General features: G+C 39.9%; 11 protein-coding genes across 19 annotated transcripts; 6 read left to right on the top strand and 5 right to left on the bottom strand.

Moving 5' to 3' along the window:
- The first annotated feature begins 16,581 nt into the window (after positions 1–16,581).
- On the top strand, positions 16,582–22,158 carry mgp (matrix Gla protein). Of its 5 annotated transcripts, none has more exons than XM_088355931.1 (5): positions 16,582–16,699; positions 19,023–19,133; positions 19,211–19,240; positions 20,637–20,739; positions 20,824–22,158. In XM_088355931.1, the coding sequence occupies exons 2-5, from the start codon at positions 19,043–19,045 to the stop codon at positions 20,981–20,983; spliced, it is 384 nt and encodes a 127-aa protein (XP_088212057.1). In that variant the 5' UTR covers positions 16,582–16,699; positions 19,023–19,042; the 3' UTR covers positions 20,984–22,158. The 5 variants fall into 5 exon arrangements, with proteins under 5 accessions (XP_088212057.1, XP_088212023.1, XP_088212040.1 ...); XM_088355897.1 differs by lacking the exon at positions 16,582–16,699 and adding an exon at positions 16,972–17,082; XM_088355914.1 differs by lacking the exon at positions 16,582–16,699 and adding an exon at positions 18,241–18,356.
- A 3,624-nt stretch (positions 22,159–25,782) lies between these two features.
- On the top strand, positions 25,783–28,753 carry bglap (bone gamma-carboxyglutamate protein). Its single transcript, XM_088355943.1, has 4 exons — positions 25,783–25,945; positions 26,783–26,980; positions 28,200–28,287; positions 28,370–28,753. The coding sequence occupies exons 1-4, from the start codon at positions 25,888–25,890 to the stop codon at positions 28,470–28,472; spliced, it is 447 nt and encodes a 148-aa protein (XP_088212069.1). The 5' UTR covers positions 25,783–25,887; the 3' UTR covers positions 28,473–28,753.
- A 3,340-nt stretch (positions 28,754–32,093) lies between these two features.
- Positions 32,094–37,422, top strand: wbp11 (WW domain binding protein 11). Its single transcript, XM_088343138.1, has 12 exons — positions 32,094–32,284; positions 32,718–32,806; positions 33,369–33,400; positions 33,481–33,574; positions 33,696–33,892; positions 34,030–34,163; positions 34,422–34,582; positions 34,679–34,882; positions 35,290–35,412; positions 35,477–35,740; positions 35,835–36,017; positions 36,392–37,422. Exons 2-12 carry the CDS (start codon positions 32,743–32,745, stop codon positions 37,036–37,038), a joined length of 2,103 nt encoding a protein of 700 aa, XP_088199264.1. The 5' UTR covers positions 32,094–32,284; positions 32,718–32,742; the 3' UTR covers positions 37,039–37,422.
- Positions 37,423–39,788: 2,366 nt separating this feature from the next.
- Positions 39,789–53,409, top strand: ddx47 (DEAD (Asp-Glu-Ala-Asp) box polypeptide 47). Its single transcript, XM_088343149.1, has 12 exons — positions 39,789–39,969; positions 40,146–40,239; positions 43,432–43,620; positions 43,695–43,766; positions 47,973–48,091; positions 48,176–48,247; positions 48,309–48,425; positions 48,541–48,687; positions 50,514–50,651; positions 50,728–50,798; positions 50,913–51,042; positions 53,053–53,409. Exons 1-12 carry the CDS (start codon positions 39,835–39,837, stop codon positions 53,227–53,229), a joined length of 1,461 nt encoding a protein of 486 aa, XP_088199275.1. The 5' UTR covers positions 39,789–39,834; the 3' UTR covers positions 53,230–53,409.
- On the bottom strand, positions 44,703–46,855 carry LOC148374974 (general transcription factor II-I repeat domain-containing protein 2A-like). Its single transcript, XM_088352704.1, has 2 exons — positions 46,316–46,855; positions 44,703–46,153 (listed from the first exon to the last, which is right to left on the bottom strand). The coding sequence occupies exons 1-2, from the start codon at positions 46,548–46,550 to the stop codon at positions 44,703–44,705; spliced, it is 1,686 nt and encodes a 561-aa protein (XP_088208830.1). The 5' UTR covers positions 46,551–46,855.
- Positions 53,410–58,341: 4,932 nt separating the features above from the next.
- Positions 58,342–112,909, top strand: LOC148374975 (myosin-10). 2 transcript variants are annotated; one of them, XM_088343160.1, is made up of 42 exons: positions 58,342–58,496; positions 59,803–60,160; positions 69,956–70,112; positions 86,444–86,471; positions 87,769–87,871; positions 88,148–88,177; positions 91,559–91,651; positions 92,385–92,448; positions 92,681–92,779; positions 94,886–95,029; positions 95,170–95,265; positions 95,728–95,846; positions 95,963–96,115; positions 96,196–96,369; positions 96,450–96,623; positions 97,670–97,784; positions 99,133–99,326; positions 99,615–99,736; positions 99,857–99,926; positions 100,009–100,169; positions 100,267–100,375; positions 100,501–100,632; positions 100,720–100,926; positions 101,701–101,838; positions 101,955–102,078; positions 102,157–102,328; positions 103,227–103,439; positions 103,509–103,653; positions 103,744–103,950; positions 104,139–104,243; positions 105,905–106,057; positions 106,134–106,382; positions 106,518–106,730; positions 106,815–107,027; positions 107,104–107,265; positions 107,341–107,469; positions 107,543–107,631; positions 110,320–110,443; positions 110,508–110,716; positions 110,788–110,896; positions 110,986–111,158; positions 112,333–112,909. In XM_088343160.1, exons 2-42 carry the CDS (start codon positions 59,816–59,818, stop codon positions 112,484–112,486), a joined length of 5,970 nt encoding a protein of 1,989 aa, XP_088199286.1. In that variant the 5' UTR covers positions 58,342–58,496; positions 59,803–59,815; the 3' UTR covers positions 112,487–112,909. The 2 variants fall into 2 exon arrangements, with proteins under 2 accessions (XP_088199286.1, XP_088199294.1); XM_088343168.1 differs by lacking the exon at positions 88,148–88,177.
- A 5,144-nt stretch (positions 112,910–118,053) lies between these two features.
- On the top strand, positions 118,054–124,513 carry LOC148374976 (serotonin N-acetyltransferase-like). Of its 2 annotated transcripts, none has more exons than XM_088343179.1 (4): positions 118,054–118,120; positions 119,963–120,161; positions 120,247–120,401; positions 122,071–124,513. In XM_088343179.1, the coding sequence occupies exons 2-4, from the start codon at positions 119,993–119,995 to the stop codon at positions 122,437–122,439; spliced, it is 693 nt and encodes a 230-aa protein (XP_088199305.1). In that variant the 5' UTR covers positions 118,054–118,120; positions 119,963–119,992; the 3' UTR covers positions 122,440–124,513. The 2 variants fall into 2 exon arrangements, with proteins under 2 accessions (XP_088199305.1, XP_088199314.1); XM_088343188.1 differs by having other exon boundaries at positions 118,089–118,120; positions 119,958–120,161.
- A 2,477-nt stretch (positions 124,514–126,990) lies between these two features.
- Positions 126,991–155,791, bottom strand: LOC148374977 (envoplakin-like). The gene is made up of 22 exons (XM_088343196.1): positions 155,639–155,791; positions 145,623–145,722; positions 145,401–145,555; positions 142,980–143,103; positions 142,773–142,904; positions 142,657–142,698; positions 141,455–141,616; positions 138,564–138,671; positions 138,404–138,499; positions 138,233–138,343; positions 134,666–134,812; positions 134,436–134,590; positions 134,258–134,355; positions 134,011–134,183; positions 132,550–132,728; positions 132,341–132,479; positions 131,990–132,183; positions 131,486–131,636; positions 131,336–131,419; positions 131,130–131,264; positions 130,942–131,034; positions 126,991–130,810 (listed from the first exon to the last, which is right to left on the bottom strand). The coding sequence occupies exons 1-22, from the start codon at positions 155,677–155,679 to the stop codon at positions 127,310–127,312; spliced, it is 6,120 nt and encodes a 2,039-aa protein (XP_088199322.1). The 5' UTR covers positions 155,680–155,791; the 3' UTR covers positions 126,991–127,309.
- Positions 155,792–160,897: 5,106 nt separating this feature from the next.
- On the bottom strand, positions 160,898–165,859 carry ddx5 (DEAD (Asp-Glu-Ala-Asp) box helicase 5). Of its 2 annotated transcripts, none has more exons than XM_088343209.1 (13): positions 165,671–165,858; positions 164,935–165,103; positions 164,724–164,820; positions 164,511–164,644; positions 164,386–164,451; positions 164,168–164,309; positions 163,779–163,939; positions 163,522–163,694; positions 163,336–163,446; positions 163,204–163,265; positions 163,073–163,132; positions 161,666–161,887; positions 160,898–161,542 (listed from the first exon to the last, which is right to left on the bottom strand). In XM_088343209.1, exons 1-13 carry the CDS (start codon positions 165,721–165,723, stop codon positions 161,202–161,204), a joined length of 1,791 nt encoding a protein of 596 aa, XP_088199335.1. In that variant the 5' UTR covers positions 165,724–165,858; the 3' UTR covers positions 160,898–161,201. The 2 variants fall into 2 exon arrangements, with proteins under 2 accessions (XP_088199335.1, XP_088199337.1); XM_088343211.1 differs by having other exon boundaries at positions 161,358–161,542; positions 161,653–161,887; positions 165,671–165,859.
- A 1,410-nt stretch (positions 165,860–167,269) lies between these two features.
- smurf2 (SMAD specific E3 ubiquitin protein ligase 2) lies at positions 167,270–226,814 on the bottom strand. Its single transcript, XM_088343204.1, has 19 exons — positions 226,357–226,814; positions 189,698–189,736; positions 188,815–188,923; positions 187,159–187,292; positions 182,774–182,839; positions 182,429–182,513; positions 182,208–182,291; positions 181,866–182,080; positions 179,227–179,311; positions 178,741–178,899; positions 178,592–178,639; positions 174,854–175,055; positions 172,618–172,721; positions 171,568–171,682; positions 170,944–171,122; positions 170,406–170,664; positions 170,107–170,308; positions 169,422–169,497; positions 167,270–169,248 (listed from the first exon to the last, which is right to left on the bottom strand). Exons 1-19 carry the CDS (start codon positions 226,436–226,438, stop codon positions 169,149–169,151), a joined length of 2,343 nt encoding a protein of 780 aa, XP_088199330.1. The 5' UTR covers positions 226,439–226,814; the 3' UTR covers positions 167,270–169,148.
- A 6,540-nt stretch (positions 226,815–233,354) lies between these two features.
- Positions 233,355–240,197, bottom strand: kpna2 (karyopherin alpha 2 (RAG cohort 1, importin alpha 1)). 2 transcript variants are annotated; one of them, XM_088343212.1, is made up of 11 exons: positions 240,144–240,197; positions 239,809–239,916; positions 239,585–239,725; positions 237,661–237,749; positions 237,248–237,516; positions 237,077–237,171; positions 235,188–235,451; positions 234,109–234,342; positions 233,849–234,031; positions 233,623–233,772; positions 233,355–233,558 (listed from the first exon to the last, which is right to left on the bottom strand). In XM_088343212.1, exons 2-11 carry the CDS (start codon positions 239,863–239,865, stop codon positions 233,469–233,471), a joined length of 1,572 nt encoding a protein of 523 aa, XP_088199338.1. In that variant the 5' UTR covers positions 239,866–239,916; positions 240,144–240,197; the 3' UTR covers positions 233,355–233,468. The 2 variants fall into 2 exon arrangements, with proteins under 2 accessions (XP_088199338.1, XP_088199339.1); XM_088343213.1 differs by having other exon boundaries at positions 239,809–239,913; positions 240,144–240,196.
- Between the last annotated feature and the right edge of the window lie 4,006 nt (positions 240,198–244,203).

Genomic DNA, 244,203 nt, shown 5'->3' on the forward strand with positions numbered 1-244,203 from the left:
TTCAGACCGGGCCTCTAGCCTTGTGGATTCCTCGCTGCAGACTAGAACACAACTGGCATCCACCATCATCGAACTGAGACCAAAATCCATCTTATGATATCAGGTATAGATTGGTGTGATTTTAGGGCAATTACAATAACGCCGGGCAGCACAGCAGCGCAGTGGTTAGCGCGTGTGCAGCACACTTCTGAGGTCATGAGATCGAACCTTTCTGTGTGGAGTTTGCATGTTCTCCCCGTGCTTGCTTGGGTTTCCTTCGGGCACTCCGGTTTCCTCCCACATTCCAAAAACATGCATGTCAGGCTAATTGGCCGGTACAAATTGTCCCTAAGTGTGAATAAGCGAATGAGTTGTCTGTCTCTGTGTGCCCTGTGACTGGCTGGCAACCAGTTCAGGGTGTCCCCTGCCCACTGCCCGAAGATGGCTGGGATGGGCTCCAGCACCCCCGCAACCCTACTGAGGATAAGCGGTGATAATGATAATGGATGGATGGATACAATAACACCCAGATGTTTTAAATTCTATCGGCAGTAAAAATTAAGCCAACGTTGTTTTTCTTTTGGAGTTGTGCGAGCCAAGAACCCAATTTTTACCTTTCTTTGTTTTATTTTCTTCCCCTTGTTTTATTTTATGTTCTATTCAAGTTTCTTCTGTAGACGATTAGTAAAAGAAAACTTTGATCTCAGGAGTGTGTGTCTTGATAAAAGTATGTTTAACTATCAAAAAGGGCGAAAATAATTCACTCTAAGTTGTGTGGAGCCAATCCTTCAGATTAACTCGAAGGTTTCTCATTTGTTTTTCTAATATATATTATAATTTTCTAAAACATTTGTGGTGCTCCCAGAAGCAAGATGAGTTTGAAAAGAACTTTGCTCTTCAATTTAATTGTTCAATCGATTATTTGTTTAAATCATTTAGTGACCAACCCACAGTTCGCTGCACAAATAATTAGTATTTTGGCAAGTACTGGACCTTTAGCCCTTTGAACAATGCACGTTTTACATTAAAAAAAAATCTGTTTATAGGTTCTGTTCCATTTTTTTTTAATCCAATACGTTGTTTTTATAGAATTTTAATTAGCATCAGCAAAAATGATGCTAATTTGGAAAGGACCAACTGCATGGTACCATCAAAAAACATGTATAATGTTTTCACTTAAACTTAAGAAGGCAGGAAATAATCACTGAGTCATCTACTTCTACTGTATTATGTTTAATAATCAGTTTATATAGTTTATATAGGTTCTGAAATTGGGCTACATTTACTCCAAGGTAACATGACGATTCTCCAGTGGTCACACTGTCAGGACCAGAACGGAAACAGGACCCAATTGCGTAACGTTTACCACAAGTTTTATTGAAAGAAAGAGGAAGAGCTGCGCCCACAATCCGGTGTTCTCTGGAGGCGGAAAAATAGTCGCTCTCGCACTCGGACTGGGATCCGAACACGCAAGTGGATCTTTCGTAGCGAGAGATGGCGTGTCAGGAACGGAAAAACCGGACAGTAGCCGGGACTGGGAGAGCAAAGCGTGTTCGGTGTTGGAAACGAGTCGTAAGCCAGGACGGGAGAGAAGACGTTGTCGGGATTGAAAATGGGTTGTAAGCCGGGACAGGAGAGCAGACGGGGTCGGGATCACAACAGGTCGTAGACAGAGACAAACGTGAGCAAAAACGGGACGGGCGGGAGTCAGGGTCGAAAAAGGCTTGCCTTGTATAAACAGAAGTTCGCAGACGGACTGACAACAGGAGCCAAACAGGACTAGATTTAAGTAGGGACAGGGAGCCAATCAGAGCCCGCAGCAGTTGGCGCCAAATGAGCAGGCACAGGTGATTCACATCGGTAATCATGACGCACACATGTCAAGATTTCAATATAAAATCTCTAAAGTAGTTTCAATGAAATAATACTGTACTTGCGTACCTTTAACATAAACATACAAAAGAGTCTTGCACAAATAGCAGATCACTTGGCTCATTCATCATCTCATTTTACTTTATTTTTAACCTCTTTTGTATTACATAAAATAATATTTGAAATATCCAGGATGTCAACAAATTGTTTTTATATGTAATGCAATGTAAAATTGGCTGAATTATCTGATATAAATTATATATAACTAATCATATATAGTTGGAAAAGCCTTACAAAAGAAACGCCATCTTAGATGTTTATATTTTTTAAGTTAGAATAAATAAAAAAAAATTAAAAAGGAATTACCAAAATTATCCTTCAATGACACAATATTTTTAATAGTATTCAATGTCAAAGATCATCAGTAAAGCACTGGTAACTTGCAAAAAATGAATGTGGCACATGAACTCCTAAGTGGGCACACCCTGGCAATTTGAGCTTATATATACACTGCCGTTGAAAAGTTTGGGGTCATCCAGACAATTGCGTTTTCCATGAAAAATCATACTTTTTTTTGATCAATCAGGTTGCAAGAAAAATAGTTTGTTTTCGTCAAAGAATGAACATTTCTAAGAGACTGCAAACTTTTTAAAATGTGTCTTTTTGTTTGTGTCTACCCAACAAAATGGGGAAGAAGTTTAGATATGAACACTAACTTTCACAAGTAGGTTACCCTAGATGTTAAAAATGCCAAAAAAGACAACTAAGCGCTTTTGGTTTCGTTGACTCAGCATTTTCTCCCAGAAAACTCTCTCAGCCCAGAACGACATTGAATATCAAAACTATTTCAGGATTGTAGTCTCCATCTGGACTCAGTATTGCTCTTTGGGTTTTCCATTCTTATGTGATAATTCTGGGTGGTTAACCACTAGGGTTTAGGGGCACCATTTCCTGTGGTGTGTCTTAGGCAAGTACAGCCTGGTAGCGCTCACCCCTCTCCAAGCCAACATATGTTTCCACCCAGTCTCGAACCAGGGACCTCTCAACCCTGCCAGAAAAGGGAAATGCCACCCAAAAATGATTTCAGGTCTCAAGTTCCCAATATCATTTGTGTGCTAATTGTGTAACAGGCACCCAAGTCGTGTGACCCCTCTTCCATACTGGCCCCTTTACCGCAGTCTGCGGCAGTTTGCTCTGCTTGTGAGTGCTATCTGATGTTTTGCTTTGCGAATGTTTGCAAGTGTGTGTCACATTCCCGGCCAGGTTGGTGGGCGCAGCTCGCGTACTCTGCAGCTCGTTTTGTTGGAGTTGGCCGTGCAGAAGAGAAGTCAGGCACCAAAGTCCAAGAAAAAGATATGGGAAAACTTGGACGGTGCTGTTATGAGAATTCAAAGTCGAGCTATGTAGCAACAGGACTGCAAACACTTTCACATACGCACGCATGACCCGCCATCCATATTGTTCTCTTCGGATAACAACTGATGTGGAGACGATCCAAGATCAAGCCTGACGGGAGGTGACATACACCTAGGACTGGTTTTAGGTGCGTTATTGAACAAAAGTAACTAGTTACGGATACTAGTTCACGGTTCACGGATTTCTTAACTACAGGGGTTGTCAGGGCATCAACTGGGAGGCAACACTGGACAGCTTTTTCCACTGTTGATGGTTCCTAGCCTGTTTTTGGTTCATGGCAAAGTTGGCTCCAGTCCATTCCTTAATGTTGTCAGGCCAGTTCTTTTTCGGTCTTCCTCTCATCCTGCCCCCTAGACTGTAGAGAATTAGTAGAAGTTTCAGATTCAGATTCAGATTCAGATTCAGATTCAGATATACTTTATTGTCATTCTAGTACACGTGTATACAGAACGAAAATGTCGATACATCTGACCCGCACAGTTTCCTTGAATGTACAGATATAAATAAAATGTTGTATTGAGTTGGAGTATTGAAGTACTAATAATATACTAAATAGTTATGGCTATGTATAGTATTATACAGTAGTGCAAAGAGTGCAAGAGTAGCACCTAACCAGATGTGCAAAATTGGCAGTCAGGTAAACAAGTCACTGTACAGTAACAATAACACTGTAGAACGATAGTGCAGAGGAGAACAGATGTGCAAAGGAGTGGCTAGGTATAAATAACTCCTCGTAGTGCAAAAAAGCAAAACAAACAAACAGATGTACAGATAAGCAGCAATGTAGACTTACTGTGTGTGTGATTGACCATTTAACAGTCTAATGGCCAGGGGGAAAAAACTATTGCAGAACCGTATGGTCCTGCACCGCACACTGCAGTACCTCTTCCCATTGGCTAGTAGAGTGAACAGTCCATGATGGGGGTGAGAGAGGTTAATAATGATGTTCTTGGCTCGGGATAGGCAGCGCTTCTGGCCAATGTCCAGAAGCACTGGATCAGTCCTGATCATCTTGTGATGCGACCATACCACTGACATTTCCGTCTGCGCACACTTGGCAACAGTTCTTTGTAGAGTCCAATATGACATATGGGCTACACAGCTGATGCCTAGACGTTTCCTTTAGCATCGCATCCCCATGGCCTGGATTTTTTCTTCAGCTTTGCTGTGAGAGTCCATGTCTCGCAAGTGTAGAGAATGATGGAAGTAACCAGCGCTTGCATGAGTCTGATCGTTGATTTCTCTGCTATGTCCTTGTGCCTCCGGATAGGATAAAGTCTGGCAAATCCGGTTGTGGTTTGAGCTATCTTGGCCGTGATTTATGGTCCCGAACCCCATCTTATATGATAGAAAGTAAGAAATTTATATTTGGTGACAGAATCAAATTCTCTGTGGTTACTTTATTTAAAAGTAATTATGTTACCCCCTAGACACCCAAAAGTAGCAGTTTACTCTGAAAGTAACACTCTCGTCACAAATTACCATATATACTCATATTAAAGACATTCTAAAACTCCTAAAACCGCATAAAATAGCCACATAATAAAATAAATAGAAGAAAAAATGTAAAGCAGGGGTCTCAAACTCAACTGACTTGGGGGCCACCGGAGCCAGGGTCTGGGTGAGATTGGGTCACAAAAAGGTTCTGATAAAAACATTGCACTGTTTTCAAGTATTTTGTTTTAAAATTCCATACACAAAACAAGATTACAAAAAATGGAAATCAATCAATTCAAAATAAATAAATCATTATCCACCAGGGTTGCGCTTAAAGTGACAGTGTGTATTATTCAGTGCCTCCTAGTGGTAAAAAATGTAATTACTCCTCCTGAAGTCCACATTGTTGTACTTTTTTAATACAGTTTACATGCAAATGTAAATAAAAATAAGGTTTCAGTTTTTCTACTTTTTGGAACAAGCTTAGAAAAGTCATAGAATGTAAAGATAAAAAAATATCACATAGGAATTTTTTAAACAGTATAGTTGTGGGTAATTTTGACCCAAGGGCAAGACGAGGGTTATTACTTAGCAAAAATAAACGAAATATCTTATTTATGTGGATTTCTTAAAATACTCTAGACATTTCTATTTATTTGACTTAACATGAGCCTCACATAGAGACAGCTGTCTTAATTTTGTGCCATCTTACTTCTACGGGTGGCCAGAAAAACGGGAACTTTGGGAAATGTTGAGCAAAAAATGATAAGAACCATTGTTCTTTTTGGTCACTTTGAGTCCTTGCGTTTGTATTCTTCCTCATTTTTGACTGCCTGACATAACACAGCAACATCTGGCAGTCAAATAATACATACTCTTCTTTTAACTACATATAGGTTGGGTGCCTCTAACGATTACCCTGATGGCCGCAACTGGCCCCCAAGCCGCAAGTTTGAGTTGTGGAGCTTACTTTACAGGCCCACCGGATGGAAAGCCACCCGTGGAAGCACTGAAACCTTTATATTTCTTGGCTTGTGCAATCGTGCAACCTTGCAGACTAATAATTTTCCTAAAACAGCCGAGACACTCCATATCCAATTTATCTTTTGTCTTCAAATGGTTCCTCCATTTTAATTTTTTTTCCAGGCCTGCTGTATTGCAAAAGCCATTTCACATTTCACAAAATTCTGCAATATTTTACTGTAAAGTCTGTGCTCAAGTTTGCCCCATTGATTTTGTTGTTTTGGTATAAGCCACGCCCGCTCCCGCGTGTTCGTTTCTGGTGACACAAAACCAAATATGCACATATCAACTGACCACCTGATTTCAGTATTTTATTGTATATTTGTAAATCTGGCTTGGCTGCAAGCAAGTAGGGTAGGGAGAACATCAGAATCTCAGTAGGTAGAAATTACGCATATTTGTATTCTTTGCTAAAAACGGCGCCACCGTAACTTTATTTAGTTGTATTGTGTAGGTACATTCTAACCTGCCTCCTACTTAGCAACTACACTCAGTTTTGTGTTGCTGGTAGGTTGAGGGTTGTCAAATTAAGTCCCGTTTATTTGTGACGCCCTTCTTCAAAAATGTCTCACAGGACTGAAAAGACCACAATTATACATATGTTGTTATGTATGTTGTGACGTAAACAAAAGCGAAGTAACGAACCATGTTGTAAATATGACCTCACCCCAGCCAACACATTCAATCTAGACAACACTAAGAGAAGCAAAAGAGAAAAATAGAGCTACAGTTCTAAATATATCCACTTGATGTCACTAAAGCCAGGCACCACTCCCAAAGACTCTGTATCTTTGTTTCTTTGTTTCTTCGTTTTTTTGTTTGTTTGTTTGTTTGTTTGTTTGTTTCTTTCTTTCTTTCTTTCTTTCTTTCTTTCTTTCTGCTAACCACTCGTGTATAAATATATATATATATATATATATATATATATATATATTTATATTGTAGGTATTTATCTATTTATTTGATTGTTTTGTTTTTTTTTTGAATGGAGCTCCACCAGAAAATGTTTACGTTTCCAATCATGGACATGGCTGCATAAACGATGCATGTCCTGAAATAACCTTACACTTGAGTTATACATCCTGCTAAGAGCTTCAAATCTCAAGGATGTCTTAGAAAAGTGTTGAAAGATCTAGTGGTTGTGGCATTGTGGATGCCTGCGCAAGCAGGTCTATATACAACAACAACTTCCAAGTCACACAATGAAAACAATTTGGGGGTTATTTATGTTGTACATTCATCTGGAACCCACACACTCAATCTTGTGACACTCCAAAATCTTCGGATTGCTATTCTTTGGTCTGGAGTGGGAGCTATTTCCTAACTGTTCTGTGTTGTTTGTTGCGGTGTATTTCTGCAACAGGTTGCCTGTCTAGATTTTGTTTACAAGACTGGATGGGACAACAAAGCACCCAGGCAGCAGCCACTACTTGCTCTATCAGCACTCAAGATGGTCTTGTGTGAGATTAGACTATGAGGTGTTGGACAACTGCGGTAAGAATTTTTGGCAAAGTCGAGTGGAAGACTGAGAACTGGGATGCTGTTTATTGACTTGATGAGCACCCTCTGAGATTCGATTTGCAATCTCGGTGGAACCGTTGGAAACTAGGCTTTAAACACATTTATATTTAATAGCTGTGCTGTGGAATGCTCTTCCCCCTGAGATTCGATCTGCAACCTCAGTGGAAATGTTTAAATCTAAACTTAAAACTCACTTCTACTCCATTGCATACGAATAACCTACTCCTCTTGTCGGTTGAAAATAGTTTGTGTAATATAGTGTAACAATCTGTGAAGCCCTTTGAGACTCTTCGTGATTTAGGGCTATACAAATAAAAATGACTTGACTTGACTTGACTTATGAATGACCTATATTTCATGTTGACAATATCCGTTGCAGCCTGGTCATCCTGGAAGGGAGATTACCTCATGCGCGGCCCCTTCTCAAGGTTTCTTCATGTTCTTCAGGTAGAGGTTTTTGAGGTTTCCCTTGCCCTCATGTTGGTTTTAGATCAGGGGATGGTGTAATAATAGTCTGTAGTTTGCAATAATGTGCAGCCCTTTGAGACTCATTGGGAGTAAGGGCTATACAAATAAACATAACTTGACTTGACTTCAAGGTTTTACATTTGTGACATTATATGGTCATTTTTTCACCCAAATGAAAAGAACGTCTGTAAAATGGCTGAATCGCATATCATAATATTAGTTTGGACATACAAATGGACCCACTTTTCAAGATTTATCTTGAGAACTATTCAAATAGTGAAAACCTACGCCCTAATTTTGATGCATATAAATTCCCCCAACGAGTAATCCCTTGGCAGCATCTCGGATGGAAAACTGTCCTTCACAAGCAGAAGCAAACCAAGACATTAATTTTTGTTGATTGTATTAAATGTTAAGAAGAGTCAACCACATTTATGGGACATTTATTTCTACTCCAAATTGTGGCTAAATGATTGTAAATTGTGAGTGTTGGTAGAATTGTAAAAATATTAATGTAGTGTTCTGGTAGCACAACACACTAGCACGTGACAAAAATCCAGTTGTGCGTTAAATTTAGACAACCTCAGTAACCAGATTCTCTGCCAGTACAGCAAGTACTTTTTGGTGTTTATACTTTGGTGTCACAGCAAACAAAGGTCTTTGCTTTGAGCCTAAAATCTTCCCTGGTCTTTTTTGATGACAATTACTGGGGACAGAGACATAAACACTGGATAGCTTCATATCAACCTTCTATTTTAAAATCATATAAAGTCTTGTGTAACATTTAACCAGGATGTAGCAAAGAACCGTTTTATGATGACAGTTATTGAAGTTTATCGCACCACTGCATTTAATGTTTGGTATGGATTTAGAAATTTCTCACTTGACAGAACAGGGGTGAATATTATGTGCATCAATTGGCACAAAGCACAAAAATGTCAGCAAGATAGGCAGCTCAATATTTTGCGTTACATTAGCGTATTTTCACAGGCATAGGGCGCACTATATTAAAAGGCGCAATCTTCGTAGCTGGTTCTGTTTTTGCATTTAACATTACAAAGGGTGCACCCCACGATAACACAGACAAGCATACAAGTGTGCATATTTAAAAATACAGTGCAGGAGCAAATCTGAGTTTGGTTCTTTTTTGTTTAAGTATTGACTACAAAGTAAAAAATACGGATGAAAACATGTCGGTGTTTTTCAGCTTCCTCCACTCACGAACCATCGTTTTATTAGTCTTCTGCTTGGTTTCCTTGTTCTTTTGCGAACTGAAGACATCAACACGCCATGGCAGACAAAAACACAGAAAGGATTCAACGGAAGGAAGGTTTTGGATTTTAATAATATTTGGGGGGAAAACTGTTCAGCCTCTGGTAGCACGATACACTACGACGTTAGCATCCATGAGTACGTTTGCAATCTATGGATGCATTGCATCACGGGTCCTCGTCGCGTTTACACAGGAGACCCATAGAAGTCACAGGAGAACAAATTCAACTTGCATCTAGTCGAAAATGTGAACTTACAAAACATCGGATTGCTATCCAAAAATTTTGAATTGAGCATGAAGCTCTGCAGTGTGAACGGCAGCCTCATGGTGTCCTCAGCTACGTCTGCCACTTTACATAACACACAAGACTCACTGCACAATAGAGCGTGCTGCACAATTTGAGGAACATCTGAGACTTTTCTGTGCGCTTTATGGTCGTGAAAATACGGTACTCTGAAATAGTTATTTTACTTGCCATTCAACACAAATACGCAACATACATGTTGACATTCAAATTGCAATATTTACTGTCGGGAGACAACACAACCGAAAGACAGACAGGTCTGCGTAACGTCTGTCCTTCATCCAGTCTGGCCCATCATGCCCTGAACTGGCACGCTCAGGGAACATGACAGCACAGGGCATTTTCATTGACTGTGAGTCATTAACTTCTTTAACTGTTTATGAAAACATTTTTCTAATATAAGTGACTACTTGTGGAGAACATTTCAAACAATTTTGGAAAAATAGAATGTCATATGTCTCAGTGTGCTAGTTAAGATCTGTATATAGCGAGTGTTGTGTACCTTGTGTCTGAACCACATAGCATTCCAAAGTATACTTACAGAAACAAGTTAGGATTAGTTCTGTTTTTGCAGACATGAACAAACTATTCGCTATTTTAGGTCAAGTGACATTTATTTGCATAGCCCTTAATCACAAAAAGTCTCAAAGGGCTGCACATACCACCATTGCAACTAAAACCTGTATGAGGGCAAGAAAAAACTCAAAAAAACCTCAGTATGGGGAAAATTAGGAAACCTTGAGAAGGGGTCGCACATGAGGTAATCAACAGACAATACACAGTCAAAATCAACAAGGAATCTTGCAAAAATTCCAGTTGACAGTCACAAAGAGCTTCTTAAAGTGTTGACTGATGTAGTAAGTTCTGAAGATCGCATGCATCAGGTCCAGGTGCTAATCTTAAGGCTCAGAATGCATGCACCATGCAAACTTCAGGCTCGTTCTCCTCCTTCAAGGACAAGAAAGAAAAGTATGAGGTCAACATCACTCATAAGATATAGAATATAGGTTAGGTCTAGATGTAAACACTTTACTCAGGTTGAATATTTTATCTCAGAGGGAAGAGCATTCCACTGCAGTGGGGCCAAAATGGAGAACGCTATGAAGCAATGTTCCCTGTAAGCTTCCAAGGGTCTGAGCAATCACAGAAAATCTGTGAGTGTCACTTGGAATATGGGTGAGCAGAATCAATCCCAAGTGTGCCCACCAAACCATTATCAAACATGTCCAAAACCTGAGATAGAATCAAGTTATATTCTGCTGGCTTTCCGACAAAACTGGTTAATTTGACACATTTGAATGAATTGGCTAATGTAATATTGGAAAGGTTGCACGGCCCACATGTCAGTTGTTTTTACATGCTTGCTTTATTTTTCTCAATAACATGCTAACATTGACTTCAAGAGCGCTTAAAATGCGACGAATGCAACCTGCATCGTGCCTGCATTTACTGTAATTGTGCCAGAATTTCCTAGTGAAAAAATTTCATAATTTTCAGCCCTGATTTTTATTGCGCAGGATGGCTTTTCTTGTGCGCTGAGACGGTATGAGCCGTGCGCAATTGCACACGCGTGCAGTTTAGAAGGCTGACCCGCACAGGCTCCCTGTCAGTTTAAGATGTGATTTTAAGGTTTTACAATATACACATACAGTATAGTCATGATTTTATTGTGCTCTATGTTACTGCTTTGATCCTCCGCTCGTAAAACGCTGGCTTTCTAGCTTAAATTGGGGTGATATGAACAAACCTTTTTACCCTTGTCAAAAGTCTCACTGCAGTATTTTGCAAAAACTACAAACATTTGATGCTATATATATATATATATATATATATATATATATATATATATATATATATATATATATATATATGCTGGTATATATATATATATATAGGGGGAACAGAAAGAAGCGTGTTACAGGAATCAAGATGAGATGTAAACAGCGCAAGAATTACATTTCTCAGCATCAGAATGGGACAGGATCGATTGAATCTTTACAAAGTCGCACGGATTAAAAAAGTTATTCTAAATACCAGAAGGGATTTATATATTCCTAGGTACAGTATTTCAAATGTCACATGAAAAAACCACAAGAATTAGTCATTTCCAGAGCCTAAACACATACTCGTTACACGCACACACAATGAGATGTCATTTTTAACGTATAACAAGTATAATAGCAATCATCCTTTTTGCTTAGCCTAAATCTTGATTTTGCTCTTCTTGCATCATTTGGATTTGAAACTTGTTTATCGTTAGAAGAGTGTTAAGTTTCCCCTGTTATAAATAGTAATCAGAAACAACATTAGAATGATTACTTACTGCACTCTGCAAAAACACAAATTGCCAATATTACACCTGACCATGTAAATAGGTCAGAAATAAGAGTCCAGAAGGGCAACCTAAAACCAGACAGGCGAGTTGGTAGGAAATGAGAGGCAACACCTGATTCGGAAGCCAGTTACCAGAGCAGATAAGAGCCTTTTGGAGGACTTGACAGTGATAAAGGCTTGGTAACAGCCTGTGATTCGACAGCGCAGTTCTGTGGGATGAATGTGAGCTGCCATTGAAGCCACAAATCACGGGAAGACTGAGGCAGCTTTGAAGGTCAGACGAGGCAGTGGGCGCACAGGCATGACCAGACTGTTTGCCGGGTAAGGGGAGCAACGGAAATGTCTGAGGAACACACTTGAATCTGGAGAGTTGTCTGTGTGGGTGTAGGTTGTGGCTTGATGCTGGGGGCCAAACGTGAGGCCTAGCGCAGGTACGACCACAAGAGTCTGCAGGCCTTCTGGCTTGCTGCCTTAGAATCAAATGATCTGTTTAAGGCTCAGACTTGCAGCAAAACAGAGCGGAAAATGGGGAAATATGGAGGAAATGTGTCACACAGCTCTGTTGGTGTTCTTTACTGCCCACCTTGTCCAGGTTGCAACGTCTGGAAGCAAGCGAACCTGGCAACTGGTCTCCAATCAATCACGATGGCTGCGAGCTGACATTCATCACATGCCATCAATGCATTATTCACTGAAAAACAAAGCATGACACTGTTTCACCATTCAACTAAAGATGTATTAAAAACACTCAACAGAAAAACAAACAACATATTAAACGGATGGGAAAATTGCAGTCAGTAGAGTCAATGAAAAATCCCATAATTTTTAATAACAATAAACACTAACATTTTATATGTTGTGTTAGTCACACTTGGGTGTGGTAGTCACCACACACTACTTCCCGCCTTGTAATTTTCCATTCATGTGAATGTCAGTTGGCTGGAACAAACTAACGAAGACACTCCTGTCTTCTTAAATCACTACTTAAAAGCACAACAATTGCTTTACTCTAAGGTGCCGTCTGGAATTTGAAAATGTTGTACTTATTGATGCCATCTTCAGGCTTAAATCATCATTGTGGTGTCTGAACTTAGTTTTTCAGTTTTGAGTTGGTGTTTTGACTGTATTCGAAACCGTGCTTTTCTTACTTTCATCATTTTCATGCTACACAAACAGAAAACCACGATCATGCGCATGAAATCACTCTCCAAAGCATTTCCGCTTTTCCTGCTTCCTGATTAAACAAATATAAAAGCGGATAGACGCAAAATAAAATGAATGAAGGCTCATTAAACTTATTTGAGCATTGTCAGCTCATACTTAATAGAGAAAATAATCTACTTTAAATTTTTAGGGACACCTCTAATGACGGAACCCACCTTACACTTACTCAACAGAAGTTAAATTAAATGTCTTTGGCCCTTACTTATGGAAACTAAAGCTTTGAAAATCTTGTTTAAAGGATGCGAGAGTACTGATATCATGTACAGTATAATTTTGGTGTCAATACAACACTTATTTGAAAGTCAACTCAAAGGATTTCTCTCCTACTATAATCAAGGCATTTGATTGCTATTGTGTTTGTAGGATTTGAGTTGAGCAGTAAAATACACCTGTTTTCAACTTTTCTGCAGGCAGCCATTTTGATAGTTGGCATCAATGGAGGGTGACGGAGCCATGATTGGTCAATAGATAACCATTATCCCTCGACACTAGCTATTGAAATGACTGCCCCAGAAATGGATAAAAGCAGGTGGAGATGGATTTCTTCTCAACTCAAATTCCACTAACACTTGTGTTTAGATGAGTTGGTCGGTTGTAGCCCTTAACCACTGGGGTCAATGGGGCACCATTTCCTGTGGTGTGACTTGGGCAAAAGTATAGCCTGGTGGCAAATATCCTTCTCCAGGACAACATATGATGCCACCTGGTCTTGAACCAGGGACATTTTGTGTGATAGGCGAATGTGCTAACTACTGTACTACAAAAACATTTACCCCAGTGAAATTACATCTTCTGAACGTTCGTTTCACGTTGGTCTATAAACTTTCGTTGTTGATTATCATTACAGTTTATTTAAGCCTAATAAGCTTTATGGTCGAGCACATAAATACATGTGATATTCGGAAGATTACTTTTTAGATGAGTAGGGCCCAAAAATATATATAATAATTTAAGATAATCCTTTGAATTGACTTCCGCTTTATGGCCTCTTACAGTGTTGTTCACCCTTTTAACATAACAATCAGTTTTTGTTTGTTTGTTTTCGGCACTTGCGTGGTTTGTCAGCATTTAAGTAATTCAAAAAGTCACATTTGCACACACAAGCTCAGTTATGCATTTTGGTGTTCTTCGATGAAACTCCCAAAAATGTGATATTATGACAAGGTAGAATTGTCATTATTTATATTTGAAATCAAAGTCAATACAAATAATATGTTTGAACATAAGTAAATAAAGCGAAAAGGCATTAATGGATTTTTAACTCCCAAGGAGGACCAGGAGAAGGTCTCCTTGATAAGAAAAATATCTATTCCTTCCTAAAGCCCTCCTCCAGTACCTTCTTTTAATTAAATCTTCAACATTGAAAAAAAAAAAAACGATTAGCCCTAAAGGTGTGGTTATCAAAGAACAGCAACATTATTGGCCAATAGCGACCATGATGTAATAGTCAAAACAACAGTGAGTCCAAATAAGAACCTGGCATCCAATGAAATATCCTTTGCATTTGTCCAACAGTAACAAACTTAACGACACCAGATTTCTTAACAATAAAACATTGATCGCAATCTGCTAAGGTCGACACATCACTTTGATTAAAATTGTGTTCTTATCACTTCAGAAGAAATGCCCACAGGTGACCTGGCCTTATGGAACAACGAATTACATTTTAGCTTCAGAACACAGCTGAACAGTGATTGGTCCTTAGGGCCCTGTCACACAGCCAATTGCGTCTGTATCACGGCTGAATCACGACCAGAAATTTCTGCCCGTGAAGCAGACGCTGTTGGACGCTTTGAGATCGCGATACAGACGAGATACAGCCGTGCTTTACACGCAGCAAGAAATTCACACGCGGTTGACCGCGCGAAAAAGTTTTGCGCTGCTCAAAACTTTAGACCACGGGTAACCGCGGGCGGCACACGTGGATAGGACGCGGTACAGACGCGGAACGACGTTCTACGGCCACGGCCAGCGCGCGGTTACACGCGGGTAGGACGCGGAATTTTAGAGGGTAATCGCGGGTGGAGCACGGTCATAGCACGTTGGTTCTGCGTCTGTACCGCGGCTGAATCACGTGAATTAGCGTGTGTGTGACGGTCAAACGCCTTTCTCCGCGTATATTCAGCGCGATTTGCCGAGCACACGTCAGTTGTGCTCGACACGTCAAGGGGTGAACATGGATCCCCGTCACCGTAGTGACCTCGTCTTAATCCATTTGTATTTCTTGACATTTCTTTTCATTTCATAACAAGATAATAAAATAAAAATGAAAAACTATTACAATAATAACATATTGGCTTCTTCTTCGGTGCCAAAGCTTGAAATCTTGATCTTCACGGAACTGTGTCTTGAGCGGTTATGATTTCTACAGTCCGGCTCGGCAGCTTTTATACCCGTGGTCCACACGCGGAAAGGACGTGGAACTGACACGATGAGGAAGCGGAACAGCCGCCGGCGTCTGTTTCGCGGGCATACCACGGATGAACAGCGGGTTGGCCAATTTTGCGCATTTTCCACCGCGGGCAACAGCTTTTGCTTCACGGGCGGAAATTTCTGGCCGTGATTCAGCCGCGATACAGACGCAAACGGCTGTGTGACCGGGCCCTTAGCTCAACATATGTGTAATCTTCGTCAGGAGACTACATAGGGCAAAATGAGAGATGGATAGAACAGGTGGATATTAACTCTATCACTTTTGAAAACAATAATAATCGAACTGTTGTGTTTTGACCATTGAGGCCCATACAACATATTTTTGTTGGAAAATTATTTGGCTTGATTTCCCTTTAACGTATTTTATGTAGCTTTTAAATTGACTGATTTATACTTTCCCTAAAAATGTCTTGAATATTCATATTTCCATTAGACATTGATCCGTACTGTGGTTTTAGAGTCGACAGCCTCAGGTAAAACATGGTTGAACGGGAGTGTGTAATGTCATCATTTATTCAACCTTATCCTATGTCAGCGGCTGGGGCTTATCTGTCCGACCAGAGACAGTGAACCCTCGTTTTGCACAGGTTTATTGATCCACAAATAAAAACACAGGACACAGAATTGCAGTTTAATGAATGGTTTTCATTGTCGTTATACAATCGTACAACTAAATTAGAGGGGTTCCCCTCTTAGTGTAAGTAAGCGATGTAGAGAGCGGCCGACTAGCTGCACGTTTGCATCGGGGGATTGAGCCAAGTCACCATGATGATTAAAATACAAGGGTCACGAATGAAGCGGGTTTTAACAAGTTGTAGCTCCAGGTCATCCATTTCAAGGGTATTGGATCTGGCGTTGGTGAGAGGCTTGAGACGGGTGGCTTGTCACGTAGCCATACCAGTAGGTCTGTCCCGTAGCCTCGCTCGTTTTCTCTCCTGAAGCACCTCAGTCTCTTCCCGAATCCGATAAAAATCCACCGAGCACGGATCATCATTTCTTTGCCTTCTTCTGACTTTCATCAGAGTCCGATTTAATTGCTGAATTTCTATTCAATGTAATGAGCCACTGAAATATTAGCTGTTGCCGTGCTTCACAGTTTGTTGCACCATTTAAAGGTCAGCGGCCACAGCATATGCATTTTTTACACCTCCAAACATGTTTGCAAACAGCTATAAATCAGTGGTGACTTTGTTTTTGTTTTTTTTCAAAACAGATTTATGTTTGTGTCAACTTTTTTTGACAATCATTCGCTGACCATATGTGAACACATCCCCCTTTCATGAACCGAACATCTCGGGCTTCTTGCTCTCTGAATCAATCCACCGTCAAGAAGCGTTGCCCATTCCTCACCACATCTGAATTATGGGGCCTACATGTGGATCGCATCCAGTCACTGGCCGCAGAGACGGATGGTGGTGAGTGCGTTTTATATAATTTGCTGTCGTGCTGGCAAATGGCAGCGAATATTATCACGTACCTGCTATGAGCCAGACTCTCTGTCCTTGGGCCAGACTTCATTCAGCCTTGCTTCTGTTTACCCCACGCTGTTTTTCTTGCCTTCCAAACGGAATCATGGGAGTTGGGGAGAAAGTGAGCTAATACTCTGGGTCAGAATAAATGATGGGGGGGAAGCTTGCTACATGCGCAAAGGGAGGAGTAGGGGAGTTGGTGGGGGATATGAATGGGTGGAGGGAGGAGAGGTTAAGTATAAAAAGACGTGCTTGGAGGAATTAGGAAATATTCTTCAGGAAAAATAGACTGATATTACCAACACTTCTCACTCCTGACTTAACCAAAGGTGAGTACATTGTGAAATGTTGATTTTTGGTCCATTTTTTGTTGATTAACACTCTTTTTCTCTTTTCTGTTGTTGTTCTGAACTTTTATTTTAGTATTTGTAATAAAACAAAATATATGTTGTATATTTCATGATGGAAATTTGGTTTAACCTTTTACATTATTGCCAAATTACCTTTCATATTTTTGAGTATTTGCAGTATCTAAGTAATTTTAATCAGCTTTCCGATGACTCATTCAGTGCCAGGTGTTTTTCTCAAATGGGAAGTGCTGGAGCAAGTCAATTTTTGTGATTTCGACTCATTTTTAAAGGCCTACAAAAGTTTTGTTCTGTAGCTATACAGGCATAGGACATATTAAAAGAAAGTTTCAACCCTCATATTTCATTAGAAAAAAAGTATGTTTCTAGCTTTTACAATTGTTTGGTAAACGATAGTTAAATATTGCTAAGTTTATTGGAAATAATCGTTTACAGGAAAACTTCTGTGAAAAAAGACATTTTGTGAAAGCGTGCGTTACACGCCGAACTTTCGGTGCTATTTATTGATTGATTTTTGCGTTTGTGATACCTCCAATATCCAAACAATATTTACCATGAACACAAGAGCACTTTGCTAAGATGACTGAACCTATGCATGAACAATGCAAGAACTTTGCAAGAGGTTAATGGTTCCGATGACGTGATCACACGATTTCAGTCATTTCCACCCACACACTCTCAACCGCTGGATAGAGGAAGCAAAGCAACCGAAGAAGTGGCTTCTTGATGTGTGGAAAAAGATCTGATCGGCGCCCTTTACTGCCATCTAGTGGTGATTTATCATACTGAAATCATTTCTAGAGGCTTAATACTTACTGATCCGCAGCGCCAATGCCTTTGAATTTTTTTAGGTTTTTTTTAAGTTAAACCAAAATAACGTATTTTAACATTATGGACATCAGGGACAATGCTTATGAAAACGTACTTTTTTCGTTATTGCACTGAATGAGTTAATTATGTAATCAACTTTTTTTTCTAACAATTTATACAGCAGGGATCTTGTGGGGCAAAAATTCACTGATGACGAATTAAACGACTATTAAACTCTTCAGACACTGCTGTCAGCAATTCCTAATTACAAACATTCGCACATAAAAAAACACATTTACATGCATTTGGCTTCTTTTTGAACTTTGGCCTGCTGGTTAGGAGGTTGTTGTTTTTTTCTTGCTGCTGTGGGGCTTTTAAAGTGGGGCCAAGATATGCCTGAGGGCTAGATGTTATAAACATCGTGTGTAAGCATTTATCATAGCGCCCCATGTATGTGTATGCGAGATGTGTGTGCTCACTTTAAAATGAAAGCATCTATTGAGAGTGAAAAAGAGGAGGCAGCTGCAGGGGAATCTTATCCAAAACCCACAAGCAAATGTGAGAGATGAAAGCTCCTCTGCAGCAGGGACGTGCAAACATCATGCTCGTACAGGAGTAGTGTTAACCAAAAAAAAAACAAGTAATTCTGTTTGTGCAGGTGCTAAGTGCTGACCATTTGACAGCTAAGCTTCTATGACTGCCTTTGTGACAATTCTTCACCTGCGTGTGTGCTTGCGTCTTAACAGCCATAATTGGTTTCTCCAGCAGTTGCGCTGCATTAAACACCAAGTGCTCTTTTATGGTTCTTCCTCACAAATAGAATTTTGAACTGCAGGGCCCTTTTTGCGGATTGGCCCTGGCTTTGAGGGTTTCAAGCTGGTTTTATAAATACAACTTTAGTTATATTCGTCTCTTTTCGATTGTGTGGGAAAGAAAATCACGTTTGACGCATACTATAGATTTCAGGCTTACCATTTGAGAGGAAATCCCTGAGGTCATCTCACTGTCTTCAAAGTGAACTAACAACAACAAGGATGCTGATTAAAATCGCCCACATTCTATTTTATGTATACTTTTGTCACTTGTTCTAGGCAAATAAAGAAGCCTAAAGATGAGGAGCCTTCTTCAACTTCTTGCACTCTGTGTTGTGCTCTCAATGTGCATTACCCTTGGCAGAGGTAGAAATACCCGCTCAAATTCAGGTATGTAATCGCATCATGGTGAATGTCTTTCCTTTTCAGCATTTATGACTAACCCCAATCCATGTGCTTCCCTATAGACTCGAATGAAAGCAACGAATCCAATGAAGGTAAACCGCGTACAATATCGAGGTTGTTTTTAAAGATCCGTGCCCCGCTTTTTAAATAAACTAAAAAATAAATGTTTTTTTATGCCAAGTGTACTGTAACTTTTCTTGCTTGCTACATTTTAAGGATGGGCGAGTACCAATTTTAGGGTGCAGAAGCAAACCCTTTTAGAGTACCTGTACTCCTGATGATACCAGTTACCAGTATTATTATTTTGCAATGTTTTATTAAAACAAGAACGTTTTATTTACTACAAGAACTAGTCAAAAAAATAGTAAAATAAGAAAAATACCACACCTAAAGTTAGATTTTTATGAATAATACTAAAGCTTAATTTGACTAGAAAATATGTTAAAACAGAGAAACATACAACTCTACACAACACTATGTGTATTACTTTCACAGTTTGTAATGAATACAGTTTAAATGTAAAGAATAGAAAAAACTCAACATTTAAAATCAGCTAAATTTAGATAATTTTAATGTTTATTCAACTTGTTTTTCTAGTCTAATTGGGTTAAAATATGGTCAAATTTTCTATCTATATAAAATTAGGTAAATCATTTTGTCAATGGGACAAAAATGTTCGAAAATGTTCGCTTTTATAAGAAGAGCAACAAGGGCTGTGGCTTTGAATTAGTTTGAAACTACTTCTTAACATATTTGTGCCTTCAAGTAGTGGTCCGCAACCTTTTCTACACCACGGACCTGTTTAATGTTTGACATTATTCTCATGCCCCAGCCCAATAATATTAACAATAGTATTTATAATAATAGTAATAAGCCTAAATCAACTGTTTAATCACTACGCTACTCGGGATCTAGATAACATAGGAAAATGAATTAGATTTTCTCAACACACTATTTACAATCACTGTACAACGATCTACAGTATTGTTTTGGCTGAAATATTTCCCATAGTTCTCAATGTTGTACAATGTGGCACAATGTGGAACTATGAGATCAAATACCTTTTCTAACGTCATCTACTTTCCTATTGGTCCAGTGGTTAGGATTTGGCACGCTCTCACTGCTCCAATCCGGGTTTGATTCCCATCACAACCGATGCTTTACTAAATGTCGTCAGCGGTAATTGTCAACTGACTAATCATTGCTCAAATTAGGTTATACACGACCGTAAAACCTTGTGTGTAATGCACACACAACTGAGTTTTTTGGGAGTGGTTTCGGGCTAAAGCGGGGGTATCAAATGCGTGTGTCCCCAAATAAATATGGTGTAGACAAAAAAATAAGGCAATTTGTTTTTAGTTTCTGTGTGGCCTAATACAGAACGACGCATAGCCCAGTAGTTGCTGACCACTGATTTTATGTATCCCAGGGTATTACTTTCTTTTGCGAATCACTGCTTTTATCAAATGAAAAACATTATGGTTTCAGATGTGTTTGTAGCCCCAAGGCGAGCCAATTCCTTCATCATGCCACAGAGACGCACCGTATACAACCTGCCCAGAGGAAACGGCTACCAAAGTTATTTCATGAGGTAAAATGCACTCACACGAAACAGAATAGAATCAAATAAAGGGGGAATCCCAAAGTGACACAACTTCTTCTTTTCTAAACCCAGTCGCCGGTTCAAGTCTCCAGCAGAAAGACGGGCTGAGACATGCGAGGATTATGCTCCCTGCCGCTACTTTGCCTATCGCAATGGCTACCAAGTTGCGTACCGCCGATACTTCGGGACCAGCATCCCGCAAAGGAGACCGACTGCAGCTCGCCGATATTAAAATAACGTTTACTCCCGTTCAACCAAATGCATGAGTGTCTGAAATGTTTGGAGACATCAGACACATTTCACCAACAAGAACTTACTGTATTTTCCGGACTAAAAGTCGCAGTTTTTATTCATAGTTTGGTCGTGTGAGACTTACATGTGAAATTATTAATGCAAAATTAACACATTATTACATGTTATATTCACAATAAACCGCAATCGGCCGCTCTAGGTCTATGATGATGATTTCATGATGGCCGGTGTTGTACACACCGCTACCCATCCCTACGCATGAATTGCCCTCCCCTGGCATACGTCGCACGGGCAAACATCAATAAAATGACTTTGTGTCTCTTTTTGGGGGAATTTAATGGAAAACTAAGGACAGAAAAATCACACCTTGTATAGAAATCAGCTTTGAGCAAACTGAAATCATGTATATATATATATATATATATATATATATATATATATATATATATATGTGTGTGTGTGTGTGTGTGTGTGTGTGTGTGTGTGTGTGTGTGTGTGTGTGTGTGTGTGTGTGTGTGTGTGTGTGTGTGTGTGTGTGAGTGTATATATGCTTGCGACACTCTTCCATAATCATGACCTCACTTTTGACGAATGTTCAGAAGATAAGGCTTCATTTTACCAAGTGAAATATTTCAAAAGTAATTTTCATACAAGGTGCAAATGCGCTGTGTTGTTCTGTTCTAATATAAGGGTTTGCTAGGGGGAGACATTTCCCTCTCTTTTTTTTTTTAATTGCCTCTAAGATGACATGTTTTGGTGTTGAATTTCCCCTAAAAATGAGACTTAAACCCTAGGTGCGCCTTATCTAGGTTGTTTTTATTCTAAATATGCATTTTCTTGGCTGATGCAACGTATACTCCAGATTGACTTATAGTGCGGAAAATGCGGTAATGCATATGACCTAAGTTATGTTATTTTCTGGATGTGATCTCTTTTTTTACGATGGAATGACATCTTTATCAACATGTACATTCACGCTGCGGCATTTGGATGAGCAAAGCTGGACTTCTCTCTGTAGTGATCACATTTTCCAATCATTTATAAGTTACACGTTTTTTGTTTTCTTTCTGTATATCCCTATTTGCTAACCGCAGATCATGATTTACAGCGATTCACCCGCAGCTCTGCTGTCAGTAATAAAAATATTTTACTTTACGTTTGTATTCTTTTTTTGCGTTACCTTTGCAAAACACAGCGCTTGTTTAAATCCTTTCCACAGAGGTTGTAAGCTATCATCTTGTGAGTTTTATTGCTGCAGTCCATTGCTATGACAAAAATACTGCCACACAGAAACCTTTTTTAGGATGTCGGACTCAGTGCTCCTGGATAACCGCAAATGACACAATCGAAATGACCCAAAATAAAAATGCTAGTCCAGTGAAACCATTCACCAGAATAAAGCCGAGTTCTTAAAATGGACCCAATTAGTTCAACAGCATTGTGTGTTTATTCCAGTAGGAACAAATTAGAATTGAATCCGAAAAGGACAAAAATTGTTTGAAAAAGAGAAAAAAGCAAGAGTGTTTTCCTTAAAAACGCTTATTGCAGTTTGTCTTCTAATAACATAAACAGGCGTGGTTTTTCGTCCATCCACCCATTTTCTGCACCACTTATCCTCAGTAGGGTCGCAGGGGTGCTGGAGCCCATCCCAGCTTTCTTCGGGTAGTGGGCAGGGGACACCCTGAACTGGTTGCCAGCCAGTCCCAGGCCACACAGGGACTGACAATTCACTCACTCATCCACACCTAGGGACAATTTGTACCAGCTAATTAACCTCACATACATGTTTTTGGGCTGTGGGAGGAAATCGGAGTGCCCAGAGGAAAGCCACACAGGCACGGGGAGTACATGCAAACTACACGCGGGAAGGCTGCAGTAACTGAGCCTCCGCACTAACCAGCTACACCAGGAATCGATAGTATTCATTTTCATTGTACGTTATATCTTATTGCACTTTTATTGTAGTTTAATAGATGATGGACAATTAATAAACTTTAAAAAGAAATGCAGACTTTTTCTAATATATAATACATAGGCTACTGACAGTGGCTGGATAAAGTTTAATGTTCATTAAATGAGGATTTTTATATTTCTGTGCCTGTTGAAAATTGAAGATCACTGACAGCGGCATTAGACAATTTTGTTTTATTTATCTTTCATATTGGAATATATTTATTAGAGTTTTAGTAGCTTCAATTAGGTTTAGGAGACTATATGCTTCATTTCAACATTTTTCAACAATAGATCAGTCGGCTGCTCTGCTTATGACTTAATTTTTTGTGCGGTCCTTTCATCAATTTGACTTTGACACCCCTGTCTGAAACAGAAGATAGTTTCAGCTCGGTAGCCTAGATAGTAGGGCGCCCGCTCCGAGACTGGGAGGTAGCTGGTTCAAGCCTCGGCCGAGTCATACCTAAGGGGCCGGTCACATAGACATTTACGGCTGAATCACGGCCAGAAATTTCTGCCTTTGAGGCGGACGCTATTGGACGCATTGAGTTCGCCATTCAGACGAGATACAGCGGTGCTTAACACGAGGTTGGAAATTCGCGCGCGGGTGGCAGCGCGAATAAGTTTTGCGCTGCTCAATTCTTCAGAGCGCGGGTACACAGCCTTTCACGAGAGTATTGAGACTGAAACACGGCCAGAAATTTCTGGCCGTGAAGCAGATGCTGTTGGGCGCTGTTGGACGTTTTGAGACCGCCATATAGACGAGATAGAGCAGTGCTTTACTCGCGGTTGGAAATTTTCACATGGTTGGCCGCGTTCAAAACTTTTGAGCTGCTCAAAAGTTTGAGCACGTGTTAAACCGCGTGCCGCACACGTGGTCAACACGAAGTAATGACGCGGTAATGACGCGGAACGACGTGCTCTGGCCGCGGCCAGGGTGTGGTTACACATGGGTAGGACGGGAAATTTCAGCAGGTAATCGTGGGTGGAGCATGGTAATAGCATGTTCTGCGCCTGTATCGCGGTGTTATTACGTGAAATTAGCGTGTTACGCGTGTGACAGTCAAACGCCTTTCTCCGCGTATATACAGCGCGATTTGCCGAGCACACGTCATTTGTCCTCGTGACGTCAAGGGGGTGAACATGGATCCCCGTCAGCGTAGTGACCTCGTCTTAATCCATTTTTATTTCTTGACATTTCTTTTCAAGATAATAAAGTAAAAATGATGCCATAGCTTGAAATCTTGATCTTCACTGGACTGTGTCTTGAGCGGTTAGGATTTCTACAGCCCGGTGTTGTGCCCAAATCCGACTCCTGTGCAGATTCCTCCCCCCCTCGCGTGAACGCGCATTCTGCTATTCTGCTGCGCTTCCAACAAAAGCTATCGTATTCTATATAAAACGCTTATTAAAACAATAAAGCGAGCTAATTATAACAATTGGGAGATCCTAGTCTATATAACGCGTTTATTTAAACAATAAAGCGCGATCGTATTCTACAAATTGCGTTTGTTAACGCTGATGCAAAAGTCACCAATGTCAATGTACGCTTCCGACAAAAGCGATCGCAGCAGAATACGCGTTCACGCGAGGGGGTGGGGGGGGATGTGTTGCGTAGGAGTCGGATTTGGGCACAACACTGGCTCGGGAGCTTTTATACCCGTGGTCCACACGAGAAAATGACACAGAAATGACGCGATGAGGAAGCGGAACAGTCGCCGGCGTGTTTTGCGGGCATACCACCGATGAACAGCGGGTTGGCCAATTTTGCGCATTTTCCATCGCGGGCAACCACGGGCAAAAAAAAAACGCAAAATTTTAGCCGTGATTCAGCCGCAAATGTCTGTGTGACCGGCCCCTAAGACTTACAACATTGGTACTCATTGCCTCCCTGCTTGGCGCTCGGCATTAAGGGTTGGAATTGGGAGGTTTGGTCACCTAATGACTCCCAACACAGCAGTTGGGTCTAAAATGGCGGCGCCCTGTTTGGCTGCGGCTGCATTGGCTCGTTACAGTTTAACTGTACGGGTCAGGTGTATCGAAATTTCGTTCCGTGTGCATGGTTACAAAGAATGACAATAAAAAGTAAATTCTATTCTATTCTTTGTATTCTTCTAGTGGTACTTCTACGAATAGTTATCTAATACTTTGACATGACTTCAAGATGCTAAAATAAATTGTCAAATAAATGACACATATTCAAATGTTCCTTTTCTGTTGGTAGATACTTTTGCTCAATCAAGTATTATTTTTTGTTATTACGATATTGTTCACACTATTTTCATTTTATTTCTAAAAATATGTTTCTTTGATTCTTAAAGCTCCAACTAGTGAAAAGGCAGGCATAAAACGTTCTCATATATGAAATTTAATTTACAATATTAACTAAATAAAGAAAAAGAAAATTTAGTTTGGAAAAACATATTTTAACATAACATAGTAGTGATTTATTCATTGATAAATGAAATCTGTATAAAAATAAAGTATCAATACTGTTCTATTGGGCAAGGAAGATGTTTTTTAGAGTCTGCTCCTTCGCAGCAAATATAGCAAGTGGAGATCGAGGGATGAATAGGAAAGTCAATCTGAATTCTCCATGTGTCTTAAAAACATATCATATTTCTTCAGCAAACTCATTGACATCCCTTTTTCTCCCCCAAAAAACTAAAAAGAATCATCAACTATTTTAGAATATGCTCGTGTGTGTGTGTGTGTGTGTGTGTGTGTGTGTGTGTGTGTGTGTGTGTGTGTGTGTGTGTGTGTGTGTGTGTGTGTGTGTGTGTGTGTACGTGCTTGAATGTTTGATACATGATTCCCTAACCAATCATATCGAGAGAGCCGCAAGTATAAATTTGAGATGGTCGATAGATTTGCAGAGAGAAGAATTAGAGAGCTGCTCCTATTTTCAAGCCTCATCTTTGCCTGACACTCAAGATGAAGACTTTGGCCGTCCTGGTTTTTTGCTCCCTAGCTGTTGCCTGTCTGACTTCAGGTAAGTGTTACAAATACAAAATCAAAGTTGACATATTGCAGGAGAAAGGTTTATAATTGCATCTAAATATTTCCACAAATAATCTGCTTTGATAAAGAAATTTAAAGGTACAGTTTGTAATATTTGACCACTAGATGTTTCTTTATCGTGCTGTGCTACCAAAAACCCGTGCTAAATACTCAAGGAAGAGTACAAACTACGGAGTCTCAAAGAGACCAAAACACACCAAAAAAAATTCCTCACTTTTTTTCACAAGCCTTTCATTAGGAACACGAAAAAGAAAGAAAAGAAAGATGAAAAACAAAGAAAAGGGTGAGAAAACATGGAAAAGTGAAAAGGAAAAGCATAAAGATAAAAATATAAAAGAAAAAGGAAATAAAAGAAAGAAGAAAAAAAGGAAAATGGGAAAAAAGAAAAAGAAAAGAAAGAAAAAGAAAGAAAAGGAAAAGAGAAAAAAGACAAAGAAGAAAACAGGAAAAAGCTGAGAAAATAGGAAAAATAACTACGTTATATATATTTTTTTTTTCTTCTTTTTTTGAAAAAAAATAAACAATTTAAATTATATGCTAACAAAAGAAAACAAGAAAAAAAATATGAGGATAGCCTCGGCAGCGAGATAGCAGCTCCCTCAAGGAAAGGATCATCTTATGTCAGATAAATGCAAGTTTATATGATAGTTCATATATTTTTTATTACCACCAGCAATCACTAAATAATACACACTGTCGCCTTAACACTAGACATCCAATTTCAATTAGAGCATTTTTTTAGGCGATCTTGACTTCATAAACTACATTATTGGGTACTTGACGTTTTGTTTCATCCCCCATTTCACAGACTCCATGGATTCCAACGGTGATGACCGGGATGAATATCGCCATGACGACTACCGCCGTAATTACAATGTGCGCTCCAACGATGGAGACCGTGACCGCTACAATGGAGACGGCTACAACAATGGCGACCGTGACCATTACAACAACGGAGATGTCCACGCCAACAACGATGATGCCCGTTACAACTATCGCCATCACGGTAAGGTCTCGAGCTCACTTTTAGCAAACATTTAACTGCAATATACAAATCAAAACTATTAAAAGGTGAAGTGCGTAGTTTGAGGTATCCTTCAAAAGTTGTATACGTTAACAATGACAACAAGAAACAATACGTTTTCTGTTTTTCATTCTGAAGTATGAAAATATGTTTAAAAAATAAAACAATCAGTATTGCGTTTTTATTTTTAAAAAACAACTCAAGCTAATGTTCTGTTGGAAAATCTATCGACAGTAATCCTTTTCTTCAAGCTTGACTCTCCATGATTTGGAAGACAAGGGGTTCATCTTTTGATACTTCTGTAACTGGCTTTCCTATGATTTTGATTTTCAGGCATAAGATTGCCAAACTTAAACTGCAAAATGTCAGTATTTACGCCCCACAAAGATAATTAACAATATATTCCCTAAACGTGCAGCACGGCGGCGCAGTAGTAGGTGCGTGTGCGTCACAGTTCTGAGGTCATGGGATCAAATCCAGCTACCAGGCTACCTGTGCGGGGTTTGCATGTTCTCCCTTTCCTTGCGTGGATTTCCTCCGGGCACTCCGGTTTCCTCCCATATTCGGCGTAATCTGCGTTTGTCCCCCACATTAATCAGATAATACTGGTTTCCATGGTTACCAGCACCAGGAAAAGCCTCTTACTCAGATACAACTCCTTCATCATCTGGCCGCCGGTGTTTTTTAGTGAACATCACACTCTGCAGAGATGATCCAGGCGGCAGCTTTTGAGTGACCATACTGATAACAGACCCTAAAACACTGAGGGAAAACTTGTTTGTTCCGAAATTTTGAGTATCACATGGTACAATCATTTGTGGTTTTCACATTTTTGTTGAAAAATAAACTTTGTGGCGATGACATTAAAACTTTTGCTTTTGTAACATATGAAATCGATAGGTACATGACTTTAATTCCTGCACTTTATTTAAGGTAAGTTATTGTAAATTATTTAATTGTATCCAAACTTTCAAGTTGCAGCAAAGGAAAATGAACAATGACCATAAGTAAAATTAAAACTGACAAACCTAAAACTTATATCTTCGCAAAATTATTTGTTCATAGTCCTTACTTGTACTATACTTAATATAGAGAGTATTCAACTTTCAACTTTTTAAGGACAACTCAAAATGCTTGTCTTGAATTAAATGTTGTTTTTTTTTACATAAGCAAAGTTATGATAAACGCGTCCGGTGTGCAGGCACCGTGTTTGTGGACAGGTCTCAGGCCGCTGCAGTGGTGCCAGCCAGAACAGCACAAGTGGAGCTTTCCCTGACCCAAATGGAAAGGTAATTTACTTACTACTTTTTGACATGCTTTTATAAGTCAATTTAAGTAATAGTGTATTGAAAAAGTACTCTCTTTAAACAGCCTTAGAGAAGTTTGCGAGACCAATGTGGCCTGCGACGACATGATGGATACCCAAGGCGTGGTAGCTGCCTACAATGCCTACTACGGACCTGTTCCTTATTAGATGACATCACAATGATTGACTTCCCATCATGACATAAATAGCTTCATACTGCTTTATACTATCACACTTCTCTAAAAAGTTAGAACCTCTTTTGAATGCAAATAAAGAAGAGAAAAAAAATCTGGTTTTGACCCAAATTGTGCAACCCGGACTAAAGGGATAGTATTAGCATGCATTTTTTATATTACGGATATGTAGAGAAGACAGTTGAAATGATGATTCCATCACTTCTTTCAACCTGTCAAGTTGCGGGAGTGCTCAATAAAAGTAATGAAAATCAAGGAGTGCGTGTAATGTGTTACTTTTCATCATGCAAGTTGAAGATGGATTCAAAGATATCAATTTGTCACCATCAATGCACACTATTCTTCACTTTTGTAGGAGAAATTTTAGGTTCGATAATCTTTTAAGTCTTCTTTCGTGATTGAATTAAGTACATCGGGAACCAGCCATGAGGGGGAGCCTTTTATTTCGTCATCCCAAAAGAACTCAGAGAACTTCAAAAATAACAATGCTTTTATAGCTTCAGCCCAAAAGGCGGCCCTAGTCCTCAGTAATCAACCCGGACATGTTGTTCGTACCCTTATTAGGACATGTTGTTGCCTCAGTTTGCTCAGAGAGTCCTTGAAGAAAGGCCTTGTATGTCTCATGCCCATTTTGGTAAACTCGACTATCTTGTCAAGGATCTTCTCGAATGATGTCAACATTCCCTCACTACTGTAAGCAACGTAAGCAGGTTTTTCTACATTTCTAAATGTATGCAACTCTATTCAACAAATGCGAGTCTATTTTCCACAACAATGTCAATTTCTATCACCGCATACATGGTATTACCATTGCACTTACAGCATCAAGCTAGATAAAACTCACTGGGCGGTAAACTTGAAATGCATGTACAGTGGAACCTTGGTTCTCGACCATAATCCGTTCCAGAACCCTGTTCGAAAACCGAATTGTTCGATCACCGAAATCATTTTTCCCATTAAAAATAATGTAAATCGTTTTAATCAGTTCCAACACCCTGAATGTTTACCTTGAATATTTAAAGTAAACTTAAAGCTAACCCAGGCTAATCGTACGTTCGAGTTATCGTAATCTTCCGTGAAAGGTTACGCTAACATGAACGTGTAAAAATAAAAAAATCAGGTCGTTTACAAGTCATTTAGCACCCGGGTCTCCACAACAAGTGGTGAGCGGTTCATTGGAAAAGGGCTCCGTTCCAACACCTTCAATGTTGGGCTCTGTTCCAACACCCTGAATGTTTAACTTGAATGTTTAACGTTCGCGTTATCGTTATCTTCCGTACGAAAGATTACGCTAACATGAACGTAAATAAAAAAAAAGGATAAAGAAAAGAAGTATGAATAGGATTTCTTACCTTTGTGGTGGTCAGCAGAAGGCGCTCGCACACCTCCTTCATATTTTGCTATTATTTCTTTCTTAAATGCAATAGTTGTACGCACTACTTTTCTTTTTTCACCTGTAGCAACTTTGCTGCTTGCACTGACTTTCTTCGGAGGCATAATTAGGGGCTAAAACACTTCGTACACTTATATTAAAAGCGAAAGCAAAACGAAGCGCGTCCGCACGCGCTAACAGTTGGTCACGCGAAGAGCAATCTACACCCGTACGCCGTTCAGCATAGCACCCTAGCGTACGCATTCACGCATTACCGGCGTTCGAACTCCGATTTTTTGACCGAACAGCGAAGCAAGAATTTCTGGATATTTTTGGTCGGACTCCGATTTGTTCGAACTGAGGGGCGTTCGAAAACCGAGGTTCCACTGTATTGGCAATGTAGGATCCAGCCAGAGTACAGTGCAATGCAAACCAAACACATGAAGGCCTAACCACAAGTGTGGATCAATCTTATACCACGGACTATTATCGTGGTGGGATAATGTCGAATACTTTTGATAATTAAATACTTTGAATAAACATGTTGTCATCTTTGAAAATTTTAATCTAACATATTATGGGTTAGTATTGTTAGTTTATCATAGAGTTTACAACCCAAAGTGTCAAAAGAGCTAGATTGGACCAAAAGAAATAACCCCTGGATTCAATTCCACCTACTGGCCTCCCTGTGCAGAGTTTGCATGTTCTTCCCATGCCCATGTTGGTTTCCTCTGGGCACTTCGGTTTCCTCCCGCATTCCAAAAACTTGCGTGGTAGGTTAATTGATAGGTCGACATTGTCCTTAAGTGTAAATGAGCGTGCGAGTTGCATACCTGTCAACCTGTACATTTTTGCCGTACAAAGTACATTTATTATGTACTTTAAGATGGGTACGACGTACGAGAAAATATGTACAGAAAAACTCAAATTTTTCAATTTTTGGTATACACCGACTATCACAAAACGGCAAACGAGTTTGCCGCGGTAGCCTCTATATCGGATTTGGGTTTTTTTTCGTTGCAAACGAAGCGAGCGGTTTGATGCTACTCTGCCTATGCGTCCGCCGCTGTTGTGCCTAATTTCGCCTCCCCTGCAAAATCCTACCCATTTTGCATGAACTCGCATTCTGCTCCGCTTCCGACAATGGCAATCGTATTCTATATAATAAACTTATTAAAAAAATAAAGCGATCGTATTCTATATAATAAGCTTATCAAAACAATAAAGCTATTGTCGGAAGCGCAGCAGAATGCGCGTTCACGCGAGGGGGGGTTTGCAGGGGAGTCGAAATCAGGCACTACACCGGAAGACTCCTCAACAGCTGCAGAAGTGATGTTTTGCCATTTCATGGCAGAGCACAACATACCTCCAAGGCTTATGAAAAACATGTCTCCCAGTCACAAGGCTGCAAAGGTTTGTATTTTCTGTTCCTGTTAAATAGCCTATTTGAAATTTAAAATACAAGCGTCAATGGTTGATATTGTGGTTTGGTTTACAAAATAGAAATGCCAAATAATTATTTCCTCCAAAATATATATTTATTTACAAATTTAAATTTAAAGTGTTATTAATGGATATTTTAGTTACGCTGATAACAAATGTTCCTGATTTTTTTGTTTTTGTTGTTTATTAAGAATATGTACAGAATGATATAACGTAACACATGTACAATATAACATGTTAAACTACATAAATAAACACGTCTGAAAAAAAATGGTGTAAGATTTTTTTGTATTTTGTAAGGGAAATTACGACAGTTTGTAAGGGCATGGAGGTTGACAGGTATGGAGTTGTCCCTAGTGAAGATAAAAAATGCAGAAAATGAATGGATGGATGGACGGAATACAAGCCTTATAATGAAGCCAACACGTACTGCATGCATCTACAGGTATATTCATGGAAAAACATTTAGATGAGTGCGTCATGTTTTTCCTACCAAAAAAAAATGAAAAGGAGTCAATGAGCCACTAGAAGGCGTCAAAGAGCCGCATGCGGCTCCAGGCTCTGTTGCCATTGCAGTCTGTTTAACAAAATATGTCTCAGACTATTATTACCAAATGTAAAGATGAAACTCTTTTTATCGGGCTCATTTTTTAAACTATCACACAAACAGATGAATTTGATCTACATTTATAAAAACTCGGACGCTTCGTTGCAACATTGCTGTTTTATTTTTGTAACGTCAGATGAGCTACTGTACTTCCAAAACCCCAAGGAGAAGAGATCTGCTTCCGGTTTAGCGTGTAGCTCTTGTGTGGTTCTAACATGGCGACCGGCTAACTACATGTCGTCGGGATCTATTCAGTCAACTGGGCTGTCGTTTATGTTTCATGGCTTAAAGGAAATATTTTTTTAACCTTGAAACCCGAATTCGAATTCGGGTGTATTAACGTAATATCTGTTTTCTCTACAAGGTAATGGTGATTTGTGTGTGTTTGTGTTCTCGTGCCTTTGGAAGCTAATGTGGCCCCAGACATGAATGCAGGCTAATGTTAGCTTGTCTGCTAATTCCAATATCGTTGATGTGATCGACTTTCTATAAATTAAACCAGTCTTTTGGCTACATGCTCTGCTTTTTAATTTTCCTGCACACTCCATAAATGATGTTGTATTCTGCCATTTGTAAAACATAAACCACACGTTCATGTTTTTACTGTATTCACTATTAACTACAATACAAGAGAGGAATGTCGTTAATTTTAATTTTGGATTACTGAGCAACTAGTATTTAAAGTGGACATGGTTGTACAATGTAAACCCCTCTTCTGCATATTGAACATTAGAATGCATATTCTTTAAAACTGTTCGTTTCACATGCCACCCTTAACAGAAGTCTGTGTTTTATAGCGAAGGGTAGGCAGCATCAATCACAATGGGGCGACGTTCAACTTCCTCCACCAAGAGTGGGAAATTCATGAACCCCACAGATCAAGCCAGTAAGTAGAATTTTTATTTTTGCATTGTCTTTGCAGGGGTGTCAAACTCATTTTAACTCGGGGGGCACATGATGGAACAAACATTTTCTTGGGAGCCGGACTAGTAGATTAGAAAGATAAAAAGAGAGAAAGAAATGGGAGAAAGAGGGGGGGGGAGTAGAGCGATAGAGCATTAGAAAAAGGAGATACAGAGTGAGAGAGGCAGAAAGAGAGAAAGAATGAAAGAGAAGATGAAGAGGAGAAAGAAAAGAGAACAGGGGGAAAGAGCAAAAGAAAGCAAAAAGACACAGAAAGAGGAACAAAGAAAGAAAAAGAGGGATAGAGTGAAATAGAGAACGGGAGGAGAGAGAATAAGAGCTATAATACAAGTACAGCCTTTGTGAGAGGCACCTGGCTTTGACAATATCAATTGGGCATATTTCAACCAGCAGCTCATTTTTCTCTTGCGCTTTTCAAAACATCTCGTGGGCCAGATTAAACCCCCTAGTGGGCCGCCTGTTTGACACCCCTGGTCTTTTGTAATCAGAAAGTTATGATGCATTACATTTTACGTTTTTAACAGGAAAAGAGGCAAGGAAAAGGGAACTTAAAAAGGTATTTTATTGCTTTAATGTGTTTTGATTTTTTTTTATGCATTATTTATTTTTCATTACTGTTATCAATTTATCCAATAGAATAAAAAGCAGAGAATGATGGTGAGAGCAGCGGTGCTCAAGATGAAGGACCCAAGACAGATAATCAGAGACATGGAGAAATTGGATGAAATGGGTAAAAGACTGAATTAGTACCTGTTACTTCTATTTGTAAGACTAGTTTGGTTCTAAACTAATCTATGTTCATTGTATTCATTCAAATTCAAAGTAATTGGGATCTTTATTCTTTCCAATAGAGTTCAACCCAGTCCAGCAGCCCTTGCTGAACGAGAAGGTGCTTAGAGATAAGCGGAAGAAGCTGCGAGAGACATTTGAACGTATAGTTCGTCTGTATGAGCGGGAGAACCCTGAAACCTACAAGGATCTGCGAAAACTAGAATTGGATTACGAGAGTAAACGGGGCCAGCTTGCGCTCTATTTCGATTCTGTAAAGGTTTGTACTTTTAGCCTTAGGACGAGAAGATTATTTACCCTTACTTGGGCCAAAATGCAGCAAGTGGCCCATTATGGTTTCCTCAAGATGTCTTATATCTTCATTTACATAAACACTTATTATTTTCGTTCTTGCAGAATGCAGAATCAGTTGAAGTTGACAGCATTCCTTTACCAGATATGCCCCATGCGCCGTCCAATATCCACATTCAGGACATCCCTCTACCAGGGGCTCAGCCTCCTTCTATACTAAAGAAGGGCTCCTTCTTTGGGTAAGCACTAAGCTTTAGAAAAATATCTGGATTTGACATTATTTTATTTGTTCAGACTGCAGAATTGAACAGTGAAGGTAGAAGCCTCATAATATGCTTGTATATTTTGACTCGTGTCACACTTAATTGTCAAAGTGGTTGTACACTGCTAATGTTACATGAGCTTCCAGCATTCCACAAAACACTCGCTGATTATGTCCATACCCTAAAGAGAAAAACAAATCAAGTTTGTTAAACTTCTATTTATGTGCCCCACAGTAAACCGCCTTTCTTACCTGCACCGGTCATGCCAATATTGCCACCTGTTCCACGTTTACCTCCTGGGAAGAAACCCCCTGGACCTCCACCTGGGCCTCCACCACCTCAAGTTTTGGCGATGTATGGTATTCCTTCTCGGCGGCCTTATGCTACTGATGCCGGTAACGCTTACATTATTTTGTTTTATTAAGTGTTTTTGATTTTATCCTTTACACAGCGAAATTTAATTGATTTTCCTTTTTTTTTTGTCTGAATAGAGCCCTCAATTCCTGGCTTAGACAGGGCTTCGACAGACTTGGGAAGAGATCAAGACAGTGGAAGTGAGAGTGATAGGGAAGATCAGGATGAAGATGACAGTGACTCCGAGGACGACAGTGGTGATGAGCGGGATGAAGACGGTGACTCGAGAAAGGGAGACAGGCGGGATAAGAGAGCTGAGGAGGGAAGTGAAAGACAGGCTGGTGAGAATTTAAGATTTGAGCCTGCTGTAATTACTTTTACTATGTATATACAGTAACATTAAATGTCTGATATGAGTAAACTAAAAGAATACCCAGATGGAAATGGAAATGTTGTTACTGTTTTGCTTGAGTTATCGAAAACAAACTTAACTCTCGGGATAGTAAGTCATGTATAATTATAATTCATAATTTACACTCTTCTAATTTTCCTCTTGCTGAGGTTTTGAGTTTTTCCTTGCCGGCATGATGGTTTAAGATCAGGAGATGGTGAACTTTTAACCTGTAAGACATGATTATTAAGGACTGTACAAATAAATGTGACTTGACTTCTGGGATATCTCAAATTGTTGCAACTGCTTTTGTGTCCTGACTCTAATGTCAACTTTATATTTACCTCTGTCCGCTAGGTCGCAGTGTTCGTTTTGCAGATTTGCCATCAGATGCATCCAGTGAGGAAATTATGAAAAAGAAGTCTGGAAAGAAGTCTAAGGCCATCACACCTCTGCAGGCGATGATGTTAAGGATGGCAGGTTTGTGTAATGAACCTTTGGGGATGTCATTCCCTCAGTCACTTTACCTATTTTCTGTGTATAGGTCAGTCTATTCCTGAAGAGGATGAAGAAGTTGAGGAAGGTTACTCGGATGAATCAGATAGTTCTGAGGGAGAGGACAAGGGTGAATCGGTGGAACCATCCCAATCGGCTCCTGTTCAGCGCCCCCCTCCAAGTGGGCCAGTGGGACAGCCCCCACCCTTGCAGGCTCCACCTATGACTGGGCCTCCCCTTATGGGTCCACCACCAGCTCCACCAATAAGGCCACCTGGTCCACCATCAGGGCCACCTCCTGGCCCTCCACCAGGTCGGATAAGAAACTTATTTATCATCATGGCAGTCAGCAGAGAAAGCACGTTTACAAACACATCCAACACTTATTCATTGCATTTTGTGATTAGGAGCTCCGCCGTTCTTAAGGCCATTGGGTATACCTGGCATGAGGGCTCCGATTCCTCGTCTTTTACCCCCTGGACCTCCACCCAGTCGCCCGCCCGGTCCACCTCCTGGTCCCCCTCCTGGTCTTCCTCCAGGCCCTCCACCGCGAGGACCTCCTCCCCGTCTTCCACCCCCTGCACCACCTGGTAAGAATATGGCTGCAGAGACAGTAAATTCAGGCAAACTTACCTTTACCTTGTAGAGAAAACAGATATTACGTTAATACACCCGAATTCGAATTCGGGTTTCAAGGTTAAAAAAATATTTCCTTTAAGCCATGAAACATAAACGACAGCCCAGTTGACTGAATAGATCCCGACGACATGTAGTTAGCCGGTCGCCATGTTAGAACCACACAAGAGCTACACGCTAAACCGGAAGCAGATTTGTTGTTAGAGGAACTTGAACCCCTGTAGTGATTCAAACTAATTCTCTCAGGAAACCTTGATTGACGCATTTTTAAAGGAGTAAGGATCATTTGTAGAAAGTATTCAATTCTTGTTTTGTTTTTTTGTCGCAGGTATCCCACCCCCTCCCCCAAGAGCAGGAGGTCCCCCTCGCCCCTTGGCGCCACCTCTTGGCCTCTTTCCACCACCTCTCGGCGGAAACGTGCTTAGTGCTCCTCCCAGTCTTGTTCAGCGGCAAAAAGGTCCAGGATCCAACCAGGACGGCTCTCAAAGCAGCATGCCTCCACCACCAATGTCAATGCGTGCCAATGTCATGCAATTACCCCCACCCCCAGGGACTGCTGCAGCCTCCGCTGTCAGCCACCTCCACGCGGCCACTATTGAAAAACGGGCCAACCTCACCTCTGTGGCCGGAGCAGGAGCTCTGGGAGCCGGTGCTGGTGCCACCATCTCTGCTAAACCACAAATCATCAATCCGAAAGCAGAGGTCACACGGTTTGTGCCCACTGCTCTCAGAGTGCGAAGGGACAAGAGTGGACCAGCGCCAGGGCCGGCCATCGGTCCGCTGGACAAAAGTAGTGTTGGGGGTAGGAGGGGTGATGATGGGATGGCAAGTGGCCATGGTCACAAGCTTCACTCTGTTACTTCTTCCATGGGTATGTCTCACCCAGCTCCGATTGGGGCTGTGGTTCAGCCCAGCATGAAAACCAAGGACCAGGCGTATGAAGCCTTTATGAGAGAAATGGAGGGTCTCCTTTGATCCACACCATGTTTAAACTGAAGCATTTTTTGTTTAAGTGCAACATAGTAACGTAGTGTTCTTCAAAGCTATACTGAATTGATGGCTCTTATTGAGAAAACAAGACTACTATGGTTTAAGTAATGGTCTTATGGTTTTTCATTTAATCTGGAATTTACATGTAAAACAACTTGTTCACAAATGGTGTAGTTTGCAGCATCAGAAAACTGTTTGATCATTTGAAATTTTTCACTTTGCTGTTATTTACTTCTGTAATCTGCTCCCTGGATTAAAGTTCTTTTTTTACTTTTTATCATGCTCCAATGCAGGAATTTGTTTTTCATTCCACTGACAACGAAAACTCAACTGTTTAACATGTATCTAAATAAACACTTGAAGATTGTACTTGTCTGTGTGATATGAGCAAATGCATTATTTGTAGGTGTTGGGCTTTTACATTTATTTTCTAGATTGAAATTGCATAGATCATATACTGCAGGCATCATCTCAGATGGCTTTGGAAACCAGATAATGAAACACCCAAATATGCTGTTACGTCCATTATTGTTTCTACATAAGGTCACTTTTCCATAAAACATCTTAGCAAAAGAAACATGTTTATTTTAGTAAAAAGTAAAGCCTTTCTTAGCCAGAAAAAAACTAATGTTATTGTGTTTATCTAGTTTGAGAAAACAAAAGTTCTCTACCGTTTTTGCCAACTAATAGACTTAAAAGTGGTCCATAATGCTGAAATACTGGTTGTACATACAAGTGTATTCTGTTATTAATTTCCTATATGTTTGTTATTTATATTGTATAAGCGACCTGTGTAATATTTGACCACTAGTTGGCACTGTAATTTTTCTTGCAACCTAAAACAAATGATACAAAGCACAAGAAAGATTACAAACTACAGAGACTCAACATGACCGAAATGCAACATTTGTCTTTTCAATTTTTTTTGCCCAGCCGTTCACAAGTTTTTTTTTTTATGGCTGGGGTACCTTAAGCAGCAACATAAGGGAGAGTGGGGTAAAATGTGGCAATTTTTATTTAAAGTGCTTTTAAGACAAGGGAATTACAGGAATGCCTGCAACTAAAATATGTACATATAGTTTAAACTGTGCATCCCCGGGAGCAAACACTTTGGATCTTAAATTAACGGTTTGAGAAATAAAGCTTTAGAACAAAAAGTGGTTTTGTGGCACAACTTGCCCCCAGTGAGGGGTAAGCTCTGCCATTAGTAAGAATACAGTGGGATAAATTGTGCCTTTGATAACAAGGAAAAAGATCATTATAATCTCACGAAAATAATGCTATATAAAAGCAAGCCAAATTCAATGCAAAAGTACATGTTTAATGTTAATTTAAAGTTTTAACATCATCAAAAGTCAATGTGCCCAAACAAGGCCTAGTGCGACATGAACACATGCTCAGAACAAAATGAAAATAAAAGATTCAGCCAGCTAATGGACATTCCACTTGTCAATGCTGCAGGGGAATGTAAACATGTGCTCTCTTCTGGCTGTACCACCAACTTTTTGTGACGGTGGCAGCCATTCTCTTCTGAGCTACTGGAGAGCACTTTTTGGGGGTGTTAGGTTGGTTTCAGAATCCCCTTATTTTCACTTGTTTCTTCTCTCTGCTCTGTGTCTTCTCCGGGCCATCTTCTGCCTCATCAATTGTAGTGGATCTTTTGAGCTATTGTACACGGCCATTTTCTTCTTGGTTTGAATTGCAGGTTTCAGAGCCCTTTTCTTCTCTCTTTAATGATTTTATTTTTCCTGTCAAGCCTTTTTATCTTTTTTTTCTTCGTGAGCATTCTTCAACTCCTATTTATCGGGAGAGTCAGTCACAATTCTTGTATTCACTTTCTTTCTAACAATTCTGTTCCTTCTTTCTGTGTATTTTGGCAAGGGAAGAGTGGCTTCTGTAGACACATAACACAAGTGAGCAGAACAACCAGATTCGTCACTTGATATGGCACAACTTAACCCCGGTTCTTTGGCACAAATTACCCCAAGCCTACCATTTTGATAAAAATGCATCCCCTAGCTTTTTTGAGCTGCTAGCATCATGCAAACTCCTCATCCATCTTCTCCATGTGTCCAAACCAATCAAGTCTTCTCTCATCCACATACTTGCTCAGTTCCGCTTCTACTCCAGTTCTGTCTCTCACAACTTTATTTCTAAATCTATCGAATCTTGTCGCTCCTAACATACTCCTCGAACACTTAATTTCAAAAACATTTAATTTCCTTCTCAAATCTGCATTCTGGCTCCAAGCCTCTGCACCAAACAGTCGGCACAATTACACTCTCATGCATTCCTCTCTTAATATCCATACTCATACTCTTGTTAGTCATCACTCTCCTCACAGCACCCAAAACCTTGCTTTCTTGATTCACTCCGTGCAATATCTCACACTCCATTCCACCAACTGCAGCCACAACCCAAGTACCTAAAGCTTTCAACTTCTTCCAGCACCTGTCCATTCAATCTTATTTACAACGCCATGCCCAATCACATGAACACTTCATCACCTTAATCTTCCCAACATTCACACATAACTTAAGCCTATCACACACTTTTCCAAACTCTATTACCAACCTTCTCATTTTTTCCCTCAGAATCAACCACAAGCGCCGTGTCATCTGAAAACAACAACTGATTTACCCGCCACACCAATCCAATAATCTTGAACGGTTTCCCAGATTGCAAATTTAAAAAAAAACTCAAATTCCCATGATTCATCAGTCTTCCGCATCTGCGCACTTTAGCCTTCGAATGCACGTTTGTTAAACAGGGGCAAAAAGCATGGCGGACGTCGGTGGGGAGAGCTCTGAGCAAAAAACTATTACAGCCAAGCTCGAAGACACGAGCAGCGACGCCGATCATCCAAACGACCACAGCGGTGAAAGTCAGAATGTGGTTCAAACATTCCGCGACTTGGTAAGTTTGAGCTGGTCTCCTGCGTGACAGATAACAACCGCGTCTGAGAGACTAAATACGATCTTAATACTGCTTTCGGTCATTCTACTCTGTAGTGGATTTCTAAATATCTTTGCAGCTAAACAAATGTACAAGTTACTTTAAAGTGTTCACTTTAATCGATATTATTTTAATAGGGCGTCACTGACGTACTGTGTGAGGCGTGCGACCTGCTGGGATGGAAGAGTCCAACAAAGATTCAGATTGAAGCTATACCAATGGCCCTGCAAGGTAAAACTTCCCCAAACTGGGAAATTATGTTTCCTGATGTAGTCCTGCATAGTTGTTAATGTTTTATATTTGACGAATTGTGAATGAAATGAATATGTTACCATACTAGTCAACCTTAGTCAATTAGTCCACTTACTAATGATTGCAATCCCCTTTATTGGGCAAAAAACTCTCACAGACTTTGTAGCAGAAAATAATGAATATTTAGTGTACCGTAACTCATTCAATCCCAGACTCTTTTAATGCCACTGGGAGTCGGTGCCAGCCAACTTTTGCCATTTTGAATCATTTTTGAAGGGCTACAAGAAAAACGTAGTTTTGTAGCTACATAGGCCCAGGACATATCAAATCACTTATCTAGTACGCGGTAGTTGAACATTGCTAAGTTTTTAAAAAATATTCGTTCCCAAGAAATCTTCTGAGAAAAAAACTTATTTTTTTGTGTAAGGATGCATTTCAAGCAGAACTTTTACTTAGTTGTTTATTTCTGGTGACGAGGAGGCGCTGAGATCAGCGAGGGCTAACCTGAACCGTGCTATCAGGCTAGCAAAGCGATCGCACAGTCAAAAAATCCAGGACCGTTTCACAACCAACACCAGGGATATGTGTAATGGCATTCAGGCCATCACCAGATACAAGCCAACCACCGCCCCAGTGCAGGACACTAGCATGGACTTTCTGAATGACCTCAACAACTTCTTTGGGAGGTTCGAGGCACAAAATGGCGCCCCTGCAGCGAAAGCGGTTCCACATCAGGACGAAAGAGCACTCCTGGACTCAACTGACGTGAGGAAGACCCTGAGAAGGGTCAACACACGGAAGGCTCCAGGCCCGGACAAATTCCAGGGCGGGTCCTTAGGGAGTGCGCCGATCAGCTGGCTTGTGTACTAACAGACATTTTCAACACCTCGCTAGACCAAGCCACGGTACCATCATGCTTCAAGATTGCCACCATCATCCCAGTGCCAAATAACCCCCAGATCTTATCATTCAACGATTACCGGCCCGTTGCACTGACTCCCATCATAATGAAGTGCTTTGAGAGACTGGTTAAAGAGCACATCACCTCCAGTCTCCCCTCCTCACTCGACCCCTTTCAGTTTGCCTACCGGACAAACCGCTCCACCGGGGATGCCATCTCCTCTGCGCATCACCTGAGCCTGACACACCTAGAGGAGAAGAATACCCATGTGCGGATGCTGTTCCTGGACTTCAGTTCAGCATTCAACACTATCATCACACAACACCTGGTAGACAAAATGAGACTCCTGGGTTTCAACACCCCCCTGTGGAACTGGCTGCTGGACTTCCTCACTGACAGACCCCAGTCAGTGCGGATTGGTCAGAACATCTCCGATGTAATCACCCTCAGCACGGGCTCCCCCCCAAGGCTGTGTCCTGAGCCCCTTGCTGTTCACCCTGATGACACACGACTGCGTCCCTAGGTCAGCCACAAACCACATCGTGAAGTTTCCGGACGACACAACAGTGGTGGGCCTCATCAGGGACGACAACGACCTGGCCTACAGAGAGGAGGTGGAGCAGTTGGTGGGCTGGTGCAGGGACAACAGCCTGGTCCTGAATGTTGACAAAACTAAAGAGATCATTATCGACTTCAGAAAAAAACAGCCCAACCATGCCCCACTTCTCATTAACAACAAGGCTGTGGAGGTTGTCATTAGCATCAAGTTCCTAGGGGTGCACATCACAAACAAACTCACCTGGTCCGTGAACACTGCATCACTGGTGAAGAGGGCACAGCAGCGCCTGTACTTCCTGCGGAGGATGAGGAGAGCCCACCTGCCCCCACCCTCCCTCATCACATTCTACAGGGGCACCATAGAGAGTATCCTGACCAGCTGTATCTCTGTGTGGTGTGGTGTGGAGGCTGCAGCGCTTCCGACTGGGGTAGTGTGAGGAGGGTGACGAGGACAGCAGAGAAAATCATCGGGACGTCTCTTCCCCCCCATTCAGAACATTGGCCAGAAGCGCTGCCTATCCCAAGCTAAGAACATTATCATGGACTGTTCACTCTGCTAGCCTCTGGGAAGAGGTACTGCAGTGTGCGGTGCAGGACCACCAGGTTCCACAATAGTCCTGTCCCCCTGGCCATTAGACTGTTAAATGGTCAATCAAACACATAGTAAATCTAAACTGCTGCTAATCTGTACATCTGTTGGTTTTGTTTGACTTTTTTGCACTACTGGAAGTTCTTTATAGCTAGCCACTCCTTGCACATCTGTTTCTCTGCACTATTATACTTGCAGTGTTATTGTTACTGTTTACCTGACTTGTTTACCTGACTGCCCATTTTGCACATCTGGTTAGCTGCTCCTCTTGCACTATTTGCACTACTGTAAAATACTATACATAGCCATAATTATTTAGTATATTATTAGTACTCAATACAACATTTTATTTATATCTGTACATTCAAGGAAACTGTGCGTGTTAGATGTATCGACATTTCGTTCTGTATACACGTGTACTAGAATGACAAAGTAGATCTGAATCTGAATTTTTGCATTTGCGATACCTCCAATGTCGAAACAATGCTTTCCATAAACGCAAAAGTAGTTTGCTTGAAAAATAATTTTGTAGTAAGAACACTTACCTTATGCATGGACGAGGAAGTTTTCAGTGCCTGATGTTTCCCTTGACGTGATCACACAATGTCGGTCACCCTTTCATCCAACAGTGTCACCCCCCTCTACCCCAAAAATGATGCAAGGAGTTTGTCATCATTTTAGAAATTAAAAATCTTGTAGTGTTAACTGTCTTTACTCATCCATATATCTCAGCACTTGGGGACAACGCCTCAGAAAATTTGTGTTTACGTTATTGCACTGAATGAGTACAATCCTCCACCCTATTGAGCAATAACAACCTTTACAAACAAACGCGACACCTATTTGCTCACAGCAAGACCGACTATGTAGAATAATATCAAAGATCGCATTCAGTGTACAGCGACAATATTGTAATACTACGATGATGTTGTCTGCCACCAGTGATCTAAATTATCTGGATTAGAGATAAAATCATCTGCAGAGATCAGTCTAACAAAAAAAACTCGTTTTTCCCCTGTACAAAATTTGTTATACAGCGTACACAACATTAAATGTTCACAAAAGTATCCAATACAGGGAAAACGTATAACTTATCAGAAATGTGTTATCTTTCATCTTGAAGGAAAGGATGTCATTGGCTTGGCTGAGACCGGTTCAGGAAAAACTGCTGCTTTTGCTTTGCCCATCCTTCAATCACTGCTGGCCTCACCCCAGAGACTTCATACCCTCGTCCTCACTCCCACCAGGGAGTTAGCCTTTCAGATCTCAGAGCAGTTTGAGGCCCTTGGTTCAAGCATTGGAGTTATGTGTGGTAGGTGTCCTAGCTGTTAAACACAGGTAGTCATAAATGCACAAACAGTCTCAAACCAATGTCTTTTGTTGCAGTTGTTGTAGTTGGAGGAGTTGATATGATGTCCCAGTCTATGTTGTTGGCCAAGAAACCTCACATTGTTATTGGTAAGACAATCCTTTCTTTTGGAATAGGGCTGTAACTCCAACTCCCAAGCTCTCCTGTTCTGTGTCTCTGTCTCTCTCGCTGTCTCTCCCTGTTCTCTTTCCTTTCAGGACTATAAGGTGCACCCTTAAATCCCTTATTAGGGACATCAACGATTGTTCACAATTGCATAACATTGTGTGCAACGGAAATCCATCCCATATTTCCGCAAGAACGCCAGATCCTATTCCCCAGAATCACAATAGAGTCGACACATAAAAATACATTGGGTCTTATCTGGTTATGACGCTATTTTTAGTCACGGTACCTAATATTCTAGAGCAGGGGTCACCAACCTTTTTGAAACTGAGAGCTACTTCACGGTTACTGAATCATACGAAGGGCTACCAGTTTGATACGCTCTTCTGAAATAACAAATTTGCTCAGTTTGCCTTTAGTTATACATTATTTATAATGATTAGTAATACTCACCTATGTAAAGACACTGATCATGTTAATGATTTCTAACAATGATTATCAAAAATGACAACAAGGTGGGAAACAGATATCAATATTCAACACTTTATCTCTATTAATCACAGTATTTGTTACATTTTCAGATGATCACTTACATCACTACATTTTAGCAAAAAATATCCCATTTGCACAAGCCACTGACATGCCCTGTTAACAAATCATGAACTATGTTGCAACATGTTTCAAAAAGTTAACAATTATGTAATGTTAAACAAAATCAACTTACATATTTTTAAATATGTAATACATTTTTTATTTCACATTTTGAACTAATGGCCAAGTCTGTGTTATGTTTAACAAAATTATAACTTTTAAATGTCATGAACACACTTTTAAATTGAACACAATTCTTCAATATTTTAATTCAACTTTGCCATGGCACTACCATGTTGTCACTGACTACATCTGGTATCCGTCCTTGGTTAGTGGGAAGACTGGCATTGCATGCTGTTCACCAGTGTGTTGTAATCTGGTGTGTAACTTGACACTGCAACTGTGAGTGAGTCTCTCAGATGTGCATCAGTGAGGCGTGTTCTGTGTTTGTTTTTGATGAAGTTCATGTCAGAAAATGCTGATTCACAGAGATGGGTTGAGCCAAACAGGCTGGCAACCTTCATGGCTGCTGTGCATACTCCACTGTACTTCTCTGTGTCAACAAGGCGCCAAAAGTTTGGTGCAGCCTGGTAGGCTTTGAGATGGAGATCATTTTGCAATGTTATAATTTCAATCTCCACCTGTCCAGCATCCAAGTTGAACGTTGCACTTAACTGCTCAGCAAAGCATGTTGTGTCCCCATTCATGAAAGGGTTGGAAATGAAGAACACACATGGTTCAAGCTGATGAAGGTCACAAAACCTATTCTCAAACTCTTGCCCAAGTCTGTTTATTACTTCAATGTACTTTTCTGCCACTTTTTCAAATGTCTCAGATGCAGAAGCATTGTCTTTCAGCACTGACTGCACAGAGGGAAAGTGCAGAACTTTTTTTCTCTGTAAATCTGCAGAGAATGCATTCATTTTGGCTTTAAATGCATTTAAAGCACTTATCATATCGACAACAGTCTTACCTTTGCCTTGCAGCTGGCAGTTCAGGAGGTTTAATTTCCCAGTAATGTCCACCAAAAATGCAAGGTCAAGTGTCCACTCTGTGTCCTCTAGCAGTGAGACATCTTCGCCTTTGGACTGCATGAACTCTTTGATTTCACGCAAAAGAGACAAAAAACGATGCAAAACTCGTCCTCTGCTGAGCCATCTGATTTCTGTGTGTAGCAGTAGGTCCCCATATTCTGCTGACATCTCCTCTAATAGTACCTTGAAAATCCTGTGCTGCTTTGCTTTGGAGCGGATGTTGTTTATGATTTTCACAACGGGAGTCATCACGTGCCCAAAGCCGATCACTTTCGCACACAACGCCTGCTGGTGAATGATGCAATGGTAATGCAGAAATTTGGGGAAGTCTGGGTCACGTTTACAGTGAGCGATGAAACCTGTCTGTCGGCCGACCATAGCAGGAGCCCCGTCTGTTGTCACCGCTACCAGCTTTTCCAATGGCACCTTTTTCTGCACGAAAAACTCCTTCACCGTGTTATAAATGTCAACTCCTCTCGTAGTTGTCTTTAAGGGCAGTAGTGTCAGGAGTTCTTCTTTTGTGGAGAAATCATTAAACACCATCCGGATAAAAACCAATAACTGCGCTGTACTGCTGCTGTCCACGGACTCATCGCACTGGAGGCTAAACCACTTGCACTTCGCCAGATCCTGCTCCAACTGATCGACCAAGTTACTGGACATAGCTGATACTCGTCTTGCCATCGTAGATGCCCCCAGTTGGACGTCGGAAAGAGTGGAGATTAGGTCGCTTCCATTTTTCTCGTCTTTAAATACAGTGTTAGCAATTAATAACATCGCTTCTTTGACAACTTCTCCATCTGTAAATGCCTTTTTTTTCTTGATCAGAAAATGTGTAGCTCTAAACGAGGCTTCGGTTGCTTTTTGTGAGTTTTTGGCCGGCCTCGTAAAAAAAGACTGTTGCTTACCCAGAGCGGTCTTTAGCTCACGGGCTTTTTCTGCCCGTAGGGCGCTTGCAGGTGGATATTTATCATGGTAGCTTTTGTGACACGTATTGAAATGTCTCTCCACATTGTGCCGTTTTGCTGTCGCCACGGTCGTCCCGCAAATCAGACACACGCAGGTTTCTTTTACAGTCGTAAAAAAGAACTCCTCTTCCCATTCACTGTGAAAGAGATACGTTTTCTTTCTTTTTTCTGCCATGTTTTTGGGGTACGAAAGTGCATACAGCGCCCGCTAGCTTACTCTCCACATCCCACAAGCTCTACTTTACTGCCCATAGGTAAATATTGTGCGCGTTAACCTTAAAGTATTTTTAAGATAGTATTTTTTAAATCTATATACATACAAGTGTGATTAAAAAAATAATAGCAACAGAACAAAATTAATTTTTAGACGCAGCTCTCTATGAGATGTGCTATTTTTGGAACAGGCCCGCGGGCGACTCATGTGGTCCTTGCGGGCGACCGGGTGCCCGCGGGCACCGTGTTGGTGACACCTGTTCTAGAGAAATGTGAAAGCAGAAAGTGATTAATAATCCAATTTTCTTGCTTAAACTAAGCATGGTTGCGACAAACGTTTTAAATACGTACGGCCATGCGGTAACGTCTTTCTAGACGACCAAATTACTTACAAGAGTGTCTTTTTCTTAATCTTGTTCAAAATCTTGTGCACTTCATGAAGACTTTGCAAGTCGGCAATACAATGTTGTATTTCAGTAGTACCGCAGACTTGTTTCATGTCCTGACTATATTCTCGCGGCCCAATAATTACATCAACAATTTGGTACCATGACTAAAAATAGTGTGATAATGAGATAAAAGCCAATGTCTCTTGATTAGGATATGGCTTGCACCCCACTACGATTTGGGTTTGATTCCCGTTGCATCCAATGCTATGCCATTGTGATCAGTGACATAATCCGACTGATAAATCTATGCACAAATATGGTACTTTTTAAACTTTTGTGCAACCCTATTCCGGATTGTAGTTTTTGTTCCATGAGGCTTTATATATGAAAAATATATCACAAACACCATTTTTTTGGCAGTTACAGTTAAATCATACATCAAAATCATATTACATTTTCTCATTCAGTGGGAACCATGTATGGGAAACTTGTCATCGAAAAAAATGTAGAACTTTTTGTCATTTGCAATAGTGGGGTATAACTGAAATGAAAAAGACAATCAGAATAATAAGAAATATAAAAACATTCTAACCCGATCTTAATTCTCACCCTTGCCATTATCACTGTTAAGATTGTATTATATTACTAAAATATTAATTTAAAACTTAATGCACACATAAAGCACATCTAACTCTGTCAATTAAAACAGGGCTTTAGTGAACATCACAGTTGCAAAAATGGGGAAAAATGTTGAATTTGTACTAAATAAGATCAATAATACATTCAGAGATGCACCTTGTTTATTTAGCTTTACGCCAAATATGCTGTTTCTTTTAATGCTTTTGTCCTTATTTTTATTCAAAAGGACATGAATCATTCTTAAACGGGATATATTTGAGTCTCAATTTGCTTTTGTGGGCTTTAAAAAAAAAGTGAGTCTAACTTTACTCTAGAACTATTCTTATCTGCATCACGTTTAGTATATCTTTTTCCAGCAACACCAGGTCGACTTATGGATCACTTGGAGAACACAAAAGGCTTCAACCTGCGAGCGCTAAAGTTTCTTGTCATGGATGAGGCGGACCGAATCCTCAACATGGATTTTGAGACTGAGGTGGGTCCTCTCAGCTGAATTGCTTGTTCTTTTCAGCAATGCAAATTCAGCTGCATGCTGGTTTCACTTGTAATCTTTTCCCAGGTTAATAAAATCCTCAAACTGATTCCCAGGGAGAGACGCACCTTCCTTTTCTCTGCAACCATGACTAAAAAGGTATTTGTAAACATTGATTGTCGCACAATACCTTATTGATGAGCCTTTGGAATGTCTTTAGGTCCACAAACTAGAAAGGGCTGCACTAAAAGACCCAGTCAAGTGTGCTGTTTCTACCAAATACACCACAGTGGAGAAACTGCAGCAGTATTATATATTCATACCATCCAAGTACAAGGTTAGCACACTTTCTAATCTAGAAATTCCAGTTTTCTGGAAATTTTCACTAGACTTGTTTAGGTGACATTATTGATGACTAACATGCATTATGGTTGTGCTTTTGCATGTTGCAGGATTGTTATCTTGTGTCTATCCTGAATGAACTGGCAGGCAACTCTTTCATTATTTTCTGTAGCACTTGCAACAATGCACAGCGGGTGGCGCTCTTGTTGAGAAACCTTGGCATAACTGCCATCCCTCTTCATGGTCAGATGAGTCAGGTATTCAGAGCATCACATTGTGCTACATTGATTGCTTACATTCTTCTAAAGTGGTTTTCAACTGGTCCTATTTCAGGTTACCACTATTTCACCCTGATTTTAAGCCACAACCCTAAAGAAAATATTCACTTCTCAGGTTTATTGAACAAAAGGATTGTGCAGTTTAAACCATAGAGAGTAGTAGAATTCACATGTCTTTATTGTAATTGATATCAACATTGTATAGAATAGAATAGAATATACCTTTATTGTCATTGTTACAAATGGGCTAACATATTGTGACAACGAAATTGGGCATGACACTCCAGTTTTACACATAGTGAGGGTATGAGCAAGAAGATAAAGGAACAGAGAAGATAATGTTATAAAACAAGGGGAATATGGCTATAGTTATAATTTACATGGTATTTACACAACAATGTCAGCATGTGGGATGTTACATACAGGGTTGTCGTGATAACGTTGTATCGTAACGGTTGTGCAATATTGCATTTGGTGCAAAGTCATCATGGTGCAAAAATAGTCCGCATATACATTGGTGCAAGCATAGACATCATAGTGCAAAAAAAGGAAATGGTCAGACATTGTGCAATTTGAGCATTAAACGTAGTGCAGTCGACATGTGCAAGAACAAGACTTGAGTAACATTATATTCGTATGAGGTAGTGTTGGCACGAGTTTTCAGTTTTTGTGCGGTGTCTGTTGAGCAGTGAACAAACATAGTGCAGACAGCATGTACGTGAGTACCATTTTACATACGTGTGAGGTATTTTTTTTTTTTTTTTTTTTTTTTTTTTTTTTTTTTGCAACAGTTTTCAGTTGTTTGTGCGGTGTCTGTTTAGGGTGGTAATGGCTGTGGGGAAGAAACTGTATGCAGCGAGATTAGAAATTGCACTCCAGGGTAAAGACTTAAAAGAGAAGAAAGGATAAAAGATTATTTGGATGAATGGGCAAGAAATAATAATAGCCACAATGTTGTGCTTAGAAAAACTGTCCCAAGTTATAATGCGATCAAAAAGAAAAGTGCATTGTAACAATAGTGCAATAAAAAATTAGTGTAGTAAGAATCTCATCTCATCAGCCGTACCGCTTATCCTCATTAGGGTCGCGGGGGAGGCTGGAGCCCATCCCAGCCATCTCCGGGCAGGGGACACCCTGAACTGGTTGCCAGCCAATCGCAGAATGTTTATATTAAATTATTATATTCCCTGTAATGCTCAATTATCTGGATTTTTAAAGAAATCCAAAATGCATCACTTCTGTGGCTGTGTTTTCATATTAAAATTCACATCTCAAATACTGTTTCTGCGTTTGGCCTACAGGTTTAAAATACTTAATCGTTCTTTTTCTGTAGTGTGAAATGCCGGCTGTCAACTTGCATTTGTAGGGAATTATTGCCATCTACTGTTAAGGAGTCTAAAGGACATTCTTTTAATTAGCATTATTTGGCCAACCGGTCCACCAGTTGAAAAAAAACACAGTGTTGGATTAGGGGTCTCCAACCATTTTGAAGCTGAGCGTTACTTTTTTTTCTAATGAGCGCAACCAAAAATAACCACTTATCATGCTATTATGTTATGTTATTAGCAGGTTAATTAATGAAAGTAGAGTCAAACAGACCCATTCAACTACTGCAAAAATAATTTACAAGAAAATCACACTGACTCGGCACTGGTGAGCTATTTTCAGAATCCATCCTCGGGCTATTGAGCGTTCCATGGGCACCACGTTGGCCACCCCTGTTCTTCACTGATTATATTTATTTTCTGTGATAATTTATTTTGTTTTGTATTCTTTTTAATACCTCTGTTTCCTACTCTGTTCAGAATAAACGTCTCGGGGCGCTCAATAAATTCAAAGCCAAGTCGCGGTCAGTGCTGCTTGCAACCGATGTAGCATCCAGAGGGCTCGACATTCCACACGTTGATTGTGTTATCAATTACGACATCCCCACACACTCCAAGGTAATGAGCAGGCAATCTTGCTCCGTGTTTTTTTTTACCCTGATTCTATTTATTTATTATTTGTTTACCCACACAGGACTACATCCACAGAGTTGGGCGCACAGCCAGAGCGGGGCGCTCGGGGAAGTCGATCACGTTTGTCACTCAGTAAGCACTTTCTGTTTCAGTCAAAATCTTTCCTCATTTAAACTAGGTCACTCACCTGCCATGTACTCGTTAAAGGTTATTGTACTCCAGTTATTTGAGCTTTTCCCCCTTCAGGTATGATGTGGAGCTTTTCCAGAGAATTGAAAGCCTCATAGGAAAGAAACTTCCTGCCTTCCCCACCAACGAGGAGGAGGTGATGATGTTGGTGGAGAGGGTCAGCGAGGCGCAGCGCTTTGCCAGGCTGGTGAGTCAGCGCTGTTGCATAAATGTAAAATGTGTTTATGAGCGTGCATTTAGTTTTTATGTGCAATATTATAAAGGCTTGATTTTAAATTTGGTGTGAGTCGTATGTAGCTTTGATTATGCAACTAGCCTTCTCCCTGTGTGGACTTTGAATGAAATGAAATGAAGAATTGAATGGCATATTCACAGTATTCACGGTTTAAGCTTATGCTTCATTCTGCTTTTCGGACATGCTACATAAATATTGTTTTGTTTTTTTCTCTTGACTTATGTTCTGAATAAAAATTTCATTTGATTAAAAAAAAAAAAGAAACAGTAGCAGTTGTACAGGACATTATGCTCATGAATGCTGTAGATGGAAGTACAGAGTCGGTAATGGCTTCTGGGAAGAAACTGTTCCAAAGGGCAGCAGGTCAAAGAGCTGGGCACCTTGATGTAAGCTGTCCTTAATGATGTTTTCGGCCCTGCTAGGGCACCGTGTAGAGTAAATGTCAGGGAAAGGAGGGGGCTTTGCATGTTCTCATGGTCCCTGAGCGGGTTTTCACAGGGCACTTCCAGTGTTTCCTATAGAATTTTGTGAGACCCCGGTGGGTGGACATTTTAGCAGGATCCGGGGGCATGTCTGGGGCGTGGCCCCCATAGATTAAAAAAAAAAAAAGATATATAATTTATTTTTCACATACAAAAATGGTTGTACACCCTCACAATTTGAAATGATCCAAAAACATAATGCATGGGAAAAAGGTATAAGTTCACTGGTATCTTAATGTAAATTAGTGTTGGGAATTCCGGCTCTTAAAAGACCCAGTCAGCTTAGTTCCCAAACGGCTCTGAGGATTTTTTGTTGCTTTACATGCAAATGGTCTGCATTTATATAGTGCTTTTCAAGTCAATGAAGCGCTTTACTATGCGCTTTACACCTTCCCTTTTACACAGCCACACTATCTGATAGCTGTGTCAGCCTTACAAGGCAACTACTTGCTCATTGGGGATTTTAGTGTCTTGCCCAAGCACACTTAGACTATAACGGAGGTGCCGGGAACCGAACCTGCGGCCTCTTGTGCATTAAATTAATGAATACAAAAAAATATTATACTAATATATTACACTAGCCTTTATGTTTTTCACTTTACTGTGAACTTTTTACTCAACTTTTTTATACTAAGGAACTTTTAAGTCAAGCAACACAGAATCCCTGAAATCCAAACCACGCAACAATATTAAAATTAGAAATATTCACTTTTTAATGCTATAAAACATGTTTAATACAAGAACTTAACTATTTACAATTCAACTAAAAACTAATGTTGACTAAATTCACCGAAGCTCTGAAAAAACACCCAAAAATATATATTAAAATGTTCATGACGAAAATATCATTAGTCTAATAATTAGAATGAGCATTTAGGAACACGCAGTTCACTAAAAACTTTGGTGTATATATATATAATTTTTTTTTAATTTTTTTTTTGGTGATAGGAATGAGGGGAGAGGTGTAAAAGAATAGTGGGATTTTTGGACGCGTTCTAAGGAATGGGCAAGGGGACCTGTATGATGCGGCAGGGGTAAACCAGTGAAAGATGACAGGCCCTGCTTTTGAACAGAAGAGTGTGTTGTGTCACCCTGACCCGAGTGACATGGCCGCTTTCTAGTGTCATCTGGAGGGACTAAGGCACAACCAACTCCGGTGCCGAGGTGCCTAACCTGTTTGGGTGTTTGGACATTTGGGTTGGCCATGGTCCAAAAAATGTTTGTGTGTGTTTTTTGCTATTTTTTTTCCCTTTTTTTATTTTCTTATTGTATGTGTTTGTCTTGCTGTCGGTCACCCCTCTTGAAGGATATGACCAAGGTAGATATATAGATGAACACAAAGTGCTAAACTACAAGGATCATTTTCCTGCGTTGACTCCTTTTTTTAAATTTGATTTTGTCCTCCGTATTGTAATTTCTCCTGAACCATTCCTCTGCTCACTGTGCTGCTGCTACAGTCACCTCCTTTTTCTGCTTTCAGGAAATGAAGGAACAGGGCGAGAAAAGGAAGAGACCCAAAGATCGAGCTGAGGATGATGATGACACAGAGCAGGCTAGCGGAGTGAGAAAGAAGGTGAAAGGAGGCCCGGGTGCCGAGCGAGGAGGCGGCAAGAAGAGAGGCGGCGCTGCCTGGAGAGGCAGACGCAGGGGCCGCTGACTTCAATCATGACTGTACAGAACCAAAACATTAAATGTATTTTTATGCCTAAGTAGATCATGATTGTACTCATTTTATATGTTTTTTTCCCCTTGAGTATACATTACTATTTAATTACGTTGTAGGATGGCTTTTTTGTTGTTCAACTTTTCAATTCGTTGTTAAATTCTTTCACTCAAAGCTTTGTGTAAAAAGTTGTCTTTTCGTACTCACAAGCAAGCTTTTGCTCTGACATACACTGCTAACTTTTGCTGTTATTGTGCTTGTCTTGTAATTATACATTTTAAAGATGGTAGGGCAAAATCATAATCCTTTTGTAGGTTAATCGGTAGAGCTTAAATGATGAGCGGGGATTTTTTTTTTTTTTTATGCGTGCATGCCATCCTTTGTTTTAAGCGTTAATATGACGAGGCAGATAAGTACTGATATGCAACGCAAACACTCTTAATAATGTTCCATTGTTTACATTTTGCTCTGTGATTGACTGGCAACTAGTTTAAAGTGTCCCCTGTTTACTGACCCAAGATAGCCGGGAGAAGCATCAGCACATACGATCCTAGTTGAGGATAAGCGGTGCAGAAAATGGATGGATGTTTAGATTCTCAAAGTTCTCAAGAGATATCAATGATACATCAGCGCTGAGTTGTCCTTGCTGCTGCTTCGTAGGTGTCACATCAAGATTTGGTGACTCCGATTTTAAAAATAAATCTTACACCTCTCCTGCAACAGTTGGTCAGGTTTTCTGTGGTAAATTGTCCAATACTTCTCTAATGTTCGCAAAACAAAGTGGCTGGATATGAGTGCTTGTCTACTCGCTTTACGGTATCGTCAAAACGCATGTTCTTCCACAAGATGGCAGAGGACACCAACTGTTGCATTTCACAAGAAAAAACGCACCCCAACAGTATTAAAACGCTTGCTGGAAATGCAAAGAAAACCACAGCACCAACAATATACTTTTTAAATATCAATTACAGTTAGGGTGACCTACTTGTAAAAGTTAGTGGTCATATCTAAACCTCTTCCCTATTTTGTTGGGTAGACACAAAAAGACACGCGCATCCGGAAAGTATTCACAGCGCTTCACTTTTTCCACATTTTGTTATGTTACAGCCTCATTCCAAATTTTATTAATTTAATCTCTTATCTCAAAATTCTACACGAAATATTCCATTATGACGATGTGAAAGTTTCCTTTTTTTAAATTTATTAAAAATAGAAAACTAAGAAATCACATTTACATAAGTATTCACAGCCTTTGCGTAATACTTTGTTGATCCACCTTTGACAGCAAATACAGCCTCAAGTCTTTTTGAATATGATCCCACAAGTTTAGCACACCTATCTTCTTTGCAATAAGTCTCAAGCTCAATCAGGTTGGATGGGAGACGTTTGTGCACAGCCATTTTAAGATATCTCCAGAGATTTTCGATCGGATTCAAGTCTGGACTCTGGCTGGGCCACTCCAGGACATTTACGGAGTGGTTCTGAAGCCAATCTTTTGAGATCTTGGCTGTGTGCTTTGGGTCGTTGTCCTGCTGAAAAATGAACCTTCGCCCTAGCCTGAGGTCAAGAGCGCTCTGGAGCAGGTTTTCATCCAGGATATCTCTATATAGATAGATAGATACTTTATTCATCCCCGAATGGAAATTCACATTTCCAGCAGCATCCCTGAGCTGAGAACAATACAATAATAAAGCAAAAAGAATACAATATACAAATACCCAATGTGACGTGCAAATGCCCACTGTAGCGTGTTATATAGAATAACTAAATAGTGCTACGGAGAATACATATTGCAATATATTGCTGCATTCATTTTTCCTTCTATCCTGACTAGTCTGCCAGTTCCTGCTGCTGAAAAACATCCCCACAGTATGATGCTGCCACCACCAGGCTTCACTGTAGAGATGATATTGGCCTGGTGATGAGCGTTGCTTGGTTTTCTCCAAACATGGCGCCTGGCATTCACACCAAAGAGTTCAATCTTTGTCTCATCAGACCAGAGAAATTGGTTTCTCGTGGTCTGAGAGTCATTCAGGTGCTTTTTGGCAGATCCAAGACGGGCTTCCATGTTCCTTTTACTAAGGAGTGGCTTTCGTCTGGCCACTCTACCATACAGGCCTGATTGGTGGATTGCTGCAGAGATGGTTGTCCTTCTGGAAGGCTCTCCTCTTTCCACAGAGGAACGCTGGAGCTCTGACAGAGTGACCATCGGGTTCTTGGTCACCTCCCTGACTAAGGCCCTTCTTCCCCGATCGCTCAGTTTAGAAGGCCAGCCAGCTCTAGGAAGAGTCCTGGTGGTTCCAAATGTCTTCCATTTACGAATAATGGAGGCCACTGTGCTCATTGGGACCTTCAAAGCAGCAGAAATGTTTCTGTATCCTTCCCCAGATTTGTGCCTCAAGACAATCCTGTCTCGCAGGTCTACAGACAGTTCTTTTGACTTAATGCCTGGTGTTTGTGCTCTGACATGCACACTCAACTGTGGTACCTTATATAGACAGGTGTGTGCCTTTCCAAATCATGTCCAATCAACTGAATTTACTGCAGGTGGACTCCAATTAAGCTGTAGAAAGATCTCAAGGATGATCAGTGGAAAAAAGATGCCCCTGAGCTCAATTTTGAGCTTCATGGCAAAGGCTGTGAATACTTATGTAAATGTGATTTCTTAGTTTTCTATTTTTAATAAATTTAAAAAAAAGTAAAAAAAAAAAAAAACGTTTTCACATTGTCATAATGGAGTATTTTGTGTAGAATTTTGAGATAAAAAATTAAATTAATACAATTTGGAATGAGGCTGTAACATAACAAAATGTGGAAAAAGTGAAGCGCTGTGATTACTTTCCGGATGCACTGTATATATATATATATATATATATATATATATATATATATACTACACAAGTTTGCAGTCTCTTAGACATGTTCATTCTTTGACAAAAACAAACTATTTTTGGGGGGAATCTGATTGATCCAAAAAAAGGATGATTTTTCATGGAAAACTATTGTCTGGATGACCCCAAACTTTTCAACGGCAGTGTATATATAAACTCAAATTTCAAAAAAAAACACTATCGCAGAGTTTGTTTGTTCTCCCCGTGCACATTCCAAAAACATGCATTTCAGGTGGATTGGCCAGTCCAAATTGTTCCTAGGTGTGAATGAGCGAGCGAGTTGTCTGTCCCTGTGTGCCCTGCGATTGGCTGGCAACCAGTTCAGGGTGTCCCCTGCCCACTGCCCGATGATTGCTGGGATGGGCTCCAGCCCCCCCCCCCATCTTTCTTGGGGTATGGGTTGGTGTTTCGACTGTACTTAAAACAGGTCTCTTATTTTACCATTTTAATGCTACACGGACAAATGTAAAACAAAAACACCTGCGAGAATGAGAATTACGTCACTTTGCGGTACTCGTCTCACCCCCTTTCCTCATACCAAATGTGTTTCGCCCCGAACAGCTTTACTTTTAGTAAGATAAAAGCAGATATGTGCCATGGAAATTAAAACATAGGAGCTCTTCACTTATTTTTCTTGGCCAAATTCAAACACTTTTTAAAAAGTTTCAAAGCCAATTTTGCAGTTCTTTCTATCACAATGTATCACTGGGAAATCCTACCTTTATTTTTTGCATGGCCCATAATAAATGTCCATAACTAATACGTAATCTTTGCACTAATACACGTTTCATAGTGTGCTGTTTGGGCGTAGCTTACACCTGTCTTCTTGGGTGCAGAGGAAAATGACACTTCATAGGACAATGCCACACAAACAAAAAGCAGTAGCCGTTAATCACGAGGGAAGAAGAAATACAATGGCAAAGCGAAGTCACCAGAGAGCAGTGTCCGTGTCATTTTTTTGCAGATTTATTGAAAAACATTGAAATCATTTCAAGGATTTACAAGAATTCCACCCAGACAGAATGCAAGCACTTTCCAATCCTTGAAAAGACAATATTAAAATTCAAACATGTTTAAGGATTTCAAGCTCCCATACAAACCCCGGTCCTTTAAACTTAGTTGGGATTGTTAAGACATACAGAAACGCCCTCGCTACTTCACGCTTCAGTTATCGTTGGTTCACTCCTTTGTGAAAAAAAAAGTAATTAAAAATAAGATTGGATAACAAAACAATGGATGCTTTCCACACCCGCCAAGATTCCTGCCGATCAGCCAGCACCCCTTGACTTGAGATCTCCGGTGCCAACTCATATCATATCATCTTTTCTACTGTATTGTGAATGGACACCTGCTCTGTGTCCTCTACATCTTGCTGAGAATAATTTGTCTCCTGGGCCTTCGTTGTGCTGCCAAAGCGATGCATCTCTATCTCTCTCTGGTTTGCTCTCAGTCGGCAGGTCTTTGATCAAATCTAATCCCCTTGCCACCCCAAAAAAATACATCAACTAATTTCTCCCTTTCCCTCTCCCCCTCCCTCTATCCCTCTCTCTCTCTCTCTCTTCCTGTCTCTCTCTTACTCTGTGTGTGTCTCTCTCTAGCTCTCTTTCTCCTGCTCTCTCTCTCTCTTGCTCTCTTTCTCCTGCTCTCTCTTGCTCACTCTCTTTCTCTCATTCTCTTTCTCTCTTTTTCCCTCGCTCTCTTTCCCTCGCTCTTTTTCTCTTGCTCTCTCTCTCTCTCTCTCTCTCTCTCTCTCTCTCTCTCCCTCTCTCTCTCTCTCTCTCTCTTTCTCTCACGGTTGATTATAACGCGCACCCCCCCAAAAAAATAATTTGAAGTAATAATGGGTTTCAATGTGTTCTCTCAAGTCGACAAGTCCACTTTAATGAAGGCTGACGAAAAAGGTGCAACACTGCTTCTGAGATGTTCACTTTTCGCGGGTGGTTCTGGTCCCCACTAACCGCGAAAACCGAGGCATCTCTGTACTTAATAGAGCAAATATTTAAGATTCACATTTTTAAGGACACCTCTATCGACGCACCACCCCTGCAAATTCATGAGAGTTCATTAGGTACTTGACTATTGAGCTGACGTCGCGCTCCTGGGATGAGGGAGGGGGGCTTGCATTCTGGGTTTGGGTTGTAGGCGGGGCCGCTTCAGACGGTCAACTGCGGGGTCCAGGAGGGCCCCCTGAATTTACTCACGCCCCCTCTCACGCACACTCCCCGCGCCTCTTTGGCGCATACCAGAGCCCGAACACATGCTTGCATCTCCATTGTGTGCGCCGAGCAGAACGTTAACACAGAGGCAGCGTGACAGTGGCACAGTGGACTGCGTGGGCAAGCGGACTTGAGCTTCACAGAACAACACCAGGTGGGTTTAGGTCATCACTGGCTCAGACATAACATAACGCGCTGATGGTTCTATCTTGGGTTCTTTTGCGGGGTTTTCGAAGTCTGTTCCCAAACTTAATTTGAACGAGCTACGGCTTAGAATAGTCAGAAGACTGGTTTAAGTTGAGTTTCCCTCTTTTAATGAGATGAACTCGAATTAGAAAACGCAGCCTGCGCTATAATTAGCGGTTTAAGCTAGTAGCGGGAATGTACTTTGGGCTAAACAAACAAACAGGTAGCACCGTTATCAACATTGCCCCACTTTTGAAGAAAAACGGATTTATTTACTATACTTTGCAGTTCTCTTGGTTAGGAATTAATTTACTTATAAAGATTTGAGTTAAATGGCCAGTTTGATTGAGCACCAAATCACAGTCATCGCTGCATGAGTAAAGTACTCCCAACTTATGTGTGTTAACGTCGGTTTATGTGTACAGTACTCAAATAGGTAACATTCGGTGTGTCGAAAGGTTTATATTCCGTTAATAATGTCCCTGCGCTTGGTTTGTGTGCTCCGAGCGACGCAGTTACGCACAAAGCGCAACATAGTGACATGCATCACCCGAGCCGCACATTGTGGCTCATGCCCGCTCTCCACTAAACTCTGTTGTGGATAACTTTTAAGTCATGTTTCATAAGCAACTTATTCATCTTCAATCCCAAAACTCATAAAGATACACCCTTCATAAATCACAATACAATCATCCAAAAGTTTTCTTTGAGAGTTATTAGAATCTTTATAATTAGTATTTGTATAATGATATAACCAATTTTTTCTCCTACGTTTACTGTAAACATTCATTGCGGTTTTATTTGTAGTAATTTTTGTAATTTTGTCTTTATAAGTTTTTGTTCATGTAAGAAAGACTTCACTGTTATACGGTTTTGTTTTGAATCTTGACCAATCCCTCCTGTTTGTCTTCAGCATGTTATTTCCTTTCTTGGGTGGGTTTGTCCAGGTGAAGTAGTCTTAAGGCATTTAGATTCCAAAGATGTAAATATGTACTTAAAAAGTCTGTTTTCACCTTTTTTATATGCAGTTTATAGTTTGCAAATAAATGAAAGCTGAACATTTCTCCTTTAAATTAATATTTTCATCAGTATGACAATGTCATTTCTCAAAATGGAATGTACGGTATGAGCATATGAAGTGCTACAAATAAACATAGTGTAAATACATGTTGCTTCTACTGTAGATTGTGAATAGCTTAATAAATGATTGTTAATGTAAATGGTTTACGTGTGTACTACCTCAACTATTTCAAAGGTCCTCTCATCTCTTCTAGGTGCCAAAACAAGATGTTACATCGAAGTGGCCAGGAGGACCCAGAGCGGTACCTGTTTGTAGACCGTGCTGTGGTTTATAACCCAGCCACACAGGCTGACTGGACAGCCAAGAAGCTGGTTTGGGTTCCCTCAGAGCGCCATGGTTTTGAGGGTGCCAGTATCCGTGAGGAGCGTGGTGAGGAAGTTGTGGTGGAGCTGGCCGAGAACAGCAAAAAGGTGGTGGTTAACAAGGATGACATCCAGAAAATGAACCCTCCCAAGTTTAGTAAGGTGGAGGACATGGCTGAGCTCACCTGCCTGAATGAGGCATCTGTGTTGCACAACTTGAAGGACCGCTACTACTCTGGACTCATTTATGTAAGTAACGCTTGTTCTGTATATTTTTCACAGGGTGAGGATTAAGCTTAAAACTCCTCAAATGTACGATTTGTGGCATACCACATTTAACCTTTAGCCAATTATTATGCATTACGTTCCTCCTGTGTTTGCGCTCAGTACAGGATGGAACATTGATCTTCCTGAGCATTGTCTGTGTTGGTGTTGAACCATTGGTTTCTTCAGGGTTCATGGGTGCTAGAAATCATTAAAAATGCCTGAATTTTAATGTTGTGTGTTAGAGGTTTAAAAAGTGCTTGAATTTTAAGTGATTTGCTTGAAAATGCTTAAATTTGTTGCCATTTTTCTCAACAAGTCTTCTTAAAAATGACGCCGACACTGCTCTCTTGTGGCTTTGCCATTGTATTTCTTCTTCCTTTGTGAAGAACTGCAGCTGTCATTAGTTTGTACGGTATTGTCCGAGTTTCATCGCGCCCAAATGTACAGGTACATGCAATACCTAAACAGGACACCATGAAATGTGTGTTAGTGTAAATATTACATATTAATTATGGATATTTAGTATGGGCCATGGATAAAACTAAGGTAGCGTTTCCCAATGTTAAATTGTAATGGGAAGAACTTCCCCCAACTGAAAATGTAAGTTTCATATTACTGTTATTCTTCCCCAACACCTGTATAGGGAGAGATTTGTCTCAAAACGAGTATATTCACGATTTACTCTAACTCCCAAAATCATGTCTTGATAGATCCACCCGAAAGATTAAAAACTGCATGTGTAAATTGCAGATATGTCTGTGGCTCTGCAAAATACAAAATTTTCACACTATATTTTATCTTTTAATGCTACTAGAGAAATTTAAAAATTGGCTTGGAAAGTCCTTAAAAGGTGCTAGAATTTGGCCATGAAAAGGTGTACGAACCCTGTTTTCTTTAACTAGTTTACATGGGGGGAATGCACCTGAAGTAATCTGTACTTTCCAATTTGTTCTTGTATATTATGAACTCATGGTGCTTTAAGTTCCTCTGATTCTGATCCATTTTATGGCTTTTAGTAGTAGAATATGGGTTGATTATCACCTGAGAAAATACCATTCAAGCTGTGTTGAAAAACCTCCGACAATACACCAGGGGTCTCCAATGTGGTGCCCATGGGCACCAGGGTGCCCCACAAAGACAGCTGACGTGCCCCTCTTCTGATAATAGCTCACCAGTGCCGGGTCATTGTGACATTCTAGTAAAATGTTTTTTGGGGCGTTGACTTAGTCCATATAACCTTGCTTCTAATAATTAACCTGGTAATAACATAGTAACATCATAGTAATACCATATTAAGTTGTTATTTTAGAAGTGCATATGGGTGCCCTTTCGGCAAAAAGTGGCTCTCAGTCCAGTTTGGAGACCCCTGCGATACACACAAAAAGGGACAATTTGTAATATTTAATGCATCCAAGTGCTACGAAAAAAATCCTTCAGTAAAAAAAAATATTTTTTTGAATATTAGCAAAAAATACACAAACTATCATACCAATGTTATTTTTTATAAAAAAAATCATAGGTCGAGAAATTTGTGTTTGTTTTACATAAGTGGAGATCCTACTTAAGTCGCCGCCATGTTTGTCTGCCGTGTTGTTGCTTGCTGTGTTACTGTTTTTTGTACGTAATAGACAGCAGGGCCATCTATTGGTCAAATATTTGTCACTAGAGCCTTTAGCAAAATGGAAAACGTATTTCAGATGTATGAAAACAGTAATTATTTTAAAACGTTTGGTGCCATGCATGCTGCATTCAAATATACTGTACTTGTGTACTTGTACTACGACCGCAAGATTTTGGGAAAAAAAAAACCTAATTGCGTTTTTTTATACCTGTATTGCAATTTGAATGCGATTTTAATCGTAAAAGTGCATTTCTGTGCTAGTTTTGTTTTCTGTGAGAACTTAATCATAGTGACATGCAAACATACATTGAGATGATGTGATTACTCTGAGAGTATCCAACTGTAACAAAATAACAGCTCGAAATCAACAAATAAAAAACTGAATTGCAGTTGAATAAATTATCTTTATTATCATCATAAAAGAGCATAATAACTGGAGGGCTTCTCATTTTAAAGTAAGAGAGTGATTTAGAGAGATAGCTACACACTAGCATTGGGTAACCGCGACTTCAGCCTGGTCTCTTTGATGATTAAAATACAAGAGTCACAAATGTAGCGGTTTCCCAAAAGTTGTAGCTCCCGGTCATCTGTTTCATAGGTTATGGATCTGCAGGGGTGAAATACGGCCTCCGCAGGGGTGTCTTATTAGAGTGGCCATAGCACTGGGCCAGACCTTTTTCTCCTGACGCCGCCACTGTCGATTCCCTGGATGTGATAACAATCCACGAAGCATCCGCTGGTAATCACACTCTTTTCCGCTCTTCTGACTTTGCTCAGAGTCCTATTTAATTAATGCATTTATTTTCAATGTAACGAGCCGTAAGGCTACTGGCTGTCACATCGCTGCTCGTTTTTGTGGCCAATTTTGGAAAAGCGCCCGTTGTTAGATTCACAGAAAACTCCAGTCTATCACAGTCGCGCACACACTGCTTGCAAACTTTGCCTCGCTTTTATTAGCTAGGGTTGTTAAAATTGCCACTCAAATCTGGTTGACCAAGCCCTCTATAACTCCAAACATGGAACTATGAATCTTTGAAAACAATGCAGTGTCCTGCGTTTACACAAACACAACAGTCACAACGCGATATCAATTAGAATATGGTTAATCATGCAGAACTAACTTGTACTGCACACAACACACACTACAGACACAAACTTGCAGACCACGTCATGTCTGATTCGATGTTTTATATTAGCAGCACTGATGCACAATTTTAGGGAACCTCATTTTGCACTTTCAAAGGTAGTACCAGAGTCCTAACAGAATGTTGTAATGATGCTGAGGTTCTGCTTTGTTTATGGCTGTAAGACCATTGTCCAAAATGTTTCATTATCGTGTCCTAATTCAATAACAAGGCTGAACGATTTTGGGAAGAAGTGTGTCAATGTTGCTTCAAAAAGGTCCTTTTTAAATTTGGTTTTCAGCAAACGTACAGTAAGAATTTGATCATTATTACAATATTATTCTCACAAAGGATGCTAAAACAGTAGTTATACCACAATTAGAAGTGTATTTCAATACAAACTTACTAAACGAGGTATTCCCAATTTGTATGCGAAGCATGGGTGATCAATATTCACCACATCATTATGCCAATCAAATGAATAATTATATGTAGCATATTTCATGTATTTTCCATAGATAGTGCAAAGTGCATCCACCACACACTACAGAGGTCAAAGATTTTGGGTTAAAATTTAATTGAAATGCCTGAGCAGGGCAAAATTCCATGATGACACTGGGTCATATCACCAATGTATTTCAAATGTCGATATTCGCCATAAAAAATTACCACATTTAATTATTAGTGAGGCATTTGAAGTGGTCTTTTTATGTACAGTATATGTCAGCATACCACCCAAAAATTGTTTCCAGTGGCCAATCACATTTGTAATCCCAAAAAATTGGTGTTGTTTTAAATCTGTTAAATGTTTTGTCTGTAGAGCATATCAGTATTGTTCTAAAAGTTAAAGATACCATTTTTTTTCTTTGAATAGATCTTATCTATAGATCAATTTTAGGTGGGTATCTTTGTGAACCTGGCGCTAGGATACATAACTTGTTACAGATGGCAAAATATGATTGTATTTTGATATGGCCTGATTTAATTTTACACAATTCAATACAGAACAGCAATATGTCTATATTCAAGAACCTAACTGCTGATTAGTTTATGTTAGCATATCTAGTAATCAAGGTACATGTATCTTTAATTTAGTAAACAAAAAACAGTCTAACAAGGTTTACTAAAAAATCATCAAACATAAATTGTTTAATGTCTTAACACTAACTGAAGAAGGTTGACAAAAATCAGCAGTAATTCTACGCTTGATTTTATTAAAACTGAGTGCCAATTACCTATCCGATTTCAAATGCTTATTGGTATTATTTTATATTTCACAACAAACTATTCACCACCATTTCATAATAGCAGTTCATTACCAGAATAAGAAAAACAAGCTTCTGTGCAAAAGGCAAGCTCTGTAAAATTATAACAGCCAATCACACTCACATGCTGTGATATTAAAATAGTTTATTGGAAACAGTGAATTGGCAGATTTGACAGCATTAAAAAGCGTCCCCCTTCCATCCCACTCCATGTCTCCCATTAAAAACACATGTGTGACCCTTCCAACAAAATTGCAACAAGTAAAATCCCGCACCCGCATAAAAGATGAAGACCAACTTAGGTTATACATTCAAGGGGATGCATGCTCTTCTGCCGGCTTGCTTAGCGATCTTGCCTTGCGTGTCGCCTGTCAAAACGACCTGCGCAGTGTTTGGTCCGTCCTGGTCCATTGTTACCAATAATGCTGCATGGTTGGCTTATGCACCTTCCTCCAGCACTGTGCTGCAAAATTTAGCATATTCAGTCATTTAACATCTACTGTTTTGTACTTTGAATCTGAGTTTCGATACCTCATTCTTTCTTTCTCTTTCAGTCTGTTGGTAATGGCTCATTTCCAGCTTTGGATCTTGCTAATTTGTATTTTGGCTAAACTAACTTACAAACATATGTTCTCACTAAGTGTACTTTTTTTGGACAGGAAGACCATTTCCTATTTCAGTTGTTTGACTTACCTCCTCAGAGTTCCACTATACCCAGTGCAGAAATGCTATAAGGCCCTCTAACCGCCCCCCAAGCCGAGGACTTACAATTTAGGTTATGGCTTCCATATTTGTATCCTAGCAAAGAGATTTGACACACACCATTGTTTATGCGGTCTTATTTGTCGTAGCTTCTAGACAGAGAGACTGCACACTTGATTAGAAGGATTTATTTCGATGTGACAGTGAGTCACAGGCTAATCAGAGCGTTAGTTGGGCTTGACCACAGTAGCTTGGAAACAAGAAGGCCTTTGTATCTTAAGATAAGCCTCAGCTGTCAAAAAGCATCAGCATTCTTCCAGGGCAAAAGGATTTTCCTAGTGTCCATCTCTATGCCAAAGGGCTTGTTCTCTGCTGTTTCCCGTACTGTCTTCTTTTGCCATTTTTCTTTTCTTTCTTCTTTTCTTTCCCAGAAGGTGCTGTAAACATATTCAACAGAGTTTGCATTAGGATTTATCTTAGTCTGTCCTTAAGCCCAAGCTTACAATCAAAAAGCAGAAAACACCCGCCTGTCAGTGTAACTCTGTGCATAAAAATTACTCAGCATTTTATCAAAAGCTGCTCTGTTGTGTCTATATTATTGCTTCATTAGGGTGAGTTTTAGATAGGTGTTCAAACCTTTTGGAATGGCACAAAAAACTGTGGCACTAAGACAAGGCACCAGCCTGCTGCAACCATAGGTTCCAATTTACAATGGACAGAAGCGTATCCATGTCCTGTCCAGGGATGGCAGATGGGATCGCCTGTCATGTCTGCTGTTTCCTGTGTGTTGCTCAGCTGTTACCAGGCTACAGGATCCTCTGACGTGGATCTGATTTCACAGTGAAAATATCACCTTCCCTTTCCTGGATGAGGCTGGGCATTATGTTGAGTTATTTGTAGGGTCTGCTGCCGTTAGTGATAATGATTTTTTTTCAATTGGCATTAGTGCCCTGGTCCTGTGAGATTTATAATATTTTTATCACTTATGCTGGGACACAGAAGGCTTTACAAATAAGGATGTGCTTATCAAATGTAACGGAAGAACCTCAACGGGAAATCTGTAACATGGAATTTCAGGGGATCTGACGACTCCTTTACATACATTAGATATTCACCTTGAGCCATCAGTATCAGCAGCAAAATTGACCCTTTAAAATTTTGGAAAAGCTGTAGACAGACTGATAATGAGAAAGGGCTGCAGAATAGATCTGTCATCATAGTGCGTGGCTTGAGTCACTTGGGGTAACATGCTTTGCTGCCATGCTAGAATGACAATTATTACAATTAAATCCATTGAATGGTCCGACTGTGATCAGAATTCTGTTTTTGAGGCAATTCTGAAACACGAAAAAATCCTGGATAGAGAAACCCGCATGCGCAATAATGGGCTAACTGAGCATTTTTAATCCGGGTGTCCGTAGTCGACCGATGACCATAGTCGGTTATCTGCGTGCATTTACATGGCCTTACGTAACCCGAATATCAGCAATATTCTTATATTAATTGGGCTTTGCCAGCATGTACAGGAACCTGATTTTGTGAATTGGCTTTTCCCGGTGGTCCTTTTAGCACCAGTTCAATGACCACCTACCTTCCACAGCTGGGTCTTGCTTAAGCGACGCAGAGTTCCGCGTTTCAGGAAGCCATCCCTTATCAAATCAAATTTGTTTGTGAAACACTCAGGCAATAAATTGCCACTCAATGTGCTTTATAAAAACATTCAGTGTACAATAAGACGATAAAATTCCCTCCTTTACCCCCACCCAACAACCGGGAACTTCTAATACACAAACACACACAATGGTTAAACTAAAAATAAAAACAAAATAATTGTCAGAAATAAAATATGACTATGGCAAAGCACAGACTAACCATGTGAGGAAAGGGATTTGAGCAAAGCTTATCCACACTGATAGGGATGGCAGCTGATGGCCTCAGGATTTTCGTTCATTGAACCACACCCTACCAGTGTGCAGTGTAGCATTAGCTAAATTATTATAACAAGTGTCTTTGACGTACCTTCATTAATATTAAATTGCTCGGAAATACATCAAATGTACCTTGTAAAAAGTGTCTGCTGTAAAGCATGGAATACTTGAGAGTTGCCAGTCTACCAGTGTTGATCCTCGGCACATCAGTCCCTCCGTTTGACTGCGGGTAAACATTGCCGTCTTGATCAAAATGGAAAAAAATTCCAAATAGGAGCTTGCAAGATAATAAACCACCATGGTAAAAAGTATTGGTTATATTCTTCTGTTGTGGTTATTAGTATTTGTTTCAACTCAACTGTCTATTCAACTACCATGCGCTAAAGTGGTTCTTGCCGTTTGTCATGGCTCTCATTCTGCCAGAGAAGGCAACGTGACGTCACGCACAAAGGGTCAATATTGCGATTCACTCTCTATGGTTTCACTAAATTTGCATCGTGAATTGTGTTCTGCATTCTGATTGGGTGAAAAGTCTTCTCACTTCTTCAAAATTATTACTTGTAAGTACAGTAGTTATTTGTAAAAAAAAAACACTGTTTTACAGCCCTTTTGTTTGGTAAACAAATGTGTGAGTCTGTAAAAAAGGTTTGATTTTTTTTTTTTGTTTCAATGTTATAATAGAGAAACGTGGGTTCCCGGGTGATGGTGTACCTGCCTTATGATGTTTTCACTCTATGTTGTGGAATACTTTTTTTTGCCCCTCATCAGGGTATTTACCCCACTATATGAGACCAAGTAAAATTTTTTTTTCTCATGACAAAAATGTATGAAATTCGAACTTTGTGGTGTTAGTGCGAATAACGAGTTATGTCTCTTAAATTTCTGTCTTCTACTTGTCAGCGTTGCATAAAATGCTGGTCTGCTATTGGTTTGGGTCAAGGTATCATGAAAACATTGATATGCTATTGCTGACAACATCCCACAATGCCTTTCTGTATTTATTTTGCTATGGGTCCTAAGTCTTCTTGTAATGATACACGGAGAAGCAAAAACATGATAACCATGGAAAAATAAAGTTATTTTATCAAGAAAAGAATTCACCCTCACTAAGATGCAAGGCCCTAACCAATCAAGGATAGGAGCTATTATTACAAAAAAAAAGAAGCAGTAGAAGATTGCAAATCTTTTAACAGCGTGACAATCCTTGCATGTTGAAGTTTCAATATCAGTTTATTTTAAATCAGCCGTAGTATCCCCACTCTTGCTTGGCCTTATATTGTCCCTCAAAGGAATCCATGTCGGCTTTCATGTCCTATTTTGCACCATAATGTAAGTATGTTTGCAAATAACTTTATAACTAAGCAAGACTGAGAGTAAAATGATCTCAGCTGGTAGAGCACCCACATAATAGACCAAACAAAACTCTCATCGATAAAAGTGCAGCGCCGTGTCATCAGAATGCCCATCTTTGCAATGCTAACTTCATATTTGGAAAAGCATAACTTACTCTACACCCTGTTTTGATTTCAAGTTTTTTAAAATTCTATTGTTTCCCAAGGAAGGGGCCTTTGCACTCAGAGAGGGGTGTTTGGCTGTCTGAACGTCCGTCCTTCGTGTATATCACTGTCTGAGGTATTGAGAGAGTGGAAAGCAGTCTTAGCGTTTGTTTTATCAAATGCTTTTAAACAGGACTTTGATTTGCATTTGATCGTGTGAAATTGCTTTATGATTAAATGTGGTTTGATATAGAGAAAATCCTAAAGTTGTTTTTAACAGCATATGCCATCTTTTGAAACGATTTGAAATGTATGAAAAAAACAGCAAACATTGAGAAAAGCAATCAGCTTCATATTGTCATTTCTACCAGCCTTTCCATGCATTTTTAATCTTTTTTTTTTGGACCACTTTGCTCATTTTTGTCCGCATCCCCGCTAAAGACTATTCAGTTAGGTGCCACACTGAGCTATAATTAAATGACTTCAGTATGCTGTCTGGTTTCTGGGTGCCTATTCTTCAAGTCCTGTCACAATTGACTAATTACGATACACATGTCAGGGTCTGTGACAGGTTCACAGTTTGTTGGGCAATTAACGCCTGGCACCACTCTTGCCAAAATGTAGGAGGAGAAGGAGAAAATGAACCCCTTTGAAATAGGCTGACAATCACCATAGAACAGGGGTCGGGAACCTATGGCTCTTTTCATGTGTACATCTGGCTCAGAGATAAAATTAGGACAAGACTCATTTTCTCTGTCGTTGCAATTTTAATATGAAAGCAGGAACTGGAGCTGGGGATGCTCAATAAGAGGGATTGCATTTAATAACAAAAGGAGATACAAGTGACAAACCAACATGGGTTCAAATGAATGTCCAAACAAAACCAAACCTGACAAAGTCCAAACTGGAGAAAAAGACCGAAACTGAAAATTGAAAATAAAGTAAAGAGACCAGAAACAAATACAAACAAATATGGGGTGGTGGTAAAAAATGAAATGAAAATGACCCGAGGACGTGTACTGTTCAAAATGTCCTTATAAAGGGTTTAAGATAGTTGGAGACGGGTGTGCAGTGATTGGACACTCCTGTGCCCAGTTCCAACCCCAGTTGTGACCCTCTAGTAGTAGGAGGTATACCACACCCCACTAAACAGAGGCTCTAGCAAAATTATTTTTTCATACATATAGTCAAATGATCAAACGTCACACTGTGAAATAAAATGCACTAAAGAATTACATGTCAACATTTTGTCTTTTGAATATACAGTATGGTTTAGCCTCCTCAAAACAAAAATCAAAATATTTTGCTCTCATGGTATTTAGGCCAAAAAGGTTCCTAATAGCTGCCATAGAAGATATTTCCATTAAAGTTTACGTTAAAACTTAAGACACTGTCATTTTCCTCCTTTATTTTATGGTTCTAGATGATGATAACAATAATTACTTCCTAAGAACGACAATTTACTAAATCAGGGGGAAAAGGTAGTGATTTTAGACACTCCATCTAAATTTTTCTGGCACAGACCCCTATTTCAAATTGTAGATCTCAATGTGACCCACAACTCAAAAAGATACCATAAATTAAGGAATTAATACAAAATATGTTTTTTGGTATTTATATGAACCTTTGTTTCCTCTACAGACATATTCTGGACTGTTCTGCGTGGTCATCAACCCCTACAAGAACTTACCCATCTATTCAGAGAACATCATTGAGATGTACCGAGGCAAGAAGAGGCATGAGATGCCACCCCACATCTACGCCATCTCAGAGTCGGCATACCGCTGCATGCTTCAAGGTACAACCAAATCACAGTCAGTCATTAACAAATCTGCAATGATACTTTTACGCTGTTAGTGTTACTTTAAGAAACGGGAGATTTTCGAATCGCGTTACAGTGAAGTTTTTATTTGTTGCTTTGCTGATAACCTGTGAACATTTTTTGTGGAAGCATATAAAAGAAGAATTTTCAGCTAAGAGTGTTTTCAGAAATGTGATCAGTTCTGTGTATGAGTTTAGCTCACTTGCAGAGCATTGGGGGTAATGCATACTTGAAGAGATTAGTGTGAGGAGAAAGTGTTAAAGTGTGTGAAAAATCACAAGGTTAAGGCAGTATGTGACATTAGTTTTTGAGGAGCGCAGTGCATAAATGAGATGAGATCTCTTTTGTGCCAATTGATAGACATTATTTGATGTCGTTTTAAAATAAATTGAAAAAAAATGGCCCGCGTTGTAGTCCTTTCGCTTTCACTCTGCGTGAGCCGCTCTATTGCTATTCTTTCAAAATGTTTGGCTGGTCTTTGTCACATTCTTAGTCTTCTGAGTGTTGGTCCAAATCTTGCGTTTTCACTGCATTAACGCCCCCATTCTGTATTTGGGGTGGCGTAATAACAATTTAAATGACCAATTTTTATTGACTTTTTTATTATTTATGTTGGCAAAATTATTTGACGATAATTATTGTTATCATTTTTATCACTGAGGGCTAAATCAAGGATCATTTACGTTGGAAAAACCTGGAGGTGCAAGAGGAACATTGTGGAACTATGTAAGGACTGTATGTCATAAACTGGAAAATAAGATTAAAATAAGATTTTTGTTTTCCTATATCAGTGCCTTTGCAGAGGCAGAACCATCCATCCATTTTCTCACTAGGGTCGCGGGGTGCGTAAGCCCATCCCAGCTGTCTTCGGGCAGGGGGACACCTTGGACACGGACACAGAAAACCATTCACATTCCCACTTATACCTAGGCACAATTTAAGTCTGCCAATCAACCTGCTATGCTTTTTTTTTAATGTGGGAGATAACAGGACCGCCTGGAGGAAACACAGACACAGGGAGAACATGCAAAAAATAAAATATTTTCTTTACAGTTGCATGAAATTAATGACAGTCTAATATTCCTCCTATCGTTCGTATTTCTTATTTATTCGATCAGTGATGGGCCAATGCCTTCTAAAACACGTTTTTTTCCCATGGGTCTTTTCTCCCTTCCCATGTACATTTTCTTTGTGAGAACTATTTCATGTGCCCAAAAACAACCATTTCATTACTCTGAATCTCTCATCTCATCTCATTAGCTGCACCGCTTGTCCTCAGTAGGGTCGCGGGGGTGCTGGAGCCCATCCCAGCAATCATCGGGCAGTGGGCAGGGGACACCCTGAACTGGTTGCCAGCCAATCGCAGGGCACACGGGGACAGACAACTCACTCGCTCATTCACACCTAGGGACAATTTGGACCGGCCATTTCACCTGAATCTATTGTTGGATATTTTATAATAAACAAGACTGGAACTTTGAAGGTGGAATTTGCAAATGTTGTAAGAAGATGGGATCAACCTCAAAATTGCCAGTGGTGCACACCTAGTTTTAAAGGCTTTAGCTGCTTCACTATGTGTCCTAATTTTCTGTTTGAATAAAGAAAGGGTTCAAATCTCTCACTTTAGTTTGAAAAACACCATCAATGTTTGAGCTTAGTCATGTTATTGGTGAAAAAATACATTTTAGCCGTCATTTTGTTTTTTGCATCCACACTCCACAGCTGCTTCCCGTGTGCACGGCAGTTGTGCTGTCAGGTCCCTATCATTACGGCTCACACAATCTGGTGCCTGGAGGACATTTGGTTGAATGTCCAAACAGCTGAGACCATGACTTGGCAGTCCTGTGTTAGCCATGGCCCACTTGTACACCACAATGCAGCAATTTTGTAGTGTGCTGCACAATTCTGGGAATGTATCTTTGTTTATTGACTTTGTGTTTGTGCAGTATATTGATGGAACACATGTTTAAAATAATATTTGAACTAGTTAAAAAGGTAACACCACACTGTGGTGACCACAGCCATTGACTCGAACATGTCAGAGCAGTGTCTTGCATTTCGTGCATTATTTCTATCGACCAAATATAACCTCTCCCAATCTATGAACTTGATGCAAAAAGTTTACCTTGGTATGAGACAATTAGTACCGTTCTTCTTTGACCCAATTTTTTCCCTTCATGAGGTTTCATTCTTTTGAGCCTCTGGTCCACAAAGAGGTAAAGGTCACTGTAGCCAGTGGAATGAAATCATCACAGTCCCCTCGCTAAATACCCTCCTGTGCTAAATTTGACACACTGAGTCACGATCAAGTTGTCTCTAGAACAATCCCTTGCCCACCGTAAAACTCCTTCAGAGAAGAGTGCATCACCGTGGATACTCTGTGCATGTGTGTTAGTGTGTGGTTGTGTGTGCTTGTTATGCAAATGCAACCAACATAGCAATCTACAATACACTCAGACGATAGGTGTCTCTGGTGTGCCAGTGTTCTATGGTGTAGCCCCTTATTACACTTGTTAAGTACGTTGACAATTCCTATCTTTGTTATGGTCCAAAAATGTCCTCCAACCTTTATTCAAGTCTCATTTTTAAACTGTGATGTTAATGAGAATTTCCCACATCCTTGAAGTACAAACGTGTTTAATGCTGACCTTTTGGCTGGCAGTTAAAATATTGTCTAACATTAGACCAGTTCATGGTACATGTGACCACCGTTTAATAAGATGGCCAGTTTTGCTGTGTTAAGGCTTTTTAGTTCATTAAAAAATATTCTGTTATAGTATTGCATCTCTTTATTTTCACAAGAACCACAAGAACAAGTTGAATATGGAAAATGAAGATGTTGATAATGCAGTTCTGCCTGAAATCTCGTGTTTGACAACCAGTATAGTAAATTATAAGTTGTGCTATATTGAAAAAAAGAGCAAAAATAGCTTATTGATTTTACCTTAGACCCTATTTGTATGTTACAGAAAATACCATGTAAACGTTCTCTATATTATTGCTTCTTTCCAAAATATTTATAAAACTTGAGACTTGACTAATGTGGGATTGAATGAAAAGAGTTAATTGAACATATATGTTGAAGAATATTGATGCAAATTCAACAAGACCTGGTGTTCTGTGGTTTTGCCAGCAAGTCTAGGTTGAAAAGAAGCGAAGTGTAGAAGTAGTGTCTGCAGTTGACCGAAGAACCGAAAACGGCCGAGAGTTATGCAAAAGTAGAGAGGGCAGAATTATGGGGGAAAGTGAGCATTGGGTAGATGGGAAATCCAGAGGGGGCAGCCAGCATTGTGCCTCACAATGGAGGCTTTGTGCAGTCTGAAGGGGGCTGCGGCTTGCATACTCTGTGGGTGCGATTGCAGACGGGGACTCCTGAAATCTCTCCTTGGAAACTGAAAGTCAGGGCAAGCACAACCAATGCATGGTACACATATCGTTTGAGTGACAAAACAGGTGTGCTGTGTGTCAGGCTGAGTTATACCGTGTGCATGTGTTTGTTGAAGGAATGGATTGTGTATCCTATTCTTCAAAAGCTCCGCCTGTACATTGAGTAAGTTCTGAAGATGACTTTCAGAAAAATGTAAGGGGTTCCTCATACATGCTGACAGACGAATAGATAATGGCAGATGCAGCTTTAAAGAGCAAACAGCTGCAGAAGTTTTAGAGCAGGGGTGAGGAACCTACGGCTCGCGAGCCAGATATGGATCTTTTCATGAGTACATATGGCTCGGAGATAAAGTTAGACCCCTGCAAATCTCATCTGGAGGATTCCAAATCTGTTTAGCTTAGAGTCCGGTCTAATGCAGGCAGAGCCAACGAAGCACTAATAAAGGATCTGTTCGGTCCAATATTTAAAGAGCATACTCCCTACTACAGTTTACAGTCAGGTTCATTTTGCAAACACTTAATGTTGAAAACCCACAACAAAAAGTCGAAACACCAGAAACGCCAGCCAAGCACACAGAGAAATTTAATTGGGTGAGCGGTAGGGTAAGGCGTAGTTATGCGCACAGCGCCTTTCTATCTGCCCAGCACCGTCTGCATCAGCCTGAAATACGTCATTATCTTTTTTTTTTGCAGTATTTTGTGACATTTTCACAAACGAACTCTGCTTGCACCTTGTTTTGAAACCATTATTTATGAAAAAAATTAAGGTTAAAATGAGTTTAAACCTTGAGTTATTGCGGGAGGAGAAAAGTTTAAATTGGTATATTGATAGGGGAGAAGGTTCCATTCCATCCATTTTCTGCACGGCTTATCCTCACTAGGGTCGCAGGGGGTACTGGAGCCCATTCCAGCCATCTTCAGGCAGCGGGCGGTGGAAACTCTGAACTGGTTGCCAGCCAGTCGCTGGGCACAGAGAAACTCACTCGCTCTGTCGCACCTTGGGACAATACAGACCAGCCAATCAACCTGTAATGCATGTTTTTTGGAATGTGGGAGGAAACGGGAGTCCCTGGAAGAAACACACGCAGGCACGGCGAGGACTTGCAAACTCTGCAGGAGGCCGCAGCAGCTGGAATAGAACCCTGGACCTCCGCACCAAGGGGTTGGGCGCTGACCACCCAGCCGCTGTGCCGCCACTAGACAAGTGAGGACCGTGACGATGGGGTGGCCAAAACCAAACCAAGAAGTTTCGAATAAATAGTATTCGAAATAAAATGTGATTATGGCAGGCCACAGATTAACCATGCGAGGAAAGGACCTGAGGAAGGCTTATCCACACTCACAGAGATGGCCTCAGAAAAGGCTTTTCAGCCATCAAACCAAAACCTACCAGCAGGCATGAAAATCTCTCACCTTTTGGGGAAATTCACCATTTTAAAGTAAAAAGAGGTGATCTATGTAAATTGTATAATTCTAAAGAGAAAATGTTTTGAGGTGTGAAGGGGAGTATTGTGAGATTTCCCTGAGTGAGTCGGGTGTTTAAGGTGGTGCTTCTGATTTAAAATCAGTGTAATTTGCACGGGCACAAGTTCAGTATTTTTTCATGTGTGACGCGTACAGGATTTTATGTTCAACATCACAGTATTTTTATTCACGGTACCAGAGATGACTGTTAGAGAATGGAGAAAAGAAAGTCGCCTGGAAGGATATAAATGAACACAAAAAAGCAGGAAAAGGGAAACTCATTAGTGTATATGACGTTGAATCGGACTTTGAAGGACATGAAATAGATCTATAGTAATTTTTATGTTAGTATTGAAAATACACACACAATACTATTGAGTTCATAGTCATTAATAGGTTATTAAAACCATGGCCAAAAGTCAAACAAAATATTATACTGCTTTTTAATAATAAATGAGGGGTGCGCGTTATACACAAATAAATACAGTATTTTATCCATACCCTTCTCACCTTTTAAAGCCCTGATCCACGTTCATGCAGGTACTACTGTGTTTTTTTAGCATAGGCTTACACATCAGTGTTTCCAACTACATGATTTATTGAAAGAGGCTAACTTTTAGTTGGATGTAATTTTTTTGCTTCAATTGAGATCAAAATGTATCGGCCTCCCCGTATGGTGGTTGATTGAATAAGACATTCTTGACTACAACACAAAAATTCGTTGCAAGTAAAACACAAAGAAAAAAGATGAATCAATGTCTTGATTCAATAAAAATATAGAAGAAAAAATTGAATTCACAAATAAGTTGCACACATGTATGATTGGGAATTAAAACTGCATTACAAACACCTTTGCTGGTTGGTCGATAATGAATTTGTATGAAATTTTTGATTTTGTTCAGAATGTTTCTGTGATAAAATGAAATATGAATCTCAGTACAAATGTGACAGAAAATTGACCTAATTTGAATTGCATTTAAAACCCTGACCAGATGCAACATTTGCTATGTTCAGCAACCTTTACAGCTCAATGAAAAAGGGGGTTGGCTGTAAAAATGATCATGCATGCATGCACTTTTTATTTGAAAAGCATTTTAAAAGTGTTTATTCTACCTTTTTAATTTTAAAATTATCACAGCACATTATTGGTCAAATAATTTGATTTTGTGATAGACTCCCATAGACTGATTATTTTTCTGCTAAACTGTTTGTGTATAAAGTTTTTTGTAGTGCTGCAGAGTTTAAACAGACATAAACATAAATGTATACACAATCAGACATACACAGGAAAAACAGACTGTTTTGTTGCGATTAAGGAAGGCCAAGCCATCACAAAAGAGCCTCTGTGGAACGACAAGCCACGCATTACTTGCCATCTGCTATTGATTACTTTGCAAAACGTGTTCTGCCATATCTCCTGCAACAGCTCTTGGACTGAAGTTGAACTAAAAAAAACACCTGCAAAAGCGTAGCCCATGCATGTGTTGTCTCTGCGTTGTGGTCAACAATGACCTGATTAAAAGGTCACAAAGTTTGTCTTTGGATAGGCAGATGTACTATATTTAACTGATCGTTGGCTTGTTTATTAACATAAAACATAGTAGCTTGATTTTCTTTGCTTGAACCAGTGCAATTACCAGTGAAATTATGTATATGTCAAAATACTTCAGCTTTAGTGGATGTCTGCTGTTGTTATCTCACTTCATCCGCCAGTAAGTGCCTATATATGTATGCAAAGTTAAAACCGGCGAATGCACAAGCATAGGCAGGAGCAACACATTCATCCGTCCAGACTTCAGTATGACATCATTACGTCTGTTTCAACTCTAGGCCCCCCACTCAACAGATGTTATCCACTCCAATGTGTAGACTTCTGGCAAGAAAGTGCTGCAAGAAATTTTTCACATCTAATTCTAAAACTAAATACTTGATATTTCCGATGTTGTGCTGTGGCTTTATGAGTCGAATCAAAATTAATGTATTACAGTTAAAGAATTGATTTCTCAGCCCAATGATATTTTTCAACACCAGTGAGATGCTCTCCATAAAAACATGTCCTTTCACATACTTTATTTGACCTCCATATGAAGATCATTAAAGTAAAATGCTGGGGAAGAAAAATATGGCTTAACTGTACTGAACTTTGAATAAAAGGCCAACTATCTGCCCGCAAGACATGAAACCGAATATCCATCCATCCATCCATTATCTGCACCGCTTATCCTCAGTAGGGTCTCGGGGGTGCTGGAGCCCATCCCAGCCATCTTCAGGCAGTGGGCAGCGGACACCCTGAACTGGTTGCCAGCCAGTCGCAGGGCACACAGGGACAGACAATTCGCTCGCTCATTCACACTTAGGGACAATTTGAACCGGCCAATTAACCTGACATGCATGTCTTTGGAATGTGGGAGGAAACCGGAGTGCCCGGAAGAAACCCACACAAGGACGGGGAGAACATGCAAACTCCGCACAGGAAGGTTGGTAGCTGGATTTGAAACCGAATATCTTGATTTTAAAATGAAGCGACACAAACAACATGCTTGTTCAACATTTTACGTTATTTTTTCTATGAATTCACATTGCAAATCATTATCATTGGATATTGAAAATATTTGTTGGTCTTTGCAGTTAACCTGATGCAGTGTGCCAAGTAGGAAAAAATGAAGCTAGACAAACATCAATTCCAAAATTCCTCCATCTGTTTTTAATGTGCTTGTACGGCCACTGTTACAAATTAACCTGTTCAATATGGTTGATAATTTTGATTCATTGACTTGAAAGTTGAGAACTTTTTCTTGTGGATAAGTCATTTTGTTATGCCCTGACGCGACTATTGTTAGAATGCATTTTTTCAGTGCTTGAAATGATATGTCTGCTCACTAAATAATCACAGCTTTTGCTGGCTCCTTGCTTTTTTTAGACTGCTTGAAAAAAGAAAAGAAAGGAACACATAATCGTAATAGTGCATTTCAAGGCCATTTACAATTCAGACTTGCGCGTGAATTTAGAAATCAAAAATCTGAGATACGTTTTTTTCTTCTGTTACTCCAATAGAACAAACACCGTGCAACCCCCAGCTAAAGGAATTGTTTTGCAGTTTTAATGTCACCAATCATTAAGATCACAAAGGAAGAAAATCCTTATATTTTCACTTGCATGCCCAGATACTAGAGTAAATATTTAAAGGCATGTGGAGGGCAGTTGATGCACCTTATAATGATTTGGATCAGACTGTAATCTTATTTTTACACCATCATGTAACTTTGAACTAGACCACGGGTGTCAAACTCAATTGCACGAAGGGCCAAAACCCAAACCAGATCTTTGGCCGTGGGCCGAACAGGATAAATACTTATGTAATTAACAAAATCTTGACAATTAAAAAATAAATAAATATGAATTAAAAACTGACAGGAATATTTTTCCCAAATAAACATTTGCTTTCCATAAAAGGTATTTTCTGTCAAACTTAAACAAATTCAAATTGTAAAAAACACAATGGAAATATGAATAAAATTGTGCTTTACACATAAAATATGTGCTATTAACATAAATATGAGTTCTGACAAGAGTTGTTTCACACATTGTAAGCAATATAGGCATCCAATTGGAGTATCTCACAATTCTTTGTAGTTTTCCATTTAATTAGGCTTGTTGTTTTTTTCAACAACCTAGAACCGAGACTATCTTTTGTTTTTGTTTTTTTTGCATCAAATGATCAACAATAAGAAGAGAGAAGAAAGATTCCAAATTAGGTACATGAACAATTCAATATATTACTGCATTTACCTGGACTATAAGGCACACACAAAAAACACAAATTGGTCAGACATGTGAATGTGCTCATTAAAATCCGGTGCGCCTGATTTCCAATTGGAAATGTCTTACCATATTTGTGCAATATTGATTAGCTGATTATAAGTCTATTTTTAGTCATGTTACAAAATATGTTAGAACAGGGGCCCCCTAAGAACAACTTAGGTGCCCTCAGAAATGAAATGAAATGAAATGATCTGCATTTATATAGCGCTTTTCAAGTCAATGAGTTCCCAAAGCGCTTTACAGTGTGCTTCACATTTCCCAATAGCGGCCTTGTATTGCAGCCATGTAAGACGCTAACCTGCTTATTGGGGATATTAGGGGTTCAGTGTCTTACCCAAGGACACTTCGACATGTAACACGGACAAGCCGGGATTCGAACTGGGATCCCTTAATCGCAAGACGAGCGCTCTACCTCCTGAGCTATTGCCGCCCCAGACCTGCTCTGAAATATTTCACCAGTGCTGGGTCACTGTGACTTTCTTGTAAAATATTTTTTTAGCAGTTGACTGAGTCATTTAACCCTACTTCCAATAATTACCCTGGTAATAACATACTAATAACATGATACGTTTTAGAAATGCATATTAAACGGTGTGCCCTTCGCGCTAATTAGTAACAAAAAATAGCTCATAGCTTGAAAAATGTTGGAGAACCTTGTGTTAAAAAATGGGTATTTTTTTTTTTTCTCAGCCCAAACTAATGATTGTAACTGAACAACATTTTAAATATGGACAGCCATGCGTTTTTTCATATCTTTCAAATGACCTAATTATTTCCCACAATGCTTTACTCTTAATTCAGTTCAGAATGACAGAATCTTTTCCCACCTTTCTCTTTCATCAGTTCAAAGTCTCTTGTGCTTTCCAAAGTCAGATATACAATACTGTATTCCAGTGCTACTACGGTCCGGTTCAATTTCTTTATGGCCCAATTAAAACATCAAGAATTTAGTATGTGAATAAAAATAGTTTGATAATGAGATAAAACATAATGCCTTTTCGTGTGTCGTTTGTATCCATATTGTGATAGTGTATAGGATCTGTCGTAATCCCCGCTTGATTCCCATTGCATCAGATTGTGGTCATCGACATAGTCCAATTGATCAATCAATGCACAATGTGGTATTTTTTTAATTCATTGTGCAACCATAGCCCTTACTGTGGTTTTAATTCCATAAGCCCAAAAAGTTCGGTTCGGTATTACAAAAGACTATTTTCGGGGGGGTGTCTTATGAACCGGTGTTCCTTATAGTGTGGAAAATACAGTAATGGTCTATGAATGACAACAGCTTCCTCTTGCCTTACTTGTGTGTGCGTGTGTGTTTGTTGTGTGTGTGTTGAAGTCTCCACCCACTACACAGAGGGGGTCCCTTTTTTCAGTGTGCTCATTTCAGCGAGGGCATTGACGCTCACTAACCCCCGATGACAAACTATTTTGGTCTGTGATCTCAGCTGCCAACTGCCATCTCTCGCCCAAACCTGAATCAACACTGAAACACCCAAGAGTTCTTCCGCAAGTATGTCACTGAGGGACAATGCTTATTATACACTATAGCACATTTCTAATATTGCGTTTCTTCTTTGTGTCGTGCCTCAGATGTGGCACTTTCACACTGCTGATATGTCTTTCCCGCTTTTTACATTTTTATCTGTTCATTAATCAGCACACAAGGAGCTGTTTTGTATACGGTCTGTCAACTCTTCTAGTTGTTGGAATTTTCACGCATGTTTAAATTTTGTTCATTAGCTCAACTCAACATTTGTGTATTACTGATTCGTGCTGAAAAATCACCTTAAAAGGAAGGTTGTGTTATTGATTTAAAAACTAACATTCCAAGTCATAAAAATCACTAAACCTTCAACACTGTCTGCTAAACACCTGCTTCTCATTTCCCCTGTACATGACAACCTGATGAAAATGGCGGCAACGGTGCAGAGGCCCCATTTCTGATGAGGCCGTCGAATTCCTGCACAGATGCAAAGATCGGCCAGTCGGCTCTGTGGAGATGACTGGCTTGCTTTTCATGGACTTGTGCATGCCTTTGAATGCCAAACTGGCAGCTGGTCCAACATCATGGAAATGACTAATGCTTAGTCATTCAGTGGTTTCAAAAAGTCACTGGGAATGCACTAAACATGCAGATTTACCTAAAAGTGTTTTATCTTGAAGCCAAAGTACTGCAAATAGGCTAACTTGTCACTTTCCATCATTAAAGACAACATTTTATGATGTCATTTGTAGCGCTTCTACTTTTTGTAGCAATAAGAAAATGAACTGCCCTGAGTAACTGTGGTTGCATGCTGGATATATGAAGAGCTGTTGTAGCTTGAGGACTTAACTATTTGTTGATTTTAATTAATTTAAGGGCCCGGTCACACAGCCGTTTGCGTCTGAATCACGGCCAGAAATTTCTGCCTGTGAAGCAGACGCTGTTGGACGCTTTGAGATCGCCATACAGACGAGATACAGCAGTGCTTTACACGCGGTCGGAAATGCACACGCGGTTGGCAGCGCGAAAAAGTTTTGCGCTCCTCAAAACTTTAGGGCCCGGTCACCTAGCCTTTCACGGGCGTATCGAGGCTGAATCACGGCCAGAAATTTCTGACCGTGAAGCAGACGATGTTGGACGCTTTGAGATCGCCATATAGACGAGATACAGCAGTGCTTTACACGCGGTCGGAAATTCACACGCGGTTGGCCGCGCAAAAAAGTTTTGCGCTGCTCAAAACTTTAGACCACGTGTTAACCGCGGGCGGCACACGAGGTAATGACGCGGAAATGACGCGGAAATGACGCGGAAATGACGCGGAACGACGTGCTCTGGCCGCGGCCAGGGCGTGGTTACACATGGGTAGGACGGGAAATTTCAGCGGGTAATCGTGGGTGGAGCACGGTCATAGCATGTTCTGCGCCTGTATCGCGGTGTTATTACGTGAAATTAGCGTGTTACGCATGTGACGGTCAAACGCCTTTCTCCGCGTATATACAGCGCGATTTGCCGAGCACAAGTCAGTTGTGCTCGAGACGTCAAGGGGTGGACATGGATCCCCGTCACCGTAGTGACCTCGTCTTAATCAATTTTTATTTCTTGACATTTCTTTTCATTTGATAACAAGATAATAAAATTAAAATGAAAAACTATTACAATAATAACATATTGGCTTCTTCGGTGCTATAGCTTGAAATCTTGATCTTCACGGGACTGTGCCTTGAGCGGTTATGATTTCTACAGCCCGGTGTTATGCCGAGAAATGCATCCCTGCCGTGAGATAAAACGAGGTAAAAAGTGGTTGTAGTAGCGAGGGGATGCAAATCTCGGCAAGGATGCATTTCTCGGCATAACGCCGGCTCGGCAGCTTTTATACCCGTGGTCCACACGAGAAAATGACGCGGAAATGACGCGATGAGGAAGCGGAACAGTCGCCGGCGTCTGTTTTGCGGGCATACCACCGATGAACAGCGGGTTGGCCAATTTTGCGCATTTTCCATCGCGTGCCACCACGGGCAAAAAAAAAACGCAAAATTTTACCCGCAATACAGACGCAAACGGCTGTGTGACCGGGCCCTTAAATAGGAGAAATTATGTTTAATGAGATTGAGATTCAGAGATAGAAATCTCAAGTTACGTCAATATAAAAATAAATTTGTACGGTATGGCAATACCTTGTTTTCTGTGTGGATTGTGTTCCAAAAAAGTCCCACGGTAGTCAAAACCTGTGAAGCAGAAACATCCATCCATCCATTATCCGTACTGCCTATCCTCAGTAACGTTGCGGGGCGGCACATTTCTGAGGTGATGGGTTCAAATCCAGCAACTAGCCTTCCTGTGCAGAGTTTGCATGTTCTCCCTGGGCTTGTGTGAGTTGTAGCTTCAGATCATCCGTTTTATGAGTGATGGATCTGGCATTGGGGAGATACAGGCTTTTGGGGTGACTTGTTGTTACATAGGCCCCACTACTGCTTTCTCTCGATGCTGCCTCAATCTTTGACCAGACCCTAAGAAAATTCCTCAGAGAACCTGCTGGTTATCAGTATTTCTTTGACCTCTTATGACTTTCCTCACAGTCCGATTTAGTTGATGAAATTATTTTCAATGTAACGAGCCACTTCAATTTTAGCTGTTGCTGTGCTTCAAGGTTTGTTGTGGGAGGACCCATTGACTTGAATTTGATGTGCGTTGTCTGCTGCAGAACACAATGCACAAAAACATCTGCAGTTTGGAAACCGGGAAAAGTTATTTGTGATACAGCGGGCGATTACTGTATTTCAAAATGTTTCATTTACTGTGTAATTTTTTAAAAAAAATGTATATTTGGCTGACTTGTTTTTTAGTTCCTTAATGTTTAAAGTTTAAATCATCTATTGAGTGTTTCATCTCAGTGAGGTTAGTCCCTTTACTTTTTAGGGGATAAAAATGGCAAAAGAAAAAACACAAAAGAGATCACAAATGACTGTCTTTGACTGGTCAAGCCTTCCTCTAAAAAAATTAATTTTCTATGCTAAAGAGAAAGGTGAACGAAATTATCCCACAAAAATGGTGTGAAAGATATAGTCATTAAAATCAAATTTATGTGGTTGTGTGAAGGTTGAAAACTTTTTTAAAGTTTGCATCACATCCAGAGATATTGTAATATTTGGACAAAGGGATTCACCTCTGTGGGAATATCCTTGTAGGGGAGCATGCGCATTACTCTTCTTTTGTTTTAATGAGTCAGATGAGAGAGTTGCCGATAATGCAGTGGTGGGTAAATGTCACAACTGTAATAGAAATGAGAAGTGCAAGTTCTTGGGATTTTTGATACGTGTGAAGTGGTTACCACGGCACTGAACCTTTCACTGCCTACAACCTTATTTTACAACTTCCATTATCAAGCAAATTTTGAGCTTAAGCAACAACGTGGAAGAAATGTGTTTACACCAAGTCAGTTTCAAGGACAACAAATGTTTGTAACAATTATTTTCCCCTCATTTACTTTCTGAATAACTTTGACCAAAGTTCCATTGTTAAATTTCTCAACGTCCATCCATTTTGCATACCGCTTACCCTCATCAGGCTCGCAGGATTGCTGGAGCCCATCCCAGCTGTCTTTGGGCTAGGGACACCCTAAGCAGGTTGCCAGTAGCAGGGCACAAAGAGACGGACAAATCACTCACTCATTCACAAGTAGGGACAATTTGGACCGACGAATTAACCTGAAATGCATATGTTGGGAATGTGGGAGGAAACCGCAGTGCCAGGAGGAAACCCATGCAATCACGGGGAGAACACAGGGAGGTTGGTAACTGTATTTGTACCAAGCACCTCAAAGCTTTGGGGCTGATGAGCTAACCACTTATCCACCGTGCCGCTGTACACAGTCTCAAAGTGAAATTATGTCAAGTTTAGGAAGTAAGGGTGAGTGCCGAAATAAAATGTAATTTTCTCTCTCATTTATTTCTTGAATGTTTGGTTGATGTAACAGTGCGTCAGAGATGCACCTTGTTATGTAACTTTAAACGGGACTAAACTAAGTTATTTAGACTTTGATTGATGCGGTGGGAGAACATGAAAACCACAGGAATGTGAAGAATTAAGGATTGGATGGGGCAGAGTGAGGGAGGGGGTGTTTCCCGGTCGGGTCCTGTGCAATAGCTCTGCACCTTTTTCATATTGGTTTCTTCTAAAATGGGCTCTTCCATCACACCATCACCTACCATAATTCGGAAGTGTAAACTTTGCTGTGACGTTTTACAGTGGCACTTACAATTCTCATGAGGTGTTGACCTCATAGAGATCTGACTTTTGAGAAAAATGACACTCCAGTAAAAATAAGATAGTAACCTTAGTAGTTGTAGATTCAACATTGTCCTCAGTCTTGCTGTAGAGGGGAAGTAGATGAAGAAAGATACGAGGTGCAAGAGAGACATTTGATGGGGAAGCCATGAACTTCCCAATGCATCACATTCATACATTCACACAAATACTAGTGCGTGCTTATGATATTGGTTGCTGCAACCCATTAGGGTTCAATGTCTGAGCTCTTCATTTCCTACTGGATCTATACAGAATAAATCAGAAATGCAAACACAACTTTAGTTTTCCAAAGACCTATTGAGCATAGACGACCTAATTGGGAATATTGATAAGTTCATAAATACAACAACTAGTGTCTTGGATGGTGTAAAATGATACTGTAAATGTGAAGGCTTTGCCGGTATATAGTTGAAAGCAAGTAGATGTGTTTCTGAATGTATCTCTCTAAAAATAAATATGAGTGTCGGTTTCTGCCAAAAAAAAATCCTCCAGATATGGTAGAGCTCAGGAAGAGAAAGCTAGTTTTAAACTAAGTACACTTAGGTCTCCTAGAAAGAAAATGCAAGCTTCTTAATTGACCTTAACTGGCTCTTCGGTGATAGTTGATAGAAGCTGGGTGTGTATCTCATTTATTCATATTTCTAAGAAAAATAATTGCCTTACATGTATTCGTTGCCCTTCAAAAATAGAGATATTCTTGGCTGGTGAAACAAAGTCATTAGGTCACACACCATCTTATAAAGGTTTTAGTTTAGATGTAGTTCAAACCCTTTGGTTTGTAGTTGTGCATACAGGGATTTTATAACAGGGTTCCCGCAGATCCTTGAAAAGTCTTAAAAGACATTGAATTCATTATTTTAAAAGACAAGGCCTTAATTTGCATTAAAATGTCTTAAATCCAATTTTAGAAAGTCTTAAAAATGTGAACACATCAATACTATTTAAATTTCCTCGAATCAAAAAAACATTAATAACATTTATCAATTGTCTTTTTTAATGATTTGCCAATGTACTTCCGTGGTAACTATCAAAACGGTGAGTGTAATCTTTTAGGTCAACCCATAAAATACATAGCTACTTCAGACAGACACGTTTTACTTTGGACCATGGCAAGGTGTACATTTAATAAGAAGTGGCTGTCCGGCAAACGTTTTTCACCATGGCTAAAAGCTGTGCCAGGTAATGTGTACAAGGCACAATGTATTGTGTGCAAGAATTTTTTTTTTTTTTTTCATTTGTTTTGTTTGTTTCAATTGTGGGTTTTTTGTTGACTTAGTCTTAATTTTGATTTCAAAAGGCAGTAAAAAGTCTTTATTAGTCTTGAATTTTTTGAACTTAACTTACCTTACGCTGTAGGTACCCTTTATAAGATATGCCTGAATTGTGGATTTCTCTTTTTTCCAAGGCTTATTCCAATGCACACGTCTCATAAGATAAATCATGCTGCAGTGTCCCAAACTACACAAGGACTAGATTGTTTTCTGCTGTAGTTATGATTCATTTAATCTGACAATTCAATGAATTCACACCTCAGAGAGCAGTCAATCCTGATTACTTGTTTTGTGCTGAAATGAAAGGTGAAAGACTGACGTATTGCTCAGTTTGTGAGACTTTCACTTGTGTTAATGAATAATTCTTCTGCAGAAAAACTTTGCTGGAGACTGACCCTTGCTATCTAATGTTTAACACCTCTTTTACTTTGATGCAACTATGGAGTTGTCTTAACAAGGACTGTGTGTATTTTGCCTTGAACAACTTCCAAATGTCCTCGTTTCCCACAGATTGTTTTAAGGATGCTGAAAATAAAAAATATGACATTGTTCTTTTCTCATCTTAACAGATCGCGAGGACCAATCAATCCTTTGCACGTGAGTATTGTGACTTTTGCATCTGCCTTTAATAAGATATCTTTATCCATAACTTGATTATAAATTCCCCTTTTAATTGCTATTTGCTGCCTGACTACCTTTATTAAACTTGTTTTACACTGTTGAAGAAATTACTGTCGAGAAGATAAATTCAAACAGTACAAAAGAAAAAACGTTGGTTTGCCAAGCCTTTGCACTGTTTGAACAGTAGGATACTTTCATTTTGTCATTTAACACAATAAGAATCCACATATTCATTGGTTATATGGAAATACTTTTCAAAACAAAGAACAGACTCCTATTTTTATTTTCTGGTGACCAGTTCAAGGCGTACCCTGCTTGAAAATGTCAGGTGTGATACAGCCCTAAGTTAAGCGTAGTGTGTATTAGCAATAATCTGGTTTTATATTGGTTATATCTATATGGTAAAAAATATTTTAGCAGTCTGATAACTTAAATTGTGTTTTTCCTTATAGTAAATGAAGAAAAAAAGAATGTTGATAATCATAGTGGCAACAATTACATCAGTGATGCCACTTAATCCAAGTTTCAGATGTTTAGCTATTGAGATGCTTGATTTACAGCCCCATACTTTTGTCTGAATAGGATGAATCAATTTGCTGCGTATTCCAAACATCGTAATATGGGGTGTCACTCTCAAAATAAGGGACTAACAGTTATAGATGCTTTCGATCAGTGATATTGGGTCAGCCAAAATTTACGAAGTCATTTGTCACTCACATAAATAGTTTTTGAGAGTAAAAGCTTTGCTATTTCAAGAAAAGTTTCCCAACGTGATATTTTGTCACTCTTGCATAACTATGATAACATGAAGCAAAATAGGATGCAATGACCCGCATTGCTGTGTCTGTATCCTGCCTATGCGGCCTCAGCTCTTGCATATTTAGTAAAAGCAGAGGGGCTAACAAGCAGCTTGGCTAAAGCCACTGGTATGTTGATGCATGTAGAACAGAGGGACTGCCTTCTCTCTTGGCCACGATTCTCCAAGTTCAGGGACCTGGTTGTGGGAAGTGTGGATTATGGCCCTTACTCAGCCCAGCTATGATTAGAAGCATGCCTGGAAACTGGTTACTAACCCACAAAACCGTATGGCGGGCCGATAAAGCATTTCAGCAGATGGTTGATTATCCATAACAACCTACGCTTCTGAACATTTACTCTTTCTTTAACTTTGAAGTTGTTATTTATTTTAGGTTTTTTTTACTAGTGTCATGTTTTAATCTGTATCTTTTCCTAAATTTACTTGCATTAACGATTAATCCTCAATTGCTTCCAGAGGTGAATCAGGCGCTGGTAAGACGGAGAATACAAAGAAAGTGATCCAGTATCTGGCTCATGTCGCATCTTCACACAAAGGACGCAAAGACCACAACATTCCAGTAAGAGCCCAACTCTGAGTCGAGATTTAGCCAATCTGTCTCTGTTATATATCCCTTTAACCTCAAAACTCAATGGTCACATTGACTATACAGTCACACTGTAAGAGAAGTTTGAATAGTTAGCTAAATAGAAGTCCAATGCTAATCAAAAGCTAACGTCATAGATTTGTGCCTAGCTTTTTCCTGCTTCATGTCATGCAAGGGCAGTGTTCATAGGAGCTTGGCGTGTACAGTATCTGACGTAATGCTTGCATTTTTTTTATCCGTAATATACAGCCAGAATCTCCCAAAGCATTCAAGCTTCAGGCAAGTGCATCTCTCGCTATTAATACAGTAATGATATTGCATGTTATCATATAAATATGTGTTTGCATGCAATTACAGTATCTTCCAACATTCTTTCATCCCATTAGTGCTCTGCATGATTAATTAAAAATTCTTTCCTCATGAGGTATTGCTTTATTCTGGTCCAGCTTCCCCTTGGGAGTGTTTGAGAGCCGCCAAATTTGCCATTAAATCACCAAGCGCATGACATCAAAGGCCATTATATCGTTTTTTTGTAACACATGTCAAATATACTCAAATCTGAAATCTTCCTCTGTATTGGGTACTGTTAGTCATCTACGTGTTTATGACATCTGTATTGTTTCAAATGAACCCACATGATTATCGACTAGTGTCACAATTCCTCAGATTTTCTAACACCAGTACACTCGAGTTGTAAAATACAAAAAACTGCACAGTACAGTACATAAATCAATACTTTTTGGGTAGTACACTGTACCATGGTCTATCTCTCTTTTGTCAACAGCTACCCTGCCGATGACATTTTGTATGTAATATAATAGTGCAAGACAAAGTAAACACATATGTTTTAATATTTAAGGGTGGACTCACACTAGGGCCATTTATTCTGTGTAATTCTGAAGCCTGACATTGCTGCTTCTCTTGTCCCACTTTGGCCTACACTTACATTTCTCTACAAAACCCTGGCTGGGCTCAGTTGCCTCCAAGATATGACATCACGTTGATTCACAAAAAAATAAGAAGACGCTGTTATAGGCAAGTGGCTGTTTAGTTGACTAAGCAGCACTATGGAGAGCGAACTGGTCAACACGGTTGCAAAAACTTTTTTCTTCTTTTTTTCCAGTTCTAATCGCTAGCTATACAGTATACGATACATTGCAAGTACATATGCGGCATCATTGTTAAATTTATCGTGCTCCCTTGACTGCGTTTAGCTCCTGCAAGCAAAACAATTTTTATTTAAAATGTTGTGATCCAGTGGCTATGGGCAAGGAACAGTAAACTTTGGGCCTCTAACTCCCGCTGCCATCCGTTGGACTTCCATTACACTGCTCCCCTTCTGCACCGCATCATTGATGAATCTCAGCAAAAGCCAGGGGGATGTGGACAGAGTGATTGAGAGAAAGCATGGTCGGAGGGGAAAATATGAGGTAATAGAACAGCAAACCACTTTGGAATGTCTGTCTATTCTGAGGTTGTACATCATTTCAGAGTTGTCAACTTCAAAAGGCGCTGAGTAATTGCTGCAGCAAAGGGAATGTTTGTTATGTTGCTCAAGAATACGTCCACTTCACTAGGATTATTTTAACCATCTTTTGAAGTTAAGTTCAAAATATGCTACACAAGTATGCGATACACAGACTTTTTCTCAGGCACTTGTCACTGTTATGAACCCATACACCTTGCTATGCAACTATGTGAAACAGTTACCGTAAAATCGACAAGCATACAGCAGCTAGCCAGTTATGGCATTGGGGTATTGGTGACACGAGGCAGCAGTTGGTATTCTTGCCATTTAGGGTTTTACCAACACCTAATGTTTATGTGATCTACATTTTATAAATGCAGTTATGTCTCACTTTGGTTTTAAGAAGTTCATGATTCTTAAAATATATGTGTACTTGTGAGGATTACTGGTACGGCCAGGAGATTTGTTGCTTGCTGGCAGCTCCAGAGTAAGTTTGTTGGGCCCTTTACTTAGTTATTCTGGCAGAGATCATCTGTCAAGACAACTTAGGTTGTCAGAAATGGTCATCTATAGTCAGCAATGAGGAGGAGAAGGGTTTGGCTGTGTTTGCTAGTGCTTTAATAGACAGGGCTTTCGCTAAATTCCATGGAACAGAATGCTGAAATCAGGTTTTTCGAGGAATACAGCACATGTTTCCTGGATGAAGGGGCACACATTTCAGCCAGTAGTCTTGGAAATCGATGGCTTCAGAAAGCGTATCTTTACAAACAGAGATCTAGCGTCCACTGGCAAACCACTTGGAATAGGCTTTACTCGCTATATGAAGCAGATGTGGTACAAAAATGTAATCGTTAACGACCATTTTTGTGTCTGGGCATTGAACTCACTCAGACTTATCAATTGACCTTGGGAATTCATACAGATTTTTGTTACACTTTTATATATTCATCCATACGCTAATATAGACTACGAATGAAAGATCAAGCTTAAACCTGGGATGCCCTGAACTTAAATACAGGAGATTTTAACAGTTGTAAACAGGGTAATTTGCTGGGAGTTCACACCAAATCTTGTCATGCTGATTGAAAGTAAAACGCGGAGCCACCTATCCTTTTTTATGTGGTAGCAAACAGAAAAATGCTTTTCTCATGCGTTATAATGTGTGGTCAAATTGCTCGTCTTTAGAGTGCTCACTTCATATTTGGTAGAGCAATTTAGATTTGACTCTGTTAAATCAGACTTCTTCTCCAAAGTGATATAGTTTCATTTTCAACAGCAACAGGCTTTAACTGTGTTTATATGTGCTTTGGGTAGCTCATTACAGCACTATTGTTCACAAACATAAACCGGGTCTATATGTTCTCACTTTTTTTACATGTTCTTAATTCAAATTGATTTTATATATGTTCATTTAGAAAGTACCTTAATTAATAAATCGAAGACATGTCTAATTAAACAAAAATAAAAAATGATGCGAAACTGAGTTATCTGATCCGTTTTACCCGTAATCAGGATTCAAGTCTAGACACATTTATTTGTATAGACCTTAACAAAAAAGAGTCTCAAAGGGCTGCAGTGGCCACAATTACAACATCCCCTAAACTGAAACCAGCATGCAGGAAAAGAAAAACTCCAAAGGAAAATTCGAAACCTCGAGAAAGGGCCACGCACGAGGTAATTTCCTTTCAGTACGACCAATCTGCAAGGGATGTCGCTTGGGCACCAGTACACAAAACAGTCATCATCATCAAGAAACCTAATTAATAACAGTATTTAAAGCCTTGTTGACCTCCGAATCACTTGTTGACACTATTTTTAGTCACAACACTGAAGTGAAACAATTGTGGTAAATTAAAACATACTAGGTTGAGGGTGTCGTGTATCAAAAATGGATGCAATTAAAAATATTTTAGAATTCATCACTTGAAAGTTCAAAACACTGCTTTGAAAATGTTTAATCACACCTGAGGGTTATTTCAAGATGTTAATAGTTATTATTTTTCATGTATTTTGTTTAAATCTGCACGTTTTAACCTCTACCGTACTTTTCACCTGATGATACTTCAACCTTGGTGTTTACATTTATATTTTTTTATTTTGACTTAAATGTGGTTTGGATGTCCTATATTGTACAGCTATTTCAGTTGTTCTCTTGCTCGATGAACTCCAACCTCGTTTTTTTCTCTCTGCAGGGTGAGTTGGAGCGCCAACTCCTTCAAGCTAACCCTATCCTGGAATCATTTGGTAATGCCAAGACAGTGAAAAATGACAACTCTTCTCGCTTTGTGAGTACACCGTTATGCACAAGTCATCTTCTATTTAGACATAAGTTCATGTGTGTTTAAGACTCAATGCAAACATTTCACTCAGCACAGCATTATCCATTAGTGTAGTTTATAGTTGCCCAAACAGTTTACCATGTAAAATATCCATTAGAATTAAAATACTCTATTTGCAACTTTCCTGGGACATGTTGTAAATACAGGAGTGGAATTTCAATATGTGAGCAAGTAGAGTACTTAAATGTTAAAAATCCCCAAATAATTTCAGAAAAGATGGCATTGTAATTACCATTAAAACAAAACACAGTATGGTTTCTATTTGCCTAAAATATGTCTATGTTACCCTGAATGTATGAATGTGCACAAAAAAATCAATCATGCAATGATGAAAGCTAACAATGGTTTAATCAAATGAAATTATGCTCAGAAAATTACAGGGATGCAGCTAATGATACTTATAACTAATATAAGTATACTGCATTAAAAGTTGGCCAAGGTATTGGTGGGGTATTCAGAAATCTCTCAGGTTTTGTATCAGTGTGTGCTTATTATTGAAGAACATATGTGAAGAAGAGTCTGGGAGCAGGACCCTTGAAGTTGTGTTGGATTTTGTTTTGCACCACATTTGTATTTGCTTTTACAGATACGAAATATCAGCAGTGAGTGAATGTTAAAGTGATTCAGCACATGTTGAGGATCCAACTGGGATTTTAATACGATATTTTCTTTCCTACAGGGCAAGTTCATCCGAATCAATTTTGATGTTGCGGGCTACATTGTTGGGGCCAACATTGAAACCTGTATCCTTGGCGCGATTAAAGATGAATTATGGCGCTCTTTCCTTTAGATAGTTTCTGTTGTCAGAATTATATAACAAAACGATTCACTTTAAGTTTTTTGGTGAATGTGCTTGAAGGAAATCCCTATCTTCAATCGTCAGCCATATTCCGTGTCTGGCCATCTATCAATTTCTGCAGCAATAAGAAAGGGACTGGCTTGAGTTTTGTTCTATTTCCTAACTTTTGCTGTCAGACCTTCTGGAGAAGTCTCGGGCAATCAGACAGGCCAAAGATGAACGAACTTTCCACATTTTCTACCGCTTGCTGGCAGGAGCAGGAGAGCATCTCAAAAGTGAGTTACTAATAACATTTAATTTAATATGTACTTTGTTTTTAAAGTGTTTAATCCTGATTTCCAAAGACATGTAGGTCCTAATTAACTCTGGAAACAAGAAATTCAATGCTTTCCTGTTCTATGCACTCAGTTTTACAGTGTAGGATGTGCCTTTAAAGAATCCATGACACTTTGAGCAACAACAAAATGGACACATTGTGTTCTTTTTATTTTGATTAGGGATGCACGATTATTATCGAATAGATAGTGACCATACAAATATCAGCCAAATTTGACATCACAGTTATCAGCCCCATACTAAAAAACTATACCCAATAATTCGTCAATTGGAGCCTAGCTGATATATAAATCTGCACACATACTCGGCCGAAAGATTCTAAGCATTTATGTTCACAATAATAATATGTCGTGATTTTTTATGTAAAAGGAAGTCTGATCTCTACCTATTTGTAATGTGCGTGGGGCATCGGGCTTTGTTCGTCAGGGTGCTTGAAATCTTTAAAAATGCTTACACTTTATTGTTGTCATTTCAAAGTTCGAAAAGTGCTTGTGAATGCTTGAAATTGTTGCCATGTCCCCAGGCAGTCAGACTCGTTAAACCACACATCAAATGGGTTAGAGTTGGGGTTAGGGAAATGAAATGCTTAGAAATGACGCCGACACGGCTGCTCTGGTGGGTTCACTAGGCCATTGCATTTGTTCTTGACTCGTGACTAACGGTAGCTTCCTTAAGTTTGTATGCCGTTGTCATGTGAAGTGTCATTGCCCCCCAATCGTGCTCAAGGGAACAGGTGAGGATACCAGGACGCTAGGTCCTGGTAAAATTGGAAAATTGGCTTTAAAAGTGCTTAACAAGTGATTGAATTTGGCCATGACAATGTGTACAAACTCTAATTGGAGTTTGGCAAAGATCAGTTCCAAGCTTTTGTGATTGAAATGGCTTCTAAACAAACCAATGTCTAAATGCTGACACAATGTCACTTTTCTTTAGACATACACACAATGTAATGTACATATTTAATGTTTTGTAAGTCTGTAGTGAGTACTGCTATAACTTTGCTTAATGTGTGCCGCCATGAAACTTCCATGGCTGTAATTGGCTAAACGTTTTCTTTACTCGATGTATTTTCCACGCTATCCATCAGCATTTGTATTTTTTTTTAAAATCATTATTCCTACTAATGTGTACAGCTAAGAGCCTAGATAATGCCACTTGATGGTATTCAGGTTTGGGAAACTTGTGTAATGTTTAGAATTGACTTATTTTCTGTAATAAACTTCCCAATAATCATATTACTTTTTACTTTCTACAATTTCTATATGTCAGTATTTTTGTGTTCATAACATAGTTTTATTACTGACAAATTGGGAGTCAGGTATTCGGTTAGTTGGTCATTCAGTCGGTGGGTTGGATTGTTTGGTTTCTTTGTTAGTAAAACCAAACTCTAGTCACTCCAATATTTAAAAGGTGTGTTTACCGGGGCTGTATAATGTTACATTGCACCCTCGTTTATCGAAGAGGTTACATTCTGAAAAGAACTCGTGATACGCAAAATCTGAAAGTAGAAACTTTTATTTGTATTTTTTTATGATTATTAAACAATTACCCTGTGACCCTAGAAAGGATAAGCGGTGCCGAAAACGGAAGGATTTTGTACAATTTGATACTCCATTGTTTATTGAAAACATAGAAAGAACCCTTTTACAGAACCAAGCATTCATTTCCTGAATACAAGTACTGTATAGTTTACTTATATATATTGTATCACTTTTTTTTTAACCAATACCAATTTTGCCAATTGTAATAAAATTCATGATGAAAATATGGGAAGGACGAGAACAGGAAAGGTGGTCCGCGTTATAGTACAATATATAGTATAGTAGTACAATTACTTGTAAAGAAAAACAAGAGACTAGAATAACAATGTATATTGTGTGTGTTTTTTGATATCGAGAAGCAGGATTTTATTTGAGTTGGTAGGAAAAAAATACGGTTATTGTGCATTCCTATTTTTTTTACTTCCTTATTTAAATAGCAAAATATAATCAACCTCTATGTATTGCATCCATTTAATAGTTTGAGGTCTTTATCTTCTATTGCAGCGGACCTGCTCCTTGAAAGCTTTAACAACTACAGATTCCTGTCAAATGGTAACATTCCTATCCCTGGCCAGCAAGACAAAGACAATTTCCAGGAGACTCTGGAGGCCATGCACATCATGAGCTTCTCCCATGATGAGATTGTGTGTAAGTATATGTTGTAGATCTATTGTTGAAAATCACTTGTTATGCTTCACAAGCCTTCACAGTGTTCCATCCCTCTAAGATTTTTGTGTGTCTGTGCGTGGGTGTGGGTGTCGTTTTTGTATTTTTTTATTCTATCCCAGGCATGTTGAAAGTAGTCTCCGCAGTGCTGCAATTCGGCAACATTGTCTTCAAGAAAGAACGGAATACAGATCAGGCCTCTATGCCTGAAAACACATGTAAGCTTTCAAAACACACACACACACACACACACACACGACACATGCACATAACAACAAACTTCATCCTTACAAATTATATCTTAATGCACCCTCGGTTTTCAACACAGCAGATGGTTAAAAACCATGTTGCACATATTTGCAAACTCAAATAAGTTAGATTGTCTTCCTGGTAGTTGAAAGTGGGATGATCTGATCAATCCAACAATGTGACAACAGGCCACTTATTTGTGTGTCAGTTTGATCAAAAATGCATTCCAAAAGTCATTTGTGTCATTGATTACATGGAGAATAATAGAGCAATTCTGCGATTTGGTCACATTTTTATGTTATTACTTTTCATAAAGATTAAAAATTTGTTATGTAGACATTTCATTTCCACTTTAAGTTTAAAGCGTGAAAAATAAAATCATAATTTAAACTATGGTAAAGCTTCAGTTTTTTTCTTTTTCTTTCTTTTAGCGGCACAGAAGCTTTGTCATCTTCTTGGGATGAACGTTATGGAGTTCACAAGAGCAATCCTGACTCCGAGGATAAAAGTAGGACGAGACTATGTACAGAAAGCACAGACCAAGGAACAGGCATGTAGTTATTTGACCCTATTGATTAGGAATATATTGCTAAAATTATTGTAATATTCAGTAATTTGTGGAATGAGTCATTTTTTTCTATTTATTTCACTTCACTCATTGCTCAGGCTGACTTTGCTGTTGAAGCTTTGGCCAAAGCTACATATGAGCGCCTGTTTCGCTGGCTCGTCCACCGCATCAACAAGGCCCTTGACAGGACCAAACGTCAGGGCGCATCTTTCATCGGCATTCTAGATATCGCTGGCTTTGAAATTTTTGAGGTAGAATTAAATTTAATTGTGCACCGCAAACTTGCGCATGTGATGTGTTAACGAACTTGACTTCCACTTCCCATTTCAAGCTGAACTCCTTCGAGCAGCTGTGCATTAACTACACCAACGAGAAGCTGCAGCAGCTCTTCAACCACACTATGTTCATCCTGGAACAGGAGGAATACCAGAGAGAGGGCATTGAGTGGAGCTTCATCGACTTTGGCCTTGACCTTCAACCTTGCATCGAACTCATAGAGAGGCCTGTTGGTGCTCCTTGTCCCTATGCATGAAATGTTCAGACCGCGTCGTATTTATTTGCATTAAGTCAACTTTGTCCCCTCAGAATAACCCTCCCGGTATTCTGGCTCTGCTGGATGAAGAGTGCTGGTTTCCTAAAGCCACAGACAAAACTTTTGTGGACAAAGTGCTACAGGAGCAAGGCACCCACACTAAATTCCAAAAACCGCGTCAGCTCAAAGACAAAGCTGACTTCTGCATTATCCACTACGCAGGGAGGGTATGTCACTTTGATGATCAAGAGCACAGCTTTTAGAGACGTGGAATGTTTTTGTACTATAGGTAGGATAAGCAAAAATGTATTAAATGACAGATACCTAAGAATAGTTTTCACATGACACAATTTTCTTCATACAATAGCCCAGTTTTTGTATTGGCGTCTCAGCTGCTGCTTCTGCAGGATTCTCACATCTGGTTCACATTGTTGTGAGACGGACAGTGTCGTCCAGCAGTAGTTATACTACAGAGGTTTGCTGTTTTCACTCCGTTGTGGCGCATAGTGATCTAAAAATCACATTATAGTATGCCGTTCCCATTGTAGAATGTCAGTCAGAATCGTTAATTTTAGAACCTCAAACATCTTAATTAGACCTAAATGTTTTGTTTGGCCTTCTTGAATATGTTTATTTCAACAACGAATTGCATATTAGTCTCTCAATGCCAAATATGGAAGAGTCTTTATCAAACATTCAAGCCAGGAGGCAGAATTTTCTTTCAACTAGTTCAAATAAATCCTCCGGGACAGAGCAGTACTGAAGATAAAATATGTGCAAATAGTGTGGGTTTGCTTTTGCAGGATTCTGATGAAACCCAGATGGGGAATTGACATTCCTCATCTCAGGTTCCTCACTATGTCAAGCACTAGGTATGTCGTTCTGTGATCCTGAACGGTTTTGAGTCTGTCAAGCACCGTGGCATTACAGGCTTATCCAATTAACCCAAACATAAGCCAACATTCTCCTTGATAGACCGGTCACTTGTCCATTCTTCCATCCATTAGCTGCACCGCTTATCCTCAGTGGGGTCACGGGAGTGCTGGAGCCCATCCCAGCTATCTTCGGGCAGTGGGCAGGGGACACGCTGAAATGGTTGCCAGCCAGTCACAGACTGTCATTTATGTAAAAAGAAAGTGGACAGGAACTAATTTGGTATTGAATGTGTCATTCAGGTACAATCCTAGTTATAACCTTTAGTACAACACATATCGCTGCCCTTCCAAAAGTATATGTGTAACTCAAAATGAAGCAAGAGTTTTATTTTTCTCAGGTTGATTATAAAGCTGATGAATGGCTCATGAAGAACATGGATCCCCTGAATGACAACGTTGCTACATTGCTGCATCAGTCCACTGACAAATTTGTTGCTGAACTCTGGAAAGATGGTGAGATGTTCCAACACCAACCTTTTTGCCCAATTGTGGAGGCAACACGAGAAATAACTCAAACGGGAGCATTCACAAGTGCTGTGTTATACAGAGAGGATAGAGATTCTTTGGAAAAAGTGTGCATTTGTTTCAAACATTTTAATGCCTAATTAAATGGCACAATGGATCTTCGATTTTTTTTGTACAATTATTGGACTAATGAAATTATGGAATTCCTTTAGATGATGTGTGTGTGCTCTTTAAAAAAATAACTGTTCAATACGTGAGTGTAGTTGAAGCCTACTTGTTTTATATACTAAGGATAACTCAGAGAAACCTACACTACTTTTTATGTTTTACATTACCTTTTTGGATTTGGATTTCATTATACTTTGGAAATTTCTCAAATACCATACATTTTCTTTGGATACTTTTAATGATAGTTTGTTTTCATGAAACCATTTCTTGATTTTGTTAACTTTTACTTTTCATTCCTGCCTGTAGTTCCTGTACGTTCGTACCTTGTCTATTTGTGTGGTGTCCTCAAAAAAACACAATATATTTGAATTTTAATGATACTTTACAGGTGTGGCAAACCCGGTCCTCAGGAGCCCCATGTCCTGTATGTTTTGGAGGTTTCTCTGCTCCAACAGAGATGCTGCCAATTTTCAGCTTGTTAGCAAGCTTTGTGAGAGCTTGATAATGATCCAGGTGATTGGAATCACCTGTATTGGAGCAGAGAAACTCCAAACACATGCAGGACATGGGGCTTTCGAGGACTGGGTTGGCCACCCCTGCTATACAATTTATTTTTAGACAATTAAAAACAATAAATGTCCTTACACTGACCCTTGTGGAACTCTACAGATAATGCTCATGAATCTTGAATAGCTGTCGCCAATCTGTACAATATTAAAATCTATTTGATAGATGTGACTTTATCTACCTATGAGTAATTCCTCGTTTTTCATATTGCTGTATTGTTTGATTAGTATACTGTGATTAATTGTATCTTCTTTTTAAAAAAAAACATTTGATTTCTCACACACAATTCAACAGAGTTGAGTCACCCGCCATACAACAACACAAACAAAAAATACATACAATTGACCTTTCCATAACAAGCAACAACAACAAAAAATTATCATAAAAGAAAAAAGACCTAAAAGGTGAGGTGGTTAGACATCAAGTAGAAAACTTCTCAAAATACTTTCAATTGAAGTCTTGCAGTGATGTTTTTTCATCATGTCATTGAATCTACAGTATACATTATCCTGCATTTATAATTCAGACTATATGTTTTTTTTAAAAAATGTATGCACCTTTATGCACATATTTCTAACAATGTCACATTTGTCATCACCAGTTGACCGGATCGTTGGACTGGACCAAGTCGCAGGCATGAACGAGACTGCATTTGGTGCTGCTTACAAAACTAAGAAGGGCATGTTTCGCACAGTGGGTCAGCTGTACAAAGAACAGCTGTCTAAACTGATGGCCACATTGAGAAACACTAATCCGAATTTTGTTCGCTGCATCATACCAAACCATGAGAAAAGAGTGAGTCACGAATTGCTTGCAGTCTTTATCACCTTGTTAAACAGAGCAATGTTCTCTGTCTTACATATGCAATGTAAAATGTGTGTTGTAGTTGCACATTGAAGAGTTTTAGAGCTATTTCATTGGTCTTCAATCAATTGCGTAACGTTAACCTGATTAATGCTGACCATAATGTGTTTATGACTTTACCATTATGTAACATGGACCAAAGTTGCTTTCTTCTTTGGGTCGTGATTTTGAGGTGCGTTTAATTTTATTTCCTGCTCTTGGTTGCTCTGTCTTCACCAGGCTGGTAAACTAGATCCACACCTGGTTCTGGATCAACTAAGGTGTAATGGTGTCCTGGAAGGGATCCGTATCTGCAGACAAGGCTTCCCCAACCGCATTATTTTCCAAGAGTTCAGACAGAGGTGTTTTGCTTTTGGTTTCACTGTTTTTATTCAATTGTACATCGTTTGGCTTATTCAATAAAACTATTTTGGAGGGAGAAAAAAGGCCTGCGATATATTACCTTTAACATTTGTGTCCAGGTATGAGATTCTCACTCCAAATGCCATTCCTAAAGGCTTTATGGATGGCAAGCAGGCCTGTGAAAGAATGGTTAGAAAGCGGAAAATCATCAACTTTTTTTAGCTATTATTTATAGTTTCATTGCTGTTTTGAATTGTTCCCTCTTTGGTAGATCAAATCCCTAGAACTCGACAACAACCTGTTTCGTATCGGCCAGAGTAAAATCTTCTTCAGAGCGGGGGTGCTGGCCCACTTGGAGGAAGAGCGTGACCTGAAGATTACTGACATTATTATTTACTTCCAGGCTGCTTGTCGTGGCTTTTTGGCACGCAAGTAAGAGTTGCTAATGCCTGACTACTCTATGCGAAAACTGATTTTTGTGGCAAGCACATGGTCTTTATGTTCAATTTTCTCTTACGTGTTGCTTCAGATCCTTTGGCAAAAAGCAGCAACAGCTCAGTGCACTTAAGGTTCTCCAAAGAAACTGTGCTGCATACTTGAAGCTGCGTCACTGGCAGTGGTGGAGACTCTTCACTAAGGTGTGTTCTTCTGCGTTCCACTAGATGACAGAACTAATCAGATTGGATTTCAAAATCATACCCTGTTCCTTCCACAATTCACAGAGATTTAATTCAATCAACTGTATTTACCAATCCCAATACAGGTGAAGCCATTGCTACAGGTCACCAGACAAGAAGAAGAAATGCAGGCAAAGGATGAGGAACTGGTCAAAGTTAAGGAGAAGCATACAAAGGTGGAAGGACAGTTGGTAGAAATGGAACTGAAACACCAACAGGTTAGACATGACAATATAAAAAGTGGAAAATACTTTCAATGCTTCCTGTGATTTCTGCGATGTTCATTTAGCGTTGTTGTCTGGTAGTTAACTGAGGAGAAAAACATCCTAGCGGAGCAGTTGCAAGCAGAGACTGAGCTATTTGCAGAGGCTGAGGAGATGAGATCCCGCCTGGCTACTAAGAAACAAGAGCTAGAGGAGATCCTTCATGACCTCGAGTCCAGACTCGAGGAAGAAGAGGAGAGAGCCCAGGGTATGGTAAACGAGAAGAAGAAGATGCAGACCCATATCCAGGTGAGGCCCGAATATACCCCAAAAATATTTTTTTTAAAACTTACTTTGCGAAAAGTGGCCTCTAAAAATTTGTTTTATGCTGGGGTGTGTAATCTCTTTGACTTGGCCACATAAGGTTTGTAAAATTTGAAAAGGGCAGCCAAACTAAGAACATTTATAGGAAATCGTTGGGCCAAATAGACAATAAAAAAGGTTGCATGTAGTGTACGAACCCCAAAGCTGAGTAAACACACAAATGAATGTAGAACCATAAATTACAAATGTCTGTACAGTGAACTCTGCCACATAACTCTCATCGAGATAGTACATTTCTGTACAAGTAAAAGTAGAGTTAAAAGAGATTCTAGCGATTGAAGCTGTTCTCTGCTCAAAAGTGATGTAATTCATAGAGAATACATTAGATTAAAAAACAACACATTTATTCCATAGATAACTTGGAATCTAGAGCTCAGTATCCTTTTATATTTCAGAGTGTCCATGGCTTATGAAAGAGACAGGGTTATGGCTAATAATAACAATGATATTAATAAAAAGATAATGGTTCAAAAAGTAAATAAAAACAGGGGATAATGGGAGAGGGAACACTGTTGATGACCGTGTTAGTCTGACTTTTTTCATGCAGATTGTTAGTGCAGGTTAAATATTCCTGTTGGTGCACAGCGTGGAAAATGTGACCTATTTTCTTTGGAAATGGTTGTAAATCTACTACCTGGAATACACACAAAAACATTATATTTTCTGAAATTAATTGTGTATGCCTACATCATTTGGTAGGACCTGGAGGAGCAGTTGGATGAGGAGGAGGCTGCTCGACAGAAGCTGCAGCTTGAAAAAGTAACGGCTGAGGCCAAAATGAAGAAATATGAAGAAGACATTTTGCTGCTAGAGGATCAAAACACAAAGTTTGTCAAGGTGAGTAGCAGAATTTTGGTCTCAGTGAAGTTTCAGACTAAATATGACTTCAAAGTAAATTAATAATTGAATGATTATAACAACCCTAGAGTGTATATATTGTATGCACCTTTTAGGAAAAAAAGTCCTTGGAGGACCGTATCAATGAAATGACAGTTTTCCTCGCTGAAGAAGAAGATAAGGCTAAGAACCTGGGAAAGGTCAAAAACAAGCAAGAGATTATGATGGCTGACTTAGAGGGTAAAGGATTTTTTTTTCACGTGAAAGATGACCATCACTTCTTCACACACCTTTAACATTGTCCAATTTTAAATCCAGAGAGACTTAAGAAGGAAGAAAAGACCCGTCAGGAGCTTGAAAAGGCTAAACGGAAGCTGGATGGCGAAACTTCAGACTTCCAGGACCAGATCAACGAGTTCCAGGCCCAGATTGAGGAGTTAAAAACCCAAATCAGCAAGAAAGAAGACGAACAGCAGTTACTTCAGACAAGGTCAAGTCACAATTATTTGTACAGCCCACAGAGTCTCAAAAGTGTCTGTCCCAATGGTAGATATTACAACATCCCCTGATCTGTAACCAGTATAAGGCCAAAAGAAAAACTCAAAAAACCCAGAATGAGGAAAATAGGAAACTTTCGGAAAGGGGCTCACATGAAATAATCCCCCAAGGTAGGAAATCCGTCACAGAGGAAGATGGTTACCATCAGAATACCTTGTGCCTGAGTCAGAGATAAACGTGGGTATTTGTAGTTTATTACTGGTGGTTACAACACCATGACAGTGACGATAGAAATGCCGTCACCACATTTAATATGGATGCACTCTGATGTGTCACCTGCTCCTTTTATGTGCTGAATTTTATTGCTCTGAGAGCGTAAAAACAAAAATACAGAACAGGTCTTATAACGTGGGTCAGAACCAACAAAGTATTTATTCTCATATTTTGTCATTGTGTAATTGGTTGCCCTGTCATCAGTAGGTGTATGACCAATGTGGTAATGTCAGTATGCTCTACTGTTTATTAGCAGGTGGTGTTCAATACTCTAAAAAACAACTTGTGCAATGAAAATACCTTAAATGCTATATGAAAGCGTGTGCGCATTTTTATTTGTCAAAATAGGTCAATCATTAAATACAAATTACTATTCATGATGATTTGAGCGATAATCCTTTCCAAGAAGTCAGAAGGTAGGAGGAGCAAACGTCTCATCATATAAGAATGCACATGTCCAATGTCTAACAGTAACTTTGTCTTTGCTGCCATCAAGTGGTCACATATTTCAAAAGGCTGATTTTTCATCTTTTTTTGTATAGAAAAAAAAGAAGGAAAAGTTGCTTGTTTGGACCACTTAATACTTAAATGTTGATTTTGTGTTTGACGTATTACAGGGGTGAAGATGAGGTCAACCAGAAAAACAACGCTCTGAAACAAGTGCGGGAGCTACAAGCGCAACTGTGTGAGTTGCAAGAGGACATGGAGTTGGAGAAGCAGGCCAGGAACAAGGCTGAAAAGCTAAAGAGAGATTTGAGTGAAGAACTGGAGGCTCTCAAGACAGAACTGGAGGACACCCTTGATACAACCGCCGCCCAGCAGGAGCTAAGGTAACACTTACGGGATTTGTCTCATTGTTGGATATTACAAATAAGGAATGTTCAAAATGTCATTTTTAGGACAAAGAGAGAGCAAGAAGTTGCAGAGCTGAAGAAGGCCATTGAGGATGAGGCCAAAAACCACGAGTCTCAGATACAAGATATGCGGCAGAGGCATGCCACTGCTTTAGAAGAGCTCTCCGAGCAACTTGAACAGGCCAAGAGGGTGAGTTGCCTTCCTCCGAAACCTCATATGCCGTATTCAAATTAAAATAGCAAATCATTTTTCTCCCTAATGTATTCCACAACAAATTAGTTCAAAGCTAATCTGGAGAAGACCAAGCAGAGCCAGGAGAACGCCTACAAGGAGATGGCTTGTGAGGTCAAAAGCCTTCAACAGGCCAAGACAGACTCGGAGCACAAACGGAAGAAAGTGGAGGGTCAGCTGCAGGAGCTCACTGCCCGAAACACCGAAGGCGAGCGGGCCAAGGGCGAGCTGATGGAACGTGTGCACAAACTGCAGGTGACGAACATTTACTTAGATTTCAAATGTTTTGGATCACCAAACGGACATCGATTACACTATCAATGGGCGGGAGCTTATTTTTTGGTACCAAAAACGAAATGTTTCTTGTAAATCTTTGAAAATAAAGCTGAAAAGTTATGTTTTATACAAAACAACCAAACAACAATCCCATTTTTCCCATTCAGACTGAACTTGACAATGTATCCACCTTGCTAGAAGATTCTGAGAGAAAAGGCATCAAGATGGCTAAAGATGTTGCTGGACTCGAAAGTCAACTTCAAGACTCACAGGTGCTGCACACAATCCCCAAATGTTCCTCATAAAATGAAATGTAATCAACGGGTTTTTCTACCAAAACATTAGACGAACTGCAATATTGTTGCACAGTTCAAGGGAGGGGGGGCAATGATAAGTCTGGTGTGCGTTGGTTCGTCTTGCATTCGTCTCTCTTTCATTCTATCTCCAACAGGCCAAGCCTCACTCTCTCAGGACCCCTTAGCTGCCCCCGGTGCTTGTTCACAAAAACATGACTACGAGTGGAAAAGTTTTCCAAAAATAACACAAAAATGCTTTATAATTAAAGTGAACCAAAACAAAAAAATAACAAACAAGTATGAACAAATAAATTAAATTACATGACAATAAATGAAGAGTGCAATAACATGCCTGGGGGGTGTTCCCTGTTACAAGCACCCATTCATCATTCATTCATTTACTTCATGCACTAATGGGTCTTACAATATGCAAAGTCACAGCATAAGTTGCTAATTTCACGATATTAATAGCACCCTCTTGTGGCTAGTTTAAAAGAGCAGTGTAATTTGATAAAGGAGTTTTGGGCCACTTTCGTGGTTATGCCCTTAATGTTCCTAAAATTGAATGCTGTTCTTGATCCGTTTGGAGTATATGGGTGGTTTTGGTCTATTTCGAAAGCAAAGATTGAAATTTCGTCCCAAAAGTGAAATAATCACGGCAAGTGCAAATAACATTGAGGAATCTGAGTTTGAACACACAGCAAGAGAAGGTTTTTATTCTCGCCTGAATTTTTTTTATACATTTATGTTGTGAATTTCTTCTGATAACCAATGGGTCAATCATCATTACATCCGGTTACTACTAGCTAAATATATTCGAAGCTAATAAAGGGGATCTTGTTTTTAGCAATACAGGCCATTATAGGCTAACGCGGGCTGATGACTGTGAAAAAAGCCTGCTATTGGCCGAGAGTGTTGTCATTCGAAAGGACAGAGGCTAACAGCTATAATGGGAATCATTTTACGAGTCTGATTATTTGTAAGCGGAAGTTGTGGCGAAACAAAAGGGTTACATCAAGAAAAGTCCTACGATGTAGAAATGCTTTTAGGAAGATTTTTTTAATTTGCCGGCATTATTGTGTGTTTGATGCCATTTTTGCATACATTCAACTCACTTGATGACTACAAGGGGATGGAATTGCTGAGCTACACCGGCTTCATAGTTTTTGGGTATCTGATCATTGTGTTTCCGTGATGAGCATATTTTGATCCTCATATTTTCAATCCCAATATTTTAAGCTTTCTCATGATATGTGGTATGATGTATTTAATTTACTGGTCACATTGTACGGACACAATTTTGTTTATCAACACTCCGACAGTGCTGGGGTTTAAGACCACCATTAATATGTCCATCGAGAAAGTTTTTTTCTCATGATATCCACTAAAATAATTTCCTCCCATTGCGGCTAAACGTTTCATTGTCAACTAAACTACATTGACCACAAAATGACCCGGCTTATTCATTTGTCAGAAACCTTTTTTTTTTCTCCATACTATATTTGTTTTGGTTTTACAGTATCGTGATATAGTTCAAGATAATGATAAGCTACTCAAAATATTGTGATAAATTGTATTGCAAGATCATATCATATCCCTTTCAGCGAAAACAGATTGATTTATTATTTCTATCATAGGAGCTGCTCCAGGAGGAGACCCGTCAGAAACTGAACCTCAGCAGTCGCATGCGCCAGTTGGAGGAGGAAAAGAATGCCCTCCAAGAGCAACAAGAGGAAGATGAGGTAGCCCGCAAAAACGTGGAAAAACAGTTGTTGACCCTTCAGGCTCAGGTAAGTCAGATCATCCTCAAATGTTAGTTGTCTTGTTTGATTCTCAGAAAACTTTGTTTTTTTTATCCATCTGTAGCTTTCTGAGAGCAAAAAGAAGCTTGAGGATGATGTTGGCACAATAGACAGCCTGGAAGAGGCGAAGAAGAAGCTACAAAAAGACATGGAGACATTGGGTCAACGTCTGGAAGAGAAGACCACCGCTTTCGAGAAGATGGAGAAGACAAAGACTCGTCTGCAGCAGGAGCTGGACGATCTGACGGTTGACTTGGATCACCAGAGGCAAAGTGTCTCCAACCTGGAGAAGAAACAAAAGAAGTTTGACCAGGTGAGATATTCAATTGAGTGTCAGAGACATGCAATTTCCTATGCTAGTTTTTGATTTGTGAGATTGAAAAAAAAAATCCTGTTCGCAAATGTGACACAAATATTGTCTTTCTTATACATATCTTCTTGTCTGTAGTTGCTGGCCGAGGAGAAAAGCATTTCAGCCCGCTATGCAGAAGAACGTGACCGGGCAGAAGCTGAGGCCAGAGAGAAGGAAACAAAGGCTCTGTCAATGACCAGAGCGCTGGATGAAGCTCTGGAAGCCAAAGAAGAGCTGGAGAGGGTCAACAAGCAGCTTCGCGCTGAAATGGAAGATCTGATGAACTCGAAAGACGACGTGGGCAAGAATGTGAGCCTCACCAGACAAAGAAATCATGTTTGGTTCTCTTATGGAAAGCATTACTTACATCCTTTGATCTCCTATGGAATGAAGGTCCACGAGTTGGAGAAATCCAAGCGGACTCTGGAGCAGCAACTCGAGGAGATGAAGACTCAACTTGAGGAGCTGGAAGATGAGCTGCAGGCCACCGAGGATTCCAAATTGCGGCTGGAGGTCAACATGCAGGCCATGAAAGCTCAATACGAGCGTGACCTGCAGGGCCGTGATGACCAGAATGACGAGAAAAAGAGAGCTCTTATCAAGCAGGTGCTGCATCAAGCTGGCCTTTCACAATTGGGTTTAAAATTGATATACCATTTTGGCTTCACTCTTTTCTTTTCAGGTCCGAGAGATGGAAGTAGAACTAGAGGATGAGCGGAAGCAGAAAGCTTTGGCTGTTGCTGCCAAGAAGAAACTGGAAATGGATTTGAAGGACGTGGCGGGTCAAATTGAAGGAGCCAGCAAGGCTCGAGATGAAGCCATCAAACAACTGCGCAAGTTACAGGTAAACCTTTTAATCGGATTAAAGTGCTTCTTTCACGCCCAGGCTCACAGTTAAAAAGATATTTTTCGTCTTTAGGCTCAAATGAAAGACTACCAAAGGGAACTGGAAGATGCCAGAGCTTCCAGAGATGATATTTTTGCACTATCCAAGGAAAACGAGAAAAAACTGAAGAGTCTGGAGGCCGAGATAGTGCAGCTGCATGAGGTACAGAATTATTGTTTTAATGCAATCACCGGTTACAAAAATTGTACTAAACATCATCTTATATTCTCTGTAGGACCTAGCGGCGTCGGAGAGAGGGCGCCGCCATGCTGAGCAAGAACGAGATGAGTTGCAAGATGAAATCTCCAACAGCACATCTGGAAAGTATGTTGTTTTGACATCATTTATTGACATCAACAATGACCATCCAGTCGATTATTTAGGATGCAAGGGATGTGCAGTGGGTTGTCCATATACAGTGTGACCTCGGTTATCGTGGTTAATGGGGACCAACGGTGGCGCAGTGGTTAGTGCTTGTGCGGCACAGTTCATGTCATGGGAACCTGTTGTGGGTTCAAATCCAGCTCCAGACTTCATGTGCGGACTTTGTATGTTCTCACCGTGCTTGCGTGGGTTTTTTGTCAGGGAAGTTGCACTGATTAGAAGTGTATGTGATAGTAGTAGTATATATATATGTTCTCCCCGTGCTTGCGTGAGTTTCCTCCCACGTTCCAAAAACATGCATTTCAGGTGAATTGGCCGGTCCAAATTGTCCCTAGGTGTGAATGAGCGAATGAGTTGTCTGTCCCTGTGTGCCTTGCGATTGGCTGGCAACCAGTTCAGGGTGTCCCCTGCCCACTGCCTGGAGATGGCTGGGATGGGCTCAAGCCCCCCGCGACCCTAATGAGGATAAGTGGTACGGCTAATGAGATGAGATGAGTCAAAGCAAAGTTGAGGATAATTGGTACGGCTAATGAGATGAGATATATACTGTATATGTATGTATGTATGTATGTATGTGTGTGTGTGTATATATATATATATATATATATATCATCAGCCGTACCGCTTATCCTCATTAGGGTCGCGGGGGGGCTTGAGCCCATCCCAGCCATCCCAGGGCGGTGGGCAGGGGACACCCTCAACTGGTTGCCAGCCAATCGCAAGGCACACAGGGACAGACAACTCATTCGCTCATTCACACCTAGGGACAATTTGGACCGGCCAATTCACCTGAAATGCATGTTTTTGGAACGTGGGAGGAAACTCACGCAAGCACGGGGAGAACATATATATATACTACTACTATCACATACACTTCTAATCAGTGCAACTTCTGCAGTCACTCGAACAGTGACTGTAGCCTTCAACCAGGAGAAGATGGTGTCCAACAGTCACTGGGCGTTTCGACCCTTAACCACAACGCCCTCGAGTTGGCGGGCTGGCAGTGATGGCCAGTCACTACCCATCTTCTCCTGGTCCCCAGCTAAACTCCTCTCTCCTACTCCAGAGCCAACAAGAGGCTCTCTCCGCAGCTTCCCCCACCCTTTTGGCAGCTGCCTTTCTCTCCCTTCCACTTATTCCCAGAGCTGTTAATGTGTCCCATACAGACTGTGTTGGGAAACCCCTGCACCTGACCTCCACTGGGAATAGCCAGGTCTGCCATCCCTTGTCCCTGCACTGTTGGACCAGCTCTTGATATTTGGTGTTTTTCCTTTCATGGGCTTCGCTGCATCCTTCTTCCCATGGTACAGTTAGCTCAATCAGGATGTTTTTTTTAGCCTCTTCTGACCAAATCACGACGTCTGGCCTCAAGGACGTTTGGACTACCTGGGGAAAGTGTAATTTCCTTCCCAGGTCTACCTTCATCTCCCACGCTGGTGCTGTTTGCAGGAGGCTCTTTTTGGTCTTCTTGGAGGATGCTGGTTTCTCCCCTTCCCTGACAAACTGGATGGAATGTATTGGACTGGGTTGAGGTTGGTGCTTCTTCCGCCTTTCCTGCTCCAAGATGTAAGCCAGTGCACCGAGGACCTTGTCATGGCACCAGCGGTAACTGCCCTGGCTAAGAGCAATCTGGCATCCTGCCAGAATATGCGCCAGTGTCCCTCTCCCACCACATAGCCTGCACGTTGGGTCCTCCCTCAACCCCCACCTGTACAGGTTGGTTGGTGTTGGAAGAGTTTCGTACACTGACCGGAGCAAGAAAGAGATCCGGAACGGTTCCAACCTGCAGAGTTCTGGCCAGGTGATCCTTCGCTTTGGTAGGTCCCACTTCGTCCAGGCTCCTTGGACTCCAAGCTCCACTGCCCTGGACCACCTGCCTTCCTCCTCCAGTTGACAGACCTCGGCCTGCACCTTTTTTTTTTTCTTTTATATATATATATATATATATATATATATATATATATATATATATATATATATATATATATATATATATATATATATATATATACATTTTTATTTATTTATTTATTTTTATTTTTTAATTATTTTTAGACCCGGTTAATGGGGACCAAAACCACCCGCGAAAAGTGAACATCTGCGAAGTAGCAACGCCCCTTCAAAAATGCTTAGAATTTTTTTTTTTTTTTTTTTTTTTTTAATTCTATTATTAATATTTTTTAGGCCCGCGAAGTAGCGAGGTCCCACTGTAGACACTTATTGGCGCCTGCGCACTCTCTTAAAGTGTTTTTGGGTGCATATAATTAATAAACAGTTTAAAATAGGCCAATAATTACCAGCATGTTATTTAGATAGGTTGCACCAATAATGCATCTGCTGAATGGATACATTTTTTCACACTGTATTAAAACATCAAGGACAAATACATTACGCCCTGTGTTTTTCTCTCTTTGTATTTCCCCCCCACCAAAGATTTCTGTGCATGCCACTGGCAATGTAACTAATACATGGTAATTGAAATGCCAGCTTAATTATTCTACTTAAAACTGTATAATAACGTGTATACTTCAAAAATTGTGCCCATCCTTTTTTGGTCACTACAACTCATACTGTAATTTGCTGCTTTCAGCCATCACATTGTCTTGCTTTGGCTCTTCTCATTTGAAGGACTGCTCTGTTGGATGAGAAGAGGAGGCTGGAGGCGCGTATAGCTCAGCTAGAGGAAGAGGTGGAAGAAGAGCAGGGCAACATGGAGTTGCTTAATGACCGCTTCAGAAAGACCACCATGCAGGTGCGGTATGAGCGGTCAATATAGAAAGAATTGCACTCTGATTTCACTTCTCGCATCTACACAGGTGGACACGCTAACCACTGAGTTGAGCGCCGAGCGAAGCGCATCGCAGAAGAGTGAAAATGCCCGTCAGCAAATGGAGCGCCAGAACAAAGAGCTACGGGCCAAACTGGGCGAACTGGAAGGTTCTGTAAAGAGTCGGTTTAAGGCTTCCATTATGGCACTGGAGGCCAAGGTTGCGCAGCTGGAGGAACAACTGGAGCAGGAAGCCAAGTAAGAAACATACCGCTCGACCAAAGTGCCTTGTGGAGAATATGGCAAAGCGCTTAACAACTTCTCTTTAGGGAACGATCAGCAGCCAACAAATTAGTGAGGAGGACTGAGAAGAAGCTGAAGGAAATTTGCATGCAGGTTGAGGATGAACGTCGCCATGCCGACCAGTTTAAAGAACAAGTATGGCTCCGTTCGTCAAGACCTTAACCAAAACAAGGTCAGGGAAGGCCAAGGAAAACCCTAAAGGTACAAATGTGTTATTTGTGAAGGTGGAGAAAGCAAACTCTCGCATGAAGCAGCTCAAGCGTCAACTGGAGGAGGCCGAAGAGGAAGCCACGAGGGCCAACGCGTCACGAAGGAAGTTGCAGCGAGAGCTGGATGACGCCACCGAGGCCAGCGAGGGCCTTAGTCGGGAGGTTCACACCTTGAAGAACCGACTCCGGTACGCACAAGACACTCTTAGACATAAAATTGTTGCAACAGAAAGTATTGGGTCGTAAAAAGCAGGAATGCACTCAAGTATGTTATTTACCGTATTTTCCGGACTATAGGGAACACTTATAAACCCCAAATTGGCCAGAAATTTGAAAGCGTGCCTTATAACCCGGTGCTCCATATATACCCGAAAATACGGTGGATGAAAATGGAAATGCATATAGTATTGATTTGTGTGCGTTACCACACAAGGTTTTATGGTACTACCATATTTATAAAATAATAATAATAATAATAATAATAATAATAATTTCCTTGTATTGTCATTCTGTGTAACAATGTACACAGAACGAAATGTCGATTGCACCTGACCCGTTGTAGCGAGCCGATGCAGCCGCAGCCAACAGAGGGCGCCGCCGACCACTTTTTAAGTCTTAGGAATGACTCGGCCGGGGCGCGAACCCGAACCTCCCAGTCTCAAAGCGGGCGCCTTACCATCTAGGCTAAAAATGATTGATCAATTGAAAAACAACACCGACCAGAACAAAAAAAAAAGGATGTGTGCAATGGGTTCCAAATCCTAGCTACTAAACACCAGTGATACAGACAATACATGTAAAAGCATTAGTTTTTTATCTCCTTAATATCAAACTCACTATTTTTACTCACAGTACCAGAGATTAATGTTATAACTTGGTGAAAACAGAGAGTCGTCCCGAGAATCATAAACTCAAAGTCTAATTCATCATCATATACACCAAAGAGTCGTTTTTCTTGTAGTGCTTTCTTTTTTCTGTGTTAATTTATATCTTTTAGGGTGGCTTTCTTTTTTTTCCATTTGCTAACATTCGTCTCTGGCACTGTGAGGAAAAGTAGTGTGATAATGAGATCAAATTTGATGCATTTTAATATATGTCATCTGTATCGCTTGTGGTCTATATATATATATATATATATATATATATATATATATATATATATATACTGGAGAAACTGGTAAGTTGGCTTTCCAAGTCCTTCAAAAATGGTTAAACTTAGCCTGAAAAAGGTGCACGAACCCTGAAATATTCAAACAACTAAACTTTTTACCTGGGATGTGTGTCGAGAAATTTGACTTTGGACTCTAACATGACGAACGAGACAATCCAGTAACTAACCGCGTGTCGTTGTGGCTGTCGTAGGCGTGGCGGCCCCGTCAGTTTTTCCTCCAGTCGCTCAGGTAGACGTCAGCTGCCGGTGGAGGGTTCGTCCTTGGACCTCCTTTCTGATGACGAGCTGGAAAACAAAGTCACGGACGACAACGCCAACGAGACACCGACACCCGAGCAGGATTAATCCCAACTGCTCCTTAACTTTACACCTCCGGATTCAATGAGGAATTCTGTCTGCTTCCTAAGTATCCAAACCTTTTCCTTCACATGACGATTAGCATGTCGTCTAAAGACTGGAATGACGACATTTTCCCCCCATCGAACCTTGCCAAACAGTCCCTTAGAACATTAATAAAGACTGCATTCATCTCATCTCCAAAGCCCATGTGAGATACATTCACTAAGTTATTTTAGATAAGTAGTATTTTTCAAGCCATGCACACGAATGCTTTGCTGTTGTATCAAAGTAGAGCTTGGACGCTGTATCCTACTTTTTGCGTTTATCTGTGCCTTGTCCCTCTCCTTCAAACGCAATTATGACATGTGTATGTCGTTTTGAGAAGATGTATTTTAATAAAATATCCATGTTATGATATTTTTAGAGAAACACTGTTGTTGTCTTTGTATTTTATGACTTCTTCACCATGCTGCCACATCTGGTTCTTTTTGGATCCGTAAGACCTCACGGTAAAGTCCAACTGTTGTGCGTCGTGAGGCAAAAACAGAGGACGGGACCCAAGGAGCAGAATTTAGCCAAATTCAGACCCAACTAAAGCTGCAACAACTAATCGATGAAATCCATTATTAAAAGCGTTGGCAAATAGCTAGATCATCGATTAGTTGTATCACCTGACTTATGAGCCACTAAGTACAATAAATCAATGCGGGTAAGTTCACACAATTCTTTTGTGACGCTGAGAGTTATAGTAGTACTTTAGTCCGGCAGAGGGCACCAAGACCATTTTTATAAAAACACTATATTACATTTAAAATAAATCTTTTTTTAATTGCATCGTTACAAACAAAATTGGTATGAAAGTAACTTTGTAGTATTTGACTGCTCTATCATGCAACACAGTTGTCAATTTTCAAGGGAACAGAAAAGATGTAAAAAAAAAATGAAATGAAGTAAAATAATAATAGTGACATATTGGCCAAATTCTTAAGAACATTACATATAATTTTCATATTGGTAATATTTGTAATTTTTAAAGATTTCACCAGGGGAAAAAAACATTGTCAAAATTTGAAAAGTGGGTTTACGTTTTGGACATATTTTTAGTGGATAAAAAAATGTGTTACACATAGATGAAATGTGTTGCTATTTCTTTTTTGTTTTGTATGTCAGGTCCAAATACAATATGATCTTTGGATAAGGTGGTAGGATAAGCGTATCATACACACTGTATTTGTAGGTGTATAAATTATCTTCTATTGTATTGTTTGTTTGCGCTATTTTACTACCTGTTCAAAACTTTCATATTTGAATAAAAAAGAGGGAATTAAAAATGTCTTAAAGAAATCTGATTTATTAAAGAAAAAAAAATCGACCGATTCATCGATTATGAAAATAATCGTTTGTTGCTGCCCTAGACCGAACACAAGCAACCTAAATATTGAGTTAACAAAATAACTAAGTGTATTTAGAGTAGGGATGTCAAACTCAATTGCACAAGGGGCCAAAATTCAAAACACACTTAAGGTCGCGGGCCAACCAGGATGAACATTTATTGAACACACTTAAACTGAATGTTTTTGGAACATACATATGAATAAAAACAGACAAGTATATCAAATTTAAACCACTTATACAGAATTTAATATTTTGCTTTAAATAAAAATATCTTGTTAAATGATACAACTTAGAACTTAACTTAAACAACTTAACATTAAAATAACATTCAAATTCCTTTGCTCCTATGTCAATGTGTATATTAAAAAAACTTAAATATCCCAAAAGATTTTGCTCTTCTTAATATATATCCTGTCAAAAGTAGAAATATGAAAATGCTACAAAACCTAGAAATATACATAAAACATGTATTTTTCAGAAATAACATTTCTAATCATTACCTTTTCTTTGCTCTTATGACTCAAAAGCTTAGTCTTCAGCACATTTATTTTTGATGCTTTGATAAAAATTATGTAAAGAGAATAATGCCAGATCCCGTGTCCCAAAATCAACAAACATACCACTTTAAACTTGGCTCTTTCTTGCAATTACTCAAGATCGGTTAAACTCATTTTGACCTTTTTTTCATACATATTGGTTTCAAAACCAGATGCAAGCAGTTATTTTGTAAAAACGTCACAACATTCTGAAAACAGGGAGCCTGATGTGTGCAGACGGTGTAGGGCGAGAGATGGGAGGGAGTGCTTGCACTTTTTGCATAGCTCCACCCATCCCTCCCACTCACCCAATCAAATAACTTTAAATTCTCTTCCGGCGTTTTGGCCTATTTACAATTTGTTCCGTGGATTCATCAAAAAGTATCTGAACACTGAACAGAGATTATATAGTGAGCTTTTATATAAAGGATTCTTTAGCGTTGTACAGCCAAAACGAGTTTTTTTGTGTGACACGTTAACTGTAAATTGTAGTGAAAATGTGCCCTATATATTCTGAAAAGTACTGGTCACAGATTCACCTTTGGTCTGGCTTTGCGTGTACAGTATCTGATCAGGATTGATGGTTCAAGTTTTGAACGGGACGGAGAAAATTTGCATGCAATTAAATTCGTCTCTGAACCATAGGTACTCGTAGAAGGAGCCATATATGGCTCGCGAGCCGTTGTTCATATGACGGGTCATTAATAATGATAATGTAAAATGGTCTAGCAGGCCGGACGTGGCTCGCGGGCTGGGAGTTTGACACATGTGATTTACAGTGTTTGACAAAGGAAATCTTCAATTCTGGAAGTAGGTTAAATAATGTGTTCCAATCAGTCTGATTAAGCCTAAGTTGGGAGTTGCAGCCATGCTTCCCGCCATTGTTTTAGTGGAAGAGAAGGAAGTGAATAAGCAACAGAGGAGAACACAAATATTGGTATGAGATTCAAAATCTACCTTTTTTATCAACAGACCGGCATTTTCAGATATTTTGTCGAGTAATGACATTAAAGTTGCCTAGAGTTTGTCTAACGGCCAATGACAGTTCTCTTTTAAAGACGACAGTCATGATTAGTCATTCGGTTTGTTCGTAGCAACATTTATCTCAAAATGGCCGTACCCTGAGATAAAACGTGTGGATATTGCTTTTTAAATTCTATTCAACAAACTTAAAATCCATATCCAGAATACTAGAGGTGTATTAAGTATACGGGTGGTTAGAGTAACCAAAATTTTACCCAGGTAAAAATACTGTAACTTCAGAATAATATGACTTAAGTACAAGTATAAAGTAGTAATCTAAATAATTACTTTATTAAAAGTAACTGAAGCAACGTCGAATTTATTGATTTGTTTTCAAACAACCATTCAATCAAATCATCAAAGTACATCAAAAATGTATTACAATTAATTTAAAAATGGTTGGTTGGATCCCTCAAACTTTAGGGTTGCAGGAGCACTGCAGTATTTCCTTTGATATGTCTTGGGCAAGTACAGCCTGGGGGGCTTTACCATTCTGGGGGAAATCCCCCCTCCCAAATTTGAAGTTGTTTTGGCCCACCACCATTCATATCTGGTAGTAAAATGAACACAGAACAGCGCAAACGATATGCAGTGGCGGTCTTGGACACGGGTGAGGGGGGCATTTTTACCGTGACACATGAGAGGTAGCACTAGAACTCAATTATAATAATAATAATAATAATAATAAATATGCGCTGCAACGTGGTTTTTTTATTATCTCATACCTGTCAACCTCCACGGCTCCATGCCCTTTCAAACTGTCGTATTTTCACTTACAAAATACAAACTAATCTTACACCATTTTTTTTCCTAATGTGTTTATTTGTGTAGTTTAACATGTTATACTGTACATGTGTTTCGTTATATCATATATGTTCTTAATTAACATTTTGTTGTGAGATACTGAGTTGCTCGACATGAATGAGGGTTATTATAAAAGAAGTTCAAAAAATAAGTAGCTTGGAGGTTCACTGTAGAAGGTAAAAATACATGCAAATATAATTAAGTAGAATAATACATTTTCTTATTCAAATTATGAATTCATTTTCTGCATTAAATTATTGTTGGTAATATACTAATTAAAGGGATAACCACAAACCTGTCTTTTTTCATGTTCTCCTTTTATAAATCCTTTTTTTCTTAACTTCTTTATACAACATAATAATTCGTAATATAATGCATCGTTTTGAGAGCCGGCTCTTTTTAATGAGTTGAGCCAAAAAAGCCGGACTTCCTTTCACTACATCAAACCGCTCGCTTCGTTTGCAATGAAAAAAACGATAGCGATAAAAGCTACCGCGGCAAACCCGTTTGACTTGATTTGCCGTTTCGTGATAGTCGGTGTATACTGGATGATACCCATCATTGGCAAATTTGCATTTTTCCGTACAGATTTCTTTGTATGTCGTACTCGTCTTAAAATGCATAATAAACGTACTTTGTACAGCAAAACCGTACAGGTTGACAGGTATGTTATCTAACGATACGACTTGCCTCTTGTCAAATAGGCTCACCTTTGTTGCTGCTTTGACGCCCCTGCTAGCGAGACTGGCAGTTGTTAGTTGGTAGCTTCTGTTTCCCAAATAAGGCGCATTTGTTATAACTTTGAAAATTCAGGCCAACTTATGTATCAAATATCCATCCATCCATTACCTGCACCGCTTATCCTCAGTGGGGTCACAGGGGTGCTGGAGCACTTTCGTGGTACTTGGAGGGGGTCTCGCCCAGAGTGTGTTTTAGTGTAGAACCGCCACGCACGCTATGAGGGCAAAAAAGTGCTAGTTGGAGCCAAAAAGCCAGGAAAAGAAATGAAAACGCATTAAAAGAAGGGCTGTTAAGGGCATTTCACTCCTCTTGCACTTTTGGCCTGTCATCTGTGCGTCTTTGGTTGTGTCTTGTGCTGTGTGTTTGCAGAATTTAGAAGTTACAGTAAAGAAAAATTCATTAAAAGCTCGCTGCTGTTCATTCAAATTCTTCCCCCATAGCTAAGTTGGCCAGCTCTAGGTAGAAAACACCTGGGCTGAAAATGGAGCCCACTCCGGCCCGTCTACATGAAATCACAAACCTTTCACGGAGGGAAATTGTGAAATTTTGTTCATCATTTTGATAGTGAGAATTCTCTACATTGATTTATTTTGTTCAAAATTAGACACCTCACAAAACAGTATACATTGTTGTTCCACTTAAATGCAGACATTAAAAGGTACCCCCCTGGAAACAATAGTAAGTACAAAATGGCATTATTTTGTAGGGCCAACAACATAGAGTATTTGTTTACAGATACTTGTAATAACTTGACACAGTTTTAGTAAGTCGCGGTACTTTATTTGTTGACGTTTGAAAAATGGACTTCACGAATGTACACAAGCCTGCCGAGAAACTGCAAGACGAAATAGTCGCGTGATCCTGAAAGGTGAAACTGACTAAATTTTGGACCTATTCACTTACAGATCCATTCTCTTTTGCTGTCCTTGAATCTAGTGCTTATCTCACAAGATTGGCCACTGCATCCTCTCACAGAGCAGATAAAGTGTCAGTTAATGCGTGGAGTAGTGGAAACTAATTTTGTAATCCTCCATCATGTGACTACTAATAATCCATAACAACCACAAGTGTTTGTGTGTGGAGGTGTTGTGCGGAGAGAAAGACGAGGAGAACCGCTTCAACCTTGAACATCCCAAACAGAGTAAGTCACCGCATTAGCCATTATTGCCTTCACCAAGGAAGTCAAGTTTAATTAGCTACTGTTAATTAGCTAGGGTTGTGTAAATTTGCCTACATATTGGAAAAAACTGCAGACACATTTTAGCATCCAACGCAACTGTGACTAGTCCTGGGTACTAGAATTGCTGTGTCAGTCTTTTATGCTAAGTATCAGAGAACGCCTTGAAAGAGTTATTATCAACAGACTACCATTGCCATGTTGTATCCTTTCTTGATGGGATTTTGCCAACCAAGTAGCTTGACTGAAGGTCATGTTGGGCAACCTTCGTTCACCACACCTCAATTCATTAGAATTTTTAGGAAGAAGCCAAAATACAAAGTCTATGCACTAAAACCTACAAGCATTTAATACGAATGTATAGGGATCCTGAGGACATTGTTTCATGATGTGTGCAATTTCTACACCGGAACAAATATCAGTTTCAGAACAGGGGGAGACAATAATGCTGGGTGTCCCAAAAAATGTGTACACACTTTGGCATATAATAAACTAAGGCCAGGAACTGTCAGTACCAGAGTGAGCTGTCCAGAGTTGTGTCCTCACTGGTCCACCGATGACCCAGGAGGCGAAGGGTTCCGTGAACCGTGAAGACACTCAAAATAAAGATAAAACACATCAATGGGTTTTGATCTTGCAAGGAGAGGATCCAAACCTCAGCTAAGAAATTCCAAACTGTTTTAAGAACCCAAACCCTTTCATTTCATTAAATCTCCTGGGTAAAGGCAAAGAGATGCCAAGTTTTGGAAGCCAGCAGCAGCATGTTGACCGCAAGAGTACAATGAGAGAGAGGGGAAGAAGCTGCCATGGCCCAACATTTGTTTCCACAGATCCTTAAAAATAAAACTTATCTGGTTTAAGACAATAATGTGAAGTATTATCTCAGCTTTAGTAGGCCCAGCCTGGTAGTTGTATCTGATTTGTATTGCCTGTTTACTGCTAAAACCTCATTATGTATTTTTAAAATTGAATTCAAAGCAGTATGACAATTGAGGCAACCATATTTCTATTTATAGCTCCCACTTGAGTTTGTTTAGTGTGGTGAGTTGGTTTAGATGTAAACTGCATTCATTCAAATATCAAAATAAACAATGTGTTAATAAATTTGATGCCAGACATATCAATAATAATAATAAAGTCAAAATCATTTCGCTCTATAGTTTGTGAATAAACGTGTTGTGTTCAGAAACAATCCATTTTCATCTGTGATCATAATTTGTAGGGTAGGCTACAAATGTAGGCCGAATGATAAAGCATAAAAACAAAGCTAAATAATTGGCGTTGACATTTTTTTGTGATTCTGGCCACCCGAGAACGTAAAGCCTGGATCCGGCCCCCGAGCCAAACTGAGTTTGACATGCCTGATGTGAACTGTGCATACCAGTCAAAATAACCAACAGCGATAAGCAATGCAGTAGTTCGATATTAAAAACAGATAGGTATCATCGATAAACTTATAAGTTTGCAATTACACTCTGAATTCCTTTCATGGAACACCCTAAATTCCAATGCAAAGGAATTCCGAATATCAAAATTCCAAATGACAACACGGTGTGAAGTGTTTTTTTCACTCACTCAAAGTCAACAATATATGGAAACGGATGCTTTAAGTGGCTCGTCAGCAAGTAGATGTGAATGATTATGTGGGAGGAGGAGATTTTCAATTACATGCCTGGTAAAAACAAAAGCCAAATGGCTTGAACGGAAACAAACAAATGACAGACGGCAAAGACCTTCGACCCGCCGTCGCACATTCAAATGCAAATGAGCCCAACATGACTCACGGACGCCCTTAAATAAGCGCAGAAGAGTGGCCAGCCGCTGCTGACGCCTGCCATGTCTTCGGCGGCCGCTCTGCCCTCGGCGAACCTTGCGCGGCCCTCGGCGGACCCTGCGGGGCCCTCGGTGTCGCCCGGCATCCAGAGGAGACACACGCTTCCCGCCAGCGAGGTCCGACCTCTCAACACGCAAGACGCCATCAGCGTTTTTGAGATTGAACGAGAAGGTAAGAAGGTCTTCTCCCGGAAGCTCAAATTCCAATCGGGTAAAAAAATAATGGGGCAGTGTGTGGGTATGTGTCGTTCCGTCAGCTTTCATCTCTGTGTCGGGCGACTGCCCGCTGCACCTGGACGAAGTTCGCCACTTCCTCACTCTGTGTCCGGAGTTTTCCATGGGCTGGTTCGAGGAGGGCCGGCTGGTGGCCTTTATTATCGGCTCACTGTGGGACAGAGACCGCCTCACCACTGTAAGACAAATTTTGGGGATCAATACTAAATGGCTGCATTTCATTTTGCAGGAACTGCTTAAAAATATGTAAAAATGATGCCAAGTTTCAATCTAAAAGACCTCCTTATTTGGTTGAAAAGAAGACAGTTTAAAGTCTTCATTTGTACCAGATCAAACAGGGGTTGTCAAACATGTTGTGTCGCAGGCTGCATTTGGTTAAAAAAATTGGTAAAGGGGGCCACCCCTGTTATATAACCTGTAGATTATACTATATAGAATATCTATTTGGATCCAGATGATTTTATTGTGTTTAATCACATGATGAAAAAAGATGTACATTTTAAGCATCAGTACTGGCTGTTGTTTGGCCATCCCTCTTTCCTCCCTGGTTTTTACCTGGTTTTTGTTGTTTTCTTTCCCCACTTGTCACAGCAGTCAGTAGTTGTTTTTTTGACCACCATTTTGGTCCAAAATAATGGTTTCAAAACAAGATGCGGGCAAAGATCTTTTGCGAGAATGTCACAAAATACTGCAAATGAGGATACCTACCTATTTACCTCCAGTGCAGACGATGGAGGAGTACGTTTGGCCTATGTATAGCTCCGCCTATTCCTACCGCTTACCCAATCAGATTGCTCTAGGTGCTTTGCCTGAGCTTTTGGGTCTTAAAAGTTTGTTATGAGGCTTTTATCATAAAGTGTCTCAACAATGAACATAAATTGTTAATTGAGTTTTCATGTAAAGGATTATTTAGTGATTTACAGACAAAACGGGGTCTATTGGTGTGACAAATTGACTGTTGAATGCAGTTAATTTGTATCCTATATATACTGGATATATATTCCTTTATAAACAGTCTCAGCTTTGCATATGCAATATTCGGCTATGTAACAATACAATAGGTGAATGCGCTAATCCTCTTCTATCTTGGAACCATATGTACTAATGAAAATAGCCATATATGGTTCGCGAGCAATAGGTTTCCGAACTACACTTTCTTCTCATGTTTATTTGTGAGTGGGGGAAATGTTTTTTGCCGCACACCCACTAGCAGGATCCGACAGCAGAGCCGCACCCTGAACTCGGTCTGTTTGAGGAGCTGAGACTGCGAGAGAGCAGGACAGGATAAGGGAAGGGTGGGGGCCGTTTTTTACTCATTTGTCATTTGAAAGTGTGCACGCCGTATAACAATATTTTTACGAGAAATAAAGTTTTTTTTTTTTTTATTAGAACAATCTCGTCTTGCCCATTTCAGTTCTAATCCAGATCATCTCAGTCACTGGTAGCAGATGACATTGTCTTCTTAAATTGCTCAAATTTACGCAGTAGACTAGAAGATGTTAGTCTCCGTCAAGCATTTATTTGGCAAATAAAAAAATGATTTTATTCTATATATTGTATCTTGCTGTCGGTAAATGGGTATTGCTTGTTGGTCTGTGCAGCCCTTTGAGACTCTTTGTGATTAGGGGCTGTACAAATAAACAAGACTTGACTTGACTTGTTTTTGTAGGGTTTATTATCGCTTAATAAGGGAGATAATTAAGGGGAGAAATTGGCTGAGATTGACAAATATGACTACTCAAACTGATATTGGTCCCTAAAGTTAAGTTATCAGGTCTCCTTGTCATATTAGTGCTGTCATTTATAAAGATGTGTGTCAAGACCTGAAACATGTCCTTCATCCTTAGGAGGCCCTTACGCTCCACAAACCACGCGGCTCCACAGCGCACATTCACGTGCTGGCGGTCCATCGCACCTTCCGTCAGCAGGGCAAAGGGCCCATCCTCATGTGGCGCTACCTGCAGTACCTGCGCTGCTTGCCCAAAGTGCGCCGCGCTGTGCTCATGTGCGAGGACTTCCTAGTACCTTTCTACCTCAAAATGGGCTTTAAGGTGTTGGGCCGCTGCGCCATCACCGTCGGCGCCTTGACCTTTACGGAGATGTGGTACGCCATCAGCGGCCACGCCTACATGCGGCGCAACAGCGAGGCCATCCGCTTCCCCGACGCACCACTCGCCGTTCCCCTCGCCCGCCGCGATCAGCGCCTGGACTTATGACGTCATGATTCCACAGGCGCACTGTAAACTTTGAAAAAAATGCTCATATAAATTGCACGCTTTCGACACGTTTTGTAGTGCAGTGGTCCGTGATCTTTTCTGTAGCACGGCCCGGTGTTCTGCTGAAACGTCCTACCCTGTAAATATACCTGACCATAGGCTGATATCACAGCGATTTTATTTTCTTTATAATCAAGTCAAACCAGTATAACTAAAACACTGAATTTTTGCAAACAGAACTTATAAAAATGATATAAAACAAGGGTTGGCATGCATACTGTTGGCGTAGACATTCCATGTCTCGCCGCATGTTCAACTCTTAGAACCAGACCGAGTATTTGGAGGGAAAATAGTAAGCTGAAGAGAGCAGTTTAGTTGAGGACATTTATTACAAAGTTACGAAATCACTTTCCTTTATTTTTCAAACCGGTTATCCTAACGAGGGTCAGAACGCAGGAAGAAACCGGAGTACCCGAGGGCATTCGGAGAACATGCACACCCCACACAAGGAGACCGGTAGCTGGAATTGAATCCGGGACCTCTAAACTGTGAAGCGGATATGCTAATACCAACACACTCTGGTCTCCATCGTAATGTTCAACAAGAAAACGTCACGTTGATTAATCTGCCAAGTAATTGAAAATACAAAGTCACCAAATGAACCAGCCCCGCGAAAAGCTTGTTGCTGTTATGTGGTCTTTTTGTCATATTCATGAATCCTACAACTCAGTTGCCAAATGGTTCTCTATAGCGGCGAGTTTGTTTAAATATTTCTGGCAGGGTGTGGTTGACCATTTTTCACGCTGATTGGTGTAAAGTGCAAGAGTTTAATTTGATTCACAATTTCCTTCACTCTATCTTCACCGGGCGAGAATCCTTGTTTCCAACGTGATCGTTGCACCGCCTGACCAGCAACCGTACCCCTCCATGCAAATCACACTGATATTAATTCAAACGTAGCATTTCAAAGCCCCGTCTAAAACAACAATAGGTAAAAAAGAACAGAACTTTATTTCTATTTGACCCGGTACCAAAGGCGGTAATGCACCAAAATGATAATGCCAACCGCCGTTAACCTTGAAGAAGAAAGAGAAAAGACCACATAACAGCAACAAGCTTTCCGCATGTTGGTTTATTTTGGGGGTTTTTAATTTCTTGGCACACGGGTCGACGTGACGTTTTGCGTAAAGCGTTTTGATAACGTTGCTATTAGCATGTCCATCGCACAGTTCAGAAGTCCCAAGTTGAATTCCAGCTACTGGTGTTCTGCTAAAACGTCCTAGCCTCTTAAGACATCCTACCAAAGGCTCATATGACAGCCTGTATGCCGTATTTCGAAGCAGTTAAAGATTCAAATAAGACTAAATAAAAACGAAAATATACTACTCAATACTTTTTACGCTTTCAAAGGCTCGTGTGATAGTTTGCACATTGATTGAGAGATAGCTCCCAGCCTTATGCATGTGCTTGCACACTGGGCGTTGTTAGGACAACTCGATTGGTAGGAAGGAATTTCAGAACATAGGCCTCCTTCTGTGGAGTTTGCATGTTCTCCCCTTGCCGTGGGGCAATCCGGTTTTCTCCCACATTCCAAAAACATGGCTAGGATGGACCCAGTGACCCCTGTAGGATAAGGGTTTCTGAAAAATAATGAATGTTATCTTTGTGAGATGTTACGGGGACATTTAAATGTTCCCTGTGGATTAATGCTTATTATGAATGTCAATGTTCTTATTATTATAAATGACAAAATTCTTGTTATCATACCGTCAATGCTATTTTTAAAAAAGAACATATCTAACATGTTTAATGCCGCCATGTGAAAATATTATCAGACAATGAACCGGTTCGTGTTACAGAAAAGGTTGACGACCTCTGTTGTAGTGTGTCCAAACACATTTGAGTGTGAAAGTAAAGTTCTTAGTGTGTGATGATGATAAGCTACATCGTGCGTCAGTAAATAGGCTTGAGCTCCTCAATCGCTCGCGTCAACACTGAGGGATTTAGTGGAGCTTCTGGTGCACTTGAGCTGCGTAATGAATGAACCTTGCCCCATGACTTCTGTAGAGTTGTATGTCCAAGTTGAAATAAAATTGTTAGTATTATCTACAACACATATGTCAAACGCATCATTTTATGTGGCCTGCGAGACATTCCTGAGATAAGCACAAGAGAAAAAGGCATAAAATAATGACTTGTCATTTTAAATATGACCAGTGGATGTCGCCAAAGCCAGGTGCCAATTGCAAAGCCAACCACCATAGCTGTATTTGCTGACTACCAATAATCAATGACACAAAAACATGCATTTCAGGTTATTTGGCCGGTCCAAATTTTCCCTAGGTGTGAATGAGCGAGCGAATTGTCTGTCCCTGTGTGCCCTGCGACTGGCTGGCAACCAGTTCAGGGTGTCCCCTGCCCACTGCCAGAAGATAGCTGGGATGGGCTCCAGCACCCCCGCGGCCCTACTGAGGATAAGCGGTGCAGATGATGGATGGATGGATAAAGGCCTTGTCACACTGACTTGATTTACTTTCATTGGCAAGAAACCATGGTGAGTGCAAGTGTCTCTGTTATGCTTTTTGGTTGGACCCAAGTGAAGGGAAGCAGGAGCTGATTCAGGGGTGCTCAAAATAAGAATGTTTTTAATGACGAAACACATAGAAAAAAACAACAAACAAACAAGGGGTCACAAAACAAATAAACAAAATCAGACCTGGTAATACCCAAACCAGAAACAAAGACCAAAATGGAATTTCAAAGAACAAAGTAACAAACAAGGGTCACAAAACAAATAACATGTCCAAACAGAATCAAACCTGACGCAATTAAAAACAGAAACAGCTGTATCCTTTCAAAAGACCCATGAGGAGGCTTCCACATCTCGTGTCTTGGCGGCGTGGAGAAAGCCTGTCGGCTGCTTTTGGTTCGCCCCGCTTCCTTTCAGCTGTACCATTCCAGTGGAAAAGGTGTGTCTTGGTTGGCGCCCTTCTGGGGGAAGGTGGCGTGCTACAAGGATAACTTGGTAAATTGGTTGACAGCCCTTGCTGTAAAATTCAACCGTGTAAACCTTCAGTCATATCTGCTTTGTAAGGCTAATCAGTTCCTCAAAGCATAATCCATCCATACATTTTCTGCACTGCTTGTCCTCAGTAGGGTCGCGGGGGTTCTGAAGCATATCCCAGCCATCTTCGGGCAGGTAACAGGTTGCCAGCCAATTGCAGGGCACACGGAGACATACAACCATTTACAGGCCCATTCATACCAAGGGACAATTTAGAGTCACGAATTAACCTGACATACATGTTTTTGATATGTGAGATGAAATTGGTGTGCTCGGAGGAAACCCATGCAGGCATGAGGAGAACATGCAAACTTTGCAGAGGAAGGCCGGAAGCTGGACTTGAACCCGTGACTTCAGAACTTTGGAGCCGGCGTGCTTCAGAGCATAATGTTAAACTTGGAGTAATGGCAGTGGTACAACGGAATATATATATATATATATATATATATATATATATATATATATATATATATATATATATATATAAATTTCAATGTCAAGTTTCTTTACAACTATACTTTTTAATTGAAGTGTTTCATTAATCGCAATACATAATACGCATTTGTCAGTGGTGTCGAATTGTTTCAAAAATTCAGACTTGAGTGTTTAAAAAGTCCTCACACTTTGCACATGCCCATCGAATCAGATGATTGAAATGTGTGAAATTAAAATAATATTTGGTTATTTTGAGGAACAAAATACAGTGGAACCTCGGTTCTCGACCATAATCTGTTCCAGAACCCTGTTTGGTCGATCACCGAAAATCGTTTTTCCCATTAAAAGTAATGTAAAATCGTTTTAATCCGTTCCAACACCCTGAATGTTTAACATGAACGTAAACATGAAGCTAACCCAGGCTAATCGTACGTTCGCGTAATCTTCCGTACGAAAGATTACGCTAACATGAACGTGTAAAAATAAAAAAAGGATTATGAATAGGATTTTTTACCTTTGTGGTGGACGGTGGAGAGAGAAAAATCCTCAAAAGTTTTTCAACCTCTTCCAAAACTTGCGGCAGTTGCTTGCCTATAGCGCTAACTTCCTTAGCCGCATCACTCGATTTCACAGCCTCCTTATTCTTTAATATCGTACTGATAGTTGATTTAGCCATGCTGTATTCACTAGCAAGATCGGAAATTCACACCTCTTTCATATTTAGCTGTTATGTCTTTCTTAAAGGCAATAGTTGGACGAACAACTTGTCTTTTTTCACCTGTCCTGCTTGCACCGACCTTCTTCGGAGGCATAATTAGGGGCTAAAACAACCGTACGCCGCTCAGCATCGCACCCTAGCGTACCGGCGTTCGAACTCCGATTTTTTGACCGAACAGCGAAGCAAGAATTTCTCGAAATTTTTGGTCGAACACCGATTTGTCGGAACTGAGAGGCGTTCGAAAACCGAGCTTCCACTGTGGAGGAAAACAAAGCTTTGTACTGCAGGTAAAATCTCACAAAGTGTTAAATAAGGTTGGACAAAAGGATGCAGATATTATGAAGATGGTCATTTATTGTTAGCAATGTATATAAAGTGTGATTCACATTTATGCAATACACGTACATGTATGTTTTGAAAATACAAATAGCATTTTTAAAATACGTTTGTAAAAAGCAACAGAAGTTCTGTGGATGTGCCGTCTTTACTATAGAATGTTGAATGAATCAACAATGATCACCTTGATTTAACAGTCGATCTCGAAATAATCTTTAAACCACATCGACAGTATGATCTGTGTTAGTGACATTATTTTTGGGTTAGTAATACCAAAAAGCCTTGAGCACCGGTAGTTGTATCACTCATCTTAAAGTCTAGATTCTGTTGTGAGCAGAAATAAACCGAAAGTTGGAGTAGGACGGCGAATCGGTTTCGTCACCCGAGGCTGCAGGAAGCAGCAGCAGTCCTGTGTTCTTGTCCACCTTGCACTTATCCATGGCCTGCTTGTACGATATTTTCTCTTTGGTGATGGGGTCGACCAAGACTTTGTTGTAGGAGGACTCGTTCTTCAGTTCGTCGGCCGTCTTGCCGTCAATCACGTTGGATGCTTCGGCTTCTTGGAGAGTGAGGCGGCCGGCTTTGGTGGGATCCACCAAGCCTCCGGTCAAGTATTGCGCCTCCAAGTACCACCTGGCGTTTTCGTTAGGTATGTACCCCTTTTGCGCTGCTTTTCCCACAGGGAGACGCTCTTTGGTCAGGGGATCCTCAATCCCGGTGAAAGCCTTCTGAGCATTGAGCAGCTTATACATGTGGGCGTTGTCGATGAGGCCTTGCTCGGCTGCTTTGTGGACCGACAGTTTGTCCTTCTTGTTGAGATCGACGATTCCACCGGAGGCCGCCTGCGCTTCCAGAAGCTTCAGCGCAGTGTCGGGGTCGATGAGTTTCCGGGTCAGAGCACTTCTCACTGACATGCGGCTCTCTGTGGTAGTGTCAAAAATGCCAGAGATTGGGAATTGCTCATCAGCCAAAGTAAACACATCGTTAAGACTATCAGTATGACTGTTTAGCCTGAAGAGTGGTGACATCAGGGAGGTTGACGTAGAGCTTAATGGGGAACTGGATATTGATTTGATAGGGGACTTCGGGCTTGTAATTGCTGGCGGCGGTGGTGGTGGAACAACATTTTTTCGGGTTTCGCCTACCACGAGGAGAGCGAATTCTGAAATATGCATATGACCCTCTTTGTAGCGCATCACATCATACTGGGTCAGGCGGCCAGCTCGCAGGGCATCCTTGACGGCGTACTGCATCCCAGTCTTACGATCCTGCAAGATTGTTGAATCCCCGTCTGGACCAGTGGAGGTGATCTCTTCCCAATCGCACTCCAGTTCAGACAGGTGTACGTACTGTTTGCGGTCTATGAGACCTTTCTGATAAGCCTCGTAGGGAGACATGTCTTTCCCAGTATCTGGGTCCATGATAGTAATCTTGGTAGAAAGGTTTGTCTCTCTTGTTTGTGTTTCAGCCTGGTCTTCATTCCTTAGGGCTTCTTTCAGTTCCAATATGAGTGCCTCTTTTTGGTGGTGTTTGTCTTTCTCACTCAAGATCTCATTCTCGAAGCGTTGTACTTCAGAAGACACCTTAAGACTTTTCTGCTTAGCTAACAGGGTTCTCTCGCTCATAAGTTTGGACTGTTGCTGGAAGGTGAAGGTTATGTTCTGCCTTTGCGTCTCAAGCATTCTTAGCTGCTTGAGAAGATCTTCCTTGTCCCGCTGGAGGTTGTTTCGGGTGACAACCAGAGTAGTCTCTTCTTGAGAAATAACAGTTATAGAAGTTTCCAGGTGGTTGATTTTAATTCTATAACTTTGGAGGTCGTCTTCTTTGTCTCGCCTCATATTTCGTTCTTGTGCGACAAGATCTCTCAAATGGTCCCTCTCAGCTTCCACTCCCGGGTCTTTTTCCACACGGACAACTTCTCTGTAAACAATCTTTTCTGTTGTTTTTTCCTTTTCCAAAATTTCCAACTTCATCTTCAGGTTGCCGATTTCTTTCTGTAAGCGAAGGAGTTGGTTGGCCTCTCCTTCCATCTCATCACGTATGTTTCCCATGAGCTTCTCAAGCTTTGGATCCCTCTCTACCTTCAGGACTTCCTCAATGACAATCTTTTCCTCAACAGGTTTTGGAGAAGTCTCCAGCTCATGAATCTTAGCTTTGATTTGCCGAAGCTCAGATTCGATCTGGATCTTCTTCTGCCGTTCATCCATCTGTGCCAGGGTGTTCTCCTTTTCTTGGATCAAAGCTCTAAGTTGTCTCACTTCGATTTCGAATTTCCGACGAGATTTGACTACATCGTCTAGGGACTTGTTTAACCTCTCATGCTCTAAAATCTGCTTGGGATCCTTCTGAAGACGCAGCACTTCCTGTACCACTGTTTTTTCTTCGGGTTTCTGACGCTCAAGAACAATGTATTGGTTCTGAAGATCAAAAAGACATTCTTCCAAATTGCGCCGCTGCTGAGTCTCTTCTCTAACTGTTCTACGGAGCCGGTTAACTTCTTTTTCAAGAAGGGGGTCATTCTCATATTTGATCATCTCTTTGGTCACAAGTTTTGTCTCCACTTTGGATTTTTCAGCTTTCAGTTCATCTCTTTCTTTGCGCAGATGCATCAGCAGCTCGAGCGTGGTGTCATAGTTGACTTTAAGACGTGACACTTGGTTGCCCAGCCGTTGTAGCTCCCTGATGACTTCAGGGCTTTTCTCTTCTTTGATAATCTCCTGGGTGACTTCCTTGAACTCAACTTTGGGTTTCTGAGAACGCAGTGTGGTCAGTGTGGTCATCACCACATGGATTTCCTGCTCTGCCGCTGTGCGTTTTTGGTTACAGTCCTGCAGCTCGTTCCTCAGACGCTGCAACTGCATTTCTGTCCCGGGGTCTACTCTAAAAATCTCGTTTATTACCTCTTTGACTTCAAACTTGGGCCGTAATTTCTCTACTTCACCATATCTCAGCTGGAGAGTGGTTAGATCCTTCAATAAGATGACATTCTCATCCTTCTCCTCCTCCAAAGCCATGTGGAGTTTCTTTGACTCGCTTACCATTTCGGGATCTTGCTGTACTTTCTTCACCACCTTGGAAACAATTTTGGGTTCAATCGTGGGAATCACCCTCTCTAATGTGTTTATCTGACTCCGAATGCCGAAAATTTTGTCATTTATGGACAGACATTGGGCATCTTCGGCGGCAATTTCACTCTTCAACGTGAAAACAGCTTTCATCATTTCAGGATCCTTTTCTAGCTTTACCACATCTTTTTTGACAAGCCTCTCTCGGATTTTGGGTTTCTGCTGAGCCAGGAGACTAAGCTCCTTTTTCACGTGAATTATCTCAGACTCTTTTATTTGGATCTCCTGACGAATCTTTGATATCTCACTCCTGATCCTGGCCATCTCTTTATCCAATTGTGGGTCTCTTTCATATTCTGTTACTTCTTTGGTTAACAGTTTCGGCTCAACACCAGAGAGCTGCCTCTCCATTTGGATTATTTTCTCATTGATAATGTCTACTTCTGAATGGGATTTTGACCTCTTAAATGCTTCCTCTTGGATCCTCGTTTTCAGAGTCCGAAGTTCTGCTTCCACTTTGGGATCTCGGTAATACTCCACCACCTCCTTCTCCTCCAACCTCTCCACTCCTCTTCTACTCTTCAAGGACAGGTATCTCTGCCTGTATGTTTCCAAGTCATTTTCAGCATATAAGCGGCGAGATGTTTCCTCTTTCAGTTCTTTCTTCAATGACTCTGCCTCTTCCATGTCCTCCTTCTGGCTCTGCAGTTGTAATTGCCGACTGATGACCACACTGCTGACTTTGTCTTCATTCTGTATACAAAACAGAAACATTGAGATTTATATCTGAACCCCAGAGTGTTGGGGTTTTGAACAGTTCACTTTTATAAATTTTTCAAGCACTAAGATGATTTTTATAGTCTTGTGATGGATGTTGCTTTTACCCTGAGAAGGATGTCCTTGGCGGTTCCCATCTGGTTGAGAAGCTGCTCGTTCGTCGCAGACACCTCAGCGAAATGATTCAGTAAATCTTTTTCCTGGGGACGTAAAAATATCCCAAGGTAAAACGAAACGAAGCTGAGAGGAATCAAATTATTGATGAAATACAATTTTTGACTGTCATGACTCGCACCTTCTTTTGCACTTCCTGGGCCATCGTGGAAGCGTGCCGCTTTCTTAGAACAGGTTCATGGTAGTCGTTATCATCATCCTCATCCTCGTCTTCATATAAAATCCCGCGATAGGTGGTTGATTTCATCTCATATTCCTGAAAGTATGTTTGCTTCGTAAGGTCCATGAGTGCAGTGCAAAAAGTTAATAACGACCATCTCAATTTACATTTAAGGTGTTTTGAAGTTCTCGGGAGAGGTCCTTGATACGGCGCACATCAGCAGACTTTTTGTTGATGTCCTCCATCACTTTCTAAACATTGGACATTTCCAGAACAAGTGATCAAAATTATCTGTCCCCAAAAACATTTGTACTCACTTTCTGAGAGTTTTGTCTGTCCGTGATCTCACGCAGGTTATCAGTCGGATGGATAGTGTTATCTGGTAAATTGACCATAAAGAAGTCCAGCGACTGAGCAGTGTTCTGGAAGTCTTGGTTTTTATTGCTGGCTTCCTGTATCAGGGTTACCCTAGAGCAACAGCATGTGAAAGACAATATTTACAAACAGTATTTTCAAAAGTTCATCAAACCACATATCGTCAGAGCTGACGGAGCTTACTAAGTTGAACAAACAAGGTTCTGAATCATCCTCATAGGAACTAAAAGTAGGATAGACTCTTTTACATTGTCTTCGTACAGTTCGAATTAATGAACTGCAAACCTGTTACGGATAATGCAGTTATTAGCATTGCTCAAGTCTGCCCTTGAATTCAAAAGTTCAACAAAATGAAGGGAGCCACACAATGAGTGTGAAACGTTTGAAAACGTGCTCTCAACACGTTGCGCATTGTTGTTTCAAATCCAACTTAAAATACAATTCACCTGTCCTGGAGCTGATTACTAACATTCGTGAAGCGGTTCTTCAGATGTTTTACTGCACTCTCCTGGCGGCGAATGTCAGGGCAGTATTCGTCGAAATTCTGTTGAAGCGAGCTACAGGCTTGCTTGGTCAGGTCCAAGTCTCGGCCTAACGTGTTCAGCTCTTCCTTTTTTGAAGAAAACTCCTGACGAATGTCCTGTTTGATGACATGACAAGAAACGTCACTAATGATAGCATAATGTGGACTGACTTCATTGGTTGGTAACAAAAAAAGAACTTGACCACCTCTGCAGTATTTTGTTTTGTTGCTATAACAAAAACTCAAACAATTGAAAATCCAACTTTTTTCTAACCTGCAGCTGACGACTGCGAATTGTCAGGGCATTTTTTTGATTCGGGATCACGCCATCTTTTGCGAGCTGCTGTTCGAACCTTGAGACCAAACCTTCTACATTCTTCATCTGCCTCTCCAAGAACATCGAGGCGGAAGCTCTGAATGGAGGACCAATTAGTAACTAAGACTTTTATTGAGTAAAACGTGCATTCAGGCTGCTGCTCTTACTTTTTGTCATAAAGATCAATAAGACTGTAGATGTCAGCCATCTTGGTGTTGGCAGCAGTCAGTTTGAGCGGCAGCATTGAAGCACTAGGTCCAAGTGGTTTCTTGGCCAAAACGGGTTCAATCTCTCTCTGAATGTTAGCCTTGTCCGACTCCAGCCTCCTCGCCGTCACGGTCGAATTCTACAGCGTGAGCATGGAACATAACGGACAAATAGAAATATTAAGTGGGGGTACGTAGACCTTTGCACATTAAACAGATGGGCAAGTTCATTAAAGACAAAAAACACAAATTAATAAGTGTGCAAAATTGTTTATTGTAAAGACTTAAAGCTTTTAACTCATTGTTTAATACTGTAGTGGGCACCCCAGTCCTCGAGAGTCGGATGTTTTGCATGTTTTTGGAGATTTCTCTTCTTCGCATGATGTGATTCCAATCACTGGGATTGTTAACAGTAATAATCATAATTATTATCATACATTTTACTTCAAATCACCTTTCAGGACACCCAATAATATAAAATAGCAATAAAACAAGAATAGAACAAGCAAGTAATAAATACCAAATAAAAACAAAGTAAAGTCAAAAAAGGGGCGGTATTTGAAGCAGATTATTATGAATAGGCAAGTGTGAAGAGCTGGGTTTTAAGTCAGGATTTGAAGGTGGACAGGGTGGTGGAAATCCTGAGGCCAGGTGGTTATGAGTTCCAGAGCTGGGGGGCAGATCTGCTGAAAGCTCTTCTCCCCATGGAGCTGAGATGGGCAGCGGGTACTGCGAGATGGGTTAAGGAGGTTGAGTTGAGTGTGCGGGATGGCGTGGCAATGTGAAGGAGGTCGGAGAGGCAGGGAGGGGCATGGTTATGGATGGCCTTTTGGGTGTACAGAGGGATTTTGTAGGTGACAGTAAGTTAAGAAGCTCCTGCCATCTTGCTAATGAGCTGTTAATTTGTATCACCTCAGTTAAACCTCCAACCCTGTTACTTGAATAGCTTTAATGTTTTCACTCGATGGTTAAATATTGTAAAAGAGTTACTCCTAAAAATTTCCGTGCAATACTGTAGGCTTACAAAAATTACAAAACTGCTCTAAATGAGCTAATGATTTGACAGAGGAACATATCTTTGCATCATTAGATTAAATGTCAAACTAAATTAGTTACCGAAGTGCTTTTACTGAGTTATCTGCTGAGCAGGTGATTTTAGAACATGACAGTACAGAAGATAATGAGCAAGATAATTCAGCTCTTGTTTTTAAACAATGACATGAGGCAGACAAGACAAAGTTTGACAGCACACCGGTTGAGAAATGCTGTAATTGACTACTATTCAAATACAAGAAAACGAATGGTGAAAAATTTGACTGTGACAATCAGTTTGACGAAGATATATTTTGAATAGTACTTTCATAAGTGAGAAGTGATCATGAAGATCTTTGCAATTTGACTGTGCAAAAGTAAAATATGAACCTTGAGATCCTGCAGCCTGTTTTCTAAGTCGAGCGCTGGGTCGCGGTTGTCCAGTGGGACCCTCATCCGTTTCTGGATGTCCAACTTGCAAAGATCTAGATTGTCATTGAGCTCGTTGATTTGTCGGATCAGCAGAGCGGCTTTCGAGTCTTCCGGAGCTCTTTGGACAGAAACTGGGGTGCAACAAATTGATGGAAAATCGTTTGGCAGAACAAAATATACAAATGATGAATAAATTCCTTCTCACCTGCACGTTGTGGCCGATCAACCTCCACTGTGGGGGTCTTCAGCGAGCTCATTATGGCTGAGCGTTGGCTTTTTAGGTTTGACAGTAGTTTCTCAAAACTGAACATGGAACATGTGCCATTTGAGTCTACCAATAACTGAATTTGATCCAAGATAACATATAGCAGATCAACCTGTACCTGTTTAATTTCTCCAGGGATTCTGTGTCGGGCGGGGGCACCAAGAAACAGGCTCCAGGGAGCCTTTTGATTCTCCCGCTGCTGTCCTGCAGCTCCCAATTTTCGTTATCAGAGATGGACTTTAAACTTAGCTCATCGCCACGCCTCACAGCTCCCTACAGGAACACACAGGATGGCAAGTGTTCTCCTATGACCACCCGACATGATTGAGAAATAATAAATCTTCTCACGTTTTTGTCGTCCCAGTCACACAGGGCAACAACTTTGGTGGCTTTAGTGGTCTTGCTCCGACGTAGCTTGAGCGGCGCGATGTTGCGACTGAGCTCCCGGAGGGCTGCCAGCCGCTGTTCGTTCCTCCTCACCGCTGGCTCGTCCCCCTGGGGCAGGGGAAGCATAATTGACATTTTACAATGATCTCACAGAAGGGCAACAATAGTTGGACTGCCACTCAAGCATCCAACTTGCTTAACTCCAGCTAGTTTGGTGGCATGCTAAAATCAGGCTTGTTGACAAAAAAAATATAAGAAAGCATGCACTCTGAGTTTGACAGAGGAGATAATCCATAGTGAAGCTTCTTATGAAAACAGACCCGTGCAAATAAAGGATGAAATTGTCAACATCAGCGGAGACTTTGGAGAACCTGAATACGAGGAACCCAAGATTGCTACTTTTTTTTTTACCAGCAGGATTACTTCATATGTGTCTCTCTTATATTATTTTATCATTATCACGCCTTTATGGCAAAAATATTTCTCTTGGAATCTTATGTCATTTCCCTCCAAAGGACATATGTATTCTTGCAGGACTGCCTAAGCCTTTATGGGCCCCTAAGAAAATTAGATTCGGGGCCCCCTATTACTTGATCATTTCCATCCCTACTAGAACTCATTCCATGTTCTAATCCAGGGGTGGGCAACTATTTGGAGTCGGGGCCCGCATGTGACATGTTATACTTCTTTTTAAATAGATTAGTTTTATTAAATTGGTGTTGAAATGACCAAAGAAAAAAAAACTATATCAGACCCCTCTTTTAAGCACATCATTTGTTATTTAGTCTTGAAGTATTTCTGTAGGGTACTTTTTAGTTTTTTTTCCTTTGAGTATTTCTGAAGTCGGATTTTTGTAGAGTTACTGTAGTTTTATTATTGTTATATATTATATATATTTTTTTGTATTTCTGCAGTACTTTTGTAGTATTTTTGCATTATTACATTACTTTTATGATTATAGTATTTTTGTAGTAGGACTGTAGTATTATTATTATTATTTGATTTTTTTTTTGGTAATATCTCCGTTGTATTTTGTAGTATTTCCATATGAGAATGTTTTTTGTTTATTTGAAGTATTTCTATAGTATTCTTGTAGTACCGTGTTACTGTAGATTTATTTTTGTAGTATTTTTGTTATATTTCCATAGGAGAATTTTTGTATTTCAGTATTAAGTATTTATATATATTTTTTGTATTTTAGTAGAAGTATAATTGATGTAGTTCCAAAACGGTATTTTAGTGTATTTTTGTAGATCTTTTTTTGTAGAAATTCCATTGTGGTAATTTTGTTATATTTCTTTAGTATTTTTGTAATATTGTAATACTATAGTTGTCATTTTGTAGATTTTATTGAGTAGATAATTCCGTAGTAGTATTTTGTAATATAATATTACTGTAGTACTATTATTGTAGTAATTCTATACTACGACTTATTTTTCAGAATGAAAGAAAAATAATATATCAGGCCCTTGCACTATATTTGATATTTACATTTGTAGATATTGTGTAGTATTTCTGTTGTATATCTGTAGAAGTATTTTTGAGTGGACACACAAAGTGACAATGGCGACAATGTTGGGACCAAAAAGGTTAACCACTCTTGGGGGCCCCCTAGTGGTTACGGGGCCCTAAGCAGCCGCTTGCTCGGTTATGCCTGTATTCTTGTATACTTGAGAGTTCCGACTACATTTGTGTTTCCATCACAAAACACTGGTTACAATGCCTGGAGGCAGTGACATGCAGTGCCTCACCTGTCCTCATGGAAATACACATTTAAATGTATTCAAACTACTTTATAAACTCCGATCTTTGTGGGCTTTCTTGCTCTGCCAATCAAATGATGAATAAGAAGTAGGTCCATTTATTTATACATTTTTGCAGCTAATTTTTTCTACTTATTGTCGGTAGTAGTTCACATTGGCAAACTGGACAAGCTGATGCTGGCGCTAAGCAGTCAAAGCAGGAGCGACCTCGAGCCGTCTCTAGTGCTAGCCTCTGGAATTGCTTATGAACATCATTTTTCCTTGTTGAGCAAGCAAGTTTTTGTTACGTATAAAACTGTTCACTCTGCTAGCCTCTGGGAAGAGGTACTGCAGTGTGCGGTGCAGGACCACCAGGTTCCGCAGTAGTCTAGTCCCCCTGGCCATTAGACTGTTAAATGGTCAATCTAACATATAGTTAACCTAAATCTTAACGGCTGCTAATCTGACTTTTTGCACTACTGGCAGTTCTTTATAGCTTGCCACTCCTTGCACATTTGCTCTCTGCACTATTGTACTTACAGCGTTACTGTTACAGTGTTAATGTTACTGTTTACCTGACTTGTTAACCTGAATGCCCATTTTGCACATCTGGTTAGCTACTCCTCTTGCACTATCGGCACTATGGTATGGTAAAATACTATACGTAGCCATAATACAATACAACTCTTACTTATATCTGTACATTCGAGGAAACTGTGCGGGTCAGATGTATCGACATTTCGTTCTGTATACACGTGTACTAGAATGACAATAAAGTAGATCTGAATCTGAATCTGAATCTGAATCTGAATCGTAAAGAAAAAGTCTCGTGTTTAAAGGTGCTCATATAAAGAAGAACCACCGTACTTGTGATGATTGTAATACACAACCCTATGGTGCGCCGTGTGAAAGGGTTAGCTGGTTCTATTTCTGTATTTAACACTACAGAGGGCACCTGCAAAATAGGGCGCAGGAGCCCTCTGCTTGCATGCATACAAGGTGCAAATGCTCCGTGCTTCACTGTTTTATTACGTGCCCCAAAAATAAGATACAAGGACATTTTAGTAACGTTTGCAGGGGGGGCATTAGGGGGCATTTTTCAGCATAACACAGACAATCATGCAAGTGAGCGTATTTAAAAATACAGTGGAAGGAAAACTAAGTTTGATTGTGGTTTATTGAAGTATAGATTACAAAGTAAATCGTTTTTGAGCTTCCTCCACTTGCCAACCTCCGATTTATTGATCTTCCATTTTCTCGCGGGCCATCTGTTTACATTTTCTTCCGCATAGCGTAGATATCAACACACCATTGTGGATGAAAACACAAAGAGCAATTAATGGAAAAAAGTGAGCTTTTGGATTCAATTCATATTTGGTCAGACAGCTCTGTTTAGCCTACGGAAACACAATAAATCAAATTGCCAGATATGCTACAGGGTTAGCTTCCAGGGTACTTCCTCAAACAATGACTTGCGTGTGACGTCACATGTCCTCTTCTGCGCAAGTGGGATATGGTGGCATTGGATATGGAAACGCATGGAAGTCGCAATTAGTTGGAAATGTGAACGATTCTCACAAAAACATCTGATTTCACCCCAAAAATCGGAATTGAGCATGACTCTCTGCAGTGTGAACGACAGCATCATTGTGTCTTCAGCTACGACCGCCACTTCACATGACACACAGGGCGCACCGCAAGATAGGGCGAACCGCACAATTTAAAAAAAATCCAAGACTTCTATGTGCGCCTTATGGTGGTGAAAATACAGTAGAAGACATTGTACCTGAAGTTCCAAAAGAGCCTCCGAGTTGCTCTTGCCAGCCAATACTTTCGGGTCCAGATTGGAAACTAGCCTGTCGAGGGACTCGGACAAAGTCTCGGCGTCCAACTGGAACTACAAGCAACAATATTTGCTGAATGAGCAGCTGTGAATATTCACTTGACACCAGCTCACCTTCTTGTAGTCTTCAACATTGTCCAGGTGGATTTCCTGCGCCAGGCACAGGTTGAGGAAAGACTGCCACCCTCTTTGCACCGCGTCCTTGTGCGCCTGTCGGCAACATTTAAAGTCGTTTGGCGAGGAATGCAACTGCGGCGGGGTGGTGTTAATGTACCATGATGGCGGCGTCCGCAGGATGCTTCTGGTCGGACAGGCGATCTCCTTGCTTCAGAACCTCGTTGACTTCGTTCTCATGTGTCAGCAGCCCGTTGCTTTTGAATTTCTGAAAAAAAATGTCAGTTTAACACGTTCATAGCCAGTGGCAACTGCTGACGTCGTGACTGCCAGTGCACCTTTGCAGCGGAACACAAGGAAAGATGACAAAGAGATACATTTTCCGAGAGCTCAAGTTAAGTGACATAGTAAGGCATCATGTTAACAGGCTGACTGGTGGGAAAGTGACGAAGAAATCCGCCTCACAGTTTTGAGCTTTTCTTTGGCCACACTTACTGAAGGATTCTATACATTTGACTGTAAAGGATTTTATACGATTGAATACAAGTTACATTTATTGAGTGCAATGAATATTTTCACCGAGTAGGCTTAAGTTCAATGACAGATCACGCTGGTCCAAATGCAGAATATTTTGACTAGGGAATTTGAATAACAGGACTCTGACAGAGGACGGCAGGCGATGTTTTGAGAACAAGAACCTGACGCAGAAACTCTCGGTGTTGTTTTTGAGTTTTCCAGACATTGCGACGCCCAGGTTGGGCTTCATTGGCATGCCCATGGGAGGAGTCGGCACACCATCTTGCGGGGAGGCGTGGGTCGAGAGGGGAAGGCTGGAGGACTTCAGAGAAGGCTCGGCAGAGACTCTAGCGACACTAATTCGACCATTTTCAATTGAGTTCACTTAGTTAAATAGTTAAAGAAATTAAATCTGCCTCCGTGTGAAAATGTCGGCTTTTCTTGTCCATCTTTTCCATCAAGAAACGAGCGCGCATTGTTGGGGGAATGTAGGTTGTGTTTGGTTGATGGAGTCAGATAACTAATTCGAACAATTTGGTAAACAATACATTTTAATATTTAATTCCTAACATTACCCAGAACTCAACCAGACCTCCTGGGTGAAGAGCTACATTCACATTCACAGGTAGCCTAATCAAGTGACTTGGACTGATAAAGATTCTTGCCAGGGGTAAAAAAACGATTTATTTGTAATCATTTTTGAAAAAAGACTTACAAAACGTGTTAAATGGGAGAATACTTTTTGCATGTTAGTTTATGAGTACGCATTAGTATTGTTTTTATTTTATTTTCCAGGTAAGAGGTAAGGGCTTGGGACTGAACCCGAAAATCAGGCCGGGCTTGGGCATAAAATGTCAATCATTAAGTCAGGTCGGGCCTGAGGATCTGCACAGCATGCACTTACTTTTAGTCAATTATTTGGATGATTACTTTTTACTTCTACTTGAGTGATATTATTTTGAAGTAACTGTACTTTTAGTTAAGTAACACACTTCAGCGCTGCACCTCAGTGCCACAGGTACTTCGGCGTTGAAGTGCACACTTAATTTGAGGGATTGAGCCCAAAGTAAACCTGAAACTGCTCTTCTGCACTGCATTTCTGTGCAGCGCACACTTCAGTAGAAGAAGACACTTCGGTGTCAAAGCCGAAATACGGTTTTGGGTTTACGTCGGTCCCGGTCCCTCCAATTAAGTTCATCGGTTGGGTTCGTGCTGGTTCGGGGCTTTTATTCTTGCAGAGCAGGTCGTGTCGGGCTGTACGTTTTAGGCTCGATCTTAACTATCCAAGGCGGAGAAGAGGCATTCAAGGGATATTTTAGGTAAGTACTACTTAGCTAGTCTTAAGACTAAACCACACCACAGATTTCCCTCTTCAAACTGGTCAATACCTTAGAAAGTATTTGTGCTCAATGTTCAACAGCATAAGAAAAGCATATGTATAACTACTTTTGCTTATGTGTTGTAAGGTTAAACATCAGAGGTAACACTCCACACATTTACATGCATTGAATAGTTGAATTAGAATCAAAATACTGTAAAACATATATTCAGGTTTTGTAAATATTTTTTCCTCAGTGATTTATTCTCTAGTATCAGTACATACACACGCCCCTGTCCGTCATTGCAGAGTCCACCTCATCTTTAAAAAACAGGAAGACACTTTACACTGAAAAACCACAGCGACCAGAGGATGAAGATGCTGTATCGTGGTGAGATCAGGAGGCGTCTACTTCTAGTTTTAACCATGGAAAACAGTATTATTGGTTTCAGGTGGGGAATTGAAACCCTACCCCAAAAACAGTTTGGAGAGGGATGGGCACCAACAGGTTTACTTGCCCAAGACATACCACAGGAAATGGTACCTGGAAAACCTTGGTGGTTAAGGGATATGTAAATTGTGAAAGCTATGTAAACACACACACTGATCTGAATAGGGTCTTATTAGGACTGCTTTCAGTCCCACGATAAATTAAATTATTCATACACGGAACACTCATCCATCTAAACCCATTTGGGTTTTTTTTAGATTATGCTGATACTCTATATCTTGGGCTGTACTTCAGAGTTTGTTGGTGCCGCCGTGAACTCACTAGAATTGCTTCAGTTCCCTGCTGAATTTCTATTGTACTTTCTTTACTGGTGACCATTAGTATTATCTGTTTCATGTGGGGAGCAAGACCCCACCAACTGAAAAACGGCCTGGAAAGGAATGGACGCCACCAGGCTGTACTTGCCCAAGACACCACCACAGGAAGTTGTGCCCCGACGACCTTGGGGGTTAAGTGAACCGTGAACAGTGAATAAGGAAAGTCTATTTGTCAAATCTGTTCATGCCCCAAACAAAAAATTGGGTTCAGGCATGCTACACTATGTAAGAGTACAGCTACGAACCAACTGGACACTGAGGATAAAGTTAGACTTAACGCCAAGTTTGCAGCTGTGAGTAAAACAATAATTGATAAGCTAATTTCCGGTAGTGATTGTTATTAAGTAGAATTTTCCACTGAGTTGGGATTTCGGGAAGACTGGACTGACCTCATACTCCATACGGACGCCGGGTGCGTCGACCATGCGATCGCTCCAGTCCCTCTGCAGAATGCGCTCCTTCTGCTGCGACAGATAGTCCAGCTCCTTGCGGCAACTTTGCATGTACTCGTACAGTGAGGCGAGGTGGGCGCGCCTTTTCTTGGAGCTCTCCTGCAAATAGGTTCCACCAAAACGCGGAGACTTGGTGAGGGGGATTAAGGGCAGTGTTGAGACTAACGCGTTACAAAAGAACGTTTTGCATGAACGCAAGTACTTTTCGCGATACCGAGTACTGTTATCAATAAGATTTTGTAACTCCACTGATGTTACTAGATGGCAAGTTACTACGTTCTTTTACTACTTGTTATATGCAGATCACAAACTACAGTGTCTGCTGAATATTCCTGCATCCTTCACATTGCCATATACGAAACTCGAAACACTAGTAACACTCTCACAGGTGGGTATGTTTATATTCACCTATACAAAGTCCCAATGAATACAGTTATGGCAGCACTGTCTTAAACATAGTGTACCAGAACGCTAAATTTCACCTCATGGAGATATACTCCATATCTTATGTTCTCGAATATAAGCTACATTTACAACTGAGAAACAAAATACTGGAATCCGGGGGTCAGTTTATATCTGCATATTTACTGGTGTGTCGCCAGTAGAGGTCTGTAGACAAGGTTTGGGAAGAAGCCCATGTCTTATAAAGGAACAACATATCAACAGGAAATTAATAGGGCAAACGTAAGGAGAGAATTCTTCTGTTAAAGTGTGCTGAATTTTGCACTGCCTGGAGAAAAACATGTCTTGGACAGTACCCATAAATCGAAAAGAAGATCCGTGGTTTAAAGCCCAGAGACAAAAAGGATGTGAAGTGTCTCAAAGGATAAGTGTTCCATTGCATGCTCTCGTGATTGCACAAGCCAAAATCATATGAAGGCTTCACTGCTTCCACTGCTTGTAGTACACATTTTGTCCTTTTTCTTATATTGTGGGTTAGCTATTTTAAAGCAGTTTTTGGAGGTCAGGTTCTATACAAGTAGATACTCTCAAAAGTAGCACGCTACATTTTGGTGTCAGTCATCTGGGGGGTAACTACATTATTTTTAAAATGAAGTAACTAGTAACTGTAAGTACTGTTTTTCAGTGACGCACGCAACACTAGTAGAAGGGGACTGCGGGAACAGGGCGCCACTCACCAACAGTCGATTGTATTTCTCCTTAAGGGCAGCATATTGGCCCTGTTGGAAAGAGGATGGAAAAAAATAATAAGAAGTGCCTCATCAGTGAGAACACATAAACTTCGTGCGACTACCTGTGAGGAGGCGGAGCTCGGTGTTAGCTGCTCGCTGTAGGCCTCGATCTCCTTGTGCAGGAGGTTGTGTGCTGCGATCTGCTTCTCTACATCAGACAAACTGCCACCGTATCCTTCCCCGTCCAAACGTCTCTGCAGGAGGACACGGAGGGGAGTTTTTGACCAAGCACGAGTGGGTAGGACCCGGAGGTTGGCCGGCAGGCTTACCTGTTTCTCGTCCAGTGCGGAACCCCAATCTATCCTGGGCACGGGGACTAGGTCTTGCACTTGTTCGTACAGGTCCCGGTAGGTGGCGCAGTCCTTCACCCAGCGGTCATGGAGGTTTCGCACGCTAGGAGTAGAGGCAGGAATAGCTTTGCTTTTTTGAGTTTTCCAGAAATCGATTTAAGAAAAATCAGTGGGCCAAGGCATTGGGGACTGTGCTGCATTACCATCACCAGTTAACAAAAAATGATGATGATGTATACAATAGTACAAAGCGCACCTGATTAAAAGCCGCATGCTCAAAAATAATAACTCAATTTTGTCTTTGTACAAACTCAGCTGGATTTCAAGCCGTAAAACTGAACAACTGTATTTTCTTGACTAAAACCTCGAATTGGCCAGAAATGTGAACGTACGCCTTATAATCTGGTGCGCGATATTATTGGAAAATAAAATGGAAATGCACACCGGCATATAATTATAGGGCAATTATTGCTTAGTTGATATTTAATCGCTGACCAATATAGCATAACAATGGTAACAACGGGGATCAAACCCGGATAGTAACGGTAAAAGCGTCAAAATCATAACCACCAGGCTACTTGGGACATAGATGATGTAGGAAAAGGCAATAGGTGTTATCTCATTAAAATAATATTGTTAGTCACAGTACCAGATGCAAATGCTAGAGAAACGAGATGCCAGAAAGTGATTAAAAATAGGTGAAAAGTAAACCGTTATAGCAAGGATTACTCTTAACTGTCTCTTAAAACCACAATTTAATCTCTGTTGATTATTCATCCACACAATAATTATAATAATCATGATTGTCATAATCATGATTATTATTCTTTTTATCATTAGATAAGTGAAAGTAAATATGTGATAACATATATCTTGCGACTTATTATGGGTTTTTTTTATTGCTGCTAAATGTTATTGCAAAATACTGTTAAAAATATATGTAACTTGTGATTTGTTTGGGGAATTTCTTTGTTGCTGCTAAGCGTTGTAGCACTTATTTCTATTACAGTTGTTACCATGCACTATTCTTTTCATTGCACTATTGATGATAATTTTTTGCTAGTCTCTAAATGAATAAATATGTTTTCCTATTTATCCTGACAAGCATTTATCTTATTTTTCTCTTTTAAATCTTGATTATATGTTTACTCTGGAGTGCCATGTCTAATCTCCTTGCATACAATGTTTTCACAATGTGGATATCAATGACAATAAAGACAATTATATTTGACTCAATTGATAGTAATAATCATGAATAACATATTGAATACGTTTTGAGGGGAATTTTGGGTGGAGAGATCAGGATAAAAAGGAAAAATATCCTCAGCTAATAGTATAAAAAAAGAAAACTGTGTCAAATGGCAAGTACTCAGATGTTATCTGCCAATTTATCTGGAGTGATGAAGAGGGTGGAGACAGGAAGAGAAGGCAGTGCCAAAGTCATGGTCTATGTCGGGGGTCAGCAACCTGTGGCTCTAGAGCAGGGGTCGGTAACCTTTTTGACCCAAAAATTCATAATATCAAAATATATACATGTTTTTTCTTTTTAGAGAGATATACCATATATTTTGAGACGAAATTCACAAAAAACACCGAAACCGCTCTCCATATAAAAGCTAATTCTTCAGCTCATTTTATTTCCCTGTCTGACGTTAGATGATTTGATAAAATTTATGAAATAATAATAATTCCAAAGCCTGTGTCCCATATCACCAAATATACCAGTTTAAATATGTCTCCCTTCTACAGTTACTTAAGACCATTGAGGCTCATTTTGTCCTTCATTTTTTTCATAAATATCGGTGTCAAAACAAGGTGCAGGCAGAGTTCTTTTGTAAATATGTCACAAAAAAACTGCAAATGAAAAGTTCATGGATTTATTTCCCTTCAGTGCAGTGGACCCGTGTTGCATAGCTCTGCCCACCACTACCGCTCACCTAATCAAATGGTCCTGTATGGTTGGCTAGTGTTGGGGGGTAATTACAGTTTGTTGTGTGGGTTTTTATCATAAAGTGTCTGTACAGTGAACATACATTATCTAATGAGCTTCCATATTAAGGATTCTTTAGAGGGGTTAAGCCATCTTGAGAGGGGGGGTGGGGGTGGGGGTAGTTTTCTGTACGTGGTAAACCTTTCTTAACATTTTTCAATGCTTTAAAAAAATTAAAATAAATATGAAATGATTAACTTTTATGTATGAATCCCCTTTGTTTTGTTCTAAAAAGTAAGGTTATAAAGAGCTTTTTGCAACTCAGGACATATTTGCTCTGGTGTTCTTTGGACTGCCATTGCTCTTTAAACATTTTGAGTTGCTGATCTCTGCTGTATTTGGACGTGAAGGCATTCTATGCATATATTTCAGGCATGTGTGCCTACAGGTTCCAAATCAAGTCAACTCACTCTCGCTCAATCTCATTGGCTTGTGGGTGTTGCAGACGCTTGGCCTTGTCCACATCCATGAAGAGATCTTTGAGCAGGCCCTCAGCCTCCGCGAGGTTGTCCGAGTTCTCCTTCTGGTGGATCAGCGTCTGGTCCTTGCCCTCGCGCTTGGCGTCCTGCACAGCAATCCGGATTTAATCTCGCAGGTTGTTGTTTCGCGAAGTGTGTTGGAGCCTTTCGTACCACAGCCAGCAACTCTTCGGCACTTAGGATGTTCTTCTCCACCCGGTCCGCGTTCTTCTGCATGCGGGCGATGAGCAGAGCCAGGTCGGTGGCCTGGCTCCTGTCAAAAAAAAAACCCACAACAAAACACCTCAGATTTGTGATAATATTTCATTTAATTGTCTTTATTGTCGTTGATATCCACGTTGCGAAACATTGTATGAAATGAGATTGGACATGTTGCTCCAGGGTAAACACGTAATAAAGACATTAAAGACAAAAAATGAGAAAACACTATCAGGATAAAATGCAGAAAGACATATTTATGTAGGGCTTAGAGACTGGCCCAAGTTAGAATAATAGTGCAATGTTTGTAAATGGAAAAATGAGTGCACCTAACAATAGTGAAATGAAGTGCAATAACATTTAGAAGCACTAAAATCCCCCAAATAAGTTGCAAGATGTATATTTTCACAGTTTTGTGAAATAACATTTAGCAGAAAAAAAAGAAAAACCCAAAATAGATCTCACAAAATGTTTTGATTGTCTCTGAGACTTGGTTTTTTTTGTTTTGAGGGACCAATAGCGCCCACCAGAGGACAGCAGGTATTTCCCTTTTTATTACAGTACCTGTGTATACAGTAGGTAGGTCAGGTGCTAAAATATTTGGGAATCAGAATAAAAATGTAATTGTAAGCATTCCAATGAAAACCTTAAAGTGTGCGTCTGAAGGGTTAGCATTTGGTTTGGAAATGTTTGCTAGAAGGTACAAATTACATTATGTGACAGCATCAAGACAAACCTGTTTGATCAGTTGTAGATTTAAAAGCCTAAATGAAAGAAAGAAAGGAGGAAAGTGAGGAAGCAGGAAGGAGAGGTAGCAGGGAAGAGAGAAGGAAGGAAAGAGAGAAAGCAAGAAAGACAGTAAGAGAGAGAGAGAGAGAAAGAGAAAGAAAGAGAGAGACAGGGTGACAGAGAGAGAAAGAGAAAAAGAGAGGAAGGAAGGAAGGAAGGAAGGAAGGAAGGAAGGAAGGAAGGAAGGAAGGAAGGAAGGAAGGAAGGAAGGAAGGAAGGAAGGAAGGAAGGAAGGAAGGAAGGAAGAAAGGAAGAAAGCAAACACTGTCCGCTGATGTCCACCGTCTGGCCACATACAGAACAGGCTTGTAAAACTAGGGCTAACAGGCTCAGAGGCAATTTGTTCTCCAGGGCCGCAACAACCTTAAACAAGTGCGCACGACAGTGAAAAATATATACCTTGCCCATGAATAGAAAAAGTGGGGTTCAAATCTTATCTCTCCACTTATCGGGGCATTGTTTTAACCCAACTTTCTATTTTACGTCTTTATAACGTGTTTTCATGTCTACTAGGAGTGGGATTTTTCAGTATCGATCCAAAATAAATACAGGGTAGTATCAAACGATATACCACGAACCAGGAACGGAGACGGGACAGAGACAGAACAACATGGCAGGATAGAGTCAGGAGTCACAAAAGTTTGCCTAGCGTGTAGCGTAGGTTCACTGACGATCCGACGAGTCTCGTCAGGAAAGCGGAGGTTTAAAAAAGAGGAAGCAGCCAATCAGCGTCCGCAGCTGGTGGCGCCAACGGAGCAGACTCAGGTGCCCCGCATCAGTAATCATGACACGATACGGATGATTTTTCTTTGTATATCTCATGAAAAATCTCATTAAATGACTAAAGCCCTCCCATGTCAAGTTGTTTATAATAATGAAAAAAACAGCCTGAAAATTGACTACTTTTTTATAAATAACTACAATGCAAAATTTATTTAACAGTATAAAAAATAATAAAATTTAGAGTTACAAAAAAAGCAAGGTATTACAAATAAAACAATAGTATGGATCCAATCCAAGTACAGAGACCCCTCTCTACTTTCGGTTATCGCTAGTTCACTGCTTCGTGGATTTTGATTTGAATTGTGTTTATTGTCATTTATATCAATGTATCGTGCGTTGTGTTTGGAGCAGGAGCACACAGCAAATGCTATCACAGGGGCAGGTTATGGAGGGATTTGTATGTTAGGTGTATGTGACTGTCCGTGTTTGGACGGTGATAGTCTGGTGTATGCTGCCAATCAAACTTGGGCGGGCGCACATGCCAATGTGACCCCCACAAAAACAAACAGCTGAGCTAATATTCTAGCAGCTCATGATATCAAGAAGAAATTCCTGAAGTCAGTCAGAAGAGCGGACCAACGCCAGGTCCATTACGCATGAAACGGATGACCTGGAGCTACAACCCATGGGAAACTGCTACATTTGGGATGGTTGTATTTTAATCATCATGGAGACCTGGCTAAATTCAAAGATACTTGATGCTAGCGTGCAGCTAACCAGCTGCTCTCTAAATCGCTTTCCTGTGTTTAATTTGTAGAGCTATAGTTGTTATTTCGTTACTGTCACATACTCTCAGTTGGTAAGGATGTCATCTCAGGGAGGTTTGACCCTTGGGCCTTTTTGAAGGGGTGTCGCTACTTCGCGGATTTTTACATACTGTGGAGGTTCTGGTCCCCATGAACCGAGATAACTGAGGGAATACAGTACAGTACTCGCTCAGTTTTGCTAATAATAATAAGCGCCCTCTTCTATGCGGCAGCGTGTTGGGGAGGCAGCGTCAAGAAGAAGGATGCCTCTCGTCTCAATAAACTGGCTAGGAAAGCGAGCTCTGTTGTGGGCAAAGAGCTGGACAGCCTAACAACAGTAGCTGAGAGACGAGCACTGAAAAAGCTGAGGTCAATCATGGACAATCCATCGCATCCACTACACAGCATTATCTCCAGACAGAAGAGCAGTTTCAGCGACAGACTGCTGTCACTGTCTTGTACTACGGACAGACTGAAGAGATCTTTTCTTCCTCATGCCATGAGGCTCTTTAACTCCACCCGGCAGAGTAAAGGCCCACATTAAACCACACCACCTACATTGGATATTACCGAATCTTACTGCAATATGTATTCTGTGTAGCACTATTTAGTTACTCTATATAACACGCTACAGTGGGCATTTGCACGTCACACTGGGTATTTGTATATTGTATTCTTTTGGCTTTATTATTGTACTGTTCTCAGCTCAGGGATACTGCTGGAAATGTGAATTTCCCTTTGGGGATGAATAAAGTATCTATCTATCTATCTATCTATCTATCCATCTATCTATCCATCTATCTAATATCAATATTCTAATCAATCCAGCCACCCTTAATGTCTACTCTCATTTTGAACAATGTTTTTTGACATTGAAGACATCGAAACATCTGCTTACTGATATTACAAACGGTGTGCACGTCACGTGTGGAGTTATCATACCTGTCAACCTCCACTGCTCCATGCCCTTACAAACTGTCGTATTTTCCCTTGCCAAATACAAAATAATCTTACACCATTTTTTTTTCAAACATGTTTATTTATGTAGTTTAACATGTTATATTGAACACGTGTTTCCTTATGTCATATATATTGTTAATTAACATTTTGTTGTGAGATACTGAGTTGCTCGACATGAATGAGGGTTATTATAAAAGAAGTTCAAAAAATAAGTAGCTTGGAGGTTCACTGTAGAAGGAAAAAATACATGCAAATATAATTAAGTAGAATAATACATTTTCTTATTCAAATTATTAATTCATTTTCTGCATTAAATTATTGTTGGTAATATATTAATTAAAGGGATAACCACAAACCTGTCTTTTTTCATGTTCTCCTTTTATAAGTCCTTTTTTTCTTAACTTCTTTATACAACATAATAATTCGTAATATAATGCATCGTTTTGAGAGCCGGCTCTTTTTAATGAGTTGAGCCAAAAAAGCCGGTTCTCTAAAAAGAGACGGACTAACTTTCACTACACAACTACGACATGAAATCCAAGGCAGCAGACGCATGCGCACAGGAGCATCAAACCGCTCGCTTCGTTTGCAACGAAAAAAAAACCACACCGAGATAGAAGGTACCGCAGCGAACTGGTTTGACTTGATTGATTTGCCGTTTCATGATAGTCGGTGTATACCGGATGGTACGCATAATTGACAAATTTGCGTTTTTCCGTACAGATTTTCTTGTACGTCGTACTTGTCTTAAAATGCATAGTAAACGTACTTTGTAAGGCAAAAACGTACAGGTTGACAGGTATGAGTTATGGTTGAAATCCACAGTTAGACAAGTTTTGCAGTTGTGCATTTTCATGCCTGGAGTACATGCAATGTCACTCGACTGCGTGGCTAATGTTCAGCAAATACAAAGATTGCTTATCAGAGGCTGGCTGACAAAGGCGTGACCCATTGTCGCCATGGCCGTGTTTGCTCGGTCGTCGCCTTTCCTCCCCTCGTACGAAATGTGAAAAACAAGTATGCGACCCGACACACCCGCTCGGGGTGGGGGTATGGCACAGCCTCCCCCTTTGTCACCTGCTGGAATGCCGTCCGACCAAAATGCATGAACGGCGGAATTTATGTCAATGCAAAGCCATGCGGAGGAATGCGCAAGGCAAATAAATGAAGGCCTGTTTTCACACAAAATTTATGCTGAAATCTTGTGAGATATGTTTTTTACATCGTATTACATGATATTATTTGTTTGTTTTTTTACCCTTTTTTGTCATGATTACTGATTTAGGGCCCCTACGGCTGCCTTGTTGGCGCCAACAGCCCTGGTCGCTGATTGGCTCCCTGCCACTTTTTAAACCCCCCGGCTCCCTGTTACCAGCATCAGACCGTTTGCGAACCTATGCTCCCAGCTAGGCAAGCTCCATACCTTCCGACATTTTCCTGCCCTGTTTTCTCCTGCTTAATACCTGTTGCCGACCTGTTTCTGGACCCGTTTCTGCCCTGCTCTTCCATCCCAACCATCGACCTGTTTTGCCCTGTTTCCTACCTGATACTTGTTGCCGACCTTTTTTCTGGACTCAACACCGCCCTTGCTCTCCCATCCCGGCTAGCGACCAGTATCCCTGCTGCCTACGATTATCCTCGCTCGACACGGAAGTGCCACTTCCGCGTTCCTGCCTTCAGCTACCCGTGTCCATCGATCATCGGATCGTGGAAGCAAGCACTGCTCTCTTTTTCCATAAAACTGAGTTAAATGCTATCGGGTCCTGTCTCAGTTTCTGGCTTGTGACATTTTTAATTTCAATTGATATAACTGCATATTTTATTTCAATAAAGAATACGTGATTACCTGTACATTTACTACACTTCAAAGTTTTGTGGTTTTGTGTTTTCCATTCAAAAGTCACACTTTATCAAATGAGTTGTCCAAAGTCTGTGTTCTTTTGGCCATATAATCTCTTTCCTTTGTAAGCCAGTTTCAGATATGGCTTGCTCTATGCCACTCGGCCTTAGTATTTTGCGGGTACTATTTAACCAAGCTGCTAGTTGAGGGCCTGTACGGTGTCTATTTTTCATACTTGAGACTTTAATGTTCTTGTCTTTTTGCTTGCTTGTTCTTCCCACTTCTCTTTCTACTCAGGTTCATTCATTTTGTGCTGTTCTCTAAACGCGTTGTAGGATTTTATTGAAAATTTCTGCCATTGAATAGCCTCCATTTCTAAGAACAAGACTAGACTGACAAAAGTTATCTTTTTCTGAAATTTTAACCCCACCCACAAATGTGATGCTCCAGATACTTGACCAGCGTAAGGGAAGGTGTGTTTTACAACCACTGTTTTCGGTTGTGCTAGGATCATTGCACAAGGGATTTCTAATCTTCCTTGAGTCTTCTGACGCAATAAGCAAACCGCAATGTACTATTAGAACCCCATTTATGAATTGTATTTCTGATTTTTAAAATGTTGCTTTACCTTCAAAATAAGGACATTTTTAAGCCACCCCAAACTTTTGCACAGTAGTCTATTTTAACACGTTTGTGTTGAATTGGCAAATAATTGAATGTTTTGGTACTAATTCTATTATTTTGTTGTGTTTTAATTAGCTTAGCTGTCACTTTTTTGAACGTTATCGACTTTGCCAAGCAGTTAAACACAACAAAGTGAAAAGAAAAGACTAAAAGGAGCTTGGAGGCAATAGTCATATTAAACTCGTTTAATGGAGTAGAGTAGTTGTATCTCATTAGTTTATGTTTTGGGACAACGGCTTAAAAATGCGAGTACATGCAGGCATTTCAGGATGTTACGGGAGATTTTCAAAACGGCAAATATATTTTTAAAAAAGCATCAATTCGAAAATCAAGGCACTTGTAACTACACTACAAAAATATTTATTGGAAGATGATTTCGCTCATTTTTAAGTATTATATTTCTTAGTTGACTATAATTATTAACGTTTTTTCTCCCGTAAAAGGGATATTATAGTTTTTTTGTTGTCCTACATTTTTAAGTTCTTGTTTATTTTTCTTACCACTTGGCGGCGCTAACTTCTTCTTTGAAAAAGAAGGAGAAAAAATACTAAGCATAATCTTAATCATAACAATCTTAATATACAATCATTTTAGATTTTTTTCAACCAAAATAAAATCATGAGATGTGTTTATATTAAAAGGGAAAATATGAGTGAACCTACATATTTAACAAACAGGAAAATAGAAAAATGGCTTTGTTATATGGCAGTTTGTTTTCAAGTAAAAATATTGTGAAAAATGAAAAATAAGACATAAAATAGGAAACATTACTTACAATTTTATTTCAGTATACAATCTCATCAGCGCAATGGCTATGAGCAGGGTCTGGGGGCAAACTACAGCCCGCAGGCTACATGCGGCCCGTTAAACTTTTAAATCCGGCCTGCCAAACGGAAGCAGTAAAAGTGTAATGAAATGATAAACAATGCTAATGTGAAAAAAGTGTCTTGTCCCCAGTGTCCCTTTGTGTGTTTCCCCCGCTGTGATCAGGTTTCACCGTTAAAAAAGCTGGCTAAAATGCCGCTTTGCAGCGAGTAACAAGGGTGACCGGATGATGGAGGTGCTGTATATGGGTCAGATCAGAGGGCTCCTCTTTGTACTGCTTCTCCTGCTGCTGGTGACCATGGAAACCCGTCTGTTTCATGTGGGGGAGCAAACCCCTAACCAAAAAAAACTAGAGATTATGGGCACCGCCAAGCTGTACATGGCCATGACACACCAAAGGAAGTGGTGCCCCTATCACCCTAGCTAGCAGTTAAGTGATTGGTGAACATTTTTTTTTATCAAGTATTTGTTTTATTTATCAAGTACCGGTTTGGAGACTGTATCAGCAAATACAAAAAATGGCCCAGCAACTTTTGAACCCGATGCGAGTGAAAAATTTCACTCACCCCTGGTTAAAAAAAATTCACAGGAATTAATAAATACATTGAGAAACACTGTTCTAAGTTTAATCATAAAATGGAACTCCAGAGTGTTAATGACACTTCCTTTGGTGTGGGGCGTTCCCTTTTTATTGCTCTCCAACTTTATCTGCTGCAAAAGTCCAACACGTGTTACACAGAGGAATGCACTGGAGACCCCGACACTCCTTGGGGCCCCTCCTCACAACTTCAGCACTCACGTTTCCACAAGCAGGACCTCTGGCGACAGCTCACACAAAGGGAGATAAACGGCAAGCGAAACGGCCTCCCGTCGTACTTATCGCCGTGACCATGTTGAATTATGACGGCGTCAAAAATGGCCTCCCGACTTCCGCCAAAATCGGTATGGGATGGATTGTCGGTCTTTAAATTGTGGGTTCGTTTGCGCAGGGGTCCCCGACACGGTGCCCCCTAAGAACATCTGAAAATCCCTACTGGCCGGTTCTAAAAATAGCTCACCAGTAGTGGGTTATTGTGAATTTCTAGGATATTTGATTTCGAACTGGCATGATGTTTTAATGGTTGACTGAGCCTAAGTGAACTCTACTTCTAATGATTTCAACTTGGTAATAACATAGTAACAACAAAGTAATAACATGTTAAGTTGTTCTTTTATAAATTCTTATCGGAATGTTAACTTTCTGGGTCAATTTAGGAACAAAAAAAAAGTAACTGTACCTAATTCCATAAAAAAAATTGTGGAATATATATATATATATATATATATATATATATATATATATATATATATGTATAAATAGTGTATATTTGAATAACAAGCAACAATAAAAATGTAATATAAAAAATTGTAGGTTGAGAAACTGGAATTTATTTTACATAACACAAGGCTCAGCTAAAGGGAGCTGACATTATTATCCGCCATCTTGCTGTTATATTGTGAAAAACTGTGTTGTTTGGTCACTTTGAGTGTCAGTAGTTTGTATTCTTCCTTGAGCTTTTTAGTACTGGTTTTTGGTTGAGCTAGCTGACTACACAATTCAGCGACATCGAGGGTCAAATAATACACGCTGTCCCTTTAAGGAAGTAAGTTATGGTTCGGTTGTGAAAAGGCTAAATATGTTCATAGCAAAGTGTTGTTGGATTTATGCCTTTCTGTGTTGTTTACAAGTTTTAAAATGGATATCTCTTATTTTTTGGGCATAAAAGGAGCAGTGTGGAATTTGGAACTTTGTGACTCTCTGCTGCCGTCTCCTGGCTTGTGTCATTGTTGTCAGCTGAATCATGATGCCCATGCATTTCTTTGACTGCTTATTGTTCATGTTTCTTGGGGTTTCAGTTGGCGTTTTGACTCTACTTGAGGCAGGCCTTTTCTTTCTTTCACCATTCTCATGTTATACTGACAAATAGAAATAGAAAAATCACTCTCCACTACTCGCCCCTAGCCCCCATGCCACAAACCTAATGTTTTCCGCCCCAAACAGCACTGCTGAGGGTAAGATAAAACCAGATAGGCGCCGTGGAAAAAAATTAATAGAAAAAAAAATAAAATAACCATCAACCATGAGCTCAAGCACCCCCAATAATGGTAGCATTTTGAAACCCTCTTTTACCCAATAAAGGACGAGATAGGCTAGAATATGATGGGAAAAACACAAAATGAAAAAATTAAAAATGAATTCAAAAAACTAACAGTAAAACAAAACGAAAATGTGAACAACTCAGCGTCGGAAATACTCCACTGCCTTGAAATGGTTCAGTCCATTTGATTCCTAGCACTGCATCATAGTATTTCTCCAGTAGTATTTTTGTATTTTTCCCTGTAGTAGAATTTATGCCGTATATCTGTAGTAGTACTGTAGTTGTATTTTTGTAGTATTTCCATAATAGAATAATTGTAGTAATTGCGTTGTATTTTTGTGGTATTTTTGTATTTCTGAAGTTAGAATTTTGTAGTGTCTCTATAGTATTTTATAGTATCCCTCTACTTTTATTTTTTAGTATCACTAAAGTAGTATTGTTGTAGTATTTTCATATTTAATTTTGTAGTATATTTGTAGTATTTCTGTCAGAATATTTAAATACCAGGACTTTTGTATTATAGTGTTACTGTAGAAGTATTTTTGTAGTACTGTATTTCTGTTTTGAAGAATTTCCATACCAGCATTTTTGTATTCATTCTTAAGTACCCTTTAATATGACTGTAGTAGTATTGTTGTAGTATCTCTTTTGTGATATTTCCGTAATGGTATTTTTTTATTATAGTATTACTGTGGTAGTATTTTTCTGCTATTTCTATAGTCAAAATATTATGTTAGACCCTGTTTTTAAGCACAAAATTGGATATTTAGTTTTTTAATAGTTTCTGTAGTATTTTTGTAGTATTTAATTGGAACACGGTTTTTAAACCACTCTTAACTGTGACTTCTGATTTTTCTCACGCCATTTCAAAAAAACAAACTTAATTTTTGCAACCTGGAAAAATCCGCCGTCCTCCTCCTCTCAACCCGTGAAGTTGCGGTATGCCGCCCCACCGCCTGATAACTGGTTCGTCGGCATGACGACGCGCTTACAACAAGGATGTAAGATCATTCATTCATGACACACGCTCACTTGTTGCTTTCATTGCTCGTGTTCACAGCATTTTGCAAGTTCGCACTGTATTTGCATGGGAGAGCAAAGGCACGCAGTGAAAAAAGTGACAGGTTAGACCGGTGGGAGTCGAGCAAGACACCTGACACACAAGCGCTCACACTCAAAGACACAACATTTGAAAACTCAACTCACTTGCTGATCTTGACAGGACCGCTTTCCAGATTGTTGGACATGGCGGTCAATTCTTGGGGCCCGCTAGTGTAACCGGAGTACGAGTGAGTCTCCTTCTTCCTTCCCCTCGCTCTCTCCGTCAGAAGTCTTCTTCCCTTCACTGGAGGTGCGTCTCTCGGCTCCTCCCAGGCTGGCAGGTGTGCCGTCAGTAAAATGCATGAGGTGGTAAGAGGGCCGGACCGGGAAGACCTGTTTTACGCTGTTCGAGTTGTCACATACCGTAATTCACAAGTTGAGGTTTCTTTTCTTCTCTTAACTCCACGTCATGTTTCTGATCCTGCGCCGACACACGAAGAAGGCCTGGTGTGAACCTCGGGAAAAGAGTTACCATTCATCCAAAGGCCGGGGGCAACTGGGTTGCCACGGGTTGCCAAAAGGTTCAAGTTTTTCAAGTCTCTACTAGCATTGTTTGGATTTCTTTCTCCCTTCCCTTTTCATGGAATGGAATAGTCTATTTTACTGTCATTGATCACAGAGTGATGAAAGAAGAAGGAAAATAACTCAACCTTCAGGCAAATTCAAGGGAAAACAGTGACAGTTAACATGCAGGCTATTAGTAATGGATGGGTCTCACCAGTGGGTGACGCAAAGGACCCCACAACGCGCAATAAAGCAAAACACAAAGCCTGTCTTTTGTAACAAAATCTAAGTTAAACAAGGCTGTATGAACAAAGAGTGGATAATAAAAAAAAAGCCACAGAGATAGAGAGAGAAGCTCGCCCAAACCCGAACGTAATGATTGACACTTTAGGCCCAACAGGGCTGAACATAGGATCAGTTACGATTTGGGTTCAGGCTTAGGTTCCTATTTCTAGGCTGAAAGTAGCAGATAAAACCTTTTCTGGCTTGCAAAAGTTTTGCTCGCTTTGGAGTTGTCCAACCTTTTAAATCAACACAACAGTCTTATTTACATGTTTAATAGCCGTTGCCGTGACAATTTGGAGTTATTTAATAAGTATTGATGAAACAAAATATAATTAACATCACTTGATTCATGTTTTTTTAGGCCAGCATAGAAGGCTTTGCAGGCCCACCAATGTGTCCCACAGACTCGGTTTTGTTCTTTTCATAGGTCTGAACTAGTTTTGATTGATTTTCTACTGAAAGAGAAATGTATGAGGCGTTGGTTTTTGTAACTTAATCATTTATTTATATCTACGTACTAAAATTGATCCAATATGACAGTGGGCACAGATGCAGCATCCCTTTGGCTCTCCCATTTAGAGTTTTTTGTGTACCTACTACGACTGTCTCTGGTCTCTAACCACGCATAAATCAGCGTGACACCACTACACCCAAAAATCGTCACCGACGAATTGGTGAAGCGAACGGGTGCCCTGTGGATTGTTATCAGGTCCGGGAAGAGACGAAGGGGGTAGCGGTAGAGGAAGCAAAAGGTACTGCTGCGGCACCCCTGCCAAGCCTGTATTTCACCACGCCAGAACCATTACCCATGGAATGGATGACTTGGAGATACACCTATTGGAAAACCGCTACATTCATGGGTGTTGTATTTTAATCATCAAGGAAACCTGGCTCAACCTCAGGATCCCTGATGCTAACGTGCAACTCACCGCCCATTGTTTACATAGCTTTTGCACTGAAAAGAGAAGCCTTGAGTGTCATGTACAAAGTTATGGACACTTACTGGTCCTTTTTTGTCTTGCAATTTTTGAGGTTTTGTTACATATTAAAACGTGTCACTTAATGTGTACCCATGATCTCAGGAGTTTTCCGGCTATATTTTCTTGAATAATCATTACACTTTTATTTTGATCATCACATTATTCATTTAGTTGTTATAAATTCAACTATTGACTTGCTATTGTATTAATTTGGTGTATAAATGTGTACTTTCATTTAGTACCTTCCCAGCAATGTTTCTAACTGGTGTTCTGATAAGTCTGCCATAATCTTATCATACCACCAGCAAAATCCAGCTGGGTCCAGACTTATCCATCCATCCATTATCTGCACCGCTTATCCTCAGTAGGGTCATGGGGGTGCTGGAGCCCATCCCAGGTATCTCCGGGAAGCGGGCACGGGACACCCTAAACTGGTTGCCAGCCAGTAGCAGGGCACACAGGGACAGACACCTCACTCGCTCATTCCCACCAAGGGAAAATTTGGACCAGCCAATTAACCTGACATGCATGTTTTTGGAATGCGGGAGGAAACCGGAGTGCCTGGAGGAACCCCACGCAAGCACAGGGAGAACATGCAAACTCCGCACAGGAAGGTTGGTAGCTGGATTTGAACCAATGACCTCAGATCTGTGCCGCACATGCGCTAACCACCGCGCTGCCGTGCTAGGTTCAGACTTAACAAAGGTCTATTTTACTCCCGTACTTGGACTGGAAGTAAAGTTTCATTTTTCAGCATTTTTGTCAATGAACGCCCCTTTCCTATTAAAGCAGCGATCAGCCATGTTTCTTTTCATTTTGCTCGTTTTAGGGAGGACATTGTCTTGTCCATAAGGCCAGAATATTGTGTTTATTTCTTAGTAATGAAAAACCTCAACTGAACTGCTCACTTCAGCTCTTATTTATTCGTCTACGCCAACAGTTCACATTCAATGAAACACTTTTTATTAACATCAAAGTGTAGTGCTATCTTTCCAAAGAAATATAGAGGTATCTCATTCACATTCGCAATGAATCTTCCTTTTCAAATTGGTTGTAAATACGTTGATTGTCCCATCACGATAAGGTTTACCCAGTCAGCTTCGAGTCTGAATGCAACACATTTGATGTGCATATAATCTTGGAATGTAGAAGAACAAGTAGTTTGGCAGCCGATGATAGACTTATCTGCAATCGCGACATGACAGCCTCACTTTTTTTAATTGTGTCAGGCATTAGAGAAGGAATTTGTTTTAAATATTTGCATGAATGAATGGCTAAACACACTATGTGGAATAGCCACGTCCAGTGAAGTTTAACATTTGAAGTCTTTTCAAGACAGATCAGGCCTTTTTGAGAGAATGGCATGGTTCCATGTAGGCCAGACTGCAAATCTACTTCTCAATCAGTATACAGTACATCCGGAAAGTATTCACAGCGCTTCACTTTTTCCACATTTTGTTCTGTTACAGCCTCATTCCAAATTGCATTAATTTAATCTCTTATCTCAAAATTCTACACGAAATATTCCATTATGATGATGTGAATAAGTTTCCTTTTTTTAAAATTTATTAAAAATAGAAAACTAAGAAATCACATTTACATAAGTATTCACAGCCTTTGCGTAATACTTTGTTGATCCACCTTTGGCAGCAAATACAGCCTCAAGTCTTTTTGAATATGATCCCACAAGATTAGCACACCTATCTTTAGGCAGTTTTGTCCATTCTTCTTTGCAATAAGTCTCAAGCTCAATCAGGTTGGATGGGAGACGTTTGTGCACAGCTATTTTCAGATCTCTCCAGAGATGTTCGATCGGATTCAAGTCTGGACTCTGGCTGGGCCACTCCAGGACATTCACGAAGTGGTTCTGAAGCCAATCTTTTGAGATTTTGGCTGTGTGCTTTGGGTCGTTGTTCTGCTGAAAAATGAACCTTTGCCCCAGCCTGAGGTCAAGAGCGCTCTGGAGCAGGTTTTCATCCAGGATATCTCTATATATTGCTGCATTCATTTTTCCTTCTATCCTGACTAGTCTGCCAGTGCCTGCTGCTGAAAAACATCCCCACAGCATGATGCTGCCACCACCATGCTTCACTGTAGGGATGGTATTGGCCTTGTGATGAGCAGTGCCTGGTTTCCTCCAAACATGGCGCCTGCCATTCACACCAAAGAGTTCAATCTTTGTCTCATCAGACCAGAGAATTTTGTTTCTCATGGTCTGAGAGTCATTTAGGTGCTTTTTGGCAAATTCCAGACAGGCTTCCATGTTCCTTTTACTAAAGAGAGGCTTTCGTCTGGCCACTCTACCATACAGGCCTGATTAGTAGATTGCTGCAGAGATGGTTGTCCTTCTGGAAAGCTCTCCTCTCTCCACAGAGGAACGCTGGAGCGCTGACAGAGTGACCATCAGGTTCTTGGTCACCTCCCTGACTAAGGCCCTTCTTCCCCGATCGCTCAGTTTAGAAGGCCGGCCAGCTCTAGGAAGAGTTCTGGTGATTCCAAATGTCTTCCACTTACGAATAATGGAGGCCACTGTGCTCATTGGGACCTTCAAAGCAGAAATTTTTCTGTATCCTTCACCAGATTTGTGCCTCTCGCAGGTCTTCAGACAGTTCTTTTGACTTCATGCTTGGTGTTTGTGCTCTGACATGCACACTCAACTGTGGGACCTTAGACAGGTGTGTGCCTTTCCAAATCATGTCCAATCAACTGAATTTACTCCAGGTGTACTCCAATTAAGCTGTAGAAAGATCTCAAGGATAATCAGTGGTAAAAAGATGCACCTGAGCTCAATTTTGAGCTTCATGGCAAAGGCTGTGAATACTTATGTAAATGTGATTTTAGTTTTCTATTTTTATTAAATTTTAAAAAAAGTAAAAAAAAAAAACGTTTTACATTGTCATAATGGAGTATCTTGTGTAGAATTTTGAGATGAGATTAAATTAATGCAATTTGGAATGAGGCTGTAACAACAAAATGTGGAAAAAGTGAAGCGCTGTGATTACTTTCCGGATGCACTGTAAGTCAGGCGCACATTCCTTTGTTAAAATCTTCATGTGTTTGCTATCAAATGAAATGGATAGCAAATCATGTGAAGACCGGTATGTACAAGAGTTGTTGGTCGGTAGGGTGGGGCACAGTAGGGGTTGGGGGACTTGGAATTTTGGCATAGATCACACACCAATTAAATACACAGGGATCAGAATGGAGATTTTCATTTTCAGCTGAAATAGCCAGCGTCCAGGAATAAACCAGGGCGCGCCAGAGCAATAAAGGAAAGAGTGAGAGTCGGATTTTGAATTTGTTTGCTACGCAAGAGAAAAAGTGAAAAAGTCGGAATGCCTTTGGGGTTCAAAAACAGCGGAAATCCGCGGAAAATTCTGATCCCTGAATACAAAGGGGCAGGGAGAATCGGCCGATAGTATGTTGCATGTATTGCAGATTTTGAAAAGGTATCCCTATACAAATTTGACTTTAGCAGTCCGTCTTCCCTACTCCAATAACATATCGCTTGGTCGCACCATAATCCTAACCGTGACATCTGGTGGCCACACGCGGTAACATTTCAAAAACCGCCCACATACACATGTACACAAACTGAAGTTTTTGTTTTTTTTATTGTAAAGATCATGCAGTGCACTTACATGGCAGGAGGCAACATCACTTTCAAGGATACAAAAGAAAAAAAAAAACTACTCCAGAAACCACTAGGTACCAGAAAAAAAAAATTAAAAAAATACTGAGGAATGTAACAAATTAAATAGCAATATAGTGGCAAGGGAAAGTGTGCAATCCAGTACTGCAGATCTTAATATAAATTGGTTCAAGTTATTGATAACCCTGTTGAGTAAATACAAAAAAAAAAAAAAATTAAAAGTCAAAAGCAATAAATTACTTTGTTGTTACTGGGGGAATTGGGGTGGCATTGGGTATGGCGTATGATGCTGTTGGGTGGGCTGTGCTTGGGGGAAATGTAATTGGGGGTGACTGGCGCCGTTCTGCGGGGGGAAGGATGTTGCGTGGTTGTTATATGACTGCCCATTGCCATTGAAGCCATTGCTACCAACACCACCACCTGCATTCCCCGAAAAGCCACCATTCTGAGGAGCTGCACTAAAGCCATGTTTTGGTCCGGGTCCTTTGTCGTAGCCACTATTACTATCCCTGTCCCTATAACTGCCAAAATGTCGCCTTCCGGAAGAATAGCGGTCGTAATCACCACCTCTGCCTCCCCTTGAACGACCTGCCAGGACAACAAAACATGTCAACAGGATCCGGTATAGGACAAAACAACATTATGTTCAGCAGAAATAAAATGAGGCTGTATTGGACAGCACATTTTCCGTATCTCACCAATTTGATTTACCTCCTCTGATTTCACCCATTTGGAGGAGCTTGGGGTTGATGGCCTGGTTGGCCTCGCGTAGAACAGAGATGAGGTCACTGGCCTGCCTCACGTTGTTGGGAGTGAAGAAGGTATAGGCCGTGCCGGTCTTTTGGCTACGGGCGGTTCGGCCAATGCGGTGGATATAGTCCTCAGAATTGTTGGGGTAGTCAAAGTTGATCACAAATTTCACGTCTTCCACATCTGTAAAAATGTGGTGCGGTGTGGCAAAAGGGAAATGGACGGCATACAAAAAAAGCATGCCAGCGCCACCACAACAACCAAGTCAAAGAGCACCGTTAGACTCAGGGGATTAGAAAGATTGCATTGAATTAAACATGGGGAGACTACAGTGGGAAGAGAAAATATGCACACTCCAGCAGTTTCTTCGTTGTCAGAATGATTGAGAGGAAAAAAACAAATCCCAAGATGCGGCAAAATCTTCAATTTGTATGTTAAAAAAAAAAAAAAAAAAAAAAAAAAAACCCTCACGAGCCTTACCCTTCATTTGGAGCGTGCATTGACTAGTCCATTCCCATCGCAGCACAACCCTCAGTCAACACAGTAGGGCTACTATGCACACTACTGCCTCCTAGTGTCCACTTGTCAACGAACACTGGTGAGAAGGCGCTATTAAGTTCACGCGGAAGTCTTAAGCCCAAAAAAGTGGCAGTGTGTACTGGTTTGCGGGGTGTCTACGAACGGTGCGCACCCCAGTCGTCAGGGCAAGTTTAGCCCAGTGATCAAAGTCTATCGTTGGCAGGTCTCGACATGACTTTTGTAACGCAGGCGAGGGAGGAGTGTGAGCTTGGAATGTGTCCAACTAGAATGTCCCACTGTCACCAAAAGGGCCAGTAGCTATGTTATTGCAGAGGTGAGAATCCAATCGACTTTACAAGCTGCTCATCCGACAAATGTTGAACTGCAACAGGGTCGCCACCCATGCTTTACAAGCAGTCTACGCAACCGAAAGCGCCTTAGGAATGACTCTGGTCTTGCTTGTCCAAAATTTGCGGCAGGGCTTTCAGCTGGGACAGTTACAGAGCCTGGGTGTGTGACGCAGTCCAAACAGTTGCCAGACAACAGGTGAGCATGTGGGGGAGCAGCTGTTCACCTCCCCACTTTTTAGATAGGCCAGCGCGTTGTATGCTGCACTCAGACCTTGACACCTCTGCTATAAGTGCACGACTGGGAGAACCGTGCCTAGCCAGTCAGGACATCTCCAAGAATTCTCCTTCCCCCTCTGGACACCTGGGCTTGTCATGCCAAGGCCCTGCCATTGCTCCTTTGGCCCATGGGAGAGACTCAGAAAGAAGCAGAAGAGTTAAAGAAAGCAAATGTACTTTCTTCTAAAACATGTAAACATCTTGTTTTAAAGAGAATACTGACCTAATCCACGAGATGCCACATCTGTCGCAATCAAAATGGGAGCCTTGCCATATTTAAATTCTGAAACAAAACCGGCATACGTTACATCCTTGAGTGTAAAATTGGGAACAAGGGTACTAAAAGTCACTTACCATTAAGTACCCAGTCTCTTTCCTGCTGGCTCTTATCTCCATGGATTCCCATAGCTGGCCACCTAATCAAAACAACATCAGTCAAGGAAGCAGCCTGTGACGTGTTGGATTTTCAGTTTACACACAACTTACCCGTCCCGCCTCATTCGCCGCGTCAAGTCATCGCATCGCCTCTTTGTCTCAACAAAGATGATAGTCTTGTTTTCCTTCTCACTCATGATTTCTTCCAGCAGTCGAATAAGTCTTTAAATATAAAGATTATTGAACTCAATTGCCACAAAGGACAGCTCCACCATTTCATGTTACAAAAATACTGACTTATTCTCTTTCTCTCCATCATTGCACACGTCCACAATCTGAAGGATGTTGTGGTTGGCACTCAATTGCAGAGCCCCAACATTGATCTGCACGTAATCTTTCAGGAAGTCTTCTGCCAGCTGACGCACTTCCTTTGGCCAAGTGGCACTCCACATCAGTGTCTGGCGATCAGGCTGATATGACGAAAGAAAGGTGAGAAAACTGAAAGGCAAATGAGTGGAATCCTGTATAAGGTGAGCTCAATTGCAATGCCCTACCCTGATCTGGTCAACAATTTTCCTGATTTGTGGTTCGAACCCCATGTCAAGCATTCTGTCAGCCTCATCCAAAACAAGGTAAGTGCAACGACGTAGGTTGGTCTTTCCAGCTTCCAAGAAGTCTATGAGTCTACCTGGTGTTGCGATGCATATCTCCACACCTTGAAAAAGAAACGTTACCCAAAAAAAAGACCATGTATAAACAAGAACAGATGACGACAATAATGGTGATGTTGTCAACGCTTTCTAGTGAATATGTGACACGGTAAAACAATATTTGTTAACTCTTCGCACTTGGCTCACGAGTCAACCAAACTGACGTTTAGCTCCATTTTATTTGTTGAAACCGAAAGATGTCGGATACACCCCTAAAAAAAAAAATTACCTACCCCTTTCAAGGTCTCTAATTTGTGGTCCCTTTGGTGCTCCTCCATAGATACAAGTGGACTTCAGGCGTGAAGCTCTGCCATATTCTGCAGCCACCTGTTGCACCTGCTGCGCTAGCTCACGGGTTGGGGCCAGCACTAAACACTAATGTTAGAAATATAGTCATTTTCTGTAATAACATTTTACTGCATAAATCAATCTGTTAAGTAAACATACTTACAATAGGCCCATCACCGCGCTCAAGAAAAGGCTGATGATTGATGTGAACAATTGCAGGCAGAAGGTACTGTAAAGAGGGAAAATTAATTTGCCACCCCCAACATGTCACCTAAAATGTCAACTTACAGAGAGAGTTTTGCCGGAACCAGTTTGTGCGATGCCAACCATGTCATGGCCACTCAGAGCTAAGGGCCAGCCTTGAGCCTGAATGGGTGTTGGCTCTGTCCAGCTTTGCTTATTGATAACATCCATAACGTAACCTGGCGTGAAGAAAACAATTTTAGGCGTGTTATCGTTAATGCAATAAAGTCAAATGCCATAATGTTTATATATACTTACTTGGAAAGCTTGCCTCGTGGAAATTCACAATTGGGTTTGGGCAGTTTCTCCCCTTCAATGTGATTGCTTTTACACTTCTGTAGTTTTCAACTTCTGGCTATATGGGATTAATGGAGGCGGGAATGGTTAGTAAAGCAGCAACTCCGATTACATAAGGCAAACACGTGCATCGCACATGTGTTGCGTAACGTTTGGTGAATGTGCGACATACCAAAGACCTCCTCGATACATCTGGGTGCTCCTCGTAGAAGTTCTTCTCAAACTTCGGAAGTTCGTCCAGATTCCAGTGTTTCTTACGAAGGCGATCACCAGGGTTGCCGAACTTCCCTCCACCTCCTCCACCACGGCCACCACCAAAACGATGAGCGCCGCCGCCGTAACTGAAATGTAACGAGGATATTCAACTATTTTGCTAAAGAAATAGTCTGATGGCCAAAAAAGATGAAACACGTTGTAATGGATTGTAAAATGGCTTTACTGCCTCACACGTTTCAGCAAGTAGAGGAACAATGGGAGCAACCGGCATTTTGTCTGCGCCTTACACGCCACATGGCAAATGACCAACAGGAGTATCTATCGTTTAAATGTTATCCGATCGGCATCAACAAATTGGTCATGAATGTAGGAAATCATTTAAAGTGACTACGTGCAACAATTTTAACGCCACCTGACCACGTTCAACGTCGGGGAAGTTAGATAGTTAAGCTAGCAAAAGGCCGACATTATCGGGCACGAGGCCTTACAAGGCCTCAAGTTATAATTCACCAGCATTTAATTTACAGACTTTTTGTCGAATACACTTGTCAACTTGAAGATTTTAATTACTACACATTAAGTAACTTATGGTCGTAACAAAACAGGCCGCAGCGCATTTTCATTTTCTTAGTGAAGCACGGTCGGCCATTTTCCACGAGGCGAAAACCACCACGAACAAAAAAGTAACTTACCCTCTGTCTCTATCGCGGTCTCGGCCACGATCTCTGTCGGAATATCCTGGCATATTTGTTTGAATGTGTGTAAAGTTAAGGCTAAAATAAATTATAAATAAGATTCAACCGCTGATATTTATCAAAGTCTGGAGCGGTACTGAAATGCCGGTTGAGAAAAAAGCAGGTCCGGGTTATATAAGAGGCGGAAATTTGACTTCCGCTATATTCATCCGCTCCCTCTTCTTAACTTTAGCTGCAAGAGCGACAAACTTTAGAACTTGGCGTCATCCAGACACGTTCTTTAAATTTATATTCACAAACAATGTGGAGGGAAATGCCCGTGTGATTCTGTTGTTGTTGATCATTACAAAGTACTATTGAAACGGCGGAGGTATATACTCCGAACAAAGTGCGGTGATACGGCTCCTCGATGAATACCAAAAATGACGTCAAACGACCAACCCAAAATTAGAACGTCACGGAAAGCTTACGTCGTTAACGTTTACTTCTTTTGTAAAACAAAAACGTTTTATGGGGATCAACATTAAAGTTGATAAATAAGTGTATTAACCCTATTGTTTTTACTCCTTTAAAGGACATATTTGGTTCTTTTTAATATCGCAATGATCGCAGCAAGGCTTTAGGGCTAGGACCTTAGCTTGGCCTTTTGGCTGAGAGTAAGTGTCCCGGCTCCTAGGCTTTGTAGCGTATCATGAACTGACCGATAACGGATAATGGATAATGAATAACGAAGATAGATCAATAACCCTTAACCCCCCCCCTTTTTTAATATAGCTTTCGTGAAGATGTGAATAAAAACATTTTATTTTCTACCGTTGGGACATATTTAAAAAAAAGCGATACGATTTAAAGTTGAATACATTATTTTGTGCAGAGGTTCTAAACTAGTGTAACATCAAGATCCATTTTCAAAAACACACAAAAAGACTGGAAAAACCTAAACAACTTCAAGTGATAATATTCCCTTTAACACTCAATTGGCTGTATTTTGAAGGGGCAATGTGTAATATTCAACCACTAGATGCCGCTGTATTGTGCAGTGCAAGGTAAACCGAGCAAGAGAAAAACACAAACCACACAGAATCAAATAGACCAAACCACACCATTGTTTTGCCTTTATAAGGTTCTTGGAAAAACCTTAAGCAGCAAGATGATGGACAATCATGTCAGCTCCTCTAGGTGAGCCACATGTTAGGTCAAATAAATACAAATGTTTAGAACCGAGTTTCTTTTTAAATGCATGTTTGTAAGATAAGCAAAAATACATGAACTATTATTCACATCAATTTTTACCACTAGGATGTGCTAAATAAGACAACATCCTTTAACAAAATCCGAATTACTTTATTTAAATAGCTTTGTCTTCAATATGATGAAAATAATCTACTGTCAGGGGTTTAAATGACCCTGATTTTTAATTTTCTTAATATTATGTTGCCAAGATAAAGGCCTACTGAAAATGAGTTCGCGGTCCACTTGTGGTACCCGACTCGCCAGTTGAGAGACACTGATTTAGTGGATTTTTTTTAAATGGGTTTTAACAACATATTGACGGGTCAACACGCGAGTTAAGAGGATAAAAAGGAACAGCAAATATACAAACCTGTTCAAACGCCAGTTTTTTATTATAAACAGTACAACCAAAGCCTTTAGAACTTTTCCCGCTATATGGGAGGAAAATAGCACTAGAAAAGACAGTAACATTACTTAGTTCGTACAAGGCCTTGTGGCAAGTTTAATTGGGACTAATTACACACAAAAATAAAATACTCTTACAAAATGGTAGTGTTAACGTACTTTGAATTGCATCAGTCAGCAAAGAGAGAGAAAAGTCCTCATGAATAATGCTACAAATAAAACAAATTGGAAAAAGGCAAATGGTGCATCTCTGGTTTAAAAAACAAATTGAATTCTTTTAAGAAAGGAAGAATTCAGTGGTGTTGAGTCAACTACTAAAGGTAGTGCCACCCATCTACTTGCGCACTGTACTTGTAAGTTGATGAATATGGCCCTTAGGTCATCATTTTATACCCACAACAATATCACTCTTTTTTTGCGATTCAACCCTCAATCACATTTAGACAAAATGTGTTTCTATTTAAGTTAAACATAAATTACAAGTTTTTAAACCCACCTCTATTTTCACTGTACAAAGCACCGTGTGAGCACCCTCATTACTTTGCATACACAAGTTTGTATCAAAGAGCAACATAATTGTGTTTGTGTGTGAATGCGTATGCAAAATGTAAGAATAATCCATGGACAGCGAAATTGCTTAAAGGGCAGCATCTTTTAGAAAACATTCAAAAATGTCATGTACAATGGTAGAAAACAATTTTACAAATACAATTGTTCTATTATAACAGTAAAGGAGTGCGCTTTGTCATTCAACTCTGTGTTCAAACATGCAAGCATTAGTCCATGGATACAACCTTCAATGATGTTCATGATTTATAAAATCACAATGGTCTATTCATTTATGAATGGTTGACCAAAACATTTCATTTTCACCCTCTGAAAATGTTTACATTAAGATTTCTCTTTGCAAATTTTGATTTCAATCCACAGAAATGCATCAGTAGTGGTATATGTTTACCAAAGTCAAGGGGATTGCGTCCCAAGACTTGACTGTAGGAAAAAAGGGGCTTCTTACATTAGACACAATTAATAAATGGTTGTTGACTTAGGCCAACAAACAAAATCTGTTGCCTTAGTGGCATCAGGATTATATTTGATTTTAAAGGGTCTGCTTAGTTGTGTGCTATTTTGATTTGCAGGCCTTAGAGATTTTCTTGACCGTCAAACAGAACAAAAAACAGAAGCTATTTTCTGAAACAAAATAGACATATAATGTGGTGAGTGGGAGGGGCAGTGAGAGATATCAAGAAAGTATCACAATAAATTAGATATTTTATAACTTTTTTTTCATTGCTACATAGAAACACATTGCAAGCACTTTGTTTCAACTAAGTAGTTGACAATAAGTGACAATGTGAATGCAGCTTCTGTAGCGACTCATTAGTGGTCCTGGCTGCAGTCTTTGGAGAGGGATGTCTATCAGTCTTCCAAATTCAGTTTAGTTGTTGAATCCTCACTTGCATTTCAATGTGCTACCATGCGACCAGTCCAAGGCACACTCCATAATCAAGAATACATGGTTCCAAGTAATAATGGTCACCATTAATTCAATTACCCTGTACTATAGCTAAGAATCCACTGTTGAAATAAGGAGTTGTCGGTTCAGAGCGATCCTTGCTACATGTTTTTTTTTTAAATGCTTGAATGAACAAAGAAAACGAGGAAGGCAAACCCAGCATGTTTAACAAGTTAGTAAATTGAGTTATTAGCAGCTGCAACATTTTTTTTCAATAACAGAAAAAGATAAGTGTGTGAAAAACAAAACAAAAAAAAGGTTGAGGGCCATGACAAAACCATGAGACCTCTGCTGGTTGTAGCACCGGGCTTCATCACTGAGTCACTCGACAGCAAAGCCACATGTCTCCTCGATGGCAGTTAACAACTTGTCATATAGTTTGTCGTAACTCTCATAGGGTGGAAGGTCGATCCGGTTGAAGCTGTAAAAATGGAAAGACAAATTGAGGAGTTTAGTTTGGGCAGCTTGAAAAGCATTAAAAAGTCAGAGCACGGATATTGAGCAGGAGAGGAGTACTGTGACACTTGTTTCTTTATCTGCAAAGTTACTAATTTTATAGCACTTAAAACTAACATGACCTCACAGTTTTCTCACCATGTGTGGGCTTTGGGGAGGTTGTTGGCGTTTGCGTCAATTTGATGGATGGTAAATAGTCGAGGGCCAGCAGCACCTAATAAAAATTTGAAAAAAAAAGAAGTTAAAAAATGTATCAAATACCTGGTCAGCTATGATAGGTGTACTGATGTGTTTTGAATAGAACATTCAGAAGACAAAGACAACTCAGACACTTGATTGATTAATTAACATTTTATTTTATCTCTGTTCAAAACAAAGGACTGACAGGAAAAGCCAGAGCGTATCTAGGTCCCTTTCACATGACACTTTTCACAATATTACATTTACTTCAAAAGGACTTATTTGAGTAATTGAAGAGACAGGAGCTCAACAAAAATCACAGGAAGGATATAACAAAAAGGCCAGATGAGCAGAGGTTGCCAATATGATTGTTCCCAATGGCAGCAATATGCCCCTCATAATAAATGCAAGGTCACAGACAAAACTAAGACATTGTTTTCCACCATAGAGGTTACAAGAACTCAGAGCTTGCTTCTGTACTGAGTGTGCTTTATCACACTTTAACACTATCTGACAGAAAGGCCCCGCAGACCTAAACAGGCAGATACCTTTTGAAGATTTGAACCCTTATGGTCTGGTTTTGATGCAAAGTGTAATAAAATGGGGAAACACTCATTTATTCTATTCAGGGTGATTACTTTACCTTGGAGAGCCTTGAATCCCTGCAAGGGAACCCTGGAAGAACCTGTGACGAACTGCAACAAACGGGCTCTTCGCTCTTCATCGAAGGACTCCACAGCTTTCCAGAACCATTTGACAATGTTGCTGTCTGAAGTGCAATGCTTGAGTCGTGTGTTAGACTTCCAGTCGTTGATGTCAATTTTTCCCAAGCCACATACAATCAGCTGCAGAGAAAATAATGACACGTTTATTTTAGTCAAACCGCGTGCACTAGAAGTTAACTGTCCGCCATTGACATGAATTGACGCCAAGAGAAAGTACCTCTAGCTCTTTCTCATCAAAAGCTTTTAGTAGGTGTTGGGGGATCACTTCATTGAAGCCCTTCTGTAGAGCGAGGAACTGTGCCTCGATGCCCCGCAGGAAGCGCCAGTTGACATAGAGACGGACATACTCTTTCTTTGTGTCCTGTGTGACGGGGATACTTTTGCCATTTGGTTTGAGCTCATGCTGGATAATCTCTCCATAGGCATTATGTTCAACGCAAAAGGTGTGGTCCAACACTCCTGTGATGTCATTATCCCTGAGGGATGGGTAATATAATTGGAAATCAAACATAGCATTTGGGAGAACATAATGGAAAAGAGGACTGAAAGTATATAGTGATATTATTAGATATCAAAATGTCCAACAATAAACGATAGGGGGTGCTGTTGCCCAGCAAGCAGATCCGTTCAATACAGTACTTGATTTTTACATTAAAAGAGGTTTGTCAAATTAATGTTTTAATTTTCAGTAAAATCTTACATTTTAATTTTGACACAATGATATACAAGTTTCAAAAAACATGTATTGTACATACAGGATCCAGATGAGACTGTTGTGCAGGTCCGGGTCTACGGATTCCATGTCATCCATGGCAATGGGTTTGCAGAGCAATTGTTTGTAGAAGGGCAGGGTGAAGCCTCCATCAATGTAATGACCATGGAACACTGCCATCCCCATGATACGGCCCACAAAATGGAAGTAGGACAAGTGCTCCTACGCATAGAAGACACTTTTAGGACTTACAACTGGTCATCGGTTTTAAGGGTCATCAACAACTATTTACAGGTTGCATTAGCATTGAATTAATGCATTTTATTTAGTCGACACTATATAATGTCACAAGAGAACATTCAACAAATTCCTCCTGATTGAATTTCAATCGAGCAAAAACAGCAGATAACTTTAGAAAATCCATATGCATGCTTTTTAGGTTTCCCTTTGTATCAACCTAAATCTAAGTAGTGATGATTAGAAAAATAGGATTTGATGTATTCAAAAGCCAAAGTTGAGTTTAAAGTAAGAAGACAGGAGGATAAGAAATATGTTTGATAATAGTTTCAAAGTAAACGTGAAATAGCACATGACTCTTGATGGCAACATCTGATTGAAACTGATTAAACCGCCATTGCGTTTAACTGTTGCATTGAGAATGACTCACTGGATTGACTGCAGAGTCTGGGTTAATCTGCAGCGTGTAGATGTCATCACGGGAGTACTGGAAAAGCCCATAGTATGGATTCAACATCTCATGTGACAGCAGGTAGAGCCACTCCCTACACATAGACCAAACAAACATGGGGAAAAAGTAGAGAAAACGTGTGCAGTTAACTTCTGTATTTTGGAATAGAATTAATCTTTTTGCAAAATTTTTTGGTCACATCACTTTTATATAGGTTTATATATATATATATATATATATATATATATATATATTTTTTTTTTTTTAATATAATTTTCACTCAGTCAGTTATGCTTATTTGTATAGCCCATAATCCCCAAATCAGGCTCAATTATAACAACATAGTTTTGCCATTGCTTTGACAACCCAAAACCTTGAACACATTCATTTAGACCAGTGTTTTTCAACCTTTTTGAGCCAGGGCATGTTTTTTACAACCAAAATGTTATAAAATGACACTGAACAGTATGTTTAATTACAATATAATTCATAATACCCACAGTTTTACAGCACAGACACTTGACAATGACATAACATTTGGAGAAAATGATTAATAAATGTTTTATAAAATTTTAAATGTTAAAAAGTGACATTGGATAATTTCTCACGGCACACCTGACAATCTCCCATAGCACAATAGTGTGTCGCCGCACAGTGGTTGAAAATCACTGATTTAGACCACATGGATCAGAATCCAGGCCTCAAGGGCCAGAGCTCTGCAAGTTTTAAAAGTTTCTCTTTGTTATACAGAGGTGAAATTAATTAACAAGATTATAAATCAGGTTTTTGGACGGATCCCTAATGAATCACATGCAAGTCTAAAGGGACACGTCTAAAATATGCACCGGTGAGATCCTTTTGGGATTTAGTTAGACACCTCTCATAATGACAAAAGTAGTGCTTTTGCCATCTTGTGGCATCTACAATAAGTGCAATTAAAAACGGTTTGAAGGTTGGGCAAATTACTTGCAAATGTTCGCTATTGGTAAGAGGGTTTTGTCCACAATGGACCTTAGAAAACACTCATACCTGGCCACGCCTCCATAATCAAGTCCTTCCTCTCCCCGAAACTTGACCATTAGCCTTTTCCATAAATCCTTTGGTCGCATCTTCATCACTTGTCGATAGGACTCCTTAAATGCAGTAAGACAACCTTATTAGGGAAAGCTGACCAAACTTGCTACTTGCACATGTAAGTAAAAAAAATGATATACTGTCCATACTTTACATTATCATGTGGAATAATATCTACACATTAGTCATAAATATTTTTTATTATTCAATGTCGGATTCTTTTCACAAGTACGTTTTTTTTTCAAACACAAGCAATTAATCAATGTGCGTTACACCAAATATCAACAGATATATAATAGATAAATGTTCTAAGCTTTGAATCAGGCTTCCCGAATCCTTGTTGAGACGAGCCAGAGTCCACCTTATAACCCTGTTTCATGTAACTAGTTTATCAGCAAAACCTGCAGTAGCTTGCAAATGATGCTAATCTTGAATTAAAATTATCATTATCACACACAAAGAACGGAAAGTTCAAAGTTCAATTAGATAACAGTTGACATCTGACTTTTGCACTACTGGCAGTTTTTTTTTATAGCTTGCCACTCCTTGCACATTGCTCTCTGCACTATTGTAATTACAGCGTTATTGTTACAGTGTTAATGTTACTGTGTACCTGACTTGTTAACCTGACTGCCCATTTTGCACATCTGGTTAGCTACTCTTCTTGCACTATCGGCACTATGGTAAAATACTACACGTAGCCAAAATACAATACAACATTATTTATATCTGTACATTCAAGGAAACTGTGGGGGTCAGATGCATCGACATTTCGTTCTGTATACACGTGTACTAGAATGACAATAAAGTAGATCTGAATCTGAATCTGTTATATTCACATGTTTTTGAATTAGATTGCACACGACCAGAATTATAAGAAAATGTCGCACCACACAATAAAAAATATGTACCTTTAAAACTACTGAGAAAGTTGGCAAGCATTGGACTCATGCAATGTGCTGCATAGCTAGTGTACCCCACTTGCTTGCTGTCGTTCCGCAGACCGATAAGTGTTCATTCCATGTGCAGACTGCTCACATATTAAGGACAGGGCTCATTAAAAGTGGATTAGGGGCAGTTATAATAAACACATTCATAAGGCTTTAATAACACTGCTTCATTCACAACCACATTCTACTCTTCGCTTTAGTCAAGGCGCACAACCTTGAGGTGCTGCAAGGGGGAGAGGGAAAGTCTTATCTATGCCCAAAACAACACATTTGGTGTCTTCAACGGCTCACAGACAAACATTTGCTCATTAAGTCATGAGTTTATGCTTCAGGTGGTCTGGGGAAGCAACAAGTTATGTCTCACACAACCTTAAGACGTCCTTTGCCCCACCAGCTGGATCCTCATGGTGAGATCAGCCAACAAACATGTCTTGGTTCAGATTAACAGACATGGCTGGTCCAGCACATTCCACTGCATATTTTATGAGGGCCGTGTAGTCGGTTGCAGGTGTTGTTGCACTGATAAAAGCCCTCCCTGTACTTGGCAGAAGCAGAACACCCCCCCCAACTGTGTTTGAGAGCAGTGCCTGCTCTTGATTGGAAACCCAAAAGCTTTGTGTTTCTCTGTCAAAGTGCCAGGCTGCACCGTTTACAAGCGTACCGAAGAATCAGACATAAAAGATTCAAATCCGCACAGTCAAAGTAAATCTAAAAATAACTTGGAACAGTTAACTAAAAGCAGATCTTGTGGTGTCTGCCTCACAGACAGTGTGTGATGATGAAAACCATCTTGCGACTATTTGACAATATATTGTTGCCGGTACATATTACAGCACTACTTTATTTATAATAAATTTATTATATTTAATAATTAATTAATTTATTTATTTATTTATTGTCACAGTAGTGACAATGCACAATTCTTGCATTGCACTATTATCACAACTTAGGTCGGTGTCTAAGCACTACTTTGTAAATATTTTGACTATTCATCCTGACAGTGTTTTATCTTATTTTTCTTTTTAAAGTTTTATTACAGGTTTATCCTGGAGTGCCATGTCTAATCTTGTTGCCTACAATGTTTCACAACAATGATATCAATGACAATTAAATGGTATTAAATTCAATTCATTTAAAAATATTCATGTATCTAATATAGAGTCAAAGTTTCTTTCTTATTTCTAACATTTTTTGGAGTGAGATGGGGATCATGAGAAACGATATTGTCATGCTCTCCTCACCTCAAATATTTCCTCACGGGACACCTCAATGCGACAATGCCCAGCCTGTGGCTGCTGCTGAGATAGCTCCTGTCGAAGGATTTTGAGCTTCTGGACCAGGTCTCGCTTGTACTTTGGCACAGTGAGACACTCTGCCTCCTCTGGGAGCTGGCCTACGGAGACCAGAGCCTGCTGGACCTCATTCTTTAACTGGTTCTGACGACTGGTGGGCAAAAACACAAGTACAATTTGAAGGACAATAAATAGGATAATAGTAATCATAACATTTTTTATAATGGGGGCTGAGGTCTGTGGCATACACCGATAGACGCCAGGTAGTGCTGGAGCTATAAAAAAAAAGCACCAAGTCAGCAAAATATTTCATAAATATGAAACCGTTTAATGAGGCAATTTATGACTTATAATGTCTTTTGAAATGTTGCATGATTAACCCTTGGGTAGATCATCTAAATTGTCTATAACTTTCAATGAAATACAAACATAAAGTAAGAGAACTAATCTATCTTTCTATATACCGAAGCAATATCCCCCTAGTGGGAGGTTCACCAAACAATCATTCCCCTTTGCTCTTCCCAACCTGACAATGAACATTAAGCCAGTAGCATAACAAGGGGTTAGTTGCTGTGCCATTCAACTCTTCATCAGCAGAGGTCCGACAGCATACACTTGTTTAGACCCTCTGCATCATATACGTATATATCAGTCATTCTTAACTATCCATTGCCATTCATTTCTATCCCTTGCACACGCTTGCATCCGTTAAATTAATTGACCAATTTTGAGTAGCCTTCACTCTCATAATAATTTTACATCTGGTGCAGACCAGATGGGCAGCACGGTGGCGCAGTGGTTAGAGCATCTGCGGCACAGTTCTGAAGTCATGAAATGGAACGTTCCTGTGTAGAGATTGCATGTTCTCCCCGTGATTGCGTGGGTTTCCTTTGGGCACTCCGGTTTCCTCCCATATTCCAAAAACATGCATGTCAGGTTAATTGGCCCGTCCAAATTGTCCTTAGGTGTGAATGAGTAAGTTGTCTGTCTCTGTGTGCCCTGCGACTGGCTGGCAACTAGTTCAGGGTGTCCCCTGCCCACCGAAGATACCTGGGATGGGCTCCAGCACCCCCGCGACCCTACTGACAATAAGCAGTGCAGATAATGAATGAATGCAGACCAGATGTGTTAAATGTTTAGTAACTTGTTTAAAGAATACTAAAATTAAAAGTAAAATTGTGTGCTTTTACAATGGTTGCTTTGAATATATTTACGCTTTTACAAGGAAAAGCGCATATGCATAAAAGCAGCTTTACGCTTCCCCTCTTCGAGTCCTCGGAAATGAATGTATAAGCTGCAGCCTGAGGTCATCAATGTTAGAGTCATAATACGAAACAAACAATGGTAAGCTCAGAGAGTTATGCAACCCATCCATTTTCCGATATGCTGTCATTTTCTTTTTGCAGGAGACAAATGAGAAAAAAACAAGTAACATTATATACAATATGGATTTGGGGTAATATCACTCACTAACAAGAATGGTATTTAATTTCTTTTTCGAGTTAAAATAATTGCACAATAAAAAAGAGGTGGTGCTACGATCCCAGAGTATGACAGTTTCAGTCAAAAGAGTGTAATGGAAAACATGTGACTGCTTTAATGTAATTTCTGGCCATGTAATAAAAAAGGAGTAATTTTCAAGAAATAACCAACGAGGGCAGAAGGAGCAGACTCGGGCAAGCAGAAGTTCACAGAAGTAAAATTAGATCACAATTGCTCTCAAGCAACCTTCTAATGGCCCGCATTGACAATAATCACATTGACAATTTTGCTTAGTTTGTAGTGTCTGCCAAGTGGAATTTTATTTAGGCTTTTAAATCACATCCGGTTTGCTCAGAAAGCCACAGGCTCCCAAAGGACTCTGATGGACTCCTTTGGAATCCCTTGATTTCCTGCAGACTAGACTCTGAGGGAGGGATGGGAAATAAAAAGGATCCTCGCGGCTCGCCTGGCGGCATCCAAATGGAGCACGCAGCTCAAAGGGTGGGAGGGGACGGATGAAAGAACAAAGCTTCCCTTGCTGCACTTTCACACATGAAGTTTCCGTCATGGTCACAAAAAAATGGCACGATAATTTTAATTTCTCAGGTGAGCACACCTCGACTCAACATTACCATACGGCGTAAACCTAAATAAAAATCCTGTTGGGGACGACATGATAACTCCCCATCCTTAAAAAGGTCTAGGCCAAAGGATTGAGTTACAGAAAAATTACCCTGAGCAGATGGGTTTCCATCATCATTTATAGTGGCGCAAAAACATTTTTACTGGATTTTCGGAGAAAGTCCCAATGAAATAAAAACATGACTTGAAAACGCCAACATTGATGGCCTTAAACAGTACATCAAACATTTTTGTGGAATGATCGAACACAAGGGGTGAAATCCCTGAATTAATAAAAGGAAGATGTTCTGATGGAACACAATGATGCTTGATGACTTTTCCAAATAGAAATAGTCAATGTTAGAAAACATTTGAGGCAAAATAACCATATTGAGCAGTGAAATACATGTTAAATCAGTCACTTGCCCTGCCAGGGAAAATCTGACAAAAAATGCTAAAAATTGGACACGTTGTTCATGAATGTACATCCATCCATCCATTATCTGCACCGCTTATCTTCAGTAGGGTCACGGGGGTGCTGGAGCCCATCCCAGTTATCTCCGGGCAGTGGGCAGGGGACACCCTGAACTGGTTGCAAGCCAGTCGCAGGGCACACAGGGACAGACAAGTCGCTCGCTCATTCACACCTAGGGCCTATCTGGACCGGTCAATTAACCTGACATGCATGTTTTTGGAATGTGGGAGGAAACCGGAGTGCCCGGAGGAAACCCATGCAAGCACGGGGAGAACATGGAAACTCCACACAGGAGGTTCGATCTCATGACCTCAGAACTGTGCTGAACACGTGCTAACCACTGCGCCGCCGTGCTGCCTCATGAATGTACTTTCATATTATTATTCAATTTTACAAAAAAAGATAACTATCATTCATCGTTTAATAAAACAAAATGAGGAAAACACAATATCTGTTGGCTCAACTGTTTAAGCATAATATCACACCAGAATACACGAATCATCCCTATAAAATCTCATTTAGAAGAAAAAAATAAACATCCGACGTCAAGAAAAAGTTAGTGGACCAGACACGATAAAAAATAAAATGAGACAAAAATGCCTGCATGTTCTTTGATCCATATGAAGGGGAAAATGAGTAACCGGATCTTTCCGCAATACATTCCGTCCCTGCAGAGGAGGAATTAGGTCGGGTTGACGAGGCACCCGTACAGCACTCCATCTTCATGAGGTAAAGGCTTAGGGGTAACTTTACAGCTGTTAGCAGCACAGTAGGTGATTGAACAGCTGGATATGCAACATTCTGAACATGTGTTTGGGCCACGCTCAAAGGCTTGGACTGCCTGCAGATTCATAAACCCATCAAAGTCCACGGAACATACAATTCATTAACAAACTTGGACATTACATTCATGCGATATTTCCTGGATGGAAGCCTGAGTCCTTGTTTCCCCCTTTCCTGTCAGATGTCTTGATAAGAGTGCCAAAATTAATTGACAATATGAAGCTCTACAAAGCTTTAAGCATGTGTTTGAAGTGGAAAAGAAAGTAGAGATTGTGACGTGTGGCTGTGTGCAACAAGGGCTCTATTAAATCGTAAACAAATCTTACCTCACATTCGGACTTTCAATACCTCCTCGTGAGCCATTTGAGCTTGGACTGTGAATGCAAAACAAAAATGATTAGGATTGGCAAACGAACAATTTCACTATCATATAACAGTGACCATCTGGTGATACAACAGGACGTTTAAAACTCACTTAAGGACGCGATGCAGGTTGGCAGAAAGGCGTGGGTCAGTGAACTGTGTGGTTCTGTTGTTGTGGTCGACAAAATAAACTCGCCCTGTGGCAGTGTTCCGTATTTCCCACCCAGGAGGGAGTGGGCCCAGTTCTTCGCAATTCACATTACTTAGATCTCTGCCGTGTGTCACAAGCAGGAGAAAAAAACTTATAATGTGCAATATTTGAAGAAATAAAAAGTGAAATAATGTACATACTATTACCAGAATATGCACGCTATGGAGGAAAACTAACCCGATTTTATAACGGATAATAATATCACGATTTAACAAAAAAAGCACACCAGTACTCGTGATTTTTAAAAAAATTCACAGTACAAATACAGTACATGTTATCCGTATTCATACTTTACACATATATAAACAAACAATGTACATAAATACAGTGAGTATGTAATTCCTCAAAAGTATCAGAATGATGTCACAAATTCTGAAGATTGAATACCTCGGTACTCTGGGGTCGTGCCATGTGCTTACACCTGTTTGAGTGTGAAGGAAGTAGACTTGGCCTTGTTGTGTAGTCCTCTGTTCTATAAAGGGATTTAGAAAGAAAGGTGTCGCCTCAACATCAGATGAAGTACAAGAAGGTGACTGACAACCCCTAACTTTTGAACAGTAGTGTATGTTATCAAAAGACGATGTAACCACATTTGTAAAAATGTCATGTTACAATATGGGGACTGTTAAAGCTTAAAAATACAGCTTTTGCTGCGTCCTCACAAATTTGAGAGTGAATGCCTGTTAAAGAAAAGGGAGCGATTAGCAAGGAATGGAGGAAAAGCCTCATTAATCTGAGACACCCATCAAAATATACTCTTGTACACACTCCTAAACATGTGTGGAGGGTTCAGCTGATGAGTGTGTGGGATTACTTTGTAAACAAATGTGACTGATTGCTTGAATGCGTGCAGAAAAGAAAAGGCAGTAAGGAGGGCAGCGAATGGCGTCAGCCAGACTGACAGCGAAATCAATTCCAATTGGACTGTCTAAAATTGAGTCAGTATTCAAGACTCATTGCGAGAGGCTGTAGCATCACAGAAAGGTTGTGGACTGAATGAGGTCTCAGAGTAACTTCTTTGCTGAGACCGGTGTTCACGATGCACATAATATCCAATAGGTGACATTCACAAATTGAGCGAAACTATAAATAAAGAGAAGAAAAAAAGCATCAAAACACAAAAAGTGGGAATAGCTGTGGCGACAAATGTACAAATGTGAGGCAAGTAAGGAAAAACGAACCAAGCAAAATGGAAAAACCAGTGCTTAAAAGCCAGGCTAACCCGGAACCAACAACGAAAAGCTGCAACGGCTACGACAATAAACGCGAAGCCAGCCGGCAATAAACCAAGGGAGACTGCTAACCTGGCCCCAATGCCAGGCTAGCAGAACAAACAACACAAGGTGGGCAGCCAACGAGTGCAAACTCCGAGCAGACGAAACAGGAAAACCCTCAACAGGACTGACGCTAATGGGGAGCTAGACCCAAAAGTGACAAACGCTGCAAAAAACACAAAAAAAGCCACAACCGACTACCTTCAAGCATAAATTCATTCTCAATATTCATTCTCTGTTCACTAAAATCACCGGTTGTTTCAGAGCTGTCCTCACATGTTGTGTTAATAGGATTTGCCATTTTAAAAGTGTTGTATTCCTTCGATTACGTCACAACTCTACAGCAGATGGGTCAACTTTGAGACTATATTTCACCAGTCCCCCGGCGCTTGGAATATTCTGCAACATGTTTTCATTCCATAAAATTTGGACTATAAGCCGCAACTTTTCACCAAAGTTTTAAACCCTCCGGCTCATGCAATAATGCTGCTAGTTTGTGCCAGGGTTGCCCAAACACTAGAGGTAAGAGCGAGCCAGGTGGAATATATTTGTCGAGGAAGGCACAAGTTGAATGCAACTTCGCGCTTTGTGAAGGAATAAAACTAGCATGAACAAACCATCATCACGGAAAATGTGTCAATTGAAATTTTACTCGTATGTTTATTTGTAAATGGAAAAAATTCGGAAAAACGAACGGATTACAAGAAGCACTGTCCAACAAAGCAGAAAGAAATCTTTAAGGCGGATTTCTATTTACCGGTAAGCATTATTGTGTGTTTGGTCGTAAATATTTTACACGGTTGGATTCTATAGATTCTCCTTGATCTAACAAAGCCATTTTCGCGGACATTCAAATAAGTTGAAGATGGCCAGGGGACGTACTGGTGAGTTTTCGGGTATCTTGTTTGAGACTGTTCCAATGATATGCGGCATAAAGTATTTCCGTGAATGGCGACATCGTACGGCCATGCATTTGTTTATCAAAAGTCTGACGGCCCACCGGAGGGCCGTGGGAATGTTAAGGGGTTAAGGCACTGTCTATGATTAAAACTCTTCCTGGGTAATGTCTTTTTTTGTGAATATCTCATAGTCAGGTGTGGCTTATGTATTTACAAAATGTTTTTTCCTTTAAAAACGCACTGGTTGTGCGGTTTATAATCCGGTGCACCTTTCAGTCCGAATTTTACGGTAATTGTGGGGAGGAACTTAACGTGTTCTGTGCCTTAAAAATCTGTTTGGGAATAACTTTAAGCTTCAAATACTCAAGTAGTCATTCAGTCTTAAATTAGTGTCCCATTTTGTGGGTTTCCATAACCTGTAGAGGAATTTAATTCAATTCTCTATTTGCTTTGTATAGTTAAAGATAAGAATATGAACGAGGACAAAAATGTTGTAGAAAAAAACCTTCAGGGATTGCTTCATAATTGTACCTAATGAATCACAATCACAATCATATTGTGAGGTAACGAAGAGTCCAACGCCTTCAGAAAAATACCTTTATATTACTATTCCTTTATTTCAAACAGTCAGACCAGTTTTAGTGGTTTGGTCAGCAGGATTTCAGGAAAATAGGCTGAGTAGCAGTGTTGGTCTTTGATTCACAAAGTTAAAACAGATGTTTGTGAATGTCTTGTTTCGATTAAACACCAAGACAGGCCTTCGTAGGGGACCACAGAAATCTGAGTTTATTTACTGTTAAGTGAAAAATGTAGATAGTGGTTTGTTGGAACCCAAAAAGTGATGGCCACTAACCATAGCCCTCAGGGAGGTCTGAAGGTGTGTGCAGGTGTGTTCTGCTCATGTAGTTGCGGTGCCTCTGGGAGCGGACACGCCTTTCCTGGGCCCGCTGATCGCAGTCATTTGGCGGCAATGGCGTAGTGGGCGTGGCACCATTTGTGCTAATTGGTGTGTTCTCATCCACTATGCAGCTGAGTGGCCGTCCAGGGCTCGAGTACTCTGAGGCAGGTCTGGACGACACGCCGGAGAAAAAACAATTGATCTCAAGGTTGAAATAGTAGTTTCCCTTCATGGTTTTCAATTCTAACTACTCTCGAGTTAAGATACAGGTCTGGAATTGGTTTAAGGTACACTCACCTAGTTGGCCTTTCCCATTGCGTGGTGCGTGTGATGTGGTTCAAGTACTGTATTCGGCCGGATGCAGTTCTCCTCTCCTCCCATCTGGCATCAGGAACACATACACAGCAAGTAAGCGGGCGCTTAAGCAAATATCTGCCTTATAGCACTGTCCGTATTTCCAAATGTATTGTTTAACAACGTGCACAAAAAGTGTTATAAAGTAAGCCAAAAAGATTCACCCGTCCGGAAGATCATTGTCAAAAAGTTGACTGCAGTCTACTACTGGGCCCCCTGTGCCTATTCGGTCTCTGGACTGTAAACTTACTAAAGCGACACATGGCAGAAAAAAGAACACAGTAAAATTACAACAGATTATAGAGCAAGAATAGTTTTGTTATATTGAGCCCTATATTTTGGGTGTGTAGAGTACTGTTCTAAAATAAAAAACACATTCTAACGCACACGCATATTGCATTTTGACAGTAATATGCAAGTCCAGTCTTCCAGTAACAATCTGAAACACTAAGTCCCCCAAAATTCCCATTGAAGTTGCCTAGAGTGGGATGTGATCCTTGCAAACTTACCCACGATCTGGCCTCTAACTGTGTCACTGTCGTTTGGACTCAGCTTATTCAAGTCTAGTCTCTGGTCTACGAAAAGAATACAGATGCAAGAATAAAAGTGAACAATCAGGAAACAAAACAGAGTTGGAAGGATTAGACACAAGAAGAGACGCTTTGTCAGTTTGATACAAGCAAACAACAATAACGAGTGGGACACATTATTTTCTTTGGGGAAGTAATAATCATCTTCATCATCTCAGTCTTCTTCCGTTACAACAATCTACGTTAATGAAACTGTCTGAAGGCTGCATATTCAAGAAGTCCCAAAGCAGGACCAAAAATGGTCACATCTGTAAAATCTGATAAACAGTTGGCTTCAGGGCAAATGCAAAGGCCACACGTTTGACAAATATCAGTCCAAAGCAAATAAAATGCACAAATTCTTTGTCTTAAGTTCTTTGAAACCAGAATTTAAGAAAGCGCGAAAGCAAAACATGAGGAAAAGCAACACAAACAAACAAGAAAAAGGTGCCTGCATACATTGAAAGGACAACTTGACTGTCTGTTCCAGGCTGTTTTTGCATGACACTCAGACAGCCCGGGATGTCTGTCTAGTGTCTAGACTAAACAAGAGACCAAAGCACACGACAGTGAAACCGTTAAGGGGCTGGCGGGAGTTCAGCAGCCACAGAGAAGGAAACACAAAACACACATAGATGTCTGCGGGAATGTACGTGGCTCACATTGGAGCGTTTCTTTTCAATACATGGAAAGCCTTCTAAACAAAAACAAGTAACAAGGAACAGTCATACAAAGGATAGTTGTTGAATCAAAGCCAATGCATTGTATCGGGTTAGCAGATGCGACAGACCAACCATTTATAGAAATGCATGCAGAGAAGAAGCTTGATAAATACACAACTGAGGGAGTCTAAAGTTATACTACGATGCATGGCTGCATAAAATGAGAGGTTGTCTGGATCGGGAGACGAATATAGAAAGGCCAGTCCCTAAAGTCAGCCTCTTGTTGTCATTTCCAATGTTTCTAGTCTGTGGAGGAAACTGACGGGTGACACTGAGGGGTGAGGGCGAGGCCAAGAGAGGGACGAAAGGCAGAGTTAAAACCACTCACAGCTGTGGCACATGGCGATGGTTTTATCAGTCACTCAGGAAAAAGCACCCCGTCAAAATTAATTTGAGGCCAAAGTCAAACGAGGCTATCCCGTAATTCAGTTTATTCACCCCTTATGGTGGGTTTTAAGACATTGTCCTAGACTTTTTGTATTACAGTATAGCCTAGAAGCAGGTTTAATCTAAGAATTTGATGACTTTAGTATAATACCAATGTAGTGCAGTAAAATAATAGGCAGCACTGAATATTACTGAGAGAAATGCAACATTCTCAAAGTATGAAGAGGTAGAAAAGATCCCCAATTTTCGTTGTTGTTTAAGAATTCGAATGAAAGTACTGTATTTTCCGCACTATAAGGCGCACCTAAAAGTCTTAATTTTTTTCAAAAGCTGACCATGCGCCTTATAATACAGTGCGCCTTATATATGGCGATCCAGCCAAGACTTGACAAAAGTTGACCTAGGGTCATATAACTGTCATTGTACCCGAGTGAGACCTTGTCTAGAGAAGGGACTGCACAATACACAAAGAGGTAAGTATTAGTTTCAGGAGCGAGCAGCAGCAAGTCAACTGCAGGAGAGAGAGTGGGAAAGGTGAGAGGAGAGAGAGTGGGAAAGGTGAGATGGCACATCATTCATTTGGACAGGTAACTTAAAATTAGTTTTACCTGGTTATATCAGTATTATTTTCCCCCCATTTTATTAACACTCCACTTATTGAAACATGAATATTTTGTTTGTTTGTTTGTTTGTACATGATTCAATTGTTTGTTTGTTTGTACATGATTCAAATTGAATCTTTTCTTCCGGCGCCGTCACGAATGGCAGCCACTCCAGCAGCTCCCGTGTTATTTTCGATTGTTCTCGATTGTTCTCAGCTCAGGGATGCTGCTGGAAATGTGAATTTCCCTTCGGGGATGAACAAAGTATCTATCTATCTATCTATCTATCTATTAAATTTGCAAGGTCTCGCAACTTACGCAACAGCCGCCGACTCGATTTTCCCCCGAACGTGGAGTAGTCCGCGTTGTATACCGGCGTTTCATTGGCTAACCAATGTGTCAATCATTATTTGAATCGATCGCTATTGGCTAAAGTTATTCGGAGCCTCGGATTGGCTAGAGGGCCAAAACAAACCCTGCAATTGGCCGAAAAAGATGTGTCAATCATCCGTTAAATCGATCGCTATTGGCTGAAGTTATTCAGAGCCTCGGATACGCTAGAGGGCAAAAACAAACCCTGCAATTGGCCGAAAAAGATGTGTCAATCATCCGTTACATCGATCGCTATTGGCTGAAGTTATTCGGAGCCTCGGATACGCTAGAGGGCCAAAACAAACCCTGCAATTGGCCGAAAAAGATGACTGAATAGCAAGCTTGCTAAAGTACGCCATAAAGAAACATGTTTCATTAGTCTGTATATGTAAACATTTTACTCACCTGGATTTACTACACTCACGGTTGTAAGAAGACCATGATTGCGTGTCATTATTGAACGTGAGAACTTAGGTGAGTTATGCGGCTTTATATTTTCCCGGTATCTTGTTTTAGAACGATCTTGATGTTGCTGTGATGAGTTGAGTGAATTCAACTCAATTCCAAGTATTGTCATATGCACAGTAAAGTTGCGAGCGAAAAAGAAAATAGAAAGTAAGGAATGGTTGGCATTTCTTGAATTCCAAGACTTTAACCTCCCGAATGATATTTGAAATGACGCATTTAAGTGACATCGTACGGACACCGCATCCGCACGTGTCTACGACACCTATTTGCTTCTTTGCAAGCTTTGGGAATGTTAAGGGGGTAATCAGTTTGACTGAATCATCTGACTGTTTTGTCGACGTTCCCATTGTAGCGCCTTATAATCCGGTGCGCCTTATCTATGGAAGATATAGGACCAAAAACTATTTTTGGGAGGTGCGCCCTATAACCCGGTGCGCCCTATAGTGCGGAAAATACGGTACAGTAAAATTTGGTTAAGTGGCATGCGTCTGAATGGTTATAATTAGAGTAGATTGCATGCAATTTATGTTAGCCTTATAATTAAATTATACAGTGGGTCATCGTTTGGTTACCAGACTCAGTCAAGTATTTGTGGAGGACAATTCTTAGATGAAAACGTTTAAAGGAAAATTTGAATGTTTTATGAAAATATAATTGATGAGTATATAAAATAAATTTGAAAACACTTTGTTTGTCATCTAATGGTTTTATTCATTTATTAAGGAAAAGGCAATATATTAAAGAGTTCACATAAATGAGGTTAAGTAAATGCAGGACTCTCAGTCAACCTAAAAAAATCCCAACAGTGTTATAATGAATTGGTGCCCACTTGTCTAATTACACTATTTGGAATACAGGAAGTTTGATGAGTTAAGAGCCAAAATCAGATATCGTCATTGGCAAAGGGAAAAGGCAGAGTGATCATTTTGTAGCAGTACAGTATTAGCAAGTCAACTGCATTTTGCAGCCATCGAGGCTCAGGTGGTGCAGTGGCCATCTAGTTTTATTGATGCATTGTCTTTGCCAAGCATCGACATTAGGGTGATTTATTATTATTCCATTGCAGCATGAGTACATTCAGGGTGAGTTTGACATAATCGTAGGTTCATTATATTGAAGCTATAATGGACTTTCATTACAAAGAGACTGCTTAAAGCTCAATTTTTCCAGTTTCCTACCTCTGACAAGCCATTTTTAGTATAATGACAGAGCTAGGTGGTTTGAAGGTTGACCCCACTTAAACACTAGTCTGGCTTGTGTCTGACCTAATAACTAAACTAGACAGAGCCCCTTGTAGGTTTTAACCCACGGTTGTTATTCTACTTAAATTGTTAAAACAGCTATGTCCTTAACCGCTACAGACTTGTTTTAGCACCGCAGTCCAGCACCCATCATGAGCTAATAACAGAGTCGATTCAGTGGTAAGGGTGTAAGAGGGAATTTGCTGTGTAGCTCAAACGAACGACATCACCAAAGTATTTTCTCCGACACAGAGTGCATTTTGCCATTCTTCTTCTTTTCACAAGATTACAATGTTTCTTAGGGATTCCAAAATCTATCTATCTACTATCTACCCTGGTCATATCCCTCGAGAAGGGTGACCGACAGCAAGACAAGCACATAGACAAAAACAAAAAAGGAAAAAGTAGCAAGAAACACAAAAAAATTAAATTGTTCCCATTTTGCGGACTAATCTGACGGGTGTTATGTTTATAATAGAATGCATGATAAGTATATCTTCAAAATATCACAGTGCAGATATAGTTTTACTTACATCCTGTGTCTTTAAGGCGGTTGATAGCGTTGGACAAAAGGCGAATGCATCCCAGGAAGCCAGCCCCTTGTTTTTTGTGAATCTTCTTGTGGTTCCACACGCTGATTGTGATAGAATCTGACTTCCCAATATACCTAAGGGAAAAGAATAATGCATAAAATACATTCATGATAAGACATTCATTCCATGTATAGTGTCTATGCATTAGCTTCCCCTTGTAGATCAGGTGAAGTTATAATTGAGATTAAAACAAGACAATATTTTTTGACACGAGCACTTGAGTGGACTGGTTCCTTCTAAATAAAACTCTGGAAAACTGACAGAAGTGGATCCCACTGTAATTATCACAGTTGTTACCAAAAAGGATATGAAACAATGTCCTGTGAGTAAGATGTCTGGACACTTTGAGTCAATGCCAAATGCCTGTCTGGGGTGCGATGTGAAAGTGCGGCTAGGTCAGACAGACTTGGCGGGAGGGAAGTACTGCAAAGTCCTGCTCATCAGCAACAACCGCCTTTTAATGAAATTGTTGAGTTGGAGGTGATCTTTTAATACAAGGTAGGTTCAACAACAGTTAGGCAATTAAAAACGCTGTATGCTGACAACTAAATTACTAAAATAGTAAGTCTTGCATGTGTCTACTTATTATTCATTTTCTTTAATACATAAAAAAAAACCAGAAAGAGTACAGTGAAAATCACTAACAATTTTTACACCACTCAAATTCAACTTTAAGAAGCATCTGTATGGTTTGGTTCAATTAAGTCCATTAGTTCCCTAAAATAATTTATCTATAGAGAAAAATACTTTAGAAATGGTCAGCTAGATTCATACCGAAAATGTATTAATATACTGTTACAAACTTAATATTTTGCCTTTAAAATCAAAGTCCCTGGTAAACAGCAGTTGCAGTTTTAAAAATTTACCAACAGTGCAAAATGAACTAATCAACTTGTACAGCAAATAGAACATGTCATCGCGCCACATAGCAAAGAGGTTAAAATAGATCGCAAATCAATCCTTGCTTACAGATTTTTAATCCACTTTTTATATGTATATGTGACGATAACTTTTAGAACAAATGTTGATTGCAATTGTGATTAAATGTTACAATCACCTACATTGATGTACACTGAGGACAGGTTGCGGTAGTACAACCAGGGGAATAAATTCCAATGGATTCAGTCGTATGAAACCCTCTCCATCAATTTGAAATTAGAGATGAGAATTAAGATGCAGATCATAAAAAAACATTGTAAAAAGAGAGCATAGAACACTGGGGAAACAAACTCATGTGCATGAGATTTTCCTGCAGTTCCTCACGCTAGTTGGGTAAAAAAACATGGAAACTTTCACTTTCACATTTACACGGGCATTCTGCCAGCATTTATTCCAGGATACACTACCAGGACTAGCCATCTTTGGAAAGGGGTGGATGACCGGACATGCATGTGTTGCACACATTGGAAGAAAATACTACTAAAGTCTTTTATCTGTGGCATACTTTTGCATTTGCAGTTCATTTGCTCACAATGAATTATTAGAGAATAACTGTGTCTAGAAAAGTGTCTGCTTTTCCATGTGATCCAGTTGAAATCTTGACGTGTTGCCATTGGATTAAAACATCATTTGGGTGGGGTTGTGTAGGCAACTCACAGGTCGTAGTGTTGATTCCACTTGGGGTCAAGTGTGTTCCTTACAGTATCTGTTGAGTGGCATTGCCCTGAACCATCCACAACCACCTTAGCAAAAGGATCCGGGAGGCCTTCAAGAAAAGAAAAATGCAATCACACAAAGATAATCTAATGATTAATTAGGGGACAGGTAAAAGTCTTAAGAGTGTTAATCTACAAAGGTCTCTTTAAAGCTCAATTTGTCCAAACTAACCAGAGAAAAGAAAACATTTTGATAATGTCAAATCTTACATTGTTATTAGCTTGACTGCAGTTTTACACAACTGCATCAACATAACTGGAGGAAAATATCAAGCTTTTGTTCTTCACTTGATGGTGTTAAATGAAGTTGAAAATTTGGAATGAAAACAGTAATAACAATTTAATATTCGATCCACTCGAGCACCCTGCAATCAATTACAAACCAATGACACTCATCTACAGACTGAATTCTGCTCTTTACCAGACTTTTACATGCATATTCTCCATGTCACACCAAAAGGAAACACAACACTAGAATATGTTCCCTTCCCTGGCCAGTTGGTGCAACTATTTTAAAAGACAACAACCATAAATTCAATATTTTTTTATTTTTTTTTGAAACACTCACATTAATGCAAAATGTATTGTATTGAGTCAAAATAAAACTGATGTACATGATAGGAGCAGACAATGCTGTTCAATTCCAACGAGTTACTGTATTTGTTGTAAAACATTTACAACTGTGCAATTAGTGTGCTTACGTCTAATGCCATATAAAAGCGGGTATTCTATCAGACCATTATGACAGACATTTGCTAATCTCAAAATACATTTTCAGTACCTAAATGGGTTTAAGAAAAATGATGTGCTAGGCTCATACTTACGGAAAAAGTCCTTCTTGACAAGGTTTTTTGCACACAGCACTGAAAAGAAAGGAAGGTTGCATATTATTTATTGAGTCAAATGTGAAACCAAAACTATTAGCTAACTCTGTCAGAAAGTTTTTAAATATTATGATTTTATTTTTCATAGAAAGGAGTGGAGAGGTGTTGTGAAAGGATAGTGGGATTGTGGACACGCTCTTAAGGATGGGCTGTTGAACAAAAGAGTGTGTTGTGTCACCCTGACCCGATTGACACGGCTGCTTTCTGGTGTCCCGTTTCATCTGGAGGGACAAAAGCATGACCAACTTGGGTGCCGATGTGCCTAACTTGTTTGGGTGTTTGGGCAATTGGGTTGGCCATGGCTCAAAAATTTTTGTGTGTCTTTTTTTGCTATTTTTTCCCCTTTTATTTTCTTAGTTATTGCATGTGTTTGTCTTGCTGTCGGTCACCTCTCTTGAGGGATATGACCAAGCTAGATAGATAGATAGATAGAATTTTTCATAATCTTAGACAGCAATTAATCCTCTACTGCAGGGGTCAGGAACCTTTTTGACTCAAAGAGCCATAAAAGCAAAAAATATTAATTTTATTTTGGGAAAGAGCCACACCATATATTATGAGACAAATTTACTAAATTGCTAAACCGGCGCCCCAGACAAAAGCTTAGTCTTCAGCACATTTATTTTTGATGATTTGATAAAAAATATGAAAAGAGAATAATGCCAGAGCCCCTGTCCCAAATTCAATTAACAGACCACTTTAAACTTGTCTCTTTCTTGCAATTACTCAAGATTGGTTAAACTCCTTTTGACCCTTTTTTTCATACATATTGGTTTCAAAACCAGATGCAAGCAGTTATTTTGTAAAAACGTCACAACATTCTGAGAATAGGGAGCCTTATGTGCTTACGTTTGGCGAGAGATGGGAGGGAATGCTTGTACTTTTTGCATAGCTCCACCCATCCCTCCCACTCACCCAATCAAATGACTAAGTTCTCTTCAGGTGTTTTGGCGTATTTACAGTTCTGTGGATTCATCATAAAGTATCTGAACACTGAACACAGATTATATAGTGAACTTTTAAATAAAGGATTCTTTAGCGTTGTACAGACAAAACGAGTTTTTTTTCCCCCTTTTTTTGTGTGACACCTTGACTGTAAATTGTAGTGAAAACGTGCCCTATATATACTGCGAAGTGTTACTTTTAAGTTTAGCTTTGGTTTGGCTTTACGTGTACCTGAATAGGATAGATAACTCCGGTTTTGAACAAGATGGAGAAATTTTGCATGCAATCAAATTGGTCTCTGAGCCACAGATACTCATAGAAAGAGCCATATATGGCTCGCGAGCCATAGGTTCCCGACCCCTGCTCTACTGCAAGCATAAACCAGGGTTCAAACACCTATTCAAAGGCCAAATTCAAGCACTTTAAGAATTTTCAAAGCTGATTTTCCTAATTGTACAGTTAGCTCGTTTACTGCCATTAAAGTGCATGGTCATTACTGGTGTGAACAATTCATTGCCAATTATATTTATAGCCGTTAAAAGCAATAAACTAGTAAAAAGAATACATGCGGTGTGAATCATGTAATTTGCCCCAAAAATGTCTCAAATGGCGATTTACATATGCACTTTTTAACCTGAGGTGTGCATTTATCAAGGCATATGATTTTTACATCTTGAGTAAATCGTGAATATATTTGTGGATGTTAACAATATGTGTGTAAATATTTTTGAAACAAATCTCTTGCCATATAGGTGTTGGGTAAAAATGACAGTAATATGTAGCTTACATTTTCAGTTGCAGGGAAATTATTTCCATTACAATTTACCACTGGAATGCGCTTGCTTAACTTTCTGTATGGCCCATAATAAATGTCAATAAATGACATGTAATCCTTGCACTAATACACATATCATCGTGCCTTCTTTAAGTGTATCTGGCACCTGTCCCCTAAAAACTATTGCCAGCTGTTGTTAATCCCGTGGGAAGAAGAAATGCAATGGCAAAGCAGAGCCACGGGTGAGCAGTGTCAGCGTCATTTTTAAGCAATGTTGACGGGAAACATGGCAACAATTTTAAGCATTTGCGAGCATGTCACCACAAAATTTAAGCACTTAAATCACTGAAAACACATTCATATTTAAGCATTTTTAAAGATTTCAAGCAACTGTACGACCTGTGATACATAGTTGGTTAATGCTTGCGGCTGATTTCAAATATGGTTTTAGGGCAACCAGATCAACAACAACAGCCGTTATTGATGCGGGAGAATAAATTACCAATAGCATAGAAAAGAGGAGATTCACAGGTGAGATATTTATTGACTTAAAAAATGGTTTTGATACCATTAATCATAACATACTATTAAAAAAACTGGAACGATATGGCATTTGCGGAGTGGCTTTGGAATGGATTCAAAGATATTTGACTGGGGAGGAGCAGTATGTGAAAATGGGTGAGTTGACATCTGGATACTTGGACATCTGTTGCGGAGTAACACAGGTCCCAAGCTTTTCAATTTATATATTAACAATATTTTTAATGTTTCAAAACTATTCAAATTAGTCATATTTGCAGATGACTCTAACATTTTCTATTCCAACGTTGGTTATATTAATCTAGTAACAAATATAAATATTGAATTAATTAATCTAAAAGCACAGATGGATGAAAACAAAATACCTTTAAATTTAGATAAAACTAAAGGGATATTCTTCGGTTAACACAAGGCAAATCAATACCAGGCGGCAATAAAAGATGGTTTTGCCATACATACTGCATCAGAAAGGAAATTTTAGGAATTAAAATAGACAGTAAATTAAATTAGAAAACACACATCGGATATTACAGTATAGCATCTGATACCACACGCTGTGGTTGTGGATAGTTTTTTTCACTGTTAATAAATACTTTCTCATGAAACCAGAAATTTGCCATATTTAATAATTTTATTGATAAATCCTATTCAAGAGCTAGTAATTGAAGGCACTCCAAAAAGTTTTTAATATTTTGTTTTTCGCTTTATTCCTCAAGCCACAGCACTCTCGATGCGATTAAAACGCCAGCATGATGTTTTTTCCATCAAATAATGCATGTTTGTCTTGTGCGATTTTACATTCTGGAGCAAATTAAAGTCTGGAAACCATTATATATTTCTGATTTCGTTGTATCTCTATCATGTTGCTTATTGTATAAGAACAAAATATTCTTGAAATTAAGCAAAACTTTCTATTGATTTACTTACATTGAAGGATTACATTCCCTATTTTACTTTAACTTATTTTTCTAGTATTTCTTTACGATATATCTTTTTATGGGTTATTGAAGGAACTACCAAAAAAAATAAAAATAATAATATTATACCCTAAAAATAAGCACACAACTATATAATATGCTCGGTAGCTTCTCATTAAAACAATTGTATTGTATCTAAAAATAAAATAAGATATTCTTAAAGAAAAATGTATAGAAATGTTTGGGTAAAAATATAGATTTTGTTGCATCCAAAGTCAAAACACCTGGAATTGTTTTCTTTGCTTTTCCGTAGAGAGCTAAAATAATGGGCATTTGGTAGTATTCAGCTTTTTTCAGACAAACAGACAAAAGCGCACCTATAGTGCCAGACTGCAGACTAAGCCATGCAGTCTGCAGTCTAACGCTGCATATTTATCTCTCCATTCCATTCCACACATTCTCAGACACGCACACAAATATAGATCATGCTGCATTATTTGAGGTTGGACCATTTTTTTTTACTCAATCAAAAACAGGGGGAGTACATTGACTTTTAAAAGCATAAAGAATGAAAAGATAATGTATTTAGTGGCTACTATAAGCATGAGTAAATAATATAGGAGACAGGAGCAGAATATACTATACAAAAAATAATGCATTAAACCAGACGTATAAGTTCTTAGCGACTGGTGGGTTGCGGGTGGAGGGTTGGGGGGACAAATTGATGAAGTGCAGAACATGCTGGACAGATGAGGAAGAATTTTTTTCCGCAAACATCTTTGGGAACGTGTTACGTTCCATAGAAAGTCGCTAATTTCTGCAACATCTGGTATACATTGGTTCCAGTCGGCCTGAACCCACAGCCATGCACGTGCTTGTTCAATCCAGCTCCATCTATCAAACTAATTATTACCAGGCACACACAAGATTGTGCTTATGTAAACATGCACTACTTGGATTCGGTAACCAAGGGAGAAAAAAAGGGAGTAGGTAAGGTAACAGGTTGCCGGCTTTTGACAATCTGTCGGAAATGTGTGGGACAGATGTCATCATAATGAGCGAAAGCACGACCTGTCAACACTTTTTCTGGGTGATTCCTTTCCACAAATTCTGAGACTTAATGGAATCTTGCCATGTCTTTAATTTGGGGTGATGGAATGATGGATGCATCTTCCTCCTTGTCCTCTCTGATATCCTCCTGCACGACAGTGTGTGATTTTATTCTGTTCTATTATCGCTTGCTTTGTTTCGATGGCCAGAAAAAGTCTCGGTCTTCTTTTCTCCTTGTCCGGAGCAGCGAATGACTGCACTGTATTTTTGACTTTGTAACTCCTTTGTACCTAGAGGCAATAATTTCCCATTCAAGTACTTTGTGACTTAAAACTTTTGTATGTAGAGACATTTGTAAGTAGAGGTACCACTGTACTTATTGAAAGCCGAACAGTGCTTACATTACTTTTCACCTTTATGTATTTTCAACTTTTAAAAGCCATTTTTTCCAAACTTTGACCTTTCAGTAGAGCCACATAACATTATCAGAAAATGCTAAAACTGGTAAAGAGGGAGGAAGTGTATTTTCAGTCTCTTTCAAATGGTGATTTTAAGACAACATATGATGGTTTCAAATGAATGAACAATGGGAGTCAACCGAATTGTTAGTTTAAAATATTCAATCCCGATCTCTGCTGAGGTAATTCATACTTATTATTAGATGCTTTTATTTGTAAAAATAGCCTAACTAAAATAACAAAGATTGGTTGAAGATTCCAGTGATTTGTAGACAGCATCAACGGATTAGACTAGATTGTAATTAAGAATATTAGACACGCATTGGGAACACACTTTGCAGCGTACATGTGAAAAATGTACCCCATTTTGCATGTTATAGATCAAGAGCAGGATAACGCAATTGACAGTTTTTCTTTTTAAACTATTTATAAAGAAGTATGCTCTTTAGCAATTAACTAATGCCTAAAAAAATCCAAGAGTTGCTGGATGTTAGCATTTCAACCAAGAAGGCCTTGACACAGTGCGATGAACATGAATGACTTGAATCATATAATTGAATTAGGTTGTTTGGTCCATCATGGCCAAATCAATGCTAACTTAATCTTTTGGGGGACTTTGATAAAAGATAATAACTAAAAAACTTGAATTTGGTGACTAAAATGGCCCAAGTCATAGCATAGTATGTTTTGGACGAACAAGGCTGTCTTGAACACTTGGAACATAATTTAACTATTTATTTATGTTTCTCGAAGGCTTCATCCTTCCTCAGTGATCAGCAGCGCTAAATCTATTTCGAACATCACAGATTCAATTTCTTCATTGTTAGAGTCACTTCCATGTCCTTGGTAAAGAGGCCGGCTTTTATGCAATTTTGAGCTACAGTAAAGGCAGACATGTTAGCCCAACCATCTACAGTCCACTCACAAATTATGGCGACTTTCAACTTTTTGAAGGACACCTAAAACAATGCACCCCACCTTTAAGGAAAATCAATGGGATTTTGAGGTATATCTTTCCGGCCTTCCAGTCAATGTGAAACTGTCACCTCCATCGGTCATCTAAAGCACCCAAGCTGCTCGCAGACATTTTTTTGAACGGCCGGTTCACATTGATGTCAAGCGGTTGGAGATCCTATGTTAGGCCTCCCGGAATGACAGCAAACTCGTTATTTTTTAAATTGGTTGTGAAGCTCCACGCAGATGAGACAACATTAGCTAGATGCCATTTGCGATAGCCGGCATTGTCTGAGAGTCATGCTCACCGCACACCACACACCATTTTCAGAGATGCTTCAAGTTGTGTTTATCATTTGGGATAACGTCACCATTTAAGATAAAAACATCAGTTACGCAGCATATTTTTGAGATCTCACGGCATCATCAAAGGTTTTCTGCGGATATGCATGTGAGAAATAACAGAAGACAACATGCAAATGCAAAAGATACCATAGAAAAGTACTGCCACCATTGCAACACTACTGCAGATTAAGAGTGGAGAATCATGCAAAATAAGACAGATGGATGCAAAGCTTGAAATGAAAACACAAAGATACACAATAAGATAGCAATCAAACAATATGGTAAGAATTATTATTCCACAATAGCGAATCATAGAATACGGTGTGAATTAAACTCAACTAGTCTGATTGAGGACCAACCATCCCACCCTAACTACAGGCCGCGACACAAATTAAGAAAAAAAAATCCATTGGATTAAAAGATTGTGCAGTTTAAACCAGTGATGTTAGTATTCACATTTTCTAAAACAAAAAAAAACACACAAAAAAAAGACAACCAAACCAAAACAATTTCAAGTAATAATATGCAATTCAAACGAACAATTTGTATTATTCAGTGACTTCTAGGGAGAAAAAACCTAATTCATTAAAAAAAAAAAAAATAGAATAATAAGCAAAAATGTATTTAATGCATATAAACAAGACTTTTTGAAAATAAAAAAAGGATGAGAAATTTGCATTTATTTGGGATAACATAAGAGCCTAACCATAGTTGACATCTATTTTTCTGATACAGATACTGGATAAAAACAAAAGCTGGAAAAGGCTTAACATAAAATAAGAAAAATGATGTGATTGGTTACTTTAAATTTCCATAGAGTGTATTCTTTGGTGTGCTTTATAGTGCTCGTTTTTGGTTGCACTACGAAATACAAGGGTTCAAATAATGCACATTTAGTTGCATTTTTTATGAAATCCAAAGCTCTTAACCTCAGTAATTTTGTTTTCAATATACTTAAATCCTTATCTCATATATTCTCCTCTGTATCTGTGTTTGGCCATGCTCATCATATGTAAACTAAATTTACTTTTTCTGTGGTGGGAAATGGTGGGTGTCATCTCCCATTTGCAGGTTATTATTGCCATATGTTATGGAGTGGAATTGGACTGCAGTATTTTTTTCCCTTATCATTATTTTGCTGAGACAAAGGCCTGTGACCCACTGAATGCAGGTCCACGACCCACTCTTGGGTTGTAACCCATCAGTTGAGAAATACTAAATGAAACTATATTCCGTTAAGAGCTCATATCAAATGCATTCCTGCACGTCGATAGCACATACTCACACTGTTAATAATGATGAACACTTTCTTAATCTTTCACAGATTCTATTAAACGCTTACACTCACAAACATAGGGCATACCGCACTATAGAGTGCACCACTTTTTGAACAATAAAAGAAAAACTTTAATATGCACCTTATAGTTGTAAAAATACTATTGTCATTTTAATTTGTGTGCTAATATGTGCGACTTTCTGTCAAAAGAAAATGACATTAAAGTAACTAAGGAGTCGGGTAATCACAACATTAATCTTGCTCATGTCAATGTGATAAACTGGTGGATTTAGCTCCTTATATTTGGCTCAAAAATGGGGCTACATAGAACACTACAATCAAAGGAAAATATGGGAGGTTGACTTCCCAATAAATAGGTAATGATAAAATGTAGTAGTATTCCTTTTTTGCAGTAATATGCAAGCTGTATTTGTTGTTTTGAAATTGGAGTGATCAAGGTTTCAGCAATATGACAAGAAACTCGAAGTCACTGGTGGATTAAGCAGAATGAGCCACAAGAGGCCAAAACCAAAGTATATCACACTCTTTAACAAGAGTCATCCATTAGCTATATTGCAGGAAATACTAAAATAATATCTATATGCGTCCTTAGGAAAACATGTCAGAACAGAGCTAATAACAGATGCTGGAGTGAATGACACTGGACAATCGGGAAGTCAGTGGCTATACCTGTAAGGATACCTATTGAAAGTTGGAAACCAAGAAGCTACTGAAAAATAATTACTAGAACAGCAACTGGTATTTTTATCCAATGAAAAATTGACATTCAAGAACGTCACCATTTCTACGTTTTCATCCAATGGCCAAGCTTAAACCAGTGACCAGCTGAAATCAGGTTGGCTAAATATGATCATTTATTTAGACGTTATTTTACTTTGCTCAACCACTAGAGTAGAAAAAACCACAATATAACTTCATGATGTAGAAAACATGAATGTACAACTTATGGTTGATAATAAACCAGAAGAACTCAATCTAGTCATCCAGTACCCATGCCTCCACTGTGTGATTTACTGGTGCACATTTTTTGCTTGCAGTGAGAAGAAGGGTAGTCTTCTATCCCAGACAGTAGCTAAGATGACAAGAATTTGCTAAATTTCAGGCTATATAAAGACTCACCATAATGTAATGGACCTAAACAGTATTCATCATCATCAGAGCATTTTCTAATCTGGTATTAATCAGTGGATGCAAACTCAAAGTGGCAAGAAAATGAATCAAAAAATGGTGTTGCATTGGAAAGCCTTGACCATGTTCTGGCAAATATTCCTTGATAATGGAGCATGCCATGAGTGATAAAGTAAGAGCCGATTGATTTTTAAAATGTGTTAAGTTGAGTTACAATGTCAAAATGTGACCAGTCTGGGCGACCAGAGAAGAAAAAACATGGCAGGAATAGAAAACATGAGGATACATCTACAACATTTGATAAATATTGTGTTTAAATTTAAATTTCAATGCAGAGGATGCAGTGAATAACACTGACAAAAATTCAATAGAAGCATTAGAAAATTTCCTAACAAGAGAGCAGACGCCAGAAAGAAAATATTTTCAATTTGGTGGGCCTGCACTAGTCCAAACTCTGCCTTTAGTCAATACAAGTAAGAATTGACCGATATAGGTTTTTCAGGGCCGATTCCGATACAGCTTATCAGTGTTAGGAGGAGGCCTATAAACAGTATTTAGAGCTGATATTCATTTGCTATGAAAGCTTAAAAATTGGCCTAAGATGCTTTTAAAAATGCAAAAAGAAACAAAGAATATTTGTTATGAAGTCAAATAAAACTTTTATAGCGTTCTGAAACCTTTGACAGTAAAAAAAAATAATTTTAACAAAACATAACTTAAGTTTTGTCTCCCAAAACCACACAACACAATAGGTTTTGAAGTGTGTCTTACTTTGCAAACAGTAGATAGGAGGGTCCGATTTTAAATTCAATTCAAACATTTGTTTACACTGGGAAATCCAATAAAAGCAGGGTCTCATTCACAATGGTGCTCTAGTTATTGCAATCAGTGAACAACTATGTACAATAAACATGCATTACAATAGGGCTACTATCCATCCATCCATTATCTGCACCGCTTATCCTCAGTAGGGTCGCAGGGTTGCTGGAGCCCATCACAGCTGTCCTCGGGCAGTGGGCATGGCACACCCTGAACTGGTTGCCATCCAGTCGCAGGGCACACCGAGGGACAATTTGGACTGGCCAATTAACCTGACATGTGGGAGGAAGAGGAAACCCACGCAGGCACAAAGAATATGCAAACTCTGCACAGGGGGGCTGCGCTAGCTGGACTTAAACCCTAAACCTCTGCACCGTGGGGCTGCGCACTAACCATCCAGCCGCCATATGGCTACTATAGTACACTATTTAAAGCCTACTTGTGTACAACTAGCCATGGTCATGAATATTATGAAGTTTAGCTACATTGAGTCGCTTCCAGTGTTGGTGATGTTTGCATGAATAGGTCTTAATAAACTCATTAAATAGACAACGATCACTTTTTTTTTTCAATCACACCAAATAATATTTCTTAGTTAACACATTATACAGCGCACCGCTGAGAAGCATAGGAAAATCCGAGTGTGCACCGTATTCACGTGAAGTGAAATTTTTGGCATATTTTTGTATGGAACAGTCAAGAGCATTTTGTAACTTTGAAAAGTCCAGCCTTGAATATTTGTAGGAAAAAGATAACTTAAACGTCTTCTTAAGTTCATTTGAGAGTTAAAAAATAAATGAAATGCTTTGGATGTCAAAGGATCACTAAAGTTTGTTTTTCACCAGTCTGTGGTGAAAAGATGATGAACCACAGTAGCTAAACGTCTTTATATTGTGAAAAACATTGTCAATGTAACGACAACATAACACACGGCTTAAACTTGCACTCAGTAACTGACTTTTAAATTTTCCCTTCCGTTTGTTGCTAAATTTCAGAGGATGTTCTAAATAAGGTGTTTTTTTTACGCGTTAGCATCTCCTTCTCTCACACAAAAACACACAGTCTCATAAAGCACTAAAAAGCCAATCGCATCTTGCCCCATCAGAAAATGCTCTGTCGTCATAGCGACGGAGAGTATTGAAGCAAAACAGAGAAGGGTTTCTCTGTAAAGTCCTTGTTTCTCATTCCGGTCACACGGCAGCTTCAGCCAATGAGTGAACTTTGAGGAGGGGTAGAGGGCACGAATCGCCTAAAGGTTAAATGGGATGAGCAACAGCGAGAAAGTCACAATGAAGGGTAAAGCATTAAAAAATGAGCATAAGAGTAAAATCACTCATAAACATTTTTAACCTGAATAATCTAGTAGTGTGATTGTGAAGCCCGCGCAAACTTTATCACTGCTTCCTCTTCGATTGTAATGCACCAATAAATCACATTATGAAATCACAATCAAACAATAAAATATGCAGCGCAATATCTTGAACTACTGTGGTACATCTTCATTCGAGCTAAGTTAGTTCTATGATGGTACTCATAGCTCGAATTTCTCGCTCCCGATGTGAAATGATTCAAAATAATCGGGCTGTTCCCATGCTACCGAAAGCATCCATGTGAACCCTAAATAGATATAAAACAAATATTCCTAATTAGTAAAAACACATTCAAATAGTAATTAAACACCCATATTGTTTTAAACACACTAAGATTTCACTTTCTAAATTTCCAACTAACTCCGGGTTGTCGTGTCCAAGTTCAAGTTTAACCTGTTTGAAGTATAGATGGGGCAGCACGGCAGTGCAGTGGTTAGCGGGTGTGTGGCACAGTTCTGAGGTCATGAGATCGAACTGTCATGTGTGAAGTTTGCATGTTCTGCGCGTGCTTGCGTGGGTTTCCAAAAAACATGCACTTCAGGTTAATTGGCCGGTCCAAATTGTCCCTAGGTGTGAATGAGCGAGTGAGTTGTCTGTCTCTGTGTGTCCTGCGACTGGCTGGCAACTAGTTCAGGGTGTTCCCTGCCCACTGCCCAAAGATAGCTAGGATGGGCTCCAGCACCCCCGCGACCCTACTGAGGATAAGCGGTGCGAATAATGAATGAATGAAGTAGAGATGCCAAACCTGATGACAATATTCAGATATACTAGGTCAAGTAAAAAAGTCTCACAACATAACAATACATAGATACTTGAGTGGTTTTGAACAACAACAACTAACGGCAAAATACAAAAGAAGACATCCATCCATCCATTATCTTCATAATTTTTTTTTAAATTAAAATGTAAATACATGTAAATGGTCTGCATTTATATTGCGCTTTTCAAGTCAAAGAAGACCTCCCAAAGCGCTTTCCAATGTGCTTCACACTTACCCAAACTCACGCATTATTTTTTGGGGGGGATAAAAAGAGTTGCTCCAAATAATATGAAATTGATTGTTCTTTCTTTTTTGTTTTGTATAAGAAGTCCAAATTTAATATGATCTTTGGATAAGGTGGTAAGAAAAGAGTATCTTACGTATTTGCAGGTGAATAGCATATACACTTGAAATTTTTCATTTCAAATTTTCTTTTTTTTAAATTTTTTTTTAAATATTGTCATTCTTTGTAACCATGCACACAGAACGAAATGTCGATATACCTGACCCGTACAGTTGAACTGTAGCGAGCCGATGCAGCCGCAGCCAAACAGGGCGCCGCCATTTTAGACCCACCTGCTGTTTTGGGAGTCATTAGGTGACCAAACCCCCCAATTCCAACCCTTAATGCCGAGGCAATGAGTACCAATGTTGTAAGTCTTAGGTATGACTCGGCCGACGCATGAACCAGCGACCTCCCAGTCTCGGAGCGGGCGCCCTACCATCTAGGCTACCGAGCTGGTATATGTAGATGTTATAGAAAATTGTGTTGTTTCGTGCAATATTTTTCCATCCGTCCGAAACTGATATTTGAATAAAAAGGAGGAAATTAAAAATGTCTTTAAGAAATGTAACTTATTGATTTATTTAAAAAAAAATTAGTCGACTGATTCATCAATTATAAAAATAATCATTGGTTGCAGCCAATGTTCAATCTAATTTTCCACAGGTCTGAGCGTTCACACAAAGTCGGTGAGCAACGCTTGAAACAACAGTGAGCAACCATAATCCCAAGTGTGGCAAGATAATAATTATCAAACATGTCCGAAACTTGACATTTTGCTGAATTTACGGCAATTTAAAATTATTTTTCTCTTTTGAATGAATTGACTCATGTACTATTGCAAAGGTTGTACGGCCTACAAACGTCATTTGTTCTTACAATTCTTTCACAAGATATCCATTTCTTTTTATTTCTTGATATATTTTGTCGCATAATATTAACATATTTGGGGGCTTATTTAGTCGGTTGTAAGATACAGAACTGTACTTAATCACATTTTTTAGTGGAAGTACAATGTTGGCAACAAGATTCACTTGATATAATTGGAAATTTTTTGAATGCAACACAAACTTTTTCTTCTTTTTTCCATGTTTTTTTCTGCTTTTTTAAAAATCCCTTTAAAAAAAATCTCATTGTGTTTATTTTTTCCGAGCTGTTACTTTTTTCTTTTTGTTCTCTATTTACTTTTTTCCTACATTTTTTCTTTTCTTTTTTTCTGGCTTTTTTCTAATTTTTTCCTTCTTTTTTTCTCTTCCTTTTGTTTCTTTTTTTCTCAGCTTTTCACTACTTTTTCATTTAGGTATTTTTTTTCTTTTTTGTTCTACTCCCCCATTCCTTTAAGTCATTTTGTGCACGATTTTACATAATGTTTGGTCATGTTGGGATTAAAGAAGCAAAAACAACCTGAAGAGGTTTAGGACACGAAAGAGCCGGTTCCTTTTAGTGAGCCGAGCCGAAGAAGCCGATTCTCGACAAACTGTACTAACTTTACTCAACTTCGTGTTACTTCTACTCGACTTCAAAATACCGCATTTAGGACACAACGTCAGGGGAACCTGTGTATTTTTACCTTCATGCACTGTAACTTTGACTTAAGTCGCTTCTTAATTCGTAATTTTGAGCCCTCATTTTTGTGCGCTGACTAGATTTTCTTGTGCGCTGAGAATGTGTCTTATGTGAATTATGTCTTTTTTTCTGTAACTCTAACTAAATACCATTACATTTTTTTAGTATTTTGATCACGTAACGCCGTAACATGTATTCAGTTACTCACCAAGCCCAACAAAGACATCATGACCAACTAAACAAGCCCGAGTGGAAATTTGCCAGTGCCGTTTCCAACACGAATCTGAACCTAAATGGACTCCACTGGGTGGCACCAGTAGCGTTGTGAGGGCAGACCCGAGCATTTGGGCTGACGTTTGAGTTCCACCTGTGAGGAGAGGAGGGGGCCGTTTAGCCCCCACCTCCTCCCGTCCACAGACGGGTGCACAAAGGGCTCCACTGTGTGGGCAAATCAATGAGCTCCACCAGACGCAAGCCAAACACCTGGGGTGGGAGAGGTCACGTGACGTCTAAGGGAGGGTATGGCGCAGGCGTCGCCATGGTTACAATCAGATGGTAGGATTAAAAAAAATTACCATTAGGTCATTTCTTGTCATAGAAGTGCACGGAAGAATCACAGCAGTATACAGACAAAAAACACTGTAGCATGGGAAAACTAAAGAAGAGTAGCGGGGAGAAAAAGTGGAACAGAAGTGCCTCCAGTCTATTGCTCTGTGGTTAACCATTATACTGGAGACTGTGTGGGGAAGGAAACGGGGTGTGTGGGAACTGAGACCCTGCATGGTTATGTTCAACCCATTCCCACCCTTTTCCAAAGTTAAGTTGTCTTATTAGGGGAAATGGTGAGTGTTTTAGAAATAGACATTCCACTGATTGCAAAAAACTATTAAAAGTAATCCCAATTTTTTAAACATGCACAATGTGGGTAAATAATAAATGTTTTCTTGTATAAAATATATACATATTTCATCGGTATATTCCAATTGAGAAGGTTGGTAATGGAGTTTGGAAGAGTATGTGATAGGTTATAGTTATGTGTGAATGTTGGGAAGAGTAAGGTGATGAAGTGTTCATGTGGTGGAGTGGGCATGGCGTTAGAAATAAGGTTGCATGGACAGGTGCGAGAAGAAGTTGAAAGCTTTAGCTACTTGGGTTGTGATGTGGCTGCAGTTGGTGGAATGGAGTGCGAGGTATTGCACAGAGTGAATCAAGGAAGCAAGGTTTTGGGTGCTTTGAGGAGAGTGATGAACAACAAGAGTATGAGTATGAATGTTAAGAGGGAACTGTATGAGAGTGTGATTGTGCCGACTGTGTTGTATGGTGCAGAGACTTGGAGCCTGAACGCAGATTTGAGAAGGAAATAAATTTTTGAGATGAAGTGTTTGAGGAGTATGTTAGGAGTGACAATATTGGATAGATTGAGAAATGAAATTGTGAGAGACAGAACTGGAGTAGTCGTGGAACTGAGCAAGCGTGTGGATAAAATTGCTGCTGTCAGGTCAGCCTAGGGTAGGACGTCTCGATAGGGTAGGACGTTTCCGCAGAACAATGGCTTATGGTGTTAGTCTTTTTCGCTGGCCGAAAGACATAAACATTGCTAGAAAACAGGCAAATTCGTCAAGAAAACGAGAGTGTGGAAAAGGCCCTTCAAGATGGTCATTGTTGTGCTCGCCGCATTTCAAAGAGGATTTCTTCTAGGAATAAACAATAAATCCCGACAAGGTTTATGGGATATTTGTAGTGCAAAATCTACATATTACAGCAGTAAATATATTTACTCCGTCAGTCTTAAGTATGGCCCGTTCCCTAATGACTAGCCAACTGTTCTTCATAACCAAAAACTGAAAAATTACCTCTATGAAAAAGGGATAGAAACTGGTAATTAGATCAAACACTTATTCGGAAGAAGGGTCTTAAACACAACCTACCAATTTGTGTTCAGGAAACGATCCCTCTTCTCTTTGTCATGAATGTTAAGTTCGCCCTCGCCACTTGCCTCAAGCACTGGTTCTCGCTGATATGGCTGTATATCTAATTCTCTGGCACTACAACTGTTTTTTTCTCTAAATATATCTGCCAGGGTAATTTTTTTTGTCATAATCAGTCTTAAAATCTGGATCAGATAAACTTTATTCACTACAATCGCTGTCTGTTTCGGAGCTCACCTTACATGTTGTGTTAACAGGAATCGCTGTTTTGAAAGTGTTGTGTTACTTCAATGATGTGACAACTCGACAGCAAACAGATGGGTGAAATTTAGGACCAAATTATTCCAGTCCTCCGGCATGTGAAATACTTTACCAACTTTTTTGAATACCTAAGGGCAAACACTAGATGGTAGGTGCCTAATTGAAAAAAATATCTTTTTGGGAGTACCTTTAATGTGTGAGACTAAACACATCTCTTTAGGACTACAAATACAGGTTGAACCCAGAAAGCCCCACTTCCAGACTGCTGGGTTCCTCCAGGCCAGTGTACTCATACAACCTCCTGGACAGTCTGACAGATTTTTGAAATACCTCCTCTCTAACCCCAACCCTGCTTCGGACCCCAGTTACATTTGCTTTGCCTTTTTATAGACTGTCTCACAGCCATGTTTTGACTACAATCCCTGGACCATGCACCTTAAGACGAGCATTGTTCACATGAAAACAAAAGGCTTCCCTTTTCTTTCCCACACCTCCCCCCCAAGGCTTAACTTATGAAGGGAAAGAGAGTGATTGAAGTGTGATACTCTTTTCAGATCTTTGCTAATACCATGGCAGCATTTGTAGTAATATTTGTTCCTAAATATTTCATATGGAAGCCCTCAACCTCAGGGACTACAATGGGAGTCTGCCTCCCACTGGATGCAAGAAAACAAAACTGTAAAAGAATGTAGAGACTACCTGTCAAAAGTCACCCCGAACTAGATTAATTTAAATACCACAATATGCAGGTTATATTTTTATACTGAAACCCTTTACAATATACACTGCACTTATTTGATGTAAGAGAACAATACGCTCAATACATTCAATAGATTTTTTAAGATATTAGATGGAAAATGTAATGCATGTTGAGTTTTTCCTCATCCTCATATTGGTTTAAGATCATGGATTGGTGTAGTTACAACCTGTGGAGTCTTTTGAGACATTTTGACGTCTAAGAACTCAACATTTTTCAATTGAGATCCACTTAAGAAAAACTATTTGAATCACTGTCAAGAACATGGATGAGAAAACCAAGTGATACAGTCAAGAGCCCTTGTATTACAGCAGGCTGTAGCCGTTTTCACGAGATGGGAGGGGGCACTGAATGGAGCGCAAGAATGTGCTGGAATTGTCACCGATTGGAGCAAAGCAACATATTGACTGTATTTTTATAGAGAAAGTGGCTTTTTAAAATGGCCAAAAGCTTCAAAAAGTTGATTTACCAGATAATTTCTCCTTTAAATGAATTTCACATTAGTGACATATTTATTTTATAAATGAAACCCAAATACAAGTTATGTCTCAGACAAACTGTTATCTGGAACCTAAAGAGATGGATCATTAGGATTCATCATGTCAGTCAACTAAATGAAATAAACATAATTTTAAAAAATTGCATAAAATAAAATCAAAACCGAAGTTAAAAAAATACAGTCATGTCATTCATCAGTAGAAGGGTCCAAAATAAAACATATTACAGCAACAAATGTGGTTTTCTCACTGCCTTTAGTTTTTTTTTTTGCCTTCATTCCCTCCCATTACTATGTAGGTATTCATTTCATTGACTGACATGTTTTGAAGTTAAAAGTAGACTTCCCCCAGACAAAGTGAGTGGAGCAGAACCGAACTAAAAGGCCCGAGCTATGGAAAAATGTCACTAGCAGAACAAAAGAGGAGTAAAACTATGTCATGGAATTTACTTAAGACTCTGAACATTTGCGTCTCATCTTACCTTGCTCAAGTTTATTTGTCCATGTTCATCCTTCTGTTATTATGGATAACTCCCAAGCTTTGCCATACCAAACTCATTGGGTGTGACATTCTAGCAAATGTTCGCAAAGTATTGAAAGCATAACACAAAATGTAAAATCCAGATTTAAAATTGAGTACAATATTTACTTCAAGATGCATTGGTATGGCATTTTTCTACATTAATCTTAAATATCGTAATATCCTGGATGCCTAATAAGATGCATTTCCATTGGAAATTTTGAAAAGGGGTTGAATTCCATAACTTTTTACTGAACTGTGTCAATATGGTTGTGGCCAACAGGAAAAAAAACTTAACATACCCTCTAACATAAATGTACAAAACTGATAAGATCAACTTTGCTCTCAGCAGAATACATACAAACCATACTAGAGAGGAAACTTGTCCAACACTTCTAAAATACACCATTTGCAGGTTTTAAAACTTGGTGAAACAAAAAATATTTTGGAGTCTTTGAATGCATCAATTTGTTCAAAGAGAAAAACTGAGAATTTTTGAATGAAAGGAAAATATACTGAGTTTCAAACAATTACTTTCGAAGCTGTGCAGCCGCTTCATCTCAACCGTTCTGAGACTGATGTAAGGCAACACTACTGTAGTGTGACAGAGAAGAAAAGAACATAAGTAGAAAAACGAGGAGAGAATGAGAACGGGCAAGATATTTGGTGATGAGTTTCGAAGGAACATGTCGATCCGGGAAGTAAAGGACATCTGCTGCATAGGATCGGTGACAAATTGCGCGGAATCGACAGTATATCTTGACATTGCTCCTTATCAGGACAAAAGCAAAAGGCCATTACCCAGAGAAGCCATAAATCATCATCATCGTCCATTATATTCCACACCTGCTGGAGTAATGAAAGATCGCTGAAAGCACATCCAGACACATGCTTTCAGAGCACACACTTACAGCTCCAGGACTATTTAAAGATCATGTGTGAAGCTAATTCTTTCCATATCCATTGTCTAGCTCAGGGGGGATTTTAGGGTCAGAGCTTGTGTCTGGCAGGTTGAAAACAATTTTTTTCATTTCACTTAAAGTAATTAAGTATCACTTAACAATGTTCAGAAGTGTCACTTCCCATATGTGACCATCACATTACACTATGTGGTTAACAGAAACACTTTTACTACACCATGCCCAGTTTTTGTTTGTTCATCACACACGCAACAAATAAGCTAGACTGATGATTGTTGCATTAGATTGATAGCAGCTAAAATAGGACTAATATCTGTTCTTCATTTTTCCTGCCTCCACGGCGATCAATCTGGGGTCGGCTCCTATACACAGTGAAAGATGCACCGTCAGTTCTTAACAACCCGTCATGGGGAGTCATTAGGTGACCAAACCCCCTCAGTTCTAACCCCTAATGCCGAGCGCCAAGCAGGGAGGTTATGGGAATCATTGTTACAAGTCTCAGGAATAACTCCGCCAAGTTGCGAGGTGGGCGCCTTAACCCAAGGCCACCAAGCTGATCATAGGACTAATATCTGTTGCTGATAAAGTAATCGTGTTGGGTAGTAAAATGGTTGTTCAACACAACCACTGCTTTACATACTCTCACAGTAATACACCAGAGCCTCAGCAGACTCCACCGATATGCCGCAAGTGACCCTAGCCGAGCGAAAAAGGAACGGCAAGAGCAGTGCTAGGAATCAAATGGACTGAACGATTTCAAGGCAGTGGAGTATTTCCGACACTGCGTTCCTCACATTTTTGTTTTACTTTTTTTAATGTATAGTTTTTCACATTAAAGCCTACGCTGCCTTTTATTAAAGAAAATATATTTTTTTAAATGCTATAATTTTTGAGAGTGCTTGGGTTGAATTAGGGGGTGCTTAAGCACCCCCAAAAACGAGCTGGTTGCCCCCATAGTCTAGCTGTATATAAGCTTGCAGAGTTGACGTTCGAATGTTATTTGAATCATGTTTCAATCGCCAATTAAAATGCTCAAAATAATAACTTCGAACGTTGAACAGTTACGTTGTGGCTTCAGAATGTAACTTCCTTACTTTTTCTGTGGTTTATTCATGGTGGTCATTCGTGATACTTGAAGTTGTTTTGACGGTTTATGGGCCTCTCTTCCTCTTTTGTGGCAGTTCTATATTGAGTCTTTCAGATCAGAGTGAGGGGGGAGAAAGACTTCTCTGCTCATGAGGTGGCAACAACTAAAGAGATAAAAGGTCGAAATTGGGATTTATATCTTTTAAATACAGTACTTTATATAGTGCCGACACCTAACCACGACCACAAGAGATAAAGATGACAAATTAAGTTAATGGATTTTATGCCATCATCACACTATTTTACTTCAACATGCCAGAATTGAATGGTGGAGAATGGGGAAAAGTGAAACTCATCTTCAAAGATAAATAAACGCTAAGTCTGATTGATCATCAGATGCACAAAGAGCTGCTTTCCCTTGTCATGCTTTTTTGCGTTTAAATATATCTTTTAGGACGACTTTCTGTTTTCTTCATTATCTAACATTAATTTCTGGCACCGTGAGAAAAAAAATGGGGTGATGATGAAATAAAACATAACGCCTTCTCGTATGTTATCTGTAACATTAGTTGTCTAGTGCAGTGGTTCACAACTGGTCTAACTTGAGGACCACCATTCCACCCTAAAGACAGGCTGCTACACTAATCAAGAAGATCTATCGAATGAAAGGATTGCGCAGTTTAACACGCAGATAGTAGAATATATTTACATTTTATTCAAAAAGCAAAATGACCAGCAAAAACAAAACAACTTCAAGTACCATATATAATCTCTTATAAGCATACATCACATATAAGCGACCCGTTGGATTGGCCACATACTAAAATAATTTAAGACCTAAAATAATTAACATAGATTACATTGATTACTAAGAAATATAACTTTTCCAAACCATTAAATGTACCTTCAAACAGTGCTTCAAGGGGAGAAACTCGTCCACTATTTTCACATTTTTCAATCATTTCCTTCCTTGACCCTATTGTTGTCGTCACTGTTTTCCACGTGTCCTTACACTTATCACTACCTTTCTTGGGAACCATTATCATGAGCAGAAAAGGGAAATCAAACAGACAAAATCACAATAAACAATTGGGACGGCGCTGATTGACTTAAAAGGAAGAGATCGAGCAAAGCATAATCACCAGCTACGGTGTAATTGACCTTCTGTTTGTTCTTAGTATTAATTTGCCAGAGAAAAGGCCCGCAACCCGCTAAAACATGTCCGCGACCCACTTTTGGGTTCTGACCTACCAGTTGAGAAACAGTGGTCTATTGGTTATTGTTTTGGCGCTTTTACTGCCGCGGTTCCCGTTGCATACAATCTTTAGCGATTTTTGTCAGCGTCTTTTTGACTGATCATTCCTTGCCCTAATATTTACTGTAAGTGTATAAAATGCGAAACGGTTAAGTATAGATACAAATGCCCTTATTGTAATTTTATTTCCATGAGCCTTATATACGAAAAATACATGACTTAAGACTATTTTTGGAGGTGCCCCTTATAGCCCAGCGCATCTTAAAGTGCAAAACATAGTAGTTTTAAATGATAGGATTTTTTCCTTTAGACCAAAACCAGAGTATTTACTCTCGTACATACTAATACCTAATAACAATTCCACAACTGCTGTATTCAATTCTGTGGTGATAATCATGGGGAAGAAACTTTCTCTGAGCCTGTTAGTCCTTGTTTTGAGACATGTAGCTCCTAGCAGGGCCGTAGCCTGGCAAACGCAAATAACGCTTACTGCGTTGGGCATTAAGTGCCCAAGAGGGCACCAAAACAAATCAGGGTCGTGGTTGTACCATAAAGCATGTGTGCTTAGGGGACCCAAATGGCTAGCAATGGCCCTGGCGCCTACCATAGTCAAGTCAAGTTGTGTTAATTTGTATAGCCCTTAATCACAAAAGGTCTTAAAGGGCTGTACAGACAATACACAGACATCATCAACATAAAATATAGGTAATAATACAATATCCAGTTGACAGCTTCCTGAGGTTAACATTATTTATAATTGATTGAATACAAGTGTGTTTTAAGCCTAGATTTAGACACTTCCACTGAGGTTGCAGATCGAATCTCAAAGAGCAGATCATTGCAGAATACCAGGGCCGAATGGAGAAAGCTCTCGAACCTGCAGATTTTTTCTTGGCTCTTGGGACTACTAGAAGACCAGTATTTACCGAGCAAAGGGAGTAAGTTCATGTTTAATATTGTAAAATAGCAACAGAATCTTAAAATCAAATCCTGAACTGATAGGGAGTCAGTGCAGGTCAGCCAAAAATGCGGTGATGTGATCAAACTTTCTTGTCTTGGTTAAGATTAAAAGCCTTGCTGCAGCATAGGAAAAACAGGTCAAAAAGGTGGTGGCTGGAGTAAGAAGAGCCCCTCATAATGTTGACGGCTCAGCTGCGATACTGTAAGGGTGGAGTCCCTTGAGATTGTTTTGATGAAAACAGTGCATGTTTGAAAAAGATTGAGAAACACAGATATAAGCCGTCATTGCCATGTAAAGTTTCTTTTGCTAAGAATTTGTTTCTGAACAAACCCGTTTCCAAGGTAGCGCACAACTTAAACAAGTCAAACAATGAGGAATTCAACAGGAACCAGTTTGACGACCTGAGGAAACTCGCAGCGCGTGCTAGGACCGGAGACCGGCAAAATTTTTAGTGTGAGAACATTTCACCCATCTCACGTCACCTTTTCCCTCCGCGATTCAGTCCGTGTGATTGCATAACCAAAGAGTCCGCCCCGACTATTTTGGTCTCCACAGAGTGAGAAAGCATGCCTGTATTTGCAAATTGGAGAGGGATTCTTGTTGGCCCCGTTGCACGACATCAATCTCCCTTTCCGCTCTGCGGGCGACAACGTGCCGAACAGGGAGTCAGCCAGGCAGTGAAGTCTTCCAAACTGCCGTCACCCCTTGCAACTACAGTGAGGAATCAAAACTGCCAGTGGAGCAGAGTGGGCCTCAGGGCTTCTGCAACCTGGCGCTGCCACTGGCTGGGGCTCAAGCTGAGAAACTCTTCTTGCCTTCTCTCGGTCCTCCAGCCCCCAGTGATGTCATGAAGCCAGGGTGGATCACACAGAAGCTGAGGGGAATGCTAATGTTGGGAATTTCAGGTCTCAACAAATGACTCCACCATTTCGAAAAACAAAGTGAATTTATCAATTTTTCCCACGTCTACTCCACCAACCAATGTGCCAGACTGCAGGAATCAAGATAATTTGGGCTTAATCAGAGACAACTCCTTGACAAAATTAGGGGTGAGCGATACTTGGAATTTTGGTATTGATCCAGTCCAAGTAAATATAGGGTGGTATCGATCAATATCGATCAGATACTGATACTTTTTCCATGGAAGTATCCTAATGTTAAGTGTGCTGTAAATCGGTCATGTGGAGCACGCTCTGCTGCGACAGCACTTACTGTACCTCACCGGTAAAGTTGGTGAAAATGGATTTCCCTAGAGGGGCAAATAAATTAAATGGAAAAATATAATGGGCAGCCCGGCAGCGCAGTGGTTAGCCCATGTGCGGCACAGTTTTAAGGTCATAAGATCGAACCTTCCTATGTGGAGTTTGCATGTTCTCCCCGTGCTCGCGTGTGTTGCCTCCGGGCACTCAGGTTTCCTCCCACATCCCAAAAACATGCATGTCAGGTTAATTGGCCGGTCCAAATTGTCCCTAGGTGTAAATGAGCGAGCGAGTTGTCTGTCCCTGTGTGCCCTGCAATTGGTTGGCAACCAGTCCAGGGTGTCCCCTGCCCACTGCCCGATTATTGCTGGGATGGGCTCCAGCACCCCCGCGACCCTACTGAGGATAAGCGGTGCAGCTGATGAGATGAGATGAGAAATACTTTATTGCAATATCAAACATGCAAATGAAATACCTTCCATTGCACAATATTGTGAAAATAAAGTCAATACTGCAAATAAAGTGTCTCGTTCTCAGCCTTAGGCTCTCTGCTCTAAGAAAGACGCCCTTATGGCTCTGTTGCCACAGTGACAACAGATTTACAGGTTTTTGTTCAGGAACAGTAACATTTAAACATTTTTGGTTGCAGCTCTTTGCTCTCTGTAGGATTAGCTTTTTCCCCGCGTTTATGTTAGTTGGGTTAATACATAAGTTTATCGACCCTCGAGGTATTTTGACCATGAAAGGTAATGCCTTTGCAGTGTTGTTCCAAATTTATTTTACTTCCAATAACTCAAAATGTTCAGGGGGAACTCAGATTTATTTTGTATCCTTTTCCTTGGCTGATAACCATAAAACCATCAAAAAGACAAAATGTGTCAAATATCTCCTTAGAAGTTTACCTACAGTATGACATTTTTAGCTTCTGCTCGGGGGTGGGTAAAACAATCTGCCTACTCTTTTAATCTCTCATTGCCTTCTCCTTGGCCCTGACAGGAAGCCAGGTAGGAAAAAGGGCTAAAAGTGTGCCTGTCAGGCATAGACGCAGAAGGTAGCAGAGGGCGCTGGGGTGGAACAGATGGGGTGGGTGCAGTATGTGCACAAGGAAGCAGCGCTTTGAGGAAATAAGTGAAGGAGCAAAGTATCAATCCCAGGGCAATAGTAACGATCCAATCCAAGTCCTTGCCTAGAAGTGATAATATTGATATTTCGACCGATCCGCCCACTCCTACTACATATGGAAATTAGATGAGCTAACATCTGACCAGCAGAGCACCTATTTCCTTTGCACCTTCTCATACCTGTCAACCTCCACGGCTCAATGCCCGTACAAACTGTCGTATTTTCCCGTACAAAATACAAAATAATCGTACACAATATTTTTTTTTTCTGAATGATGCATGATGGGAAATCCCCAGGCAGCAGACGCATGCGATTGACAAAGTTGCGTTTTTCTGTTCAGATTTCCTTGTACGTTGTATTAGTCTTAAAATGCATAAAAAACGTACTTTGCACGGCAAAACCGTACAGGTTGACAGGTATGCCTTCTGGTCATTGTGTGAGTGGAGAGGTATTCATCACAAGCAGTCAACATTAGTTAACGGTAGATGTTTCAATCCTGTGGACTGTTGGGGCTACACTGTGCAGGTTCTTCACGGGAGTAGCTTTTTCAGTCATGCGTGTAGTCGATTACACAAAGCTACAAGACATGACATCATGCATGTGCCCCTAATTTAATCAAACGAACATGACATCACCCGTTAGCATAACTTCACAGGGGTTGAGATAAAGTTCCCGATTCCTAATTTTAATTTCACCGTACGCTGATTACGAAGACGTTCATTACTGTATGTTAGTCAGAGCCGTAATGCACCACCGAGGAATGTCAGACTTCGACATGCCCTCGACCTGGCTGTGGCGCCCAGGAGTCGGTGAGGCAATTTTTTTTGTGAGTGCAGCGCTGCCGAGGACTTGTGGACAATGGCCGACCAACTAGGAAAATTCCCGGACTTGCCAGCAGGGGAGGTCCCTGACGCACAGTACGTGCTTTACAGGGTGAGTCGGTCAAGGAGGTCACGGAACGACTTTGCCAGGGACTGGCTCACTCTCGCCGCCATCAAGGAAGCCATCTGGACCTCCAGAAACCTGCTGGTATGGAGGTGCAGGTAGATCCCCCCCGTGGCTGTGCTCCAAATGGCTGCAGATACCATACAGTCTGCGAGCGGCGGGCCTAGGACGCAGCCATAAAGAAGAATCGTCTGCGCCCACCCGGAGGGGGGAACCGGAGCTACACTGTGGGGGTCCCGGCAGCAACGGCCTGGTTGTGGAAAGTAGAAGTAAGAAGAGAGAGGACCCACACAGAGGACTGGAGGATGCTACTTGGGAGGGTGGGATGGCAGAGCTATGCCCTTGCACAATAGTATTGCCCTTTACACGTTGGTTAACTACTGTTAAAAGATAATAACTCTGAACTCTGAAATTGTTTAATTGATGTTGAAAATGTCAGGAAAAAATGTTAAAACGTCATATTGTCACGTCAATTTGCCTGTTTGCTGTTGAGATTGTTGTGTTTGATTTGCTGCTGTTGGTGTCAGTGGGTGTCGGTATCTATTGACACTAACAAAGATGTTATATAACGAAATTGTGAATATGCTTGATTGCTGTTAAGATTGTCGAGAAGGGTTGTTCAAACCTCACATTGTTTGTTTGCTGCTATTAGTGTCAATAAATTTGTTCAAACCAAAAAATGTTGGTTTGTACCAGGGGTTTCCCTAAGGAGAGCTGTTCTGAAGATAGATCACCAGTGCTGAGTCATTGTGATTCTCTAGCAAAATGATTTTTTAATTTGTTGACTGAGTCTGTACAACCCGATTTTTAATAACTAACCTGGTATTAACATAGTTAAAACATAGTAATACCATGATAAGCTGTTATTTTAGAAATTCAAATAAATAAATTTGAGGTCATAGGCTTTATGCACAAAAGAACAACCAATTCAAGTATTGTTAATTATTTTTCAAGCAATTAATTAAGAGAGTAGAATGAAAATGTATTAGTGTTTTAAACACATTTACTGATTTATCTTTTTATTTTAAATACCATAAACTAAATGTGAATATATGGGTTTTATAAAGCAAATGCGCAAAAAATGTGTAGTTTTTTTTTTTTTTAAACTAGCTATCTGGCTACCTTTTTAGCTTTGTAGCCAGTTATTTCCCTACCTTTTTAGCTATTCGACAAGCTATTGGACTAGATTTTTTTTTTTCATTTTTTTGCATGCCATCTAGCTTAAATTGTACCTTTTTTGCGAGTTAGGGGGCTAAATTTTGGCCTCCTTTTTAGCTAGTTATCTAGCTTTGTATTTTACTTTCTATCTGGTTATTTAGATGGCGTTTTACTCTTTTAGTTAACTATCAAGCTCCCTTTTAGTTTTTTACCTGTTTGCCTTTCTAACTAACTATCAAGCTACCTTTTTGGGTATTTAGCAAGCCATCTAGCTAAGTTGCTATTTTAGAAATCGATATCAAATTTGGTGTCCTTTGCATTTATTATTAACAAAAAGTAGCTCTCAGCTTTGCTGTCTCTCAGGTTGCATGGACAGGTGCTGGAAGAAGTTGAAAGCTTTAGGTACTTGGGGTGTGATGTGGCTGCAGTTGGTGGAATGGAGTGTGAGGTATTGCACAGAGTGAATCAAGGAAGCAAGGTTTTGGGATCTTTGAGGAGAGTGATGAACAACAAGAGTATGAGTATGGATGTTAAGAGGGAACTGTATGAGAGTGTGATTGTGCCGACTGTGTTGTATGGTGCAGAGATTTGGAGCCTGAACGCAGATTTAAGAAGGAAGTTGAATGTTTTTGAGATGAAGTGTTTGAGGACTATGTTAGGAGTGAAAGATTGGATAGACTGAGAAATGAAATTGTAGGTAGGTAGGTAGGTAGGTAGTTCTTAGCTTGAAAAAACGTGGCAGACACAAGTTGCTCGAATGATCGTCAATAATTTCCATAAGTTCCATATTGATGTGGCCTGACCCAAGATATAAATTTACTCTATTCCAAATGACAACATTTAGGAATATTTAGGATTGATATTTCAATTGGCAAATAGTGTTCATCAAATTACATTAGGCCGACAACAAGTTTGTAGTCCTCTTTAGTAGTCACCAATTGCATATTTAGAGTTAGGAAACAATGTAAAACTATTAATAATGCGATAACAACAATAACAACAAAATATAATCTGTATTTTCATCTCATAGGATTTAGCTCAAGAGATATAAACACAGCATATGCGTCTACAACTGTTTTTTGCACCAGGATGACATTATGCTAATGTAAATTGTGAATTAATGTGCACACCATCTCATATAGCAGATGCGGATGAAGCCTTCATGTGTTTATGCAGCGTGTATTAAAATGAAATACATCTCAGTAAGCCTTGCCAGAATGAGCTTTGAGCATTCTCTAATTAATAACTGAAAAAAGAGAAAGCCATTGTTGGAAAATATTTTGGTCCTCTTGAAAGATATCAAACAAATTCACGGCTGCACGCATTCAAAACGTTAGTCACTTACAATACTCAGTTTAAGCCGAGAAAAAGTAAAACAAAACTTTATACCGATTTTTAATCACCTTTGGTTCTCATTTCTCTCACATATCTGGTACTGTGACTAAAAAAGTGTGCTAATGAGATAAGAACTAATGCTCTGGCAATCTGGGTTTGATTCCCATTGCATCCAGTGTTATTCAATTGTGAACAACCGTCCATGTCCCTGATGACCTGGTGGTAAAGATTAAGTGGTCTTATTATTGCCATCCAGTACGATCCCCATTTCCAGCATGGTAACGAATAACCTATTCTGTCCACATACAAGGTGCATTTGATTTTAAGACGCACTTTCAAAATTCTGTCAAATTTGTCTTTTTGGTAGACCTTATAGTCTGGAAAATACAGTACTTTTTAAAGCCAGAATGCAAAAGCTCCTCCAAAAGACACATCTCTATTTCGAAAGGTTATAGCTCGCCACCCGAAGCAACATGAGGTCGGCTTATATTTAGTTGTTGCATCAAGTTGTCTTGAAGGAAAACAGACTCAGACATTTTTGAAGCAATTCGAACAATCCTGTCGGGACCACAGGAGAGAAAAAGCCTTGAATCGGAAAGAATGGGAGTGACTCAGAGAGGAAGAGGTGGGAATGAGAATGCCAATTATAGGGAATCCCCCTGAGATTTGAGCCCGCGTGCTCGTCCACAACACACTGAATGATACCAACGAGAAAAACATATGCTAGATATGTCACGTGTAACTCAGCATTAACAGACAAATATTGAGTCAGAAGAAAAAGATGCCCTTTAAAATATGACAAAACATTTTGCCTATTATGTATTTCATCAACAAAGCTTAGGAGATTTGTGATCCCCAGTTTTATGATTACTAAAGACTTGTCATCAGCTTTTCTATCTATCAATCCTGGTCATGTCCCTCAAGAGGGGTGACCGACAGCAAGACAAACACATTCAAAAAACAAAGAAAATAAAAAAGGGAAAAAGTAGCAAAAAACACACACAAACATTTTTGGACCATGGCCAAGCCAAATGCCCAAACACCCAAACAAGTTAAGCACCTCGGCACCTAAGTTGGCCATGCTTTCGTCCCTCCAAATGAAATATCAAGTGAGGTCAAGTCAAGTTTATTTGTATAGCCCTTAATCACAAAGAGCCTCAAAGGGCTGCACAGGCGGCCATGTCACTCGGGTCAGGTTGACACAACACACTCTTCTGTTCAACAGCAGGGCCCGACAGCTTTCACTGGTTTACCCCTGCCGCATCATACAGGTGCCCTGCCCATCCCTTAGAATGTGTCTAACCATCCCACTATCCTTTCACAACACCTCTCTACTCATTCCTACCACCAACAAGAGCTCTAGCTTCCACTACATTTCGAACCTCTTTCCTGCAGAGCACTCATAACCAGTGTTCCCTCTAAGCCGCGTGCGTGCGCAATTGCGCACTGCTCGCACATTCTCAGCGCACAAGAAAATCTAGCCAGCGCACAAAAATGAGGGCTCAAAATTACTAATTAAGAAGCGACTTAAGTCAAAGTTACAGTGCATGAAGGTAAAAATACACAGGTTCTCCTGACGTTGTATCCTAAATGCGGTATTTTGAAGTCGAACGAAGTTGAGTAAAGTTAGTACAGTTTGTCGAGAATTGGCTTCTTCGGCTCGGCTCACTAAAAGGAACCGGCTCTTTAGGGTCCTAAACGGCTCATCAGGTTGTTTTTGCTTCTTTAATCCCAACATGACCAAATCTTATGTAAAATTATGCACAAAATGACTTAGAGGAATGGGGGAATAGAACAAAAAAGAAAAAAATACCAAAATGAAAAAGTTGTGAAAAGCTGAGAAAAAAAGAAACAAAAGGAAGAGAAATAAAGAAGGAAAAATTTAGAAAAAAGCCAGAAAAAAAGAAAGAAATGTGGGGAAAAAGCAAATAGAGAATAAAAAGAAAAAGGTAACAGCTCGGAAAAAATAAACACAATGAGATTTTTTTAAAGGAATTTCTAAAGAAGTAGAAAAAAAACACGGAAAAAAGAAGAAAAAGTTTGTGTTGCATTCAAATAATTTCCTATTATACCAAGTGAATCTCTTTGCCAACATTGTACTTCCACTAAAAATGTGATTAAGTACAGTTCTGTATCTTGCAACCGAATAAATAAGCCCGCAAAAATGTTAATATTATGTGACAAAATATATCAGGAAATAAAAAGAAATGGATATCTCGTGAAAGAATTGTAAGAACAAACAACGTTTGTAGGCCGTACAACCTTTGCAATAGTACATGAGTCAATTCATTCAAAAGAGAAAAATAATTTTGTATTGCCGGAAACTCAGCAAAATGTAACTTGATGTCAAGTTTTGGACATGTTTGATAATGACTCAGTTGCCACACTTGGGATTGCCGTTGCTCACTGTTGTTTCAAGCGCTGCTCACCGACTTTGTGTGAACGCTCAGACCCGTGGAAAATTACAGGGAACATTGCTCATAACATCATCTATCCACATCAATCGCGGCCTTCCTCTAGGTCGCCTTCCATTTACCTCTGCTCTGTAGATCCTCTTCATCATTCGCTCCTCATTCATCCTCTCCATGTGTCCAAACCAACAGAGTACGTCCTATTTAAGCTCTGGGCTCTCACTCACCCTTGGTCAGTCCGTCAACGAACCTCTGCACCCGCAAGACGTGTGTTTTGACTCTGTCCGATGTCCTGCTTGTGTATCCTGTCCGGTATCGATCCCGTCTAGCTTGTCCTGTTTTATATCTGACTACAGTCCCCAGTGTCTGGTATCGATACCGTCTGTCTCGTCCTGTCTGATATCTGACACCAGTCTCCAGTATCGGGTATTGATCCCGTCTATCTCGCCTAGTTTGATATCTGACTCCAGTCTCTGGTGTCTGGTATCGATCCCGTTTGTCTCCGCCTATTTGATATCTTGCTAGAGTCTCCGGTATTGATCCTGTCTCGTCCTGTCTGCTGACTCCAGTCTTCGGTATCTGGTATCAATTCTGTCTGCTCCGCCCTTTCCGTTATCGATCCCGTCTGTCCGGTATCTGGTAGTGATCCTGTCTGTCCCGTCCTGTCCGGTATCGACCCCGTTTGTCCGGTATCTGCTCGTGTATCTGGTATAACTCTCGTTGGTCTCTGGCTTCCTGTTTTTCCACGCCGACTTCAGTCTTACTTCTTCCGTCCAGCGATCGGCGAATCACTGGCGTTTGTGTTCACACGCATGACTGCCCCATTCCCGTAAAATAAAGCTTGTGTGAAAGCGTTACGCATCTGGGTCCTCCTGTTCTGGTTCTGACATCCTTGGCCTTGTGTAGGTTTCACATCAGGGGAGGTTGTAATAGTGGTCAATTCAGCCCTTGGAGACTTTTTGCGATTAGGGGTTAAATAAATGAACATGACTCTCCTTCTCATCACCCATTGGCAATTGTTTAGTGTATTGTCAATTTGCATCATAAATTTGGCTTTTATTTCTTTTTTCTCAGTTTTTAAAGGATTTGTTCCTCAATCCCTAACAAAACTCTAGTGCAGTTGCACAAGCCGCAAAATATCACACGGTTTCGACGAGTCGAATCAAATTTGACACAGTGGACTGCATGTTTTTCTTTTTTTTTTTCTTGTTAGGTTTGGCAGGCTGCCTGGTGTCTTCAAGTGGGAATTCTCACCTCTAGTGTTGACTTAGCAAAGATACCCTAGCTTATTTTCACACTTAAAAAGTTGAGAAACATCCGACACATGTTATTAAAAATGACATTTGGTGGGGGGGCTGTTTGTCACCACAAGCAAAAACAGCTACTACATGTTTGGGTGCAGCGAGAAATCCTTCAAAAGCGGCCTGGGAACAATTTTAGATCTTTGAAGGTAATCAACATGTGCTACAATGCCCCAGTGACACTCTGGGCACTGCATGGCGCAAAAAGTGTGATACAGCTTGTATATACATAGCTGTGCAGCTCTAAAAAAGACACACACACATTGACAGCGTGCAGGGAAAGTTCAAGTTTTAGTGCCAGACAGTGTCCTTTCGCGCCCAGCGCATGAAAGTTGTCAAACGAGGATTTGAAGAGGTGACGAGTTACTGTTGTCGCTCAGCGTTACGAGCAGCTTTGAGGTCCGGCCCGCTCCATTTTCCACAGTAGGCCCAAATTTTTGGCATTCCAGAAGACCAATGCAGTCTCAGACTGTGGTGATGAACTAATTCGCAGTCTAATGGGCTACTTGGATTCGTAAAATTGCTTTTCGACCCAAAGTGCCTGAAAGCATCATCATCACATGTACAAAGTACTAAACTATGGGTTTCTTCCTGCATGCAGGAGCAAAACTAGGGCAAATAAGATCGATATATTGGTGAACAAAATTGCATACCTCCATGAACGTTGTCCATGCAAAAATCAGACGTTGCCATTCAACAGGACTGCATGGATGCTGCACTTATGTGGCAGTTTACACATAACAGCGACATCTGTACTGGTTGCAGCCAGACAAAATGAATACTTATTTTCAGAGCTGTGTTACAACTAAAACCATACTCTTCCTGGCTACCCCTTGTGCAACAAATGATCAACATAAAAACATTTATTAAATAATGACTAAACTTTTTGGGTTATTATTTGTGTGGACACCATTTTCCTCTAGAGAAATTTCAACTTCTCAACATTTGTGTATATCTCATTTGACATTTGTAATTGCTTCAGAATTATAATAGTCATAATTGTTAGAGGGGGGAAAAAAATCGATAAACAATTTATATTTTTATTTTGATCGTTACAATAGTAAAAACTAATTGTTACTTGCAGCCATAATACACATAATTTATCAATCTCAAGTTTCGGATTGGTCAGTGTGCTTCTGCTTCATTGAGACATTTTATTCCAGCTTTCAAATTTGAAGCTACGACTCCCTACAGTTTTTCTTTTTGCTCTGCTAAAACTAAGCACACTTGATTTTCGCCATTTCAACCATGCGCTGTAAGCCAAGATGTCGAACAGTTGAAATAGAAAAAATATTTTTTCCTGGTCATACCACCACCCTGATATTTAAATTTTTATAAAAACCTCCTTACTGGGAAGTTCCACTACATCAACCAAACAAGGCGCTAAACCCAAGCAACATATCCATCCATCCATCCATAGTCTGCACCGCTTATTCTTAGTAGGGTCGCGGGGGTGCTGGAGCCCATCTCAGTTATCTTCCACCAGTGGGCAGGGGACACCCTGAACTGGTTGCCAGCCAGTCTCAGGGCACACAGAGACGGACAACTCACGCGCTCATTCACACCTAGGGACAATTTGGACCAGCCTATTAGCCTAACATGCATGTTTTTGGAATGTGGGAGGAAACCCACGCAAGTGGGGGAGAACATGCAAACTCCGCACAGGAAGGTTTGATCTCAAGACCTCAGAACTGTGTCGCACACGCGCTAACCACTGCGCCGTCGTGCTGCCCCAAACAACATATCATATTACAAAATCAGTACCTCTTAATCTGCATGTGTGATTTATGACAACCAAAACCACATGTGAAAGCTTGCCGCAAACTTGGCAACCAAAAGGGTCTAAGTCATTAATCCATGTCCTCAAGTTCAGCCCTTGTTATCTTCACTTACGCCTATCAGAAAACACCATCGCTTAAATATTTCACTTGGCAAATCCACACATATATACAAAGGTCCCTGGGAATGTGACGCAAGTCAGATCCTGGAAGTAGATCAAAAAAAGGGCAAACAGTCTGCCCCTACTCGCAGACCAAACACTCTGCTCTCATATAAACTCGTAGCAGTTTGTGATGAAAAGGCACAAACCAATTTTCTCAAGGGGGCCTGCAGTGGAGGCACAGCGAACAGACCAAAACGTTTAAACATTTTGATATATGTTGATCAAGTATGTTATAAAGTGATGTTTGTGGCCTCATGACAACATGCATTAAAGAAAACAACTGTGTGTCAATTTAAAGGTTATCAAAACAATTTATTCTAAACTGGAATTAGGGTCTCCTTTTTTTAAAAAAATAAACATGCCGGTGTGTTTTATTTATCTTTAAAGACCTGTCTTTTCTGAAATATACTTCAGTCTTATTTTCTAAGAAGAATTTAAACCAAACAAGAATGTTAACATGTTATACTGAATATTAGTTTAGATTGTGTTTGTGGGGGGGGGACATCAATTGTTTTTATTGTTACAGGCCTGAATCACAATCGATATTATATGTCCTGTGAAGGCCATTCTATTTGAACTTCTTATATCTCTTTACCGTACATGGTGCGTAACAAAAGCACAATTTCCAATATGTCAGAACCCGAACAGATGGTGGACCCAAACGCGCAACGCTTTCACACCAAACTTTATTTTAAGGAAATGGGGCAGTCATGCATGGGAACACAAACGCCAGCGATTCATCGATCGCTGGGCAGAAGAAGTGAGACAGATAAGTCAGGCGCGGGAAAACAGGAAGCCAGGGACAGATGAGATTGAAACCGGACTTGACAGACAGGATCGATAGCAGATACAAGATATACGAGCAGATACTGGACAGGAGGGGACAGACGGGTTTGATACCTGATACTGAATACACAAGCAGAATACCAGACAGACGAGATCGATACCGGATACAGGATGCACGAGCAAGATACCGGACAGGACGGGACAGACGGGATTGTAACCGGATACAGGATGCACGAGCAAGACTTGGACAGGACTGGACATACGGGATCGATACCGGATACAGGATGCAAAAGCAAGATACCGGACAGGACGGGAAAGACGGAATCAATACCAGTAACACAGGCAAGATAGCGGACAGGACGGGACAGACGGGATAGATACCGGATAGTGGACACACAAGCAGGATGCCTGACAGAGTCAAAATGCTTGTCTTGCAAGTGCAGAGGTTCGCTGATGGACTGACAAGGAGTGAATGAGAGCACTGAGTTTAAATAGGAGGGGAGCCAATCATGCAATGAGCAGCAGCTAGCGCCAAACGAGCGGGTACAGGTGAGGGCAATTAGCAATCGGGACACAATATCCTTATCAAACAGATTCTCGCAAGTGTTGCTTTTTACTGGTTAGTTCATTGCAATGAACCAAAAAAGGACCAAAAAAGGAATGGGCCGCTTGCCACTGCACATTCCGAAGAGAAGCAAGCTAAGTTGGCACTCATCCTCAGTTTTTAATGCTCTGAAAAGAACGTTGAACATCAATCGATTACCTACGATCACTTAGCTCCAACCTTTTCAAGCTAAGAGCTACTCTTTGATACCAATTAACGCAAAGGCCACCAAGTTTGAAATACATTTATAAAATAACTTGTTATTACTATGTTGTTGCTATGTTCTTACCATATTAATTATTTGACTCAGTCAACCATTAAAATCAATTTTACTAGAAAATCACAATAACCTAGTCCTGGTGAGCTATTTTCAGAACAGGTCTCTGGGCACCTCGGCTGTCCTTAGAACCCTCGTGCACCACGTTAAACCATACTGGCTTAGCTTAATAAGGAAGGTCAATCCCAAACATGTTATTGATTTTTTTCTAAAATGCTCTTATAACCTAAACACAGCCTTCTGTTAAATAAGCATGAGTAAAGCTTCTAAATCCTACCAGTATCCATCATGTACTTAAAATGAGATGACGGTTAAACACACAAATGCCAATCACAGCTCATTTGTTTATTGATGATGTGCAATATTTGGTTCAAACCTGGGCAATTTTGATGTCATTTTCAGTTAATGACATGCTGGTAAATGGCTGTCCTATTGGATGGATAAAAATCAGGTACATTTGAATAATTCATTCGTCTTGGGACCAAAGAGGTCGCAAGTTTGATTCCTCCAAGTTAAATGTCCAACTGTCCTTGGGCAAGACACTGAAGTCTTAATGCCGCCGATATGAGGGTAGGCGCCTCAGCATGGCTGACTCCTCTATCGGTGTGTGAGTAAGTGTGTGTAAATGGGTAAAGTGTGAAGTAAAACGCTTTGGAGGTCCTCAGTGACTGGTAAAACACCCTATAAATGCAATTTAAAGAGATTGCCTTATTTCAAACTTGCAGGGATAAGAATTATCTTTGTTTCTGAAAGTAATACACCAGGGTTTTTTTTTTCAACCCAACTTTTAATTTCTAAGGGGGTCGAAATAATGCACATATCTGTCAACCTGTACGTTTTTGCCGTACAAAGTACGTTTATTATGCATTTTAAGACGTGTACGGCGTACGAGAAAATCTGTCCGGAAAAACGTAAATTTGTCAATTATGGGTACCATCAGACTATGACGAAATGGCAAATCAATCAAGTCAAACGAGTTCGCCGCGGACGCCTCTATCTCGTTTTTTTTTGTCGCAAACAATGTGAGCGGTTTGATGTAGTGAAAGGAAGTCCGTCTCTTTTTAGAGAACTGACTTTTTCGGCTCAACTCATTAAAGAGAGCCAGCTCTCAAACGGCTCACTTGCTTTGATGCATTATATCACGAATTAATATGTTGTATAAAGAAGTTAAGAAAAGAAGGAAGTATAAAAGGAGAAAACGAAAAAAGACAGGTTTGTGGTTATCCCTTTAATCAGTATATTACCAACAATTATTTGATGCAGAAAATGAATTCATAATTTGAATAAATAGATTGTTATATTATATTTGCATGTATTTTTTCCTTCTACAGTGAACATCCAAGCTACTTAATTTTGGAACTGTTTTTATAATAAACCTCATTCATGTCGATCAACTCAGTATCTCACAACAAAATGTTAATTAACAATATATATGACATAAGGAAACACGTGTACAATATAACATGTTAAACTACATAAATAAACATGTTTGAAAAAAATATATGGTGTAAGATTTTTTTGTATTTTGTAAGGGAAAATACGACAGTTTGTAAGGGCATGGAGCAGTGGAGGTTGACAGGTATGGAGTAACCTATGAAGACTTACTATTGGGTAGCAGGAAGGCTAATTAACTGGCGAGCTAACTACGGCTTGACAACTCAAAATGGATTGTCTGGCAGCACTCATGAGTGATGGACGGCTGTCATGTTTACACTTGACTAGAGAATGTGTCAAGTAGATGCGCCATTTCAAACTAACCTTATCATCTATGTCACATCCGAACAAAAAAGTAAAGTAAAAAAGCAATAAAAAGCAGCGAGTTGTACTCCGTAGGGACCCCACTTACGACAAGTCGAAGGGCTTCAGTCACCATCCGAATGAATAATCACAAACACTTTGAATAAAATGACTGCAGAAAGCAAATGTCGGGGGTTTTGGGAAATGCGGTTTAAAACGCGTAGCAATAAAGAAGTTAAGTGGGAGATATATAGGAACTGCAAAGCGGCGATGGGCCAACTCCGTGGCCCATGGGAACTGTTCCTCCTCTCCGGGAAACACACCGAGCCCTCCTATCAAACGTGCCCGGAATGGAAGCTTAAGGGGGAGCTTCACCGACGTCGCTCGATACCTGTTAGACGCAGCTTCACGGGTCCATTCCGCCGAACCCCTTGGTTAGACATCCCCTCTTTGTTCCAGTCTTTACGGGGCATACAAAAGGAGTCGTTTGTTCGGCGGGGGGGAAAAACGAGATTTAACAGTCTCGCCGCCAGTTTTAGACAAGAATGGAGTCAAGGCATTGTGGCCATTGCAGGAAAAAGGGGGTGAAAATCTATTCGAAAATGAGTAAATGGAGGCTTGTTCAATTTAAAGAGACGAGTTCTCCTCAGGGAGGTGTAACATCCTGGGAGCCGCTGTCTCCTCTGGCGGGGAGTAGGAGTGCGCAGTCCACCGGCGCGTAGCCCTCGTGCGGAGGCTGCCGCTTCCTCTGCCGCTTCCCCTGCCTCTTTCCGGGCTGCGAGGTGCTGGCCAGTAACGCTCCGAACATTTCCCTTCACATTTGGCGCAACACTTCTTTTGCACTCCTTAAGATTGCTCATTTCGGGGTTACTGTCGCTTTAAGAGCTCACCGTCACGTCATTGACACGCCCCCTTTTAGGTTTCTCAATTCAATGTGGCTTGAAATTTCATTGCAAATGAAAACTCGCGTGAAAAAAAGCAATTCTTTTGAAGCACTTTTAAAGGGACAGTGAGTAATATTTGACCACTAGATGTCGCAACCAAAAGCGAAAAAGCCCGAGGAAGAATATAAACTACAGACTCAAAAGGACCAAACTGCAACATTTTGCTTTTCTTTTTTGCCCGGCATTTTTGCAATAAATAAGTGAAAAAAGACAAAAAGGAGAAGAGAAAAGATAAAGTAGGAAAAATGTAAATAAAGTAAGTAGAAGAGGTGAAAATTAAAAAGAAATAAAATAAAAAAGCAAAAAAGAAGGAAAAAGAAAGAAGAAAAGGGAAAAAAGGGAGGAAAAAGAAAGAGAAAGAAAAAAAGGAAAAAAAACAGAAGTAAAAGACAAAGATTAAAAAGGTAAAGGAAACAAAGAAAAAAAAATGAGAAAAAGAAGAAAGAAATAAAGACAGTTTTATTTATTTTAATTGGGGGTACATGTAGCAGCAAGATGGCCGAAAATCATGTCTTTTCCTCTTGTTTTTCAATTTTTATATTGTTTAGTTTTTTTAGTATATTAATCACTATTAATTACTTAATTAAATAATTATCAATGTTTAGGTACATTCTTTAATAATATTTTAAATTTCTTTTGTTATGGGACTATTTTAAAGCAATTTAAGGGGGTCACTCATACAGTATGTGATGTGGTCTTATATGCAAGTTTATACGGTACTTGAAGTCGTTTTGGTTTAACTGGTCATTTTGGTTTTTTTGAATATATTTTATTAGAATAGAATAGAATATACCTTTATTGTCATTGTTACAACATGGTTTGAACATATTGTGACAACGAATTTGGACATGGCATTTCAGATCCACATTTTAAAGTGAGGGTAGACAAAAAGAAAACAAAGAGGTAAAGGAACAAAGAAGATATTTGTACTGTATTATAACTTACTTAATTACTACTGTATTATTATCTCCGCTTTAAAGGTGGTGTCCGTAACTTCGAAATATTCTAAATTGCTGACAACATCTTCTGGATGAAATCATAATTGCAGGCTCAATCTCTGATGTACTAGGATAAACTCTTCCCTTCTTCATCTTTTTGGGGGTTTGGGTTGACATTTGGACTGTATTTGAAGCAGTTCTTTTTCTTACTTTCACCATTTTCATCCTAAAATAAAAGAAAACCGCGAGCATATGCGTGAGGGACGTGGCACTTCAGTCCCACATTTTACAGTGAGGGTAAAGAAAAAGAAAACAAAGAGATAAAGGAACAAAGAAGATGTTTGTACTGTATTATTACTTACTTACTTAATTACTACTTTATTATCATCTCCGCTTTAAAGGTGGTGTCCGTAACTTCGAAATATTCTAAATTGCTGACAACATCTTCTGGATGAAATCATAATTGCAGGCTCAATCTCCTTTGATGTACTAGGATAAACTCTTCCCTTTTTCATCTTTTTGGGGGTTTGGGTTGGCATTGGGAGTGTATTTGAAGCAGTTCTTTTTCTTACTTTCACCATTTTCATCCAAAAATAAAAGAAAACCGCAAGCATATGCGTGAGATCCCTTTCACCCCTCCTCCTGCCTCCTTTCCTCCAGCGTAGCGTGCTCTGCGGCCAGAACACCGAGAGTAAAAGTAAGTTGAAAGCAGAAAGGCGTGTTGGGAAACAATATATAAAGGCTCTTTGAACTCAATTAGGCATTGTTAAGACATACTTAATAGAAAATATAAAATTTTCCTTGTCAACCTCAACCAATGGGTCCCCTAATAAATGATTGCAATTACCCTTTTTAAGCGATTATATCCCTTACAAACTCAATGCACAACTATTAACTCACATTTAGAAAGCAAATGTAAAATAAAGGGCGTAGCTTTGGCATGAATGGAGGGGACGTGTCCCCACCAACATCTAGCAATCATTGTTTGATCCCATTCCTCGTCAACCTTAGGCAATTGTTCCCCCTATTAACGATTGCAATTGCCTTTGTTAAACAATTATAACCCTTACAAACTTAATGCAGCACCTATTTACTCACATCCAGAAAGAAAATGTAGAATAAAGGGCGTAGCTTTGGCATGGGCGGAGGGGATGTGTCCCCACCAATGTTGAGCAATCATTGTTTGGTCCCATTCCTTGTCAACCTCAGCCAATTGTTCCCCTTATTAATGGTTGCAATTGCCCTTTTTAAGTGATTATAACCCTTACAAACTTAATGCAGCACCTATTAACTCACATCTACAAAGAATTTGTGAAATTAAAACAAAGATAATTCGTGTAAACAAGTTTATTCTATTTGCAAAATTAAAAAAACACAAATAATTATTTCAGCATTTACAGTACTTAGGTCTCTCCCCACTTGGAGTAAATTTAGTGTTGCTTATCATCAAGGGCGTAGGTTTGGTCTTGGCATTGGTGGGGACATTATGCATTTCTCTAAAGTGAACACATAAAAATCGCGGGGACAAAACAAGAACTGCCCGATATTTGTGACACAAGTCAAAACTACGACCTTGCTTATTAGATATAACAGATTAGAGATTATGGCCGAATGGGCAAGGAGAGATCGGTCCGACAAAAAAAAAGAAATTTCTTTTTGTTTTTTCATGTATTTTTTGTACAAAAGTTGTCATTCGCAATTTGAAGAGATCAAAAAATCCAAAAGGATTTGGGGAAATCGTATAAGACTAATTTGACAGGTATGTTGACACCACCAATATTATGTGATCACTTAATAAGAGGCACTATGTTCCCACCAATGCCAAAACCAAGCCCATCCCCTTGAAACAAGCAAACTTTGGAATCCAAAATCTGCTAGGTGATTTTGGTGAAACTGAAAACCATGTTGTTACCTGTTATATATTCTAGGGTACTACCTTGCTACAAATACATTCCCCCTTACAGTTCCCAACCATAAACAACCAAAACAAGCAAAATGTCACGAACCAGGACAGGAAACAGAAATGAGAACCCAATCGCGTAACGTTACTCACAGTTTATTGGGGAGAGGAGGAATGAGCGCCCACTCGATCCGGAGATCGATGGTCGCGGAAATAGAGTGAAATCAGAACTAAGGAGTGGCCAAAATCAAACAGATCGGGCCGAAAATACAAAGGGATCAATACATAGGCAAAAAACGGAGATCCACAGGACTTGGCAGACACAGAGTCTAGCAGAGGTTTCGCAGACGCACTGACCACAAACAGCTCAAAGGACAGCGTTTAAGCACCTCCAGGGAACAATCTGTCAACGCGTTTCAGCCGGTGTCCATGGGCAGGGCCAATTGGGCGCCGTGGCAACCGTGACAGAACCTGGCGCCACACGGCTGGGACCAATTGGGCGCCATGGCAACCGTGATACAAAAACCTCAAAGATGCATAAACCAACATGCCAATCCACACCAACAGGAAGTGACCGGACTCTTCAACTGTAAAGTACAGTTTTGAACCCCCAGATTGTTCATTTGTTATTAAAAGATGAATTGGGTGCCTATTTATGTCTTCATTATTCATGCCAAAGATTTATTTTGTTGCATGTCCAAGTGAAATATCGCAAATCAATCAGTCAATTGGAGAACTTTATTTTGAAAAGTATCAGCAGGGAACTTAGACTGGTCACAGGACACGCCTCTAATGACCTACCGGCATTTAAAAGCACAGGTGGGAACACCTGCTCTTGCGCTTTCTTCTTGCCTGTTTCCAGGACAGCAACCCAGAGGGAGGCCCTGGCTGGCCTTTGCCCCGTAGGAAATTGGGGACAAAGTAGGCCTACGAATCAAATTATGACCCAAATGAATATAATTTAAAGGCAAGTCTCGCTACAATATACTTGATGAGTCAAAGGCATAGGTTTGGTCTTGGCATTAGTAGACATACCACATTTTTTAAGTGATCATATAATTTTGGTGGGGACAAAACCACGATTGCTCTACATTTTTGGGGATCCGTCCCCCACTTTCATGCCAAAACTACACCCTTGCTGTGAGTAGTTTTAGTCCAGGGGTCTTCAAGGGGGTATCTGCGGGCACCATGATGCCCCTGAACACAGTGGAGGTGCCCGTAGACCTGTTTAGGAAATAGCTCACGAGTGCTGGCTCAATGTGATTTTCTGGTAAAAAAAAATTGTGGCTGACTGAGTTTAACTCTCCTTCCAATAATTTCCCTGGTAATAACATAGTAACACCATATTATTGACACGATACGTTGTTATCTTAGAAGTACATATCAAACTGGGAGCTCTTTGTGCCAATTAGTAACAAAAACAGCTCTCAGTTTAAAATAGATTTTAGACCCGTTTTAGACGTTACCAGTGGATGAGAAGAAAGCCATCTGTGGCTCCATCTTGTGTAGATTATTCAAGTTGCAAGACAGAAGAAAACCAACAAAAATCCAATATTTAAAAAGTTGAAATTAACTGTGCAATTAACTGATTATTGATCCCTTGTAATATGTACTGCATTTAACCAGCAAGCGATTTATATTACACTTGAAGTGCAACAAATACAAACAATAAACAATATTATGAAATAATATCAGCTGTAAACAATAAAAAGTGAGTTAACTTACTCAAATGTTCCATTGCACGGATGGGAATTCCGACTCTTTTTGAGAACCGGCCATTAACTCAACTCACTAAAAAGAGCTGTCTCTTTTTGCTCCCAAATGGTTCTTCAGGTTGTTTTGGTTGTGTAATCAATATATTACCATTTATTTTGTATTATTACGATAAAATGCAGATAAAATAGTGAAAAAATAAAGTGAGCTGACCCAGTTACTGAAAAAAGTAACGCTGTCTAGCATACAGTACACTTTATAGCAGTTTTCCGAAAGGGACCCGTCACTCCAGCAGCGCAGGAAATTCAAAGTTCACGGCGGTCAGGTCAGGGACACTACATCAAACATCAGCTATCACAGATTGACGAGGCACTAATGGCAAAGTACACAGAAAGTGAAATCATCCAAGGTGTCCCCCGCATCATCAAACCAGAACAATTTAAGACCAAAGACGACTTAACCCTAAATGAGCTTAAACGTTTTGTGTGGTAACACCTAAGTGAAAAAATTAGAAGCGAGTGATTTCATGAAATAATGAGCAAAGAACATCGTAAACAAGTAACCAACAGTTTTATATCGGATTTCAGGACTGAAACAAAGATAAAAACAAGTCAAGAGTCCGGCATCACAACTTGTTATACCTTGTCAATGACATACCTGTCGTTTAGCCGGTTACAAAAGAGAATGCAAAAACATCAGAACAGCGACAAAGCAGTGAAGACAAGTTCTGATGATGCTGAGAACTGGATGCAGAAAAAGCATCATACCTACCTGTGAACCAATTTGTGTTCCAAAGAGGACTCAAGCTCCTCTTGAATAAAATCGAACGGTCAGCTTCGGAGGTGAAAAATGCAGTGTCCAAGGTCATTCAGGAATCTGGTAAGGTGATTGTGATACTGGACCTGACCTGGCACCACATTGGGCGTAATATATGATTTTCAAAACAATTATAAACTGTGCATTTGTAAAGAAAAAGCAAAACAATTGAATTCATTTCCACTCGAGTCTAACTCAGGATAACCCATGCAGACAGGAGAGGGACAAAAAAAAAAAAAAAAAAAAAAAACGCAGATACAAATCTAAATGTTTTGCCTTATAAAAGAATTTACTTGATGTGTGTCATCATTGGATCTCATTACAATGGAAAGAGGCTACATTTTTTTCTTAAGATCTTCTCCCGACACCCAGTTGCCATTTTTTGTGTGCCTTAAACAGTGCCCTTTTTAATCCTGAAGACCAAGAACTCTTTTCCCTAAGAAAATTATGAATCAAGTCAGAGTTTCCTCATTGTGTGGTATGGCACCTGGCTTTGGCATCTTCTAAGTCAGTAATTTAACCACTGTGCCGCGAGAAATTATCCAATGTCACCATTTAAAAATTTATAAAACATTTTAGAATCATTTTCTGCAAATATGTCATTGTTAAGTGTCTGCTGTAAAAACTGGAGAGTATTATATATTGTAATCAAACATACTGTTCATCATTTTATAACATTTTTGGTTAGTGGTGTGCCATAAAAAAAAACATGCCTTGGCTCAAAAAAAAAAGGTAGAAAAAACACTGCTCTAAGTGGACATATTTAGAATTGCAAGTCATTGAGGCTCATTTCTCCTAAAAGTCATCATAGGTCACATAACATGGGGGACCACAATGGACTCAGTAGCCATAGGTTTTGCCAAGTGTTGTAGAGCAAAGCACTTCCCTTTAATTGCAGTCAGACAAATGCCTTATCATTTTGATCTTGTAAAACAGCAAAAAAAAAAAAAAATAGTCATCTTTTGGTGCCAAATAAGCATTTATGAAGTCCCAACACTTAATTGTGAGCTTTTCACCCTGGAACTGTGTGTAATTATATTGAACAATTTTAAAGATTCCAGACATAAAACTAAAGAGACACAGTCAATCAGCTTTATTTACATAAGTGGTTCATTAAGTGTTAAAACAGTATGTACACTACATACAAAAGACCATAGGACCAACAGTGGCGAAATGCTCATTGAAACAAGCACTAGAAATTGAAATTGCTCTGGTTTTCACTGATTTGAAATTCATAACCGTCAGTCGTCACTTCGGGGGCCATGCCCTGGAACTCCTCGTCCTAAGATTTCAAACAAAAAAGTGAGAAATTGCGAGGGGAGGAGAGACATTTCAAATCAAGTTACCTCCTCAGAGAAGTATTTCTCGATCAGGTTGAGCGCCGCTTTGTAGATGATCTCGTTTTCATGACTCTGCAACGCTTCAATACGATCCAGCCCACCGGACTCTTCGATCATCAGGGCTAACTTGTGCGACTCCCCAATTTTGTCACCAGCCTAAAATAGATGCAGAACATTGAACAGCACGTTTCTGATTTAAGTAATTGAAAATATAAAGATTGACGCAACACACCAAAAATATGTTCGTGATGGCATCTAAGATGACAAGAACAATTTTGCTATCTTTTGAAGACAAAAGATTAAGCAGCGGTTTCAAAACATCACACTGCACCAGGTAGACCACTTGCTCTACAGTGCCCCCACTGGTGAAGTTCGTCACAGCCCAAACAGCCTCCTTTTGAGTTTTGTAGTCACCCTGCAGAAAAAAACCCAAGGAAACTGGCATTACATTTATGGCTTTTTAAGTCCAAAAGACGATGAAAGATGGCATACCTTGACGAGCAATGTGACCAAATGTGGAATGAGGCCAGCATTGATAACTTCCTGGATTTGGGTCTCTTTTCCAGCAGTGATGTTGGACAACGTCCAGGCAGCCTCCTTCTGAATGTTGGCCTTGTTGTGGCACAGCAACTGGGCAAACATGGACAAGGCTCCGGCATCCAGCACTGCCTGAGTCTGCTCGTCCGTGCCGGTCACGATGTTACCGATAGAGCGCAGTGCAGGAGTCTGGATATATAAAGATAAATATATTACATGATCTCAGTTTTAAACTGTACAATGAGAAGTGGGAATTCCTCTCCTTTAAAGATTTTAATGTTCCACATGACCACACAGTGGCTTTACGCTTATTATTAGCAATGTTGTCATTTTAGAAAGAGTCCAAACGTTTTAAAGGCTGCAAAAATTTTGCCAGACAGACTAGATGGCCGCGCCCTGTTCGGCTGCGGCTACATCGGCTCGCTACAGTTTTTTTTACACTTCGGTCATAAAGCCCAGTCTTCGACTCAGTTTTGACGGCGAACAAAGTCAACTCAAACCGCAGATTAATATACGATCGCAGTTTTTCGCTGGATATGAGATCATCCAGAAATCAAGCGCTTGGTGCTACGACCACTCGGGAGTGTTTACTTAGACTCGGACTGCTACGTCAACAAGACCCAGCGGCCTACAAAGCAGCGAAATAGAGTGGCGAGAGAGCGGTGTGACCGGAGGAGGAAGAGAGGTTGTCGGGCCGGGCTATCCGCTAGGCTAAACCCTTTAAAACGCCTCTCCCATCCATTTTCCTCTCCAGACAATAAACTGGACCATTTACAACAACTGGAACTAACATCGAACCGCTGCGCTATAATTCTGACGAAGACATGGTTAAACTTATCTATCCCGGTTGACGCTCAAGGAAACTGTGCGAGTCAGATGTATCGACATTTAGTTCTGTATACACGAATGACAATTAAGTATATCTGAATCTGGATCTAAAAAGGTTGCAGATCAAAGATAAATGAATACATAAAAAAATAATAAAGCCATTAATCAACAGTCACTTGACATATCAAATTCTTCTAGAGACTTACCACCACAGGCAGCTCTGTGCTGCTGAGCAGTTCGATCAGGCGAGGCACGAGACCCGCTCGCACTACCACTTCGATGCGGTCGTTGGAACCGTCAGTGAGGTACGAAACGCCCCAGCAGGCGTCGGCCAAGACCTCTTTGTCGGATTGGTGCAGCAGACGTACGAGAGCCGGCAACAGCTGCTCAATGGCGCACAGCGGAGGGGAGGGGTTCTTGTTGCGACAGAGGTTCGATACGGTCCAGGTTACATTTCTCAAGTAACCAGGCTGAGGGGGAAGAATGCATTGTGTTAGACTTAATTTGCAGTTGCGGCTAGCACTGAAATAGTATAATTATCGATATCCGAACTACGTTGTAGGTATCTGAGGTTCCGTTATATTTAGACACAAAAGAGGAGCCATGTGAAATTTAATTAATAAGGATGAAAGGGTAGGGAAAAAAAGCATCTGCTTCTTACAACCCTTTTTCAAACATTTTATGTTAACAATTTGGTCTTGTTTTTATTTTCTAATGCTTAAGTTTTTCATTTCATTCAAATAGCTACAGTTTAACAGTCAAACTAGACCAGTGGTCTGAAACAATTTACTCGAGGGGCCGCAGCAAAATAAACTACCACAAAAATTGCTCTAATAAACACTATTCTTTCAAATAGCTGTAAACATTCTCTAGACAAGATCTAAATAAAAACCTTAATTTAAAAATAAAATTCAGTATTAATGAACCCGGCCGAGTCATTCCTAAGACTTAAAAAGTGGTCGGCGGCGCCCTCTGTTGGCTGCGGCTGCATCGGCTCGCTACAACGGGTAAGGTGCAATCGACATTTCGTTCTGTGTACATTGTTACACAGAATGACAATACAAGGAAATTATTATTATTATTATTATCATTATCAGTTGCTGTACTTAATTTAAAGGAACTGAGTATTATTTGACCACTAGATGTCGCTGTATTGTGTAGTGCAACCAGAAACGAGTGCTTAAAAGCACAACATCAAGAATTTTAAAGTGACCGTACTGAATGCGCCATTTTTCTCGTTTAGCCCAGCTTTCGTGTACCCGTAGCAGCAAGATGGCGGACAGTGCCTTTAGGTGGAGCTTCAGGTTATCCAAAAATGCAAATCTTGATCAAGTTTGGGCAATTCATTTAAAGTGCTAAATGAGTAAAAAATTCCTTTTAAAATATCGATAACCTGCAAAGAAGTTCGCCGAGGATGCCAGGGTTGGTGGTTTCACCATCATTGGGCAGTGTTTGCTATTTGACTGTGCCGTTTACAAGATTATCACCTTTGGCCAATCATATTGTTGCCTTTTCACAACCCTGAAGTTACAAAAAGCACATCAGCTCCAAAAGATTTAAGGGATCGGGAGAAGACCTTTGACGACAGGTTGGAATTCTTAGCCGTCTTCCGTTTTTCCTTGCAAGTTCTAAATCCATTGACTTATTTTATGACCGTCTACAAAACTAAATGTACCAATAAGGAATTAAGAAAAATGTTATCACATCTATTGACAGACTGAAGAGATCTTTTCTTCCTCATGCCATGAGGCTCTTAACTCTACCCGGCAGAGTAAAAGCCCACATTAAACCACACCCCCTACATTGCATATTAACGAATTTTATTGCAATATGTATTCTGTGTAGCACTAATTAGATATATATAACACGCTACAGTGGGCATTTGTATATTGTATTCTCTTTGCTTTATTATTCTCAGCTCAGGGATGCTGCTGGAAATGTGAATTTCCCTGCGGGGATGAATAAAGTAGCTATCTATCTATGATAAGTAGAAAAAGTTTCATCATTAAGTGTTTATCCAACGTTTTACCAATTTTAGTCACTCTTAACATGTAATAAGTATCCAAGAAATTAAATAGCGGGTACCAGTACTTACAGTCAATACAGAGAAGTCAGGCACCGAAAGCAGATTAAGCAAGGCAGCAACGGCTCCGTGCTTGATCACCTTATCCCTCAGAGCTGGTCCGTCACCTAACCAACAGAGTATGAATATAATGCTGCACTAGAAAAGCAAACTTCATGATTGAGACTGCTTTGCGTTTCTTACCGGCAATATTTCCAAGAGCCCAGACGGCCTGCTCACTGATGTGCTGGTGGGGGGACATGAGCAAGCCAATGAAAGCAGGAATGGCCCCAAATTGGACCACAGCGGCAGTCTGGTCGGACGTCCCCGAGGCGATGTTTGTTAATGCCCAAGATGCCTCAAACTGGATGGGAGGGCAGTCAGACAATCCCAGGAAGGCCACAAATTTGGGAATCAGACCAGTATCAATTATCTGGTCAATAGGGGGGTGCCGTTCACGGGACAATAGTTTCCTGCATCCACCAAGAACAGAAAAAAAATAGTTTGATTACCACTGCCATACATTGTTACTTTTTATAAGAAAATTTACTTGCTCATAAAGAAAAGTAAAATGCATTCAATTTATAATAAAAACTACAAAAACATGTTAAACTCACCGTGCTGCCTGTGTTGCCTGCAGCTGCGAGTCGATGTTCCCACTGTTAACCCCGGCTACAATCTCTGCAACCGTCCAATGGGTGGAAGACTTAAAGGACAAAATATGAACATTATAAAACCAATCACTTTCCATCTTAGTAAATTAGTTTATAGTGTAGTAACATGCCATGTCCACACCAAACATTTATATTCCACTGCAAATTCGAATTGAGGTGTGTAACTTGTCCAATGCTCTCTATTAGTAAGGTTTAAAGGCATCACAGATGCTTTTTTGATCAGAACTACAATAAAATTCGTATTACGTAGAGCATCTGGTTAAAAAACAATTGCAGATTAAAGAAAAACGCAAACTTTTTTTAAACAAGCTGCAGGCTTTAACAGCCATGAAAATTAACTTATTCATTATTATCATTTATTATTATTTAACATTTCAAAAAATAAAATTAAGGGAATTGGCTAGTATAGAAAATTTACCTTGTCAACCGTATTATATGTAGTGAAGGCCAGTGTTTTTAATCAATGTGCCGGGGCACGGTAATTAAGTGATGTATTGTGGGTAATCATTTGTGTGAGGTCTGGTCAAAGCCATCATTTAGATCTAGGACCTTTACAGCAGATGCTGCAGCACCAACTGGTGGTGCTCCGAGGGATTTTCTCAATTAAATCAATGCGCCTTGGCTCATGGTTAAAAAAACTGGAAAAGAAAAGCTAGGAAAAAAAAAAGTAAAAAAAGCTAGGAAGAAACAAGGAATTGAAGTAAGGAAAAATGTAAAAAGCTAACAAAACGAAAGAGTAGAAAAACTATAAAAAGCAGGGTAAAAAAAAACGAATACAGGTTTCTGGGGAAAGAAACTTATATTAGCATCTCTTCCTCAAAATCTTTATAACCCATTTCAACCAAACAACTTTAAGTAAAGCAATTTAAATCACTAACAAAATGTCAATTCAAACAATTTACTTCGTGCAAAACTAATAAATGAGGAAATAAAGGACAATAACTATACATACAATTAAAAAAAACTAGCCAATAGTGAAACATATCCCTGAAAAACACTGGAAACAAATTGAAGTGTTTACAACAATTGAAAAGTAATCTTTTAAAAATTTAAGAAATTTCTTGAAAAAAATGCATTTTGACCAATCACAAGTGTGGACTGGAGCCTGCTGTGTGTACCTCGGCATGTAATATTTCCCCCACACACACACGTCACTATAACGACTTTGTATCTAGTTTGGGACACTATAGCAGTAAAGCACGGAGCAATTGTAGCTTCTATACCTTGTAAAAATCACTTGAGCAGGTAGGTAATAATGACTTTGGCCAGATGACACTGACCTGTATGAAATGTCTCCCCCTCGCCCAACTGTCACTAAGAGTTGTGGCCACCCCCTCTATGCGTTTGATATGCCCCCTTAGACTCATGTCTGGTGACGCCACTGCCTTGCAGTGATTTGTGTCAGGTAAACCGGAGATTTTCAACCACTGTGCCTCAAGAAATTTAATGTCACTTTTTAAAACTACAAATTTCATTAAACATTTATGAATGATCTTCTGCAAAGATTATGTCATTGTCAAGTGTCTGCTGTAAAAAACTGGGGGTATTATAAGTTATATTGAAATTCAACATACTGTTCAGTGTCATTTTAGAACATTTTTGGTTAGTGTGTTTTTCCAATGTAAAAAAAACAACATGCGCTGGCTCAAAAAAGGTTGAAAAACACAGTTCAACGATCGCATTATGTGATCCTACTTAATTGGGTTAAAACAAACATTAAAAAAATAAAACTACTCGAGGTAGATACTTGAAAATGACGGTTATTTGTCAATTGTACATGATCATTTATTTTACGCTAGAAGCATATTGACCAAGCACATTGTTCTCTGCTCCACGTCAAAAGGAACCACAGTTTCAAGTTGCTTACCCTAGCGTTTTGATCCTTCTCTTGGAGAGGAGAGATGGGTTCTTCGGGAAATGCCGACACGTTTCTCCTTTTGAACATCTGATCATCTTTCTTGGCTTTGCGGAGCTCAATGTTGACCTCCACCCTCCGACGTCGTAGCTCCTGCGCACCATTTACATTGGTAACAATCTTGACAAATGCGCCATTGGAATTTAGCACTCGTCCTCACTGACACGCTCGCTTACATTTGCATCCTTGCCTTTGTTCTTGAACTTGTTCAGACGGGAGATGTTCTCAGACATTTCGAGGTTAATGTAAGATGGAGGGGGCAGTGAGAACGATAGGAAAACCTGCTGAACAATATAGTTCATGTTAGCTTAAGTTCCACTTAGCGACGCCTCGTGACACTTTAACATGACGACAGAAGACGTATTCATTACTCATACATTTTGACAGCTTAAAAAATATCACCGATAATCTCAATGTAAAGTAAGAATAATAGGCGGTAAAGGGGGATTAACAAGTTTTAAAATACAAAGATTATTAACAGAGCTGTCACAAGAGTAGAAGTTCAGCTTACCTTGGATCTTACGCAATGATTCAAACTAGCCGGAATGTGACGCAAACTCTTTAAATTCCTGGAGCAAAGCGTTCTGATTGGATAGTTTGAGCAAAAGCGTCCAGGAGCCTCCTGCCATTGGATCGTTTGAAAAGAAACACTCAGAGCACCGGAAGTGGTTGAGGCCATATTCTCGCGATACTTTTCCATTAGGCCACGTCCACATTTACAAGACCAATAAGCCAATAACTATTATTTTGTTTTTAAAACGTATATTTCAGGCATGAAAATCTCCCACCTTGAGGAGATTTTTACTGATATCTAGTAAAAAAAAAAAAAAAAAAAGATAACTAAGTGCGACCTACATGAATTGTATAGATTCAGGGAAACATTTTAGAGGAGGGGGTATTGTGAGATTTCCCGGAGTGACTAGGGCGTTTGAGGTGTTACTTTAGAATAAAATAACGGGAAAGGTTACTGCATTTATTTGTGTGTAACTAACATTTGAGTTTATCTCATTATCACACTTATTTTTTTTTATAAATAATTCACAGTACCAGAAACAAACGTCAGCGAAAGGATAAAACAGAAAGTTGCCCTGTAAGATATAAACACGAAAAGAACAATGAGAGAAACAACTATTTGGTGACTGTGATGGTAAATCGGACTTTGGAGGACATAGAGTTGAAATCAAAACAATAATAAGTAAAAGGAATATGATACATAAATACCCAATGTAACGTGTTGATATAGAGTATTTAAATAGTGCTAAATAAAATACATACTGTAATAAAAATAGCGTAATATGCAATGTGGGGTGGTGGTTTAATGTGGGCTTTTACTCCCCTGTGTGGAGTTAAAGAGCCTCGTAGCATGACGAAGAAATGATCTCCTCAATCTGTCCCTGGAATGGACATGAAAAAGATACATAGTAAATTTTATGTTGGTATTGTGTTCGTGGTTGTCAATTACAGATAATTATTCGAATCACGGCTGCATGTATTCAACGTTTGTCACGTTCAATGTTTAGTTTGAGTTGAGAAAAATCCAACAAATTCATATTCCGATTTTTAATCAAAAAACAGGGGTACATTTTATACAGAAATAAAGACAATTTTAGTTTTTTAACATTTGCTATACAGTGCTTATGATTTTAACAGAAGAAAATTTCGCTCTGAACTAATTTAAACAGAATAAAACAAAGGTAAAAATGTACTCTACTGTTGGTACAAAACAAGTGAATACACTTCCCACCTCCCTCTTTTAATTTTGTGAAAATTGCACATATTCTCTCCTACAGAGAACCCGTCTATCAGTTTAACCACTTGTGATTACGACAACATTCACAATAGGCTAATCTGTAAAATGAAAAACCCTAACCCTTGGGTTACACGTGCGATGTAGATTTATTACGGGTGGGCGATACTGAGATTTTTGGTATCGATCTGACTCAAGGTTCTATCAGGGTAGTATCGATCAATACAGATCCCATACCTTTTGCTTGGAAATGTCATTATCACTGAATAATTGAACCCCTCTGTTTCAAAACAAAAGTCAAGTGATTAAAACACAAAAGCAGCAATGTCATGAAAATACAAATGGTGGGTTGGCTCTCTTAACCACACGGCCTGTAGGGGGCGACATTCCCCGTGGTGTGTCTAGGGCACATGTGCCAAACAGGCAGCCCGCGGGCCAGATCAGGCCCACTAAGGGATTGAATCCGGCCCGCGGGACAACACTCAGAGAAGCGCAAGAGAAAAACAAGCTGCAGGTTGAAATATGTCAACTTGATGTTGCCAAAGAAAGGTGCCTCAAACAAAGACACTGTACTTGTATTTCTTTCTTTCTCTCTGTCCCTCTTTTCCACCCCTTTTCTCCCACTCTGTCTCTTTCACTCTCTGTGACTCTCTTTTTCTTTTCCCATGTTGCTCTTTGTCTCTTTCTCTCTGTGTGTCTTTTTAACTTCTTTTGCTCCAACTTCCTTTTTTCCTTTTCTTTCTCTCTCTTCCTACCCTTCGAGCTTTCTTTTCTCTTTTCTCTCCTTCTGTCTTTCTATTTCTCTTTGGATTTCTTTCTTCCGATCCCTTTCTTTCCCCCTTTCTCACGACTTCTTTTTATCTCTTTTGTTTCTCATGTTCTCTCCCCTTCTCTCTTTCTTTGTCCCGGCCTCTCTCCTTTTCCCTCCCTCTTTCTCTTATTTCTTTATCTATTTTTATTTCTCTTTAATCTAGTAGTCCAGCCTTTGACAGAATGTGTGTTCCATCGTGTGGCCCCCCGAGTTAAAATGAGTTTGACACCGCTGGTCTAGGGCAAGTACAGCCTCGTAGCGCCCATTCCTCTCCAGGCCAACATCTGTTTCCACCCAGTCTCTAACTTTGAGTAATAATGTCAACAAGACAATTAAAAAAAATCTTCCATAGTGCAATATTTTGAAAATAACTTCACAAAATGCAAATAGTGTAAATAATACAATACAAAATATTCTACTACAACGTGTTCCCCTCAAAAAGGACCTGCCAGGCTGTACTTTCAGAGATACGCCACAGGAGGTCGTGCATCTACGATCCCGGTGGTTAGGGGATCCTTATGGCATGCGATGAAGCTGTATTGTGAAGAAAAAAAAAACAACGGAGTGCTACAAATCAAAATAAATAATACAAACTACAGAGACTCGAGGTGACCGAATGGACCACTTTTCATCTCATTTCTTTGGCCCAGCCTTTCCCAGGGTTTTTGGGGGTAACCTTAGCAGCAAGATGGCGTGCAATTAAGTCAGCTCCCTTTAAGTAAGCCTATGATTATGTAAAATTAAAACAAATTTCTTGACATATGAGTGTTTTGGAAAAAAAATGCATGTTTATATAATTCATGTATAGCTGTTTGTTATTCAAATCAATACAGTAATCCCATGTTTATCACGGATGTTTAAAAAAATAACCTGTGATAGGCAAAATAGGTTATTTTTTTTACAAAGCATAATCAATTACTTTATCATACACTAAAACCAAAGAATAAACCCTTTTTATAGGCCCAATCATTTGTTTAATAGAAAAAAAGTGTTACACAGTACTTTTAACATATAGCTACTCTACAATCAAAAAGCAGGGAGACTGTTTAGCCAATCAGACTGCTGAACACAGTGAACGATACAAATCCGTGAAGCAGCGAAACCGTGAAAAGTAAACCGCGTTATAGCAAGGGATTACTGTATCTGGGTAATGACAGCTTATGGCAAGTTAAATTTAAGACATTCTAAATGCCTGTTAAAATAAAAATGAAGACCAAGTCGACAAGAAAGCCCACAGTGTAATAAAAAAAAAACAATACTTTACCTGGCAAAAAATTTACGCCGGACAGCCTCATGTGCGATACGGTCCCTTTTCAAGGTTTCTTAATTTTCCTCATGTTGAGGTTTTGGAGTTTTTCCTTGCCTTCATGTAAGTTTTACATCAGGTGGCGGTGTCATAATAGTCTGTGGTTTGCAATAATCTGTGGTCTGTGCAGCCCTTTGAGACTCTTTGTGATTAAGGGCTATACAAATAAACATTACTTGAATCGTCATTAAAATCTACACTTTCCCATTGTCCAAAGTAAACACCTCTGTCGGAAGTTGCTATGTGTATTGTGGGTAGACTTGAGACATGCTTCCTTTTTGAAAGGCCCGACTGAAACCACACTATTGTTTTGACAGTTCAGTTGAGTTCACGTAAAATAAATAGGGGAATTATTAAAAATAAAATTGATGAATGTTACTCAATCTGTTAAAGCTGTTCATTTTTTAAGACTTTTGAAAATTGGATTTTAATGCCAATTAAAGCCTTTTTAGAATGATTAATGCCTTTTAGACTTTTCAAGGACCCACAGGAACCTGTGTGTTTTTTTAAAGCCACTGTCTTCTAGTTGGAAACCCCAGTGAATAGATAAGTAAATGCAAGAATACAGAGCATTACATATAACGTGGATCCCCTCCTTCAAACTCTCAGGCGTGCACATGTCCAACGACCTCTCCTGGTCCGCCAACACCATGGCTGTGGTGGGTAAGGCCCAGAAGCAACTACACTTCCTGAGGGTGTTCAGGAGG

Source organism: Urocampus carinirostris, chromosome 1 (genome assembly GCF_059441175.1).
Source record: "Urocampus carinirostris isolate Australia breed hairy pipefish chromosome 1, RoL_Ucar_1.0, whole genome shotgun sequence".
NCBI lineage: Eukaryota > Metazoa > Chordata > Actinopteri > Syngnathiformes > Syngnathidae > Urocampus > Urocampus carinirostris.

Excerpts from the sequence above, each read along its gene's own strand:
- ddx47 (XM_088343149.1), top strand. The coding sequence starts at position 39,835 with ATGGCGGACGTCGGTGGGGAGAGCTCTGAGCAAAAAACTATTACAGCC. Across the intron at positions 48,248-48,308 it reads CTGCAACCATGACTAAAAAG|GTCCACAAACTAGAAAGGGC; the intron begins GTATTTGTAAAC and ends GAATGTCTTTAG. Across the intron at positions 48,688-50,513 it reads TTCATGGTCAGATGAGTCAG|AATAAACGTCTCGGGGCGCT; the intron begins GTATTCAGAGCA and ends TACTCTGTTCAG.
- ddx5 (XM_088343209.1), bottom strand. The coding sequence starts at position 165,723 with ATGCCAGGATATTCCGACAGAGATCGTGGCCGAGACCGCGATAGAGAC. Across the intron at positions 164,645-164,723 it reads CCACGAGGCAAGCTTTCCAA|GTTACGTTATGGATGTTATC; the intron begins GTAAGTATATAT and ends TCTTCACGCCAG. Across the intron at positions 163,133-163,203 it reads AAGAGACTGGGTACTTAATG|AATTTAAATATGGCAAGGCT; the intron begins GTAAGTGACTTT and ends GTTTTGTTTCAG.
- wbp11 (XM_088343138.1), top strand. The coding sequence starts at position 32,743 with ATGGGGCGACGTTCAACTTCCTCCACCAAGAGTGGGAAATTCATGAAC. Across the intron at positions 33,575-33,695 it reads GGAGAAATTGGATGAAATGG|AGTTCAACCCAGTCCAGCAG; the intron begins GTAAAAGACTGA and ends TCTTTCCAATAG. Across the intron at positions 35,413-35,476 it reads GATGATGTTAAGGATGGCAG|GTCAGTCTATTCCTGAAGAG; the intron begins GTTTGTGTAATG and ends TTCTGTGTATAG.
- LOC148374974 (XM_088352704.1), bottom strand. The coding sequence starts at position 46,550 with ATGGCAGAAAAAAGAAAGAAAACGTATCTCTTTCACAGTGAATGGGAA. Across the intron at positions 46,154-46,315 it reads TGAGCTAAAGACCGCTCTGG|ACGAGAAAAATGGAAGCGAC; the intron begins GTAAGCAACAGT and ends CTGTATTTAAAG.
- smurf2 (XM_088343204.1), bottom strand. The coding sequence starts at position 226,438 with ATGCCCCGTAAAGACTGGAACAAAGAGGGGATGTCTAACCAAGGGGTT. Across the intron at positions 179,312-181,865 it reads AGACCTCCCTGAGGGCTATG|AACAGAGGACTACACAACAA; the intron begins GTTAGTGGCCAT and ends ATCCCTTTATAG. Across the intron at positions 171,123-171,567 it reads CAGACTCTGCAGTCAATCCA|GAGCACTTGTCCTACTTCCA; the intron begins GTGAGTCATTCT and ends TTCTATGCGTAG.
- bglap (XM_088355943.1), top strand. The coding sequence starts at position 25,888 with ATGAAGACTTTGGCCGTCCTGGTTTTTTGCTCCCTAGCTGTTGCCTGT. Across the intron at positions 26,981-28,199 it reads TTACAACTATCGCCATCACG|GCACCGTGTTTGTGGACAGG; the intron begins GTAAGGTCTCGA and ends TCCGGTGTGCAG. Across the intron at positions 28,288-28,369 it reads TCCCTGACCCAAATGGAAAG|CCTTAGAGAAGTTTGCGAGA; the intron begins GTAATTTACTTA and ends CTCTTTAAACAG.
- LOC148374975 (XM_088343160.1), top strand. The coding sequence starts at position 59,816 with ATGTTACATCGAAGTGGCCAGGAGGACCCAGAGCGGTACCTGTTTGTA. Across the intron at positions 102,329-103,226 it reads CAGCAGTTACTTCAGACAAG|GGGTGAAGATGAGGTCAACC; the intron begins GTCAAGTCACAA and ends GACGTATTACAG. Across the intron at positions 107,470-107,542 it reads AGATAGTGCAGCTGCATGAG|GACCTAGCGGCGTCGGAGAG; the intron begins GTACAGAATTAT and ends TATTCTCTGTAG.
- kpna2 (XM_088343212.1), bottom strand. The coding sequence starts at position 239,865 with ATGTCTGAGAACATCTCCCGTCTGAACAAGTTCAAGAACAAAGGCAAG. Across the intron at positions 233,773-233,848 it reads CCATCACGAACATATTTTTG|GCTGGTGACAAAATTGGGGA; the intron begins GTGTGTTGCGTC and ends CATCTATTTTAG. Across the intron at positions 233,559-233,622 it reads AGAAATACTTCTCTGAGGAG|GACGAGGAGTTCCAGGGCAT; the intron begins GTAACTTGATTT and ends TTGAAATCTTAG.
- LOC148374976 (XM_088343179.1), top strand. The coding sequence starts at position 119,993 with ATGTCTTCGGCGGCCGCTCTGCCCTCGGCGAACCTTGCGCGGCCCTCG. Across the intron at positions 120,162-120,246 it reads TTTTGAGATTGAACGAGAAG|CTTTCATCTCTGTGTCGGGC; the intron begins GTAAGAAGGTCT and ends TCGTTCCGTCAG. Across the intron at positions 120,402-122,070 it reads ACAGAGACCGCCTCACCACT|GAGGCCCTTACGCTCCACAA; the intron begins GTAAGACAAATT and ends CTTCATCCTTAG.
- mgp (XM_088355931.1), top strand. The coding sequence starts at position 19,043 with ATGAGGAGCCTTCTTCAACTTCTTGCACTCTGTGTTGTGCTCTCAATG. Across the intron at positions 19,241-20,636 it reads AAGCAACGAATCCAATGAAG|ATGTGTTTGTAGCCCCAAGG; the intron begins GTAAACCGCGTA and ends TTATGGTTTCAG. Across the intron at positions 20,740-20,823 it reads TACCAAAGTTATTTCATGAG|TCGCCGGTTCAAGTCTCCAG; the intron begins GTAAAATGCACT and ends TTCTAAACCCAG.
- LOC148374977 (XM_088343196.1), bottom strand. The coding sequence starts at position 155,679 with ATGTCCAACAATCTGGAAAGCGGTCCTGTCAAGATCAGCAA. Across the intron at positions 142,699-142,772 it reads CGAGCTCCGCCTCCTCACAG|GGCCAATATGCTGCCCTTAA; the intron begins GTAGTCGCACGA and ends TCTTTCCAACAG. Across the intron at positions 134,356-134,435 it reads TCCCTGGAGAAATTAAACAG|TTTTGAGAAACTACTGTCAA; the intron begins GTACAGGTTGAT and ends TTCCATGTTCAG.